The sequence below is a fragment of the Toxorhynchites rutilus genome, chromosome 3 (assembly GCF_029784135.1).
Source record: "Toxorhynchites rutilus septentrionalis strain SRP chromosome 3, ASM2978413v1, whole genome shotgun sequence".
NCBI lineage: Eukaryota > Metazoa > Arthropoda > Insecta > Diptera > Culicidae > Toxorhynchites > Toxorhynchites rutilus.
The window spans coordinates 312,088,657-312,316,476 of record NC_073746.1 but is presented as its reverse complement, the minus strand read 5'-3'; the positions used below and the strand labels follow the sequence as shown (position 1 = coordinate 312,316,476).

The 227,820-nt window shown below is 39.1% G+C and overlaps 4 protein-coding genes across 12 annotated transcripts; 3 read left to right on the top strand and 1 right to left on the bottom strand.

The window, feature by feature from the left end:
- The first annotated feature begins 19,125 nt into the window (after window positions 1–19,125).
- Window positions 19,126–20,058, top strand: LOC129778521 (uncharacterized). Its single transcript, XM_055785462.1, has 2 exons — window positions 19,126–19,327; window positions 19,420–20,058. The coding sequence occupies exons 1-2, from the start codon at window positions 19,305–19,307 to the stop codon at window positions 19,802–19,804; spliced, it is 408 nt and encodes a 135-aa protein (XP_055641437.1). The 5' UTR covers window positions 19,126–19,304; the 3' UTR covers window positions 19,805–20,058.
- Window positions 20,059–23,738: 3,680 nt separating this feature from the next.
- On the bottom strand, window positions 23,739–48,574 carry LOC129775592 (AP-2 complex subunit beta). 6 transcript variants are annotated; one of them, XM_055780498.1, is made up of 6 exons: window positions 48,485–48,574; window positions 42,144–42,276; window positions 41,910–42,080; window positions 35,192–35,218; window positions 26,514–26,699; window positions 23,739–26,453 (listed from the first exon to the last, which is right to left on the bottom strand). In XM_055780498.1, exons 2-6 carry the CDS (start codon window positions 42,249–42,251, stop codon window positions 24,120–24,122), a joined length of 2,826 nt encoding a protein of 941 aa, XP_055636473.1. In that variant the 5' UTR covers window positions 42,252–42,276; window positions 48,485–48,574; the 3' UTR covers window positions 23,739–24,119. The 6 variants fall into 6 exon arrangements, with proteins under 6 accessions (XP_055636473.1, XP_055636474.1, XP_055636469.1 ...); XM_055780499.1 differs by having other exon boundaries at window positions 48,407–48,546; XM_055780494.1 differs by lacking the exon at window positions 48,485–48,574 and adding an exon at window positions 42,345–42,556 and having other exon boundaries at window positions 23,739–26,435.
- A 13,446-nt stretch (window positions 48,575–62,020) lies between these two features.
- On the top strand, window positions 62,021–224,413 carry LOC129775411 (probable cationic amino acid transporter). 4 transcript variants are annotated; one of them, XM_055780140.1, is made up of 13 exons: window positions 62,021–62,135; window positions 62,325–62,906; window positions 127,167–127,362; window positions 185,810–186,127; window positions 186,223–186,376; window positions 200,711–200,842; window positions 206,067–206,165; window positions 206,371–206,579; window positions 207,006–207,177; window positions 216,238–216,834; window positions 216,894–217,040; window positions 217,099–217,264; window positions 217,331–224,413. In XM_055780140.1, the coding sequence occupies exons 4-13, from the start codon at window positions 186,002–186,004 to the stop codon at window positions 217,917–217,919; spliced, it is 2,391 nt and encodes a 796-aa protein (XP_055636115.1). In that variant the 5' UTR covers window positions 62,021–62,135; window positions 62,325–62,906; window positions 127,167–127,362; window positions 185,810–186,001; the 3' UTR covers window positions 217,920–224,413. The 4 variants fall into 4 exon arrangements, with proteins under 4 accessions (XP_055636115.1, XP_055636114.1, XP_055636112.1 ...); XM_055780139.1 differs by having other exon boundaries at window positions 62,028–62,257; XM_055780137.1 differs by having other exon boundaries at window positions 62,028–62,269.
- LOC129774438 (uncharacterized) lies at window positions 72,721–74,135 on the top strand. The gene is made up of 2 exons (XM_055778177.1): window positions 72,721–73,222; window positions 73,342–74,135. Exons 1-2 carry the CDS (start codon window positions 72,721–72,723, stop codon window positions 74,133–74,135), a joined length of 1,296 nt encoding a protein of 431 aa, XP_055634152.1.
- Window positions 224,414–227,820: the final 3,407 nt, after the last annotated feature.

Below are 227,820 nucleotides of genomic sequence, written 5' to 3'. Positions count from 1 at the left end.
ACTAACGCGAGGACCTTTATAGGGCTCTCGCTACACATACATGCAAAGCATCTGTTGGGCAAACACCATTTGTTTACATTCGTAGCTTCTATGCAGCAGAAGCGGATTCATTATCAATAATAATTTATGCATATGTATTAATGATCTGTTGGGCAGGCAAAAGAGATCGATGCATAGGATTTATATGGATCGACAAGATTGAGCTTTGTTTAAATAATTAATTTAGCGAAATAGTTATAGAAATCACGCGCTACACTATATTAATAACATGCGAATATATGTCTCTTTACATAAAAATATTTACTTTTAGCGTCAAAGCCATATACACGAAGAAAAATAGAAATTTCTGTTATGGTTATGATCCATATCAATGGAAGCAGATTGATTATTCAAAGAGTTTCAGAGAAACAATGCAAATTGCACATTGCGATTGTATAGCCGGATTATGTGAAGTGTGGTCTCATTTAGGCTTGTGTTTTTTGCCCTGAAATGCTGGTCTCGTGAAGAAGTAAACCATAATGAATATTCGTGTGCAGATATCCTTAATCGGTGGTTAGTTTCGCCAAAAAGGCAGATGATTATGTTGAAATTAAGAACATATTTAGCCAGAAAGGTCAATCAACCTTCAGATATGATTTCCGGGTACCTGAATGCTCTGCGGAGAAGTGAAATATGTTTATAAGAAAATTGATCAGAAACGAAGAAAATCCATCAATTGGCTAATTCATGGAAAATACAAGCCCCTCTATTCTACGCGGCGAATGACGTGAGATGGCTGAAGTCACGGTGTTCCCAAAGGCGAATGGGATGACTATAGTTTGTCACTAGGTGAGATTTGAAATTGTGTCCTCATATGTTGTCGACTTCGGTATCAAATAGGAGCTAAAAAGTAAAGTGGCTTCCAGAATAAAGCGAGGAAGTTTGCCATATCACCTCATTCGCCGCGCGGAATAAAGGGGAAGGAAGCATTCGAACGTGAGCTCGAGCCTCTGTGTCTTGAATCTAGGTTCGAACATGCTGATAATCCTTTCCTGTTATTCTTTCGATTCAAATCTAGTGGGAAAATCGCGAAATAGGTGCTAGTAAGTTAAGCAATATGCGTCACACAAAAGCTCTTGTTCGGTAAATAGCTTGCCTAACTGTTTCACAAAGTTCATGTTAGTTCTATGAAATACTTCGCGCTAATAGAGAGATCGCAACTATATTTAAATCATCTACGAGAACGTCGATTGATAATGGATCCGCTTCTGCTGCATAGAAGCTACGAATGTAAACAAATGATGTTTGCCCAACAGATGCTCTGCATGTATGTGTAGCAAGAGCACACTTGATAAATGTGTAAGTTCGTTGGTTTGTGTTCACGATGGGTAGATAATAAACCGTCCATTGACGGGGTAACTTCTTTTCTACATCAGAAATCAACGAACGAACGTGATGAATTATAGAGGTTTTAAACTTTTCAGTTCATTCGCCTCTAATCAGAAATCATGTTTTCGTTCCTCTTTATATAGGGCTCTTGCTACACATACATGCAGAGCATGTGTTGGGCACAGAATCGTTTGTTTACATTCGTAGTTTCTATGCAGCAGAAGCGGATTCATTATCAATCGGCGTTCTTGTAGATAATTTAAATATAGTTGCGGTCTCTACTGACGCGAAATTTTTCATAGAACTAACATGAACTATGTGAAACAGTTAGGCAAGCTGTTTCATGAACAAGAGGTTTTTGTGTGACGAATATTATTTAATTTACTAGCACCTATTTCGCGATGTTCATTGAGCGAATTCCCCGCTAGATTTGAATCGAAAAATTGGCAGAGAAGGATTATCACACCTAGATCAAAGTCACAGAGGCTCGAGCTCGTTCGAATGCTTCCTTGTACTTTCCATGAATTAGCTAAGCGATGGATTTTCTCCGTTCCCGATCAATTTTCTTATAAACATATTGAACTTCTCCGCAGAGCATTCAGGTACCCGGAAATCATATCTGAAAGTTGGTTGATCTTTCTGGCAAAATATGTCCTTCATTTCAACATAATCAACTGCTTTTTTGGCGAAACTAACCACCGATTAAGGATATCTGCACACAAATGTTCATTTTAGGTCACGAGAATAGCATTACAGGGCAAAAAGCACAAAGCCTAAATGGGAACACACTTCATCTAATCCGGCAATACAATCGCCATGTGCAGTTTGCACTGTTTCTGTGAAACTTTTTTAATAATCAATCTGATTCCATTGATATGGATCATAGCCATAACAGAAATTGCTATTTTTCTCCGTGTATATAGCTTTGACGCAAAAAGTAAATATTTTCATATAAAGAAACATATATTCACATGTTATTAATATAGAGTAGCGTGTAATTTTTGTAACTATTTCGCTAAAATAATTATTTAAACAAAGCTCAATCTTGTCGATCCATATAAATCCTATGCAGTGATCTCTTTTGTCTGCCCAACAGATCACTAATACATATGCACGCTGCAAGCGCCCTATGGACGTAAAAATAATATTGCGTACGCGGGTATGATTTAGTGTCAGGGGGAAATGGAAGTGTGAATTGAAGTCAGTTGAATGAAGAGGTAGATTTGTATTCATTAGTCGAGTCGGTCGAGTCAGTTAAAATAACCACTGACTGGACTAGTTCACCAGTCATCCTCGCTAGTCAACGCTAGTCAATTCATTTTCTAGTCAAGTCACTTTTTGTTGCCGGCGACTGCCGAAGCAGTTCTAGTCGAAGCGAAGCTACTGAGAGTAGAGTCGATCCTCATTTTTTACATACAAGATTTCGGGCCCTGTTTGTGACAGCTAGTCTTGTAGTAGAATTAATTAGGAGTGGTCTTCTGACAAAGTTTCTAAATTCGAACTGGCTACAAGATATACTTCACGTAACCAAACAACGTGCTCGATGTCGTGATAACCTCAACCAAAATTGCATGCATTGGTGCCGACAAGTTTGATAGTGTGCGGTATACAGTGAAGTGTGAACCGAATTCAAGTCGACATATACTTCATACAATTTGTTATACCAGGCGATGCTCTGGTAAATATGACATCCTATTTCGTGTGATCGGGAATCAACTGCAACATAAACCACCGCTCAGAAAAAAGCAAAGGGCGCTTCTCCACTGGCCCAACAACAACAACCAATCAACACACAAAATGTCTACGCCACGTTGCCCGTTGACGAAATGGAAGCGGACACAGCTAAAGAGGGCACACCGTTCATTTTCCAAGGGAATCCCCGGCGCAAAAATGTGACCACTCCCAAAGTTCAAGGACAAGTCCATCCGGTTATACCCCCTGTTAGCATGCCTAAAAAATCGAGTGCAGCGGACAAGCAAAATCAGGTTCCTCCTGGTTTCCGTGGGAATAATTCACCTTCGAATGGCCCAGCACTCGAGGGGACATCAAAAACCCCAATTGTCCCTGTTATTCCGTCCAGTTCAACTTCCCAATCGGGATTTATAAAGTTGACTGACCTTGTGGATCAAATCTTCATGTGTTTTAACGTTTCCGACTCCATCAGAACCATTGTCATCTCAATGCTTCCAGTGTTAAAGAAAATTTTGCAGCAATTGATGCAAATATGGCCCCTCCTTGCAATGATTATCTCTCTTGATGTCTAATTTAAATAGAGAGGTCGGAGATATCACTGTTTTACAGTGGAATTGTCGTAGTCTTATCCCTAAATTGGATACATTCAAATTTTTAATTCATAAGTTCAATTGTGATTTTTTTGCTCTGTCCGAAACTTGGCTTTCTTCGCGAGATGATCTATCTTTCCACGATTTTAATATTATACGCTTGGACCGTGTTGACAGATACGGAGGGGTACTATTGGGGATCAATAAGTGCCACTCATTTTTTCGAATTAATCTTCCACCTATTGGAGGGATCGAAGCTGTTGCTTGTCATGCAAACATCAGAGGCAAAGATCTCTGTTTTGTCAGCTTGTATTGGCCCCCGAGAACTGCGGTTAGCCGCAAGCAACTTGTTGACATGTTCTCACTCCTTCCTGAGTCACGATTGATCTTGAGAGATTTCAACTCTCACGGAACTGCCTGGGGGAAACAGTACGACGACAATCGTTCATCGTTGATATATGACCTTTGTAACAGCTTCAAAGGTCATATGTTTTGAACACTGGGGAAACAACACGTGTACCTAAGCCTCCTGCTGACCCAAGTGCTCTTGACATCTCGCTTTGCTCGAATTCACTATCGTTAGATTGCAAGTGGAATGTAATCCAGGACCCCAACGGTAGTGACCACTTGCCAATCAAAATTTCCATCACCATTGGGTCGAATTCTTCTGAATCCATAAACATGGCATATGACCTCACAAGACACATTGACTGGAAAAAATATGCGGACGCAATTGCTCTAGCCATCAATTCCAGAGATGGTTTGCCTCCATTGGAGGAGTATAACTTCATTTTCTGATATATGACAGTGCGGTTCGCGCTCAAAAGAACCCCTTCCCAGGCTCCACTATTCGTCAAAGGCCTCCCAATTCATGGTGGGATAGCCAATGTTCCAAGCTTTATCAGGATAAATCGAACGCATTTATAGCTTTTCGGAAACGTGGAACCATTGAGCATTTTCAAACGTATTTGGACCTTGAAAATCAATTAAAAAACTTGATCAAAGGGAAAAAACGTGCTTATTGGCGAAATTTCGTGGGAGGTTTGTCACGAGAAACGTCAATGTAAAAATTATGGAAAGTGGCTCATGAGAAATCGCTCTTCATCGAATGAAAGCGAAGAATATTCACATCGATGGATTTATAATTTTGCACGGAAGGTTTGTTCCGATTCCGTTCCTGTGCAAAAAATTGTTCGAGATATACCACAGGATAGGTGCGATCTTGATTCCGAGTTTTCGATGGTAGAATTCTCTCTTACTCTCCTTTCTTGTAACAATTCGGCTCCAGGAACGGATAGAATTAAGTTCAACTTGTTAAAAAACCTCCCTGATGTGGCGAAACATCGCTTGTTGAATTTATGCAATCGGTTTCTGGAGCATAATATTGTTCCAGATGATTGGAGACAAGTGCGAATTATAGCTATTCAAAAACCCGGAAAACCCGCGTCCGACTTCAATTCGTACCGCCCAATAGCAATGCTGTCTTGTATACGGAAATTGTTGGAGAAAATGATCTTGTTTCGCCTTGATCGTTGGGTTGAAACGAATGGCCTACTCTCAGATACACAATATGGGTTCCGCAGGGGCAAGGGGACGAATGATTGTCTTGCGTTGCTTTCTTCAGAAATTCAAATGGCTTACGCCGAAAAAAACCAAATGGCTTCAGTATTCTTGGACATAAAGGGGGCCTTTGATTCTGTTTCAATAGAGGTTTTGTCAGACAAATTACACTCTCGGGGTCTGCCGCCTCTGTTGAATAATATATCATATAACTTGCTTTGTGAGAAACAGTTGAACTTTTCTCACGGGGATTCGACAGTAAATCGGGTCTCCTACATGGGCCTCCCTCAGGGCTCCTGTTTAAGCCCCCTTTTGTACAACTTCTATGTAAGCGACATTGACAATTGCCTTACACAAAATTGCAGCTTAAGACAACTTGCAGATGATGGAGTGGTGTCTGTCGTAGGATCAAAAGAATCCGACCTGCAAGAACCCTTACAAGATACTTTGAACAATTTTTCAACCTGGGCCATTGGGCTAGGGATCGAATTCTCCACGGAGAAAACAGAGATCGTGGTTTTTTCTAGGAAGCATAGACTAGCAAAACCAAAGCTTCAACTTTTGGGAAAACCGATCACTCATGCAATGTCATTCAAGTATCTTGGGGTATGGTTCGACTCCAAATGTACTTGGGGGGCCCATATTAGGTATCTGAGTAAAAAATGCCAACAAAGAATAAACTTTCTTCGTACAATTACCGGCACCTGGTGGGGAGCCCATCCCGAAGATCTTATAATGTTGTATTGAACAACTTTTCTCTCAGTGATGGAGTATGGCAGTTTCTGTTTTCAATCAGCTGCCAAAACACACCTCATTAAACTCGAGCGAATTCAGTATCTTTGTCTCCGTATTGCGTTGGGATGTATGCCCTCAACGCATACCATGAGTCTCGAGGTTTTGGCAGGCGTACTCCCACTAAAAGATCGCTTCAATTTATTATCTCTTCGGTTCTTCATCCGGTGTAAGGTTATGAACCCATTGGTGATCGGAAATTTTGAGCAGCTTATCGAGCTAAATTTTCATTCTGGATTCATGAGCTCATATCATGAGTTCATCTCCATGCAGGTTGATCCTTCTTCGTATATTCCCAACCGTGTTTGTTTTCCTGACTACATCAATTCCTCTGTACATTTTGATCTGTTCATGAAGGAGAAAATCCATGATATTCCAGATTATCATCGATAGGGAATCGTTCCTACGATTTTCAATACAAAGTATGGGCGTGTGAATTGTGATAATATGTACTTTACTGATGGGTCCTCTATGAATGAGTCCACAGGATTTGGAGAGTTTAACGAAATTTTTAGCACCTCCCACAGTCTTCAGAATCCTTGCTCAGTGTATATTGCTGAATTGGCAGCAATACATTGGGCGCTGGACAGCGTCGCCTCACGACCTGTTGAACACTATTGCATTGTAACGGATAGTCTTAGCTCTGTCGAAGCTATCCGTTCAGTGAGGCCGGAAAAGCACTCACCGTACTTCCTTGAGAGAATACGAGAAATTGTAACTCTTAGGATTCGGGGATAGGGTTCTCAGGGTCGCTTATTCCCTAGCCGGCTACCTTCAAAACCCTCTTTTCACAAACAGAAGTTCCTTCGTGTTTTTCGCAACTCCAGGGGACCTCCCGCACCTATTGAGGCCACCTGCTAAGTCCCCTCACTGAATGCGCTCAAAGGTTGTGCAGTGCTGACCCATCTCTTCCGACCGATTGAGGACGAGGGCGGAAGACTCCTTTAGAGTTCGAAGGACGATAATAGCGAAGGGATAGTGGTCGTAAAGGAGCACGATTATCTGTTTTATGTACAACGTTTCTTCTTTCTTTATTCTTTCTATTCTCTATTTCCTTTTCATCTGTCCCTAAACTCTCCTACCTATCGTTTCCATATTTATACTGTATGTGACGTCACAGTTTTTCATGCATGATATACTTGCGGTACTTGGGGGTGAATTCTTTCTTTCTCTTGATCAGTGATCTAGCACTGTGAATATTTCAGCTGCTCTGTGCAACTTCCTCGGGGAATTTCCGCTCTTCACAGTCTCTTTGACGCCAATTCGCGATGGCGTATACGGATTGTCGTCTTCGCTTAAAATGGCTGGTAAAGCTGATCAGCTTGTCGAATTTACCACGACATCGAACACGTTGTTTGGTCGTGCGAGGAGTATCTTGTTGCCAGATCGAATTTAGAAAACTCTCTTCGGGCTAGAGGAAGGCAGCCCAATCTGCCGGTGAGAGATGTATTGGCTCGGTTAGACCTTGATTACATGTCCCAAATATATGTCTTCCTAAAAGCTATCGATCTCCGTGTGTGATTGTCCTTATATCCTTATATTCTCCTTTTCCTTTTCCATCACGAGAAATCAAATCCCTTCTTACTAACAATAGAATAAGGTAAAATGTAAATACATATTAGATATAAGATAGGCTTAAGAATTGAGTATGATGAATGTGAGTGCGAATGTGAGTGTGAACATTGTCAACATATCCCTATATCCCATCCTTTTCATGAAAAAAATGTCACCCTTCTAAACTCGAGCAAACGGCGAGTAATCGGTTCTCTACTTCATTAACATTAATGAAATTATCAATTAATGAAAAATGTTTATATATACTTGTACTCCTTCAAACTTATGTAACTGAGCCTGTAAAAATAAACGATTTAATAAAAATAAAAAAGAAAAAAGTTTGTTGCTACTAACAATTTATGTAATTGTGGTACAACATGTCATAATATCGAGCATGTTGTTTGATTTTGTAAAAATGATATTATTCAATTTAACTGGTGGCTGATTCAGAAGCTCGTTTCGTCTTCTGGAATAGGACCCGTAATTTGTCCATTTCCACTGAAACGCAGAATACAGACACAAGTCAGGGGTGGCATTTCGCATTTCGAAACGAGTGATTTTTGTTCGTTTCGACCACTTTTGCCATGAATCTCGAAGCGAGCTCGAAACGAGCGAAATGAATAACGCAGTAGTAGAGTTTCGAGCAAAGTTGGACATTACGTAACATTGTGTTCGAGCATTTTTTAAACTCGAAATGAGAAATATCCTGACAAGAAATGGTTGATCATCGTATAGGAAAATGCTAGTGAAACGTTGATTTTAATATTAAACCTTACACCAAAGGAAATTTCAATTGCATATTGGGTTGTTTCGTTAAACGATGTTGTATCCAATTCGATCCCCTTTTCGCATAAGCTTCTTTCCAGAAGTAGTATCATTTCATTGAACATTGATGAAACTGTTGGTTGAGCCATACCAAGTAAAAAGTTTTCTCCTTCATTGCATTAATTTGGTACGACCAGAATCCAAAAGATTTAAAACGGCCGCTAATTTCAAAGCTGCAGGAGCAGAAGTGCTCCTGAATGTTGTTTGGAACACGGTTGTATCCGAAATATTTTTAAATGCTTCTCGACTAAGTCTGATATACAGTCGAAACCTTGAAGCAAAAGAATAATTACTATCATAAATGATAGTAATTAACATATACAGTGGAACCCCGATTATCCGCGAGCGGATGATCCGCGGTGCGGATAATCCTCGAAAGCAAGCTCCATAGTAAATCTATAGGCCTTCCCCGAGTTTGTCAGTAAATGATAGGCTCATGCACTTTTGTTTTGGTCATGGCTTTCACATTATCTGATCACTGGTGTACGCGACCTGGTAGATGGATAGTATAGTGATTTCTGTATTGGTAAAACATAGCTTTCATGCTAAAATATCTTTTTTTCGTGTTTGGAACTCATTTTTAGTCCTTTATACCATTATTCGCGGTAAGCTAGCCAAACTTTTCCGCGGATAATCGGGGTTCTACTGTATAAGACAAACTCACTCATTTTCACTTAAGGAGGCCGTACACAGTTTGCCCGGAGGTCAAATATTTGATATTTTTTGACAGATAAGGTTTGATTTGATATTTGTACAAACACTATTTTGTTTGCCACTCTTCAATTTTCAACAGTGGTAAACAATGTCAAACACCGAACATGGAAAAAATCCGCTGAAATATTCAAGGTAACCTAACCATTTACCGACAGGTTCGAAGAACAGACTGAAAAAATATTTTAGACATCCAATAATTGAATATTTGCTTGTCGTGTTTTGTGTAGAATATATTTGATCAGTACACGTTGACAAAATTTTATCTGTCAAAAAGAGTCAAATATTTGGCTTCGGTCAAACAGTGTATGAGCACCCTTAGCGAAAGAGAGTCATTTTTATCCCTAAACTCCCGCCTCTGTGAAATAAGCATGTTCTCTTCCCTATTGCTATCGTCAAAAAACATTTCGCGATCTTTTCTTTTTAATCACAATTCTAATATAATATCAAATTAAATTTGTTTATCGGCATTGATATTTGCAACAAACCCAAAAATTTAACATTTCTCTTCGAGACAAATTTTGCTCGAAATATAGTACACTGAAAATATTAACTCGAAAAAAATACATAATACTAAATTCAATTCGATTCGAGTTTGAATTATCTCGAAACGAGTTACTCGTTTCGAAACGCGCGATGTCACCCCAGGTCGTGAACTCATTTGGACAATCTTCCTCAGCAAGTGGTCGACCCGAACCCATGAAACTGTAGTGCTCCAGTGCTAAACTCTTTCCGCATATGTTTCCGGACAGTTAAATAACACCGAAGATGCAGTTCAGCAGAACCAAAATGAGCTATCCGATCACGTAGGAGAAGTGAGGGCGTAGTGGTCACCGTAAGGAATATGTCCTCATTTTCCGAAGAATATTGTAGCTCAACTTATTGTTGTTCAAGATACCAAACGACTTTTATTATAAAAAATTAAAATAGTACATTTTTCAGCATTGGAAAAAAAGTTGAAAAATTGAACTATTTTTTTGATCTGAAGGTAAAGTGGTCACACGCACATATTATGCTAAATGGTATAGATTTATGCATTTTTCTTGCCCAAATTACTTTAAATCGTTATTGAAATAGTGGGTACATGTGTGAAATATAAAGGGCATATTCACTTAGAGCAAAAATTCAAATTTTCTCATGCATACAGAAACGTAGTATGAAACTTTTCGCGTAATGAGTCATGGTTTAGTTGGTCTGATATATTGTTTCAGGATCAAGCCACAAAAGAGACCAATCCAAGAGATAAGTGATAAGGTATATCAGCTTTAATAAACAGAACATTTTAAGTCGTTATCTACCACTGGTCAATGGTGAATTCATCGATGAGATTAAACAAAATATCTGTTTACCTATTCTGGAATATCAGAACAGTCGCCCAAACTGATGATGTCCAAGATATCAGATTGAATATACTAAATTTAACGAGAGTTTCCTTAGATACGGTGCTCACAGAACTACGGCCGAATGGGTTTCGAGAGAACGAAGGGAACGATGGAATTCGAGTGCATTGGCTCTGCTTTTCTAATCTCAACGCGTGCACTGGACTTGATCGACGGATTGAATAAATGTTTTGAAGCTAAACCTTGTTCGAAGCGGGGCAACTCAGCATGGACGGTCCCTATGTTAATTTGAGCGAGTAATGAAGCAGTTGAATGCAGCAGAAATCCGTGAAATCGAAGGCAGCCAGAACCACGAGCTATGCTGCGGTTTGCGTGTTGTGCACAATTCATTCAAAGAAGCAATGAAAAAGATTGGTTGGAAAATTGATGAATTCCTCCAGTGTATGTACAGCCGTTAGGATGAGCGGAATACTCTTCAACTACAGGGTCTTTCAGATTAAACGCTCACGCAACAAATTTTAATAACTTCTACAAAAGTGAACCAATTTTTATTTTAGAAAAACCAAAATAAAGCTTATTTTAGGGCATTTTCGATGTGTCCACCCCATTTTTTGATAACGCGTTTTAAGGGGGTATTCTAGTCTAGAAATCTGAAAAAATCGAAATTTTTTTTTTACCATATTTCTGTAGTTTAGGCATTCAAGAATATACTCTAGAAAGGACTTATCGAAAATCCTATTATATACCTAGTTAGAGCCATCTTAGTGATGTGGTATCTAACCTGTTACGGCCATCACAATGAACTTCAAACGCGTTTCTCTCGGAACTAGTTTTTTTCTAACTGGCGTACACGATATCTCAAGTTCTACTGAACCGATTTATGTCAAATTTATATGAAAATAATCTGCATACATCTCTCTATCGCATGAAGCAATAAAAAATTATAACTTTTTAATTTTACTATTTTTAAAAAATCGGTAAACGCAAAAAAAAAACGTTTTAAACAGCATTTTTGTTTTCAAACGGCCGCCATTTTGTTAAAACCCATGTTTTTGACTTGTCCGAGGTTCATGCCATAGCGACATCTTTACTGATTCAGAATCTGTTCGATTTTTTTGTTTCAGATAACCAGAAGGACTGAAATCGTGTACGCCATGGCACAACTTTTTTTTGAACACCCTCACTTCACCAGCATGTAACTATTCTAATTATGAATATTTTTTTTCCGTCCTATTTTTGTTTTATTGTTGAAAGATAGATAAACGAATAATGATATAATGGATAGTAAAAATATTCTTTGTTTTATTTTTACGGAGTTCGAAAAAACGTCCGAAATTCGTGTCTCTACACTAGAATACCCCCTTAAACGGTGAACAAAATTCTTCATGCACAACTCTACTATTACGACTTCGATGCTGTTCAAAACCAAGTTATTTCTTCTTTAAGTTCCTCAAAATTTTGTGGCTTATTAACATCGCAACGGTCCTTCACGTACCCCCCAAAGAAAGTAATCGACGACGTGAAATGTTGTAATTTATACCATAAGAGGACAAAGTTTCATTAAGGCTTCGGTTGCTCGAGTAATACGATTTCACTAAAAATACACGTTCTTGTAAATTGTTCATCTTGACACTAAAAACCATCCGATCAGACTGAACGAGTAGAAGAATATTAGAATATTATCGCCCCGAAATGGGGAATGCAGTGTTACCATCGACGGAGCGAGAAAAAAAAATTGAAGAAGCTATTAGACTTTTTTGCGTGAGCGTTTAATCTGAAAAACCATGTACTTGAACGGCAAAATTTCCCCCTGAAGTTTTCCGGAGTAAGATGGATCGAAAACCAACCGGTGGCAGAAATAGCACTGGACAGGCTGCCGTACCTTAAAACCTACGTAGCTGCAGTCTAAGCACAAAAGGAACGTATTTTCCGTAGGAGCTTTGCTGCTATTTTCACATCCAGTACCTTCAGAATAGTTGCAGATGCTGTTGAGGATAAATTGCTTGGGAGCTAAATTAGGCTTTTTCTTAACATCAGCTGCTGCAATTCAACCATTTTTGACGAGCTTATGTCACCATTACTTTTCTCCGAACTGACAAACCTTATCAAACCATTAATGGTTGAATTGATCGAACCTGCACTTTTGAAAGGAAATCTGAAGTACCTCGTTAACGTCTATCGTTATCATTAACTATTAAGTACCTCATGAACGTCTATCTTGCTTGCTGATTTCTGCCAGCAGCTAAAATTAAAATGGGATTTGCTGTGATAGCTGTTGTTGTGAAAACTCAAGTCTCCAAGCTGCTGCTTCCGGACTATTGTAGCTGCTGCTTCGGAGTAGTTTTTGGGTTCTTCGTTCACGTGCTTTGTTACGTTGGTGACTTTGTCGAATCGTAGATCGTGCAGATCGCCTTAGTTCGGTTTCCTCGATGTTAACTCCTTCTCCAAGTAGAATCTCGTCATCGCTGAAACCGTAAGAATGTTTGGTTCAATTGGAAGCGGATCGAGACGACCGCACTAGCTATAATCAAAAGGGGATCGAGACGACCGCGCTAGGTTCAGTTGGAAGCGAATCGAGAAGAAAGCGCTAAGTTGGATTGGAATTTATTTGTAAATGTAACATAAAAAACGGAGTTGACAAAGATATGTTCGCGCTCCTGAGTTCAAAAATTCGATGAGGTCATACCGATCGGATTGGACTACGAAGGAGTAGAAAAGCGGTGGTGTGATTTGAGATGCAATGAGAATGACAGTTGCGGTATCGAGCGTGATGAAAGAGAGGAAACCACCTCTGGAAATTGTGACAACAAAGGATTAAGCACATTTAATGGTGTAAAGATACCGGCGATGCGAAACGATTATCGTGAATAATACGAGCGTTAAAAGCAAATCGAAACCACCACAAAGTGGGTCGTGGTAGCTTCGAATTGAAACCAGCCAATAAAAAAAAAAGACCAAAAAGACCCAAGGAAGTCGACCATAGCTGCAGCATCGGTACTGTAATTCCAGGACCATCATCTAGCAAGGGCAATATCCGCTGGGAGAACTTTCAACCATTAACTAATAATATTCCTACCAATAAAATGTGGGAACATTGGCATCGATTTGTGGATACAAAATATGGACGAAAACAGCAGAGAAGACGGAAAAATGTTTGAAGATTTGGAAGGTAGGAATAATTTGATTGACCGTATACTAACAGAGACTGCGGAAAAATCAGACGATATCGAAGAGGAATCGGATAAGACTCCAAACCGAATGAAAATGAAACAGAATGTTGTTCTTAAGACAGGAATAATCCCAAAAGATACTAGAATAACAAACATTGAAACAATAACTCAAGGCAGAAAAAAATCGGAAAAGAACGAAAAAAGAATTAAGAACTCAGAGATGTTCCCTTGGCATCGATTCGTGAATCGTTTCGAAATCCCTACGTCTCTTGGTAAAATCAAAGAACCGGTAGTGCTCACCCAGTTGGGATAACTGTAAATCTCGACGTGTCATGCAATTTTAAGACATTTGGCTTCAAATTTTTTTCGAAAACCCCGATTTCCGGTAATTTTTCAGTTTACAAATTTTTTAGCATCTGCGACACCAGTGAATGCAAATCAAGCAGCAAGTTCCGAATGAAAAATCAAGATCACTATTTTTATTTGACAAAACCATACGTTCTGTCTGGTATTTCGAAAAAACGAAGTCCCAGAGTGTCGATTTTTGTCAAAACAATTTTTTTTCGAGATGACATTAGAACTCGACATTTCATGCAATTTTAAGATATTTGGCACCACCATTTTTTTTTTTTGAAATCCCCTGTTTCCGCCCTTGGGTTTTTCGATTTTCAAAAGATTCAAACTTTGACCGAAAAGCGGTCAAAGTTTGATTGAGCTGATATTTTGCATAGGGTGTTTTTTCGAGGTGGTGAACATTTTGTATAGGGTAACATTTTTAAATTTGAGGATCGATTTTTCTCATACATTCATTGGGGTTCCCTGGAAAAAACGCTGCAGAAAACGACTGCAACAGAAACGACCACTCAGAAAAAGCGATTAAGACCGAGAAGAGCAATATAATAGAAGTAACCGACAACGTTCATTCAATGATGTGATAAACTTTCGGCACTGATAATTGAATTCATCCGTTATCAGATGTAAACCCTAAGACAAGACCAGACAACTGGCTTCTTACTCTTCTTCGTCGTCCAAAAACGAAGCCATGACATGAAGATGCCAGAGCTGCCAAATATTATAAAATATCGGATTTTTCAAATTTCTATTTTAATGAATCGTAACATTTGGTTGGTGCGAATTCAATGATTATTGCATATTTTCAAATAGACAATCTCAAAAATATGCTTTAAAAGGATAAAATAAGTCTTTTAAATACCCATATCTATAATATAATCGTTTCCAAAACAAATTTGGGATTTTTTTTAGCAAATAAATCTAATCTGACAACCGTTACAGCGTTATGCAGATTCTCATTGTCTGAACCAAAACATTCTATCTTATTATATGAGCAGGAATACAACCAAAACAACGTTAGGAAGCCATTTTATTCATACAAAACGTAATTCAAAAATAAAAATGAAGTGTAAAGCCTTAAATTGTGAGCGAAGGACGGATACTCATCCTGAGTATAAATTTTATCGGTTCCCTCAAGACAAAAATATTCGGAAAGAATGGATTCGATTTTGCGTGAACAGTGAATTAGAAGTTCCATTCTTTGAAATCAAATCAAGCACAAGAATATGTAGCGTAAGTATTAAAAACTAATTCTAAAACATATCCTAATACTAGTATATATACAGGCTCATTTTGTTGATGGGAAATACAATGAAAATGGAGTTACGAAAATTCCGACCTTAGCTGCATCCGCGAATGAGGAATGGGAAGAGATACAAAGTATTGAGAACAATTATGATTTGGTTGACGTATATGAAGGAGATAAACAACTACAGGAAGAAATATTTCGTTTGAAACATCAAATTTCCAAGCTGAAAAGGTAGGGTGTCAAAAAATATGTTATTTTCTAATATTTTATATTGATGTAACCGTTAATAGAATTGTAAAACAATGGAAGAAAAAATGCGGATATCTGACCTCGAGAATTCGTGGAAAACAACCCTTGAAGAAGCTTTTCAGAGAAGATCAAATTAAGCTATTAACAGGAGAGGTTAAAAAAGTGAAACGTTGGTCCAATGAAACGATTACGGAAAATTTACAAATTCGGTTTGCATTTCAAGGTGGATACGACAAGCTTATTCAAAAAGGCTTCCCGTTCCCATCCACGAGGACTCTACTACGCCAAATTGAAGGAGTTCGTTTCAGTCCTGGTATGTAATTATAATCATATGTCTCATCGCATGTTAATATATGAAATGATATTTTGTAGGTATTCTTGAAGATATATTCGAGCTGCTACAACATAAAGTCTCCACAATGTCGGTTGAAGAAAAGGACTGCGGATTGGTTCTAGACGAAATGAGCATAGACGAGGCAAATGAGTTTTGCCAAAATACGAAGCAGTTTGTTGGAACAACAACGCTTCCTATGTCCCAAACTTTAGCCTGTAAAGCTTTGGTATTCATGCTAGTTGGAATCGCAGCGCGCTGGAAACAGGTGGTTGCTTTCGAGTACACCGGCAACTCTATACAAAAAGAGTTTTTGAAGAATGCTGTATTGTCTGCAGTTTCAAGAGCAGAGGGAATCAGTTTGCGTGTCCATTTTATAACAACAGATTCCGGGTCCGAAAACCAGCGCATGTGGAAGGATTTGGGGATCGATATTCGTCGCAAAAATGAGACATTAAATGCTGAGAACAGAATGCTAGAGATCATACCCGATCCCGTACACGTATTTAAAAATACAGTACATGGCTGGTTGAACAATGTCTACCTGAAAGTTCCGGATTGGTATGTTCGTGAAAAAAAGCTAACATCCAATATTGTTCATCGAGACCATTTAACCACAATCGTGAACTCCGAAATAAACAACACGTTGCGGCTTTGTCACAGACTAACGGCCTCGGATGTGTGCTTTGACAACAGAACATCTTCAATAGATAAAATGAAAGTATGCAACGCAACAAAATATTGCAACAGGACGGTGGCTGCAGCATTGAAGTTTCATGCGGAAATACGAGAATTACCGGAGCTTCTTACTACCGCATGCTTCATAGAAGACTTTGCTCGATGGTTCGAGCTTATCAATAATAGGGCAGAAGAAAAAGTATTTTGTTTGAATGATCCTATGAAATATGACGAGGATATCGCTCATCTGAAGACCATGGTGCGGTTAATGTATGATCTCCAAGTAGGACACGGACATTGGAAACCATGGCAAACAAGTGTAATCGTTTGCACGAATGCAATTGTGAGGTTGACAGATCGGCTTTTGCATGAAGGACACCCACAAATATTTACATCGCGGTTCGTCCAAGATTGTCTGGAGAGTCTTTTCTCATTGATTCGTGCAAAGCAACGACGCCCAACTCCATTGCAATTCAGCAATAACTTGAAAATTGTGACTCTTTCGCAATACATGACCGTAGTACCGAATGCTTCGTATACAGCCGATACACAACAACATCTTATTGGATTGATAGATTTGCTATCAAAGCGGCGTGAAGAATGTTCAGCCCAGAAATTGATGGACAATGAAGCAGCATCGACATCATATCGAATTTCAGCTTCATCTAATTCTAGTGATAATGTGGATGATATGAATATTGAATTCGACTATGAGTACACCGTCGATGAAGCGAAAACTTTTCTCGACAGAACAGAACAAAATTCGTTGTTCTATATAGCTGGTTTCATCATCAAAAAAATTATTCAGCGGGAAAGAACATGTCAGCAGTGTAACAAGAGATTGGTAGTCAGCAAAACACAACCTAGATTGTATCAACCGTCTCTTTTTTCATATTTGCGAGCTACAGCTTCTAACTCTCCCATCTGCATAGTGAATGATGAGACTTTTAATTTCTTCTTAGCAATGGAAATTCTATTCCGAAATATGAAATCGCATTTGGAACCTAACGAAGCTGATTTGCCGAAGAAAATGGCAGGAGAAATGTATGTTTTGCCATCCACTTTATTCCATTGTGAAAAAACAAGGAATGACATTATAAAAAAAATTATATCTTTTCGTTTAAAAAGCGGAGAAAACAAAAAAAAACAAGGAAACGAAAATTTGATAGCAGGAGCATGGCATGGTAGAAATAAAATATATTAGTATCAGAAACCAAATAGATTATTATTAAACTAAACTTATGTCCATTTCCATTTTAGTGTTGTCCGAAAACTCATTTTTTCCACTTTTTCCCAAAAATGACTTTTTCAAAAAATCATAACTTTTGAACCTCTGAACCGATTCAGATGATCAATAAATCTAATTGAAGCCAATGAGGTAGATTTTTAATAGAAAAAATTTTGAAAAAAGCATTGAACTTGGAAAGAGGGTTCTAGAGAGGTGTTTTTTTCGTTTTAGAGTCATTATTTTGTAAATTTAACATGTTTTAAGTCTTCGTTCAATATTCTTATGTGACTAGACTAGACCTATGCGACTAGAATCCTATCTTTCCGGTAAGTGTGATATTTTTTCAAAAAAGATTGGCTTATTGGCTTCAATTTAATATGTCGATCATCTCAATCAGTTCAGTAGTTCAAATGTAATAAATTTTTGCAAAAAAATATTTTTGGATAAGAGTGGAAAAATGATTTTACGGACGACCAGTTAACTTTGAAAAGTCACTCAAAAACACAAAAAAGCCTATCTGATATCGAGATATGTTATGTAATAAATCCTCAGCTTTCAAGAAAAAACATAAAATATAAAAACATAAAAACAAAAAACATAAAAATAACAAAAAACAACTACAATCAATAGTTACGAAAACAAAATTCGATTTCTTGGCAAGCCTAATATTTTTCCAAAAAAGATTAATTGGCTTCAATTTGAAATATCGATCATCTAAATCGGTTCAGTGATTCAAAAGTTATGAATTTTAAAAAAGGCACTTTTAGGAAAAAGTTGAAAAAAATGATTTTTCGGACCACCCTAAAATAAGAAAAGGTCACCCTAACGAAAAAATAAAAAATACGGGTCTAATATTTTGCAATATAGAAAGAAACTACCACTTTTCATGGAAATCTGAGGAGCACTATATCGGTTTGACATGAAATGGATGTATATATATATATATATATATATATATATATATATATATATATATATATATATATATATATATATATATATATATATATATATATATATATATATATATATATATATATATATATATATATATATATATATATATATATATATAAATTTTTCAATTCAATCAAAATATAGTAACAAAATAATTAGGTAAAACGTGTATACAATTCCTTCACATTTCCTCTAAACTAAGTATCGTAATATCAATTAAATTCATTTTTTTTCTAAATTCAATACAAACCCAACGTAATTTATTTTTATTGGCAACACTGGAAAAATCGACTTTGTTTACAAAATTTATCGAAATCGACCAATCAGAAATCAGAACGACTGACAGAAATTTGGTCCGTATCTGACAGAAATTTGGTCCGTAAAAGACCCCCTATTGTCTGATCTTATCTTAGGTAAACCGTACACAATATGGGTTGCGTTCACAGATGCAATGTTTTTTCCTTCTCTCTTATGAATTGACAATCGAACATTGTTTTTATGTCTCAGATTTCTGTACGAGAAGATCATCACGAAATCATTTGAAAAAGAACCAGCTTGTTCTAAGTAAATTTGTTTGGCAAGTGAAATTCAACCGTGATTATATGAGCAAATAAGTTGAGCAGCTTCCAATAAATTGTTGCATTTCCAAATCGCTCGCTATGGCCGCTGTCGTAGATCCAAGGTGCGTCTGTTCTGTTCTTTGTTTACAACTTATACGACGTAATCAATCGATTCCTGGATGCTGACATCCGATAATCATGCTTTTCATCGCAGAAAACGATCACGAGAAGAGGACGTCAATGAGTTTATGCCATTGTCGAAACGGATAAATAATTTACACCTGAACAATAGCCAAGCCGGAGGATTTGCCAATGAGCATCCAACGGGCGCCCACATGCCCGTTCTCGAGGGTCATCAGAATAATTTCCCCCAGGGCGGCTCGAGCAGTAGCTCTGCGAGTACCTGCCACTCGATACCCTCCGGGGGGAGCTCTCCCAGTGCGACAAGGTCCTCCTATAGCCAGGAGCCGCTGACAGTGAATGGGGAAGTACTGGGGGACTATTGTCCCGATTTGAGTGAGCGTGACAATCCGCACTATTTCGATCGGAATAAAATTCTGTACGAGTTGTATGTGGAACGAATGCGGCGTATGCAGTAAACTCTACGCTGTTTGAAATGATTTGTGGCCACATTGATCGGATTCTGGATGGCTCTGCACAATTGTACAGCTTCGCATTTTATGTTAAGAGCAAATAACAATAAAAAAGTTAAGTGATAGAACTGATAAGCTATGAAGTTATATTACACTTGATATTGATACTGACGATTCTTTTCAGTGCGTTTTTATGTCTAAATATAAGTATTATTTATCCAATATAAAGTAATAAATACGTCATTTGTATGAGCGTGTGATTTTTGATGGTTTCATTCTTGAGCAATGGATTTTTAATTAATTTTAACTAATGCGAATTCCTTATAGAATAAAATCCTCGATTTTCAAAGTTTCTACGAAGTTTGGCATGTTTATCTGTGCTCTATTGTAAAAATTGTATAGTGGACGTAAGCGCTTCCACTTTTTATTGATACAGGAAAACCTGTTTTTGTGCGGTTGCTTTTCGTGCGATTTCTCATTTGTGTGACTGTTTTGGTGCGATATTATTATTTGTGCGATTAGTTTGTGTGATTCAACACCCGATGTCGTAATAAAAAAGAGTCGCACAAACGAGGAATCACGCGAAAAGGGACCGCACAAAAACAGGTTTGCTTGTACTAGTTGATCATGTTATACATACGCTAGGCATGAAAACATTTGTGAATTATAGAAAAAAAAGAACATTTTGATACAGCCATTTGTACGCAACAATAACGTCGCACCATCGTTAAGCGCATAGTCGTGGTACAGATAAATCATGTTTGATAGATCAGATTTGCTCATAGTCTAATGTATTTAGGAAGCAATAACACCATCCATTCTGTGGTACTACTCGTTCGCGTTCTAGCAGATTCACGTGCAAAAATTGTCTTCAAACGTCTTGATTATCCCACGTGGGTGGCGTATAAATTGAACTGACAGGAGTCGAATTATCGTGATCTCCGCTGTCATTTTCCGCTTGTGTTCCCCTGAATTGAGTTCCTCTACTCATATTTAGTGATATTTTTCCATTAAGTGCCGTTCAAGAAAGCTATAATCAATCTTTTGCTTGCCCCAATAACGAAAATAATTTCCTAAATTTTTGACGTAGAGATACGTATTTCAGCAATGTGTCAAATAAAAAAAACAGCGCACATTTTTCTGAAATAGGAATAGAAAATGCAACGTTCGTTCTACGGACAATGTGGATAGAATAGAGAAAATACAGTAATTTAAGCTCCGCCCGTTCTCAGTTTATGGAAATTTTTTGTATTTTTGCACCTCATCATTTCCATAGTGTGGTTTGAGTTTAAAATTTCGAAAACGACCTAAACGAAGTAGTATGACAATCATTTCGAAAACAAATTATTGAAATCACTCAAATCTATAAATATTGGTGCAATCTATGTCTATGCTTGAAATATCCATCGAAGTCAAGATTATCCAGTGCCATCAACGTGGGATAATCACATGTACTTGTCCTGGTCGTCCTCAGTTTCTATTTTGTTAGCGTGTTGAACGGACGTGCAAAATTCTTCGCCTCAGAATGCATTCTCAGAGTATGCGCAAATTAAGCGTAGTGCAGAGCTCATACTGACGGGCAGAAGAAAGCAACAATAAAACATATCAAATAGGATGTACTGCGTCGGTTTTCATACCACTATGTAGATTGGTTGTATATGATTGTATCACACTTACAAATTATTGATTTTATGCGTTATCAAAAAGAGAGCGGTGAGGGGAGAACAAATATGTAATTAACTCGGGCTGCACTATGTCTAGCACGAGAAAAATCTTCGCGATGCATACTGAGTGCGCTGGTTCTCGGAATAAATCGCCTCAGAAAACAACTGAGAAAGTGTAGTAGGCTAGAAAGATTGTGGCGCGGTAAAAACATCATGTCCAATTAACCGGGCAAACGGAATGCAGTAGGCAAACGTATGCCGTCTGACATCCGCTAAATCTCGGTTGAACCTTGTTAAAGGATCGTCAAGCCGCCAAAATTCCTTAACGTTAAATGAATGATTTGTTTGTGACTTTTTCCGATCGACCAATTAATTTTCGTGAATTTTGATCCCTGTTTCCGGGTTAAAAGGTGCATCAAAGTTTAACACATTCCTAGCCGGGTGTGATGAAGGTATTTGCAACTGCGTTCTACGGTGAAAATTTTTTCAACAGCGATTGCTGTCGTTTCGCTTAAAGATACTAAAAAAATGCTTGGATATTCAGTAAGTTTAGAGTTTCAGACAAATATAGCTTAAATCTATTGGTTTTGGTAGGCATCACGACTTACAATTTAACAATAAAGGTAGCATGCTTTATCTGGACAATTAAACCTAACACTTGCTTCCGCATATATGAAAAAAAAAGTTTGAGCTTTGGTAGACTGTACACTTCGCAGTTGCTCTTCGTGATTGATCTGAACCAGCGAAATTGCACAAATAAAAAACAGAATGACGTTTGGGAGTTGTAAAACATTCTCATTGTACAAATTATGGTGAATCGAGCTTTGAATAGCCAATAACGACGCCGGCCTTATAGTCACCAGGGGAAGGGAAGGAATGTTAGTATGATATTCACCGCCCGAAGGCCAGAAGGATCGTCTCTATAGTGTGGTTCCCTAACGATTATCAAGGAAGAGATAATTGTTAGTGGGGTGAGATAAGAATCAGGATTCACTGTGGTGAGTTGCATAATAACCATGAATAAAAGCTTCTAAAACTATCCATCTTAGGGGCTTTGGATCCTCTGCTCTGGTTCTCAGGTTCTTTTTCGGACATGCTACTATAGAGATCCGTCATTTCTCATCATTTGCGGAATATTCAATGTAGTAACGTTTGCATTGTGCTCCCGTGGCCGAATGGTTAGCGTCATAACTAACATGCCGGGTGTCCGGGTTCGATTCCCGTTCTGGTCGAGGGAATTTTTCGTCAAAGAAATTTGACGCAAGTAATACTACGTTGAGACGGCGAAGTTCCTCTAGGAACGTTAGTGCCATTGAAGAAGAAGAAGAACGTTTGCATTGAAAAATGGCCAATTTTCGGATGGCGATAGAAAAACAACAAAAGGTAATTTAATGGGACAAATTTTCCATAAACATATTTTTATTGACCATGTTACATAAATATTCTACCCTCCCGGCAGTTGGCCAGAACTTTCGCCTTTGCTGTCAAAAACATACTTGTTCCTTCTCCTTTTCCGCCACGAAATGTTGGAATAGATCCTACGATCCTATTCTCGATGGGGCGCAGCTGGCGGACATTCGGATGGTTGGCGGATTTCGGAACAACGGTTCCCGGAATAAATCACACCAAAAAACAACTGCAACAGAAACGACCGCTCAGAAAAAGTGTAGTGGGCTAGCAATGGTGTTCCCTTCTTTGGGAGATGTACTTCACGTCGGAACTTACCTCATTGGTGGGGGACTTTTCCTCTGTCTTCTGCTCTATTTTCAGCTGTAGTTTACGTTCGCGTAGGACCGGAACCAGGCTTTCGTTCATTTTTCTCTAGAATTGTAAGGATATTATAGATACCGGGCGGACTCAAAGTACTTGACGATGTCCACTTTCTTCGCAACGGGATGGTGCCCCCAGTATGCACAAACCATGGGCATTGCTTCACTGTAACTTCCGTAATTCAACTGATAGCGCTGTAAAATTTTGTTTGAAAACTCAAGGGTTACTGTGATAAACGATGCACAAGTGGTCCCAACAACAGGTGTTAAGGTAAATGCATGAAAAATTGGTAAAAAAATTATCCACATTTTTAAAAACGTAAGCGATTATGCTCGATCAAACAAATTGTGGAAGCATGCTTGTGTGAGACAACTGGCCACTAGATTGAGCGAGGTACACGAAAATCAACAAAGAACACCTTCCAGCAATGCATGATTCATTTGGAAATGATTTACCATAGGTCGAAAACCAAGGATGTCATCGAAATTACGATCGGAGACCCTTCGTAATCGCTAATAAATTTCATCAGTAATATTTATATCCATTTTAGGTAATATTTAGTAATATAGTCTAATAATGTTTATGCATGATTTAGTCAATGTCATTCCCGAACATAATTTTCTACCAAATAGCGTAGTAGGACAATAACCACCGCGGTGATAATTCTACCCCTCAACGAAATACGAAATAACCTCTCGCAGCTAGTGTGGGGGAATGAAAACGCTAAACAATGTGTGAAGTCTTAATAAGAGATTGCCTTCCCTTGTAGCAAAGCTTTGCTTTCACGATTACGCTTACCACTCTACCGTCATCTTCATCAATAATAGTCCATCTGTGCGAAGGACAAACATATAAAAACACTAACAAGGGGACAAACAACGCAGCGCTTAGGGTGCACGAATGATAAGCTCGTATGCGGCGAATATAATCGGTGCTACCTCGACCGAGCGAGTTTTCAGGCTGAGCGTTGCATCCGGGCTTCCGGGGGAAAGTTTCAACTCTAGCAGCACCCAGATGTTGTTGGTGAGCTTGAGCGACTGGTACAGCATGTCCTGGCCCTCGACGTTGCGCTTGGCAATGGTAAATACATTATTGGCGGTCATTTTTGCCGCGACGGTATCGGCTGTTCCAACGATTCCGTGCAGGTTATATTGGATCTCGTTGGCGGCGGGAATTTCCTTCCAGGTGGTCAGGAAGACACGCTTGTCCAGCTGGCCTTCCTCGATGAAAAGTGCATTACCATGAATTAGGCAGGCGAAGTAAAAGATGTCAACGTTGTTTTTGATAGCGACCTGGAGATTGTTGAGAGGTTCCATTCGCTGGACAGGACCGGTGGTTCCAATAGGGAGTGATGTTTCGGCGGTTTGGGACGGTTGTAGCGGAGCAACTTGCAGTGGAGCTGAAGGTACCAGACCGAAGCTGTTCTTGTTTAGTTGAATCGCGAACCCTGTCATCGCCTGCATGGCTTTGTTGGTGAAAGTCATATCCATGTAAATCTGGCCAGAACGACGAGAGAAACTTCCTTGAATTTCCAGACCCTTGCCCTTGTCGGCGGGCAGCCAAACAATTTTTGGAATTTGGATCATATTGGTGGCAACCGCTGGCCCAATACCAAAGATATCGCCTAGAAGACCTCCTGCACCCGAAGTAGTAGCAGCTGTTGCTGCAGTGTTATTGGTTGTTTCCGGCGTTGGATTAGTGCCAAGCAGAATATCGAGACCTCCACCGAGTAGATCTACATTGCTTGTGTTCGCAGCCGGTGCAGCAGGCGCAGCTGGAGCTCCAATGTCCATCGACAGAAGATCTCCAATGAGAGATTCCTGGTTCGGAATAACGGTTGCTTCCTGAACCGCCTCTTCGCCAGCGGCTGAAGCGGAACGGTTTGGCAAACTCTTGCGCACTCCAGCGCTACGACCTTCCACGAAGGCTGTGGGAGGTTTGTGGTAAACACTGGCCAGTGAGCTGATGTGACAGATTAACTCATCCAGAAGAGTTGGTTCCAGCAGATCGGTTTCTTCAGAAATGAGCGGTTTATCGGCGAGGACTACCTCCTTGGCGGCGGCAGGATCGGTGGATAACAATCGCCAATAGATGAATCCACGATCGCGTAGATCTGGGTTATCCGAATCCTGGGTGGCTAGCGACAGGACATGTTGAACCAATTCCTGAGTATCGGCTGGGCGCTTCAAGAACAACTTGACCACTGCGGTCAGCAATTGTAACTGTACCTGTGCGTTCTCATCTTGGAATCCTTCCAGAAAACTATCCAACAGCTCATCCGCATTATCAATACGCTCCGCGTACTCTCCGATAATCCACACCATCGATGCTCTCGCTTCTGGCTCATCCAATGTGTCCAAATTTTCACACAATGTACTGATGATGCTTTCGTACTTGTTCGGGTACTTACGGAATATATCCTTGATGACGACAATCGCCTCCTGGACGACGTAGTTCACCTTGGTTTGGATCAAATCCAACAATGTGGAAACGCACCGTTCCGCCGATGGTTCCACCTTGATGGCACATCGTCCGATAGCTCGAACCGCCTTGCGGACAAAATCCACGTCAACTTCCGTGGCATATTCTTTCAGTTCGCTCAGCACTTGCGCGATGTTGCTTTGATTAGCCAACCGGATCATAATATCCAACTTCTCCAGCTTTACATAGATCGGGTCGTTGTACTTCACAAAGAAAACCTTCATCTCGTGCTTCAAAATATCCGGACGCTTTTGGACAATCAAATTAATGTTTCTGAGGGCTACATATTGTACCTCCGGTTCGGAACTGAGCAACGTCACCAACGGGGGTGCCAATTTTTTCGTCAACATTGCGCAAAAATCGCTGTCAGCAGCCAGAATCTCGAGCAGCTTCATGAGAACCTTTATCGCACTGAGCACAACAGCAGCATTGGCATGGGCCAAACGAGGCGTGATACGTTCGCAAATGGATTGTGCCTCACGCTCATCCTTCGGCGTATAGTTTGCCAGAGAATCCAAAATAAAGACCTGACCCCACTCGGTACATTCGTTCAACGCCGTGAGCAGTTTATTGATAGTGGCGGAGTTCATCTCGACCAGCGGTTGCCCGCTGGCAGAGGTTTCATTGATTTCGCTGAGCGCGGCGACGGCATTTGCCACAACCATGGGATTGGAGTCCGACAGAAGATCCTTCAGCTGATCCAAGAATCCCTGATCTTCCACCTGGAATGGGGAAACGTTCTGTGAATATTAGACAGATTTCAGAATCGGGGCATATCTCGGGTACGATATCTAATTTACCATCGAGCTCGAGATATCGTACAGCTTGGCCACACAGACGGCGGCCGTCTTGCGCACGTACGGATCCTCGTCCTTGAGGCACTTGCGCAGCGGTTCGCACAGATACTCGGTGATCTTGTCCACCCGGATGCAGCCCATCGTACGAACGGCCAGCGCCCGGATCAATGGGTTCGTGTCCTCACAATCCTGAAAGATTCAGAAGCAGAATTTTAGTACACTTTGGTATGCAGTTGTTCCGCTAACTTTGAAGCTGGGTCCAGACCAAACACTTTGCTATGCATAATTAGGCAAAATTTTGGATTGTCATCGGTCTAAAAACAAAATGGAGCAGAGCGGGTGTGGTCTGAACCCAACTTAATAAACCACCGGTTTTTTTTTTATATTGCTAGGAAAAAGACAAACGAAACAAGCCGGCTATAACAAACTGCCAACTACAGAGGGGAAAATGCGAAGCTAAACTTATAAACGTAACTCACAACTCATGAAACAAACTGAAAAGCAGCTAGGAATAGGGTACTGTGTATTTACACTATTTGAGTAAATACGTGGACACATTCGGGTGAGTGCGCTCGTGATTTTTTTTTTTGTTTAATTTTTGGATACTTTTTGACGCAGATGTTTATCTACAATACTTTTTGGAGGATTTAATAGGCTCACTTGTAACGGAATCGAATCATCCTTCAGCATTTACGAGAACCATCTAATTGTGAGAATAAGACAAACACTGGATTTCTGTGGTTCACTGACGGTCGTTCGTTTGGCAAGTGACTGTACATTTTGAATATGGTGTTCCCGCTACATATTACGTAGGTTTGCCTTAAATTTAAAAAAAAATTATATGCCACAGATAGATGATATAAATAGAGGTTTGATTAAAACCCTAATATAGATAATCTATTCCCCTAGTTTGGCATTCTATAAATCACAGATTTGCAAGAACCCATCGTCCCTCAAGGCGGCTGTACTGTCGAATCTGTTTGGGTGATCCTGAAGGCATTTAGTAGCTTCAGCCATTGTTCTTGTCAGGAGACCAAATTACTGCCTTCGGGAAAATAATACGGAGTTAACTTCGTCATGTGTTGATGATCTATCTGCGATGTTTGACCAAATCTATATTTTTATTATTTTCCTGCGCCATATGTTAACTGCAAAGTAATTCTTCCTTCCGATATGAAATACTAAACAAAAAATAAAATTCGTGATTTATATTCTTTTGTTTTTTTATTTAACAGAAACACAGGAATTTCATGCGTATTTAAAACTGATGTATATCCGTCATATTGAGGATCAATCATATTGATGTCAAAGAGGCGGCCTTACCACAATACCATCCATCAGACTTATCAAATTTATATATCAGGGCGACGACGTTTGTTTTAGATTCTTGACTCAAATATAGTTTTGATCGACCATTATCAGGATCTAACCACTGTTCCTACTGTTATCTCACTTTTGGAGTACAGACACCTCACAAATTGCCACTCAGTAATTAATCTATTACATTTCATGTTGTGTCTTATTCACACTGGTTTAGTATATATCTGCTCCCTTTTTACGCTCAATAAAGAAGATTTCTCTATGCTATGCCCTACTATGACATTTTATAAACAAAAGCAGAGAAATTTATGAACGCCTGTCGATATCTTCCAATAAATATATTGTGTGATATTTTTTATTAAGCTAAACGACGACTGAGAAGTGTCGTGAAATATAAGAAATTAGATTTATTCATAATGTTCAAAGTTATCTTGAAAGAACTTGAAACACTAGTACAAAACGAGACATTTCATTTTGACTTAGATCAATTCCACGAAGGTGTTACAACTTTAACGAAACGATTTCTTTTTGCAATAATTCAACTTCCTTCTGTACGTTTTCCATTTTTTTTCGTTTCACCTCGAGAGATTTCGCTTCTGCTTCTCGTAGCCATTTCATTAGATTTCATTTACCCAAAAACTTATTTGTCTGGTTTTTCTTGTTTTCTAGATAAAGAGAGTTAGAATTTCGAACTCGTTGAATTAACTAGCTCGACATTTTTATCGATGCTATTCCTCGGATGTTTCTGCACGCATAATTTCATAAAAAACATTCGGTGTTAACACGGTTTTATAGCGACTCTATGGAAATTTTTATACGTATTAGGGCCATCGTTTCTTATCATAGTGGAAGGTATTTTTGTTCGAAATGGAATGCTTATATGCTTATAAGCTTATATGCTTATGTGAATTACCTTTATTATCATATGTGCTACTGTCAGTCATCGGTGACTGACGCAGTCTGAGCAAAAATTCGGTGTCATTCAACGTGTTAATGGAAAACCACTCTCAACACTGGGATTTCTTCACGAGACAGAAGACCATTTTTACTATGGTAAAAGATCAGTAAACTTATCCTTTCCAAAAATGCTCCAGACGTTCATTTTTCGGTTCATAGTGAGCAAACTTGTTGCTTTCGTTAATAGCAATACAGGTCGGACTCGATTATATACATATTATTTGTGATTCGATCATATACAATTTTGGACTCGATTATATACAGTTTGAAAAAAACCTATTTTTTTAAATATTTTAAATATGACTTATACTTAAGAAGAAATGTAACCTTTCAGCGTTAAGGTATAATTTAAGTGGCTAATTCATGTACAGTGGGGTAAAAATCGTGATTTCTGAAGCTTTTGCTTGAATTTTCACCATGAACTGTTTATATCGAGATTGCAGCCAAACTAAGAAACATAGAAGATGGGTGTCAAAGAACAAATTGTAGACCGGTTAAAGAGCTTCAATTTAATTGATAGAAACAGTCTAGTTTAAAATAAATTTTTAGGATGAAATTAATAATAACACATTAAAAATTACTAACTTTTAAGTTGTTCACTTCCAAAATGTTATTAAAATCCACTAATTTGGATGTTCCACTACTATATCCTGTTCAAAATTTTTCATCTTCCAAATGAAAGCAACAGAATCGTCTTCTGTAGCGTACTTTTTAATGTAGAGCCAGTTTGAGGCAACAGTGTTGGAAACAAAAAAAAAATCTATAACTCTGTCATTGTTGAAATTTGACCATATGCGTAGAAGAATTTTTTCATCAAATATGATCGTCTATCACCTCCTGAGAAAATCTGGATAAATTATTTTTTTTCATGTTAGAAAGGTGTTTTCTGACTTTAAGCGGATGAAGTAAAAATCAAATTTATATCTCTTTTATTTTCAAAAAACGAAAAATACATGCAAAAAAACGAATAAAAAAATATTTTTCTGACTCGTTTATATACAGTGAAAAGAAATCAGAAACTGTATATAATCGAGCTGTATTGTTCCAGTTCTAAGTCTGCTGAAACCCAATCGATGCGTCCAAACCCCGTTAATATAGTCAAAAGCTTCTCGAGTCGTATCATGTAAAATATACAATCCAAAGTTTCCCAAATCCATGATTTTTTTTCTTCATTTCGAAATTCCAGTTGCAGCTCGCGTAAAATGACCAATTTTCGCTGGTGTCGTCCCATCGTCACCAGTAGAAGTTTGTTCAAAGACATATATTTCCCAGGCCTACTTTAAAAGTTGCGAGTTGATCTGACGCTTGAGAACGTCCCAAGAATATTGACATCATGTAACGATTTACCACCTTCTTCTCTTCTTCATCTCAAAATCTGACATTCAGATCCAAAATTGCCAAAACTCCATAGGGAAGAATGAAGGACTTACTTCACCTACAGGCAAAAGCAAACAATATACTAAAAACCCCACAGAGAGTCGAACTAGTCAAACAATTTTTTTGGTATCATTAATTACATTTTTTCCATGATTGGTGACGAAATTTCCTGATATTTCATGACCTTGTTTGAATTCCCTTATATTCACCAATTTTCAAAAATTTTTATATAATAAAAAATAAAACAGCTTGACAATGATAATGCACATGCTTATGAGCATTTTCAATTGTCAATGAAAGCTTTTGATGTTTCGATGTTTCGATTAGTATTGGGCGATCTTGGATCGATATTGAGAACATCGATCTTTTCTCCGATTTCCGATTTTTTGGATCGATTTGTACTCCAAAGAATCGCGAAAATCGATTATTTCTTTTCGATCTTTTGCCTCGTAGACAAATTACGTAACGCTAAAAATGCGATTTTTGGACCACCTTTATGTAACAATAAGTAACGCTATCTGTACACAAAGTCAAAGTCGTTTTTAAAATTGTTTAGCTTTTTTAGGTAATGAGAATATCAACGTAACAAAATTAATTATCTGTCCATGTTGGAATCAAATATTCATACAGAAGTTTCTCAAGTAGTGACTTCGGATAATCTTTTAACAAGTTCATAGAATTTCGTACAGAGGCGGAAAAATAATGCTCACATCTGCTGGAATTGGTGCTTTCAAAATATCCAGTGTTTAGCTGAGAGAAACATTGATTGATGTTGATTTACACAAAAGTAACTAATCTTTTAGTCAATGCAGCAGTTCCTGTCGTTACATTTCACTACTTGCAAAAGGGTTTGGGATGTCCTTACGTGACGAGCAAACCACTCGGCTCAATATCCTACTAATTCCGCTTCATCGATTTGGGAGTTTGCGGACTCGATATATTCTACTTTGACGGGATATCCATCGATCGCTAGGTTATTCCACTAATCAGCTAACTATTCCCCTGCATACTCAAAATGATTTGTTTCCAGTTCCGGGTCTCTTGTTTTGATTTTTTCATCCAAGTGAGATCCCTCATGATCATAAGGAGTCATTGAACCTGCTGACTCCCGGGAAAGAGGGGCAATCCGACGTTCAACTCAGATGAAAGCACCGCGTCTTGGACAATTTGTAGTAACAAATATTGCATCAACATTCAATTGATACAAATGATAAATCGAAAATATCTATGACCTTTTTAAAAAGAAAGATCTCGTCTGGTCTTCCATCCACATTAATTATGATTACTGGCTTGATTATGCCTTGATCCCGAATTCAGGCAGCTCGCACACACTTTGACAATCGAGCCCATGAGAAAAAGCGTTCGAAGAACAATAAAAATTGTGACGAAATTGGATGGTGTCACCAGGTCCTGCCGAAACGTTCTATCCTAGAACTGGGATAGGAACGTTTGAATTTTATGGGATTATCGTCAGCGGAATTCTGAACGAATGTCAGTTGTTGAATTGCTATTAATAATTTTCAATCAATTTATTCGATTAAATGGTTCCATGACGGTACAAGATGAATGAATGCCTTGGAAAATACATTTTTTTGGTCTTCAAAGAATCAAAATAAAATGTCGTTGATGTTCGAATAGAAATTTGAAATGTTTATTCCATGTTTAAAAAAAAATGATACTTATATAAATAAGTAGTAGAAAAAAGTGGAAAAAAGACATTCGTTCAGAAAATCTTTCTTAAAGATCGCCCAATCCTAGTTCCGTTGCGTAGAGAATATACCGATATCACTTCACCCCGATAGACGAACACGAATAAAAAGAAAAAGACCCTGGCTGAAGCTAGAAACAGCACGAAGAATGATGATGATGATGATGATGACCCTCATACCCCTACAAAGGTTTGAACTGGCCGAAGAACAAGAACGAAAGATTCTGTTGAGTACTATTTCGAAAACATGCGGAATTGTTTCTCCGACCAAAAAAGTCGCCGGAATTACATCTAATTCCAAAGCATCACGCAAAGCTGCTCTGAAAGTTCTTGAATGAATGTTTCTCAAATTTGAGCAAGGTTCATTGATGTTTTTTAAATACGATTTTTCTTTAATAAATATCTAAATAAACTCTCACGAAGTGGTTTCTCACCAACTTTGTACCTATTCTATCGGTATTACATTAAATAGATGCGATCGAGCCGAGCATTAACTACAAAACAAGCAGATGCATGAAAAGGTGATTCTCCAGAAGGAAAACGCAAGGCCTCACGTTTCCAAACCCATTAAAACCTATTAGGAAAAACTCAAATGGTACTTCTTACTCCGTCATACGTCATACTTATTCCGTTCGATGGCGATCTAGTTGATCTGCAGTTGCCGCTCATGCGGATGCATAAAAAAACTGCTTGATTCTGAGATAGTCTCAAAAGACGAACGCTTTTACTTTAACTTGTTTTGAGCTCTGTCAGAAAAATGGAAGTAATTTGTAGCTGGCGATGGACAATATTTTATAAAATCTATTTGTTATCACTTTTCACGGTAGAGTTGCATTCTGATATGAAACAACGAGAATTTAGTTGCGCACCTATTACATAAATATCTTTATTTTGGCATCTGCATATTTTTTGCCAGAGTTTTGACATTTCTTAATTAGGTGAACCTAGCCAGAGAATTTCAGCTGTACATGGGATTTTCGATGTCTCTACAAAATTCACACAGCTGCACGCTTTTGTTGTTTAGTCCTGGAATTGTCGGACAATCATGCAGGTGCTAAAGATGAGCAGCTTGTGGGTGCCAGCCAAATCCTTCTTTATGTTCAACACCTTTCCAGTTCCAGAGAGAACGACTAGAACAATTATTGGGACATCCCTTAGCTCCCAAAAATGTCGAAGCTCCCACTAATCACAATGGTATGTACTTGTAGATTTCGCGGACATGGGTCTTCTCCAGATTTTGGGTAAGAGGAATAGCGACATCGGTGATGCGACGAGTCATGCAAGTCGCTCTTGTCGTAAACCATTCTATCTGGACGGTTGTGGTGGATCGAGAGGTCGATCAAAACAGTTCCAATCCCAGTACAGCTGGAAGCGAGCATATTTCAGGACAGATGCAGGTTGGTACTGTTAGTTCAGTATGATGCACTCTAATAGACCACATTGGAGCGTCAGTTGTCTATTGTCAATTCGGGCCACAACATGAATGAACAGTCAGAAGTGCAACGAAGTACTTCAGAATCATTTACTGCTGTTTTTACATCAAAAACAATAGGATAAATGGGTAATTTGGCATCAATTCATAAAATCCAGAAATTCATGGTCAGCTTTTTTACCAGATCAAAACCCTATCAAGAACTTATGAGGAGTGATTGTACGAATAGTAGATACAGCTTACAAGCAGTATGAGTGATTTAAAGAGCTTAAACGAGCAGTATCATCTGCGTAGAACGAGATATACACTACAACATGGCGCAGCTTGGTAAAAACCATCCAGAATGGGTTATTTGAACTGATTCTTTCTTTCTTTCTTTGTTTTTAAGAGGCTTTAAACTTTGAAGTTCATTCGCCTCTAATCATTTGAACTGATTGAGAACTAAAGATGACCTACAAATTAGAAACCTTTTGTAATCCATGTGAAATTGACGTTAATTTTGTAAAGGAGTGAGAGTTTTTCCATCTGGTTCTATAGTTTTGTTCTATAGAAATACTTGAATTTTAGTTTTTTATTGTTTCGCGCCTGAAAACAACAATAAAATTCAAATGGCCAGTCTTTTAAATGAAGATAGTTATTATATCCAACACTACATACTTCAATTCAACCAACTTCTTACATATCTTTGGAAACTCAGAAAAAATAGTGGTTCTATAGTTGTGAAACGCAGTGTATTATTTAAAAGAGTTCACCACGCGTTAACTACAAATTAGTTATAAACTGCTTGATCGCATGCTGCAGAAACCTCACGACGGCGGGATGAATTTTATAGATCTCTAATACCCTGACGAGAAACGATCGTGTTGCTGTCTTTGTGGGAGGAGGAAGACGACGCCACGGACGGTGAGTTCAGGAAGGTTGTTTGGGTCACGTAGCACCATATTGAAGCACTCAGCTATATTTTGGTGTACGACGGTCAGCCAGATATTCTTCACACAATAGGGTTCCGGTGCTGCCTGCCGAGGCTTCGCGGACATCGTTCTCTTCGACAACGATAGCTTACATCTCTCCACTTTCACTACAACTTTCCTCTTCTCGTCTTAACCACTTTTGCCCTTCGCGATGTTGTACTGTGCCTTCTAAACCTTCGTTGTGGTCGGGCTTCTCGTCGCTTATGTGGTCGTAGAACGATGTCTCGTTATTCCGTTAATAGCAGAATATATTGTTACATGCGCTTGTTGAAATTGCTGTGGTTAACCTCATATTTCACTAAGCTAATCTACATTAATCACAATCAGCTGTTATAAAAATATTGTTACGCCATGCTACACATTGAAAATACTAAGCTCATTAACAGCCAATATATAAATAACAAAAAAAACATGCCTACATGCATCAACTAATCTAAACCTGAGTGATTTTCCAATTCTCAACATACCAGTAATGTTCTAATTGACTGAATTGCTCGGGGGGGCAAAATCGATTTATACTTTACAGGACCCCTTTTACATTATTTACAGCGAAGCTGAAAAAGCTTTACACGGTTTTCAGCGCTGATCAGCTGGGGTTTGTTTTAAAATTCTGACACAAGAGTAACGAAACGAAAAACGCACTTCGAAAGCGGATTATTGTACAGACTGAGGAACGTTAAGGTAGTAAACATTAACATCGAAACGAAAGAACCAAAGAAAAAACGGAAGAAAAATATGTAACGGAACACATGAATCGATCAACGAAGGAAACACTATAGACTTGCTACGGATTTTTTTTGCTTGTTGCTGCTAAGGTTTTAACTTGGCAAAGAGATAGAGAAAAGTGCTAAAGAAAGTTGTTGCAATAGATTTTTGGTTTTAATGCTTTGCTAATACATTCGTTTCTTATCATTACCTTGACGAGTTGAGAATGTGGCAAATCCTTACACAGTTTACATGAGTTATTATAATTTTTAGTTTTAATTGTTGGTTGAAATAGAAATACGATGTAGCGATATAACATATTGAGGGAGGGGGCGATAGTAAAACATAAAAGCCGGGGGCGAAATAAAACAAAAATGATAAATGTGACAATGATCAATCGGTAGGTGTGTGGAAAGTGTAGAAAAGTGGACGAAACAAGCAAACACTTAAAGAGTTGAACCGAAAGAAGGTGGTGCATGAGTGCTAGTAGTTTGAAAATAATCGGTGCGGAGGAACGTTACGAGAAACCGAACATGAATAGAAGCAGGAAGAGATCGAATGCCTAAACCGAATACGAGCATTCTGGATATGCTTCCTCGTGGTTCGATGATTTAGATTTGAAAATTACTTGTAGGTATGGGACATTGCAAATACACGAGTTCGAAAGCGGGATTTTATTGAAGGAAATGAGTCAAATGTTTGACGCTCTTCAACAGTTTTTATTCATTAAAAAATACGGTCGATTTTTACTGTTTTTAGATACCAGGATGGTAACCCTATGCTGGCGATCGACTCTTCTTATGCATTTGGTCTTTTGATCAAAAGCAGTCCTTCACAAGTTGAGCAGAATGTTCAGAATCGTTGTTTTCGCATTCAAATCGCAGTGGTAGAGCTTTGATTAAGATTGATTTTTCATACGTTAGAATTAACAAAAATAAAAATATTGGATACCTAACCCTCTAGTACTCCCGCGCAAAATGATAACTGTCGGTGACACAAACCATAACTACCTCTGTAACTTTGTTTCTCTAAAATTGCAATTTAGGCTCCACTCGTTTTCAATGTATTGAGTAAAACCAATTTATTCGCAATTTCACAGCATTCACGATTCATTAGCCATCCGGCTAGCGACAAGACGGCAGCGAGGTTTTCCAAATGGTCCTTCTTAACCCTTTGCGGACGTTTGGTTGCTCTCAGCCACCACAGCAAATAATCATACTGAATACTTCATTCAACGATGTAATAGTTTACATTTTTTCTAAACGAATTTTTATGTTTAGTGAACTTTTTCACGAATGTATAAGGAGTTTCTATGAATAATAGGTAACGGTATTCGGTATAAACAAAATATTTTTAGCGTGGAATGATAAGAGTATTTGTTTCAATGGAAATTAATTCCGACCGCAGAGGGTTAAGGCCGAGAGTTTACTTCAGTTTCCAAATTGGCCTTTGCAAGGCTAGATGTGAATGAACAGAGAAATTTTAAAGTCTCTATAATTCAGATCATGATCATCATAATTGAAATCACAGTTTTGCCCCAACTAGCAGATAGAAGTCTTTCTAAATGCGGTTGTCAGACACAGTTGTTTTGCTCGATACAGAGGAAGAACGGAAGATAGATATCGTAAACAATAGTGTAATTTTTTTTGCACCACATCATTTCTGCACCTGTAATGAGGTGTAAATTTCAAATTTCGAAAACAAGAGTGTTTAGTTTGGGGTACAAGGATTTGAACGGTAAAATCTCTTTGCCGTCTGAACGAAGAGGTATGACAATCACTTTCGAAAGATAAACTGTTTTCCATAGCTCAAAAGTTTTTCAAACCAGTTTTGAAAAGCTATTCAAATAATAAAAATCGATAAACGTATGGTTTAGGATTCCGAAAAATATAATCATGTCGATTTTGCATATGGAACTTCGCGTGAAAAGTTGATTTACATTCAAATTTGTTGAATTCAATGTTGAATCACCGATCATCGTGACGGATTTTTCAAAACATTACGATCTTCTGGTGGATCTCAAACGCAGTAAACTTATTAACAATCAGATTCGAATGGAAATTAATGACATCACTGCCGATACAGAACCCACATTCACCACCGACCCACGAAAGCGAAAACCGTTCATCAAATAATTACGACAGGTCAACCAGTTTTGACGTAGGACTACTTTGATTTCTATAGAGGATTACTCTACGAAAAATTAGGAGTTTTCAAATGCATAATACGCAGAATCGTTCTTCAGTATATGTGATAATATATACCATCAAACGGCAAATTTATCATCCTTTTTTTCACCAGACACATCAATAGTGGAAATAGTAAAACAAGTGAGCAATTCGACGAATAAAAGAGAATAAAATCATGTATTATGCATTCTTTCTTTTAACTTGGTTCCCGTGAATGTTGTATGCAACACATGATTGTGTGCAATAATTCGTTTTATCAAACAAATTGGACATCCAGTCAATGAATAGGAACAAGTGTGATGTAAATGGAGTGAGTAAGTAAGATGGGTGCAATTCCATAGAAATTCAATGGGCTTTATTCCCGAATTGACGAATTCACGCAAAGTTGAATCAGCTGCGATACGATACGAATACGAATGCGATACCTACATTAGAGTTCAGAATCCCAAAAGAGATGATGTTTGTTCATTCTCCGTACTTAACTGCAAGATTCGGTCGTGATTATTCAATTTATTTCTATCTAGATTCAAATTTTAAGTTTGTTAATACATACAGGTTATGAATTCTGTGGATAATCGCGATGAAATCGATATCATATTAAGTTGGCTGACATAATTGGTTAGGGGCCGATGCGAGAAGTATTTGCAGTATTTTGAGCGCAACACATGCTACTCATCATATACCTAGTTGATGAAAATTAGAGTTACAACACTTATACCAAGCCATTCTTTATAATATATATACCACATTGAAATGTGATGATTTTCTAAACTTTTCAGCGTAGAAAGAATACTTGAACCCGTAAATTTGAAGGGAAATTCGGATTCTTCTAACAAATTTCAACGATTTTCATACAAAAAAAAACAAAACAATCATTTTACTCGCTGCGCCATCTGGTTGTAAATTTGACGTAAATTCGTCAAAACACTGCACAGTGGAAACGAAATGAGTGTATCCGCAACGACATCGGTACGGTGTCGACATCTGAATACGAAATTAGTTTTCCACTAAAATTTATCATTATAATATAAAATTATCTTTAGATATAATTCTTGTAAGAGATTATTTTACTACATGAAAAACATAAAGTTTTCCATTCACATTGAACATTAGTTTGATACGAAGAAGTTAATTATCATTCATAATTTCTATTTGAAAGGTGTTCATTCTGCCAGAAAGTCCATGACTATCTTTGTCACTTCATTAACTCGTAAAACGTAGTTCAATGACGTGCCATTTAATTCGTTTTCACCGTGAAGAGTATGCGGGAATAAGGACCATTGTTTCTTAAAATCATTATTTCAGCGATACAATGGCGGTCCACAGTGTCAGTGTTTGTGACGTGAAATATAGTCTGCAAATGAACATTATTTCACCGAAAAAGCAACATTTCAACATTTCTTGTATTTTCTTCATATTCAATGTAATTAATGACGATATATTTTTTTTGTTTACCGATTGTAGGGATGCTTCGCCTACCATTCCATTCCAACCTATTATGTGTCACACTGATACTCATTTATCATTTTGAAATAGACAGTTACACAGTTTAGCTTCTGGCAGGAAAGCTAATTTTGTTTTTTGTTCGTTACAACGCGTTGGACGATTATGAGTACATAAAACAAACGGCATTTTTCAGGGCCACCATTTGGAGTGAATGAAAAGAATTACATAAAAAAAACAAATTTTCTGAACGATCACAGTCCAACGTCAAACATACGTCTTACCACCAAATTCCCATTGCACAGGAAGACATCGCTGAAACCGCTATTACTACTCCATTTGAACTGTTCGAGTTCAAAATTCATGACATTCGGACTTCGAAACGCAGGGCACACGTTGCAAAAACATCTTCACGACATTTTAGGAGACTTTGATTTTGTTTTCCCCTATGTCGATGATCTTTGCATCGTATCCAACGACATCGAACAACACAAAAAGCATCTTCGTCTCGTCTTTGAGCGGCTGAGAGAAAATGGACTCACCATCAATCCCAGCAAGTGCCAGATCGGCCAACCTGAAGTTGTGTTCCTTGATCATCTCATTACCCAAAATGGTATTGAACCCACACCGAGCAAAGGGGAGGCTGTTTTGCTGTTTTTCGTCCGTTGAAATGAGATGAAACAGCGATCGTCGCTTTCGAGTAATGCAAGCAGGAACTAGCGAACGTGGCTCTTCTTGCTCATCCGTGTGCTGATGCCAATTTGGCACTAGAAATCGACGCATTTGGCACTGCAACTGGAGCAGTCTTACGCCAAATCACCGAGAAATCAGGTAATCAACCACTGGCATACTTCTCTCGAGAGCTGATCAACAGCAAACAACACCAGATTTCGTCATCTAATTAAAAAATTATAGGAGGTTGTGTTCAAGACACGAGCGCATTGTTGACGAAAAAATACGTTGTAGTTTAATTCAAGTCGCTTGTTTATAACTTTATTCTTAGTGGAGAAAGTTTTGCTACTGGCAAACGAAACCAAATCATATAGAAAATTTCAGAACATTTATTTTCTTGGTGACTAAATAAACGAAATAAACTCTATTTATTAATCTCAACAACCTCGAAAAGAGTAGCACTGCTTCATTATGATCAAGATTAGCGTAAATGCAATCCTAGTTGAAAGCAGTTTTGCGACTAGCACGCGAGCCCAAATAAATTAATAACTTAATATAACTTATTGAATAACTTGGTATTCCCCAAATTTTTTGGCGCACAACCTTAACACCTGCTTCACCATAGCGTCAGTTCAATGCATTAATGACAAAAAACAAACAATCTTAAATGCTTGGAAAAGGGTTGAATATTTGCCTCAGCAGAGATTCTTTAGCAATACCCTAGCGTAAATATTTCCCTCCCGCTATCTCCCCTCCTTGTTTATATTTATCATTACGATTGCATAATTTGCAACACCAATCGTCAATCATAGCATAAAAAAGGCGATTGTTGCATCGTTACAGGGCCAATGCACATGGGAGCAGATACAAATGGGGTTTCAGCGTAGCGAAGATGCACTATTTTTACGTACGGGTTATGAAGGCACGCACGTACGCATACAAATATCCATATATCGATGACTTGAAGCAACTAAATATTCACACACTTATCTTCGTTCTGCACTCTTCTCAACAGAAGCCCTAATATTGCCAGTCTAGATTAGCTTAACTGTCATCCTTTGTGGAGATAGTTTTCCTACCGTCATGCAAGACCAAATCACTGAAAAAATTCCACAACTTTTATTTTCTTGGTGGGCTGACGATAGCCACAAAATTGTGTAGCTCAGAACCTTAATGCAATGGCGTCAGTTTGATGCAATGAGACAACAGCGAGTGAGTAATTTGGTCGCGTCCACAGCTCAATCCGAAACGAAGACATGTGATGACACAAACAAAGAAGAACAAGCGATATTCATTGCTTTGAACGATACAGAACGATACCAAAGCATCTTCATTCCTGCAAAAAGAACTGAGCACCTTCAGCCACGTTTTTGTGAAGATTGGCGCCGTTAAACCGCCTTCAGTACCACCATACAACGGACCGTGCCGAGTGCTTCGGCGAAAGAAGAAAGTATTCATCGTAGACATTAATGGAAAGAAATCATCAATCTCCGAAACCGAAGACACCGGATAACATCGAACCACCGGCATACCGAACCCGGTCTGGACGCCGCGTGATTATTCATCAGAGGTATTGATAAACCTAAGGGGGGAGTACTGTCGCGAAACACTCTGGTCACCCGATCATTATCACGAATCAGATAAACCACTGACACACCCTTCCATAGAACCAACAATAGACACTCAGGGCCAATAGACCTCCGCACAATTGTGAACCACACAAGCTCTAAATATAATTTAGTGTATAATATACTATCGGACACGCGTTTTTCATACTTCTAAACCGAAGCCGAAAAGTACCCCAAAAGTGAAATCTGGGAGCGTTTTTTTCATTAATCGCATTGCCGAAATCGTCCCTTCTGTAGCGTTGAAACCAATCTATTTCCATCACAGAAAGGGGTTAAATCATTCCCAATGAGTAGTATCAGACAACAGACGGATAAAGCGATGATAAGTAGAAACATGATTCGAATCGCAAAACAAAATTCCCCTCAAAATCTGTCATTGGTTCGTCGGCCGGCAGCCTTATCAAGCAAGTTTACGACTTTCGCCCAATCGTCAATCGTAAACATTCTCTTATCTAAAATTTGCAATCGAAATTTCCAAACGATATCTAAACGGTCGCGGCGGGTGTAAGTCACCACTCGTCCCGTTCGTCCCAGCATAACGACCATTTGGCTCAATTAATGCCAGCAACCCCCGTGCCTTTCTTGGTGATGCGAGTTATTAATTTCAATAAAATCCTAAATTGGTTGGCGTTCACCCTTCGCACCGACGAAACACACGCGCGTCGAGCATCTCATGTTTTTGGCACCATTCCTTTACACGGTCAGCGATCGTCTTGTTTTATTTTTCTCCTTGCTTCCATCATTAGATCAACAGGTAACGAGATTTGTGAGAATTAAAATAATTGACCTTGACGTAGTCAAATCATAGCAAAACTTAAAACGACCAAACTTGTCTAGCTGCTAAGCGAAAATCATAGGAAGAAAAAGAAAACCATTGGAGAAAAACAAAGATTATGATGACAGGGAAACCGAAAGAAAAGTACTTAGTGAAGCCAGATATGAGAAAAATCTTGACAGAACGTATTGTGAAATATAAGTTTGGATTTGAGCCGCTTACCTTAACGAACGTATTGACGGCCATTATTGCCATGTCGGGTTGTGATTTGGCATAGTTCATCAGATACAGATATACCAGCTTCTTGAGCTCCAGATTGTCCGTCTGCATGCAATTCACCACGTCGGGAAACAGTGCGGACACGTCTTTGCCCACCGTCATGCTGGCGATGACCTAAAATCAGTGTGCAGTAATTGGCAATAGTTCACAACTTTCCGAAATGCTATTCACCCTTACCTTCTTGACCGCTTCCTTTTTCTTCTCTTTCTTGTCATTGTTTAGCTCGGATTTGAGCTCGAAAATCTCACCCTTCTTGGTGGTGGTGAAGTACTTCGAATCGGTCATCCCTGGCGAATCAAACACGCGTAGCCTAGTGGGAAAAAATTGAAAAAGCTCATTTTAAACACATAGGTGAACTCAGAATAATGCGATATCTACTGGATGGGAGCAATCGGAATCATTGTCATCGTCTCGCACGTTTTCCCGGGAGTGTTTCGAAACGGGGGACAGGATTCTCGTCTTCGCGTTGCACGCAACAGGAAACAGGGCTCTACGTGTTACAGGGAAAAACCGTCGAAGGGAGCGCGTGCTAAACGTTCTTGCTACAGGTCACTCGAGGAGAGAACTAACGACTGCATGTTTTCAGCTGTGACGGAAGAGAGCGTGCGAATCGGGCGATCATTATTGTTTGCTCTTCATAATGCGAATATGCCGTCGGTTCCACAGCCAAAGCAGATGAGAAGTGCGCTCTTGGAAAGATGCAATTGTTAGCAGTCGATGCAGTTGGGCAGTGAGAGAGAGAGAGAGAGGAAAAGAACAGGTGGAAAAACAGGAAAAGAGAACCAATTTTCTACAGCACGTGGAAATTGCAACGCGAGAAAAACAGTATTGATTAGACGCATAAAAGAGTAGCTAGTATCTCTGTTGGAAATTAGGTTTAATGAGTAATTAAATTAATACACAGGAAATAAATTATCTGAATGAATGGAATTGAATCAGTCGTGGAATTAATTAAGGCCGTTACGCGATTTATATGAAATTTGAAGAACATGGAATAAGGGCTTGTATAGAATTAAGAACATTTCAATGTAGCATATAGAATGTGTGATGAAACTTGTTGATTTAAACAGTACATATTACTTTCGTGTTTATGAGAACTTGCATTCTCAAAGTTGTAACGTGATTTCAAATAGTATTTTCAAGGACATTCCGCAATTGAATTTAAAGTCTGATTTTATATGATTTTAAAAAGAATGATTGAGAAAGAATGAGCTCGCTAAAGCTCGATCGGACATTGCTAAAGGGTCGTATCCTATGTTTCAAACCAACCGGGCAATCAGTGGAACCCAGGTTTGCGTGCGAGACACCGCCGTTTCCGACGGCGGGTCGGCGGCGGACTCGGATCGCGTTATTTTGGCGGCTCCTTATCCTCGTTGAATGGGGACTTCGTCCCCATTACGTTGATCTCGAAATAAATTCCGAAAAGCGAAAACAAGAGAATAAATTTATAATAGAAATGTGAGGCATTTATACACATGATGTTTTTCTCGCGCCACAATATTTCTAGACTACTACATTTTTCTAAGCGGTTGTTTCTGTTGAAGTTGTTTACTGCAGCGATTTATTCCGGTCACGCGTTTTTTAAATGAATACTATCGAACATTTGTGTTTTCTTACTGAACGAATACTCGTGGTCTCAATCTCAGAATCATTTATTTATTGATATGATATTTATTCATAAGTGTCGGACAAAACATTAAGACCACTGTTCAAGCAAAAAAAAAAAAGAAAGTGACAACACTTCGAGAAAAATAATCCAATCCAGTGCTTGAATCCATTATAATAATTTATTTGCATTTTTTGAAGAAATTTATAACATCTCTACAGCCCTTCTATGTATAGTTGTCCCATGTTCCAAGTTTTCCACCATATTTATCTACCAGAAGCTTTAAACATTTAAGTTCAGCAATACATCTGGTTTTTATAGGTAGTAATCTATTGACTAATGAAAAGTGAAAAGTTCCCCTCACTTGAATCAATCAAACTTGTTTGCGGGTTTGAATATTAATGGTGGGACAGTTATGCCTAGAATATATTTTTTTTTTTCTAAATAATGGGAACAAATAGTAAGTTTTTTTTTGTTATTCCGAAAGATTATGCATAGAAAACATCGTTTAATGAAGAAGGAAGTGATCTGCAACATCTTTGCAGATCATAAATCTTATTGTTATCAGGCATTCGCTAACTAGGTGTACACGTTTTCTGTTAAACTTGTTTTTATTTGTTTTAGAAAAAGTTCGTTTTCTCTAACCAGAAATGAGTGCATTAACCCTGTTGAAAGTGTGACATAAAATTGATGTACTTCAACCGATTAAATTATTATGGATCTACAAAAAAAATACATTGTGGGACAGTTATGTCTAGAATATCAACATGGGACAATTGAGCTTGTTTTTTTTTAAAGCTGGGAACAAACAGTAACATATTTTGTGTTTTTGCGGAAGATTAGGCATAAAACATAGTTTTATGAAGAAAAGTGAAAATTGTCAAAAAGTAACATGGGACAACTATGCGTAGAACGGCAGTGTAGTTAGAACTAAAGTCATTCATTGAAAAAATCGTTTTAAGCATACTTAATAACTAGAATGACGCGACAAAATTTAGGACCAGTTCCCCGTTTCGGCTATTTCGAGTGCTGTTCCAACCGATTTTCGAAGAAAATTGATTGTTTCTAGGTGGTATTTTGTGTTTTTCGGTTCCTGGTAAGTATTCACATGTAAACAAGTTTGTAAGGTTTTAATTCTCGAAGTCTAGTTGCAGTCAACGAAAAATGGGTCGCTCGCATAATTGTACGGAAACACAGCGGATGGTCATCCGCAAAATCAACAAGGCAGGCAGCAGCCAACGTGAAATCGCAGAGAACTTGGGACTATCCAAAACCTTCGTGTTTAATCACCTCCACATCCGCAAAAAAAACCCGAAACGACTGGGCGTCAAAGGAAAACGACCGCCGAAGATGACTTTGCCATAAGGCGAACCACCAAGAATGATCCCTTCAAGGCCTCGAAAAAGATCCGGGACGAACTGAATATGTCCGTCAGTTCCCGGACAGAACTCACTTTCTGAATGCTGGGTTCGTGGTAGAGTTGCGCCAGTTCGTGGTTCATTCTTCTCCTCTATACTCCGTTTACCTGTACACCATCGTATATTGTTCTGAGAACTCGGCGTTCGAAAACACCAAGTGCTTGTGATTCCTCTTCAAGCATTGTCCATGTTTTGTGACCATAGAGAACAACTGGTCGAATCAGGGATGTGTACATGGTACACTTCGTACGAGGTGATAATTCGTTGGACCTTAAGGATTTGTGGAGTCCATAGTAGATGCAATCTCCCTCCTGCTAGCATGTATTTAGTCTTAGATGCATTGATCCCAAGCCCAATCAGCCCTACTTCGTGTTTCAGTCAGGTAATCAAGTCCGTCGCATGTGTTCTTCCAATTATGTACACGTGTCTGGCGAAGCAGAAAAACTGACTAGACTTGTTAAAAATCGTGCCTCGCATGTTGAAGCTCGCTCTCCGCATAACACCTTCCAGCGCCACGTTGAAGAGCAGACAGGAGAGTCCATCACTTTGTCGAAGTCCCCTGTGAGTCTCAAATGATTCCGACAGCTCAGATGAAATCCGCACACTGCACCGCACACCGTTCATCGTTGCCTGAATCAGTATTGTCACCTTTCGTGGAAAGCCGTGTTCGTCCATGATCCTCCACAGCTGTCGTCGGTCAATTGTATCATATGCGACCTTGAAGTCAACGAAGATGTGATGCGTAGGCACCTGAATTCGCAGCACTTTTGGAGGATCTGCCAAAGTGTAAAAGTCTGGTCCGTCGTCGAGCAACCGGCATGAATTCGGCATGATAACATCCCACAAATCTACTTACGATTGGCTATAGACGGCGGAAGAGGATCTGAGAGAGAATTTTGTAGGCACCATTCAGGGTTATGATGGCACGATAATTCCCACAATCCAGCCTTTTTTAAATATGCGGCAGATTACTCAGTCCTTCCTGTCCTCCGGTAGCTGTTCTGTGTCCCAAATCCTGACTATCAATCGGTGCATACACTGTACATGTTTTCCAGGACCTCTCTTGAAGAGCTTCGCTACGAGGCCATTCTTACCAGCTGCTTTGTGTTTCTTTAGCTAATTAATGGCCTCCTTAACTTCACCCATCGTCGGGGTGGTACGTCGTCGTTGTTCGCTGTACCGGTGTAGTCCTCCTCAACGCCGTCTTGGTCTCCTGTCTGCCGCTGTTCAGGTGTTCATCGTAGTGCTTCTCCACCTTTCGATCACCTCGCGTTCGTTCGTCTTTCCTTGTTTCTGTACATTTTGGCCCGCGGCACAAAGCTTTAGTGCGAGGCGTTTAGTTTCTTGAAGAACTTCTCCAATTCTCGAGAACGATAGAACAGCTCCATCTCCTCACACCCTTTCTCTTTCAGGCGGCGCTTTTTTCCCGAAAGAGATGTGTTGGTATCGTTCCACGTTTTGTTGAGTCGCTTTTTGCAGCAAGGCTGTGCATCGGGCATCCTTCTCACTCAGAACTCGTCATCAAACCATTTGTACCGAATTCTCCGTTGTTCAAACCCGTTGACGATCTCGGCTGTGCTGCTAATTGCTACTTTTAGGATGTTCCATCCTTCATCGAGGGGAGAAACATTCATTTAATGACTTGCAGTTTCATATCGCGAGTTTCCTATATCTAGTTCGTGTTCTTTGCTTGGATCTGGTCCGATTGTTTGTTCTCGGATTTATTCGTGAATTTTCCTGGGTGTTTTATTTTTACCGATGGCTTGCAGAGTCTGCATCAACCCCTGTGTCGATGGAAGACCATCGTATACAATTCTATTTAGAGTCTCAAGAGGACAGTGACGTGACGTGAGAAGTGTGTAAATACTGCATTTATTGCCATGAATCTCGACAAATAAAAACAATACATTTTCAACTAGTTGTACTCAAAATTTCGATTTTTTTTTGCTCACACGGATTAAAATATACTCAAATTTTTTGTGTATCTGTTTATTGAATACTTTCTTTGGAGCAGACTTTTCCACGGTCAAACAGGAACACATATCAATGGATCTCTGATACATGATCTTCTGCATTTCTACATTTACATATACATTTTTTATTGAATTTTTGTCAGCAAAATGGTAAAAAACACACATTACGCAATATAGTTTGTTATTTCCATAAAAGAAACAGAAAATTTCTGATCAAGTTATCCCTGCTGCAGCTGATTTGGCATTGATTTTTTGTTGAATTGTTTTATTTTATGAATTATTTCAGCATTGAACAGAGAAGTTGAGTTGAATGAGTTAGAGTTACTAAGTTCGTTCCTCTGTTTGGTGAAAGAAAAAATACAACGGAATGATCAGATGTTTGATCAATTATTTTACCATTGAATGTTGACCCCAGACTTTATACGAGTAGCCTAAAGTCCTAAAAATGATTAATTCATTCTTGACCAAGTTGTTTAGAAGATTTTATCAATCACAGAAGTCGATGTTCATATTATCGGCAGGGACGGTAATTTCCTATCTTTTTTGCGGATGGAAATTTTCCATTTACCGACATTGGATGGAATTCAAAATCTGATACTTTCATTATTGTAGGGCTTCAGAGAATTGTTGATCATTTTATCGAAGGTCGTTTTTTTGTATTTTAGATCACCCTTTACGAGTTCTACTAAAATTAGTAATTTTCCCGGTTGACAATTTAATTTATAAATTTTGTTATACCTAAATAAATTCATAAAACATCAAATAATAATTATCAAACATCCGCAATTTAAAACTGCTTTTGGGTCTGCTAATTTGATAGAGTACGTGTTCTTTACGCTCACTCAAAATGTTGATATATTTCGTCATTATATCTTCGATGTCGCGAAGTAAAGTCTGTAAAGATGTTTTTACGAATGGCTGCATTACTTCAACAATTACAATTACAAGATTTTTCTGAACGACTATTTGTACTAATATTGAATGATTCAAGGTTACGATCAACAGCACAATTCTTCCACATTACTTAGAGCCAAACTTAATTTGTATCTTCCGTTTTATATTTTAATCGCATGCGTCAGTGTTCAATACACTTTTTTCTTTATAGCTTGATTCTCATTACATATAAATTTGATTTGACCTAGCTGCAAACATCGTTATAGTCTAACAATTGTATCCCCTGATACTCTGTTATCGTCCTGAAACGGTGAATAGATCGTCATTCATGAACCAAAATCATCAAATGCTAAACACCCGCTATCAGTGAAACTCTTCTTCATTCATACGCTAAACACCAGAGAATATCCGCTCCTCACAACCACTTTCCACCCACATCATCATCTTCAAGTGGGAGAAAAATCGATTCCTAATCACTCCGGCAGCAAGTATTTGTTTTTTCACTTTTAACTCGAAAACGTTAGAATTTGTATAAAACTTTGAGCTCACTTTGAAGAGATGCAATTGCGCCACTTATTGCTGGTATTATCGGTCGATATTTCGCACTATAATCGATGATAAACTTACTTTTTATCTAAAGAAAATACGCCCGTCAACTTTTACTTTATGTCACCACTTTCCGAGTTTCATGAAACGACAAGCAGCACGCTGGGGAATCGACACTGGTGATATTCTGTCGAAGTTTCCGAAGGGCGTTTGTAGTACTAGAACGATAATTTTAAGTGAATCTGAGGGGATACTCCATTGGAGATCTCACGTACAAATCTACACCTAGGCTGCGCTGCGGGGAAAATGAAGATGGTTTTAAATGTTGCAATGTGAGTTTATGGAAGGCTTGTAGTTATTTCCATAAATCACAATGTTATAGTCATGGTCATGAGTTATAGTCAGTGTTTGGATTTCGATCAAAATCGAATGATACATAATGTGTCATGCAAGTAAACTCTCACGTACATATAACCAAATATGAGAGGATCATTCAGATACTTGTATGAATGTCAGTAATCACTTGTGTAATATTTAGTGATTAAACTGAGAGAGGAACGAAGACTGTTGATTGCATATCCGATCTGTATCAAACATCACATACCACATACCGCATATATCGTCCCGCTCTACTATAGCGAAACCCACTGCACAGGCAAGTGCAAAGCAATAAATGATACAAGAAAAATTACGTCATCATTCGGTCACCATTTGCGGAGAGCAACAAATGGGGAAAGAGAGCAGTGTTGCTAGTAAAACTATGCGGTCTATATGAATATACACATTTCAAGGGATAGAGCCGTTAAAAATGGAAAATATAATCTGACTACCCTTCCCTTAGCCTCTATCGAGCTAAATAATCATATAGTTTGCACTCTCTGAGACTTAAAAATCAGGATCTGCTACATTAGCTGAATATGAATCTTTCGCTTTGCGTTGTCCGTACGATCCTGCTGTTTCATGATGCATGGAGAGGTCGGTATGCATATGTTAGAGGCAAAGAAGAAAATAAGCTTTCTGCACCGAAAGCGTATATGATAGCTTTGCTTGCATGCTGGTGTGCAATGAAGTGCGAGCCGATGCAGAGTTGTCTCGTTCTCTTTTGTGTCGTGATTTGCAGCACATAACAACAATAGAATACCGCTGTGGGAAATGTTTCCTGAAAGATCATATTTGAACGAACGAAAGCGATTTTTTCAATGAGTGGATCATTTGGCAAACACTGGTTATAGTCATTATAGTCATGAGATACAAATTTCGGACGTTTTTTCGAGAACTAGAACAAATCTAGAACTAGAAACAAATCTAGAGCAACATGTCAAAAGGGTCTATCTTCTTTGATCGATTCTCTTCTGCGACTTTCTCTCTCGATAACCACGGCCTTCCAGACAGATTTTGATCCAATTTTGCCATGTAGTTTGACGAACGAGATTACCTCTTACACTTCTTATCGTCGAATACATTAGGAAATGCTTTTACCGATAATACTTCATCGAAGAAGAAGAATGGAAGAAAATGTAGATGAAGATAATCGATCAAAGAAGAAAGACCCTTTTGACATGTTGCTCTAGAAATAATATTTTCTCCATCCATTATTATATTATTTGTTTATTAATCTTTAAACGAAAAGAAAAATTCAACACTAAAAAGGTTTCAAGCTGGTGAAGTGGGAGTTCAGTGGGAGTGAAGTTCAGTTTCAGTTTTTTCTTGTTATCCAAAATAAAATACCAAGTACCTAGGTTCTTTATCAGGAACGATGTCGCTACGGTACAAACGTTTTTAGATAAAATTACAGCCGTCAAAAAAAATGTTTTTTAGCATCCTTTCTATGACGATTTAATTTTTCTATAAATAGTAATCTTTGTAAAATAATACTTTTTATTGGTTGGTTCTTGTGATAGAGGAATGTATAAAAACTATTTACATGGAAAAACTAGTTTCGAGAGAAACGCATTGGATGTTTTGAGTCACGGCTATACCGCATCATTAAAACGGAAATTCTTGAATGTCTGAGGCCGAGGATCAGTGAGAGTTTCCAAAAGAACCAAGCTACAAAGCTGGCAGAAATAGGAAAACTAATCGTTAATACGGATGTTAAATACTTTTTCAGCCCTACCCCAAACACGTCCAGGGGATACCATTCTGTCACGACAGAGGTACGACATTGAGCTTCCTGTTGCATACCTGTGAAACAAAAATAATAATAGACTTATTGGTGTAATAAACACGCTTAAAAATATGAATTAAAATTAACTTATTTTCTTTTTCTTATCAAATGTGTATTTTATATGATAAATTCATATATTTTCTGTAGGTGGTGAAAAAACTTGTACTGAAATTTTGTCTTATAACGATTTTATATTAATGATAAAGATTTCTTTAATAATATATTCTATAATAAACGTAGCTCTAATCCTTACTTCACTAAATCAATTAATTAAGGGTTAGATACACGTTTCCAGAGCATTCAAATAACATAAAGTAAAAATCAATAAACGTTCTCGTTTCAACTATTTAGAGAGTAAATTGCTCCACAAATACTTGTGAATCAAACTCAAAACAAATACGTACGCCATCACGCAGATCATTTCTTTTGAAAGTCGTAAACAAAACATTCTATTTAGATAAAGTCATAGGTCGAGGACATAGTAAACGCGGTACGGTACGATGTGATGTGATGCGGAGCGATTAATTGGAGCTCATCGCGTGCTATGACATAGTGATCGCTTTAGATTGCGCGTTTTTTGATGTTTCATCCCACTCCATTCTATATGTAAATAACCCAGCACAAAGATGCCAGATATGATAACATGTCTTCATTTTGTAAACAGTTGAATTGTGAGATGGATTTTATCTGTGAACATGGTAATTGGAAAGCCCTTAACGTAATGTTTTCGTTGTATGCATTATCTAAATTAGAATAAAGTTATATAATTCATCCAACAAAATGAAAATAATAATTTAGTAACTCAATCTTTATTTTCGTTCGATTGTGAACATATTTATGAAAATCGTCTGGCAACCACCACTTGCGTTCACTCGCGGCAAAACACTCCACACACAGTTTTGCAGCATTGCAATCGCGTTCGCATCGCGTTTACTATGGCTGATGTTACATTAGGCGGATTCGCCGCCGTGGATTCCGCGAGTAAAACCGCAGCGGAGGATCTACAGTGTATTGTGAATGAGCCATGTCACACAGAGCGGGGCGGTTTAGGAAGCGATTTCAAATCGAGAAAAAACCGTCGCGATATCCATTGCATTTCTGCATTCGTGAACGAAAGAGCTTTCCCGCAATCGAGCCCGCGGCCGCGCCCTCATCGCGTCGCATTCACTATGTCCTCGGCCATAGTGTCACATGAGAGCTGAAAAGTTTGCTATATTTCAGAAATTATCTATGAAAATTCACTCGTACAGAATTTGAAATGTCAATTCGATTACGAAGGTGTTGATCATTTTCAGGATTCGATGTTCAATATGATAACCCTTGTTCATTACAATTGCCTTTAACTTGGTAGTAGCTTACAATACAGAATTCCTCTCCAATACCACCTGAACCAGATCATAATTTTTTTACAGGTGAAGACCGGGTCAGTCTGATTATTTAAAATGACCTGTTTTCATCACCCGCCACGATTTGCTTTAAAAAAAAATCGATGCATAGATGAAACGCACAAGTCGTAACGATTTACGTAACCATGTTTCAACTGATGCACATGAACGGCAATCGGAAGGCAATCTGTGAGTTTTTTTATGTATATATTGACAATTTGTTTTTCATCGAAGGTGTAATGGATCAACATGTTAACTTGAACAACCCAAAGGAAATTTCTAATCAATGCACCAATAAAACCATATTGAATCAAGGATTCAAGTTTTATCAAGACAATTGCCCAAAACAGACATTTTTCTAGCATTTTCGCACATTCGTACATGGTTAACAATTATTGATACTTCACCACAATTTCCGACATCAATCCCATTGAAAATCTATGGGAGTATCTGGATAGGAAAGTTAAAAAGTATCAGAGATCTGTAGAGTGTTTTTATTACAAGGCCACTTTTGCATATGTCGAATGAAATTGAATCTCGAACGAAGTACAGAATGCAAAAGTCGATCTCAATTGAATTACGAAATTCAATCGATTTTCTAATCCGATCGTATTTCGAAATATGAGGTACTGACTTATAACACGTCGGTTCTTCCTGGTAGTGTGAGGCTGGGATTCCTACCTGTTAAGACCAAGATTATGAAACACATCTCAATCGAAGCTATCGAAGATGCCAGGTAGCCAACACCCGCCATGCAACGAGCCCATGTCCTGCTGTAACACGGTAAGGGCAACCATACTGTGAAGGGTGACTTGATTACCAATTGGCTATGTTAGGGACATAGTATTTGTTTACCACCCGTCGGTCATTGCTCGGATTACCTTTTTGATTTTACAGAGATTGGGGCCAATTCACTTTAATGCTGCTCATTTATCCAGGCTTGCAACCAGCAATAGAGTTTTTCAATGATTTCATGTTTCCAACCAGAGATGCCAACCTTCCTGATTTTTCAGGATTTCCCAGACTTTTTGGCACGCCCCCTGATATCCTGACAAACACTCACTCCTGATTTTTAGAAAATGATCCTGATTTTCCCTGATTCTTTACTTTTTGCTTTTTGCATTTTTTACTTTTTGCTCAGAAAAAAAATCCATATAAATATACTGGGACTTTTGCTGGTTGTGTATGAGAACTGTCATAATAGTCTACATTAAAAAGCTTTCCGGTCCGCGCTTATATAATGCTTACTCTTCCTTTCGATTATACTTTATCTGTTCGCATTTTCGAAGATACAGTGTCGACATTTTTTGAATTTTGAAGTTAACGTGAAAGAAATATAATCTATAAGAATCATATGCCCGAAGGGTCTCGCAATTCAATCTCAATAAAACGAAGATTAGAAACAGAATTGGAACGGAAACGATGAAAGGAATATTAGCGACCAAAAATTATGTACAGTTAAATAAAAACGATACAGGTTTCATTACATGTTCGCAGCAAATAACATCCAATGTACAAGATTTTTAGAAGTAAGAACGTGTAAGCATCTTTTTTTTTATTAAACTGTATTTATTATTAAAAAGTGTTTTATTTTTATTTTGGTTACGTAAATCGCTACGACTTGTGCGTTTCATCTATGCATCGACTTTTTTAAAGCAAATCGTGGCGGGTGATGAAAACAGATCATTTTAAATAATCAGACTGACCCGGTCTTCACCTGAAACAAAATTATGATCTGGTTCAGGTGGTATTGGAGAGGAATCCTGTACTGCTCGTACTGCTGCTGCTGTATACTGCTCGCAACTGGACAAATTAGCTTCCATAATTAGATAATGTTTAGAATTGTTAGGCCACTTGAATGATTTCAGAACCTGAATTGATTGCAAAACAACACTGTGCATATAAAATTCGAAAAATAATACTTTTGTTTTCTCAAAAATGGGTAATAACTTTCCGGACAACCCAATATGAGCTATCCTGATTTTTTATTTTCATTCTCCCTGATTATTCAAAAAAATAGTTGGCAACCCTGTTTCCAACTGTCAATCAGAACTCTCCACTGGAGGAGAAAACAAGTGGATTCCGGTTCGAAGCATAGACAAAAATGGGTAGGAACTTTTGCAATAATTCATGTGACTTCGACACACTTCTCCAAAACCCCAAAATACCGCTCAAATTAGAGGCACCTGGGTCTAGTCGATAGAAGACATAAGAAAGATTTCACGGCGATAACTGACGATGATAACACTCACTAGGAGTGCGCAAGATTCGTGAGTGAGTGAGCGTCATCATCTTCTCGAATCTTAGTTGATATCGGCTTCTGGTGACACCGACGATGGAGCTCGAATTATGTACCGCAGGCATCGGTTGACGAAGACCTGCAGCTTCTGGATGTCATCATCTTCTCGAATCTTAGTTGATATTGGCTTCTGGTGACACCGACGATGGAGCTCGACGTTCGAGATCCAGTTGCGAGGCCACCAGGCACGAATTATGTACCGCAGGCATCGGTTGACGAAGACCTGCAGCTTCTGGGTGTTCTCCGCTGATACACACCACGTCTCGCCGGCGTTTAACAGCACGGATTCCACGTTCAAGTTGAGGATTCGGATTTTGGTGCGAAAACTCATCTGGTTTTCACACATTTCGTAAACTCGCAAAAGCAGCCCTCGCCTTCATGATCCGTGCTCTGTCGCTGTCGATCATACCCAGCAAACATTAAGTCGTATGAATAGCTATAATTGGAGGCGATATACATACAACCAAGACACATTTATATGATATATGATGCATATAATTAGCATATACACGCAAAAGTGGAGGCGATATGCGCATATGCCATATTTTGTAGGCATATAAAGCCGTATATAACGATATGCGATGCTTTTTGGACTGATATGCGATTTGATCCGACAATGTTACCACTCAATCCATCGATGACATTGAAAATCGTGTTTTTGCATTTTATGCGATTTTAGATATATATGACCGATATTTTGATTGATATTTTTTGCGATTGTGATTTGATACGAATTTATATGTAACCTAACATGTGCAAAGTTATACGATTTAATGTTTGCTGGGTAGTACCATCATCCGACGCTATCTGGCTGCCAAGATATTGAAAGCTTTCTACGATCTCCACCACTTGCCTCACTACTGTGAAGTTGGGGCGATGTCCACGTTTACATTCAAGAATTAGAAAGCGTTCGACAAGGTCATTCAGATTACTCTGCAAATCGGAACGCCGTTATGCTAGTAGTGCAACGTTATTAACCAGTTCGAAGTGGTTCAGATGCTCCATAGTAAGAGGCTGCATACGGTTCGGTACGTAGTCAATTGTACACACCATAATCTCGTAAATTACGATGAGGAACAGTAGCGGTGATAGTATACATCCTTGCCTCATACCGGCGGCTACCCGGATTGGGTCGGACAAGGCTCCGTTAGGCTGGACTCAAAACTTTCAAAACAATACACGGTAACATGATGCCTCGCCAATTATCGCACACACTCGGATCCCCCTTCTTGGGGATCTTCACTATGGCACCCTGCATCCAGTCGGCCGAAAATATCGCGGTGTCCCAGATATTCGAGAATAGTTGATGAAGCATTCGTGCGGATAGCATGGGGTCAGCTTTGAGCACCTCTGCTGATATGCGATCAACCCCGGGAGCTTTGTTGGATTTCATATACCGGATGGCTGTTTCAATCTCGTGCAGCGATGGGGCCTCGGAGTTGACACGAGTGATGCGCCGAACCTTTGGTGGATCCTGCCGGGATGTTGATGGCTGATTGGACGTCGAAACTTGAAGAAGTTTTTCGAAGTGCTCAAACCAGCGTTTCAGCTGGTCAGTGGGGTCGGTGAGTAACTGTCTGGTCGTGTCTATCACAGGTATCTTTGTATTCATCCTAGCTCCGCTCAGGCGTCGTGAGATATCATAGAGGAGGCGCATATCGGCTTTCTCCCTTTCGTCAGCCAGGAAGCCCGCCCCCGCTCGCCCACAACCAAAACGAAAATCGTAGCTTTACTCGATGAAGATAAAAAACAAGATAAATGATCAATTCGTAACGGACATTTTTACAGCCTACTTGATCGGTCAAAGCGTATTGACGAAGCCCCGCTACATGCATCTTGTTGCATCGTACTTGGTCAGTCACCATTTGAACAAGTATTCCGTCAGTACCAAGTGACTAACGTTGTCAGTGACATTGATGAAACTGAGCAGCTCTGGTCGTATCTGGAATGTTTTGACAGATTTTGTTTTTGAATGTCGTTTTGTTGATGGGATTCACGAACCGAAATATATATTTTGGATACCCACTTCGAAAATCCAACGTGGTCAAGTTCAAAAATCGCGAAGTCGCTGAAGTTGGCAAAATCGATCGTGTGCAGTGTTCTAAAACACTTCCGTGAGCGGCATACTATCGATTGGCAGGATCATAGCAAGCGTCATAGTGGAACTAAGGATCGGAAGTTGCGTTTGAAGGTGTTGAGAACGATTACGATAAACCCAGGGCTGTCGGATTATGATATCACCAAGGAATTCAATGCCAGCCAGAGCGCCACCAGAGAGATTCGTCTGCGAGAAGGATTTAGATTTTTCGGAACAGTAAGAAGAATCTAGTGACCAAAAGACGTGCCTGGAAGTTATACAGTGAGTTTCTTACGAATGACGAAGGATGCATCTTCATGAACGATGAATCGCTTTCCGAACAAAAGTTCTACAAAGCTACTGATCGAGGTGACCTTAGCAAGTTCAAATTCGTTTTCGCTGATGAATTTGCATCAAGTTTATGATCATGCAAGGTATTTGCAGCTGTGGAAAAAAGCAGATTCTCGTGACAAACAAGACTATGGGTTCCAAAATGTACAAGCAGGTTGTCTAAAAAAACTATTTTTTCTTACATTAAAGATCTCAACGGATCTGTATGTTGTGATTGCAACTACTGTGCCACCTATTTCTCGATACACCTTGGCTCTTCGTGCTGTCATGTTGGTATTGTTGGTTGAACGGGTGGCAGCCCTGTGTGAAGAGGAAGCAAAACGGTGGACAACACCATTTTTCATTCGTGTTTAATTATTCAAAGTGTGAACATCGTTCGAATAAAGATTATTTGTTTGTCGTGATTAGTTTAAACTTGTCCTTTCAATTCCGCTGGAAATAACAGTCCAATAGGTTATGGGCCCAGTTGATTGTGGAAAGGTTCAAGTTTTGCAGTTCTTCGTCGCGAAAAAGTGTTTATCGTGAGATTGCGTGTCAAGAGTGAACGTGTCCGTGCGGGTCGAAAGCAAGATGGCGGAAACACACGTTTCAATTGAGAAGCTGAGTGACCAGAACTACACCATTTGGAAGTTTAAGATGCAGCTTCTGTTATCACGTGAGAAAGTGCTCAAAGTTGTGTCCGATCCAAAACCCGAGAACGCTGATGCTACGTGGTTTGCGAACGACGAGAAGGCGAGGGCGCTGATTGGTCTGGCACTGGACGATAGCCAGTTAATTCACGTGATGCAGACACATACGTCGAAGGAGATGTGGGATGCCCTCAAAGGTTACCATGAGCGGTCATCTCTTTCGAGCAAAATCCACATCATGCGCCAGATGTTTGCTACCCGGTTGCCGGAGGCTGGTGACATTGGAGAACACCTGAAACAGCTCACGTCCTTGCGGCTTCGTTTGATTGCACTTGGTGAAGAGATGAAGGATCCATCGTTTGTGGCCTTGATGCTATCCAGCTTGCCTAAATCGTATGACGGTTTGATAGTGGCACTGGAGAGTAGGCCTGATGTGGACCTTACGGTTGACTTCGTTAAAGGGAAACTTTTGGATGAAGGTCGACGTCGAGCACAAGATAGTGTGAAATCGGAGAAAGCATTGGTGTCCAGTGGTGCTAGTGACAATCGATTTAAAAGTGACAAGAAAAATGGCAAGAAAGAAAAAGTTTGTCATTACTGTGGGAAAGAAGGCCATTTTCGGCGGGACTGCAGAAAATTGATAGCGGACAGGAAAGAAAGGCCTGGTGAAAAGGCGAACGTGGCCGTAGAGGCTGAAGAAACAGTGGATCTGTGTTTGTTTGTTGGGAAAGCTGAAGACGCTGGGTTGTGGTATTTCGACTCAGGTGCTACTTCCCACATGACAAACGACGCGTCTCTCCTGAAGAACCTGGACAAATCGAAACAGACAGGAATCTCGCTGGCTGACGGTCAGTGCATTAAGTCACTTGGCGTAGGTAGCAGCAAACTTGTGTCCGTGAACGGAAAGGGTGGCCGGATGAACGTTTCGCTGGACAACGTGTACCACGTACCATCGCTAGCAACAAACCTGCTTTCTGTAAGTAGAATTACCGATTTGGGGTTTCAGGTTTTGTTTGAGAAGAACGAGTGCAGAGTCCTGAAAGGCGAAAATGTGCTTCTGGTAGGCCAACGTAAGGGCGGCCTATATCATCTGACGCAGTTTCAAGAGCAAGCCAAGTTAGCAGATTTTAATCACAGAGCTTCGTGTATACATCTGTGGCATCGTCGTCTTGGGCACCGTGATACGGAGGCATTGTTAAAGATTGTTCGGAACGATTTGGGACACGGTTTGAAAGTGGATCGATGCGACGTGAAATCTGTTTGCGGTCCCTGTTGTGAAGGCAAGTTGAGCCGTGAATCGTTTCCGAAAGTGTCATCGTCGAGGGCTACCGCCGTTGGGGATTTGGTGCACACCGATTTGGGAGGTCCGATGGAGGTGTCCACAGTGCGTGGTAGTCGATTCTTCATGACTATGGTGGATGATTACAGTCGCTATACAGTCATCTACCTGCTTCAAAAGAAGTCGGAGGCTGAAGATAAGATTCGAGAATATTGTGCACTGATGCATACCCAGTTTGGACGTTATCCGAAAGTAATACGATCGGATGGCGGTGGAGAGTTTGGCAGTCAGTCTCTCCTACAATATTTGACGGATCGTGGAATCGTGCACCAACGAACTGCACCGTATTCCCCACAGCAAAATGGGGTAGCTGAGCGCAAAAATCGGTACCTTGTTGAGATGATGCGGTGTTTGTTGGCAGATTCGCAAATGGATAAGCTGTTCTGGGGGGAGGCGATTTCGACTGCGAACTATCTGCAGAATCGCTTGCCTACATCTTCAGTGGAATCTACACCGTACGAGCTGTGGTATAGGAAGAAACCTTCGTACGGATATCTTCGTGTGTTTGGATCGGAAGCCTATGTGCATGTTCCAAAAGAGAAGCGTCGGAAGCTTGATAAAAAGGCCGATAAACTAGTGTTCGTTGGTTACGCCGAGGGGCAGAAGGCCTATCGCTTCGTGAACCTGGAAACGAAAGGAATAACTATAAGCAGAGACGCAAAGTTTTTGGAACAACGTGATGATGATATTTCCGAGAAGGAGCTTTCGAAGACAGGAGGAGTAGTAGTGGTGTCACTTGAGCCTACTCCATATCCAGATGAAGCAAACGCAGATGTAAGCGATGCCGGTACTAATAATTCTAATGGAAGTGAACCCGATCTTGATGAGTCGAATTACGATAGTGCGACCGATGATGAGCCGTCGTTTCGAGGTTTTCCCATGAATGAAACAGCTCGTAGATCGTCACGTCCGAGCAAGGGAATTGCGCCTGTCCGATTGATTGAGGAGGCATACGCAACGGGTACTATGCAAAGGGAAGTTGAACCCGGGAATCTGAAGGAAGCGTTAAGCTGTGAAGAGAATGCTAAATGGAGAGCAGCAATGTCGAGTGAGTTGAGATCTCACGCGGAAAATGGAACCTGGGAGTTGGTGGAATTACCTGCCGGACGGAAAGTAGTTGGTTGCCGCTGGGTCTTCAAATTGAAGCGGAACTCAGCTGGTCTGGTGATCAAACATAAGGCGCGTCTGGTGGCTCAAGGTTATTCGCAGAGATTTGGTGAAGATTATGACCAAGTTTTCGCTCCCGTTACAAGCCACACAACTCTTCGCGTGTTGCTTTCTGTGGCTGCCAAGAATAAAATGACACTCAAGCACTTCGACATAAAAACGGCCTACTTATATGGAGAGCTCGAGCAAGATTTGTTTATGCGGCAACCACCTGGATACGAGGTAAAAGGCAAGGAGCACTTGGTTTGTCGCTTGAAAAAGAGCATCTACGGGCTCAAACAGTCCGCGCGTTGCTGGAATCAAAAACTGCAAAGTGTTTTGGTGAATATGGGTTTCCAGCAGAGTAGTGCTGATCCGTGTCTGTACCAGAAGTTGGAAGATGGTAAGAGAGTTTTCCTGTTGGTGTACGTGGACGATATAGCTGTTGCTTGTGAAGATGAGAACAAAATCAACGCAGTGTACCAATCGTTGAAGAAGCATTTTGAGGTCACTGATCTGGGACATTTGAGTTATTTTCTTGGTCTAGAAATTGAACGACAGAACGGTGACTACAGTGTGAGCCTCGAAGGCTATATTGATAAACTGATAGACAAGTTTGGTTTGAAGGACGCAAAAGTTGCTAAGACGCCAATGGACGAAGGTTTTTTGAAAGTGGAAGATAGAAGCGCTGTTTTCAATGACGAAACCAAATACAGAAGTCTCGTTGGTGGTCTTCTGTATGCCGCGGTGTGTGCGAGACCGGACATAGCTGTTAGTACAGCGATACTTGGCCGTAAAGTGAGTGCTCCGACAGAGGCTTGTTGGGTTGCGGCAAAGCGAGTGGTTCGCTATTTGAAAGCAACAAAGCATTGGAAATTAGTTTACAATGGAACTGGAGGTGGACTGATGGGCTTTGTTGACGCTGATTGGGCAAGCGACGCGATGACGAGGAAATCAACAACCGGATATGCGTTCTTCTATGCTGGTGCGGTTGTTTCATGGGCCAGTCGTAAACAGACGTGTGTTACTTTGTCTTCCATGGAGTCAGAGTATGTAGCTCTCAGCGAGGCTATGCAAGAGTTGATCTGGCTGCAAGGGTTAATGAAGGAGATGGGGGCACCCGTTGATGATCCCATAACGGTCATGGAAGACAACCAGAGCTGTATAAGTTTCGTGAACTCCGAAAAGATCAACCGTCGGTCTAAACACATTGAGACAAGAGAGCGTTTCGTTAAGCAGCTGTGTGAGCAGGGTCTCCTCAAGTTGGAGTACTGTCCAACTGAGCACATGGTAGCGGACGTGCTTACCAAGCCTTTGGGAACAACGAAGCAACGTAGGTTCTCAAGTATGTTGGGCCTGTCATCAAATGGTGGCACTAAACGTTGAGGAGGAGTGTTGTGATTGCAACTACTGTGCCACCTATTTCTCGATACACCTTGGCTCTTCGTGCTGTCATGTTGGTATTGTTGGTTGAACGGGTGGCAGCCCTGTGTGAAGAGGAAGCAAAACGGTGGACAACACCATTTTTCATTCGTGTTTAATTATTCAAAGTGTGAACATCGTTCGAATAAAGATTATTTGTTTGTCGTGATTAGTTTAAACTTGTCCTTTCAATTCCGCTGGAAATAACAGTCCAATACTGTAAAGTTTAGGCCTGTTCACTACAGCGGAGTACTACAGTGGTATTGAGGCAACGGGGTGGAATTCTCCGGAAAGCTTCCATCTGCTCTCAAATTCGCCCAATTGAGAAATTTTTGGCAATTCTCAAACAGAAGTTATAAAAGAGTAGAAGGTTGAGAGAGATGGTGGAACAAATTGGTCGCACAGGTTAATCATAAACAGACTGTATTTCATGTAATTAAATAATTTTTTTCTATTTTTCCCTTTAAAGTCCAATGACCTTTACTCAACATTTTTATTTCATTAACATGGATCCGAGAGAAATATCTTTCCACGCCCAAATATCAAATGACAAGCTTCAAGACGGAACATTTTATCTGGTCGCCCTATGCATCAGAACATCACGTCGTGTTACTTTTGAGTTGGTGTGAGCTGCTAGGAAAACAATTTCCCGGCACACAAACCTTCACAGGATTTCTCCCACACAAAGAGAAAGAGAGTAGTCTGACCTCTAAGTTTGCACACCGAAGGGGAGCATTGCGAATCCTTTGGAGCGGAAGCAGCTTTGTTAAGTTATCCTCCAGCACAGCGCTCATTCGTTCGCAGGATTCGTTTGCGGGAGGTTGTTAGGTGGTACGTACGCGTCTATCCGTGTGGCTGTTGATCAGTCCTGTCTCGCTTGTGGGTGCCGTTCGAGGCATAGATAATCATCCCACCTCGTGAGTATTGTGTCGGAGCGGGAGAGAATCCCTCTTCCTGTTCAGAGTGGTTCTGAAGGCGTATTCAGGCGGTTGGGAATACATGTTGGCACAGGACACTGCCAATGGCATGGGTGGTGTAGGTGGTGGAGATGGTAGTGGTAGTGATTCTAAGAACCACACCATTCACAAAATTTTTTCCTTCTTCAGGTCAGTTCAGTGAGGAAAATGGCGCCGTTCATTGTGTCCTGGTGCTCCGTGTGAGTGGATGAAAATAATTTCAAAATTTGATTGACAAAGTGAATTGAAATTGGAAATGCACGCATGATTTCGTACGCATAAGTTCTTGCTGCTGCACGTGAACGAATATTTCCACAGTAATTGTACGGAGGCTCGTGAAAAGTGCACGGAAAAAAATCAGTGGATGTGAAAAGTGGCAAACCTCTCCGGGGGGTTCGTTGATTTATTGCTGAATTATTGAAAAGCCCCGTGGTGAATCTGAACAATTCGGAAGATAAATAATTTACCCCTTCCATTCCCGAAAATAAGATTAGAAGTGTTAAAATTGTTCGACTAGCTTTGGTGGCAAAATTCTGATAAAAAGTCAGAACGTACAAGAGACTGAAGAAAAAGAGCATGAAAGCATAGTTTTGCATGGCTTGGCTGCTTCTGCGTTTTTGAAGTGAGAACTACGTGTTTAGTACGCTCGCAAATAATCCCCTCCTGGAACGGAAAAGGATACACATAGCTCTACCGAGCCGAAGAAGCGCAACAGCACGTCTAGACCGAAAAGTAATGTCAAAGCTCTTTATTTTCTCGTATACCTTTTGATTTTTCTATGCGAATATTCTAATTTCGACCGGAATGTAGCGGATTGCTTTGCAGGGCTGTAGGGTTCCTGAGAGAAGGGAACGCTTTGTTAATCCTTTTTGATTTCAGCCATTCTGCTGTGTGTTACGGATTAGTGAAAAAAAAAGCATTTTGTGGAAAATTAAATTGCTAGAAAAGAGAAAAAATACGAACCATCTCACACAAGCTCACCCTAAACCCATAAGAGGAGGAACAAAAGCAGCAGCGTTTGCTCCTTTCTGCAACCGCTGGGAAAAATTTCTCCAGCGTGCGATCTTTCGTGCTGATGTACCTTTATCTCCATCCACCCTAATGTCCTTAGTGGGGTAGCGACAGGGCGGAAAATCGAATTGAGACCGATTACGTCATCGTTCTTGTCGTTGCTGTGTCGGTGCGTGAGACATGATAGCAACAGTGTGGGTTTCCAACGACCGTACCGAAAACGCATCTAATGGCCACCTTCGTCCTTTACGCCCCTCTGTCCCGCGTTGCTTTGCCACGATTGTGCTCATTAGGTCACACCAGCAACAGCTCGCGCTTTGTTCCGAGTTGGAGTTGATTGAGACATTGGACAATTCTACTGCAGACAATTTTGTGTAATTTGTAGCTTTCTCTTTGTAAAAACTTTTTTTTTGTATTTTTTACCTCATTACCTTTGTATCAATTCCATGAATTCCGAACCATTGTGCTCGCGATGGAATTCCAAATAATTCTGATACAAATTGGATTCAATCACATTTGTTGTGATTTTAAGCCCATTAACTGAACCGTCGGAATTATTCAATGTGACTGATAATGAATTTAGGCCACCACATTAGTTTACAAAGTTGAGATTGACTCATTTGTTGAGTTGGATTCGTTAATATTTTCAGTGTGTTTCACAAATGGATTCAGTTTGCCGGATATTGATGATTTTATTTTGCTTGAAAACGCTGGATCTGTTTAGTTGAGAAGTTCGAGGAGCGAAATTGATGCAAATAAGAATCCTCTAGAATGCCTTTTTATTTTATTTTATATTTTTATTTCAGTCATTCTCCAATTTATATATCCCTTACCTAAAGTATTCTGAAGGCCGAAATCAGGCCTTCAAAATGTTCGTTGGCAGCAGCTGTAATAACTTTTTTACATAGTGTCAAATATATACCGGGATTTTGTAATTTTGAATCTTCCCGCTGAACATTTTTCAATTTTTTATTTTTGTTCGCTTGGTACTATGTACAGGGTGGATTCGACTATATACAGTTTCTGATTTCTTTCACTGTATATAATCGAAACCTGTATATGGCCGTCAACCATGGTGTTTTTTTGATTAAATCGTTTATTTTTACAGGCTCAGTATTGTTACAAGTATATATAAACATTTTTCATTAATTCTAATGTTACTGAAGTAGAGAACCGGTTACTCACGGTTTGCTCGAGTTTAGAAGAGTGACTTTTTTCAGGAAAAGGAAGGGATATAAGGATACGTTGACAATTTTCACACTCACATTCATCATACTCAATTCTTAAGCCTATCTTATATCTAATATGTATTTACATTTCACCTTATTCTATTGTTAGTAAGAAGGGATTTGATTTCTCGCGAAGGAAAAGGAAAAGGAGAATATAAGGATATAAGGACAAACACACACGAAGATCGATAGCTTTTAGGAAGACATATTTGGGACATGTAATCAAGGTCTAACCGAGCCAACAAATCTCTCACCGGCACATTGGGCTGCCTTCCTCCGGCCCGAAGAGAGTTCTCTAAATTCGATCTGGCAACGTGATACACCTCGCACGACCAAACAACGTGTTCGATGTTGTGGTAACCTTGGCCACAAGCACATATATTGCCATCGGCATGATTAAAACGAAAGAGTAGCGCGTCTAACGAACAGTGATTGGACATGAGTCGAGAGAAGGTGCGAATAAAGTCCCGACTCAAGTCCAGACTTTTGAACCATGGTTTGAGCCTAACCTTAGGGATAATCGAGTGAAGCCTTCCATGGTGTTTTGGCCAAAAAGTTCGCAAAAACCTTCTTAAACTAGATGGTGCTAGGAACCCATCTAGCATAAAATTTCATGGCCTCAGCGGAATAATTTTTGAGTGCAGTATGGCACTCATGACCGTCAAAGTGATATAATCCTTTAAAAAAAAATTTTTTTTTGCATTTTTCGTTTTTTGAATATAAAAGAGGAATTTGATTTTTTATTCATCCCCTTAAAGTCAGAAAACACCTTTCTCACACAAATAAATTCATCCAGATTCTCTCGGGAGGTGATATACGATCATATTTGATGAAAAAAAATCCTACGCATATATTCGATTTTCAACAATGACAGAGCTATATATATATACTTTTTTTTGTATAGAACTCTGTTGCCTCTAAATTATAAAGTACGCTACGTAATACGATTCTGATGCTTTCATTTGTAAGATGAGAAAATTTGGCACAAGCATGATGCTTTCATTTGTAAGATAAGAAAATTTAGTACAGGAGATAGTAGTGGAACAACCAAATAAGTTGATTTTAATAACATTTTGGAAGTGAAAAATTTAAAAATTTATAATTTTTAATGTGTTATAATTAATTTTATCCTAAAAACTTACATTAAACTAGATTGTTTATATCAATTAAATTGATGCTCTCTAACCGCTCTACAATTGGTTCTTTGACACCCAATTTCTATCTTCCTAATTTGGCTGCAATATCGATATAAACAATTCCTGGTGAAAACTCAATTAAAATCTTCAAAACCCACGATTTTTACCCCACTGTACATGTAATAGCTAGTTAAATTTCACCTTAACGTTGGAAGGTTACATTTATTCTTGAAATAAGTCATATTGGAAATATATATAAAAAAAAATTCCAAACAGAATCGAGTCCAAAATTGTATATAATCGAATCAAATATAATCGAGTCTGTATATAATCGAGTCCGACCTGTATTGTCAGTGGTCTTAATGTTTTATTAAAACTTTGAGCGCGATCTTTCATTATTTTGTTCGCAGTGTCATTAAGAACAGGTTGACTTTTTTTTGTTCGTCAATTTTTGATACGAATAATTCTATCGGTCAAAGATATTGTGTGAAATTTTGTGTTGCAAACAAAATTTATTGTGCCGAAACGTTGGAAGTGTTGCAGAATATATTCGGTAATACAACTATGTCGAGAACACGGTTGTATGAATGGCGTTCAAAGGCATTCAAAGACGGCTGAGTCATGTCAAGGGCCACCTCTTCAACTGATGAAAATTCGACAATATAAAAGGAATGGTGCTCGAAAATCGTCATTCAAGTTTGAGACGGGTAGCTCGTGAATTAAACATCTCCCACGAGATCGTTCGTCATATTTTGGTTGATGTTTTGGATATGAGAAAAATCGCAGCACGACTAGTACCAAAAGAGCTTAATTTGCTTTAAAAATTTCATCACAATCAAGTGACTGAAAGCATGTTTGAACGATCAAACTCTGATCCCACGTTCATCCAACGCATAAATACTGACGACGAGAAATGAGGTTGACTTTTTCCTATTTTCGAAACTCAAATTTCCACTCCGTGGGGCCTGTTTTGACATTATGAAAACATAAAAATGAATTCGCCGTGTGAAATTTTCTTCACCATAATACATTATTGACACCATCGCCTTGTTTTTCCATCTAGCAAAGTATTTCAGCTCTATAGTAAACAAGTTTTACCTTGAACCATGAGTTTGACATGTCGCATGTCAAACATGGCATGGCACAAGCATGAGCTTTAAACATGTCGACACTTGTGTCTGGGATGTACGATTTGCGGTCAGCTTTGATTTTCTGTTATCGTTTAAGAGGGATCCCTGATTTTTTGTTTTGTATTTTTGGGAAGCTTATACCCCCAGAAATGTTGTTCTGAAAGAATTTTTCGATATTTGATTTCGTTGGGCAGTTACAGCCAAAAGTAAGAAGTCACCTCAAGGAATATAGTATTGCTGTACGAACTTTTAAACGCGTTTCTACCCAACCGATTTGGTTGATATTTTTTTATCTGCATGTAAAAATGAATTATCTAAAGCATTACATAGCCGTTTTTTGATATCTAATTTTTTCGATTTCTTATGAGCCTCTAAACAGCGATTTTTCATGAAAAATAACTTATTTTTAACAAAAATGGCCACAGGTAAGGCAATTTTTCGAATTTCCAAAAAGCCTAGAGCCCAGGGTAACGCTTTAGGTATTGTCCTAAAGTTTTGAAATATTTAATGGAATTCGTTCCGCGACACCCCATTGTTTCAGAACTGATACCACCAGCAAGGTATTTTCGGACAGCATCTAGGCATCCAGCTGTCAACAGCTTAATAATCATTGTTCGTTCACTCAAAAAATGGAAAATACATCTTCAAAATACCCGAACACTTTACTTCATTCCTAACATCCGAAAAAAAAAATCATGAAAATTCATTATTTTGACCTTCTAGACAGGTGTCCTTCTTAAGGAAATCTGCCGCAGAATCATATCGAATGCTTGTCAAGGCTTACGGTGAACATGTTCTTGGAAAATCGCAATGCTTTGAGTGGTTAAAAAACCAAAAATGGTGATAATAATAAAGTTCGAGTTCAGGGGATTGCTAGGAGTTTTGTATAGAGAAGGACCTCAAACGCAACATCTCGCGGATGAGTTGAATTCGATTCAAGAAATCATTCCCATATATTTGAAGGCCATGGGAGAGATCTACACCCAAAATTGATTTTTAGCTAATGTTTTGTCAACCCGATTTATTACATTAAATGAGCCTTAAAATAACAGAAAATGTCATGACTCTCAAATACTGGTAAGCATTTGTATAATATATATGGTACAGCAATATAAGATTAATACGAGCGAGCGAAACAAGAGACAATTATCACACATTACTTTGCCACATATGTACACGGCCCAGACCAAGAAGGATATAGATCTCCTTTATTACTCTTAGAAAACACTTTCCAACTTCATTTTTTAAGCAGGTGTAATATTATCACGCATTTACCCAACAGCTTCGTTAGCTATGTGGATAGCGTGGTCGTGTAAAATAGCCTTGCATTCTAGCCGGCATTGGTTCGGTCCCCGTTGACGTCGTTTGAATTTTTTTTTCGGGTGCAATCTCAAAAAAAGATGAAAAAAGAAAAAAGAAAGAGATGTTTGCTTCCATACATAGAAAAATTTTAAAGCGTTGTGGGACAGATGATTTTATTTGCTCATTTGACGCTTCAAGACACGAAAAGGCATGGTTTCTGTCGAAAATGAAATGCTTTCTGGCAATGCTAGTTTGGGTGTAGAAGATCGGAAAATAGGTTCCACTTGAGCTAAACGGAAGACCGCAGAAAAATAACATGTGAGATGTTGCTCGCCTGGAACAAAAGGGAGTCTTTCTTCTGTCCGATTGTGACTGTCGATTGAAAAGTGGATTTATTTCGAGAATCTTAATCGTCAAAGATATTGTATCAATCTTTGGATGGAACAGAGTACCAAAAAAATGCAACATAAAGTAATTTTGTTGTATGATGATGCTCCACATACTGCATAACTGGTCAAGAGAATCGATTGAGTTATTTGGTTGGGGAATTCTTTCACATGCGGCTCACTCACCAGACTTGGCTTCTCCCGACAACCACCTAATTGAATCGAGGGGACACGCATTTACTAAGCAGCGCTTCAATTCTTATAAAATTGTGGAAAATGGCTGGATGAATGGTTTGCTTCCAAAGAGGAATATTTTTTTTTGGCATTTCCTTCCCTAAATTACCAGTGAGATGGCATGAAGCACTCAAACAGTATCAAGTGAAAATTATCATTAAATTTTTCTCTTCAGCTGCATCGAAATTTTGCTCGGGCATTGCGAAAATTTTAACTACTTGCACATCAAGTTAGCGAAATCGTTAAGATTGACCGATTGAACCAATCAACCAACGTAATGAAAATGTTCGGGAATGTTTGTTGGCAGTCAGAAAGCCTGGATCGAAAGCAGGAAGCCAGGAAGATTTTAAATCGTGCTGATAAACAAAACAAGACGGCCAAAATACTGCGATGGACGACGAAACCAACGTCAAGATAAACTTCAAACTGCTTCCTATGCAGGGGTCTGTCACGTTTTTACCAATTCCAGTTGCCGTATAAAAAACCGGAATTGGTAGAATGGTGACAGACAGTTTGAAGCATGTCAAAGTTCGCTAAGAAACATCTGGTTTCAGAGGCGATCTTTACCCGTGAATTAACGAGCGATGTTTTCATTGAAACTGTTGTCGTCCAATAACTCTTGAAATAAAAGCAAATAAAATCCAGTTTGCTTACCAAATTGTAACTATTATGCTGTCAAAAAAGTCCTGCGGTATTTTTTTGAATTTTCATTTGTTCATAAAAATAGTTACAATCATCTGTTTTAAGTCAAATATGCGCCGTTTTGTTCGATGACTTGTTCCCAACGAGATGCCAACTTCATAATATCCCTGTTATAGTAGCTCGCTTCCTTATTGGCAAAAAACTCGGATAGCCAATTTTCACAGGCCTCTTTTGTGGTTAACTTCTGACTACCTAGCTCGTTCGCCATGGACAAAAACAGGTGGTAGTCACTTGGTGCAAGGTCCGGACTATACGGCGGATGCAAAAGAACCTCCCATCCGAGCTCCCGGAGCTCCTGGCGCGTCACCAAAGAAGTGTGTGGCCTGGCGTTGTCCTGATGGAAGACAATGCGGCCTCTGTTTATCAAAGATGGCCTCTTCTTCATGAGTGCTACCTTCAAGCGGTCCAGTTGTTGGCAGTACAGGTCCGAATTGAGCGTTTGCCTATAGGGAAGCAGCTCATAATAGATTGTTCCTTGACAATCCCATCAAACACACAGCAGAACCTTCCTGGCCGTTAATGAGGGCTTGGCCACCGTCTGAGCCGCTTCAGCGGGCTTCGACCACGACCGTTTGCGCTTCACGTTGTCGTAAGTGACCCACTTTTCATCGCCAGTCACCATCCGCTTCAGAAACGGGTCGATTTTGTTGCGATTCAGCAGCGATTCACATGCGTCGATACGGTCAAAGATGTTTTTTTGCGTCAACGTGTGTGGCACCCATACATTGAGCTTCTTTGTGAATTCAAGCTTCTTCAAATGGTTAATAACGGTTTGATGACTTATCCCCAGCTCTTGGCCAGTGCTACGATTGCTACTATGCCGGTCTTTCTCGGCTAATTCAGCGATTTTGTCGCAATTCTCGACGACAGGCCTTCCGGAGCGTGGCGCATCTTCGACGACCTCTACACCAGAACGAAAACGTTGAAGCCATCGTTGTGCGGTGGAAATGGAAACTGTATCGGGTCCATAAACTGCACAAATTTTATTGGCAGCTTGAGATGCATTTTTGCCTTTATCATAGTACGAGGGTCACTATTTATATTTCGGGAATAGGAACAAAAACAAATAGTTAAGCTGCGAATATATTTTTATTGTTTTTCAAAGTACTCGCCACGATGATCGATACACTTTTTCATGCGCTTAAACCAATTTTCAAAGCATTTATTCCAATCGAAACGAGCCTTTTTTTGAGCGATAGTCAAATTATGTGGGATCCAACGTGAACATAATTTTCGCACAACTAAGTGTTCATGTAAAATCGCATATATGCTGGTGGAACTAATGCTTAGGGATGCCTAAATCTCACAATAGGTTACATGACGATCTTGCTTAATCATTTCGTGCACAGCATCGATGTTTTCTGGCACTACAGTCGATTTTGGACGACCTTCACGAAACTCGTCGGACAGCGAACTACGACCACGATTGAATTCACTATACCAGCGATACACAGTGGTTTTTGATGGAGCTTCACCGCCAAAAGTCAAATCAAGTTGATTGACGCACTCTTGTTGTGATAATCCACGTCGAAAGTCGTAAAAAATCATCGCACGAAAATGTTCACGATTCAGTTCCATTTTTTTGCCGAGAGCAAACTTTCAACTAAATATAAAATAAACAAATAGCGTCCGTATGACAAAATGTTCTGAGTACGTATATCGTCAAAAATGTCAAACTTTACGATGGAACCGTCAGATGGACTCACATGACATCAGTGTTGCCAATTCCCGAAATATAAATAGTGACCCTCGTAGTACTGTAAAATATGTCGGATTTTCTCTTTATTTCGCTCCATATTTGCGACACTATAACTCACGAACGACTTAACCAAACAAAACACTGTCAAGGACTATATTATAATACCAAAATACCTTTCCAACAAGCTATAGTATGACTCGATACAATGAATACAACTAGAACTACGCGCTTACAACGACACCTCGCGGAAATACCGCAGGACTTTTTTGACAGCCTAATATATATGTTACTTTCGAAAAATAGTACAAGTATTTCTCGAGTTGTGTTTGTAGTTATACAAATACCAATTTTAATACAAAGAGACAAATGCTGAGACAAAGATGCGCGCCGTACGGGGCAAAAGTACGTACTTATTGAATTGAACTTCTGAGATAACTTGTAACAAAAATAAATATTTAATCATTACCAGCGGGAGAAGCATCATTACTAGAGTGCATTGGTAACATCCAGTGGGGTGGAGGGGGGGTGTTGTATGATATTTTATGGGTGGAGAAGGGTAGGTGTTATGGTCGAACATGATTTTGTTATGTGTTGATTGGTTCTTGACACATAGAAATATGATAACGGGCCATCCACATACCACATGGAAATTTTCTGGAGGTTAGATGGAAAACTGGAGAAGCGCAAAATTGACAAATCAAAAGTGGGATTTTGCGCAGCAGAAAATCAAGCATATTTCATTGCACAGACCCGTATTCTCATTTCTATAGAGTGCATATGTACTGAAATCACTGGAAACAACTGGAAGAGCACAGATTGCTTCTACCAAACGACCAATCAAAACGTGGGATTTTCGTTAAGATAATGCTTGACATTTTTCAATAGTCCGATGGTTAGTTTCATAAAATGTATAATTTTCTTCATAGATTATTTGGAAGTGCACAAATCGACTGATGCAAAAATCACGTAAATTCCCAAGAAAATGATTGAGCTATAAACGCTCGAAATTGGACAATTTTAGAGATGCGAAAGATTTTCCGTTTTTCAATTTGCACTCCCAATAAGCTCCCTAAAGACGTAATCTACGCCAGAACAAAAGCAACATTTTTATAAATGAGCAAGTGCGATATCTTACCACTTGCAGCTCAGTTCTCAAAACCACTTCCACAACAGTGCTTCCAAAAGACGTTCGCTGTTTCATAGGTACGATTTTTTCAGATACACTTATTGTAACCTACGTAGTATTGTATAAATACTCTGATCAGGATGCCACAGTTACTTGTCGGAGGAAAAGCGAAAGTAGCACCGTTGAAAACGTTATCCATCTCGAGGCTGGAGCTGCAGGCGGCGTTAATAGGTTGTAGGTTGATGAAAACGTTATGCAGCAGTCACAGTCTCCCAATATCGTGACGAGTGATTTGGACCGATTCAAAAACCGGCCTTTCTGATCATCGTCGCTATCGACAGTTTGTCGCCTGCCGGATAGGAGAAATCCTCTCCAAGACAAACCTTGAGGAGTGGCGGTACGTTCCATCGAAAATCAACGTCGCGGATGATGGAACCAAGTGGGCTAGTGAAACAAACCTGAAACCCGACAGCCGTTGGTTTAAAGGCCTGGAGTTTCTATGGGCACCAGAAGAGGCTTGGCCACATCAAGTAAAACCCGAGGAAACCGAAACCGAAGCTTGACCATGTTACATCCATATAGCAGTGCAACATGACGAAATCATTAACTGGGAACGCTTTTCGAAGTTCGAGAGGCTCCAAAGAACAGTTGCATACATCCACCGCTTCACAGACAACTGTAGACCCAAGGCGGCAAAACAACCCCTGCCAGGAAGAAATCTATAGAGCTGAAAATACCCTATGGCGATCGGCGCAGCTAGCTGAGTTTCCGGAAGAGATGGTTCGACTCCAGATGACAAAAGATGGACGAAAATCGAAACTCAACCAAGGTAGCCGTCTCTACAAGCTATCACCGTTCATCGACGAATGGGTAGTAGCGCGAATGGACACTCGAATCGCTGGGGCAATCTTCGTTCCGCACGATACTAGATTCCCAATCATTCTCCCGAAAGGTCATCGCCTCACCACCCTAGTTGTGGAGTGGTATCACCGACATTATCTGCATGCGAACAATGAAACCGTTATCAACGAGGTCCGCCAGCGATTTCACGTTCCCTGTCTCCGAGCACTAGTCAGGAAACTCTCCAGAACCTGTATGCAGTGCAGAGTGTCAAAGGCAAAACCGCTGTGCCCACGTGAAGCACCTCTTCCTGATGCGAGGCTCAGTCCTTATACTCGACCGTTCATGTTGGGCTGGACGGTCCCATTCAAGTCAAGGTCGGACGTTCTCTGGCCAAACCATGGGTGGCGCTGTTTACGTGCCTCACCATTCGGGCCGTCCATCTGGAGGTGGTACACTCCCTTTCCGCTGAAGCCTGTAAGATGGCGATACGACGATCCGTAGTGCTGCATGGATCACCCTTGGAGATTAGTAGTGATAACGGCACCAACTTCCTCGGAGCCAACCGTGAGCTACAGCATCAGATCCTGGATATGAACCAACAGCTATCCGCCGTGTTCACCAACGCTGCCACCAAGTGGGTATTCAATCCGTCCGTCCGCATGGTTGGTTCGTGGGAGAGGCTCGTCCGGTCGATCAAGATCGCCTTTTCGTCCCTGAATAGCAGCAGAAACCCGGACGACGAAACTCTTCTCACATTGATGACCGAATCTGAAGGGATAGTCAACTCTAGACCTCTAACATTTGTACCGCTGGAAGCGGAATCGCAAGAAGCTCTCACGCCAAATCATTTTCTGCTGCTGAGGTCGCAGGGAGTTGCTCAACCTCCGAAGCCTATATCTGGATGTCCTGAATCTCTTCGGACCAACTGGAGACTGACCACTAACCTTGTGGATCAATTTTGGAGCCGCTGGGTGCGAGAGTATAGCCCGACCATTGCTGGTCGTACCAAATGGTACGGAGAGGTGAAAGAACCGAAAGTTGGAGACCTAGCTGTCGTCGTGGATCCGTCGGTCTGGAACGTATGGCTGCGAGGACGTATTGTTTCCGTAATGAAGGGGAGAGATGGGCGAAGTAGACAAGTTCAAGTGAAGACGCCAGGATGAGTGATGCGACGACCAGTGACTCGGGTTGCCATCTCGAACATCAAGGCCTCGGAAAACACTGAAGCAGGAAGTAACGCAGTACCACCGGACTCGATGGACGTGCATTACGGGTAGGGGGATGTTGAGGGGGCAAACCACGCCACTGTTCACTTCATATCACCCTGCGCATTATAGTAGCATCAGCATCGCTCCATGACAGTTCGTCTGATAACCGTCGAAATACAGTTGTCATAACAATCCCATATATTTTCCTCATACACATCTTTGCTAACCACAAAAAGGTAGAGTTCCATTTTTCAACGATATTGACGATATTGATATCCGTCTTTCTGCTTTTAGAAAATTCCTTGAAATCCATCAAATGTTTTATATGAAGATTATGTTTCTGACCGATGCTGTTAACTAGTTTCTGTTTAAATAATTAAATTAAACCTTGTGTTCCGTATATCAAATTACACGAGAATAGGAAGGATAAAATAATTGAAATTCAGAATCCCATATGAGAGTAGCTCAGATTATACTGATCGTGAGGTGGATGAATTCGGGTTTTCAATGATTTAAAGAAGGTATTATTATGCAATAAAATTGTAGAAATGGTAAGAACCAAAATGCTTCTGGCCTTGACCTATACTAAATGCTTCTCACTATTCAAACGAGTAAGACAGAGCTAAGCAAAAGAATATGCGAGATGTTCATTAGTATACATAATAGTCATGTTTTATCTCTAGAGTAAATTATAGAAAGAGAAAATAAAATTACATTCCCATATTTTCAACAACTACATTATTCACGAGCAAACAATTATTCCTCCTCATCTTTGAAACAGCGTTTGATTCAGCAAACTAACGCACCAAACAAATGAATCATGGGATGAACCCGAATAGTTGGCATTGAATTGAATATTATTTCATACACTGTATTAATTTTACCTACATACGTTCAAACGTCCGAAATTATGCAACCGACATAACGTTCAAACGCCCGAAATTATGCAACTGACATGTTTCTTATAAACTGGAATGAACTCTTTCACTTCACGGAGTTTATTTTTACACGCAACTGTCCGTGACAATGATGATAGACACAAAAAACTTAAGTGAAGTGCGAGTGACGTGAAAGCGTACGTGATCAGGCCCTATATCTCGATGATTCGGTATTTCAATGCCAACAATTCGGGCTCATCCCATGATTCATTTGCTTGGTGCGTTAGTTTTCCGAATCAAACGTTCAAAGTTGAGGAGGAATACTTGGTTGCTCGGGAATAATGTAGTTGTTGAACATATGGGAATGTAGCTTTATTTTCTCTTTCCATAAATTAGTCTAGAGATAAAATATGACTATTATGTTTAATAATCGACATCTCGCTTACTCTTGTTCTTAGCTCAGTCTTACTCGTTTGAATAGTAAGCAGTATTTAGTATAGGTCAAGTCTAGGTCTATATTTCTTTAAGAACCATTTTTACAATTTTGATGGACAATAATATCTTCTATATCTCAGAACAAACCCGAATTTATCAAACTCACGATCAGTATAATCTGAGCTTCTCCCATATGGGATTCTGAAGTTTAATCCTCGTATCCTTCCCATTCTCGTGTAATTTGATATACGGAACATGGGGTTTGATTCAATTATTCAAACAGAAACTTTTCAGCAGCATAATCTTCATATAAAACATCTAATGGGTTTCAAGGAATTTGCAAAAAGCAGAAAGTGATTCAGATTTTCTTCAGACGGATACCAAAATTATGGAAAAAGAACTTGAGAAGAATTTAGAAACAATGCTTTGTGAATGCTTTGCAATGATAGACCCATTTTCCATGTTTGAAATTTATTATCCCTTTTTTAATATTCTTTCATTCAAAGTATGTCTTTAAACCAATATCGTTGAAAATATCTATTACGCAAAAACCTGCTCTGCAATGTTAAAAAAACATTATAGTTATTATTTTGTACTTAAAATATCAACAAATCAATATTATAAATTGATTATTGTTTCTCTCGTATTTGGGACAGTTTCAACCATTGCCACTGTTGCAAGTCTCTGTTAGTCAAATCCTAAACATAGAAACAAAAAAAATATATTCATTAGGGACAATCGGAGGTAGACCTTTCGCCATGTATTATTTACGTCTTCTGGATACGTCAGGATTTCGTTCTAAAAATGCCACCAGACGGGTAATTGCTGTTTTTTTATCCTTTCTTTCCTGAAAAGCAAGACAAGATTCAAAATGTTAGCAAAAAAGCTAAATAAATACCAAATTAAACTTATTCAATTCCGCGTGACTAGCTTTCACCATCTAAAACACAAGTGACAAAGGTATTCGTTTTTTTCCCGTGACGTGACAGTATCGTGGTATTCATAATAACACCGAGTTCGTCAAAGTTGTCACGACGGATGAACTCTACCGGATTCTACACACACGGTGGCAGCCGTAATAACTTTGTTTACCATTCACTTCGTTTTCACCGTGAAGTGACGTTCGTGATCAGGCCCATTGACTTTGGCCCTCTCATCGTGGAACACGACACCTTTCCGGTTGGCTAATTTTGGTCGTTTGTCCTGGATCGCTGTTCTAAATTCGTCTAGTTTTGAGTAGCACTTGTTGGGATTTATCGACTGGTGGCTTGGTAGAAGCTCTAAATACAGAATTCCTCTTAAATCCCCCCAAAAACAGTGCACGACTTTTCTCGACTGAAGACTGGCTTATTAATCCGTGATTTTTTTATATTAATCCGTAACTGAAGACTGGCTGATAGTGGTTAATATTGCTTATCCCGAAAGTTTTTTAGCTCGACGTTGTTGTGATTTATCAATTTTTCATCACTTTTCACGATTTGCGCAAAAAAGGTGTGTTTCCGTTGCGTTTATAAAGCGAGTCGCAGACGGATTTGCGATGCACGTTTGAGGATAATCAGTTTTCCAGAATAATACACAAGTTTCGCAACACACTCAGTGGTTTTCCTCGATATTTTAAGGCTCTTATATCGTCCTCCAGTTCTATTATGGCTTCCGTTTTTGCTCGTTCAATTCCGGAAACAACAGACACAACAGAAATGGTCTATGAGAAATTCTTCCTTCTTTACTTGATTCGTGTTTTCATGCACATAGTATTAAATTTCATGTTGGAGCTAAACAGTCTTTCATTTCTCTTGTGATATAAAATCTTCTGATTATCGAGTTATGTCAGTAATAGCAATGCCAAGGCAACGTGTGAGAAGTCCGATAAGAAGTACTACGGAACACGCACTCCATGATAAAATGCTATTTATAGACACTTGTGAATTGTCACATCTGTTTAACGGCACTTGTTAGGCTCCCATCTCGGATATCCGTCAATGCAACGCTTGGTACATGAAACGTAAAATCGCTTTGCTCTGAACCCTCCACAGGGTAGTGAAGAATCTGTACTCCTCAAGTGATACTTTTCCACACGTTTTTGTTGTTCTTTTTTTCCAAATGCGTGAATCGAATTTACTCCTACAAAGGATGACAAATAAACAACATGAAACATTCCCTGGAAAAGGGTGAATCTCTATAAATCATACGAAAATTTACACTCTGATGATGAAATGAGCGTAGCGTGGGATATACACCCGTGGTACGGTTCGCGGGGTAACGCCGGAAAAATTGAGCGAGTGTATGTGTGTCTGTATGTATGTGCGTGATTGTCGGGTGGGGGCGGCTCATGAAATATTACCCCGCCAGCCAGTGTGCGTGTTTCGTACTGTGCTCCAATAAGGCGATCTACTTACACGGTTACTTTTTTACGACTGGAAACGGTTTCTCGATAAGCATAATTTTCACGGGCATCATTCTTGTTTCCAACTTGAGATGCTGGCGTAAGTCGAAACAACGCAACGATTTGAAAGAAAAACAATCCACCAACGGTTTCCAGCAATTTGTGAATAACGAAGCGAACCGAAATTTAATCGACTCGTGGTGTTTGTTATTCTTTCTGATAACATTGGTTCTTTGTTTCTCCCCAAATATTTCTTCCCGAGACGTTGCAAATCATCCGCTTAATAGTCATGAAAGTATTTCCATATTTTTCCTGCTACACAGAGGATTGTGTTACTACGTTATAATTGGATTTATTGCCTGCTATCCTCCAGTCGGAAAAAAATTCCCTGGCCGAGATTCATCTCATTATTGCGTCTCTTGAATCCATTGCATTAATGGACTTCTCATGAATCTGTTACAACAGCGAGAAAGAAAGATACAAGCGAGTGAGTAAGTGACAACACATTTCCATCTCTTTATAGAGCCATTTTCGAGGAATTGCAAATCTAGTTGATTATCTCTAATTGCAAAATGTGCCGCAAGCGTTCTGCGCACCACTATTGTGCCACTTTGATCCACACTGGATCGGATCGTGTATCGCACATCGCACATTTTATTTCAGTGGTATTCCGTTGTCACCAGAGAATTCTTTGTTAGGACGAGCTTTCATGTGAAAAGATTATACTGTAGAGAAATTACCATACGCTTCCAGTGAAATAAATGGAAGACAAAAAGGGATGATAATGAAGGGTGTCCACGATAAAATTGTATCACACAAAATTATTTGGCTTAATTCAATCTTTCATCTTATTGTCTTCAAGCATCCAGGTTATTTAGAGGGACTAAATTTAGCCACCCTTATTTTATTAAACTTCGCCTCAGAACTCGTCCATTCCAGTCATGAGTTTTTGTATAATATTAGAATTCAGGACTTTTTTTGTCTGTAAATCAGTGTTTTCTTCATTTCTTTCCGAATTTGGATGTTCACTAAGATTTTACTTCAGCCATGTGCCTCTCAATCGACCGCAGATCCGGTATATTTTGGGGATTAAGAAAAGAACATCCGTGCTCGAATTTTCGCAACCGTACTCTGCTTTTGACGCAGTTTGATACCTTCCGATCCCTGAATCCGTGACGAATTCAGCTAGATTTTTAATCCTCTGGACAAAGCTTTTGCTTAGATTTAGTTTTTTTCTGCCACATTCGAACGAATGAGTTTGATCCGGATCCGGTCGAAAGCCACAATTACTCGCTGGTGTTTCCTAGCACAGTATTCTGATCTTTCGAGTAAGATTCACGTGGATAGAGCTAACGGCATTAACTGGCATTAACTATTTGCCAGACTGAAAAACTACATGGATGGGATCCGTTTGTTCGTAAATCACACGTCTCTGTCATATAAGGCATCGAACCTAGAGATTGCTGTCCGGAAATGGAAAATATGCATGTCTTCTAAGATTACTTCAGCTAGAATCTTCTGTCGCTGGTCTTTAGTTAAACCATAAAATAATACGAGTGTTGTTTCGTTACGACCTAAAACCGCATTCGCATAGAAACCTATAAGTGACTTTCTCCAAACGATTCAACGATTCAGAACTTACATAGAGTGACTGCAAGAATTCGGATTTATGTCGAGAGTGGGAGGAGATGTTAAGAGCTATTAAACTCATCCTGAAGTTGTAGATGTACACCCAAAATTGATTTTTAGCTCTTGTTTTGTCATCCCGATTTATGACATTAAATGAGGCATAACATAACAGAAAATGTCATGACTCACAAATACTGGTAAGCTTTCCGCATACTTTGCCACATACACGGCCCAGACCGAGATAGATATTGTTCTCCTTCATGCGCTCCTTTTTTACTCTTAGAAAACACTTCCCAACTTCATTTTATAATCAAGTGCAATATTATTACGTATTTGCTGAACAACTGCTGAAGCATCATCAGCCATGTGGTTAGCGTGGTCGTGTAAAATAGCTTTGTATTCCAGCCGGCCTTGGTTCGATCCCCATTGACGTCGTTTGGATTTTTTTTTGGCACAATCCCAAATGAAATAAGAAAAGAAAACAGAAAGAGATGTCTGCACGCATACATACAAACCATTTTTAAGCTTTTAAAACAGCTCATTATTTGCGCATTTGACTCTCCAGCACACTAAATGGCATCATTTCTGCCAAAGATGAAATGTTTTCTGCCAACGCTAGTTTGGGTGTAGACGAATGAGATGTATAATATATGATTTTTTTTTATGTTGTACTCGAAGTACTCCGGTCAATGAAACAGACTGTTGATGTGTCATTCAACCTATTTATTCCGAAGATGAAATCGCAAACAGCTTTATGCCATTTTATTGAGAAAGAGAAAGCAATGCGATTGCTCATGTGAAACAAGAGGCTAGTACTAGGGATATAGATTGTGATAGATGTGGAGCATGGAAACAACGGATGGATTCTTATGGTTGTCTCACACATAACGAGATTAGGCACTTCTCAAGATAATATGGAACTGCGAGTTAGCAGAGGTTAATTGATCAAACCACATTCGTTCGTTTATACAATATCTTTCAAGAAGAAAATAATTCAGAGGGACGAACTCGCTATGCTAGATAGAAAGAAACATGGGAAGTAGAATACCTTTATGTCTTAATTTATTTGATTCAATTCCAAATTGAAATACAAATGATGAACGAGGGCTCATAGAATCTGTTGAGTTCCTTGTTTGTTTCTTGGATATCAAATATTATTATTATTACTCCATTATGAATTGATAAAATGATGCTAGCAATAGCGAGATGGTTACATGCAGCGATTGACATCTTTTCGGCAAAAAACAGGGTTGCTGAGCAGGTATGGACGGTATTCATTCGATTGGAACCGAACATATATTCAATTGCGACTATGAACCTAATCATGAACCCATTGAAGTATCAGTGCGTTGAACAGTTTCTACCCATCTGTGTGATGGTGGTGGTTCAAACGAAAGCACGATGGGTGTATGCGGAGCATCCACCGAGTGGTGGAAGCAAGGTGGAGCAGCCTGCATAAGAAGGGTATACGATACAGTACATGAAGGGTGCATGCGTAGCGGTCACCGGGTGATAGAAGCTAAGCGGAGCACATGCTGACGATACGATAGCAATAGCGCATGATGGGTTGCGCCATGTGAGCATATGTACGACACAGTGGATGCCAGGTTTAGCATCCCGCGCATGATGAGCCATCTCTTATGTGTGAAAAGCATTGAGGTAGTGATGAAAATGCTATTCATGGCACCAGCCAGACATTTAGGAGGCGATTGGCCATCGAGGGTAAGAACCTTTGAAACAACCTAATATTGACAATCATCGGATCGAGGCCTGTGAATTACCAGCAGCCTGAATTGACTTATTTGAGGATTTCAAATGCTAAAGCAGAGGAAACAGAAAGCAGATATCAAAAATTGACAATTTTAGTGATTGAGGCGTCCGCCAAAAAGGTTATTCAAGATGGTAGTCATACCTAAAGGAAAGAACGATATTAACTAGTTATTACAATGGAATACATTGAATGGAACTGTGTGAACACTACGTTTCACACAATTTTCAATAAGCTAAAGAGTGTGCCATCCTCTAGAATGAAAGTGACATTTCGAGAGTATAGTGTCGTATCCAGAGAGAATAAGGTTGATGTTTTGAGAATCAGTGTGTGAGATGAGAACATATAAAATTAGTTGGTACAATAAGTTATTATTATTTCAGAAAAGATTCCGAGGTTTTCAGCATGTTACAGAGGGCTCTACATGCTTTGTGATATTGAACTTAGCTTACGCCATCCATCTCGCAAATGTACCTAAAATCCCAAGAGATCGTTTATTAAGAGGAGTATAGGTACGAGATCAATCAATTGCGTGCCTTCAGTCGAAATGAGGGACGTGTTGACTGGTGTAGAAGGTATTGTTATTACCTTCACATAATGTGTTATTAACATAATATAAAAGTGACAGGAGAAACTAACGATGTTGAGTGAGGGAGAGATGATGATGTTAAGTTGGAAGAAATACGATCGAATTAAATCGATGTAAGACTTAACGAGGATGAATGTTAGTTGGAGCAAAATACCATGGTATATAAGCGATAAAATGAGTTAAAAAATGTGAGAAACAATGGAGATGAGAAGGGATTGTAGAGCCAATAGTTGGCTGAATATTCCCAGTATCCCTTATGGTATCATGCCAAAAGATAATCGATCAATAGACCGATAGAGAGAAGGGATTGTAGAGTTACGATCTAGCCATTACTCCCCAGTATCATATCATACCAGGAGAGAATATGAGAATAGATCAAGAGAGAGAGCAGTAACAAACGAGCTAGCACCAAGCAGCGCTCCTCACGGCACGAGAGCTATTGGGAGAGTCAGTTACCGTTGAAACTTTGTAAAGGAAGTTGGCGTGAGTAATTCTCGACGTGGAACCATGGAGTATAGAATGAACATTTAAAAGAACCGGAGCAAGATTGTACAGCTAGGTGAGTCTTGGGAGGATGATTGTTCAAAAAACCTCTGCGCAACCTTTATGGCATCTGCTGATGACAATGTTGCGCAGACGCATTATTATCAATCGTTCTCAAAGGGACCATGGGTGGTTTATTTCCGGGCTAAAGGAGAATCGTTGAGAGCGATTGTCATTTCAAGAGATTTGCTGCTTAAGTATCCGGATGTCTTGATACGTAAATAGAGACCGGACAAACTGCGTGTAGAAGCACCGACTACTGATGTGGTAAACAAGATTGTTGACCACAAGTCTTTCAACAGGGAATATCACACTTACATCCCTTCACGAGATGTGTCGGAAAACTGAAAAATGCGTCGGGTTGCTTCGAAACTTCGATAATTGGAGAGCTTGTGAAGATTCTAGATGTTAGGCAACTGCATGTAGCATCTTTGGAAGACAACCAAAAAGTTTATAAGCCTTCGTACTCGTTTCGGGTTACTTTCGCTGGTTCGGTTCTCCCGAACTATGTGAAAGTAGATAGCGTTTTTTTCCGGTGCGCTTGTTTATATCGCGGGTTTGTGAACCAATTGTAAAAAACTAAAGACAGGTCAAAATAATAGCAATTCGAAAGCCTGGCAAATCAGTCGTTATTATGATTTCGTGAATTAGAAAATGATCCTTCGAAGACTCGATCAATGGATCGAGACAAATAACTTTCAATCAAGTACACAATTTGGGTTTCGCAGGAGCAAAGGAACAAACGATTGTCTAGCGTTGCTTTCCACGGATATATAACTGGCCTTTTCACACAAGGAGTAGCTGGCTTCAGTATTCCTGGATATTAAAGGAACTTTTGATTCAGTTTCCATAGAAAGTCAATCTGCACAGATGTGGACTTCCTGGAATTTTGAATAACTTCTTGTTCAATTTGTTGTCAGAAAATCAAATGAACTTCATTCTCGAGCAACTGATAACTTCCAGAAATAGTTATATGGGTCTGTCTCAAGCTCCCTTATTTATAACTTTTATGTGAAAGATATTGACAGTTGCTTGGCAGTACAATGCACGCTACGACAGCTTGCAGATGACGGCGTGGTTTCCGTCAGAGGTTCGCATGCCGAAAACTTGCAAAGATCATTGCAAAATTCTTTAGACAACTTGTCTTCTTGGGCAAGGAATTAAGGGATCGAATTCAGAAACAGTCTACATGAATGAAGAAAATCTGATGATGGGGTTTCGTGAAGAATAAGCACATTTTTGGAATAAAACTGTGAATGAAAATCACATACTCCGTATGAAGAAAAAGCATATTTTATGGAGTAGTGTATCTTGAATGGATATTCTGCCCTACATTAAGTTTAAACTATAATGAAGAGTGTTTAGTGGAGATAATAAAAATTCCTCTCAATTGTTGTTGAGTGAGGGTCAGGACTACAAATTTTAAACATTAAAGCAATATAATCCAATAACATTGATGTTTCTTTTCGTGACAAAAACTATGTTACAAGCGTCATCAGACCACTGTTCTTCAACTTGAATGGAAACGTGTATCCTCGTTGTATTTCTTCCTATAACTGATTAATTATTGATTCAGTGATTTACGAATTGATGGGTCACCGTTCATATTGTACAGATTTTACATAAATTGACTTTTTATCAATATCTAGTGTTTGCCAAATTTTCGTTTGTTCAAATATTATTTTGCAAAAGTCATTCCCCCCAGCGGGGTTCGTTTGTTGTTACATGCTATGAATCAAACGAGAACGAGAGAACTCTGTTTCGGTTAACACTTAGCGAACAGGTTAGCATGCGAACCGAAACGTTATGATCGCTTTCGATGCTGAAAGTTTATATTAAACAGATTTGCAAACACTGTCAATATCCAGAATAAGTTGCGAGAACAATGATTTTCAATGGCAGAACAATCCGTTATCGCATTCAAAAACCATGTTTTGGGATGTTACAATGGAAAAAAAAAACGCTTTGATAAAAGGTTCCAGCGCAAAAGAATATTGCAATGGAGGGTTAAGATTCATCATGATGCTCAAAAACAATATTGCTTTATCAACGACATATTACTTTTCGTATAGTAATAAACGTCTTTCTCACTGCAAAAAACACTTACAATCAATCCTCTTGTATCTCAAACTGTCTGGAAGCTTACTGATCTTCTGCCTGGGCTCAGAGGATATCCGAGCACATGACATGTCGAACATGACACTAAAGAAGGCATCGAAATAAGTTATTTTCTATGGAATGAATCCAGCACTTAACGAAGATGTTGCATTTGTCCTCGTGCATTTGAAAGCATGTTGTGGAATTCTATTTGCCAGACCGATGGGTTCAGTATGTGCTAGAGTCTCTCTCCGATCACGATAGACCAGACCATTTGTAATGCTGATTCAAATTCTTGTTCGTTAAACTGACACGTCGCCTGGAGATTATCTGCCATATAGCTTCTGGCCGGATAATACGTAGCCAGGAATAAGTGCTACAACAAATGGAAATAGTGCAGTGAATTGATAAAAGCACGATTGAAATTTAAATTAAAAATACATATTTTTTCACATTTTATCCGTTTGCCCTTGTTTATATGGATGATATTCTATAGGGCAGAAGAGAAAAAATGCTGTCTTTCTCTTCAGCTTGATTACCGTTTTGTCTCAAATTCCGAACACTAAAGCTTTTTTGGCCATTAAACAGTGTCTCATTACTCAAAATGGTATTTTTTCGCGAACTTATTGTGGTTTTTGGATACAATAGAATCTTTTCTTTCATTTTTTTTTCATTTCATTTTTCATTTTTCCGCCATAAAATTGATTTTTGAAATAAATTGAAATAAATATTCATGGTGAAAAACTGAAAATATGTTTGATTACATTTGTCTCAAATTCCGAACAGCAAAAATGCATTTTTTTTAAAATCATAACTTTTGAGCTACCAGACCGATTCAGATGTTCGATATATCAAATTAAAGCCAATTAGCTTTTCTTCTTTGGAAAAGTACTATACTTCCAAAATTTTGGATTGTGTGCCTCGAAACTTGATTCAAATTCCGAATTTGCTAACACAAACATTTTATCGCTGGTTTTGACAGTCACTTTTTTGCAAATGCTCAGTATTATAGGTGATATGCAGTACCTGTAAATGATGTTAAAATGAAACATACACCCTAAAGAATGTCAGGGTTTTAATTTTTCAATTATTTATAACATTAAAGTTCAGTAAATTTGCATTTAAAAATGATGTGTTCGGCATTTGAGACAAAACGGTATTAGTGCGAAACATAGAGTGCTGTTATCACGGCACATTTCCGACATTTCCATCCCCTGTAAGAGCTATACCAATAGCTGAAATCGACAGAATTGTTATTCTCGTTTCAACTGCCGTTTCATGCAAATGGAAACAAGAAAGTTATTCTACAAAAATTGTTTGCTCTTTAACAAAATATCAAAGACTGGCAATTCTTGCGGTAGATCGGTGTTTACCCATGAAGTAGTGCTTGTGGCATATACCGAAGGTAAACCAGATTGGTAATGAAACCATAGGGTGACAATATTTTGTCGAGCACCAAACATTCTCACGGTGGTGGATAACGAGAGAACTTAAATTATCCGAGGCAACCTTTGCACGTGGTACTGAGGTGAAAATAGAAAACTTTATGTTAACGATAAATTTGTCTGCCCCCGATTTGACAGGGCTAGATTTACGTTACTGATATCATTATTAACCATCACTAAAAAAGTAGAAAACTTTAGTTTTGTGGTTTTCACGATTGTATATCCTGAAAGTACTGTGTGTACAGGGAAGAAATGTTCATGGCAGGTTCCAGGGTGATTCTAGGAAGAGAAATATTCCCATCACTTTCGCAATACCAACGTCTCATCAGGAGTAAGAGCTGTTAAATCTGCGTCAGCACCACGGGAATGATTAACTTTTAAAGCAAGTTTCTTTTAGATTTTAATTAAGTTCAAAGCTAACTTTCTCTGGCTGCTTCAAAAATATTTAAAATATTTCAGCCAGAGAAACAACCCTGACCCTGAGATTGGCTTTTGCTTCACTTGCATGTGTCTATCCTCTTAACAGAAGCGATTTTCACAAGCCTCTGCATAGTACACATCGATTTTATACTCATTCCTCCCGAATATAGACTCAATTGCACTCCCAGCACATCGTGATCGATTATGACCCAATTAGTGGCACCAGAGCAAACAGGTTGCTCCTTTTCGCGTGTGTAAACTCTGTCACCAATCTTGATACTTATAATCATTCAAACCCGAAACACTTGTTTGTTTTGTCGATCAAAAACAAACACGTGAAGAAGAGTGGGAGGTAAGCGCAAACATTGTTGTCTGTTTCCGTATGGAACTTACTGCAAACATCTTTCCCCCGGTGGCTTTTTGCTTCACGTAGAACATAAAAAACGCGCGCACAGAAGCTGCAGGATGTGTTGTGGCTGCTGCTGCTGCTGTCGTCGGGAAGAGCAGCTTCATGTGTAAGTTGAATTTATGGTATGGCTAACATGATTTGCCTTTCAGCTGGCACTTCAAATATAAGCGACACTCGAGAATGTATACCATTTTTAAAACCACGTCAGACTGACAGGCACTCGACCCGGACTCGGGTTATTCCTTGAAACACATTTGACCTTTTCGTGGAAAAGGTAGAAGGATGATACTCTTCCGACATGTGACGCAGGGATGCCTAGAATAATTGCCTGATTAGTAACACACACGATATACTATCGAGACACTATAGAATATGAATTATAAATAAGCTCGTATTATCCCATTATTGAACGAGCATGTAAACTATTTTTTTTTCTTAAATCGATTGCTTCATATATGATACGGCTATTTGATTTCTCATACTCTACCTGTAACAAATCGGTTTGACATTTCAACAACGTTCCTTTCGCTCTTGATTGTGGGATTAATCCACTGGGTGCGATTTTATTGATGTGGCTTTAACGTCGTGAGAGTTTCGAGTTGAATTTTCATCCAGGGCATAGGAATAAATTGTCAAAAATAAGCACTCCTCTGATCTACATTGGCACATGCGTGTCTTAGAAGCGACAGGAGTTTTCCAAAAATATTAATTCCTCTGGTTCCACAAAACTGATGTATGACATACGATTTAATCCGTGAGGCCTATGAGATGGATTGAAGGTGAGGCAGATGATGAACAACAGGATGTGAAATTGATTTATTTTATGTAAATATTTTATGTTCCATATTTCTAGTTACTGCAGCGCTTCTAGTTGACATGTCAAGAAACTAATAACAGTACAGTAATTGATTTGAACGGATTGTTTGCATAGTGGTAAAAAAATCATCAGGATTGATACACGCGCTGAAAAGTTTTTGAAGATGGAACGTGAGAGGCGGGAAAATCATCTACACAATCACGTTGAAAACCCAACGTTGTCAGGAGGAATGATCGCCAAGGCGCTCAAATTCTTTAACACTAGAACTATCGACATTTGGTATATACCTATTTCTACCAGACCGGTCATTTTGATCGGTGTGATGTTTAGCTGTCAAAATATAAAAATTCGAAAAAAATTACAGAGAATAAAATATATTTCAGTCTAGTATTGCAAGTACATGATAAATACATCTATTTGCATAAAACATAGTATTTTAATATAGACATAAAAGACAAAAAAGTTAGAGAAACAGAGTGCAAAGTGCAAAGTGAAAATGAAATGCTGTAACTTCTTGAAAAATCAGTCTATGAAGATGTGATGCATATCATTTTGAAGCTCAAACTTCCTTGTTTTGGAATATGTTATGAACATATTTTTATCTGGGTGTTTGTAAATGTAGTGTACAAAAATATCAAGAAGTAATAAATAATCGATTTCTTTCTGTCTTTTCAAACTTTTTGTAGGCTAACACAATTTTTTGCTAACCAACTCAATAACAAATCCAATCAACGTTATTAAACAGCTTTCATTTGATTCCTATAACATTCATGTAGAGCTTTTACATGCAAAGATATTTTTGTTTGAATGAAAAGTTAAACCTTAATCTTTCAGGATACATAATTCAATAAATAATTATCACATCGCAAACGGAGAGGCGGTTTTGAAAACTCCAATAATAAAGATAATTTGTTGCTTTGACGAAACAATTTATTTGATTTTTTTGCATCAATTTTAAAAAAGTGTCTAAATTACGTTTTTATACTATTTTAGAAAATCTTCTGTAATTTTGCAAATATTGCAGTAAATTGGAATGTTAGCAGTTAAATTTAAGCATAATGTATCCCCTAAACTCCTGTGAATATTTCATATTTATACGCTCAGTCGTTTTTTCTAGATCATCTGTATTTCAGATACTGGTTAAATTTCAGAATTCAATTTCATAAAAATCTTGATCGATATCAGCAAAGTCTTCGCTTGAGTCTGTTACGTCCTCTAAAACATTTTTGCATTTTTTGGGTTAAGTTTTATAACTAGATAAAAATATATATTTAGAATATTTTTATTTTTTCCCCTCAATATAATACAAATATACACAACTTACCTGTACCTCAAACTACTATAACTGTATTTTTTTTAAATCAATCCAATTGTTCACAATATTGTGGATATTTCAACTGGACTAATTTCAACATTACCTATTTATACTGTATGCAACAACTGTCAATGAGAAAATAAAATTGTATCACAATATATTACAAAATTCTAAAAAATTCCCAAAATTTGTAGTTTAGAAGCAGTAATTGTTCCGGAAATTTTGATTGGCTGGCATCGTAGTGGCAGATTGACGTTGTTTTTAGGCAATTTTGGAATTGGAAATTTTAAAAGTCACGACCGGTCATTTTGACCGGTCGGTATAAATGGGTATACCACATATGTATATCAGAAAAATTGGAAGTGAGAGACCAAAATAATTAAAAATATTGATCAAAATATACATGAATTTATAAAAAGTCATAACATCATTAAAAAATATAAAAATAAATTTCAATACAAAATCTTGCGAACAAATGATATAACCGGTCATTTTGACCGGTTGGTAGTTCTAGTGTTAAATCGACTGTAAGCAGCGTGTTAAAACGTTACCGGGAAACTTTGATGTTGGATTGCGCAAAGCAAACCAAACGTAGCAGTTGAACACATGACAGGAAACTACGAACGAAGATCATCAGGGCAGTCCGAAATAGAGCTGGGATCTGCGTACGCGAAATGGCGAAAAGTCTCACCGCGGCGCACATTGAAATTTCATCACTGGACCAACTATGAATGGAAGTTCTAGCCCGATTTAGCTAGCTGCAATTACAGCCAGGATGTCGTAGAATGGCATAAGAATTATTTCATAGAAAAAAATATGAATCCATCAAATTGTCCAGATTTACGTTTCATCGAAAAAATTGGGTCTGATAGGGAGAAAGAAAAGATGCCAGGTACTGTTATTAATGATACTGTACAGAGAATGATGTAGGTATTCAGTGAAAAATTCATCGGGAAAGAATAGGAATAATTTCTGTTGTATTTTTCCTTAATAAAAATTCCTTGATAAAAAATCTACAAAAATATATTTTTAACGATTTTGTATTTTATTTCTCTATGGAGAAATTGGAAATTTGATGCGACTAAATTATAAATGGAATAGACTAGAGTAGTGCGGGGCAAAGTTGCGCACGGGGCATCAACTGGAAAGTTCGAAACTACACTGTCAAGGAAACCTTCATTCTATAGTAGATGATAGTGCGTATTCATTTTAGCGAAAATTTTCAAGAGCTTTTTTTTAAAAATTCGATTAGTTCAAAGATTGCTTGTGGGGCAAAGGTACACAGTGGCTGTGGGGCAAAAGTTCGCACCAGAGTTTTGCTACGAAAAAAAATTATAAAATGTTTTCAACCAAATTTTTAACGGGACCCACAGGAAGAAAACTGATTTGAAGAAATGCACACCAGAAATGCTCAAATGACCCGACAGTGGCTTCGGGAGGGAGTTTCGAAGTGTCGGATTGCGGCAAACCTCGAGATTTCTAAATCAGCTCTGAGGAAGAGGCTCATATCAGTGAGTGATTTATGATTTGAATCTTCTTTAATTGACATTTCTACTTCTGCTGGGATGTGCCAACGAGCACCTAGGGCTGTTCAGACAAGTATTCACGAGTGAGCAGTCTGAGGATCTGGCGGACATACAAAATAATTTCTGTGTTCTTCAAGTTTATGTGCATAAAAATAGTTTCTGTGCATAAAAATAACTTGTGTGTTCGAAATGATTTATATCAATATATCAATTGTGGGTAGGATGAAGTTCGCCGGGTCAGCTAGTTTGTTGATAAAAACGAATTCTGTCTCAAATGTTGGACATTTTCAGATATCTTATATTGTCAGTCTCCTCCCTCTCAAAAATTTCCACGTGGTATGTTCGACCATAACACCCACTCATCTCCACCCATAAAACATCATACAGCACCCCTCGTCGCCACCGAATGGTGCCTACACACTTTGGTAATGATGCTTCTTCCTTTAGTAATGATAAAGCATTTATTTTTGTTACAAGTTACCTCAGAAATACAATTCAATAAGTGCCCACTTTTGCCCCGTACGGTGCGCACCTTTGCCACCACTATGGGGCAAAAGTACGCATTTGCCATTTTGTATTGAAATAGGTTTTGATCTAACTACAAACAAAACTCGAGAAATTCTTGTACTACGTTTCGAAGGTAATATATATATAGTTACAATTTGGCAAGATAACTGAATTTAATTTGCTTTTATTGCAAGAGTTATTGGACGACAACAATTAGTTGCGCACCTTTGCCCCGCACTACTGTATGCCCTGAAAGTGAAACAGATAAATATTTCTTCCTTGGCCGCACGCACGGCTTCGATTGTCGTTTCGTCTCAGATCGTCACCAAACGTCATCCTTGGAAGTTTCCAAAGACATTTGCTTTGCTTCACTCAAATTGCTGAAGATCAATGGATTCAAATCAGGAGACCATGACGACTACATCTGAACATTCAATGCTGTATGCGCCGGAGATGAATTCTGTTGAAAGCATAAACTTTCTTATCCAAATAATTTCTTGGCGGAAGGGGCGAATGGTGTTTGATGACATGTTGTAAGTAGTACTCTTTCTTGGTTTTTAAGCCCTGTCGACGATGAAGGTCCGTGTTAGAAATCCTATTGTTTGGCCACTAAACGCGGATAATGTATCGCTGGCAACGAATAACGAACACCTGCAGTTTGAGTTGCTCGGATTTGATGTTTGAGTTCAATATTCTTATCTTCGTACGTAGTAAGATCTGGCTTGAGCGTCAAATATTTAGGAGAACTGCAAAGGCACACCGAGTTTTCCAGGCGTAAACTGGTTACCAACGTATTGGAAGATTTTAACGATTCAGTCGGTCAAACGCTTTTTCGAAATCAACGAATACCAATAGAAGATAGTCCTGTAACTCGTTGACTTGCTTTACTATGATCCGGATAGTTATATGACCCACACATTATCGGCCGGCATGGGACCCAGCTATCGTCGGAGAATAGTGTCGATTTTCTTCTGGATCTGGTTGAGGATCACATTGTACTGTACTTTGAGATTTACCTCCTCAAATTCTGGTCCTACCCTATCAGGGCCAGCATCGAGGATATCAGCAGGAATGCAGTCGATCCCTTTGTTGTTTTGTTGGATTTCATTTTTTGTATAGCTGCTTTGATTTCCACTAACGACGGGTACCGCAAGCTACGGGGTCTGTAGGTCATAGCTGTTCGATACTTGGAAGTGCTGATCGAAGTATTGAGCATAGCATTTGTCCTGATATGTGCGATCTGTTAATAGCTGACCTGGTCGGTCTTTTAGTGGCTCGTCCTGACACCACTAAGACAACGAGAGATGTCGTATAAAAAGCGGATATCTTCATTGGCAGCATCTTTTTCTCTCTTCACAGCTAGTAAGTTTATCCAGGCTCTCTCATTCCGTCAACAAGACAGTTTCACCGCCTTCTTCAGTACGATTTGTCGTCTGTATAACCGTTTTCTTAATTCTGGTTTTCGCCTCTCTCCGTTCGTTGACGATGCTTCAGGCTTCATCTGTCATCCATTTTCTTCTCCCGCTTCGCAGTTTGCTGAGAGTCTCATTACTCGTAGTGACAAAGGTTCTCCAGGCCTAAGGTCCCAGTACTGCGATGGGCTGCCATCTAGGGTTTTTGCTATTGGGAGCCGTATTTCTTATTCCAGCTTAGGGTGTTAGTCAGGCGCTGCTGGGGCGTTCTTCCTGGAGATCCGACGCACAGGGTTTGTCTAGGAGCTTAGGCTTGCGTCTACTCGCCTGTTAAGAGTAAGGTAAGGTTGAGGTTCATGTGGCATTTTATGGAGATTTTGTAAAGCTCATTGCAGCTCTTATTTCAACATTGTAAACATTGCCCCACATCTTTAAAGTTACCAGTATTACGTCTATATATGTGCTTCGAACGGATTTGCATACCAATCGAATCAGAGTTATACTAAGATTTTTTTTGGATATACTATACATTGCAATTTCTTATACACCCATACCTCGCCATACGGCCGCTCTTTATACGGCATTTCGCTATAACGACCCTCTACAATTAAGGCACGTTTTTGATTTACGGCCTAAATGTTTCACTATAAGGTCATGATATCATGGGTTTACATGATTCGAAATCTGGCCAATTGTCTTCAAATAGCACGAAAACAATTTTTTTTGTCGAAAATTACTGTTGCGAGCGAACCCCGTTGGGTCGATGAGGCAGGCGAAATGTCGAAACTAGGTGACAGTGACATGACTGACAGTGCGAACCGAATTAAAATAGACAAACAATCAGACATACAAAACACAAGCTAAAGAACACAATAGGCAGACGTGAACAATTAGATTGAAAAGTGAAATTTATAAAACTTACTATTGAACACACGAATTACACAAATTAAAAGTTAGGGGACAGAAATGTGAGTCATAAATTAAAACTACATTGAATTATAAACAAATTAAAATTGATTGAATTAAAAATTTACAGCTTGAAGCTACACACATTAAAAACGTGTTTGCTCTTGAGATTGCCCATAATCTCCCGTGGAAATTCCGTGTGTTTCAACAATTACTTCTGAGAAAAACTCAAATTAGACGGCTGTGCGACACTAGTAAATAAAGTCCGATTGAGCTGATATTTTGCATAGTGTAGTTTTTCGTGGGAATCAACATTTTTAAGAAAGTCCCGTTTGAAAACTCGAAGGTAATTTTTTCCCATACATCCATCTAACCATCGTAAATTAGAGTAAAACACAAAACACTGATTACGTAGAAATGTTCTCTAATGATGAACACTCGTAAGTGTTCAAGGAATTGTTGAATAATATTAATTTTTCACTGAACTACGCTCAAATGAAAGTTGACCCAATCTCACTCCAATGGGTCAAAGTAGTGAATAAAACTTTCTATTAAGAATTGTGTCCAGAAATCAATTTCTCAATAATTTCAAGATAATTTAACAAGATGTAAGTGTCTTGAATGATTATTTGAGTTACGAAAATAGTGTCAATCCACCTAGAAGTGCGATGGAAATATTTATATACAGCCATTCCATGTCAAATCGATATAGTGGTTCTCAGATTTTCGTGAAAAATGATAGTTTTGTTCTTTATCGCAACATATTAAACCCGTATTTTTTATCATTAGGGTGACCATTTCCATTTTAAGGTTGCCCAAAAAATCATTTCTGTTCTCAATTTTTCCAAAAATGACTTTTTTTTTTAATTCATAACTTTTGAACTACTGTACCGGTTCGGATGATCTACATATAAAATTAAATAGGTAACCTTTTTCATTTTAGGGTGGTCCGAAAGATCATTATTTTCTTATTTTTTCCAAAAACTACTTTTTTTTTAAACTCATAGCTTTTGAACTACTGCACCGATTCAGATGATCGACATATCAAATTAAAGCCAATTAGCTAGTCTCTTTCCAAAAAAAATTAAGAAAATTTTAGAAATTTTAGATTTTGGTCTTGTAATTATTGATTGTATTTTTTTATAATTTACATTGTCGCGAGATCAAGGACGCTATATTTTTTAAATATTTTTTCTAGAGAGTTAAGATTTTTTTTAGATAACATATCCAAAATTCAGAGATGCGTTATTTTGTGTTATTGAGTCCGAAAAATCATTTCCCTTTTTTTGGCTTCGATTTGATATATCGATCATCTAAATCGGTCCAGTAGTTCAAAAGTTATAAATTATTGAAAAATGTAGAAAAATTTATTTCTCGGACCACCATAAAATGGAAATGGCCACCATGCTGAAAAAAATTAAAAATACGGGTCTAATATTTTAAGATGAGGGATGAAACTACCAATTTTTATGACAATCTAACAACCACTATGCCATACTGCATGGAATTCAATTTACTGCTTGATCCATTCTCACCCCCACTCAGTGGACGGGACTGGTTAACTTGTTTACCAGATCTAAACCCTATCAAAAACTTATGAGGAGTGGTCGTACGTATAGTAAATGCAGCTTACAAGCAGTATGAGTGATTTGAAGAGCTTGAACGGTCAGTATCCTCTGGGAGAACGTGATACACACTACAACATGGCGCAGCTTGGTCGAAAACACACCGAACGAATTATTTGAACTGATTGAGAACTAAAGATGGCCTAAGAATTAGAAACTTTTTGTAATTCATGTGAAACTGACAATAATGTTGTAAAGGAGTGAGATTTTTCCATCTGGTTCTATAGTTATGAAACACTGGAATTTTAGTTTTTTGATTGTTTCGCGCCTTAACACAACAATAAAGTTCAAATGGCCAGTCTTTCAAATGAAGATAGCTATTATATCCTACACTAAATACTTCGATTCAACCGACTTCTTACATATCTCTGGAAACTCTGAAAAAATGAGTGGTTCTATAGTTGTGTAACGCTGTGTAGTTCTGTCTAATGCTGGGCATGAGATTTTTTCTGAGGTGTTATTCATGTTACATATTTATCAAATTTGGAGCCGATCCGATTGGATTTGGATGCGTCCAAGCATCGTACATCTTCATACCTAAGCGAAAAAAATGGTAAGAATGGTAAGTTCCTTTACGGCGGCAAACTGTCGGTTGTTGATCTTGCTACCGCGTTCGGATCGGTCGTGCCCAAAAAAAAAACGCTCTAGAAAATTACCCATTGGCTATTTTCTCTTGAAATTTGGGTAGAAGTAGTGAAGAGTGTATTGTTTGCACTGTATTTTTATCGCTGTCAGTTTTTCGAAAATTGTAGAAAATGGCGTCACCCGAAAAGCACTATCGCGAATTAATTTTGCGCAAGCGCCTGGAAAATCATCAACTCTCTTATCGGGACATCCGAAAACAACTCGGAATCGTGCAGTCAACGGTGAGTTGTGTGATTAAACGTTACTACAAAAGTCTGAGCATCGGACGGAAGGGGAAATGTTCTATTAGTGATCAGGATCACAAACGACACGAAAGCGTTTAATGGAAGATTGGAAGATGAAACTTACGTCAAGGCGGACTTCCGGCAGCTTTCGGGGCTACTGTTCTTCATCGGAGGTAACTTTCGTATCCAAGGACATGAACTCCCCGCACCGGAATTAAGGTCCATCGAAAAATACTGGGCTGTTATGAAGCAGGCACTACGAAAGCATCCCAAGGAGGTTAAACATGAGGAAGTCATGAAGAAAAAGTGGGTTTCCGTACAAAAGAAGCTGTAGCCAGATGTTGTACAGAACCTTATGAGTGGAGCTAGGCGTAAGGTACGAGCATACGGTCATGGTATTGAAGTTGAATAAAATAAATATGCCAAAAGCTTACTAATGGGTTATATTTTATTGTCTGGAAGGTTGAAAACGATTCGTTAACTAGGCAATTTTGTACAGCGTTTTTTGTGATGCAATTTGATGTGGGACACCCTTTATTAATTATAAAGATCACCTCCTTTACTTATTTGTGAATTTTTCCGAACAAAAGGTAACCCAAATGCTGGTGAAAAAAGGGCAGTTGAGAAAAAAACTATTCTTGCCTCTGTTAAGGATTAACTGAATCACCCTATAATTTTATATAACAGTTTATACTGAGCACACTATCATACGCTACTCACTCACTCACTCAGATCAAGTTAGCGGAAGAGTAGGAATAGGCTTTCCTGTGAGTTCGGGTTAGTGATCGGATTCTGTGCGTACTATATAACGCGTATACAGTAGCCAGCTCAGCCTCACTTAAATAAAGATCATATCCAAGAGTACATCTTATCGCGAATAAAATCATACCTTTTCTAAAAGGCCAATTCGAATACCGAGCCAATCTATAGTTATTTCGTACAGCCTCAATGATTTTTTTGACGTTATGATTTGCCATGTGAGATGATTAGTCATTGCTTTGCAGCTGAAGTTCATGATAAAATGGAAATGAATAGTTTCGATATAAAAACCAATTAATTCCAACATCAATCAGTCATTTTCAAGTATTTGAATTGAAAGCAAATATAATCAGTATGAAACGTACTTGATATCAACAAACAAATGTATGTAGGTAAACATATGAATAAATGAACAAACAAAACTTCAATGCACAGAATGCATTCAACTTTAGCTTTGCGTTCACCGAATCCACTATGACCCGAATAGTATTTGCGCTCGTGGTGGTGCATTTAAATCCAGCATTATTCTGTTCAAAACAGGCTGTGCATTGAGTAAACATTCATTCTGCATTTTCATCGTCTGAGCTCTGCTATTGTCGCATCATAGAACAGCTTCTCAGCCCGTTCTCTTCTGCAACTCACAAGGGCCTGAAGTTGACAGAGGGAATTCGTTGGGAGGCACATACCATTGTTCCTACCCCGGCTGCTGCACGAAACGATGCGTAAAGCAAAGTGCCTCCCGCAGGTTTTCAACCGAGCCTCGTATGGGTAATAGAAGCGAGAAATAAAATAAGCCAACATCGGTTTTTGCGGCCCCACCCTCTCGTTTCCACCTGGTTGCCCTGGTTGATGGTGGTGTTGGAATCGAAAAGTAGGTACCTACCGTGCCGACGACGAGAACATCATGTCTCTCTGCCGAAAAGTGGAAAGCGGAGCCCCATTTGTGGCAGAATGGTTTCATGACCGTAACGAAAGTGAACCTTTACGCCAGCAGCAGCAGCAGCTTCCAAAGCGGGAGGGTGCCCTAAAATCTAATTTCCACTAATGAATGGAAACGGACGGAAATAAGAGTGGGGCCACATTTATTTCGAAAAACATCATTTAGCATTTGTTGGTGTGTTGTTATTTATTGTGGCCTGGAGAATGGCTGTTTGTGTTGTTGTTGATGTTGAGTTCTTGCTGATGGATGCGTTTCGTTCCACTAACTAGCTCTGTTGGTGGATTTCATATTTTATGGACTACGGGACATAGAATTGTGTTTAAAACATTAAACACGGGCTTTGTAAAGCTCATGCGAATACTGCTGAAATATTAACGAAATTTTTCATAGCGTACCATACCACACACTATGGTTAATTCGTTCATATTACTAGCTGTATATAGTTCTGGTTGTATTCAGATAATAATGGCTTTGGAATTCAGACTGCTTGCGGTTCTTCATTTTCAACTGAAGAACTTGAAATTAAAGCTTGTTATATCCTGATGAATCTATCAGAATTCAATATAGTGGGATGCATTTCCTCCCATAATCAAAAAAATTGTCACGGATTTTGATGATTTGCATACCAATCTTAATTTCTTAATTTCGCAGTAACTGAAAATTTATAGCAGCAAACATGATTGCGTCCTCCAATGCCAATCAGAATACAGGCCACTCTGGTATAAGTGGGATACTACACTGCTTTCACAACTAAAGATGACCTACGAATTAGAAACTTATTGTAATTCTTGTGAAATTGACGTTAATTTTGTAAAGTAGTGAGAGTTTTTCCATCTGGTTCTATAGTTATGAAACTCTGGATTTTTTTTTAATGTTTTACGCCTGAACACAACAATAAAGTTCAAATGGCCAGTCTTTTAAATGAAGATAGTTGTTATATTCTACACTATATACTTCAATTCAACCGACTTCTTACATATCTCTGGAAACTCAGAAAAAAATAATGGTTCATAGTTGTGAAACGCAGTGTATTATTATTACAAAAAGGTTGGTGACATGAACATTACTTCTCTGGTCGACTACTAGTTCGTCTGCTCAGATGAAGCTTACGATTCATACGCTTTTACCGAGAGCTGGTTCATCTCATTTAACGCATGTCTATAGAAAACAAGATCTTCATCTTGGGAATTCAACCGGTTTCTGACGGACTCTGGAGCCCCCAACCCCATGCTTTGTTCGTACTGCCTGCTCCTATCCGGAGCGAAGAAGTTGGACATCGTGAGGCACTTCGTGTCCGCCGGATATAACCAATCCAGAATTTACAACATCTTAAGCCTTTCTTGAGTTTGTTATCAAGTAGCTACTCATTTGCGATTTCTATTACAATCCCGCAGCAGCCAGCGAGCAGTCAACAATGTTTCTTAAGGGTTAGAATTGACTTGAGGTTTTCGAGTTTGAGTTTATTTTTAAATTTTCCAGCGAGCTATCCAACCAAGAGATGGTCGTCGAGGAAAAAGGAAAAGGAGGAAAAGTCCCGCAGTGTGATCGTTATGGTCCGAACTGTAATATGAAGTCGTAAATGCAAGGTCTCAATGGTTGTACCAATTCCAGCAGATATTTCACCTTCGTGTAAAGAGGCTAGGCTTGCCTTATATGGCCAACTGTTCGAGTATCTCTGAAGGTCTGTCCTCTATGGGTTGTAAATTTCTTGGTCAGGCGTACTTCAGCTGTTCTCAGGTGCGCTCTTGAGCTTCAAAATAGTTATTTTTAGTCATAACACTAGTTTTGCTTTGTTTGGGCATCGAGAATCGCACACATCGCATGGCACTTTTAGAAAATCACGCGCAGCGCTGCTAGTATGATTTCTCGCGTAACTTTTGAAAAGGTCCTATGTAACAAATGTAAACAAATCGAGTTAATGGATGCACGCTATTAGTTTTCAATTATTGAATGCATTACAAAAACAATCGTTCATGTATCTATCTTCTATAAAAACTGGATTTTAGGCACTCGGCTGTTACTTCGGACGCCACTTTCCTCCGACGCTGGAAACGTTCGAAGTAACAAAGCAGTCAAAACAACCCGAAGTCGTACTTCAGTCGTTTTGAGTTTTTGTTTCTTTCAGGTGTTGTTATCCATGTCAGTACAATTCAACGAGTGATAACAATAATAATCTGTCTTTAGAACGAAATGCTGATGTTTGGATTGTTTTCAGTCAGTTTCAAATTCTTATCGGCAACGTAATATGTCCAGTGTGCAAACAGGGGCTGTCAAAACGTCCAATGCAACATTTTTCGCTTCGAGGCTTCAAATTTAAGCTCAAATCACGGAATTTACGATTGGTTTTTCAGAGTTGTTATTGATTGCTAGTGGTGAAAGTAGTGATAAAGATCGATACCTTTCAAGACAATTCGCGGAATAAGATTCGGGTCTTCAACTTCGTTTTTCTCGAGTTGACGAAAATGTTACATTGGACCTTTTCAAAAGTTACGCGAGATTTATTGGTTTGAACGTTATTTAACAGTAAGCAATTTGAATTCAAATAAATTTGCTCATTTTGTAAAGTATTTTCTATTAAATGTAATAAACAATTATACAGGTAAAAAGGGAAATACAGGTGTAATTTTTACCGGCATTTGTTTTGAAAATTTATAGGAGGTTGTGTCCAACACACGACCACATTGTTGACGTAGGACTACGTTGTTATTTTATTCAATTCACTTGTTATCAGATATTATATTTAATTTGCTGCGAAATTTTATAAATTACTGTTTAATAGAATGATATTGTCACTTCAAAACGGATTTTTGTAGGATCAGTTGACGATAATTGATTGGTGATTTATTCTTGCCCTCGCAGAACATCACACAAGCTGATCACATGTTACCATTTGTTTCATGTCAATGCATTAGAAATTTATCTCGAACGCTATTCCGGCGACCTTTTTCCGTAATTGACATACATTCGGCTACAGGCGATTATACTTGATGCTGGATTCAACCAATACTTGCGAGAATCAAATATCATGCTACATGTTGTTTAGTATTACCACAGTGAAATCGCACCTCTAGACATCGTTTGTACAACGCAAACCGATCAGCTCTAAACAAATGTTACACTAGTGGCTTGAAATGACTAAATACATAAAAGCATCTCACCATTTAGCGCTAGTCTAAAAAAACGATTTCTGTTAATATTATTGGCCTTGGAAAGAGTTGCATTACTTTCTCATACTCGAGATATGTGAATTTTGCTACTCGCAAGCGGAACCAAATCACATACAAAATTCCAGAACGACATTTACTTTGTTGATGACTTTCTGTCAACCACGTTAAACTCCAAAATAGTTGCATTGCTCCATTATGTTCAAGATTAGCGCAGATGCCATCCTTGTTGCAGACAGTTTTGCGACAGACACGTGAAATCAAATAACTCATAACATACCAACACGACATTCACTAGGATTTAGCGTGATATTCACCAAATAATAAGGCGGCGCACGATCTTAACGCATGGTTCGTCAGTTCGATGCATTGATGCAATGTCAAAGGCCTCCAACGAAGCCCTTATGATGACGCAGAACAATTTACTGCTTCGAATATAGAAAAAGACTGAAAATTTGTCTCAACAGTGATCCATTATTCATACCCAAGCGAACATATTCCCCTCCCGCTATCTCCTTTCCTTGTTTATATTATCACGGCTGCATAATTTGCATCACCAAACAATCGTTCAGCATAGCAATTAGCCGATTGTTGCATCGGGCACAGGGCCAATGCGCACGGGAGCATATACTAATTGGGTTTCAGCGCAGCGAAGATTTGCTATTCGTTCATACGGGTTATGAAGAACGCACGCACGCACACAGAGCCATATATCGGTGGCTTGAAGCGACTAAATCAGTGATTTTCAACCGGGAGGAATTTGGTCATTAAAAGGGGGAATTATGCAAGGGAATATTACACATTTATTTCGCTTTGAGGATGACAATGATTAGCAGAAATTGCTACAAAAACTTAATTGAATACGCTAATATTTATGATCCTCGGCAAACATTTCAAAATCTGAAATGTAATGCTCAATTGGACAACTTCCCAATGTTCGAAAGACTTTCGTCAGTGATTGATGATGGAACAGACGACGAAACAATACAGAAAACAATAAAAAACGGAAATTTTTCAGCATTTGTTAAGACTTCAAGTTAAACTTGAAACATATTTTCCTTATACTAAAGAACAAGATCTGGACATGGTTCGAAATCCCTTCCGAATGGCTGTGACGAAACCTTCGGATCAATTTCATAACAACCTCTTCGATCTCCAAATGACCGATTCTTATCCTGATATGCGGAATGAGCGTTACGAGTGTTGTTGTCTTTTGCGTAATATTTATGTGAGTCTGGATTTCATACAATGCTGCTGATGGAAACAAAACACCGTAACAGAGTGGATAACGTAGACGGCATGAGGTGTGCTTTTCGACAGCGTTCTCAAGAATTAATATTTTGGCGGAAAATGTTCAGACGCAGGCGCCATAATGACTTGACAGACTTTTTTTTGTAATCAGATATAAGTATAAAATCAGATTTGTTACGAATATAAATTGAAACTCGTTTTATTCTTTCATTATTTTACTGATATTCTACAGACTTGCTTTTGAAGTACTGATAGGGGGCAGCACTGGGATTATTTTCGTAAAGGGGGGAATGGAGCAAAAAAGGTTGAAAACCTTCACACACTTCTCCCGTTTCGCGCTGCTCCCAACAGAAGCTCTTTCTTTTAATATTGCCGATCTCAACTAGTGTAGCTGTCTTCATTGATGGAGAGAGTTTCACTACTGGCATGCGAAACCAAATCACTAATAACATTCCAAAACATTTATTTTCTTGGTGACCCGACGATAGCCTAGCTTGATGATACCCCACACAATTGTTTAGCTCATACCCTCAATGCCATGCCGTCAGTTTGATGCATTTATTGCAATGCCAGAGACATCAGCGAGAGAGTAATTTGGTCGCGTCCACAGCTCGAGGGGAAACGAAGACATATGATGACACAAAACAAGGCAGATCAAGCGATGTTCATTGATTCGAGTAAGGGAAGACGGGGTAAGACTGCCCGACGGGGTAAGACGGACCAATTCCAGTTTTATAAGAAATGCTCAGTATTTTGGTAAGTATGCTACGCAAGAAGCATTAATAGCATATTTTTGTCATTTCGAAACACGTTGAAACCTTGCATCTTGCACCTTGAGTGTACGAAATGTCAAAATTGTAAGCAAAACAAAGTTTTCGCCTATTGCGATTGCAAGTGATCCAATTTTCAAGGCAACCAAAATAAGGATTTTTCCAGCAAAAACTGTGTATTTCGTTAGATGCCAGTGTCCCAATCCTACAGTAGATTGTTTCGGTTCTTCCTGCGTGAAAAGGTATGTACAATGTAACATAAAATGCTTGTAGTGTGCAAAATAGTACAAAATGGTGCTCTGGGGGGAAAACGAACCATTTTCGACGAGGTGAAATCGCCATACGCCGTGATATTGAATGATTTTCATATCAAATAGAACACCATCTTTTTACTCGTGTTGTTTCGTTCAGTCAGCTAGAACACTACCCCATTCAATCAACAAGAAGAAGCGAATGTCGGGGCAATAAAGTTTAGAAGCGCAATCCGACATTATCTTTACGGAGACGGAAGCTATGTCCGCTGCCAGAGCTGGGCTGCCCATGATTGCATAGGAGACGTAATCACCAACACCATTAGTGTTGGGAAACCGCAATTTTGTTGTTTTTTTTGCCTACAAGCGTAACCATGCAAATTTCCAATGAAATAATCTGTCCAGTTGAAGGATATTATCGACAAAGAGAGGAGATTTTGCGGATTAGAACATATTGTTTACGTTTGGAAAACGCTTACGTCCATTTATGCGGACACTCAATCGTTTCAATGAACATTTGTTCGCATAGCTAGACGTAATCACCAGGTTGGTCTGTCTGTAGTGTAAGTATATACATTTCCGATAATAGTCAAAACGTGTCCGTCGATAGTTTCAGTTGTTATGGGATAAAATCAAAAAAGTTTGGAAGAAATTTAGTGAAATGTCTGTAAAAGGTGCTCTGGATTTGTTGCGGGTCTATGATAGTTCCTGAATACTCTGAGATGTGATAAGAACAGTAGGTTCGTGTTTTTTAATTAATTGAATTTGTAAAGGCAATCTTGGTAATTTTAGCAACATGATTTACCGATATCACGATCAATAAAGATGGTGGAGTGACTTATACCAACGTAAATGCTGAGTATGTGGAATAATTCAATGTCGAATCCGAAGAGTTATAATGCTACGAACCAATATTAATTTAATTTTACTACTGATCTGATTGTTTCATTATCTACTTCAAAATTCAAGTGCAGTTATGTTATGGGTAGTTATAACATTAAAAAAACACAATTGCTTCTCTTTGTTCATCGTAGTGCAGTGTACAGAAAATAGTAATTATATGAGCAGCGTTTCAATGGTTTTTTATTTTCATCTATTAGGAAACACTAAATAATAAGACACTATCGTGACCAAGGATGGAAAACAAGGGAGCATGATGAGATTTATGATTAATCGCAAACTGCACAGATCGTAATCTGTGCAAACTGCGACTAACTATTAATCCTCACCCATCATAACCAAATGATTTTCTCTTGGTAACTCTGAGTTGACCAAAGCATTGCTAGACTGAAACTAGTTCGAATAATTGAGTTACTCTCCTTCCTCTTTCTGTTTACAACTCTTAACAAGAGTTTGCTCTATGGGAATGAGTATCTCTATAACGTACGCTTTACGATTCTCGCTCTCTCGTCCGACCGTTCAATTTTCCTCTCCGAGCGCGTTTACTTCGATGAAACTATGTGAGGAAAAAATACGCTACAGCAGATAGGACGACATTAATGTTTGATGTTCCACAGAGGATTTCTCAGATGGTGTTTAAATTCATCTACAAGAGACTACAAACAATAATCCCCCTCAAATCACTAATTTTATGAGTTAAGTGAGTTAATGAGCGTCATTGGAAAAGGCTATTACGATATCGAACACGTGGTCTTGCGAGATATATTATTCCGCCAGCTTTTTGTTTTTTTTTGTAAGCACGTAAATATTTACTCATAAAATTTTAGGATTGTGGAACTCTACATAATTTGTATGCAGATAGACTATCGACAATTTGTGGGGGGAATACTCATACAACTCAAATGGGTAATGATTATCTGCTATCACAAAGCTGAGAAATTTTTTGACGTTTTGTTTTACTACTGATTCATTCAAAAAAAAAAGCTTCATTTTAAAATGTTTTCTTATCCTGAGACTGGCTAACCATATTGCACTGCTACTAAAACCGTAGGCTAACCTCAAGGATATTTTTTTATCCATTTTCAGCGAATAATCAATAGAGTGCCGTGTTATGAAACATTAGAACAATAGCAAAAACAACATCACGATCATAAGGTGTTGGTTCGGTTATTCCAGACGACATTGGAATATATTCCATCTGATCATCTTTAGGAAGGTTAAAAACCTTCAAAGGATAAATTTATCTTGGGAACATTAAATTGATGTTCATTACTTCCAGTCGAACGTTTATCCGCTCTCATAATAATTGCGTGGTCCTCACAAAGCATATATTCCAATGCCGTCAGTTCACTTAAATTCTTCGGATACCGTTTGATGATTAGGTATGATGTTGATAATCATTTTCTGCGATACCGATTGTTCCAACAGTATTTTTTCGATAATATGGAGATTGAATACCTGAAATTAACCAGATTCAACCAAACAAATTGCGGACAAAGCATTATGTACACTCAAGAGATGCAACAAGTTTGAAGGGATATGAAAAAAAACATTGGTCGTTCAATAAATCTACTGCCAGTCCACGATATATGAATAACATATGTCCATACTAATTCATTATATTTATTTACAACGAAAAACGTAACCACACATAATTGAATTAAACAAATATGTGATTCGTTTTATCTACAAAATAAAAAAGGATCTTAAATTCCATTGAATTCGAAAAGTGTTTCGTGAAATCACTAATTGAATTATTAATAGAAAAAATATTTGAAGTGAAATGTGAATGTTCAAAATTATTGGAATCTAAAAAACGATTTTGGGCGGGATGAGATTCGCCCAAATCTGCTCTTAATAAAATTAATCAATTGCATCCATTACCCGTCTGCTGTTTATCGGGCGGGAGACGACAGCAAAATAAAATCGACACGAGACTGAGTCAGCTACTCACTGCGGACAGTGCAATAGAGAATTAAAAATCCCTCGTTGAGTGTCGTAAGATTTCAGTTGATCGTCTCTTGTACACTTTCCGATCAAGAACTCATCATCCGCTCTATGGGATGGGATTAATCGTGTGTGGCTTGCACTCACGATAAACCTTGAGTAGTAGAAGTAATGCTTCGAGAGTGCATACAGTGGGGATTCCTCTTTCATATTGCTTTTTTGAGATCTTGGTAACTCACCGTTCCAAGTATTCTCTCTGTGTACATATGAAGGATAAAAGAGCATCGCCTGCTGGGGGTGATTTAAAAACATCCGACTAGAGGGATATACTTATTTATTGATCGTTGAATGTGATTTTTTACCATCACTGATCGTGACAGGCATGTTTGAACTCTACAAGGAATGTGATTCAAATGTAGATTTAGCTTATAGCCCATAATCAGGGATGCCACATATATAGAATATTCTGTATTTTACAGATTTTTTTGCCAAATTTCAGATACAGAATCTGTATACACAGAATTACAGATTTTCAGCAAAAATACAGAATTTACAGATTTTTTTGAAGGTCAATTTGAAATATTTAATTTATTACTGTGCATACATTATTACTTGATTTATAAAAAAGTTGGACGTAGCGCAATGAGATGGCTTTTGTTGGAGGCAGTTTTTAAGCGAAATCTTGAGCGATTTGAAGAGCTTAAACTATTTTTTTCTTTACAAGTTATGTATGACCATCATCAATTTGCCATTCGTATATTGACTCATTTGTACGACCCTATGACTAAACCGATTATACTGTTCCTAAACTATGTTCTACCGCTCATCAATAATGTGGATCGCTCCTTTCAATCAGAAATTTTGCGAACTTTATAATGAGAGAAGATTGTTATTGTTGATCATGTTGGGTTATGTTTGGAGAGCTACGTGCAACGATTAGTTGATGCTGACCTTGATGTGAAAGATTTTGAAGACTTTTTGAAGAAGCTTGAGGATGTTTGCGTTGGTATCGATGCACAAGAAGCTGAAAAAAGATTGGGTGCAGCTAGGAAGTTGATCTTCAAATCGATTTGTCGTGACTTCTATATTGCATTGGTGAATCATAGTTGCAGCCTTGATAAACCCTCAAAATTTCTTCAACATAACAACAAAACCTTAATAATTTGATGCTAAAATTTCTTCAATTCGCTTAAACAGGTAATAGACAAGGCCTGGATTACGAATTTAGGCTACTGAAGTCGAATATTATGGGGCAAAAATTGAGTGACTCGGATATAACTTGGTTCAAGCTGTTGGATGTCAAAAGGCGTGATGAGAAATTTTTGTATCCATTGGTCGTTTGTAAGACATGTTTTGTGGCTCCGCAAAGCTTATGCGATTGAGCCTTACAAATAAATGAATTGGGAAAAAAGACATTTGATGACATTCATCAGTATGTGCTGAGCGAATATTTTTGCTTTACAAAGCAAAGTCCGGAAATCGGTTGGTTCCCACAATTATGGACTCTATTTTGAGAGCGAAGAACTATGTATCGGCGGAAGGAGGAGCGTCAAAAATGAAGTTGAAGAATAATTTTAAGGCAAAGTACAAATAAACCATGTAAAAACATCGTGCGATTCAGAGGCGAAAACTTTTCTATTGACACGACTTTAACAACCCATAAATAAGAAAAAAAGTTCAAAGTAAAATTTAACCTTTATTTTCATTTTTTCCCTTAACTCTCTGATACAGATTTTCTATACAGATTTTTTGGCTAAAATACAGATGTACAGGTTTTTTTTCAGAAAATTTTACAGAATTAAATGTGGCAACCCTGCCCATAATACCGACAATTGTTGATTTTCGAACGATGTATGAAAGCTGTATGGAACTATCATGACGGCCGGTTAGGCGGCCAAACAGTGATTTTTCAGAAACGTTTTGTAAAAATTTGTTTTCGAACAAAAAATGTTTGTTTGCATGTTGAGCAAACGTATTACATTGCGTAGAATGCGATTTTGTTCGTTTTGTCGTTTACGTCTCCTATACAAACATGGGCAGTGGGGCCTTCAACAGGTTATACGTCACTAAATTTTTCAACCTCTTAACATCCATTACGGAGCACACGGAATTTCGACCGGCAAGGAAATTTAATGTAGACAAAACTTGCGTTTGCACGGGAATGCCCACGGGAAGATTGGGAGATAAATGGCTACCGTCTCTATAAGTTTGCCTTTTTTTTGGGAACCTTCACTATTGGTACTCTTCTCGCCCCTAAAATGAAAGGACATAAGAGGTATACAAAAAGAACGAAAGAAGACTTTGAGGAAACCTAAAGGATCAACGACATTGCCTACTTCGGGGTCATTCAGACTTCAGACCTTGTGTAGTTTATGAACAACTCTAAAACATGTAGTACCTTAGATAACACTGTTCCTGTTATTTCTACTAGACCAAACTGTTTGAAAATAGTCTTGGTTCTTCTTACCATAATTGACTATGGTCAGTTTAACACCGCCGGTAAAATAAAAAGTAATTTTTTATCATTTAAAAAATTGATGAAAAAATTCCAAAAAAATTATAAAATCAACAGCTACACATTTTTAGTAGTATACTTTTATATAAGATATGCGGCACTACATATAGGGAAAATCCCATAGGACGTTTAACTAAAAATTGGTTTTCTTAGAGGGGCGGTCTTACCCCGTCTTCCCCTATAGAACGAAACTGAAAGTTTGCCTCAGCAGAGATCCAATATTTATACTCTAGCAAATATTCCTCTTTGTTGTTTATATTATCGCCTTTCTCTCCATGATAGATTTGTCAAATCTCAATGTCTTCGTGACTGTTGCTCATGAATCATTACCATTGTTGAGATGAAACTTTCAGCACTGGAAGGAGGAACACTTTAAATACAAGATGATGCGAAGACGACCGCCTCAAATCATGTTTCCGGAATCTGAGTGGACCAGACTGCAGTCTAGAATCAGTTAGCTATCAGATTGTTTGTTTTTAAATAACGATCGTTGGTTTTTGGAGTGAACTCATGCAAAACGAGAAACCTCTGAACTGGGTTGTTTACAACAATAATTAAACATCCGGAGGTTAGCATTTGATGTTCAACTAAATGAGTGTGCGGGTGTTTCAAAATCAGAAGAATGCGGGCAAGAGTCAACCCACGCCTCATTCCAAACGTTTTACGGCGGGATAAAAACTTAATGCTGTCTTGCTTATATGAGAAAAGTTCACCTCGCGTCCGATGTTTGTTTTATGAGGATACTTTAAAAGCAGCTCGTTTCCCTTCTGGGATGGCTTTATGGGTCTTGGCGAGTTGACCCATCTCATACGTACACGTTGTGGTTTCTCCTTAATTCCTCATCGCACTCACGGGTTTTTTTTTCGTTCACGGGTAGGGCGAAAAAATGATTTTTAAACCTCCCATTATCTATGGAACAATATTTGCAAATTAAGACTCATCCGGCGAGAAGCATAATTCTCTGGATGAGCGTTTCATCGAGATGAATTTTTCGTTGCGAGCGGCTACACGCCTCAGGACACTTTCGGAATTGGGGAATCACTTACAATGCACTAACGTTCCGCGCAACATGTGGAAAATTTCCTGCGCCCGGAAAAGTTATGTTTTCCATGGCCCATAATGTCATCTTTGATGCGCCGTGTCAAAACAACACGTACGGTACGTATCGACTATATCCTGGAACCAACCACCGAACCAGCAGCGGAGCCTTCCATCCATGTTAAAGCCTGTTGGGCAGAGGCCAGGATACGTGTCTGCCGAAAGGTTACTTTTATTATAGCAAACTTGATGGGATTGCGGCCCGAACGTGATACGGGCGCTCCGATCGATTAAGATTAAATATGGATTAAGGTTCGTGGAATGCACGCCGCGAGCACTCTGCTGATTATCGCGTCATGAGCGGTTTATGTTTTTCCAGTGTAGTCCCCTGTATTGTTCCCTAATCTGAATTACGTCTCGCAAATCATTTAAGGTTTCGCCCGAAGCTGTGATGAATGAGGTTCGGAAAATTCAGTGCTCGTTGCCACGTTCAAAGGTAATTTTTTCTATGCTCTGAGGAGGAGTCACAAACATCGGTTTGTGTTACCATGTGCAAAACGCTGTATCTGGACAACCGAGGAAGATGCGAAGGAGGGATTAGAATTGTGTTACGATTCGATTTCGATTATTTTTACTGACAGTTGGTTTTGATGAATGTTTTCTGGGAATATCTTGCTGATAGAAAATGTTTCCGGGAATTTATCCGTTTTCAGATGTAGGAGCGAATTCGTGTATACCTTTCGGCAGTTTATTTCGGTAAACAAAACCATATGTATGCAATAAGGTCGTCGATCGAATTCATGGGAAAATTAACTTTACCAAAGAACAACAAATATTGTACAATTGGTATCCTCGCAGTACGCCCCAATTCTCACCAGGATTCTTATTCTGCACATTCCGTCGAGCATCATTGCAGTGATACTGATGATGACGTAGTATATTTGCAGTGAAAATCGGAGAAGTACGACACACATCCATTCGACAACATATATGACTCACCAGTCAGGGATATCGTTCTGTCCCATTGCGATATTTGTCAGGGAATGGAAGATGGGATCGAGAGTTTCCGTCGGGAGATCCTGTGTGCACATTCGAGCAGGGAAAACATAGAATAATAATGCATTTTTTTTCGTCGCTGGATTTCCGTTGAATCGAATTCCAATCAAAGCCTTTATTCGGAAATGGCTTTTACCCGGCACCAGATGATTGAGTGCAAATGCAGACCTGTAAATACACGAGTGTGGTTTAATTGGGTTTCTTTGTTCATTAATCTGAACATTTGTCATGAACCGTGTTTGGGATTAGTCGGGATAATTGAAATTTAATCGGGGTTGACTATTATCCGACCAATTTAAATTTGATTGCTGGTTTGAGGATTTTTTTTAAAACAGAATAATTTCACCTGGCATGACCTGAAAACGCCTCAGACATTATACGACATTTTTGAATCTAATGACTTTTGTTCGGGCTTTTGGTATAAGCGACCAGGGCCTTACAAAGGCACTCGAGTATGGAGCACCTCTATAAATATATATTGCTCAATGAAAAAAATATCTTCTTCTTCTTCGTGTATGCTTCTTTCGCTTTACATTCATTCGGTTTATTCTTTATACTGAAATTATTTTCAATCGTTATTTTGAGAGCGAATTGAAACATTTATTGGAGTTTATATGTAAATGAATGTTTTGTTGTTGTATTCGAAATGTACTCACTGAAACCAAACAATACGATTTTAGATGTTTCCTGAATAATTAATATAAATATTTGGTTGTGTAATCATAAATTTCCATAACAGTGGCGCACTTTCGGGTATATACTCTATTGAATTATCAATTGTTTCCTTTGGAATTTTTACTCATGTTTTAGAATATGTTTGAACAATTCGGTTGTGTTTTGCTATAAAACATCCGTTCTCACTCGGCGGTTTACAATTTCCCAAATCAGCGGCGTTTCATTTTCGGCATGGGTTAAAATATTATTTTTTATAATGAAATTATTGTTCAAATTATACGCATTAATACGCAGCAGTATTTACCAGTTTGATAATAACTACTCTCTAAGTTGGAGAGATCGTCTCTACATCAACTTGTCGAAAAATCACCGTATACTCTTCCTATGCTTTGTTCTAACTCTCTCGATCAGAGTTGAGCCAATCGTAACTAGCTAAATCGAAATCCAGAGCACCGACTATTGTAGCGATGTTCTTCAAACGTCTCCGCTTTAGACAGTCTTCTGAGCAGGGTTCCAGAGTTGAGCAGACCTTCCACATGGTGATTGAAAGAAAATGTGATCGAATACAGTCAAAACTGTTTGAATTATATTGGTCGAGGATTTATTGGCGACTATGTAGTTGTAAGCGTGACTGCTATTTTCTTCCATTCGAAACATGACAGGGATAGTTTATGGTAAGTAATGGGCAGGGTTAACATATCTACAGAATAATCTGTATTTCTACAGATTTTGTTGGCTTTTCGAAACCACGAATCTGTTGATACAGATTACAGATTTTTTGGATTTCATACAAAATCTACAGATTTTACAAAATAACGTTTCAATAACAGTTATTCGAATATGTTTAAATCAGAATTCATCTGTTTTCGATATTCACATGTAGTTTGATGTCCTACATTCTGATCCAAACGAATCCTCGTCACTACGTTTAATAAACGCGGCATTCCTCTATCAATCTCCTCTTTTCCGAACAGTTAGGAATCTATATGCAAATGAAAGTTTCAATGAAATAACCGCGAGCTTCCTTTCGCATGCAGGATGAAGCATTTTCACGATGAAAGCGAATAAAGCCCACTCGAGCAGTTTCAATCGTCAATGAAGGCTGACGCAAAACACTACTGAACCTGTATGTTGATTAATCATAGATAGAAATATCTTTTGTACAAGTGTAAAACTGTATCTATTATAATAAAACACATGTTTTTGGATTGAAATGGAAAACTCTATCCAAAGTATTTTCCATCGATAGCTATATATTTTTCCCATCTCACTGGCAATGTGTGGTTGCATTGAATTGACTAGAAACGGATTAACGAGCGTGTAAGAGTGAGGATGACTGGTGAACTATTCTATTGAATGATTATTCTAATTGACGTGACTAATGAATACAATTATGCCTCTTCATCCAACACAATCTTATTTTTACGTTCATATAAAGTGAAACGAAAACTTGATTTCTGATGCGACAAAGTAGTTACACCATTAATGGACGGTTTATTGTCTACCCACCGTGATCTCAAAGCAACGAACTTAGACAGTTATCAGGTATGCTATAGAGGTCCTCGCGTTAGTATGAGTAAATAGCGTGCAAAATAGCGTGCAGTTTGGAAGGAATTCTAAACAAAATTCTAGTTCACTTTGTTTTTGAGTTCAATTTTGTGAAAAAACAGGAAGTGGGCTATATCTATGGTATAACCGCAAGGGTGACGTAGGACTATCGTTGATTTGGAGATCATTTGTTCGAAGTTGAATCAAAATCCATTCTGAATGAATGAATAAATGAATATTTGGGGGACTTCGAAAACGAGAGCGTTACGTTGGAGGCACAAGGTTTTATGCATCCAATATAGGATACGAAAAACCTTGTTCTGAAGAATAATCTTCAGAAGCTTTCCTGCTAAAAGCACTTGATTGACAAATCACAAAACCAAATGTATTATATGGATATTTTATGGATAGAAAACATTAAAATAAACTCTTTCGCTTGAATGTAATTTTCAATTCCAAAGGGAACTGGCAGATTATTTTCCAGCAACGATTAGATATTTCCACATTTTCCTCGATACTGGAAGCCCACCAGTGGTTAATACTAACTCGATAACCACCTGTTAATAGCACTTGATTGAAAAATATTTGGTCACAGTGTTACATGGATAGAAAACATTAAAATAAACTCTTTCACATGAATGTGTTTTTAAATTCCCAGAGGAACTGGCAGATTATTTTCCAGCAATGATTAGATCTTTCCGGAACTTTCTCGATGCTGAATGGCATCCAAACGGAAAGAATTCTGCGCGTGTATGTGTCGATCCTCCGCCGTCCACCTCCTCCAGCACGCTAGGCAACGATGTTGTCTTGTCGATGTCCTCACGAAAAATGAATGCGTCTCACCACCAGAATATCGCTTAAGTATGCTTTTTGTGCGAGATTGAATCGAGAGAAGGTGTGGTTTACGATGGCAATTTGGAAGGCAAACTAGAGGGGAATGAACTCTATGAGCTCGAAACTTTCGGCGACTGAGCAATAATCGAATTCGTGCGCATACAATATTGGATACGGAAATATCCTACTGATGGGGAAGAATAATCTTCAGAAGCTTTCCTGCTAATTACACTTGGTTGAAAAATTACAAAATCAAATGAATTTGATCACTGTGTTACATGGTTAGAAAACATTAAAATAAACTCTTTCACATGGATGTATTTTTAAATTCCCAGAGGAACTGGCAGATTATTTTCCAGAAATGATTAGATCTTTCCGGAACTTTCTCGATGCTGAATTCCATCCAAACGAAAAGAATTCCGCGCGTGTATGTGTGTGTGTAGCGATGTCTTCCCGGGGAATCGTTTGTGGCATCACTCTCCTCCTGATGGATTCCCTTCTGGCCTAAGGTGCACAAACAGGCTCTGACACCGTTCATCCGCGCTTTCATGATAAACGAAGAGCTTCATCACAACAGCGACAACATGCTCCAATCGCTGTTCAATTATAACTGAGTGGGATTTCCGAGCGGCGCTCGCTTATATACCGATTGGTGATTTCAATAGCCTGTTTCGAGAACAATTTTAAGGCTATTGAAACAAGTTTTTGGATCAAAAAGTAACAAGTATATAACGCGTAGACATTTTATCTTTCGAATGAAGTGTTTATCATACCATTTCGTTCAGTTGTTTAGGAGCTATTAACGCTCAAAATCTCGGTCTCCGGCGTAACGCTTTCGGTTTCGAAACTTTGATTTTACACCCCGGTATAGAAATGAAAGACGTAGTCCTACGTCAAAAACATACAGAAAAACGGGTTTATATCAACGAAATTCACAAATTTGTCAGTGGTTCTGAACACAACAATTCACGCTATTTTATACGTGTGTACGATACAGAAGAAAATCTAGCTCACCTGTAGTATATGTCAAACCACGTTGAACAGAAACATCGATACATGCATACGTGCTACATGAGAGATAGAAACGAATTCAGTCTGGAAGGAATCACTTCAAAATGCAATGAAGTCCATTTGACGGGGAAGAATGAAATGAGATGGTCGAGTCGTAGAGGGAGATAGTGACTAAACGCCCGACAGACTGTTCAGTCATGTTGACGGAGAAACTGCGTGAAGAAGCCAAAAGTCATTTCCAATTGAATACGAAGGGGAATTTCTTCATAGTTCGCTGACTATTCTCAGTAGAATATGACTATGTCGAGCCCAGGTCGGAAGCGGCCAAGTCTGTTGAGTAAGCCAGACGTGCGTTTTTTTAATATACTGCTCATCTTTCGCCTAAAATTCGATTCAAAATGACTATTTGTTGTTGTCGTCAGCTTTGAGTAGCTCATAATAGATCAAATTCATCTGATTCTACCAAACACAAAGCATTGTATTCTGTCCATAACAATTTGGCCGTGCAAAAGTGGGGTTTTTTTGTTTACCGCCAGTCCAGTGGGGTAGCGTGACCGGCCGCATATTATCAATTCTTTGTTCTTGTTCTTTTAATTTTAAAAATCTAATTTATCGAACCAAGAACCCTAATTATATCATAATATATTAAAGTGTCTTTCACGAATTGCCACAGAAATGCAAACAGTTAGTAACAGTTTCAAATTAACTGTAAGCAGTGTTTCTTGGAAGATTTCTTCACGATTATTGCTAGCACTCATCGAATGCAGTCCAATGATTGGCATCGTACAGGTTAATTTCAGCGGCTTCACATATCGAAATATAAATTTCGGAGTTGTTTCCGTTACTTGATAATTCCAAATAACAACATCAGTTCCTGACGGGTGACATACACTCGAAATATTGGAAGTTTTTTTTCGAGATAATATAATATAATAACCATGGTCGTGAGCAGTGATGTTATTTTCACTGAAATGATATACCAGCGCGCGATTTTACAGTCATCACTCATCAAAGAGAAACCATGTGCTTTTCCCTTCCACCGGCGAATATATAAAGAGCCAGTGTGCGCTAGTTAGGAGAAATCTTGATGCGAGTGAGTCACACTCTCTTACACTCTTGTACTCTTGGGAGTTCGAGTGTGTGAAAACCTGTGTTCAGCTGGAAAGACTGACTGGAAAGACTGGAAAGTACACTGAAGAGTAAACTGAAGTGTGCAATCTCATTCGATATAAAATATACATGCATATTTCACCTCGGTTCAGTTTTTTTCAACGAAACACAGAACTAAGTTAATTGAATCCGCCAGAACGCACTGGTAAAAGTTCATAAGAGTGTACTCTCCAGTGTATTTATCCGTTACACTGTAGAGAGTCTTTTTCCACACTCTAGCGCGATCGAGTGTTGAGTGAAAGAAAAAACTGATCTTCCATCATCTTGCGCTCGCACATATCTAGAACTATGGTGACTATATACCATAGAGGAGCGCTCTCATTGAGGATGACGGAGTAGGTGGGTGAATTCAAGTTACTCTTCGCTACTCAGAGGATATGGACATCAATGGTCATGAGTATCATCCCACTGGGGGTGACACCAGGGGCGGACCACTCCCCTCGCTTCCCGTACACTACGACACTGAGCCAGCCACTATTCCATGAAAAAATATTTCCTGGCGAGCGGCATTTCACACGTGATTTCTCTAGTTTTCTGCTATCTTTCGTTCAGCTCATGTGGAAACCATTTTGCGATTTTCTTTATTTTTCCCACGCCCTTTCAAAAATATGGAGATGGGGTTTTCCGTCATATTCATTTGAATAGTAGTTGCGTTTGAGTGTCATATTCGCCAAAAAGTGTTGTGTGAACTATTTCGGAGGTTTTTTTTCACCATTTTAAATCTTCGATCTATTCAAAGCACCGTTGCACTTCCAAAACTATGTTCACCATAAGCTTCGACAAGCATTCGATGTTGTTTTCCAGCAGTTTGCCTTAAATGTTAGCAGAAAATCATTGCTGATCGCAAATCGCACTTTCAGGCACAAAAGTCGCCATTTCCAAAGCCATTCAAACGAAGTCGAGCCATCGGTAGGCCTTGTTAGATTTCTGGAAAATCAAGGATTTAACCTTCAAGTGTAGAAAACACGGATTATTTCGTGATCTATCCGTAACAGACGGAACGCGAAACACGAGAAAACTCGTGAGCGGTCCGCAATATGTTAACACGTTGAGTTCCGAATTGTTCCTGATGGGTTTTCCATTCAACCCGCATCAAGAGCGTTTGCACAATATCAGTGTCGGTCCTAGCTCCTATAGAAACTTATCGTATAAATAGAAAATAGTCAGAAATTCGGGTAAACAATAGTCACTTTTTGTAAAACATCCAAAAACAAACCATATTTATTTTTATTTTCTTATTTTGTAACTGTCAGTCCATGTCAGTCAGCACTTTTCTACCAAAAAGCTTAACGTCCAAGGGACCGACTATCACGAAATAACATCCTTCCACAAATAATTACATTTTCGGTGTTGCACTTCACTCTGATGTTTTTTTTTCTCTGATCGTATTTCGATAAACAGTTCAGTAAGCTTATCAATATTATGTTTATGATATGACACGATAATAAAAAAAAAAAAAAATAACATAATGAAATAATCAACTGAAAAAAAAGTCAGAAGCGTTTTTAACCCTCCTGTACTCGCGTGAAAAATCATAACACGTATACTCGCGCACGGTGTCACAGACCGAAAATTGAACTTCTCTGTAATGTTGCCATTGTGTATGTTTCAGGCTTTTTTTTTTTAATTCGTTCATTTTTACAGGCTCAGTTACTTAAGTTTAAAGGAGCCGAATTCTTAAATATAATTTTAAAACTATATATATATATAAACAATTTTCTTAGATCTATGGTTAGTAAGGTGGAAAACCGATTACTCGCGGTGTACTCGAGTTCAGGAGGGTGACATATTTTTAGGAGAAGGATAGGATATAAGGAAATTGTAACAATGTTGATGAACACTCATTTCTTAAATCTATTCGTATATCTATAGTGTATTTACATTTCAACTTATTCTACTATTTATAGCAAGGGGACGAATTACCCGCAAAGGAAGGAAAGGAGGGTATAAGGATGTAGGGACATTCACACACGAAGATCTATAGCTTTCTTCTTCTTCAATGGCACTAACGTTCCTAGAGGAACTTCGCCGTCTCAACGTAGTATTACTTGCGTCATTTTTATTAGTACTTAGTTGAGATTTCTATGCCAAATAACACGCCTTGAATGCATTCTGAGTGGCAAGCTCTAGAATACGCGTGATCACAGTGCAAGTCGGAGGAAATTTCTTTGACGAAAAATTCCCCCGACCAGAACGGGAATTGAACCCGAACCCCCGGCATGTTAGTTATGACGCTAACCACTCGGCCACGGGAGCACAAAGCTTTAAGGAAAACATATATGTAATCATGTAATCAAGGTCTAACCGAGCCAACACATCTCTCACCGGCGCATTGGGCTGCCTTCCTCTAGCCCGAAGGGAGTTTTCTAAATTCGATCTGGTAACAAGATACAGCTCACACGACCAAACAACGTGTTCGATGTCGTGGTAACCTCGGCCACAAATGCAGAGATTGCTACCGGCCAGATTGAAACGAAAGAGTAACGCGTCTAACGAACAGTGATTGGACATGAGTCGGAAGAAGGTGCGAATAAAGTCCCGACTCAAGTCTAGACTTTTGAACCACGGTTTGAGGCTAACCTTAGGGATAATCGAGTGAAACCACCGGACCAATTCATCTTCATTCCACTTGCGTTGCCAGTTAGCGATGGTATTTTTGCGGACTAAAGAATAAAATTCATTGAAGGCGATTTGACGCTGATAAATATCGCCTTCAATTGCACCTACCTTTGCTAATGAGTCAGCCCTCTCATTACCCGGAATGGAGCAATGTGAAGGGACCCAGATAAAGGTAATGACATAACAGCGTCTGGATAAAGCACTCGAAATTTCTCGTATTCTCTCAAGGAAGTACGGCGAGTGCTTTTCCGGCCTCACTGAACGGATAACTTCGACAGAGCTAAGACTATCCGTTACAATGTAATAGTGTTCAACAGGTCGTGAGGTGACGCTGTCCAGCGCCCAATGAATTCCTGCCAATTCAGCAATATACACTGAGCAAGGATTCTGAAGACTGTGTGAGGTGCTAAAAATTCGTTGAACACTCCAAATCCTGTGGACTCATTTATAGTGGACCCATCAGTAAAGTACATATTATCACAATTGATACCCCCATACTTTTCATCGAAGATCGTTGGAGCGACCCTCGATCGTTGGTAATCTGAATATCCATGGATATCTTGCTTCATGGACAGATCAAAATGCACAGAGGAATTGATGTAGTCAGAGAAACAAACACGGTTGGGAATATACGAAGAAGGATTAACCTGCATGGAGATGAATTCATGATATGAACTCATGAATCCGGAGTGAAAATTTAGCTCGATCAGCTGCTCAAAATTTCCAATCACCAATGGGTTCATGACCTTACACCGGATGAAGAACCGAAGAGATAATAAATTGAAGCGATCTTTTAGTGGGAGTAGGCCTGCCAAAACCTCATGGTATGGAGACTCATGGTATGCGTTGAGGGCATACATCCCAAGGCGATACGGAGACAAAGATACTGAATTCGCTCGAGTTTAATTAGGTGTGTTTTGGCAGCTGATTGAAAACAGAAACTGCCGTACTCCATCACTGAGAGAATAGTTGTTCGATACAACATTATAAGATCTTCGGGATGGGCTCCCCACCAGGTGCCGGTAATTGTACGGAGAAAGTTTATTCTTTGTTGGCATTTTTTACTCAGATACCTAATATGGGCCCCCCAAGTACATTTGGAGTCGAACCAGACCCCAAGATACTTGAATGACATAGCATGAGTGATCGGTTTACCCAAAAGTTGAAGCTTTGGTTTTGCTGGTCTATGCTTCCTAGAAAAAACCACCATCTCTGTTTTCTCCGTGGAGAATTCGATCCCTAGCCCAATGGCCCAGGTTGAAAAATTGTTCAAAGTATCTTGTAAGGGTCCTTGCAGGTCGGATTCGTTTGATTCTACGACAGACACCACTCCGTCATCTTCAAGCCATTTGAATTTCTGAAGAAAGCAACGCAAGACAATCATTCGTCCCCTTGCCCCTGCGGAACCCATATTGTGTATCTGAGAGTAGGTCATTCGTTTCAACCCATCGATCAAGGCGAAACAAGATCATTTTCTCCAAAAATTTCCGTATACAAGACAGCATTGCTATTGGGCGGTACGAATTTAAATCGGACGCGGGTTTTCCGGGTTTTTGAATAGCTAAAGGGTGTGTCACATCAAATTGCATCACGGAAAAAACGCTGTAGAAATTTAATTTTTAGGAATTATATTTTCAGCTTTGGTTTTATAATCAGATAAGAGTGTATAGATCACGTTGGCCATGCTTCACTGTAAATTTTTCGTAAATTTGGAAAAATGTCGTCGAACGAAAACGAGCGTCGTGAATTAATCCTGTGCACTCATTTCGAGAATCCGAAGTTGTCACATCGGGACATCGGTAAGATGCTGGGAATCGTCCAATCCACGGTCAGCAGAGTACTAAAACGATACTTCGAGAACCTAACCATCGACCGGAAGGTGAAGAACGGCAAAAATGGATGCTCCGTCAGTGAAAAAGATCACAAGCGCGTAGTTAAGCAGTTTAGACGTGATCCGAGAAGTTCGGTCCGGGATGTCGCCAATAAGCTGAATTTGTCAAGTTCATTCGTCCAGCGGACCAAGCAGGGGGAGGGCCTGCGTACATACAAGGTTCAGAAGGCTCCTAACCGTGACGAAAGGCAAAACATGGTGGGGAAAACGCGAGCCCGGAAGTTGTACACCGAAATGCTGACGAAGCCGCATTGCCTGGTAATGGACGACGAAACCTACGTCAAAGCGGACTTTCGTCAGCTGCCGGGCCTGTTATTCTTCTCCGCAGAGGACAAATTCAGCGTTCCGGAGGAGATTCGCAAGCAGGAACTATCCAAGTTTGCCAATAAGTACATGGTGTGGCAAGCGATCTGCTCTTGCGGAAAGCGGAGCGCCCCCTTCGTGATGACCGGCACGGTAAACGGGCAGGTTTACCTTAAGGACTGCCTACAGAAGCGCTTACTACCACTATTGAAGCAGCACGAGGGCCCGACCATCTTCTGGCCGGATCTCGCTTCGTGCCACTATTCAAAGGACGTGTTGGAGTGGTACGAAGCCAACGGGGTCACCTTCGTGCCAAAGGAAATGAACCCGCCCAACGCGCCGGAGCTTCGCCCAATAGAGAAATATTGGGCGATTATGAAGCAGGCCCTCCGGAAGAACCCAAAAGTTGTCAAATCGGAGGCGGACTTCAAGAGAAAATGGATTTCTGTTAAAAAAAAAACTACAACCTGACGTTGTACAGAACCTTATGGAAGGGGTAAAGAGGAAGGTGCGAGCATACGGGCTTGGGCTCGAAGTATGAATAAAAAAAAGTTGTTTAATAGTTTTTATTTTACTGTCTAAAATTTTCAAAAGGATCGGTCTACTGGGCGAATTTCTACAGCGTTTTTCTGTGATGCAATTTGATGTGACACACCCTTTATAACCCGTACTTGTCTCCAATCATCTGGAACAATATTATTCTCCAGAAACCGATTGAATAAATTCAACAAGCGATGTTTCGCCACATCAGGGAGGTTTTTCAGCAAGTTGAACTTAATTCTATCCGATCCCGGAGCAGAATTGTTACATGAAAGCAGAGCAAGAGAGAATTTTACCATCGAAAACTCGGAATCAAGATCGCACCTACCTTGTGGTATATCTCGAACAATTTTTTGCACAGGAGCGGAATCAGGACAAACCTTCCGTGCAAAATTAAAAATCCATCGATGTGAATATTCTTCGCTTTCATTCGTTGAAGAGCGATTTCTCATGTTTCGAGCCACTTTCCATAATTTTTTCATTGACGTTTCTCGTGACAAACCTCCCACGAAATTTCGCCAATAAGCACGTTTTTTCCCTTTGATTAGGGTTCCACGTTTCCGAAAAGCTTTAAATGCATTCGATTTTTCTAGCTTGGAACACTGGCTATCCCACCATAGATTGGGAGGCCTTCGGCGAATAGTGGAACCTGGGATGGGTTTCGTTTGAGCGCGAACTGCGCTGTCATAGATCAAACGAGAAAGGAAGTTATACTCCTCCAATGGAGGTAAGCCATCTCTGGAATTGCGTCCGCATATTTTTTCCAGTCAATGTGTCTTGTGAGGTCATATGCCATGTTTATAGATTCAGAAGAATTCGACCCAATGGTGATGGAAATTTTGATTGGCAAGTGATCACTACCGTTGGGGTCCTGGATTACATTCCACTTGCAATCTAACGATAGTGAATTCGAGCAAAGCGAGAGGTCAAGAGCACTTGGGTTAGCAGGAGGTTTAGGTACACGTGTTGTTTCCCCAGTATTCAAAACGGTCATATTGAGGCTGTTACAAAGGTCATATATCAACGATGAACGATTGTCGTCGTACTGTTCCCCCCAGGCAGTTCCGTGAGAATTGAAGTCTCCCAAGATCAATCGTGGCTCAGGAAGGAGTGAGCACATGTCAACAAGTTGCTTGCGGCTAACCGCAGCTCTCGGAGGACAATACAAGCTGACAATACAGAGGTCTTTGCCTCTGATGTTTGCATGACAAGCAACAGCTTCGATCCCTCCAATAGGTGGAAGGTCAATTCGAAAAAATGAGTCGTACTTATTGATCCCCAATAGCACCCCTCCGTATCTGTCATCACGGTCCAAGCGTATAATATTAAAATCGTGGAAAGAGAGATCATCTCGCGAAGAAAGCCAAGTTTCGGACAGAGCAAAAACATCACAATTGGAGTTATGAATTAAAAATTTGAATGTATCCAATTTAGGGATAAGACTACGACAATTCCACTGTAAAACAGTGACATCTCCGACCTCTGTATTTGAATTAGACATCACGAGAGATAATCATTGCAAGGAGGGGCCATGTTTGCATCAATTGTTGCAAAATTGTCTTTAATACTGGAAGCATTGAGATAACAATGGTTCTGATGGAGTCGGAAACATTAAAACACGTGAAGATTTGATCCACAAGGTCAGTCAACTTTATAAATCCCAATTGGGAAGTTGAACTGGACGGAAAAACAGGGACAGTTGGGGTTTTTGATGTCCCCTCGAGTGCTGGGTCGTTCAAAGATGAACTATTCCCACGGAAGCCAGGAGGAACCTGATTTTGCTTGTCCGCTGCACTCGATTTTTTAGGCAAGCTAACAGGGGGTATCACCGGGGGGACTTGTTCTTGAATTTTGGGAGTGGTCACATTTTTGCGCAGGGGATTCCCTTTGAAAATAAGCGGTGTGCCCCCGCTAGCTGTGTCCGCTTCCATTTCATCAACTGGCAACGTAGAGAAAACATTGTGTGTGGAGATTGGTTGTTGTTGTTGCTGGGCCAGTGGAGAAGCGCCCTTTAAAATTTCCGCAAATGTGCGTTTCGAGCGTTCCTTTAAAGAGCGCTTCTGTTTCTCCCAGCGACTCTTGTAAGTTTCACAAGCTGAGAGTACATGTGGAGCTCCTCTGCAATATGGACACTTATGCTCAGTCGCACTGCAGGATTCACCCACATGTTGCTCTCCGCAAGTGGCACAGCGCTCCTTGTTGGCACAATAAGCTGAAGTGTGGTCAACTGACTTGCATTTTTGGCAAGTCATGGGCTTTGGCACGAAGAGTCGCATAGGCAGCCTCAATTTATCCACCATGACGTAGTCAGGGAGGGCGGAACCAGCAAAAGTTACTCGAAACGAGTCGGACGGGGTGAATTTAGTCTCTCCCCCTTCTTGGGAGACTTTCCCTAGTTGGCGGCAGTCCAAGATTTTAACACTCACCAAAGGGAGTTTTTTAAATTTTCCAAATCCTTCTTTTATCATTTTACACGTCAGAACCGTTTCAGTTACCACCCCCGAGATTTCTACGTCATGGGACGGCACGTAGACACGATACTCTAGGGTGAACCTCTGGTCGATCACAATACCGTTTGCATGTTTCCGGTCACTCACGATAACACGCAGTTTGTTCGGTCTAACTTTTAAAACTTCGATCACGGAGGAGTAGTATCTTGTCAGATCTTTCGTGATCTGAATAACATTCAGCGCTTTTCCGTTTGGTTTGGGCCGGAAGAAAACAACTCAGGGACCAGTTCCAGGTGCATCTTCTGGATAAACCTTGACACGGGGAGAGGATACAACAGAAGAGGAAGACGAGGACGAGGTTTGAACTGGCTCGGAAATATCAGAAGAAGGAAGTGAAATCGATGGTGGGAGAGGAGAAGTGGGAGTTTTGGGGAGTTCAGTGAGGAGGGAGGAGGCAATTTTTTTCGAGGGGGGCTTTGTAGGATGAGCAGATTCGTCCCCAGACGAACTACATTCTGTAGGAGGGACTCGTTTATGTTTTTTCCCATTTACTTGTTTTGAATTGGTTTCAGAGTCGGAGGTCTCCATTTCTGGAGATCCCTCATCATTCTCTATTATATTAAATGTTCTAACTAATTTTATAATTTTATATCTATATTTATTTTATATGTACCTCGTCGCACCAAATCGAACGGCAGACCACGTTGATACAGACGAGATGGTGTATCGGCCAATAATGCGATGAATCGGTATACCTCAGTGATAATACGGCAATGCAAGAAAATCAATGCCGATAATCCGACACCAGCGAAAGGTCACAGCGTCCGCTGTAGCAGCCTTTGTTCTCCGCTGATTGTGGCACTGGTATCACACGCGACATTCACAAACCCGCTTGGGTGAAAACAAAAGCACTCCACCAGTCACGAAGCCAATAACCGTATTGTTCTAACGGTACAACAGACGCAAACAACTCTACGTCTGGATGCCTCGGCAGCTGGTTAACGAATGTGTTTCAGGCTTTGTTGGCATTAATTTGAAGAAGAGGGTATGATTGAATGAAAAACTCCAAAAAATATCTTTTCTTCGTCTTTATTATGTTTTAAAAGTCATCTAATTCAGCCTCATCAAAATAGAGTAATTTTTGATACTCCAACACAAATAACGAGATTCGAATTTTTTACTGTTATTAATTAAAAGTAAGCAACTGAATATAATTCATGGAAGTATAAAGAGCTATAAAATAAAATAAAAACGTATTAATCGATTGTGGTTTCATTGGTGTGAGAATCAGCACATAGCATAAATGCATGCTCGAAACAAACATATTTTTTACATTTCATGCAGATGTTGCATGTTTTTCTGGTCTTTTATCGAAGAGAAGAATGTATGACGACCTTCTAGATAATTACCAGATGGTAGAGGTTCTGGAATATAAAGTTCGCATATTTCTAATATTCTTTGTCTCTGTTTTCTTAGTAAACTAAGAATTAATGCCTTTTTTTTTAGATGGTGCATAAAAAGATGATATAAGAGGATTTCTTTTCCTTTTCTTTTTCTTGTTTTCTTGTCGATATTGTCCATTATAAAAAAATATCCCCGAAACGGTAACTGTTAAAAATAACCATAAGCTACCGATTAGTTTATAGTTTACTGTTTATAATTCTTCCACAAGTGAAATTCTTTCACAAGTGTGTATATGTATGACCGTTATATTTAGCGAATAACTATACGAAAGTCAAACATTTATATTTTGCTTTTGAACGTATGAATCTAACGACGAATAATTAATATATGGATCCGTTCAATACAGTTACAAAAGGGACTGAAATCAAATAAGAATAGTCCGGTAATGATCTTATGCACAATAAATATTCCACGCCACGCCAGAATATGAAAAAAGGCACTTGTCCAAAAAAGTTACTCCTATACTCGCGTCGGTGTGACAGACCGAAAGTGTTAAAAAACGACGAATAACGAAGCTAGAGAGAATCGCAAAATCGTAGTGTTGATATTTTCTGAGAAATGAACGAATTATTGATTTCTCGGTCTGACAAACCAATGCGCGAGTATAGGAGTGTTAAAAGGCGGAAATTATGTTGTTTCTTATACTGAGAACGTGTTCCATCCAAATTGAAGATGGTCGAGTGTGTCCGACCCGCAATCTGGAGTTGAATCGCTCAACAGATCGAACGGTTTGCCAAATTATGTGCCCGTGGTTCGACGGATAGAAATAAGCTACTAAACTTTGCTACAGAATTTCCAACATAATTTTTTTTTTTATGCGCGATAAACGAGCTAAGCACGAGGCAAAGAAAACGCCCCCTGACAACCTAATCAATTAATGTCTGCCGCTGACAGAAGCACCAGAAATCACTCTCGAGCGAGATGATTGCAGGCGGAAATTCGATATCGTTCCACGTTTCATGGAACCGCATCGAAACCCAATTGTGCGCGAGACAGAAGCGGAAACGGAACCGTTGTAATCTGGGAAGCGGTATGTGCTCAAGTGGCGACAGGCAGTTATGACGATGAACTTGAAGATGTGCGTCGTTCGTTCGTTCGTTTTCTCAGAATCGATGGAACCGGTTGCTCGATTGGCACTACACACACAGGTCGTAAACGGCTTGTTGATGCTCCCGATAATAGCTTGCGAGGCTTATCCGTTGCCGGTCGGTATAGTCAGCGTTTCTCTCTGCTTGGGTCAATCAACAGGAAGCTGTTGATAATCATTAAGAAGAATACGATCTTCGTCTGGTCGTGTCACTCCAATTCCAATCATTTTTCATATCCACTTTCGACCGGCGGCTGGCTTCTCAGTATCGGTGGATGCATCGTTGGATGAAATCGTGACATTAAGAGGGTGGTTGGCGGGTGGTGTAGGTCAAGTCCCTGCCATTACTTGGTTGCCTATTGGATGGGGTTTTTTCTCGTTTTTTTTCAATACTGCAGCTATCTTCGCCATATCGCGCCGTCGTTAGATGAGAGATAAAAGCCACGTCTTGGCATTAAAGAATGAAAATGAATATTGCCACTCGATAAAAGATTTGCTGTAATTGCTAAATATTACGTAGGAAAATTGATGTGACATAGTTGGAACTTTCAATTGGGTCGTTCACTAAACGCCTAACCTGGCGTTGTCAGATATCCCAGTTTATCCAGACTTTGCGCGAAGAATGCTGCGAAAGGTTTTTGAATCTAGTTTAGGTTAGGTGCCAGGTTTCTCATTTGTCTACATGAGTTGTTTGTTTGATTGAGTGAAATCATCCAAGAAAAGCTGTATAGATTTGCTTGGCCCGTGTTTATAAATTGTTTTGAGAAACAGATTTGGTTCCCGGACTAGGAAGCCGATTTGAAATCGACCTCTTGTGTTGTGCTTTCAGTTCGAGAGACAACGTTAAGCAGTTGGAGCATGTAATTCAACCATAAAGCGCCGATTTTCCGCGAATGCGAATTGCACAAAGATAACATTACGAACCTCATACAAACCTATTTTGATGCAACATAAAAAACCTAAACCTTTTTTTAATAGTTGATTCTTTCGAAAGTACGTAATATTCTATCACATTTTTTTTTCATTTAATGATTTTGAGACTGAGACTGAGATTGAAACTGTATTTGATCCATTAAAAACGATAAAAATTCAGTTCACGACGAGAATCGAATCAGTTTCTCAAAAAAGATTGTACCAAATATCACCTGATAGCTGCAAGCTATTCATTGTATGCGATGAAATAATTCTGTCATTAATTTTGACCCTTCCTATTTCTTCAACCAATTCCAGAATCGACACTTCCACATTGCTTCCGGGCCGGATGCCGTTGTGCTGATTTTAAATAAAGGCGGTGCGTGTGGGTCGTGAAAATCGGATATCGAATCATCATCGGCGGAAGCTGACCCCGAAGGCAACTTCCGAATCGGCCCAGCTGAACCCGACTGCTGCTCGAAACACCTGCCTTGGAGGATGAAAAATGATTTAGGTAATTAGTACAGTGGCTTTTCCATCTACATCCAGATGAATCTACGCCGGAGGACATAGCTGATGGGAGGGGTGAATTGGTGATCTGCAAGCAAAGACAGGCTGCTCTGCTCTTTCTCCTTATACCTCTTCATCGCTGGGGTTTTCGTTTGGGGTTGACTAAGCGGAGCAATAAAAGGACGCATTTTATTGGACGATAAATTTGGGGTCGTATCAGGACGAAAGTCATCCTCTCATGGGTGGAATATTGGGGGAGAGTTCCGGATTATCTTTAATGCGATTGGCGAATTGAGATATTTGCATACGGGGTATTTCGGACCAAAGTTTGTGGGAATATAAACCCACGTCTGAATCAGGTGAACATAAATGTTTGTGTTATGTTTCATCACCGATTTGAAAGTGCTTTATATACCTACCGTGATTAACATCTTTTGAATGAAATATTCGCTCGACTCAAATATCTTCAGAAGTAAACGGAAAATGCTATTAAAAACGCGTGAGTCAGACCCATCGTTGATTCGTTCCTAAACGTGGGGTGGTCTAGTTGACTCATAAATCAATACTTGAAATGCAGCGCGTATCGCCCAGAGGCCAAATATTACCCTTTCGAAATCGGTACTTCGGATTGGGAAAAAAGTAACTTCGGTCAGTATAGCAATAATTCCTTTTCCTCAGCTTCGCACTCACCACAGTGATCAAGAAATTTATGTAAATTTCTTTGTCATTTCTATCATGGTTGTATGTTTTCTCTGCTCCCTTGCTTGCTCCAATCTGCTGTGTTGTAGCAAGCTTTTTCAACTCCTACAATGCTTGAATTACCATCGTAGAAATACAGTGCAGCATGATGGATGCAATACGCCACCGGGGGACACAAGGAAACGTTGCTTAAATGGTTCCTTTATTTTTGCTACTGCCATTGTCGTGTCATTATTGTCGTTGGCGTTTTTCGTGCACCGCACTTTCATGCCACCGGCGACGCGCACCTGCTGCCGGGGAATTTGCACTGTGCTTTTTTGAGCTTCATTGTTGTTTTATGTTGTTGATGCATAGAGCTAAGAAGTTTTCCATTGTGTTTCCAGAGCTGCATGCGGTTTACTGTCGCATGAGGGTTCACTGGAATCGACATTTGCCGCCGGTATGGGTGCTACTAAATCAGAGAAATCGAAATAAGTTTGTAGGGGAAAATTAGTCGTTTGTTGGGTATTGTGTAATTTAATTTTTGCCCTTGATGCCAACGGATTTAATCAACAAATCAAACAAAACAAAAAGAATGAAAATACTAGGCAGAAAGTTTGCTCACCTGGTCTTTTTCAAACTGAAAACTTCACATGCGTACTGCTTTGAACAGCAGAAACATCCATACAAATATATCAAATACATGTGGAGTAGGGCAACTCAACTCACTTAGCTCACACATATAAGTTCTTCGGAATTCGAATCCGAAGAAGTGCGTGTCCTGTCACGGTCGCCATGTGGTGATATCGCATTTAATAAAATACGTCGTTGTAATGCTATTAAGGGACTACCCGACAAGAGTCCCGCTCCTAAGTTTTATTCATGTTTTTGTTTCTATGTAAATGACTATTCTATGTTTATTCCAAAGACGTGGTCAGACGCATTCTTCAAAAAGAAAGAGAAGGAACATCTTCTTCAAATGCAGAAGTAAATAGGAAAAGGAAGTATAAGCTAGCATATTGTTTAAGCGCAACACGTGTTTAACATTCATTGTCATGCTAACGGCAAAGCAGAAAGCTAACGGCAAAGCAGAAAGAGAACAAACGCACAACTTCACTCGGTGCGCATCGAATCATGTAAACATGAATATTAAACGGGCACTTGACCCAGTTCGGGACTTCGATGTCATATGACACTTCATGATTGTATTTCCCGGCGCCCTCGTGAGAATTTATTGTCTTAGGGGCCTTGACTATTGGAGAGCTAAGCTATGTTTGTGATCTCGAGTAATCATATTACAAAAGGTAATGATGGTGATGATCCCATTTCATGCCCCTTCAGTTTTTTTAACTGGACGATTAGATAAAAAGAAAATTAAAAAAGTAGTCCAGCTTGCAAAAAAAAAAAACGGACAGAGCATCCAAAGCTCGAATCCGATTTCCACTGTAGACCTTACAAAATCTCATTGTATCGTCAGCTTGTAGGTTGAATTTGTTAATAATAGGCTTCTAAGGAGACACAGTTAACTATCAATAAACTGTTTGAGTCCCTGAATAATATTCTTGGCTATTTCCGTTAGAATTTTTCCTTAGTGAACATATAAATTAGATAAGATAACGTAGGAAACATAGTGAGACAAATGAGTTCCTTGAGTGGAAAGCATTTTATACGTCGGGTTCACAGGTTCACAGGTTTTTTTTCTAAAGATCTGAACCGGAATTGATGAAATATACGAACTATTAGAGACAGTACTACGTGAATATTTCGTGAAATTCATTACCGGCCCGATTTTTATAAGTCATTTTTCAACTATTTCTTGAAATATACGATGAATAAGAGAGACTAGTATGCGGGATGTGTCAATAGATCTATCATCGGTCTAATTTATCATAGAGGAGTGCTCTTGGTTGCCTTCTTAGGTTGGATAGGGCTTACCTCCGCCGACGTGTGTTGAAATGTAGGATTGATTAAGGAGAGCAAGTCATATGTTTTGTGACTATGTCCAAATCTATGATCTGGAGTTCTGTTGGTTGTATTCTTATATCACCCACTGGAATGAACGAACTGACAGCGTTTGCTTTGCAAATATACATATAAGTCAAGGGTATTTTTGTTCCCACCGAGCTGTGTTTCCCTTACACGGACTTCAAAATTAATGTGCCTGGGAGAATCCGCTTTGCATTTGCATGCAAGTCGGGGGTATTTTTTTGGTGTTGAGTTCTTTTATACTCGCTTGTCGTTGTGCAGACCTGAATATATTTCCCTAAAACGTACTTTTAAACTGAGAAGCCTGGGAAAATCGTCATTCCAGATACTAGAGGTGAATGAACTTTCGCGTAAAAATGAGATTTGCAATAATTTCAGAGGTAAATGTAAAATACAATGACTGTTGGATAATTCATCCGTTCACATATTTTGGTAGTCCTAGGCATCACATCAAACGTAAAAGGACGTTCATCAAATTTATTTGAAACAAAGAACATAGTCTATTACAGAAATTTCGATGCATTCTAAAATAATATCCGAAGTGGTAAACAAGTGGATTGCATAATATAATTGCGTAGTTCTACGTCGAAAATATGCGGTCGTGTGCAAGATACAACCCCTTACAATTTTTTTAGTTAAAAACAATTTTTTGAAAATAATTCAATGTCTCCTGTACACACTTGTCACTTCTTCCCGTTCGAGTCACCTCACAGCTGCGGAAGTCGCTTTACTGTCGAAACAGAACCGGTTAGCAAACAGGAGACAGTCTATTCAAAATAATTAGAGGTGAATGAACTGCAAAGTTTAAAGCCTCTTAAAAACAAAGAACCAAACAATGCAAAATTTCGGTCGTGAAATTTAAGTGTTTAAGTCGGAAAATTTTGGATAATTCAATACTTCTATGAGTCATTGTTCAGTGTAGTTTGTGAGGCGGTAGGTGGTGTTGTTGCTTATCATTGCTCGAAAACATTGTTTTGTAATTTCGAGCCCATTCGGGGTAACACCGACACCTTCAGTCAGGGTAAAACCGACACCTGGTTTGTGTTTCACAGACAGGAAAGATGAGTTCTTACTTTTTGTAGATGCCTCGTGTTGATATTCGAAAGGCAAAACGGCTGAGCTGAGCTGATAAAACAGCCAAAACCAACGTTGAATCGGGCATATCAACGAAAAAGGCAGAGCCTATGGTACCATTCGATCAACGTTTATCGGCACATTTCACGTGGATGTTAACCTAAGCTGGGATATTAAAGTGTCCACAACGACTCTTTCCTCGGGTTTCGCGCTTAGCCACACTATTGACCTTCTATTTTTGTTTATATAGAAGATTTATATTGACAATATGGGGTGTGCAACTTAATTCGTTGCGTTGTTCTGCATGAAAAACACATTCATTAGAATAATAAAATGAATTAATTCATTATTAAAAGCATTGGCCATCGCTAGCCACTACTTTTTTCCATCTTTTTTGCTTTTTGCTTCCGTCCCGAAATCATTTTTTGAAGCCAAAAATTAACCAAGCCAATTTTTGATACCCTGTTCTGAAGTAAAGCTTATTTCATTCGAAGCGTTCTGCATCGATCGAAACAGATGTTAGTCGGAAAAGGCAACATTCGGATTATGAGGCGAGTACCCGGCTGGCCGGGCTTTCCATATGAACTTTTGCATTTTGAATTGTCGTAGTGAATGCATCTCTCGCTTTCATTTCATGTGTAACATAATTTCTTTGCTCTTGATGTGTCCTGCGGCTTTGAGTCGTTCATAAATAGCTGGTCGAGTTGCTCCCAACGATTCTGCAAGCTCTGTTTGCGTTTGACACGAATCTTGATCGAGTTATGTCTCTAATTCTCTGCGTTCAAACTTTTTTGGTTGGCCCGGACACTTTTTGTTTTTTTATACTAAAATCACCACTTTTAAATCATCCAAACCATTCCTCACAAAATCTTTCCGGTGGTGCAGAATCACTTCCACAAGCATTCGATGCGCTTCAGCGGCACTTTTCTTCCGATGGTAACGGAAAATCAAAACTTCCCGCAAATGGTGCTTAGGCAACGCAATTCGAAAGTTTCAACGTAGTAAAAATTGAACGTGTTGTGTAACATTCAGAAACTTGTAAACAATATTTGGTTGACAGATGTCGATACTTCCCGATTCAGTAAAAATCAGACGTCGTCGTCTACTATTTATAGCATGTTGATCCATCTTGTGGAACCGGAACGAATTAAGCCACCCACACTTTGATTACGAGTTTCACATCAGTTTACAGGTAGTTATAATCCATCGAAAAACAACAACCGAAAAACAGCCCATGTAGTCTGAATTGTGCACCCGTGGCCGAGTGGTTAGCGTCATAACTAACATGCCGGGTGTTCGGGTTCGATTCCCGTTCTGGTCTGGTACTAATAAAAATGACGCAAGTAATACTACGTTGAGACGGCGAAGTTCCTCTAGGAACGTTAGTGCCATTGAAGAAGAAGAAGAAGTCTGAATAAGAAAAACTAAAACGCCACTAAATATGAACAATATTCATTTCGAGAGGTTCATGTGTTCATTTGTTCACAAACTACAGTTGTTTAAGTGCCACTACCTGAGCATTCGTAAAGAAAATGGAAAAAGAGGAATATCGTGTTTTGATCAAACATTGTTTTTTGATGGGAAAACAAACTCCTGAACAATCAATTCAGTGGTTGATGAAATGTTATTCCACTTCTGCACCTCCGAGAACAATCGGTGGTTTGGTGAATTTGAAATGGGCCGTAGAAGCACCGCAGATGCACCTCGCTCTGGAAGGCCAAAAGAGGTTACAAATCCAGAAATCGTAAAACAAGTGCATCGACTCGTTTTGAACGATCGTAAATTCGTAATTCTGATTTTTCGATACATACTCCTCTCTCGCGCTGTCGGGCGCAAAAAGCGAACACGTGAAGAAATTTGAATAAATTAATATTCTGTTTTACCAATGTCTGGTTCTTTTTTACTTTTTAGTCATTCACATTGTACACTTTTTCGAACTGAAGCAGTTGGTAGTTTTATTAGATTAGTTTGTTCATAATAAGCTATATTGTTTTTTTCGTGATAACCCAGTAAATGAATGCACAACGAGTCATTTCACATAAATGGAGCTGGAAGAACTAAACATAAACGATAAATAAAACGATAAATGAGATATAGATTCCTACGGTGACTATTCATAGTAAAATAGCCTACAAATTCAGCCATCGGAACTATCTCATAAGTTGGAGGGGTAAGTGAACCAACACATGTTTACAACAATTCGATAATGTGCTCAATGAGCTGGCGGGGATGGGCGCCGAGACCAGCAGAAAATGAGCGTTCCTGTTCATTGTATAGGACAAGTGTGTAATAGGCACCCCCTAAGCGAGAATGGATTTATCTTGACCGTGCTCTTAAAAATTAAGTTAACAACTACGTCAGTACGTAGATTGTTAACCCTCCGCCATCTGTAATCGTTTTGTGTTTTAGATACTGAATAACAAAAGTGCTACGAATTTTATTTTGTAAGGCGTCCAAATTTTATGTTTTCCAATCATACGGTGTTATATGGCCCAACAGTATAATATCCTCATAAGCTATTTCTCTCAGAGACTATAAATCTCAGATAAACAGCTTGTATGAATGAGAGTTTCCATCAATCTATTCACTTAATACCCATCAGCGAAGAGAAGAACCCGTTTCTCCGGTGAGCGTGTTCTCCCAGTATTCGTGCATTAATTCTCCAGTCCGTGCCCTTTTTTTCCTACATTCTCTGAGCGCATAGTATAGATGCCAGACGTGAATACATGTTTTCGGTTTTTAAGACATTTAATCTTGTGGAAACACACTGAGGTCATTTCAAAGTATGTGACAACAATAGTTTGTGTGATTTATCGAACATGATTTAGAAAAATCGTGATGGTTTGCTCATTTTCGTTCATTATGATTACATTTGAAACAATTTATTCGTGTCATTGAATAAAACATCTGGCATCCCTCACATACAAGCTATTTTTCTCGTGAGAATGTTATCCGACCGACAGCGAGCAAATTGCTCCGATCGAGGGTATGCCGTTCTGCCCGATGATAAGCTGATGCGAAAAATATCAAATTGAGAAGGAAATGAATCCTTTCTTACCGTTTTCTTCATCTGAGATACCCACTGGGAATTCGACTCAATAAATATGACTCACAGTTATCGCCTCTGAATCGGTTGCAACCAACAAAAACCTTATAGAAATGATGTAGAAAATTACATCGAAAATTGCTTCCAAAGAAAATTATTTTTCTTATTTTTTTAAAGCATGTTACAAATGTGAAACTTGCATGGTAGGATTCAATCATTGACTAGCACGATTGCCTATAACCATTGCATTTCTATTCTTGCTGGTTTACGAGAAAATCAGGCGGATCAAATTGCCCGGCAGGCGCGTTTTACACACATCTCCTCTATATTGTGCAGCAGGAAGGAAAACATCTCGCACGATATGAGAGCATCTCATGTTGTTTCCAAGCTGCTCATACAGCTTTTCTATTCTTTGTGTGTGTGTGGGTTGTAACGCTGCTGTTGTGTTGCTGTTCCGTTTCGGATGTTGAAATATACCCTCTTTATTGAAACAGACATCATACCATGCAAATTCAATTTAGTGTAACAACAAATCCTTCCGAGCTTTTCGCCACGGGGAGTCCCGGCATCGGTGAAGATATTGAAGCATGTTTATAGGATCCACAGATTCACCCAGAATATTAAAATTCAGAAATCGTAAAAAAAGCAAAAGCGTGGTTATGGTGGTTCAAAATCGTATCCTTCACCTGACAAGCTTATTAGCAAAACCGTATTGCATCTAGTAGATTACAGTCCTATCAACGTTACCACAGCTCGCGTTAATAAACTTCTCAACAACGCTTCGGGTCCCGCTTCAATCGTCAACATCCAAGTAGAAATCCTTCATCCACAAGAGACTCGACTCCAAATTACCTTCCCATTTTCATATCGCTCCTTGTGAAGAAGTGCAACACTCTGACTTCCAGCAATAAACTGGCCGCTGGGTGGGCACAGCAAAAAAAAACTCTGTTACTACTGAAGAACGTTATGGCATAACAAACAAAAATGTGGGTGGTTGCGGTGGTGGCCCACAGCACGGGAAAAAAATGCGACACGAATGCGATGCGATGGAAGAAGAAAAGTTCCACCCAAACAAGGTTGGAACAAGATTAGAGAATTTTATGGTCATTTGAAATGCAATTTTATTCCGTTTCGTAGCTTTATTTCGCGCTGCCAGGACGAAGGAAGCTTTTTTTTGCGCTCACCATTCGGGTCACCTCAGGTGTTTAGCAAAGCGAAATATAAATAAATAACATTAAAATGTAAATTAACGTGGTTGCTATAAATATAATGCGTCGGATGACGCGGTAGCGGCGCAGGGCGCAAGTTGGAACTCGTTTTTATCCTGCGGTCCCATTAAAAACGATGTTGAAATATGGTGCGTCGCCATCCGGATACAAATGGTGCTGCTAGCTGGACAGCTGGATCATAGCCGAATGATTTGAGTTCATGCGATCGCCGAATAGCCGAATGATTTGAGTTCATCTAGACTCGAGATTCGTGAAGCTGTATGCGTTTGAGGCGTTTGAAAACCATGGGAAGATCTAGACGAAAAGTTAGGTAATTCTATATTTTTTTGAAAAAAAATATTCATTTATTCTTGAATATTAATATTGTGTAGTTCAAAGTAATCCCTCTCTTATCAGCCATTCCATGTCAAACCGGTATAGTGGTTATCATATTTTCGTGAAAATTGGTAATTTTGTTCCTAATTGCCAAATATTAGACCCATATTTTTTAAATTTTTTCGTTAAGGTGCCCATTTCCATTTTAGGGTGGTCCGAAAAACCTTTTTTTTCTCATTTACTTAATTTTGTTTTCGTTATCATTGATTGTATTTGTTTTTTATAGTTTTCATGGTCTCGGGACCAAGGGTGCTATATTTTTTAAAATATTTTTTCTGGATAGCTGAGAATATTTTACCCTTGGTCCCGGGAAAACTATAAAAAAAACAAACACAATCGATAATAACGAAAACAAAATTCAGATGGTATTTTGTGTTTTTTTTTTAGAAAAAGATTATATACAGCTAATTAGCTGTAATTTGCTATGTCGATCATCTAAATTGGTTGAGTAGTTCAAAAGTTATGAGTTATTGAAAAAAAGTCATTTTTGAAAAAATTTAGAAAAAATATTTTTCGGACCACTCAAAAATAGAAATGGGCACCCTACAAAAAAATTTAAATAATGCGGATCTAATATTTTGCGGTAAGCAACCCTTATATAAGTTTGGCATGGAATGGCTGATATTGGGCCTGATTCTCGAATACACTTCACGGTGGAAACGAAACAAACGGCACGCCATTGAACTACGTTTTACGAGTTAGTGAAGTGTCGAAGATAATAATGAGTTTTCAGGCAGAATGAGTACTTTTCAAATAAAAAATCATTTATGAAAATTAACTTCTTCGTATCAAACTGGTATTCAATGTGAGTGAAAACTTTGTTTTCTTCATGTGATATAATAATCTCATACAAAAATTTCATCTGAAGATAATTTGATGTTGACGAATTTACGTTGGATTTACAACCAGATGGCGCAGCGAGTAAAATGAGGATGTTTTGTTTTTTTGGAATGAAATTCGTTCAAATTTTCTAGAAAAATCAGAATTTATCTTCAAATTTCCCGGTTTTTTATATTATTTCCAAGCTGAATAGGTTAGAAAATCATCATTTTACAATGTGCTATGTGTATAACGAGTAACGGCTTGTTATAAGTATTGTAACTTTAATTTTGTTCAACTAAGTAAACGATGAATAGGGTGTTCTGCGCTAAAAATACTGCAAATTCTTCTCGTATCGGCCCCTACATAATCAATGATATCAGTCAATTTGATATGATATCGATTTCATCGCAATTATCCATAGTATCAATAACCGGTATGCATTATCAAACTTAAAATTTTCGAAGATTATCTATGACTTTGGGCAAATCGAGTGTTGTGTTCCTTTCTGTCCTATCGGGACCCGTTGATTGAGGGGATAGAAAAGAATTCTTATAACCCTGAGGAGAAGAACGATCAGCGTGCGGTCTACAATCCGAGCCTTGATCAGCTTTCCACCGAAGTGCCAACCCTGAAAACGATTGCCGTCAAGCTCAAGCTTGTCATCATTGAAGTTGTCTTGGGAGCCCAACCTGAAAGATTCTCGAGGGGTTGCGGGAGGTCCGTCTGACCCCGGAGGTGATAACCTCTACGTACTGATTAAGAAGCCGATCAAACTTGAAACGATGAAAAGTCTATAGTCTGTGGGGGCTTCAAGGCCACGATTCCAGCATAGCTACGAATATCATCTTCAACAGCGGGTAGCAGTAGCAGCGAACAACGAATTTAATTTTTTCTGTCATCCAACGGACATCCGTCACTCATCGCTGTCTTGTAAACACAGCACACAGTGATGATACTGATGTAAAATTGCCTGTGGCTGCATTCAGTTTGTCTAGAAGAGTGCGTTAGCAAAATAAGAACACAAATTTCGACATCGCGAGAACAAGAATCCGTTGGCACTTTTCAGGGCCACCAAACCTTTCCTCAAAGAATTATTTTTATACAGTCCAATGCAACAGTTCGATACATTCTTTAGATACATATTATTATTCTTATAATAACTTTAAGATTGATTTTTATAAGTTGTTTGTCTGGGAGGTGTTTTTGGGCTTATTAATGGTTTGTGGCTTTCCGATCGATCATTAGATTTCTACGAAACTGTGCCGGAAACAATGGTTATAAGGGGCTGTCCACATACCATGTGGACAACTTTAGGGGGGGTAGTGGGTAAGAAAATGGCCACGCTTGTCCACGAAGAGGGGGAGGGAGTATAGACTACGTCCACGTGGACACGAAGTATACTTTTTTTTTTAATTACAATAATATATTAATCCTAAATTAAATTAAATATGTTCCGTGTTCGTGAACTATGATTTTTGAGAAAAAATAAACAAATTAAAAGGGGGAAGATCGGTGCAGTGGCTGATTATTTCGGTCATGAATTGTTCTCTAGTAAATTATCCGAATTGCATAGGTAATGTTTTGATAAGGATTCAAGCGGAGGAAAATGAAAACAGCATAAATCGAGTTCTGAAGAAACTAAAAAGCAATACAAATAGCATTTCGGGCAAGGTTTGTGAAAAATCGGTGAGTCGTGACATGTCTGCTGCAATTTCATTCCGCGAACACTTTGGAAGGATTTGAAAAAAAATTAAATATTTTAATACGTGTTAATACACTCTGAAAGTTCTACGAACAATGCCGGAAAAGGAATTGCACTACCGACTAAAGATGAATCGGAAATCGAGAGTAGAAATGAGTCGGCATTTACTGTAATCGATCATTTTTCGGAGTGGGCAAAGAACTCGACAAAAAAATCGTGGAACAAAATGCGATATAGAAAATTTTATGTGTTTTTTTCCGTTTTAAAATAGTGTATTCGTCAAAGCAATAACTGGACCTTTTTAAAATATTTTCAAGTTTGCAGTGTGCCGCTTTTATCATCGATTTGCTGCGCGATCATTATTTTATAAAATATTGTTAATTCAAACATCAAGGATAATTTTTCATTCGATAGAGAACATTTCTTTTTAAGAATTAGTACATACGATATCCCTAAACTAGAAATTTGACGCTTAAAAATACTGCGTTGTTTATCTTCATGTCATCATTTTTATCGAAGCTACAACGTTCCGAAACCACATAACATTTCTTCTATTCTCATTACTCCTTAATCCCTTTCCAAGTGTAGATCTATAGATATCAGTTCATGCTTCCTATTTTATCTTTTCTTTTCTTGATTTTTTTTATCAATAAAAAGTAATCTATACATATCTGTTCATTTGTGTGCTCGAAAAGTTCGGAACCGATGGAACTGATACTATGACACAATTAACAATCCACTTGGAATGTTGTTGCTACTGCCAACATCTCAGGTAGCACAAGATTCTGAAATAAAGCTGTGAACGTAGATTAACTTTCTTGTATTCAATATGTATTCCACGTGATAGCAACACTTTTTTCTTTAAATCTAAAAAACCGTGAGCTAAAATTGTATCTGCTAATGATTTTAAGTCCATTTATGTTTATTCGATTGACATTTGCAATCACAATCAGTAAAAAAAATATTGCATACTCACAAGTACTTCAAAATTAAATTCATATGAAACATATGCTTTGTTTTGCTACTCGTTTCTCTTCCATACAACTTCAATGTGCCTCAGTGGCACGGTACAGCTGGTAAAATTTAAAAATAAAATAAACTTAAATGAAATTAAAATTTAATTTAGGCGCAATTCAGTTATTTCCTTAATTATTCTAATAAAACAAGGAAAATGTCCACGTGGACAATAGGGGGAGCGGGTACGAAAATATTCACGTTTATCCATGGAGGGGGAGGGAGAGTCTAAAATCGTGCTTTTTCTGTGCACGGGGTATGTGGACAGCCCCTAAGTGGTGTCAAAGTGCAACACATTGCAAGCCGGATGAGAAGAAAGAATTTCCCAGCAGTGAGAGCTGTGTTCTTCGATTGACAACAGAAGCTGTCAATTTGGAAAGATTGAATGGTACAGTAATCGTTCGCTAACTGGTCCTGGTTTAACTGGTCTGCTGTTTAACTGGGCGAACGTTAACTGGTCTTTGGACCAGTTAAAAAGCAGAATTTCGTAAACAATCTACGCCATATTCAAATGGAAGATTTGCTGTGAGGGGCATTCGAATGTAATTTAAAATGTTATGAGAATAGACATTATTTTCGCACGACAAAAACATTGATGAAACTACAGAAAAATAATTTTCTCAAATCATATGTCATACCTGTTATCGCACTCAATGCGAAACATCCATTGGAATCCTTTTATTTATCCAATTACAGGAACAATGCGAATCAAACAATTCATTGAAGTTTCCCTCGATTTTATTTGACGTTTAACATGCCGCACCAGTTAAAACGCGAATGTCGATAAGTGGTCTTCCCTTTTCGCCCAGTTAGTGAATGTTTACTGTATAATGATCTAATCTTTGAATTTTCTAATCTTTGAGAATTAGGTTTTTGGTCGTGAGAAACTAAATGGTAAATGTATTGAATAATGTGCTTTCATGAATAATGAAGTGCAATTGGGCCACAGATTCCAAGTGAACGCTTAAACCTTGAGGATAATCCTCGCCTTAGAAGTACAAGATTTTTTCCTATTGAAGCAATTATTGATTCTGTACGCGATCTTATTATGGATGATAGACAATTGATCAGTTGCGAAATTTCTGGGCATCTCTATTGATCGGGTGTTACATATTTTGAACAGCTAATTAAGTGTGAGAAACCAATTGATAAATCACTCCAAATAAATATGAAGAGCTGAAATCTCTTTAGACTGGACACCTATATAAACATAAAAAGCAACATTTGTACAGTAATAAAAACCTTCGGAGGAATCGTACCGAATTTAAGTAGGAAAAAATCACGAATTGCATTCAGTGAAAAGTGTGCTCGTTTTTCAACATTCAACATTCTCAAACCAAGCGTCAATACTGGAAGACTAATGAGAGAATGTTTTGCCACTAAGCGGCCCTCTTACGGGAAAGTCAACAAGTTAGACTCAATAGCAATTCACATCTCATTCCATGCAGCCGTGCCAATTAGCTCTTCAGCTCACACATTCAACTAGCTCAGCTCTGCATCATTTCCGGAATGCAAGTGGATTATCCTACGGTTCGTCGCTTATGTGAGAGGTGAGGAAAATATGCTATTCAGCCTATCATTCCCATGTACTTAGTGTACAGTTAACCCGGATTGAGTACTTTTATCATGTTAAGTAGGGTTTGTGACGATTTCCAAATCGGGTATTAGCTATTGCTATTCCCAATCGGCAAAATCTCAGCAAACCAAACCGGTTGCCACAAAGTGGTCCCAGAAGCTAATTGAATTGGGACCGGATGCTCGAAGAGAGGACGATGTTCCTCTCCCGTCGCCATTGAAATAATTTCCCGCTGCAATGGCTCTTCCCATTCGAGTCATGGTGAATCGCTCGCGGCGAGGTAACAACAGGCAAAGTCCTCGAAACAAAATGCTGCAGTTTCATGAGTGGATGCACAGCGATAAGCATTGCAAGGAGCATTAGGAAGCGGCAGACGTCGACTGAACAATGGTCCATGGCTTCCGTCTCCCAGAAGCTTGAGGGGGAACCATTGGGCGGCTGCTGAAGATATCAACCACAGGCAACAGTAGTTTCCGCTCTCTTTCCTTCGAGTGGAACGGGGGAAGACATTCCAAGTGTACCAACTAGTCTGTCCATTCATCCTGGTCTGGGGAAACTAAATGGGGAATATATCTTTCTTCGTCGAAAATGGGCCGGAATGAGTAAATCGGATGGAATGTGTTTCCTTGAGACAAAACTTTCATTTCTCAACCCTTGGCCAGAGTTGGAATCTCAGCGTGGGCTGGACAAAAAGGTTCCGACGAAAAAAAAGCGAAGAGTTGTCAAATAATTCTTCGTTTCCGGAATATTCTCTCGAGTGCTGCTAAAGAAAATGTCAACAACCGCAAATTAAGTGAAATTTAACAGTAAATTGTATCGAAGTGATTTCATCAGAAGAATTACCTTTTTTTCCTAGTTCTATAAATCCAAAACTTTATTTACCGCTCCATTTTCATGTCAACGTTATCAAGCACCAAATCTCGGGAGACGAAATCCGCAAAGCTTCATGGAACACATTCACGGAATGGAACATAAAAGTGGAGGTTGGGGTATACCCCTAGCAAGTCTAGTCGAAACAGTGTTTTACTTTACTTTACTGCGCCAAAACGATACCAACCTCAATAGACAGCCAGCAAACAGAGCAGAAAAATCTTGACTTTTGGGCCATCAGATAATAAGGTTCACAAAAATCCTGCCTCATTTCGCGTCTTGCGTCCCAGTTAGGTAACCTTTTGCCAGAATAAAGTCCAGAAGGGTTCCTATCGGAATATTACCTCCTGGCAGAGGGTTTGTTTACTGTCTGACTGCCTCCCCCTCCGAACTCCAGAGAGGCTGAAAGTAGCTGCCAGCGATTATGGCGAAGAAGATAAATTTCGTCCAATGTACCCTGCTTGCGAGCTGGCGTATTTTAATCCAAGAACGTAATGTACTTAAAGCAGATGGCTGCGGAGAAACACAAAGTTTCGGAAACAAATGAATATCTTGTCCTCATCTTTATAGCGGATGTTCAGCTTCAAACAGATGCTGTGGTCCCCCTCTTTACAAATCCCAAGAAAATGAATTGGACGCAATATTTCTGCCGCCGTGAGCTTTCAACAGAACTTTTTTCTTCCTCATGTTTGCTTCCCTCTTTCACACTCCAGAAATGCCGGCAAATAAATCAAAGCATCGCACGATATTTGACTTCTTGACACATTGCTTCTCTTACAACTGATCCCCCTCGGCCGTGTGTCCATCCGGGCTGCCGTAAGCTATGAGAGGTTCTCCATCACGGGAGGACCATACTGCGGTACCAAATCGTCAAAACGTGAAACCGAGGTCGGTTCGTGAGTGGAATCGACATCGGCATTAGCGGTCGTTCGCTGGAAATGGATTAGGCTCTAGGGAGGGTCCAGGATCGTCGTGGTTAGCTTTTATGTTCCTGAGAAGTGCTTTAATTGGATTTTTTTTCAGCTTCTGACGATTGTTGAATACCGCTTTGAAGAAATGGATAATAGAAGAATAGCTCTGGTGAGCCGTAAAAACGAAACTTTTGATGAGATTTGTGTCGTTGATTGATTTCGGGCTGTTATTATTTCCCCTAACGATGATCAATAATGCCTCGTTGGTCTGCTTGCTGTTAATTGAAAATACTTTATTATAAAAAGTCTTAGGAACCAAGCCTCACCAAATTATGTGCAAAATATTTCTCATAACGAGCATTATTATTTGGACTCAATGAAAAAGTTTTTTTTGTAACATTGGCTCGATTGAATCGAATCTGAAACCTGATAAATTTTGGTTAAATTTCTAAATTAGATATGAGAATCTTTCAATTTTTCTACGATGAATGACGTATAAATCGAATCTAATTACAAAAGGTCAGTCTTGTAGACGTAATGGTGGTTAAAATATCTATATGACATTTGACAAATATTCACAAAACTGGAACTAAGCGGTGGAGTAGTTCAGTTGGCAGTTAATGAAGATTTACGTAAAGTGGAGAATGTGAATAAAAACTGAGAACCATGAGCGATCTTGTGTGTGTATATATTTTTGCAACTTTTGCATTACATAGGAATTTAACCACTCATGGTTTAATTATTGAAAGATATTATACACTTGGGGTTATATCTCGCTAGGTTAGTTCACATTGGAGCGATGTTGATGCATAGATAATAAAGCCTGTCCACGTTATATTTCGGACACTTTTCTTTCAGTGTAGTTTATGAAATATTTCACTAATTAATTAAATATTTCACTTACATGATAGCCGAAAGCCTCCTCCTTATTACGATGTCCAACATGTTTACATTTTTCTTCAGTTTAGTAAAATAGCGTCGAATCAAGTGGAAGTATGCTAACGCATTTTGCGCGCGGCAGCAAAATCCAACTCTTTCGGTACGCGATCTCGACAAAAAGCTAAAACTGCCGAAGAGTACCGTGTTTAGTATGTGCAAATCGTTTGACCAGCGCTTAACTGTGGATCGGAAGGTTGGAAGCGGAACAAATCGAAAAGTATGCTCCCGACAGATGGACCGGAAGGTGGTTGCCATTATTGAGAAACATCCCAACCTTTCAGTTAGAAATGTGGCTTGAAAGGTTGGACAATCAAAATCATATGTACAAAAAATGAAGCAGAGACATGGACTGAAAGCGTACAAAGTGAAAAAGGTGCCCAATCGTGATGATAAGCAAAATTTCACTGCAAAAAGCCGTGCTAAGGTGCTCTACACCCAGTTTTGCAAAAATGTTCATGCACCATAATGGACGATGAAACTTATGTTCTCGAAGACTTCAAACAGCTTCCGGGTCTCGCTTTTTATACTGCAATGCGAAGAAATGCCGTAGCTGAGTGTTTCCGGACCAAGAAGCAGTCTAAATTCACCAAAAAGTACTCGGTTTGACAGGCCATATGCAGTTGTGGCCGAAAATCCAAATCTTTCGTCTCCACCGGCACTATCAACAAAGATGTCTACGAGAAGGAATGTTTCCAGAACTTCGCCCAGTGGAAAAGTACTGGGCTCTGATTAAGTGAAAACTATTCGAAACTAAGAAGAAAGCGAATAGCATTAATGATTTCAAGAGGAGATGGAAAAGCGCCGCCGCCAGCATATCTGAGGATACTGTACGGAACCTAATGGCAGATGTTTCCAAGAAAGTTCGTGAATTTTACAGACAACCTAATTAATATCGAAGTAAGCTTTCCTTGTTTTAGATATAAGTCTATTATACTGAAATAAACAATCGGTTTTGTTGTATTACGTGAATTTTTGTTTTACTGGCATCATCTTGGTGTCCGAAATTTAATGTGGACAGGCTTTATACTGATTTCGCTTCATCCCGATAGACTAAAAGGAATCAGTCGAAAACAACACTGGCAACAAGTAAAATAATCTTTTTCATTTCTTAGTTGCAAAAATGACAAGCCTTGATTCAAAAATATCTGTGAACTATCATGCATTGTTGATTGGTCGGCGTTCGAGATCATTTTCTTTAACACTATTAATTTTTAGATATTCATTTTACACCATATATTTTCCTGTTAACCCTTTCTCTATGAGCGTCGTCTTTAGACGACATCAGGGTGATACTGCACATCGATCACACCAGCGCGATATGCATACTTTTCGGTGCAGTGCTTCGTTCAGCGGTAGCACTTCGGCGGAGCACACTGCCGTAGAGAAAGGGTTAAACGTACTCCTACGTTAAAACGAAATAACTGTTGTCTATTTTTCATTTTCATAGTTCGTACCGCGTAAATTAAATAGGTCTGGCGGTAGATCGACTGCATATAGCAGACTTCACGTGTTACAGCTATGATAGGATCACAGGAATGTCTTCCTAGGGCCTCCAGGGTATTCAAAAGGTGCTCTCGGGCTGCATAGTTATCTGTACCTTGTCAAACTGCGCGATCTATGTCATCGTAACCGTTCCCACATTGACAGACAACCTTATCTACGAGATTTATTCTGTGAAGATGCATATCTAGTATGTAGTGGTTGGACATAAGTCATCATACATCATACAAATGATGTCACGTCTTACATCCAAAACTTTGAACCACTCTCTCAAAGAATTTTTGGCTTTTGGGATAATTAAATGAACCCACCATCCAAGATTTCCAATGTCCTAACCAGTTGGCCATCTCAAGAGGGAACTCTGACGCAATTAGTAACAGGCACCCGGTGCGAAAGTTTCTCTCGATGCAACCGAAGCCAGACGCCATTGAGACGCATCCCACACCCAAAATTGATTTTTAGCTCATGTTTTGTCATCCAAACTTATGACATTAAATGAGACATAACATAACAGAAAATGTCATGACTCACAAAAACTGGTAAGCATTTGCATGATATACATGGTACAGCAATCAGTGCTGAAAATATTTACGTTCACGACATTCAAATTCGGCGAATTTTCGTCTTTCTTGTATTGATAACCAACTGCTCAAGCGAGAGTCGATAAATATGAAACAACACTATCAATGAACCCCAGTGGAACGAACATCAACATCAGCTTGCCATGAAGTTCATTTTTCATTTGCATCTTCTTTTTCATCATGGTATTCGTAAGGTCGAAATTGAAGATCATTGCGTGTTAGTGAAAATGAAAGCATAAAATTCAGCGTCACCAATTGAGAGTGAAATCGATTAATGGTAAAGGATGACAGTTCATCACAAAAAAATCTTGTTTTTGGCGACTTCGGCAATTGAATGTATAGAATAACTCTTGCTACGTTTTATGATTCTACTCACGATTGCTTGGAAATTGCATACAACACCATTTATATGTGCAATGGGTGACACGTTTTCAATAAAAAATCACTGCAAGCGATGAAGATCAACTTAACGTTCGTGATAATCACCTGAAATTATTGACAGTCATGAAAGTGCCTGAATGCAGGCTTTTCGAAATTCGTTCATGCTGTTCTCGATCAATATACCAGACAAAGTTCACGCGTCTCGACTCTTGTGTTATACTCATTATGACAGATACGGCGTTGAGTTGCAACAGAAGAGAAATCATCCGATACTGGGGAAAATCTAATTTCTTCATTCGTGAATAAATTTTGATAATTTGTGGCACTGATAGCAATATAAGATTAATACGAGCGAGCGAAACAAACACAATAAGCTTTCCGCATACTTAGCCATATACACGGCCCAGACCGAGATAGATGTTGTTCTCCTTCATGCACTCCTTTTATACTCTTAGAAAACACTTCCCAACTTCATTTTATAATCAGGTGCAATATTATCACGTATTTGCTGAATAACTGCTGAAGCATCATTAGTCATGTGGATAGCGTGGTCGTGTAAAATAGCTTTGCATTCCAGCCGGCCTTGGTTCGAACCCCATTGACGTCGTATGGTATGGTTTTTTTTGCACAACCCCAAATGAAATGAGGAAAGAAACCAGAAAGAGATGTCTGCACGCATACATACAAATCATTTTTAAGCTTTTAAAACAGTTCATTATTTGCGCATTTGACTCTCCAGCACACTAAATGGCATCGTTTCTGCCAAAGATGACATGTTTTCTGCCAACGCTAGTGTGGGTGCATCAGTGTATGTTTTCATGTAGATCGTACTTCATCGTACTTCATCGTAGTTTTCAGTAAAATGATGAGGAAAGATATTAATTTGAAACTGATCTGAAAAATTTGAACAATTTCACACACATGAAATTGTTTAAAATTTTCAATCTACTGTGTGTGTGTAGCTCTGCTCTTTTCTGAGAGAAAGTCTCCAAAATCGATTTTGTAGTGGTGTTATTCCTTATAGAACTATATATGCGTTGATATGCGTTGAGTGCAGCCAAGAACTATACGCAGATAATGGTATAGAATCCGTTCCAATATCAGACGATGCCTTCAGCTGCTGAGACAAAGCAGAAGGAACTATACTATAGAATAGACAGGATAGTTGTTTCATAAAGCGTTATTAAATCTCTCGGATCCCCACCATGTGCCGCAAATGAAACGGAGAATGTTAACTCTTTTTTTTTTGGCATTTTTGCTTCAAATATATAATGTGGGTATGCCAAGTGCAATTTGAATCAAACCAGACCTCAAGGTATTTGACCTCAAGCCCAAAAGGTGATTATACAATTGGGCTGGGAGCAGCCTTCGAATAAACACTGACTGTTCAGTTTTCTGCGACGTGAATTCGACGTCTAAATTCCTGCCCAAGAAGACAAGTTATCTAAGGAATTTTGCAGTCGTCTTCGAAAGTTTGTTGTTATTCTTAGTTGTTCTAGAAGTTTTTTTTGCTTTATTAATATAAATAAGACTCAGCTGTCCCATAGGGCAAATTTTGGCCAATCAACAGTTATAGGTTATACATAACGAAAACTTAAAAAAGGATAGCTTTTAGGCAATGATTACCCGTGGCTTACTCGGGGTTAGTTCCAAGCACACTCACATACATACTCTCCAAACATTCGATAGTTTTCATTCTCGCATACTTTCGCTGGCCTGCATACAAAATGATGGACAAGGGAAGGGAAAGCAAACAACGTACAAAATCTGAAATGAATTTACGATTTCTTGATGAATTCGTGTATGAGTTTCATGGTTTGAATGTTTTTGTTCCCAAGAATATTTCGTATTGGTTGAACCGCGATTCCAGTAACGTTCGCCCTCCCAGACGAGATGGTCAATGGCGGTGTATCCCTTGCCACATCCGCAGTGACTCGAATCGGAAGCAATGTGACCGTTGTCAAGGTATCTACAGTTCAACTCGTTAAAACGATTTCTGCGGAGCAAAACGCCAGCTAAAACCTCATTTTTTTTTTGTATGAGTCGACGTCATCAAACCCAGACAGATCCTGAGACACCTGAATTGAATGCGTTCAAGCTTGATAAAGTGCAAATTTGCGGTCATACCAAAAACGAAACACCCATATTCAATCACTGAACGAATAGTGGTCTTGTACAGTTTGATATTGTCAGCGGGCTGAGCTCCCCACCAAGTATTTGAGATAGTTCGTAAAATTTGATCCTTTTCTGACATTTTTGTTCCATATGTTCTATATAGACTATCCAAATGCATTTGATTTCAAACCACATCCCAAGGTATCTGAAGCTATTTGACTGAAAAATTAACTGTCTATATAGAGTCAGCTTCAGAGATGAAGGAGATCTTTCTCTAGTCTCAGTTTTTGCGATAGAAAATTCAAAGCCAATATTCATGGACTATGAATGCCGTAGATTATTCAAGGATGATTGAAAAGCACTAAACACTAGTCGAGTCGTAGGCTGCCTTAATATCCAGAAACACTGAGACTAGCTCCTCCTTCGACTCGAAAGCATTCTGAATATCAGTCGCTAGGAGTATTCGACAGTCTCTCGTACTACTGTCGGAATCCATGCTGGGTTGGAGATAGAAGGTTATTCTTTTCCATCCAAGATTCCAGCCGATCGAAAATCATTCGCGGTCGGTTCGAATGATGTTAAACATCGGAACAACAAAGTTCAACTTCTCGACCAGGAAAGGTTCGGATAACGCAAAACAATCTGCATCGACGTAACTCAAAAGGTTTCTAAGATTTGCCTGCTTCGGCAATACGCTTCTGCAGTTCCACTGGAACAAGGAAAAAATCTTACTCTGCTGACCGGAATTAGCCGGAATAGCCAAGAAACGATGAGTTTCTTGGCTATTATAAAATGGAGTTCAAGGGAGGAGATAACTTCATCAGTGCATCTTCCCGCACAGGATTCAACACAGAAATGTCAGCAATAGGCTGATTCAGACCTGTAATAGTCAGTTTACCTGAAGTTTGAGCTTTATTATTCCGCTTATACCGGCATGAAAATCCATGAGGACGGGAAGTTTTTGCATGTGAAATCATGGGTTTGGGAGTAGAAACCTTAGGGTTTAACGGGGGGAAGCCTTCTATGTGAATGACAGGTGAGGACTGCTTGGGTTTTTTTGGTCTGTTTTGGCATGGAAGCCTTTTTTCGTTTTGATGCCGCATTCTGACAATAATGTGGAACCTCCTCATCCAAATCCGAAAGTTCACTGAGTGAATCGAAAGGATTCTCATTGTTGACAGCAGGAACGACCTGCTGAAGCATCTCGGCGTAACTCAATTTTGATTTATGAATCACTTATCACGTTACGAGAAAACCGTACTCGTTCCTTATATGATGGACAATTCTTCACACCAGTATGAAAACCCTCACAATGTAGACATATGGCTTCCATAATGGTGTACTGTTCATCTGAATGAGTCTGTCCGCATTTGCCAACGCGTCAACTTCGGAGGAAAAAAAATCGAACTGGAATGGTTTTTGGCTATTAGAGAGTTATTGAACTTTTTTTGAGCCCAAACTGTTTGTCTCAAACAGATTCTAATCCACGAAAGTACGCTACTTAGAACGATTCATGACAAACTTCGATACTGAATGAAGTTGTATAACATTTCAATTATATTCTTTGCTCCGATGCTTCGATGCTCCGTTCCGAAGTTACAGGCCAGTTAGTGGACCTATGTCTTTGCTAAGAGAGCGCGTGTCTAATATTTGAAACGCGTTTTTCCCGAAACCATGTTTTGCAAACTGGGGAGAGTTCTAGCTCCGGAACGGTCCATTCGATTTTGATGAAATTGGTTTTCCCAGATTCTCTACTAAATTTCCTGTCCTCGTACGTAGGATTTTTGGATATTTAAAAAAATAATATTTTGGTGAATGTTTTTGTCTCGATTTTTGAGTCAAAACCGCTTTTTTTTTTTTACAAAAAATGAAGTCATTTCGTGAAAAATCAGTATTTTGAAAAAATCCTACGTACGATGACAAGAAATATATCCAAGAATACGTAAAAAAACAATTGGTTGAAATCTGTCCACTAGAAAAACTTACAGAACTCCCAACAAGGTTTTAGTTGTAAGGGTTCAACAAATCGGATGCAACTATTCAGGGGACAGTCTAATTGGCATCAATTTATTTTTTGTTTGTTAATTAATATATATCTATGTAAATTAATCATAGTAATTTATTTTCTCGTAGGAAAAATAGTGAAAATCTCATATTTTTTATGGTGTTCATAGTGTACTACCCTCTCAAGCAAACAAAGGAATACATTTTAAAGACAAATGAACGCATTTTTACTTGAAAATAATAAACGACGGTTCAATTTTCCGTTTAGAATGAATATTCTTGATGGGGTATCAAGTTTTCTGCATGGAAGCTTGAAATTTTTTTTCTGCATTTGAAAAAATAACAAAATATACATGTTCATGTCTTTTCTGTATATCCGAAGTAATTTCGCATGTTGCTGCACAAATAAAGTATTTGGACAAGGACGAAACTACACATAGAACACCGAACATACCACGCATGAGAGCAATTTCAAACGCTGGATCGGGAAGTGATTTCAGCTACTTAGGAGAAGATTCAAATTACCTAATCGCAACCTTTTTGGAGTCGATGTTCAATTCAGACTATTTATAACAAAACCGTCCGGCAGAAAATCTCACTGAAATATATTAAATGTCTCGCGGTAAATCTTCTGAGATTTCCAGAGCATTTATGAGCTTTTCAGTATTAAAACCTTATTATAATTATGTGAACGATATCAATGAGCTGTTTTGTGATGATTTATGTCTTGTAATGAGATTTTTTTTATTTTTTCTAAAATCTAAAACAATGTGTCTAGAATTTATTTTATATTACAATAATTTGTCTTCACTAAATTTATATGAGATTGGTTAAGTAAGCTTGAGTACTACGTGTTTAAGTAATCAGATAACATCAAGTAAAAAGCCTGACTCATTTTTTGAAATTTTTTGACTTAGACTCAAACTGACTACCAAGCACGACATTCAATTCGGTTGTGATGAATTTCAATTTGCTGCCTTTGACATTCAAAGTATAAAGAACAGCGAAATTTTGAGCGTCACTCAATGCCGTATTCATATGCAATGAAGGCATATGAAACCTTTTCGTACAGTTTGCCAAATACACGGCCCAGACAGAGAAAGATATATTTTCGTTCATGTTCTTCTTTATCCTCTTAGAAAACACTTTCCAACTTCATTTTATGATCAGGTGTAATATTATCACGCTGGCAGCTATATGGATAGCGTGGTCGTGTGAAATAGCTTTGTATTCCAGCCGGCCTTGGCACAATCCCAAATGAAATGAGAAAAGAAAACAGAAAGAGATGTCTGCTCGCATACATACAAACCATGTTTAAGCTTTTAAAACAGCTCATTATTTGCGCATTTGACCGTCCAGCACACGGAATGGCATCATTTCTCCCAAAGATGAAATGTTTTCTGCCAACGCTAGTTTGGGTGTAGGAACTGGCAGGAGCCAACATATCGTGTTCCCCACTGACATTTTCCCCTAAATTGAATTTCACACTCGTAATATTTGTTGATATTTTAAGACATTTTTTTATGGTACAATTCTCAATTATTTTTTCTCATTTCCGGGCAGAGTGATGGGTTTTGTTTTCTATACTCTTAACCTTTATAGGTCTTTTGAGTCATGCTAAAATTTTGCACAAGATTTTATCATTTTATAAATGATATCATAGTTTTGAACATTTTTTATAATAATTGTTATCTTGAAGAGCATTACGAACAATAGTGATTATTGCCTGAATTTAATTTCAATTTTGTTACTACTATTTTGGTGTAGAAAAGCGAGTGTACGGCAATGTTACTAATAATTTTATAAAACCGTAAACAATATACGCAGTGGCATCCCCACGCCGAACATCTCTCTGTTCACCAAGCGTGATTGCTGCACCAGCGCAGGACATAAAGAAGGAAGCCGCTGTAGAGCAGCCATATATTAAGTTTGTCCAACCGTGTAGTTGAGATGTAACGGAACGGCAATTACATTCTGCTGGATGCCGGAACAAGCAAGCGTCTCGGTGAAATGGTTTCTCTACAGGAAGCTATTGGAGTAAATATAGTGGTGGAACAAATAGAAGGTGATACCGTTGTTGGCGTTCCCAAGCCCGCTGGTACGCCACTGGGAACAATCACCTGCGAGAAATGAAGTGCATCGTACCAACATCTCACCGAAGCATCCAGGGCAATCCGAAGTGGGAAGATGTGACATTAACCTGATAGTAAAGGGGGGAAGAAGGTGCAGGATACCTGACTGCGAAAAAGTACGAAATCAGAGAGTTTTTTTTCAATCAAACGTTTGGAACATGTTGCACCAATCCATCAGCTTGCCTGAGTGAACGATTGGTCAGATTGGCCTCTTTTGCTATATGCCACCCACAGCGGCATACTGATGGATATGGAGATGGCATGGAGAATGAATGTATCTTTACCATACTTAGAAATATAGCGACCTTGAGTATTGAGTATTTAAAATTTGAACACACAGGATTTCAAACTACATTTTTTCATTGATTAAAAGGGTCGACAATTGTGTTCCTCTGGGCATCGATAGATATCGATGAAATGGTAATGGTTTTGCCATTACCCTAACTAACACCCTAACTAAATTAGTGGATGTCCGTAAACAAATTCTTAAACATCCAGTTTGGTTCAAATACATCCCCTTCACTCTTAAAATGTGATCCTGATCAGCCACCAAATTTAATTATCTTCACTTGTCATCAGGTTTGCGTTCCGGAAGGATTAGATGTTGCGAAAAGCACAAGCACTCACTCGTACTTCTCGAATCGATCTGTGGAACAAATAATTTGGCCATGTTCTATTCCACTGAGCTTATCACCATGAGAAAATTCTAACAACGAGAGAAAGGCAGCATGAATAAGAAAAAAAACAACGATGACACTGGAGATGAAGGGCGGATCGATTTTCGGGGTTTTCTTTTCCTGCTGTCGCAAGCGTTCGCAAAAGCACTCACTCAATCGTGTAGAGTTTGTATTTCGTATTTCGCTCGAATGAAAAATTCTGTGTTCTGTGTTCTGTGACTGTGACTGTCTTCTCTGGCTGTTTCCGACGTGAATAAAGCTTGAACGTGATGAAGTTTGAATTATTCATCGCTCTGAATTTCCTGGGTTTATTCTGATGAGATGAAAAACGGAAGACGAGTGCCAAGTGCAGTTTTCACGTACTGATTAAATTGGCCCAACGAGAGAACGTGTGCTTAAGCGGTTTCATTTTCGAAAGATCCCTACAGTCATTGAAAGTTGCTCCTATATGGAGACGAGTGGTTAGTCCTTGTGGCCGTATCGTTTTCTACAAAAACGAATATATCTTGTTTCAACAGGGTCGTTCCCGCATTGGCTTACAAGGCTTAGCCCCGCTAATGACCATCGTACCATAAAACCAGATTATGATTATGGAATGGATGATGTGTTCTGTTTTATTATTTCTGCTTTCGCTGGAGAGAGTGTACACATCGCTGGGCATTCGGCCCTAACGGTAGGGTAGTGATTTGTTTTGTGGGCGACTATGGAACAACGTACATTTTGTCCGAGTAAGTCGAGTGTTTATCGAGACTGCTACCCTACACTGAATAAGCATTTGCATGGGAAGATCACCAGGTGAACAACAGTAAGCTCCAGAATGGTTGATGAATAATAATAACCGTTTTATTCTATCTACGCTACCGGAGGACGTGTGTTTGCGTGCAAACCAGGTTATGGTATCAAGGGGATATCTGAAACAATATGCAACCTGAAACCAAATACGATTTTGGGAGTGCCGCTCCTACATTGTAAAAATATTAAAAATTGATAGTATTTACCATAATACATATTTTACGGGTTCCTTTTTTACGGAACAAATGTCAAGTGGAAATACAAATAATGAATAACAGAGACCGATAAAATGGCATCAACACAGAAGAGCAACTTCATACAATACCCAATGCTGATTCATATAAATTTAGATATTGCATTGGTACTTTTGGCACACGGTACATTGAAATGAAATCACCATCAGATTTAAATATATTAGTATTTGTTCTGCATACAAAGTTTACTCAAGGTTCACTCTCTACATTGTACACATCAATAAATTTAAGAAGACAGAGGTTCGAACAGCTTACTAACATCGCTTCCATTTCAATGACCCCTCAACACGTGTGGAATTAAAATATCTTTGCAGTTTACGCCCCGATGGTCACCTTAATTACTGCGGTGGGCTCAATTATACTCTGTGCGTCTCTCGCCCTCGAAATAATCAGTAATTGGCTCGATTTTAAATCGCGCTTGTCCGGGGGTAGGCAGATTGACACCATCGTAATGGGGGAGGGCTGGACAAACGCCGTCGGAGCACTTTGCCGAGTGCATGCATTAATTATGATAAATCCTCTTTGCGGGCTAGGTGATGCGGTCGATACTTCTGGAATGGCAATTATCGTGTTTCACACGACTGCCACTGGAGCAAGCAGGCGTCAGTGTCAACTCAGGCTCGTGTTGTATTTGTACTTTTACTTTGCATTAGTACAAAACCAAACAAGGCAACTCAAACACAAATAGTTTTTTTTCGTGGAAGAGGATAGATGACTGCGAATGTTCGTTCCGATGCCACTGGTACAGGTAACAGATGGTAACCCGTCAATCATTTAATACTCGGAACGCCAGCTGCGCAATCTGTGCATAGATAATCGTGGGATTCAGTATGTTCCATGTTCATTTTTTGCTCAGTATTTTTTTTGTTTTATTCAGTGAACCAGAAATCATGTCATGGTTTCGGTTTGGTTATTTAACACTTATATCGATATACATAGCGCTTCAACTACCATTTTGAATAGAATGGATGTTTGGAGTGCTATTTTGGAGTCACCAGATATTTCTTTGGAAAATAAATTCATTCGAAGCTGGTATTTACTGCCAAACTGACGATATTCCTAATAAAATAAACTCATTGAAGCATGAATTTTTTGTGAATATTTAGAGTGAGAATGCTCCATCACATGTTTCGACTTTCAACAATATTATGGAAAATCAACAATTTTGAGAACACAGAATTGGAATAATACAGAAAAACCTGTATTTCTGCGTTTTTATTATCAAATTGGAACTTGGAACTTGGAGTCGCATCAAGCTACCGCACGAATAATAATATCACAAAAAAGATCATTCCCAAAGGAATAATCCACAAATTATACTATGCAGAACGGCAACAGAAAATCCGAACCGAATCGGTTGTGCGGTGGTTGCGGAGGCATCAGCAATCGCAGAGAAACAATTATGTTTTACCTTTAATTGTCAACTGAAGAACACAGCTCTCACCGCTGGAAAATACCTTCTTCAAACCCCGCTTGAAATGTGCTGTACTTTGACACCACCTCCAATCCAGAAATAATGCTTTATTCCATGAAAATTGAATGATCGATCGGAAATGCCAACACAATCTCGGATTCACATAAATTCTCTCCCGGGAAAAAATAAAAAATATAAAAATAAATATCAATTTGTATTTTATGATTCCGGATATTGCTTGAGAATGCATCGAAATTTTCGAAATATCTCCTTAGTGAATGTTTTGGTGGCCCCGAAACGGACCGACTGTTTGTATGGTTTTATGGAAGCAGCTGAAGATTGATTCATGGATTTATTCTTGGTCTCGCGAGAATAGTCAACGCACATAATGCACCTTCACTCCCTAAACACACTGAATGCATCCGCAGGCAATTCTTCATCTGTACCACCACTACCATTACACCAGTGTGTGTGTGTGTGTGTTGGATCGATAACACGATAGCGGTGGATGTTGGTACGCTTCTGGATGCCAGGAAAATGAACTCGTTTGCTACTGCTACTGAGTATTTTGTTAATGATACCTGTGTTGTATCTGCTTTGCAACTGCTCCTTTTGCTGATGTACACTGTTTCCCGGTTAGAACATAAAAAATCATCTCGGGGTGAGTGAATGTTTGATTATAGAGGCATTAAACTTTTGCAGTTAATTCGTCTCTAGCCTCGAAAAAGACCAGTTTAGAAAACTTTTTCTAAACTGACGGTCTGAAAAAACATTTTAACACCCTCGCTACCACCCTCATGTGAACTGCTTCCCGGATAGAGAGTAATTGCTAATGTGCTTATTTGCAATGTGTCTCTCTCTCTCTTGTTGCGCTCGCTACCATACCATATCGGGGAAATGCGGGTAAAATGGACAGGGTTGGTAAAATGTACCGGTGCTCAAATTCCGAAAATTCAACTAAAAACCAATCGATGCTTCTTGATTATCCTATTCTTAGAACATATGAAGCTATTTGAGACACCCTGTTATGCATGGAACTGTCAAATGTAGAAAAAAACATAAATAAAACAGAAATTTCTCTCACGGTAGCCATTCGGATGTAATTTTGCGCGCATCGTTTTTTACGGAATTTCTCGTTAAATTTTTAATCGACTGTTCACATATTCGATTAGAGGTAAACAGATATTTCGTTTGATTTCAACGATTAATTCGCATTCGAAATTACTTTACTGTCCTCCGGCTAACGACTTACAATGTTATGTTTTCTGGAGCTGATATACCTTATCACATGTTGCCCTTCAAGGTGTTCCTTTTGTGGCTTTGACCATGGGAAAATATGCCACCGCAAACAAACGTTGTGTGTTTCTTCCTACGTTTTTGTACGCATGAGAAAATTATAATTACTACCTACCTACTTTCTCAATAATGATTCAAACAAATTTGGTCGTGAAACAACGTATAAATCTAACCCATTTAACATTATATGTACAGGTGTTCATTTTATCACCACGCGGTGACCGTTTTGACCGCACGCTAAAAAATGTTTGATTTTACAAGTATTTTTCTAATAAAAATCGTTCGATATCTTGAACAATAATTAGTTAAGCTATAATATTTTTGGAAGAACGGAGTTTGTAGCGGTATGTGGAAACAGTAAATGGGCATAGTCCTTAGGGTGTTCATTTTAACCGCATTTCCCCTATATAATACAAATGCTATACCAGTATTTGAGAATAGCAGGTTTTCTGTTTTTTTAGGCTCATTCAATGTAATAAATCGGGATGCCAAAACATGTGCTAAAAATTAATTTTAGGTGTAGAATGATATACACGGTGGATAACTACTTTTGTTTTCGCAGTAGTAAAGGGTGTGTCACATCAAATTGCATCACGGAAAAAACGCTGTAGAAATTCGCCCAGTAGACCGATCCTTTTGAAAATTTTAGGCAGTAAAATAAAAACTATTAAACAACTTTTGGCATTTTCTTTTTATTCATACTTCAAGCCCAAGCCCGTATGCTCGCACCTTCCTCTTTACCCCATCCATAAGGTTCTGTACAACATCAGGTTGTAGTTTTTTTTGAACAGATATCTATTTTCTCTTGAAGTCCACCTCCGATTTGACAACTTTTGGGTTCTTCCGGAGGGCCTGCTTCATAATCGCCCAATATTTCTCTATTGGGCGAAGCTCCGGCGCGTTGGGCGGGTTCATTTCCTTTGGCACGAAGGTGACCCCGTTGGCTTCGTACCACTCCAACACGTCCTTTGAATAGTGACACGAAACGAGATCCGGCCAGAAGATGGTCGGGCCCTCGTGCTGCTTCAATAGTGGTAGTAAGCGCTTCTGTAGGCACTCCTTAAGGTAAACCTGCCCGTTTACCTTGCCGGTCATCACGAAGGGGGCGCTCCGCTTTCCGCAAGAGCAGATCGCTTGCCACACCATGTACTTTTTGGCAAACTTGGATAGTTTCTGCTTGCGAATCTCCTCCGGAACGCTGAATTTGTCCTCTGCGGAGAAGAACAACAGGCCCGGCAGCTGACGAAAGTCCGCTTTGACGTAGGTTTCGCGTCCATTACCAGGCAATGCGGCTTCGTCAGCATTTCGGTGTGCAGCTTCTGGGCTCGCGTCTTCCCCACCATGTTTTGCCTTTCGTCGCGGTTAGGAGCCTTCTGAACCTTGTTTGTACGCAGGCCCTCCCGCTACTTGGTCCGCTGAACGAATGAACTTGACAAATTCAGCTTATTGGTGACATCCCGGACCGAACTTCTCGGATCATGTCTAAACTGCTTAACTACGCGCTTGTGATCTTTTTCACTGACGGAGCATCCATTTTTGCCGTTCTTCACCTTCCGGTCGATGGTTAGGTTCTCGAAGTATCGTTTTAGTACTCTGCTGACGGTGGATTGGACGATTCCCAGCATCTTACCGATGTCCCGATGTGACAACTCCGGATTCTCGAAATGAGTGCACAGGATTAATTCACGACTCTCTTTTTCGTTCGACGACATTTTTCCAAATTTACGAAAAATTGACAGTGGAGCATGGCCAACGTGATCTATACACTCTTATCTGATTATAAGCGAAAGCTAAAGATATAATTCCTAAAAATTCAATTTCTACAGCGTTTTTTCCGTGATGCAATTTGATGTGACACACCCTTTATTGTATATTGTGTATGGTATATAATATAATTCATCCGACAATGTGTTTGTGGTAATGAATAAAAACTCAAACTAGTTTACATACATGAAACATAACATAAATACACAGATAAAACAGTCATGCTCTCCTCAATCGATTCCTAAAACGGTTTGACGATTCTTCAAACTCGAACACAGATTCCACCACAGAAAATTCACGAATCATCGCTGTCATCGGTTCATGATACCCATGATGAAAACTGATGGTTCATGAGTTCGATGGAAACTTTGCTGTATGATTGCCGCAAAGGGATGATTGCCGCAAAGTCCTTCGGAGAACATGGAAGTCGAGTTGTGCAAGTAGCTGAGGGTAGTCCACTTCGCCGTTCAGGAGTTTCGCTACGAATACCGGCCGGTGAAATTTTCTTCTATATTCCATCGTGTCCAAGGCCAATAGCATGCATCAATGTGGATAGGGTCGCGAATTCAACGGTTCATGCCACGGTAGATTGCGCAAAGCAATTCTCACGAATCTTTTTTGGTCACACTCGATTCAATGTTTCCAAACTAGGTCATATGGAGACCAGACGATAAATGTATTTTCGAGGATAGGTCGCACTAATATTGCTCATTTGAATATTGCGGGTTTTTTGAATTACTCGACCGATTCAGATGGTCGACATATTAAATTAATGAGCTAATGAGCTAGTCTTGCTTAAACAAATATTAAACTACTAATCGAAGATCGAATTTTATTTTCGTACTTATTGATTGTAATTGTTTTTCATAATTTACATGGTTTCGGGACCAAAGGCGCCATATATTTTTATATTTTTTCTTGAAAGCTGATGGGTTTTCCCTTAACATATCCGAATATCAGAGAGGTGCTTTTTTAGTATTTAAGTTATGATTTATCGAAGTCAACATGTTTTGAGTTCTCGTTAAATATTCCTATGCGAGTAGACTACATCTACGCGATTAGAACTCAGATTTTACGCAAGTATGGTAATTTTTAAAAGAAGACCAGCTTCAAATTGATATGTCGATTATCTGAATCGGCTTAGTAGTTCAAAAGTTATGAATTTTTGAAAAAAGTCATTTTTGGAAAAAAGGGGAAAAATGATTTTTCGGACCATCTACAGGTCGGACTCGATTATCCGGAGACTCGATTATCCGGGATTCAATTATCCGGAATTTTAGACTCGATTATCCGGAGTATAAGTAGAATGCATTTATTTATGGAAAATGCAAAACCAAGATGGCGGCCACTACAAAATGGCGGATTACATGTTTTTTCAGAACCCCATCGATATGGATATCAAACGAAAGGGCTTGACTAGTAGAACACAGTTATTTATGAAAAATGCAAATCCTAGATGGCGGCCACTACAAAATAGCGGATTTCATATTTTCTCAGAACCCCATCAAAATGGGTATCAAATGAAAGGGCTTGACTAGTATAACACAGTTATTTATGAAAAATGAAAATCCAAAATGGCCACCACCGCAAGATGGCGCCATATATATTTTTTTCACAACCCCATCAATGTGGGTACCAAAGGGTTTGACTAGTAGAATACAGTTATTGATGAAAAATACAAATCTAAGATGGCGGCCACTACAAAATGGCGGATTACCTATTTTCTCAGAACCCCATCAATATGGGTATCAAATGAAAAGGCTTGACTAGTAGAACACAGTTATTTATTAAAAATGCCCTAAAATGTATCAGAAAAAAGTTCTCGACAAGTAGAACATACCAGGTAATGAAAAATCTTATTTCAAGATGGCCGCAGTCCCCAAACAACTAATTACTTTTTGAATGGTTTCATTCAGCTTGACCTGTTTCTATGTATGTTTGAATGTTTGTTGGGTTGTCTCACATTAATAGAAAATTGACCCCGTTCCTGTTGAATGATTGATCTGAAATTTGGAGCATACATTTAATTCTACTGTCATTATAAAACTGCGTATTCCATGATCTTGAAAAATTCAATTTGGCCGCCGCAAAAAATGGCTAAATGGCTTGATTTGGAGAATACACTACACTATGAACAACATAAATTCGAAAAGGTCGCCGCCACAAAATGGTCGACTATGTATTTTTTTGCAATCCCCTCAATATTGGTATCAAATGAAATGATTTGACTAATAGAATACAATACAGGTCGGACTCGATTATATGTGACTCGATTATATACAATTTTGGACTCGATTATATTCAGTTTGGATTTTTTTTTTTATAATTCAAATATGACTTATTTCATGAAGACATGTAACCTTTCAACGTTAAGGTGAAGTTTAAGTGGCTATTACATGTACAGTGTGATAAAAATCGTGATTTTTTTAGATTTTGCTTCAATTTTCACCAGGAATTGTTTATATCGATATTCCAGCCAAATTAAGAAAGATAGAAGTTGTGCGTCAAAGAACAAATTGTGGAGCGGTTAAAGAACTTCAATTTAATTGATATAAACAATCTAGTTCAATATAAATTTAAAACTAATAATAACATATTAAAAATTATTAACTTTTAAGTGTTTCACTTCCTAAATGTTATTAAAATTCACTAATTTAGTTGTTCCACTACTATATCCTGTACTAAATTTTCTCATCTTTCAAATGAAAGTATCAGAATCGTCTTCTGTAGCGTAACAAAAAAAAGTTCTGTAACTCTGTCATTGTTGAAATTGGAACATATGCGTTGGAGGTTTTTTTTTCATATGAACTTTTGAAAAAAAAAGTCATTGCACCCATACCTCGCTTTACGGCCTAGATACGTTCCACGCAACTTGGCCGCAAAGCGAAAAGCCGTAGAAGGAATCAATTATTATAATACAAATTCATACAAATTGAATCGGATCGGTTCCAAATTTGTTTAATATGTAACATTATTTATAATTCAAAATGCATTTTTTTAATTTAAATTAAAAAACACATGCATAAATAGTACATACATTTGTACATAAAATTATAACATTAAACATCTGTCACAGGTCAAAGGATGAATACATTAGAGTGTCAATGGATCTATGGGAAAAAATTATCTTCGAATTACCAAACGGGACTTTCTTAAAAATGTCGATTTCCACGAAAAACTACACTATGCAAAATATCAGCTCACTTCATTTACTATTTTCGCACAGCCGTCAAAGCTGAGTGTTTTAAAAAACCAAGAATCACCCAAGAACACGTTTTTTCAGAGTCCATTTTCGACAAAAAAACAATTTTTTTCGTGCAATTTGAAGACATTCGGTATCTTTTTTTTTGTAAACAACGATTTCGAATCTTGTAAACCCATAATATCATGCCGTTTTAGGGAACATTTGAGGCCGTAAATTAAAAACGTGCCTTAATTGAAGAGGGACGTTATAGCGAAATGCCGTACAGAGAGCGGCCGTATAGCGAGGTATGGGTGCATTGGAAAAAAAATGGGGAAAAATAGACTTTTCAGTCCACTTTAAAATGAAGACCACCCTGACAGAAAAATAAAAAAATACGTGTCTTATATTTTGTGATAAAGAACAAAACCACGAAAATCTGAGAACCTTTATAACGGTTTGGCATGGTGTCAGGCGTTCTATGACGGCGTAATTTCCTCTGTGCTGAGTTACAATCACGTGACGTATTGTACACTGCGTTTCACAACTGTAGAACCACTCCACATTTTTTTCTGAGTTTCCAGAGATATGTGAGATGTCGGTTGAATTGAAGTATATAGTTTACCTATCAATAACTACAATAACTATCTTCATTTATAAGACTGGCGAAGAACTAAAATTCCCGTGTTTCATAAATATAGAACCAGACGGAAAAACTCTAACTTCTTTACAAAATTAACGTCATTTCAACATGAATTACGATAAGTTTCCAATTCGTAGGTTATCTATAGTTCTCAATCAGTTCAAATTTCCCATTTGAGGTGGTTAAGAACAAGCTGCGCCATGTTGTAGTGTATTTTTCGTTCTTCGCAGAGGATACTGCTCGTTTAAACTCTTCAAGTCGCTCATACTGCTTGTGAGCTGCATCTACTATTCGTCCGATCATTTCCCATAAGTTCCTGACAGGGTTTTGATTTGGTAAACAAGCTGACCAATCCAGAATCAGAAGCTTCTATTCATTAAACCTTCCAGATTTTTTGAATTGATGCCACATTACCCAATTATCATAATGTTTTGATGCAAAAACAGCAGTAAATGAGTCTGAAGTACTTCGTTGCACTTCTGACTGTTCATTCGTGTTGATGGTTAGCTATCCAAAACCAGGTCTTTTTGAGAAAATTCTCAAAATTCCCATAGAATAAAGAAAGGCGATCTGACGTGGTGAGAAAAGACTGAAAGTCACTATTAAAAAAAGTAGAAGGGTCTGAGCCTAGGGCCACGGACGTAAGTTTGACGTAGGACTGTGATTGTTTGGAACAATTTGATGTTATTCTTATTCGTTCAGAAATCTGTTATTTTAACTCTTTTGAAACTACAAATGGTGGCCCTCATGAACAAAAAAGAAAATTAGCTTCTGGCAGGAGGTTCAACTGCCAGCACGATGGCAGACGAAGTATAAATGAAAACACATACGATTTCGTGATGTTTTGAGGCAAAATACACAAAAATGTGATTTCTCTCCATTGTCTTATTCTTATTATTAGTCATCGGGAGTAGCTTTTTCGGTAAAATAAAGTTTGTTTGCAGACTTTATTTCAGGTCACAAACACTGATACTGTAGCCCATGACAATATCACCTTGGTATCGCTGAATTAATAATTTTCTGAAATTAAGTGTTTCTATGGCATTGCAGCCATCCTACTAACCCACTCCACCATCTTCATCTACATGTCTAATTTGTATGATAGAACGGATTATTGCACACAATTTTGCGTTGCATACAACATTCACGGGAACCAAGCTGAAAGAAAGAGTGCATAATACAAGATTAAGTGTTGCATTCGCGCGCAAAACATATCTCTGTTATTCGTTGAATTGCTCACTTGTTTTTAAGTTTTCACTGTTGAGGCCTCGGGCTAAAAAGTTGATGTTTAAGTTTGCTAATGGTATATGGTATTTATATAAGAAAGATTCTGTGTAATATGCATTTGAAATTCCTTAATTTTTGTTGCATTTTTTGTAGATATAACCTCCAATATAGAAATCAAAGACGTAGTCCTACGTCAAAAACATTATAAACATGAAAAACATGTAACAGCAAGAAAACATGATAACTGTTTATTTTTTTTTGTCATCTTCTGTAATTGTTATGTAGCAAATATTTCATCGGAGTGCACGTTGTTGATGCTGATGTAAAATAGGACAAAGGATGATGGTTTGTCCAGACGCAAATATGATCTTGATTTGTTTACTTTTTTGAGTGCTCTAGTTGTCCGATGCACTGATGGCTTGGCGCGCTGCAGTTTGTTTATGTTGTCCTTGTTGCGTAGCAGAAAGCAGCTTTAAAAATGCCCAAATTTCTTGGTTCTGTTCAGCTTTAAAATGCCCAAGAAAAGGCATCGTTCTAAAGGAAACCTAAATTGCGAGCAACGCAGAAACGACTCCCTCTTCGGTCGCGTCCAATAACATCAGGTGAAACTACTCATATGTTGTCTAGTCATCACATAAGACCGTGCAAAACCGACCCGCAATATTTGACAGTGTATTACCAAAATGTAAGGGGCATACGTACCAAAACTCACGAGCTCTTTTTGAAACTCTCCACCTGCGAATACGACGTTGTAGTACTAACTGAGACGTGGCTTCACTCTGATATTGCTAGTTCCGAATTTGCTGCTAATTACTCGGTATTCCGCTGTGACCGCAGTGCTGTTTCCAGCAATCTTCAACGTGGAGGAGGTGTTTTGATCGTCGTTAAGGCCAGTTTCGAATGCCATTCAGCTGAGTTGGTTGACTGCGAGAATATCGAACAAAAAGCTGTGCGCATCAAGTAATGTAACTCGGCGATCTATTTGTGTGGAATATACCTCCGACCGAACTCACCACCGACGTTGTATTCTACGCACTCTGCAGCAGTACAGCAGATCTGTGAAGGCGTTTTAGAGTCCGATAAATTCGTAATAGTTGGAGATTATAATCTGCCGCAGCTGTCATGGTCTTACGACGAGGACGTTAATAGTTTGCTTCCGTCCAACGCATCTACTGAACAGAAAATCGCTCTAGTCGAATCGATGGTTGCTTCAGGGTTACATCAAGTCAACAGTCTGCTCAACTTAAATAGTTGTACGCTTGATTTAGGCTTTCGTGAATATGCCAAATGATGTCGGGCTAATTGAACCTCCGGCTGCTCTTCTCAAAATCGACCGCCATCATAATCCGGTCGTTCTTCGAATTGACGTGAGCGATTCGTATCTGCAGTTCGACAGATAGTCAAATAGTGTCGATTTTCGACGATGCAATTTTTATGAATTGAATAACGCGGTCATGGACATCGATTGGGCTGAGATATTCCGCGGAAAGTACATGAATGAAACGGTACGTATATTTTATGAGAAGTTGTACAACATTCTGGAGCGATGTGTTCCGCGTAGAAGATGTCGAAATTATTGCTTCCGACAACCCTGGTGGACACCTCAGTTACAACATATCCGAAACATCGTTCGTAAAGCACACAAGAAATATTTTAAAGCTAGAACTGCCGAAAACCGTACCAACTTGCAGTCTTTAGAAACACAGTACACAAACCACTAGTACGTAGCTTTTCGTAGCTACATCGAACGTTTGCAGCAGAGTGCGAGACAAAATCCGTCATCCTTTTGGTCGTTTATACGTAGTCGCAAACAATCTAATCGAATTCCTGTCGAGATGACATCTATGAACTCGCCTATCTCTTCACCTCACGAGTTAGCAGACAGTTTTCCTGAATTCTTGGAGAATGTTTATAGCACAGCATCGCCAACATTCTCCCCTGATAGTGTAAGAACCTGCCCTGCGTATAATCTGAGTTGTCCGCTTCCAGTTTTGAGCCAAAACGAAATATCTGTAGCCCTGAATAAGTTGGAAGATTCGAAAGGGCCCGGCACGGACAATATACCGCCACTGTTTTTAAGAGAATGTGCCTATTCACTGCTGATGCCACTGACGATAATTTTTAACAGGTCACTCAGTGAAGGCGTTTTCCGGATGCCTGGAAACTGGCTTCGATTACTCCGATCTTTAAAGCTGGCAACAATCATGCAGTTTCGATGCTCGAAAAGTGTTCGAGCATTTGGTTCACGATGCTCTGTATGCCGCTTCCCGACCATTGATGTCGGAGCTCCAACATGGTTTCGTAAAGAAGCGATCCGCTACTACCAACCTGATGTCCTATGTGAGTTTCCTGTGTTCGAAAATTGAGGAACGACACCAGATTGATGCGATATACTTCGACTTCTCTAAGGCGTTCGACAAGGTACCTCTGGACTTGGCAATTGCTAAATTTAAATATCTTGGCTTCCCTGATTGGATCACCGAATGGCTACGTTCGTATCTATCTGACCGGAGAGCGTTTGTCAAACTGAACGGATTTCAGTCACGCGTTTTCTCCATCACGTCAGGCGTTCCTCAAGGTAGCGTTCTTGAACCGCTGATTCTCATTTTGTTCATTAATGATCTCTGCTTCCGGCTGAAATCGAGTTTGCTGATGTACGCCGACGATCTGAAAATCTACAAAGTAATATCATCTCATCTAGACTGCTGCGCACTTCAAGCTGATGTGGACGAGTTATCTCTGTGGTGTACTGAGAACGGGATGGAGCTTAACACCAAAAAGTGCAAATTTATTTTGTGTCCGCCGACAATCCCGATCATATTTTCAATATTCCATCCATTCAGAGGTTCTGGAGCTTGCAGAAACTATCAGTGATCTAGGGGTCACGGTTGATAGCAAACTCCGGTTCAACGAACATGTAAACGGGACAACCGCAAAGGCCTTTGCAGCCCTTGGATTTATCCGACGCAATGCAAGTGGCTTCACCGATGCATACGCTCTTAAGGCACTATACTGTTCGATTGTTCGCAGCATCATGGAGTATGCTGCTCCCGTATGATCACCTTATCATGCAGTCCAAAGTATTCGGATGAAAAGGGTTCAACGCAGCTTCATTCGGTATGCTCTTCGACAACTTCCGTGGAATGATCCAACAAATTTGCCGGACTATCGAAGTCGCTGTAGACTCATTTATCTTGAAACTCTAGCCGACAGACGTAGCAACCTTTAGAGACTGTTAACATTTGACCTCATCATTGGAAACATTGACTGCCCGTTTCTTCTGCAAAATATTAACTTGTACGCAACTTTCCGTCAACTTCGTGAGCGTGATTTATTTGTAGTTAACCGTCATAGAACAATGTATGGGTACAACAATCCTTTTGATAACTGTGTAACTGTGGAACTTAGACTAAGATTCAGTCTGTGGAGTTTTTAAAACTCGAGATCAAGTAAAATAAATAAATAAATAAGTAATGAATGGATCAATATGATAACAGTGAACTCGAGCAATGAGGAATGCAACATCTACTTGAAAATTCGATTTTTTCATTCAAAAATGGTGATTTCTAAAATATTTTTTTGGACAAACCATGATCAGAGGTGGACAAACTATGATTATAATTTCTCTTCGAATAAAATAGTTAAAAAACAAAAAAAAATAATTTGGTATTATTAGCAACTAGAAACTTGAGGCTTTTCAGCAAACCCAAGCTCGTCTTGATTACATGTGGATTTAATGAAGAACAATCAATTTGCATTTACTAGTTGCGTGAAAATACTCTGAATATCGGACAATCAAACATCATTTACCCTTGGATTTTCAAAGTACTATGTGAACGTTCGCGTTGGTTACAGTTTCTACGATTTTTAATAATTATCAATTATAAATAGAGACGTACAGACTACAGTAAAAGATTAAACAGATACTTTCCCACATGAATTGCCCTCAGCGGTATGAATAACAAGGCAACACGTCTCTTTCATATATTTGAATGGCTCAAAAGAGCCAGTCAGCACGTTGAAGTGCACAAATTATGGAAGATAACGACGAACGTACTGCGGCAGTGTGTTCTCTGGCGTTCTGTTAACGAAGAAAGACCCATTCGCATCCAACGGAACTGTAATGTGTCGTCAAATATTTGTTTTCATCGCAATATTAATATATACAACCGTAGACAAATGTCGAGGTCGGGTACGATTTGTCTCATCACAAACTCGAATTATTTATCCATCGACATGTAATTGCCATTTGCCAGCGCAAATTGCTGGCAGTGATGACGTTCTACTGTCATTCCTCTACCTAACTTTGACATTCTGTTAGATGGGAATAGACTTTTACGTGCTTGCATGCATTTTTCCCTCATTGTGGGCCGTTAATGCTGGTGCGTGCCTCAAGTGTCGTCACTTGACACACACTCGGTTACGGCATATGGGCAAGAAATAGTAAGACCTTATGTTGGCATTTTCACATTCACACGCCACTACAATCAGCAATGTTCTTAGTAAATTTAAAGTGAGGAAAAATCTGCTCTCCTAACGCCACACTTACAAAACGATGACTCACGATGACAAAGATAAAACCGAAATATTTTCAACAAGCTTTAATAAAATAACAATTAAAGCATGGAAAACGCTTTTGCCAGTGTAGATTATTCACGAACATGCTCTTTCCGGCGAAACAACTCACTCCGAACACCATGTTTTCATTTTGAACCCTGAAGCCACGGCACGAGTTTCGCTGGAATTCATTACCCACGACGAGTGAGTCTGGGAATAAGTAGTCTAGAAGTCAAAATTAGCTGCTCAACTAAATTATCTTCTCTCGAAACCGGCATTAGCTTCGGCGGTAGATGTTAGCGAATCATTTTGCTCGGCTCTTCATTCATTTGGGTCTTGCCGAACTACTCTGACTCGCATCCCAAGTGTTTCGTAGCGGCGTAAAAATGGTTTAAATAGTGACATATTTTCTATCCCCTCTTCGAGTCGACTGTCTAAATTAATTTCAGTCCGGATAGGGGGCGGGATTACGGGAGCGGGAGCGCTTTTCTGAGCCACCGGACGAAGCAACGTTCCCAAAACGACAACGGACTCCGGCATCTGTCTTCTGTCTTCTGCTTTTTTTCCATCTATAGTTCAATGCGGATCAGCTTAGCATCGAAGTATCGATAGCTTTCGAGAGTTAAAAAAGAAAACACACGCATTTTTCATTTCCCCTAACTCCACTGAGTGTCACTGTTGGGTAAACTGTGGCCTTATGGGGTAGGCCACCCACCGCAAAGTGGGTGAAGGCTTCCAAATTTTTCTCACCGAAATCAAATTGTCGCTCACCCTGTGTGGGAAGTTCTGCTCCAAATGAGTTGCTAATTTGAATTTCAAGCATGTCTCACACGTTCCCTCCTCCTTTTTGGGGGAGGCCTTGGGCGCAGTCGGCGGAATCGAATGGCACGTGATGGTGGCAACATTTCCGAACACGCTGCTCGTCATTTGCGAGGAATGAATGAATTATAGGAAATGAGGTTTTCTCTGCCCCGTGCGGTTGGTTCCCTTGGCTGAAGGGACCACCAAACGACGAGGGGTTGGGGTGCGATTGAAAAGAGCTAAGCGAATTTGCGAATTTATGCTGGAAATGTCAATTCGGTGCGGAGTCGTCGCAGATGTGTGACGGTGGTGGCGATGGCCAAAGTAGAAATTAGATTAAACTTCCGAAAACCAATGGCATGCGGCTGGGGGCATACTGTGAAGGTGACAACAATTTGCAATTTTTGCCGATGTGAGATTGGTACATGATATTATCGGGACGAGCACGCGAACAAGTTTGAAATGGATCATTTTATGGGCCTATCGATGCCACAATATTTCCATGCTGAATATTCTCGTATATAACGCAATCTGATTCTGAAAATTGCATTTCAATGACATATTTTAAGCATTTTAGAATATTAACACGTTGAGACACGCGTCGGTTCTGTTTTTTCCGTCTTTTTTTCGCCGGTCTCCTTCTCTACAAGAGCACAGACGACGACAAAAGATAGAACTGTCTATCGTTACTAGACGAAGTAGATAGGTCTGGTTCCACCTCACTAATTGTAGCGCCCACCGATGTTAGCGCAAGCTTCGAAATGCTAGACGTTTCATCTTAACTTCTCAAAGCACTTAGAAAAAAACAATTCAATACTTGTAAAATATGAATCATTATCTAAACTAGCTAAGATACACGTTTTGGTTGGCTCAATTTGCGTTCAAAAAGAACGATTGAAATAGCAGCAAGCAACAGCCACAACATTGGCGGCAGCAGCAAAGGAATTTTAATTTTCCTGTCACAATCTGAACGAAAATACGATGCGTGTGTATATGTTTCGCTCCTGTCGCAACGTGTTTCATTTCACCTTTCACCAAGTAGAAGAAATTAACTTATCAGTTCTTTTCAGAATTATTTTTCTAAAACAGAGAAAACCGGAGAACCTTGAGCCTCTGTTTTCGTGCTAGTGATTCAATACACATAGTGGAGCAATTTTATTCGATTCAGGCAACGCGTCGATTTTCATGCCGTCTGGTGGAAAGTGCTTGTGTATGTTTGCCCTACACGCACACCTTGTTGTTATTTTCGTTGCCACATTTAGATTCGAGGTGGTTCAGTTGTGAATGAAAGATGTTAAACAGCATTGCAATTTTGAAATTTTTTTTCATTGACGTAGGACTACGTCGAACAGGAATATTTGGAGGGTAAAATGAAAATCTAAATACTGAACATATAAGAAAAAATGAAATATGTCGAATGCTGTTTTTCTTCAGACGCGCTAACGCGCTGATTCCCACTTTTTGTGCTCCTCAAATTGTACCGACTAAAAGAAGCATTCAGAGTAACAGCGGAATACGGTTTCCCCAACACGGACTTATAAACCAAGGAACCTGGGGAAATCGGCATTGCATCATGCCATACGTAAAATAATAACGAACTGTCATATTTATCAGTTAGATTTACTTGCAACGAAGAACTTAACCTGTCACAATGCATGAATTGTCCTAACATGGGATTTATTCAATCATTTTACTTACAAAGTAAGTATTTTGAATTCAATTGAATTCGAAAATTGTTTAATTCAATCACTAGTTTAATCTAGAATTTAATCAATACAAACAAATGTTTAAACCAACGGAAGTCCTACGCCAACCTCACGGTTATATCATAGATATATCTCACCCAAAGTTTTTTTCTGTTATCAAGTCAAGTCTCAAGTCCGAGAGCGCATGTGTGAATTCAGGAATGTTTTGGGATTTATTGGTTATTGTTCCAGATCGATCAATCAATTTTCGTGAAATCGACGTCAAGAGACGTCAAAGTGGAATGTATTTTAAGCCGGATCAGAAGAAGGTATTTTCCTGCGGTGATAGCTGTCTTATGCGGCTGACAACTGAGGGTTGACATTTGTTATGCTGCAATTGCTATCGCCTCCGTCGCCACCACACAACTGATTTGGTTCGGATTTTCTGTTGTCGTTCTGCGAAAGGTGTTGCATAGTATAGATCGTGGATTATTTTTTGGGTATGATATTATTAGGCGCGTTGGAAACGTTATTTTGTTAAGAGTCACTGAAAAACACAATATATTCAATGAGTTCAGTGTTTCAGTTTTGATATAGACAGCGAGCAGTCAACAGTATGTACTGAGAGTTAATTTGAAAATTGTATTTCTTCGCTGTTTTGAGAGTGGTTCGCTCCGCTCAGTGCAGGTATTTAGTGTGCTTACGTTACATCTGATCTGTATATAAAATTGAATAACAAGTAAAATAATGAACTATGTATTATGCACTACTTAACTTGCACAGAACTCGACCATTTATTGACAGATCATGAAGATGTTTGTATCGATCGATTGAAGATAATTCTGCGCACCTAATACCGCAAAGAAAATTATATGCTTTTTTTAACAACTTGTTATACAATTGAAAAATGAAAAAGGTTGAAGGGTTTTAAACAAACTATTGAACAATTGGAAAATAAGAAGGATGAAATCTGTGATAGGGAACGTTTTGATGATCACGCTATGCTTTTCCTATCAAAGGCATTATTTTGGTAGCACAATATGTAAATACGCTGAAACATTCTGCAATTACAATTTGGCCATCATCTAATTAGCAACCAGTTAGCGGCGGAAAGATAGTCTAAAAGGTGAGATTTAATTTTTCAAATTGACCTTTTTCAAGAGTAGAGGTGAACCTGGCTGAGGAACTCACCCTTCCCTTATGTTACACTTTCAATATGTCTCTACAATATTCCCAGAAAAATGGAAGCAATCTTTTTTGATACCTATCTTTAAATCAGGCGCTCAATCTGATGCACGTAATTATCGTGGAATTGCCGTTATCTCTTGCATTCCTAAACTATTCGAAGCAATAGTGAATGAAAAAGTCTTCCAAAAACGTACATAATAGAATAACGTGTATGCAACATGGTTTCTTCAAAGGCCGCTCAACTGCAACTAATCTGTTGGCATTTGTGACTTTTATTTTGAATGCAATGGAAAATGGAAAACACGTAGAAGCTTGGTGTAATACAAATCTACTAAAAGTGAATGTAAAAAAATGCAACTCCATTACATTTAGCAGAAAAAATCATGTACCAAGTATTGTAATACGTCTTGGAAATCAAAGAGATCTAGGCGTCGTCATGGACTGTAAACTCACATTCATAGAACACTACAACTCTGTAAACGATAAGGCAAACAGTGTGTTAAGCTTTGTCAAACGCTCCTCACATAGCGTCTAGGACCCATGTCAAATTTTTTTCGCAAATTACATTTTCACAACATCATTCGTCTACACTACTTTTCTTGAAACATACATCGAATGTATTTTTCAATGTTTACTCCTCTCTTGTTATTTTTTTTTACTGAGAAATATATGTAATCTACCGCAACGGGTCATTTGACCCTTGCAAACATTTATATGATATCAGAAAGATTTGTATGTGTGGTTGTGATGCAAAACCATTGCATTATACATTTTTGCTATTACTTTATATATTTTGCTGTATTTGTGAATGAATAGTGAATTAATTGTATTGCTGACTATCCAAGCGAGCTAACAGTAACCATTCCAAGTTCCAGTGCTATTTTGAGTGTCAATAATTGTAATTTAATTATTTTGCTAATAATTGTTATCCCAAAATATCAAAATATATAGGAGAAAGATGGTATGTTACGTTCCTCAATAAAACTATATAAATCGAGTTATTGTTCACTAACTATAGGTATACATGAAACATCGGTAGGTTTAGTGTTAATGATCTAATTTTTTCCCAAAATACATATTTTTATTAAGGCTCATATGGCGTCAGCCTGACAGGGCCAATGTTTTCGACAGTGTTTGCCTTACAGCTATGTTAGTAATATGTAACCGATTACTCGTGGTTGGCTCGAGGTTAGTGTGTTCTCATAATTGGGATGTTGCAGTCTCCAACGCTCTCTACGTGCGCCCGACACAGGATACTTCCTATTGGGATGCAGAATTAATCAGCAACGTTCCCCTAGTCTGTACCCCATATCTAGCGTGGTGCGTCTTTCTCGACTCGAGGAATCCAGGATAGAATGGTCACTAGCCGGCAGAATCATCAGCTCGTGTAGAGTTGCCATGAGCGGTACAATCGTCAGCTCTTGGTGAAAGATCAGTGGGCTTCACAACCTTCGGCCCGTGTATCCGTAGAGAGTAAGCGTATGTATTGCCGCGAGTAAGTAAAAGTTTATCGATCGGATAGGAGGGATATGAAACGGGGACACAATGAAGGAAACATCATTAAACGTTGACATCGGCGTTTCTGAGGAACAGGTATAGATGAAGCAGAAGATCAGGATCACGGCTACCTAAGATATCCCGGACGGGGATATTCGATTGTCTGTCTTTTGCTCTCAGTGCTCTAGAGAGCTGAGAGCGAGCTGCATGGAACCGGATACACGACCAGACAATATGCTCGATGTCGTGGTAGCCATCGCCACAATCACAAAGATTGTTTGCTGCGAGCCCAATGCGATAGAGATGCGCGTTTAGGTTGTAGTGATTGGACATAAGCCGAGATATCACGCGAATGAAATCACGACCTACATTCAATCCCTTGAACCATGCACTCGTTGAGACCTTAGGGATAATCGTGTGTAACCAACGACCGAACTCATCTTCACTCCATATGCGCTGCCAACTTACGAGCGTGTACTGACGAGGAATGTGGAAAAATTCATTATAGCAATTTGCCTTTCAAAAAGTGTGCCTTCACCTTAGCTAGCGAGTCCGCTTTCTCATTCCCCGGAATCGAGGAATGAGAAGGAACCCATGCCAAGGTAATCTTGAATAATTTTTCGACCAAAACACTCAATAGATGTCTTATTGTTGTAAGGAAATAAGATGAGCGTTTATCAACTTTCATTGAGCGGATTGGCGCTATTGAGCTGAGACGGTCTGAAAAAAAATAAAATAGTGGTCGATGGTCCGTGTTTCATTAATGAAAATAAGCACTACATATCGAATATGTGTTCTATGAATGAAACTAAAATACTCTCTGCAATTGGGGAGAAAATATTGAATGAAAATTGTGTCCGATGATGATTTTATATTACGGATAAAGTTTGAATGGAAATGCAAGGAAATTTTTAGTAAAAAGTTATGTTTTTGAGTCAGGACTGTGTCTTTTAAGTACAGGCAAACCTGTTTTTGTGCGATCCTTCGTTGAGCAATTCATCATTTGTGCGACCGTTTCTATGCGTTTTTATTATTAGATCAGAACTTGAATCCTACAAATTAAATGCACAAATAATAGAATTGCGCAAAAAAGATCGCACAAATGAGAAATCGCTTATAAACAGATCACACAAAAATAGGTTTGCCTGTATTTAAACGACATCGAGTAATAAATTTCATTCAAATTTCAACAATTTAAAATTGCTTTCGGGTCCGCCAATCTGATACAGAGTAAATTGTTCCACGAAAAACATGGCAAGAATCGTATGAACCGTGTGTGTTGACGATGAATTACAGATTATTGTTTTTTATTAGAATTGGCTGTATTCGTTATAATGACGTTTGTTGCGAGACAAGTCAAGTTTACCACATTTGCATAGAACTATGGATTTTGGATCAAACGGATTTATGGATGCAAAAGTCGAGTTCGATCGAATCGTGAAACATTCGCAGCAATTGATATTGAAAATCATTGAGTTATACCATATTCGCTAAGTAAAGATTCAAAACATGGTTATATTAATGTTGAGTTATGCAAAGTAGTGAAGAATAATGAATGTCCGTGAATAAAGGGAGCAATATGGCTGAGTTTCAAATTTTAAATACACCAAGGATTTTTTTACGCGGGGGATACGTACCTCGTAAAAAACTGCGTAAAAAACCGCGTAGAAAAAACTGCGTTAATTCGAAAATCTGCGTAAAAAAACCGCGTTAATTGGAAAATACTAGAAAAAAAAACAAGTCACCTAATGATAGATATCAAATACGTAGAACGGAAGTAAAAAGTTGAGTACTGCTCGCTTCCGAAAAGCCGTAGTTTTTTCCTGCAATTTCGTTGGTTACTGGTAGCTATAGTTCGGTTTTCCTCACGAATGAGGTCATCTGCTGTTGCTAGAAGATGTACACTTTATTGCCGATGCACGTGCAGTACCACTGTTGGACCGTCCGGAACTAAGTAGACAGGGAAATCCATTCACGAATCGCTGCCCGTAAGAACCCCGTCCCGTTATAGCGCCCGGTGAGCTACCTGTTACCTAACACCTAAAATCCACGTAAGAATCGTGATAAGGTGCGGCACTAATTTCCTTCATAAGCGCTAAGCTCCGTTACAAGCACTAATTACCGTAATATGCTCTGAGGGAACATAAGAGAAAAATGTGAGCTGAAGGGGAGATGTGATATAGCACTGGTCTTGCGTAAAAAAACCCGCGTTGATAGGAAAATCGGCGTAAAAAAAACCGTGTTAATTGGAAAATTCATTGAATTTTTCTGCATCATGACAAAAATACATTATCTTCACACTTAATTTTTAAGAGATCAAACATGTCAGTTACGTTGATAGAAGACGTTGGATCGAGAAACATCACACAAACACTCTTTCAAATCGTTCCATTCGTTCTTTTTTTATCAATCACATTCGATTAATTATATTGATCGTTAAAACAGTCAAACACGCTTACAATACATTTGTTATATTTTATTTAACACCCAATTCACTAGAAATAATTCATATGGCAAATAATTCATCGACATGAACAGATACTTTTCGCCAGTTCGCAGATGGAGCATTCATCTCCACTTTTGGTGAATCTATTGCCTTAATTACAAGCTGATGAATTAAAACGGAGGATGGATTTTGGAAGATTTGAGATGTGCAGGAACCACATGCGATAGAATTTCCAAGTAAAACCCTGTTGGTGGGATAAGATTTATGGAAGAGAGTCACTTCAACCACCTTGAGAAGGCATAAGGCATACTGCCTTCTCAAAGTGATTGGAATGTCTGCAATATGCCAAACAAAAATTATTAACACTAACACTTTCAGCCAGTGCGATTCTTCCAAGTTGCTTGCGGGGCCCAACCTGAGGATTAATCATTAAATGAAGGTCGAACTTTGTTTGTAGACAACCATTTTTTTGAATTTGAAAACAAACGTCACCAACAACAAAAACACATGCCAATATATCATAAATACGTGTTTCCCATGAAATAGTAGTACAAATCATCTGAAATATAAACAATAAATAGTTGTCGATTGTTTTATGGTTTTTATTCTATGATAAGTACAGTGATGCTTCTGAATCCGAACGCTTTTTAATCCGGACACTTTTTCATTACATTCAATATCATGCTAAAACCATGACATTTTTGGCATGTTGAATTAATGTGACTGATAGTTACTATTGTGTCAATTTAGTTTACAGGGTGACAAAAAAGTCCGGTCACACTTTTTTGGGGTCGCCTGTAGTCTACACGTTGCATCTCTCTGGTGCGATCTATATGTCAAATGAAAGGGCTAACTTTGCTGCCCAAAGTGGCAGAGTTTCGTTTCTGTGCAGTTTGTTTACAGTTGTGAGCCATGGCAGAGTTAAGAGCAGCTGTTATCGCTGAATATGTGAAAGGGTACAAACCCGGATACATATTCAAACACCTAAAACCGCTCGGAATCAACCGGAAATTCGTGTACCGGACCATAAATCGGTACCTAGAGACCGGAGGCACCGAGGACAAGGCACGATATGGACGACCAAGGTCTGTGAGAACTTCAAGGCTGAAAAAGATTATACGAGACCGGATTCGCCGGAATCCCGCCCAATCTGCACGGAAGCTGGCCAGGAACCTTATAATGAACCGAGAATCAATCCGCCTGCTTCTGCGCAAGGATTTAAAACTTACACCGTACAAAAAAACAAGTGGTTCATGGGGTTACCAAAGCTACAAAGGACAAGAGGTACCAACGGTCGCGGGAGTTGCTCGGTTGGCGCGCAGATGACGAGATTATTTTTTCGGACGAGAAGCTGTTCGTTTTGGAGCAAACAGTCAATCGCCAAAATGATCGAGTTTAGAATGTGAGCCTCCAGCAAGCTCCTGCGGACAAGCTGAACGTTTTCCGGTTCCAAAATAAGACGTCAGTGATGGTTTGGGGAGCCATTTGCAAGAGAGGTAAACTGCCTCTTATTTTTATCGATAAAGGAGTCGAAATCAACGCAGCGTACTACCTGGACACGGTTTTGAAGAAAAATGTTCTTCATCAAACTGAACTATTGTTTGAAGACTATTACTACTGCTTCCAGCAAGATGGCGCCCCATCCCACACCACAAAGGTTGTTCAGGCGTGGTGTGAGGAAAATTTGACCGATTTCATTTCGAAGAATGAATGGCCTCCGTCGTCTCCGGATCTGAATCCACTGGATTATTTCGTGTGGGGATACATGATGTCGAAGCTGAACGACTATAAAATAACAAATTTGGAGCAATTCAAGCGAGTTATCACGAAAATCTGGGACGAGATGCCGATGGAGCATGTGCGCGCCGCTTGCGACGATTTTCCGAGACGTCTGAAGCTGGTTCGATCAGAGAAAGGTGGTGTAATTCCGAGATATCGTCTGTGAAGTATCTTTATGAGTTACTGAATAAAGCTATGAAAGCCAGATTCAGATTTTCTTCTTATTCTTTGAAATATTGAGATTTTCCTGTGTGACCGGACTTTTTTGTCACCCTGTAGTGTCAAACATAGTACCTAGCTGTTAACAAAAAAAATGTAAAATATAAAAAATCTATGTAAATTTCACAAACCTATGTCCGGAATAAAAAGCACATTCAGAAAAGGCTTTTAAATCCGGACGGTCAAAAGTTGACGATTAAATTTCTCATTGAAGAAGTTGCATAAGGGTATGTTAGAAGACTTAGTATGGAGTATGGAGCAAAGATTTTCGACCAGGGAAACCGCAAAACTCTGGGTAACTTTGTAACTTTGTCTGTAGCGCTCTCCCACATTTTTTTTTTTATCTATATTATAGTGATTTTCAACTCATTTGGCTGGTTCGTCACTTTTTACTTCCATTTTTGGAAGAATGTCGGGAGTGAGAATTGAACTCGTGACCTTTAGCGTGAGAGGCATGGATGTTACCACTACGCCAGATCGCCTCCGCTCTCCCACATTAATAGAAATTTAACCCCCTTCCTGTTGACCGATTGATCTGAATTTTGGAACACACCTTTATCTCTGCAGTCATTATAAAATTGCGTATTTCATTATCTTGAAAATCCAAAATGGCCGCTAGCACATAATGGCGCCATATACATTTTTTTCCCAAACCTTATCAATATGGGTATCAAATGAAAGGGCTTGACTAGTAGAATACTCATGAAAAATGTAGATCCAAGATGGCGGTCGCTACAAAATGGTGGATTACATATTTTCTCAGAACCCCATCAATATGGGTATCAAATTTTGATGGGGTTTGAGGAAATATGTAATCCACCATTTTGTAGCGGCCGCCATCTTGTATTTACAATTTCCATCAATACTACTAGGAAATCCACATCTACTAGGCAAGCCCTTTCGTTTGATACCCATATTGAAGGGGTTTTGAGGGAATATGTAATCCGTCATTTTGTAGCGGCCGCCATCTTGGATTTACATTTTTCATAAATATATATATATTTATATATATATATATATATATATATATATATATATATATATATATATATATATATATATATATATATATATATATATATAAGAAGAATGGATTAATAAAAGTAGATAGTACAGTAAGCCTTGAGACTGACCACACGTTTATTGAGTCGATGTCCGAAAATCGAGTTTTATTCCCTTCAAATATTCCTAGTTTCTCACATTCTGAAGACAGGATACGAATCGCGAACCTTCAGCAGGTCAAGTAAAAGTGAAGTGAACAGAACTTTATGGTAAATTGATAATTACCATCAGTGATACCGTCCCGCGTTTCTCCATGTGCTCTTTGCACAAAAGGAAAGGTCGATAGCCACCAGTGAATAGACTAACCTAATGGTGTGGTCAAGAGAAGCTTTGTGTAAAGTGTGGTAGAGGTCAATAGAGAAACCACAGAAAGATAAACTGATCTTGCGAAACAGTGTGCCAACGAGACTGATTACTTATAAATATCCATTTGCTTCGGTTTAACGATAGCGGTGAAAAAATCAATCACCGGGAAAATTCGGTGTCGGAGAAAAGATAGATTTTCTAGGACTATCTGTGTTGTTCTCGTGAGTAGGTATTTCCATCGTCGGGGAGATACCGAGTCGAAGGCGAGTGTAGATAGCTCTACTGCCGGAGAGCTATTCGAGTCGTTTGCTTATGTCCGGATCTGAAGAGGAAAGCTGTGACGAAGTTTGGGATCGTGTGTATCTGGACCATTTACTTCCCAAAGTATCGGATCGAAGAGAGAAAGTGTCAGTGAAACCGACCACAATGGAGGCAGATCTGAAGGCTCAGACAGCCACTCTCAAACAAGAGCTGGATGCATTGCGACAAACGCAGACAGGTGAAAGGCCGTCACGGTCATCAGCTAACGAAAATATGCCAAGATTGCCGGACATCCGTGAACTTCAAGAATATGTGACTGTTTTCGATCCTAGTTCACCGACTTGTGCTTCCGCGGAAATGTGGGTGAAATCGATTGACGACACGGGCGATAGTTATAATTGGTCGAATGAGTTGAGGTTACACTGCGCGCGATTGAACTTGGGTGACTGTGCAAAACTGTGGCTGGAGGGATATCAAGAGGCAACCCGAGATTGGGAAAGTTTTAAAACGGAAATAGTAAAAGGTTTTCCGACCAAGAAGAACCCGGTTTATTACCACAATTTGATGTCGGCGAGGAAGTGGAAACCCAATGAAGCGGTCGAAGAGTATGTGTACGAGATGGCTGCCATGGGTCGCAAAGGCGGTTTCACGGAGGATGTAATTGTGACATACATCATGAGTGGACTGAAATCGTTTCTGCAGAAATCGGGGCTAGCGGTATACAGAACCGAAACTGTACAAGGGCTCCTAGAGCAATTACGATGGATTGATAATGTGGAGGCTATAACCCCATCACAAAGTCACTAGGAGTGCTGATGGTGAATTAAGCTGCTATCAGTGTCATGAAGCAGGACACGTGGCAAGAAAGTATCCCAAGGTGAAATGCTTCAGGTGTTCAAAAGAAGGGCACGTGAAACGGGACTGTAAAGCTAACTTAGGCTCACAAGTGGCAGAGAAAAGAGAACCCAAAGGAGCCAGTGGCACGAGCTTGATGAGAGTGGTGGACAAGAAAAGCTTGTTCAGGAAAACGGTGAAACTGGCGGGAGGAAATTATGAAGCTCACGTTGATTCGGGCGCCGATCGATCAACGATTTGGGAGAAGTTCAAGCACAAAGTGGGCTAAATTTCTTCATGCCACTTTATGTTGCAAGGTTTCGGCAAGAGCGAAAAAAAGAAAGTAACGGAGATGGTCACGGCAAAAATGCGCGTTGACGGATTGGAGCTTGAAGTTTCGCTGGCCGTAGTACCGGAGTGGGCGCAGGATATTCCGATAATTATTGGGAAGGACATTATCGAACGTGACGATCTAGTGATGGTGAAGCGAAAGGACAAAGTATGTTTTGAGTGGGACGTTGAAGATTCGACTGATGCGATTAGTTCACTCGAAGAGGAACATAAAGTAGCCAACATCTACAAAATAGATTGGTCATAAGGACGTAACATTGATCAAGAGATGATAAATAGTGGAGGTAGCACGGAGAATACACAGAAACTTTTGGAAGTGGTACGAGATTACCGTGATTGTTTCGCTTTGGATTTGAAGGAGATGGGCAGAGCAAAGTCCACTGAAATGAAGATCCGGTTGGAGGATAATGAGCCAGTGTTCGTAAAGCCCAGAAGAATGGAATACGCTAAGGAATCAGCGCTTGCAGAGATTACGAATGAGCTACTGGAGGCGGGAATCATTCAGGAAACAGAATCGCCATTTAACAGTCGTGTGGTATTAGTCCCGAAAAAGAATAAGCAGTTCCGGATGGCCGTGGATTATCGTATGCTTAACGCTAAGACGGTTAAAGATCGTTTTCCAATGCCGAATATAGAGACATGCTTAAATAAGCTGGCAGGGGCACAGGTGTTCATCTCTGTAGATCTATACAGTGGATACTACCAGATTCCTCTTGATGAAGAGAGCCAGAATTACACTGCATTTTCGACAACGGAAGGTCACTACCGGTTCCTGCACATGCCTTTCGGATTAGCCAATGGATGTGCTGTTTTCCAGCGAGCAGTGAATAAAATGGTGGAACACGCTCGTAAGCGCGGCGTTGTCGTGGTGGCCTATATTGATGACCTCGTCGTGGCCGGACAAGAAGAGTTGGAGGTGCTCAACAAATTTGTGGTTCTGCTAGACGTGATTCGAGGAGAGGGATTCACAATCAATTTAAGGAAAAGTTGTTTCTTTATGCGGAAGGTAGAGTTCCTGGGATTTGAGGTCACTGGCGAAGGAGTCAAACCAGGTGAAGCGAAAACGCTGGCGGTAAAAAAAATTCCCACACCTAAGACGGTTCATGAAGTACGGCAATTCTTGGGTTTAGTGGGATTCTTCCGCCGGTTCGTTAAAAATTTCAGTCTGATAGCATCCCCGCTATAACAACTGCTGAAGAAAGACGTTGTGTTCAGCTGGGACGTGCATCAATCTCAGGCTTTCGAGCAGATAAAGGATGTTCTAACTACTCGACCACTGTTGGTGTTGTACGACCCATCGGCGGATTTGGAGCTTCATACCGATGCGTCGAGCGGTGGACTAGCGGGAATTTTGCTGATGAAGACAGACGGAGGTTTCAAGCCGATAGGATTCTTCAGTCGTAAAACCAGTGAAACTGAGGCGAAATACCATTGCTATGATCTGGAAATGCTGGCGATCGTGGCAAGTGTGGAACGATTTCGTATGTATCTGCTTGGACGATTTTTTGTCATCCGTACAGATTGTTCTGCTGTTCGTGATGCTTATCGAAAGCGAGAGATGGATCACCGTGTGGCGAGGTATTTCCTGAAGCTACAGGAATATGACTTCCGGCTGGAACATCGAAGTGGTAGCTGCATGAAGCATGCTGATGCCCTCAGCAGAAACCCTGTTGAAGAACCCCAGGAAATAGAAACAGTTGTGGAGAAAATGCTGGCGATTGAGATTAGCAACTCTGACTTTCTAGTTTCGCTGCAGCGACAAGATACAAAACTGATCGAGACTATTGACAAGCTGTGCAGAGAGCCACTGACGGACGAAGACCGCCAAACGCAACAATGCTACGTTCTGGAAAACCATCGTCTTTATCGACTCGTGGATGGAGTAAAGTGTTGGGTGGTTCCGACTAGGATCCGTTGGAGAGTGGTGAAAAGCTTCCACGACGATCGTGGCCACTTTGGCGAAGAAAAAGTGCTACAAATGCTGAAGAAGCAGTTCTGGTTTCCCAAAATGAGGAAATATATTAGGGCATACATTACGGCTTGTCCGAAGTGCGCATTCCATAAAGGAAAGGTTGGACGCGAAGAAGGTTTCCTACATCCCATTCCCAAGACGCCAATACCGTTCCATACGGTGCATCTGGACCATTTGGGTCCGTTCCTTCGTTCGTCGAAGGGAAATGAACACCTGTTGGTGTGTGTTTGTGGATTCACGAAGTTTGTGTTGATTAAGGTGGTTAAATCGACGCAAACAGGACCAGTTTTGAATATGATGGAGGAGATTGCGAGCATTTTTGGTTTGCCTGCTCGTGTGATCACGGATAGAGGAACGGCATTCACGACTAAGGCATTCCAGAAGTATTGTATTGATAACGGGTTGGAGCATCTAAAGGTTGCTGTTGGAACACCCCGTGGTAACGGCCAGGTAGAACGCAGTAACAAAACGATTCTGACGGCGCTGCGCAGCATGATTGACGCAGATGATAGAAAATGGGATGATAGTGTCAAGCAGGTACAATGGGCGATCAATAATTCGCCGAATTCGACGACGAGGGTAACATCAACATCGCTGGTGTTGGCATACAATCCTAGGGATTATACGTTCAATTAGCTAGTTGTTGCCTTGCACGATGTAGGAGAAAATATCGGGCATGATCCGACAAAGTTCCGGAACATGGCAGAAGCCGCTATCCTGCAGAAGCAGAGAGAACAGAAGCAATATTTCGATAAGAGGAGGAAGGCCGCAGAGCGGTACAAGGTTGATAATCTGGTTTTAGTGAAGAAGGATCAGTTTATACCCGGTGGAAGCAGGAAGCTGGAGCCCCGTTATAAGGGGCCATTCATTGTAACGAAGGTGTTGGAGAATGATCGCTACCAAATCGGAGACGTTCCAGGAAGCAACCACGCTGGACGGAAGTTCCGTACAGTATATTCAGCCGACCGGATGAAACGCTGGTGCTCTGTTGTTGACCTTGACGAAATCGGTGAAGATGCCGAGGAAGAAGAGGAGCAGCCAAATGAGCAGTGAATTGTTGTAATAGTTTTTTCCATTAATTGTAGTATGCATAAAACTGTTGAGATGAGGACATCTTTTTGATCTGGGTATCCGAACTGTGGCAATTAACCACAGACTTCGCTATATTATGGCAGCTAACGGCTGCTTCTTCCGGTAGGTTTCTCTCTTCAAGAGACCAAACCCAATTTCTCACATATGTAAGAAGAATGGATTAATAAAAGTAGATAGTACAGTAAGCCTTGAGACTGACCACACGTTTATTGAGTCGATGTCCGAAAATCGAGTTTCATTCCCTTCAAATATTCCTAGTTTCTCACACAAGTGTCCGGATTAAAAAGCAAAAGTGTCCGGATTTCAAAGCATGATTAAAAAAGTGTCCGGATTTAAAATCACAACACGATGATACAAATTACAAATTTTGAACAAATATAACATGATTTTGAGGAATTCTGTGATTCATAACTTAGATGAAGGCCTTCTAATTCTATAGCAACGCTAATTTTTCATGCTATGATATGTCCATACTTTTCAGAAGTTGAAATTTTTTTTCCAAAGCGCTAAGTGTCCGGATTTCGAAGCATTACTATAGCTATTCTATCAAATTTCTTTTAAAAATCCTATCCAAGTTTAACGCGGAAAGTGTCTCCCATATCTGGATGACGGGGCGACGAACGTTTCAAATATAGGATAATGTGGAATTTTATTTTTGGACATTGTGAAATCGTCCCCATTAAAGTAACATGAAAATGGAGACGCATAGTTTTCATCTGCAGTTGTGTACAATATTGACAGCTGACTTTTATGGGCGACAAAACATCATTCGAATATTAGTAACAAACTCCCCAACATTATCAAAATTTCCCGATAATCAGTTTACATTGTGTGAAAAAAGTTTGCTCACTTTAATTTCACTTTCAACGGGGGAAAACTTTGAAGAGTGAAGCGAAATTGAAAAGCGTAATTATCTACTCGATTGTCAACAACATGTTTTCCAAGAACGCGACTTCGCGTCGTTCCATTGATCTTCCGACGAACGGTGGTGCTATTAATAGCAAAACGGAAGGATACTGTTTCTGGCTGCTACCTTTCCTTTTCTCGATTTCGCACCTTCTTCTTTGGATATTATAATTAAAAATAAACTTTCGAAAAAAACACATTTTGAAAGCAATTTTTTTCGCTTATGATGAATTCAAAATGTTTTCCTTTTTTAATTCCTAGAGTATGCAATCGATTGATTGTTGCGTTATTTGCAATCGTCACTAGACTGTGAAAAGTTAACCGAAACATGTTAAGCACAAATGCATTCCTTCGTGGTCTTGTCGTCCGATCCTATCCCACCTGGGCCAATCACTCCTCTCACTCGGTTGCATCTCTGCATTTTGTGTCACCAGGATACGAAACGACCACGATATCGCTGTTGTCAAGTGTCTACGGCGCTATGCCCGCTATCGGCAGCTGATTTGATAAACATTCCACCAGCGAGTGACTTCTGGGTTGACCCTTTCTCTACGGCAGTGTGCTCCACCGGAGTGCTACCGCTGAACAAGAGCACTGCGCCGAAAAGTATTCATATCGCGCTGGTGTGATCGATGTGCAGTATCACCCTGATGTCGTCTAAAGGCGATGCTCGTGCACACAAGTCATCGCGCGGATATCGTCTGTAGACGACGCTCGTAGAGAAAGGGTTAATCCCCAAACATTTTCCTTTTGTACTCGTGTGCTGCTGCTGCTGATGCTGTCGGATGTTGTCTGTGCATAGCCGAACCGAGGGTGAAAAGATAACGCAGAAAATAATTTTTCAATTTGCTTGCTCAAATAGGTAGCATCCGGCGAAAATGAATTTTCAGGGCAGGAAGCGTCTTGTTGACATGATAGCACAGGGTAGGGGGTTCGTGTGTATGCGATGTGGTTCAGAGGATATTGAAATTCGATTGTCCGATGCACAGCGAACGGATGCTATGACAGTCGGAATAGTTCCAGTTCCAATGAAATTCTCCTGAGTCGCTTGAAATAGATTACCGCATGAACCAGAACGTAGGGACACGACACTTTGACACGACTAGACATCGTTTTATTCTGCTCGGTAATGAAGATAGAAAATTGACGCCATAATCAATGACAGGGAATTATGCATCGTCGAATCAGCGTCGGTCTCACCTCCGGCGTTGAACATGAATACCACCCGAATAATTATTTCCAGTGGAGCAGAAAAGATGAGGTTTCGCCCGTTGTTTTCACACTGTTTTCCTTGTTCGTTTTCGTTTTTCAGGTATTACCAAGCAATAGCGAAAGCACACGTGGCAATCGTGCCACCACAGGACAAGAAGCACGCTTTTACCCGACACAGCGTAATCGGACGCTGTGTAACCCAAGGAACCACTCGTGCACCCACAAACCCCACACGGTTCTTCCAAGCTGCAAAGAAAACTCCGGCAAGCACCATAGGTTCAACCGAGAAAGGATGAAGTTTTCAATTCCGCTCCCAGGAGGTGGTAGCGGACTGACGCTCTTCTCGAAACTCGTCCGCACCAAGGACCTCCGCAAGTTCCAGGGCGAAGATCCGAAAAGTACAAAGCCAAAACTAACGGTAACTTGAGACTGCCCGAATCTAGGAAAATTATGTGATGACCAATTTGTTCCATTCCATTCCGTGCGCGTTTTTTTTCTCCTCTCCCTTCACAGAAATGTCTGACCACGCTCGACCTAACCTCACTCGGAGTGGGATCGTGCTGTGGCACCGGTATGTATCTAGTTGCTGGTATGGTAGCGAGAAACATAGCTGGCCCCGGTGTAGTGTTTAGTTTTATCATAGCGGCAATAGCTAGTATATTTTCAGGTAAAGATAAAATATTTATTGATTTGGTGTGTGTTTTTGTGCGTTTTTTTTGCTGTGATTCTGTCCCATCCCTCCCATAACGACTTTTCGTGGTGCGTGTGCGCTCTTTGCTTCTTTGCTATCCAGACTATATACCTGTATGTACATTGGACATTATTTTGGCCACTGCATGTTGTACCATCATATCAGTTGTCGTGTTTACAAATGAATCGATGAACGATAACCTATAACCTTTTCGGTTTCCTGCGCCGCATACAATATCATTATTTTGCAATGTTAGTCAATCATTTTGCGTATGGCCCCGAAATAATGCGTGAAGCGAATGCTTTCACGTGTATCACGTGGGGATCTAGTGAATGCACAATTAATCGTCTTGATTTATGTTCCTCGAATCGGACGAATAATTACTCAAATTGCATGACGTGAATAACAACGCCAGGATGAGTATCCATTAAAATTTTGTCACATTTTGTCATCGAATCTTCAAATGCGTCCTTGGAAGAGGGACCAAGTATTCGCTCTCTTATTATGGTCTGTTCAAAAAGAAACGTTGGTGAGGGAGATGAGATTTAAATAATGAAATAACACATTTGTTTGCTCATGAATTCTCATTTACTTTTCTCTTTTATCTTTTATCGTTTATTTTTTTTATTAAATCGTTTATTTTTACAGGCTCAGTTACATAAGTTTAAAGGAGCCAAACTCCTATCTGTATTGTTACAAGTATATATAAACATTTTTCATTAATTCTAGTGTTAATGAAGTAGAGAACCGATTACTCGCGGTTTGCTCGAGTTTAGAAGGGTGACATTTTTTTCAGGAAAAGGAAGGGATATAAGGATATGTTGACAATGTTCACACTCACCCACTAAGAGACGAATGAACTCTCAGAGTTTAAAGTCTCTCTAATTCAATACCTTCCTTCCTTCCTTCACACTCACATTCGCACTCACATTCACATTCATACTCAATTCTTAAGCCTATCTTATATCTAATATGTATTTACATTTCACCTTATTCTATTGTTAGTAAGAAGGGATTTGATTTCTCGCGAAGGAAAAGGAAAAGGAGAATATAAGGATATAAGGACAATCACACACGAAGATCGATAACTTTTAGGAAGACATATTTGGGACATGTAATCAAGGTCTAACCGAGCCAACAAATCTCTCACCGGCACATTGGGCTGTCTTCCTCTGGCCCGAAGAGAGTTTTCTAAATTCGATCTGGCAACAAGATACACCTCGCAGGACCAAACAACGTGTTCGATGTCGTGGTAACCTTGGCCTCAAGCACAGATATTGCCATCGGAAAGATTAAAACGAAAGAGTAGCGCGTCTAACGAACAGTGATTGGACATGAGTCGAGAGAAGGTGCGAATAAAGTCCCGACTCAAGTCCAGATTTTTGAACCATGATTTGAGGCTAACCTTAGGGATAATCGAGTGAAGCCATCGACCCAATTCATTTTCGTTCCACTTACGTTGCACAGTTAGCGATGGTATTTTTACGGACTAAAGAATAAAATTCATTGTAGGCGATTTGACGCTGATAAATATCGCCTTCAATTGCAGCTACCTTTGCCAATGAGTCAGCCCTCTCATTACCCGGAATTGAGCAATGTGAAGGGACCCAGGTAATGACATAACAGCGTCTGGTTAAAGCACTCAAAATTTCACGTATTCTCTCAAGGAAGTACGGCGAGTGCTTTTCCGGGAATTTTATCGTTTTTAAATTTATGTTTTCGATATCAGTTGATTCAGTTTATCCAAACCATTGATTGATTTCGTTGACTATGATAGTTAAAAATATATAGTAAGTAATATAAGTTTTTTTTTCTATTTCTTGAACTAACCGAGAAAAGCGCTATTTTCTTCGAAGATGCGTTAGGATCACCATAATAAAAAAGTTTTTTGCTCTAACTTTTATGTTGTAAATTTTACATGCAAATTGTCTTCAGAAGACTTTTAGAGCTTACTAAGACAAACATTTTGTGATGCAGAACTTGTCAATATCGTAACTCTACTCAAAGTTATTGATATTTCTTCCCAAAAACAACGCCTTCTTCATTCGCTTGTCATTCTTTTTGGGGCAAACATAAAAAATGTTCGTTGACGGTATTTGAAAAAACATACTCGACTCTACATAATGTGGGATTTCCAAAATTATGTTATTTTTTGTATTTGTGTAAACTAAAATTGAAATCAATAGTTTCAATTAAACAAAATAACAAAATAATGTAATTTTTTTGTATTTGTGTAAACTAAAATTGAAATCAATAGTTTTTGGGTTAAAAAGCATCATTAACTTATGTAGGATTAAGATATTGACAAGTTCTGCATCGCATAATATATGTCTTAATAAGCTCTAAAAGTCGTTCTAATACAATTTTGATGTAGGATTTGAAATATAAAAGTTGGAGAAAAGAAACCCGTTCTTTCATGATTACCCTAATGAAGCTTAGAATAAAAAGCGCTATATCGGATATTTTAAGAGATAGAACAAAACTTTTTTCTACAAAGCTGCTTAAAATAATTGAGGCTACAATATTGTCGAACTATATTTGCCTTTATCTATGAAGATAAGAAAATTAGATTTTTTATTTCATCGCAAATTTTGGTCACCCTATTTTTTGATGACATTAAAATGAGCGCTCTATCATATGCAACAACTTTGTTGAGGACAGTTTTTGTCTAGAGAATAACTGTCGAGCTCTAGATGCTAATTTCCATTTAAATGCACCTCCTGGACCATTGTGCAATGACGAAAGTTTACGGAATAAATCCGATCTGTTACGACAGATACGGTGTTGTAAAAGCTGGAGGATGCTGATTCCAGAGCATGGTATATGAAGCAACAAAATCGTGGATGAGGAACGTTTCGGTACGAATTTATGTTGCACTTCAGCTAGGCAATTTTCATATACGTGGTGAATTAAATCGAGCCTAATTATCTCTAATAACTTGGACATAACACACAAGCAAGTGATGCGAGTGATTTCTACATATTTCTTGTAGTCTTTTTTAAAGTGATTGTTTCCATGCTTTGGAGAAAATTCCGGAGTTACGGCCCGGATAAGATAAAAGAAAAACACTATTTTTTTCTACAGACTATAAAAACACACTCTACACATGTTGAGATCCGCAGCATAGGACCTCAATTCGCATTGAAACAATTGAAACAATAAAAATTGAAAAAAATAGGTTAACTCGTCAAACGTTGAACGCTTAAGCTAGATATGTTCATATATTCTTGCTTTCTTCGTGATAACACATGAAATTACTGAAAACTCCCCAGCATCACTCTATAGCAACCATTAGGCGTCATTTCTTGTTATATTTATTATATTAGACCATTTGCATTGTTCAAGAAAACATATTTTTTGAATGGTGTTCCGGCACCCAAATGTTGAACACATATCCATCCATTCAACCAAATGTTGAACGAACATCGCTAGATGTTGAACAGTTAGTTTCTTACCTCAACGACATTCGTTCGTGAGACCAAGATCAAGAAATGTGAAAATAACTACTGAACAACAATCCAAATACCTGCACTATATGCTAAAGGTATATAAAAATGATAACAACACCCGAAAGTAACAAAAACATAAAATGACCGAAGTTCGACTTCGTGTTGTTTTGAATGCCTTATTACTTCGGACATATCGAGCGTCAGAGGTCCAGTTGAGTGCTTAGAATCTGTACATTGGACTTTTTTTATTCGACAATAAAAAGGTAAAAAGGATAGATCCTTGAACGATTTTTTTCACAATGTATTCAATGATTTAAATCTAATAGTGTGCATCCATTAACGCGAATTGTTTACATTTCTTACATAGGACCATTTCAGAAGTTACGCGAGATATATTCATTATCGCGAGGGCGTATTATCCATTTCTCCTGTACTTTGAAAATTCTCTCCTCCGGTTGGTGTCCAAGCTATCTCGATGCCCACCACCACCATGTTATTGGGTACGAAAGTGACTCCATCGGCTTCGTACCACTCTAGGACTTCCTTTGAGTAGTGGCATGAAGCTAGATCCGGGCAGGAGATCGTAGTGCCCTCCAGTTGCTTCAACAGAGGAAGCAGACGCTTCTGTAGACTCTCCTTGAGGGAGATCTGCCCGTCTACAGCCTCAGTTGCTACGAACGGCGCACTCCGTTTGTCGCATGAGCAGGTCGCTTGCCAAATCATAGACTTCTAGGCAAACTTTGAAAGTTTCTGCTTCCTTACTTCCTCCGGAACACCAAACTTGTGATGGGGGTGAAGAATAGTAGCCCTGGAAGCTTCTTGAAGTTCGCCTTGATGTAAATTTCATCAGCCATGATAAGACAAAGAGGCTTCGTCAGCATCTGGGTGTACAGTTTCGGGCCCGTGATTTTCTCAGTGTATTTTGCCGTTCGTCACGATTAAGAGCCTTCCGCACTTTGTAGATTTGTGGGTATGTCGGTTGTTACGAAACCACAGAGCAGTCTCGTTTAACAGTTTTATGAGTTCCGTGTACTACCCTGATCTGTCATCGCAGGAATAGAAGACAACTTCACTCTAAACGATAAAAGACGTCATAAGTAAGAGATAACTTCACTCAAATTATAAATTATCAATTTAAAAAAAAAATATTTTTTTTCCTGGATTGCTGAAGCCGCTAATTGAAAGTCTTAAGGACAATCAAAAGAGCAACTTGATATCGACATTCAAGAAATGGGGCATTTATCAGATGACTGTGAAGCCGCTACTAAAGAGCATCTCATATGTTCCAAGTTAACTAGAAAAAAAATACAGTTTTGAGGAATTCCTCAATTAGAAACGAGATGGATAGGGTTAATGAGAGCGGCACACGGAAATGACTATTTATTTATTTTGGCTTAACGTTTTTACCACATGGTCTGATTCACAATGTCTTGTATATCATTCATTGCTTGATGTTTTTGTGGTGCGACTTGCAAGGCACTGCACTATCTCGCAGGAAGACCATCGTAATACTGCTGTTTTTCGTCCCGAGTACCACCTGGTTTGGGGAAAAAAGCTGATAGCGGCATCATTCGGTGTTTCCGGATTTTTGGAGCTTTTCTGGCACATTTGCTCTTTCCACCACACCCTAGACAGTGTTCACCTAAACCAGTGCAAGCCAGAAAAACGACCTTTGTCGATAGAATTTCTGACTCGAATGGGTATCGAACCTGAAACCCCATCTTGGCGAGCGCCACGCTAACCACTAGGCCATGGGGACCTCACCTCAAGTACGAGACGAAAGTAACTAAAGAAGTTTAATATCCTTCCAGGTACCAGGATCAAGGCAGGAGACATATTCAACGACAGATTTAAGAAAAATCTTCATATATAAACATCTCCATCGCACTTCTAGCTGAATTGACACTATTTTCTAACTCAAAAAATTATTCAAGACACTTACATGTTGTTAAATTATCTTCAAATTATTGGGAAATTGATTTCTCAACATAATCTTTATATATAAAAGAGAGTTTTTCCCACGTACGTATAACTCATCATCACGGGAGAACGACTGATCAGATCTACATCGTCCATATATTTTGTGAGTTTGTCTTCATCCAAATTAATATGATAGATTACTTTGGAAAATTTTGAGATGATTAGAAAAATTCAAAAAATTGACTATGCATATCTATAAATTTAAAATAAAAAGGGAAAATTCGAAAATAAGAGGTACGCATATGTATGTTTCGCTGTGAAAATCATTATTTAGATCAATCTTACAGATCTGAACGATAGCATACAAATTCCCTTGAAGTTGTTTTTACCAACCAAAATATTCTCTAGCAATACATTATATGGCAGGACAACGTTTGCCGGATCAGCTAGTTTTTAATAAAAAGTAATTTTAACGATTTAGACCTATTGTCACCCCCTCTAAGGGGTGAGATAGGGTCAACTTTCATTTAGTCGCATATATCATATCTAGCATACAACATATGTACGTAATCAGAATTGCGTTTTACTCTAATTTACGATAGTTCTTCAACAAAAAGTTCGAAAACTATTTTCTTTGGCCCATTCTCACCCCCATCGACGGTATTTCAATAATTCGTTGAGCTCATTCAAAAACACTTCCAGCTCGCTGGCGATATGCCTGGCTTCAGAGTAAGTGAAGTTATTGACTTAAAAATGCATAAAACGTCGAGATCTGGTGTTATCTCGAAAAAAAATTTTTCGGTCGCAAATCGACTTTTTGGGACTTAGCCCGAGTGGCCAAAAATCAAAACTTTGAGTGCTTTGGAACACCCTTAAATCATGTCCGATTGAGCTGAATATTTGCACAGATAATTTTTTGGGCCAATAAACAAAATGTAAATAGTCGGTTCTTTTAAATCGATAATTTTTTTCCCATACCTTCATTGCCTCTCTGGTTAAGTCCCAGAAGGTCGATTTTCGGTCAAAACTCTTTTTTTTTTCGAGATGACACCACGTTTCATGCATTTTTAAGTCATTTGGCATCGAAAAAAATTTTCCAAATTTCCTTTACTCTCCCCTTGGAAGATTTTCGGGGATCAAAATATCAAAACTTTGAGCGCTTTGAGGCACCCCTAAATCATGTCCAATTGAGCTGAAACTTTGCACAGATTTTTTTTAGGCAAAATAAACAAAATGTACATTTTTTCCATACATCCATTGATACCCTAGTGTAGGGCCATCTGTCATTTAACAACATAAATAAGTTTGTTCTGTTTGAAAAACGAAGGACGGTTAAATTATTTTAATATTGTTTATACAAAAATACTAAAATCAACATTAAAAATAGGGTATGGGGGGTTAAATTTGTGGTCATATGAATTATTTAAAGCCAAATTTAAGAAAAAAAAAATCGGATTTTTTTTTCTGCATGGAGCCACCCTAATCGGTAATCCTAGCGGTATCGTATATAGTTTACAACTTATTCTCATGCCTACCAAGTTTTTTTGTGCGTAATTCATTAAAATCGGTCGAGCCGTTTCGAATGAGTTCGACCATGAACATCGTGACACGAGATTTTTATACACTCTGTCCAACTTCTATAAGACCACCCTGATTCTATTTCGTTGCAACACAAACAGTAAGAATTTCAACAAGATACATTCATACATTGTAGAATACTTAGAAAAAAGTATATTTAACGTCAATTTCGTTCAAAAGAGTTGTTCGTATATTTATTGTGCTTGAATATGATAATTTCAACTGTCTAGTTATATACGACCACTTCCAAGTTCATAAGTATTATTAATGAAAAATTCAGAACGATAGGCTGATTTACATGTCAATAATTGTCCACCTTGCCATTTCGGCTAATAACCTGGAAAATTCGTGTTGAAAAACTATTTACCAATTTCTGCTGAACGGATTTCTTGATATTTTTCCATGCTTCCGAAATTGCGACATGGAGCTCTTCAATCGTTGTGTACTGTTTTCCTTCAGTGTAGATTCTGCGTACAAGAATCCTCCTAAGATTTTCAATAGGAATCAAGTCTAGAGAGCGAGCAGGCCAGTCCAAAAAATAAGTATTGGGTCCTCAACCCATTGCTTAGTTTCTTTTCTGGTATGAATAGTAGCTGGAATGTGATTTTTTTGTGACGATATCTTCTCAAAAACGGTAGGAGAGAGGATTCCTGAACATGTATGTAATCCTTGAATGATGTGAAAGCTATCTTGAGCCTTCCGGTTGCACAGAATGCCGCCCAAACCATGCACGAGCCTCCATCAAAATTCCTGGTGGAAAAACACTATTCCTCCTTCGGTAAATCACGCCAGTACCCGTTGAAACCATCAGGACCATCAACATTGAACTTTTTTTCGTCAGTGAAGATAACCTATACATTGAAGAACTTTTCGTAATGATATATAGCAACATGTATTTTATGGAAACGTTCTTTGTCACAACATACCATGTCCCACTATCGGTTCATGCGAGCTTTGGTAAAACTTAGACGTCTTCCGATGTGAGATGGTGTAAGATACCAGCTTTAACCTTTTTTTTTTACCAAAACATGACGAATTGTCACCCGAGTAACATTTAAATTGAAATATTGCTTCATTTGCATAAGCGATTTTGAAGTATACGAAGCTGTTCTAGCCTTTTCCCGCTTATCCCAGTCAGAGAGCATTTGCCCTTGAGGATTCGGCAAATAATTGAGCACAAACTTGATGCAATCGTCCAATCCGACGAGTAATTTCTCTGATACCAACATTTTCTTGGTGAAATGCATCGATTTGTCTTTCTTCTCTCTCTGTGAGCACTTTTCCCTTCGGGATTTTCCAGATTTATTGATCAAAACAACTAAAACAACGAAAGATGTAACTCGTCTTATAGAAACTTGACACTTGAAAAATACAAAAACATTCGTTAACGCTCAGCGCTTGCACACACATACATATGAAAATCATGCAATGTATAGTAGTCACCAATACCTACACACTAAAATATAAATAGAAGCATTGTTTGTTTACAATGACACAAAGCTGCAAGATCACCAACTGGTCTTAAAGAAGTTGGACAGAGTGTATATATAGAGAAGAGACATCGACAGACGTTTTTAAATTTCATTGTTCAAGTTAAATGTTTTAGGGATAACAGCTGAAGTACTAGTGGAGAATTTGATTACATCTGGAATTTTTCTGAAAAATTACTGGAAAATCAGGGAATATCAGGGAATTTTTTTCAGGTTTTGAGTCGACACCCTGTTTTCTCTCTTCGTTTTAGGTTGTCAGTGTTTAATTGTCGATATAATTTGATCAAAAGAAGTTAAACAATGACCTACAGAATTAACGAAGTATCAAGGATGCTCACTGCTGAACGACGAAATGTACGAGAAGAGATGTCCCAAGGAAATTTCAGTTCGTTCTCGCTGATAATTTTGTTAGATAAAGAAACATTGTTCAAAGACAAACGAAAAATCTTTATTTTAACTCGTCAACTATTTAATTTCATCAAAACTATACCGAGATAGAGCAAGTGATTAGAGCTCTATACTATATCATTTAGAGCAGGGACCCTCAAACTTGTTTGGGCTAGAGACCCCTTTTCCAGAATGAAGTGATACCACCGACGCCCTAGCCAAATCTCGTTAAAAATTTTATCTTTATCTTATTAATACAAAATACTTATGATGATGATAATGATGGTCCCGCCTCCTTCCCCTACAGAGGTTTGAGCAAGACGAGTTATCTAAAAGATATTATTTTGTTTTCTAAGCATTGAAATCAGCTGAGCAAAAAAAACGAACTGATTTTATTTACAGATATAAGTTCAAAAAATTACAATATCAAAAGACAAGCCAATACTCAGTCTTGTCCGCTACAGAACCGATACGGTCCCGAAAAGGCCCTTGCAGCCAAATGGTCCACCAAGGCACAAGTCCAACCGCCAGCCTTGTTTTGGATTGACTTTAAATATCCCCATCCAGAGAAATCGAGATATTTTTCTTTACGAACAATTTCTAGACCGGGGGTCTTCGTAGCCACTTGGTTACGCGTTCGCTTACCAAGCGATCGATCGTGAGTTCAAACTCAGGGCCCTCAATTGACCATCTACGTCCACGCAACCATCATCAGCGATGGAAATCGATCCACGGTGGAACAAAGATCGATACATCCATACAACTGCTCTGCTCTGCAAGAAACATCGGGCTGCTGTTCTATAAATAACTCAACAATGATCAATATCAACTGTCTCCGCTGTCCGGTCTGTTGAACAATGGATGAACAGAAAGAATACCCTTACGCCTAAATGGCTACTACTGTGTAATTTACCATAATGTAATGGAACAGAAAACTTAACGCCTAAATGGCTACTACTAACTACTGTGTAATTCACAATTCATAGAAACATAAACATATGAACATGTACACGATTAAACCCGGCTCTTTTACAGCTAAATGCTAATGAGCCAAATAAATAAATGGGATAAAAAAAAAATTCTAGACCGGCTCTTACAAAACTTTTGAACTCTTATTCTTCATATCTGTACAACGCGCGCGACGCTCAAACTTTTGTAGACTACTTTTTTTTTCAACTACTACAATATAAAAACAACAAAATAAAAATAAAAATAGTCCATCATCACCAAGATCATGACAGACATAATAGAGACGAATACAAATTAAAAAACAAAAAATATAACATTAAAGAAAAATTGTTCAAAAATTGTCTAAACAATATAATCCGTTTAAAACAAAACTTCGTCAGGTCATACATTGAGAATAATAAAAACAAAATAAAAATCAAAAAACTGTTCACTTTAAGATATCCGTTCGTATAAAACTTCGTCAATCAACATCGTTACCAAAATAAAAAAAAAATTTGGCTGTTAGGAAAATACAGCTTTAACGTGTGAAATGCAGTTTCTCTTAAATTCTGCTAGTGCTGTTGCACGTTCAATATGTCTTGGCATCGAGTTGAAAACATTTACTCCTTCAAAATATAGAGAATTTTGTGAAGAACATGTTAAGAAATGTGGTGTTGTTATTTCATTCGCGTTTCTAGTATTATATCTATGAAAGTCACTTCCCCTTTCAACTCGATCACACAAATATCGAGGCAACAAACCGTTAACTACCTTAAAAATGAACACCATAGTTAAAGACACAATTCTTTGCTTCACAGATAACCATTGCAAAGCGTCCAGCATCAAATATGAGGAAGTGAACCTACTACATTGTAAAATCAAACGCATTATTTTATTCTGCAAGCGCTGTAATCTCGATATTTGCGTTTCATTGGCCAAAAACAAAATGAAAGAACAAAAGTCTAGATGAGGAGAGATAATTGATTTGTATAGCTGTATTTTACTGCAAATAGTTAAATCGTTTCTTAGTCGACACAAAATTCCATACTTCTTGGCAATTTCCTGATGACATTGTCAATGTGAGTATTGAACTTAAGTTTGTCATCAATAATCACGCCAAGATATTTAATCTCCCGAACGCGATCAATGGTCTCATCATCAATCACAATAGAGACGTTTTCATTTATTCGATTTCGCGAGATTACCATATATTTAGTCTTATTAATGTTCAATTTCAATTGCTTATACTTCAACCATCTACTTAAAGAACGCAAATCTCCATTCAAGTGTAAAACGACCTCATGTACATGCTTAGCTGCAATGAATAACACAGTATCATCAGCAAAAAGATTAATATCGCAATATCGTAAAACTCGTCGCATGTCATTGATGTACATAATAAATAAAATGGGCCCTAATACACTTCCCTGAGGTACTCCAAGATTATTCCTTACGGGACTGGAAATGAAATCGTTGAAAGTAGTCCGTTGAGTTCTGTCATATAAATAGCTTTCAAACCATTTATATGCAGTACTCGTAATTCCAAAGCGCTTAATCGTGTTCAACAACAAGGGCCTAGAAATTGTCTCGAAAGCGCGCTTTAGATCCAAGAAAACAGCAACAATCGTGTCTTTACCTTCTAGTTTTTCGTTCCATTTTGCTAACACCAAGTTCAATGCGGTTTCACAGGAATGACCTTCCCGATATCCCGATTGTTCTGGTATTAGTAAAGAGTTACGATTCAAATATTCTAACAGCTGGCCTTTAACAACAAGTTCAAAAATTTTCTCTAACGTGTGCAACATGTTGATGGGACGAAACCCTTCGGCTTAATAATTTAACCCTGCAACCTTTTGAATGGGAACTACTAAGGATTCCTTCCACACTTGTGGTAAAGGGTGTGTCACATCAAATTGCATCACGGAAAAAACGCTGTAGAAATTTAATTTTTAGGAATTATATCTTCAGCTTTCGCTTATAATCAGATAAGAGTGTATAGATCACGTTGGCCATGCTTCACTGTCAATTATTCGTAAATTTGGAAAAATGTCGTCGAACGAAAAAGAGCGTCGTGAATTAATCCTGTACACTCATTTCGAGAATCCGGAGTTGTCACATCGGGACATCGGTAAGATGCTGGGAATCGTCCAATCCACGGTCAGCTGAGTACTAAAACGATACTTCGAGAACCTAACCATCGACCGGAAGGTGAAGAACGGCAAAAATGGATGCTCCGTCAGTGAAAAAGATCACAAGCGCGTAGTTAAGCAGTTTAGACGTGATCCGAGAAGTTCGGTCCGGGATGTCGCCAATAAGCTGATTTTGTCAAGTTCATTCGTCCAGCGGACCAAGCAGCGGGAGGGCCTGCGTACATACAAGGTTCAGAAGGCTCCCAACCGCGACGAAAGGCAAAACATGGTGGGGAAGACGCGAGCCCGGAAGCTGTACACCGAAATGCTGACGAAGCCGCATTGCCTGGTAATGGACGACGAAACCTACGTCAAAGCGGACTTTCGTCAGCTGCCGGGCCTGTTGTTCTTCTCCGCAGAGGACAAATTCAGCGTTCCGGAGGAGATTCGCAAGCAGAAACAATCCAAGTTTGCCAAAAAGTACATGGTGTAGCAAGCGATCTGCTCTTGCGGAAAGCGGAGCGCCCCCTTCGTGATGACCGGCACGGTAAACGGACAGGTTTACCTTAAGGAGTGCCTACAGAAGCGCTTACTACCACTATTGAAGCAGCACGAGGGCCCGACCATCTTCTGGCCGGATCTCGCTTCGTGCCACTATTCAAAGGACGTGTTGGAGTGGTACGAAGCCAACGGGGTCACCTTCGTGCCAAAGGAAATGAACCCGCCCAACGCGCCGGAGCTTCGCCCAATAGAGAAATATTGGGCGATTATGAAGCAGGCCCTCCGGAAGAACCCAAAAGTTGTCAAATCGCAGGCGGACTTCAAGAGAAAATGGATTTCTGTTCAAAAAAAAAAACTACAACCTGACGTTGTACAGAACCTTATGGACGGGGTAAAGAGGAAGGTGCGAGCATACGGGCTTGGGCTCGAAGTATGAATAAAAAGAAAATGCCAAAAGTTGTTTAATAGTTTTTATTTTACTGTCTAAAATTTTCAAAAGGATCGGTCTACTGGGCGAATTTCTACAGCGTTTTTCCCGTGATGCAATTTGATGTGACACACCCTTTACATAACCAGTTAGCAATGATGTATTAATGAGGTCCAGCAAGATGTGACAAATTACATGAAAGCAATCTTGAACAATTCTAGCATTAACATTATCTATACCAGCCGTTTTTTCTAATGAGAAACAAATATTTTTAAGTTCATTCAACGTAAATTGGGTGAAAATCTTCAAATTTACAATTTCTATTAACCGGCTGTTTTATTTCATCGGGTTCATCGACCAATTCAATGGATTGATTGATCAATGAAACGCTGTTGACAAAATAATCGTTGAATTTGGATGCTATTACTTGCTTAGATTGTTCTAATGTGTCATTAAAGGTTATGGACCGCGGTTTGCAACTACTAGGTCTTAACAATGATTTTAAAATTCTCCATAACTCTTTGCTGTTATTTTGATGCTGATCAATTTTCCTCTGAAAATATTCACAACGAGTTTTCTTTATCGTTTGTGAATATTTATAGCGCGCAATCGTGTACATGTTCCAATGATGATTCCTATTTGTTCTACAAAACCTGTTGTGCCATTTGTCCCTTTTTCGTTTTAGACGTAAAAGTTTCAAATTGTACCAGCTGTTTGAGTTTTTTATAGATACATACTTTTATCAATTCAAAAACTTTGTGAGTTAATTTGATATAATTTTCTCATCAATAAATAGACATAACTTCAGAAAATATCATTTATTTATGTAATTATTAATTATTAATACAAATTTCAACAACAATACTTTCCACTAAAATATTAGTCATCCTTATAACGAGTTGGTTCACGTAACACAACTTATACAGTATCTTGTCGACCCCTGGGAAACTAATATCGACCCCAAGAGGTCGATATCGACCATTTTGAGAATCCCTGGTTTAGAGTTTCAAGCAGAATTAACACAAACGACGGCAATTTAATCATACGACAATGATAGTTGAATCAATTTAAAATAAATTATTATTTTATAACTTTGTTCACAATATTTTTTTGTGTTCTTTAATTCTGATACGATGTGAGAAATGAGCAACCCAAAATACCCCACCAAATTTTGATTCTGGTCCCTCCAACATTCCAAAACTTATTACACTGGTTTTCAGGCGCGAAGCAACGATCTGAAAAATGACAAAAACCACCGAAACCAACACCGCGTGATATGGGTGTTCCTTGCTTGTCGTATCGCTCCATTAACTCTTCCCCGCAACTTTCGTTCCCATCCACTCCTTTTTCATGTTCCGTGTGCTGTCTGCATGCCTTCTGTCAAGCCGTTACAAATTAACCGAACTAACCGGTGTTCTTTTCCCTTCTCTCTCTTATAAATTCGGAAACCCCCTCGTCAACCCGGCTAACCCGGAAAACAGGCGCCTGTTATGCGGAGTTTGGCGTGCGAGTGCCACATACCTCCGGTTCCGCGTACATGTACTCCTACGTGTCGGTGGGAGAGTTCGTGGCGTTCGTAATCGGATGGAACATGATATTAGAATATTTAATTGGTAAGTAAACCTTGCTCTTATCTAATCGTTCCGAATCGCTGTTTTCTGCCCCCATAATGGTGCTCATTTACGCTGGTGAAAGAAAAGAATTTAAATTAATGGAAATTCTACCCTCCCCTCTTGGATCGCACGGGACGGCCAAATCAATTTGATTTTACTTTCAAGATTAACCGATCCCTGCTTATCAGATGAAACACTCGGTGCTTCCGCTCGGTGGTGGGTGGAGAGCTTGGGTGGCAGCCCGGCACAAGTGGAATCTGATACGTTTTCTCTTGCTTCTCTCGAGCCATCGCCAACCTCGGCAGACGATGACATGCTTGTCGTCGACGAATGGGCCTACGATCGGCTGGCAGGATTAAGTGCGATTCACATACAACATACACGTCACGTTCACGTCCCGTCACGTCACGATACGTCAATGATTCTACCATGCAATTCTCATGAAAACATTCACATACACCAGCAACGTAACGACCCGTCAGCATACGTTCAACGAAAACGACCGGCAGGGTTTGTAGAAAAGAATAATTGACGGAGACGGACGGCTCGTTTGGTTTTTGTCTGGGCTTTGTGTCTCGGCTTTTGTTTTGATTTGGTTGTACAGTAATTTACATCTACATCGACATTAAGCTAATTGAACAGATCTGTGATGCAACACGTTTAATTAGACATTTTTACCTCTAGTTGGAGATTTTTGTAAACATTGAGTTCGGGGCCCAAATTATGGCCCCACATTGAAAGTCGCCACCAGTCGCAAATGTCCAATTACTGGTCAAAACCTACTCCAATGCGACACTGAGTGGTGCCTCAGCATATCGCTTTATAAGTAACTTACTGTACTTTTTATGCCAACATATCTCTTAGCTCCAAATTTCGAAGTGAAAATCTTGAAAGTTGAAAGTTGAAAGAATTATTCCATTTATTATTATTATTGCATAAGGGTCGGACTACGGGGTTTAAGCATTTAAATAATTGAATTCAATGATTCTCATTGAATTTTTCAAAATTTAGAACTGATTCTAGGCATGCTGATTTGAAAGAGGGCATTGCAATTTAAAATTGTTGTAGGTGGCGACACCATGAATAAAATTCAATAAATCATTCGTTTGGCATTTGACGTGACGGTGCTGGTGGAAGTATTGACTGCATGTGTGAATTGGTGGAGACGTTGACGGAACGTAGACGTTCTTCTCCGTAACGTGATATGTGAATCGCACATTACCCGTTTTAAACGAACGAAAGAAATAAAAAAAACAGTGAAGATAACGATAATGGAGGTTCTTCGAATATCGCAGAACACGGTCGACTAATCCCTCGGCCCGACAAACTGAAAGTTTACATTGAAAGTGTACACGAAAGATTAGCTTTACATGCCAAATGTGCTATAAGAGAATTCTGTCTCAGATTAGAAAGTATACTCTGTGCGAAGTAAATAGCGAATGTTGTACTTTCCGATATGATCCGTTTTACCACGCTGGTGAACAAACGAACAGAAAGTTAATGGCTTAGAGAGTATATTTACCATCGCAGGAAATATATTAGCTAATGCGGAAATTATCCCTTTTCAGTCCCCTCAGCATCTGAAGAGGTACAAAATTATTCATGAATGTATAAGGTGAAAAAAAAAAGAAAAGTGTATTGCTTGGGTGTAATATTCACTCGACAGCAAAATTTCAGCCTGACTGTGTGGGTCGTTTGTGTGAGGGTCTAATGTAACTCCATCCGTTCAGTGGAAAAAAGTGTTTCGAAATTGAGGAATAAAAAACTCCGTTCCTAATTCTGATAAGCAATTAATTAACGCGATACCCTTTACGATGGGGAGATCCAAACCTTCTCGTAGGCAATGTTTCCGATATTTCAAATGCTGACGAGCCATAACGTTTTCGTTTTCTGAAAATCTCTACTCGACCCCTTCGCGGGTTTTCTAGGTGCACTTGTTTCCAAAATATGTTGATGGCTGTCACCATAAATATAATCAGAATTTCGTGCTTAAGTGGAAGAATTGGGTTCAATTTTCGCTACGCAACAGAGCTGCAAAGGTATCCCTAAAACAATGAGTCCCTCTGCATTCAACTCGTGGCCCACATCACAAGTCTGACATAGGGACATTATTCTTCGCACCAACTTGACACTTCTTCCCATTTCCAGCCAGCGATGAAAACAAGGAAAAATTGTTTATTTTCAGATTTCTTTTGATACCTCATCGCAGTGGCAAACGAATGACTAGCAGCCACTGACTCTGGGTGTGAAACTTGGCAGGCGTCAGGCCGTGAATCTGCGCCTCTTCGTACCGTCCGGCCCGGGATTCAGTCGGGGGGGAAAGTGCAAGAAAACAAACACCCACACCCCGGGAGCGAGAGTGAATATTATTTTTAGCCGGTGGCTGTGTTTTTCTTTGATTTGAGTCCCCCCCTTTGGCCCACCCGGTGGGTTTTGTCCCAGTCGAGATGTCATCGCGTCGAGTAGCGCAAAGCGAAGCGCTAGACGTGAAAAGAACATTCAAAGGATCATTCTGTTTGCGCCTCTCTCTCTCTCTCTCGTGTGTTTTCCACTCGAAAACTTGGAAAGCGCGCGCTCGCTGACAAGTGTATGATATTTGAGAACACGTCTGGTCCCCCGTGATGGCCACGTGCCACGAATCTGGTGCATTTCAGCCGAGACGGGTGGCGAAAATTTCACTCGTCACCTGCGAGGGTCGAAAACAACGGAGCGGGACTGTGGTGTCTCAGAGGGTGGTCGGGTACCGAATTTCTCGAAAATAGACAAAAATAAAGGGGAAAGGTTATTATAAGAAGCTTTCAAGACTAATTGGATTTATATTTCAACGAAAGTGAGCTAATGGATTGATTGAAGCTGAATATTGAATAATTATCCTCTTCCAAAAATCAACTTGAAATGGTCGGGTCTTATGGGAAGAGGATTAATGAATCTGTTGTTCTATCTACGTAAAAGTAGGTATTTAGCAGACCATTTTGCCATTTCAGTATCGTTAATTTATTTTCCAGAAAAACAAAAAAAATACTTCTGTTTCTAAATGGGTACCGTAAACCGGGAGCAAATTGATCACGAAATATTTTGTTTAATCTATACCTTATTATTTCTAAACCCAGTACTGGTACCAAGGTCATCAAACGGTAGAAAGTGTTTTGTTGAAAAACTTCCTCAAACGTTAGATTGGAAAAATTTTAGCGGAAAATTTCAAAATAAATATATGGGGTGAAATTGATCAATCTTTTTTTTTCATTATTTTGTAGTGTGATTTGCACGAAAATTGAAAAAAAAAATATTGATTTCTAAAAATATTGACCTATGATAATTGATGATGAATGATAATTCAAGGGTTTTAGGATACCAAATTCTGATCCACCTGATCCAAATCCAAATGGTCACCAATGAGCTAATATGTCGCATGTATTGATTTGTTTCTGGTCATAAAGTAGTTACTTTCTTCGGAAACCTGATCCGGAACATATCAGGGTTACGTCAATGAGGTCACATAGGCTTGAATTCATCACAAATAAGCTTACTTTGAAAAAACCTGAAAAGCATATACTCCAAATGAATGGTTTTGTATTGTTCTGGGCTCTGGAATTTATGGCCACTAATCTTGTTCCCGCTATATCTCCGGAACCCGTAGACCTATTGCGATAAATCTTCAAAGGTTTCTCAAATAAAAGATGGGGTTTTAAATGAAACTAGCCGCGTCCAATTCGGTTCAACCGATTCCGAGAAAACTGAGCCGTAACATTGGTTGTGTGGTTAGGAAAAAAGTTGTCTTTCATGGTGTTTTATTTGTTAACTTGATTTTTCTCACTTGTTTTAATACTAATTGTAACTATCTGGTTACTATTTCAACTAGTAAATAATCATCAGTGTGAATTAATATGCTTATCATCTCTTAATATCGTTTTGATGTGCTGAAAATATGTTTCTTTATCATGCTTAAAAAATGGAAACGAAAATGCGATTCAGAAAAAGATAAATTTTCATGCAATTCAACAAGCAATTTAATGCAACACTTACAAAAAATACAAAAAAAGTTTTAAATTTAGTTGAATAATACCGTCAAAAATTTCAGTTCGTCTTTATTAGAGCGCTTGATCAATTCACTCCCGGATGACTTTATTCTATCATATTTTCTGTATAAAACATTTATTCCATGTAACGGATAAACATGTTAATTGCAAGTGGTTGAAAAATATTGAACGAGAATTGTGTCTGAAAATAATTTGATATTATAATGATGAGTTTTGGTAGAAGTACTAGGAATTTTACAGTAAAAGGTGAATTCAACGGGGTCGATTAGAAGATCAATCAAGGAACCGTTCTGCGATTGGACCCATGAATTTGCTCATAATAAGAAAACGTGAATGTTTGAAGGTATTGATAACAAAAAACAAATTTTGGGCGGGACGAAGTTTGACGGGTCAGCTAGTATTTTATATTTGACATATATGTCAAATCAAAGCAATACACAGAACCCTGCTAGCAACATCTAAAACATCTACCGGACAATTTCGCCTCGCACACCTGGTAAATTCCAATTATGATAACCGGATATGACAAAATCACTGAACGTGGGTGTCCCAAATGATCTAAACTTTAATGTTTTCATTAGTGGATAAAATAAGGGTTTTATACCGGAAGCGTATGCAAATTTCCATCCAAATCGATCCAAATTTCATATCATTCTGTGTGGCAATACCTAATAGTGAGGCTAACTTTAACTGTTCCTGTTTTTGTGCGGTGTTAGTTATAGTAATTGCATCTCTACGTTAAAACATAATCTGTCCAAAGTAGGAGATATGATATCCTATCGGGATACCGCAGATTAAACAATACAAACCATTCATATCGGGTTATAGGACAGACATAATAGACAGTTATATGTATATATAAACAGTTCAATTTACAATCATTTCCGATATGATTCCGGAAAAGGTTAAACCGAGCTAGCAAAACAATGAAAACAAATAGAACATGATAATAACAATGGAGGCTGTAAACCGATTGCGAAACAAACAGTCAGTAGGGGGCCGGCTCTCACCCACGATCCTCGCATTGATTACATATGATGCATCCACTTTCGATGATATATGCGGCAACTGCGAAGATTCGCGGAAATGCGGTCCCCATTGAGACTGATTAGACATGAATATTCATACCACAAATCCGGACAAATCCCTGTACAGAATACTGAGCAGATGTTTTTCAAATTCCACAGGTACGAGTGCGTGTGCCTGTGCGCTGAGCGCAAGTTTCGATTCGCTAACCGGAGGCTTTATCAGTAGGAGTATAACATCCGCTGTGGGGACCCCGTTCGGTATGTTCCGGCCCAACTGGCTCAATTTAGCACAAACATTATGATTTTTTTTTGTTGCAAGAAATTCTACCCAACCCACATACTTACGGAATGTATTGTTTTCCTCCCAATTTTCTGGTTCTACATGTGCATATCGGTAATCCGATGCCAACCGACCACGAATGGCGCTGACGGCAACTGTACCCGTGGAAATCTGTGGCTGCAGGACGCGCGCCGGATTTCATCGCTTTCGGCATCACGCTGCTGATGACCTGCGTGCTGGCACTGGGAGCCAGTAAATCGGTGCTCTTCAACAACGTCCTCAACACGGTGAATCTGGCCTCGTGGGTATTCATCATGACGGCTGGACTGTTCTATGTTGATACGTCCAATTGGACCGAGCACGAAGGCTTCCTGCCGTACGGATGGAGCGGGGTAAGTGACTGTGAAAGCACACAAACACACACACACACACACACACTCACACACACTCATACGATCCGTGGCAAGAGCAAAACCCGCGCACCACGTGATAGCTTGTTGCAATCCTGGCTGGCGCCCCACCGAGCATCCAGGAGCACAGATTAATCAAATTTATTGATTTTATGTTATACACGTTTTTTTTTTCGTCGCTTTGCTCTGGCGATTCCGCTCGTGTTCGTAATTTTTTTTACCGCGTTTGGTCTCTACTGCGGGTATATGCACTAAATAACGATTCCGATTCCGCCCGCCAGTCGTGAAATGAGTAATTGTAGAAGATTTAATTATTTGTTAAGCGTTGGACAATACCGTTGGAGTGTGGGATGATGGTGATCGTAAATTGTACCAATCTGCTGACGTCAATCCGTGGCATTCTTGCAGGTGTTTACCGGGGCTGCGACCTGCTTCTACGCCTTCATTGGGTTCGACATCATCGCGACGACCGGCGAGGAAGCGCACAACCCACAGAAGAGCATCCCGAAGGCGATCGTCGGTTCGCTCGTGATTGTGTTGTTTGTGTACGTCACGAGCAGTTTTATGCTAACGCTGATAGGTAAGTATTGGTTTGTATAAATCAACATGGCATTCCCTTTTTTTTTCTTTGCCTAGCTAGGCAAGATGCAGAAAATCATCGAGTTACGCTTTCCATTTCCACCGCATAACATAGAATGCGGAAACGCGAACTAACTGTTGCCAAGTTGGGGGAAAATATTTGCCTAACCCACGCTAGATGGAGCATTCAAAACATGCACTTTGCACAAATTCAAATGAACACAATTTTCTTTGAATGAATTGTTGAGCGGCATTGTTTCAATGTACAACAGAAAGATATTCGGTATTCATCGGCATTGTACGCAGTGTTGATATTCCTCTCTGTATTCATCTTGACGCTAATACTGTGTATAAATGCAAATGGAAATATATTACATCTATTACGCATTCGAGACTGATAGCGGTTTTGCAGCTTTATAACTCCCGTACCTACATCGTATCCTTCCTGTTGTGGTGACATTATAAAAACAAAGCGTTTGACCAATTAGGACGATCACAATAATTAAAATTAATAAACTTCAATCAACCGTATTCTATTCGAGGCTCTTTTCAAAAATTATCTTGTTAAACGTTATTACAGACCATGACCATGACTCGAAGGTATGTAGCTTTGAATTCGAACATTTTTTTTCTCTCCAGAATCTTGAAATTGGACTTAAAATAATGATCATCGACTATCTCAAAGCTCAGGTCGATTGAAAGGTGGAGTTCAAATCGGTATATGCAGTGAACGTTCTCAAACCAATTCTTGAGGTCCAACGTTTTAAAGACTAGAATTGTTTGTTACTAGAAGGTATCATCGCGATCAGACCCCTGAATGCGTACCTTCTAGTAAACAATCTTAGGAAACAACAAAAACAACGGATCAACGAGCGAAATGGATGTATTGTGGAAGTCTGAAAACCCTTATATGTTGTAGAATAGATCATTATGTCTCCAACCTCCAAAGAAAAAAGGTTGCCATTGTTTCTCAATTTTATTTATGTAGTTTAAGTCAAACTAATGTAACTGTAATTTTGTAATAAATATTTTATTTTTATTTTTTTTTATTCCCTCCACTCACCCCCATCTCGAAGAAACTCTTATTCGAGAATCCTAGAGTTGGGCACCAATTATTTTTTGCTGAAAAAAAAAATTTAAGAAATTTTACAATTCCACAGGACAAAACAAGATATTTAGGTACGAGGTGAGCGGACAACAACATGTAAAGCAAAGATGTATGGATCCCAGTGAAAATAGTATTTCTTTTAAGGGATCCAATATAATATAAGAATATAACATAGTAAAAAAGATAAATAGAAACAACAAAAATTTGAATATAAAACATAGATTGTAGAAAATTATGAGAAAAACTGGCAAGTATACAAAAATAAGAAAGCTAAACACTGAGGTGGTTTATTGTGGTTGATCGAAATCTATACTAGGAAAACTCTTATGATCGATTTTAGGTATAGCTTCAATTTATTTTTAAAAAGATCTGAACGTGTTATTGCTCGGATTTCCGGTGGCAAAGCATTGAAACGGGACGGTCCATAAAACAAAATGCGCTGTTGACCAACATTGGTTGTTGCCCGACTTCGCATTAAATTTTGGGCTTGTCGTCTGCTGCCACGCCGAAATCCGTACTGGAGCTGGTAGAAGACGTTATTTTTATTCAAAAAATCAAGAAATCTGACAATAATGAGCTTTTCGAATATTTTATTAAACACTGATAGGGTTGATATCGGTCGATAGTTGCTAGGATTCGTACAATCGCCGGATTTAAAAATTGGCACGACTCTAGCAATTGTTAGACAGTTTGGGTATCTTCCTGTAGACAGCAATATGTTGAACATTTCCGAGCAAATTCTAGAAAAGGCACCTGCGTTCGTTTTTATTACATTCACTGGGATATTATCAGATCCGCAACCTTTTTTGCTGTTCAGATCTTGTATGATCGTTAGCATCTCAGCTGGATTTGACGAATATAAAAAAAATGAGTTTGGGACATAACGAGTGTACATCGATGGATTACCATTATTACGCTTAGGAATTTCACGAGATAGTTGAGTTCCGATGCTTGAAAAATATTCGTTGAAAACTTCACACACTTCTTCGTCCTTTGTATACTCAATACCATCATTAATAAGATTAATTTGTGTTCTTTCCTTGGAGCGTCCAAAAATGGAATTAATTGTTTTCCACATTCTTGAATTATTCGTATTGTTCAATAATTGTTGGAAAAATGCTCTTTTACTGTGCCTTTTCTCTACTTGAACTTTTTTTTAAATATGGTTGAGCATTTCTTGTAGATACGTATCATTAGGACGGCTTTTAACCTTTTTCAAGTATTTGTCTTCAATTTTCAACAATTTCCATAGATCATATGACATCCAGGGACAAGCGTTTCCTTTGGTGTTGACCTCAACAGAGATGGTTTTGGAGCATTGGTTTAACAACGCATTGTACGTCGACGAGATATTTGTTAAGCACAATTCAACGCTTTGCCCACAACTCACTGTTTCCAAGAAATTAGAGAAGAGCGTGTTTAATCTGTTGTGGTCTACAATGGTCTCTTTCAGTTTTGTTTTGACTTTGCAACCGTTTAGTCTTAACGAAGATACAATCAATGAGTGATCACTGAGACAAGAGAAAACAGTATCATTCCGAATGTTTGGCACGTCCATGATTCTGCATACAACATGGTCCAATATATTGTTACTTGCATTGCGCGTAGTAAACGTGTTGCCACATATAAAACCTAGCGACTGTAAGAGATTGCTATAACGAACTACAATATTATTACCAGACAAATATTGTAGTGTAGTATTGTGAATATAGTGTTGCTATTGAACATTGAGAGTTTTCAATGAAATATCAGAATCCTTGGTTGCGAACAAAATTACATAAGGATACAGTCCAGCACCATGAGAACTAGTTCCCAAACAGAATATACTACGAGTTTTAAGGCAGGTGCTAGGAGGAGAAAGAAACAACCGAGATGTAGCTTTGCCATTTTCATAAAAGAGCGAAATAAACCCGTAACAAGACGATAAATTTCCCACGAAAGGCGTGTAGTACTGTTTTTGAGTTTTTTCTTCGTTTCATGTATCAATTCCTTCTCAGTTTTCGTGACAAAATTGTTGGAGTAGATCTTACGCTTCAGGTTTGCCCAGAAATTCTCGATGGAGGGCAGCTGGGGGATGTTGGGCGGGTTCGCTGACTTGGGTACCACATCGATATTCAGCCGCTCCATCTCCTATAACGATCGCTTCGAGTAGTGGGCCGATGCCAGATTCGGCCAGAACACCGCGTCTTCGTCCTTGTGGTATTTCTTGATGAACGACGCAACTTGCGGCAGGCACTTCATACTATAAATTTCCCCATTCACGACCAGTCCAGAGCTGAAGAAGAGCGGCTTCGACATTCCCTTCTCGCTGATTGTCAGCCACAGCAGCACCTTCTTGGGGAACTTGGTGGTAAGAAGTTGAAAACTTTTCCGACTTTTCCGGAAAAAATTTAGACTTGAAAAAATGAGAAAAATTACAAAACCCTTCTAGGTGATTCTAGTCAAGCTTTTTATTTCAATCATTTTTAAGGCCTATTTGAAGTCCTCCACCTATTGAGTACATCAAATTGAATGTCAAAATATAACTTTACAGTTAGTATCAATCTTTCCCTTCAAGTGTCCCGATTTCATTCTTATTTTTTCAAAATTGCCAGATTCGAATTGCGTTTTAAAAGGCGCTAAGCCAGCCTTCTGAGTTGGTTTATTTCAGCCATCTGAGCCATCTGAGTTGGTTTATTGAATGAACGTTTCAGTTCGTTTTTTTCGCCAGTTCAAAAGCCAATTTTCTAACTTCCGTCATGGACTTCCCATAGAATCTAGGTCGAGGAGATGTCGCACTACACTCTGTCCAACTTCTATAATACCAGGTTATGATATTGCTGCTTTGTGTCAGTGTAAACAAACAATGCTACAATTTATATTCTAGTGTGTAGGTATTGGTGATTACCATACACTGCATTACTTTCATACGTGTGTGTGCAAGTGCTGATCGTAAACTAATGTTTTCGTATTTTTCAAGTGTCAAGTTTCTATAAGACCAGTTACATCTTCTGTTGTTTTAGTTGTTTTGATCAATAAATCTGGAAAATCCCGAAGGGAAAAGTGCTCGAGGAGAGAGAAAAAAGACAACTCGATGTATTTCATCAAGAATATGTTGGTATCAGACAAATTGCTAGTCGGATTGGATGATGCCATCAAGTTGTGTTCAATTATTTGGCGATTCCTCAAGGATACGGTAAGAAAAAAGAGCTCCACGAAAATCGAAGCTCTCTGACCGGGATAAGCGGTAAATAGCTAGAACAGCTTCGAATACCTCAAAATCGCTTGTGCAAATAAAGCAATATTTCAATTTAAATGTTACTCGGGTGTCAACTTGTCAGGTTTTTGTAAAAAATCCTCACACAAAGAAGGCTTAAAAGGTTAGAGCATCTTACACCATCTCCTATCGGAAGACGTCTGAGTTTTACCAAAGCTCACATGAACCGACAGTGAGGCATGGTATTTTGTGAAAAAGAATGTTTCCAAACGAATACATTTTGCTATATATAATAACGAAAAGTTCTTCAATATATAGGTTATCTTCACTGACGAAAAAAAGTTCAATTTGGATGGTCCTGATGGTTTCAACAGGTGCTGGCGTGATTTACGGAAAAAGGAACAGTATTTTTCAACCACATTCCAGCAAAACAATGCTACTATTCATACCAGCAAGGAAACTAAGCAATGGATTAGGGATCAAAAACTTAATTTTTTGAACTTGAATCCTGTTGAAAATCTTAGGGGGATTCTTGTTCGCAGAATCTACACTGAGGGAAAACGGTACACCACGATTGAAGAGCTCAAGGTCACAATTTCGGAAACATGGAAAAATATCGAGAAATCCGTTCAACAGAATTTGGTAAACAGTATTCCAACACGAATTTTCCAGGTTATTAGCCGAAATGGCAAGGTGGACAATTATTGACATATAAATCAGTCAATCGTTTTGAATTTTTCATTGATAATACTTATGAATTTTGAAATGGTCTTATAGAAACTGGACAGCTGAAATTATCATATTTAAGCACAATAGATAAACAAACAACTCTTTTGAACGAAATTAACGTTAAATATACTTTATTCTAAGCATTCAACAATGTACGAATGTATCTTGTTTAAAAACCAACTGTTTGTGTTGCAACGAAATAGAATCAGGGTTGTCTTATATGCCAAACCGATATACTAGTTCTCCCTTCAGTGGTCTTATTCGAACGATATGGCCTATGGTAGCCTGCGTATGATATGTACGACACAGCGCATGATGGAATACGTGCAGAGCGTTCACCGAGTGGTGGAAGCTAGGAGGAGCACTGTCTCGTCAGCCTGCGTATGAGGTGTACGTGGTGAAACAACCACGGTTGAGATGATGTTCGAAACCGATGTTGGTTAGATTTTTTTTCAATAGTCGTGTAATGCTGTGCTGCATACTACCATGCACAAGAAGAAATAACAAAAAAGTGAAGTCACTCTCCCGTCGAGAGCGTTGACTCCACACATTCTCGCTCTTCACTGGGCTCGATACCAGTGTCGGGATATGAAAAGGTATGGTTGCTTCCCATACCTTTTCTGAGCTTTGTAGCTTCAGAGAAACAGCTAATGAGCATATTACACTTCTGCTGGGCCATTTAACACCGTATGATTGGAAAATATAGAATTTGGGCGCCTTACAAAATAAAATTAGTAGCACTTTTGTTATTCAGTATCTAAAATACAGGACGATTACAGATGACTATGCGTATTACACACTTCTCCTATATATGTTAGAGGCAGGGTTGCCACATAAACAGAATATTCTGTGTTTCACAGATTTTCCCCCAAATTTTACATACAGAATCTGTATATACAGAATTTCAGATTTTCAGCAAAAATACAGAATGTACAGATTTTTTTCAAATCCAATTTTAAATATTAAATTTATAACGGTGTATACATAGATACCTTAACCTATGGAAATGTTGAACGCAACGCAACGAGATCGTTTTCGTTGAAGGCAGTTGTTAAGCAAAATCTTGAGCGATATGAAGAGCTTAATCTATTCTTTTCGTTCCAAGTTAAGCATGACCATAACCAATCCGCCAATCGTATATTGACTCATTTAACACGTTGACTGTCACGTCAGTCACCGGTGACTGATATTATAACATATGATAATAAAGGTAACTAATATAAGCGCATAAGCTTATAAGCATTCCCTTTTTAACAAAAATAGCTTCCGCTACGATAACAAACGATGCCCTATTACGTTCAAAAATTTCCATAGAGTCGATATAAAACCGTAGCACTCAACGTGTTGAACGATCATATGACTAAACCGATTATGCTGCTCCTAAACTGTGTTCCACCGCTCATCAATAACGTTAATTGCTCTTTTCAATCAGAAAGTTCCCAATGTAATTACGAACAAACTCTATAATGAGACAATAATGTTATTGATGTGGAAGATTTTGAAAAGTTTCTGGAGAAACCTGAGGATGTTTACGATGGTATCGATGCAGAAGAAGCTGAAAAAGAATTGGATGCAGCTAGGAAGCTGACCTTCAAATCGATTCATCATGACTTCTATATTGAACTTGTGAAACAGATTTCAAAGTGATTTGATTTCAGCGATCCGGTTATCAAAACTGCGGCCTTGATAGACCCTCAAAATTTTGTCAAGCTACCAAACCTTTATGATTTGATGCGCCAATCATCTCAATTCGTTGAAGCAAGTAATAGACAAGGCATGGATAACGTATGCAGGCTAATCAAGACGAATGTCATGAAGTAAAAATTGAGTGACTCAGATATAACTTGGTCCCAGCATGTCAAAAGGCGTGATGAGAAATTTTTGTATCCATCGCTAAGGTCGTTTTTAAGACACTTTTATATAACATAACTCAGCGTGTGTCGAGCGAATATTTTCGCTTTACAATGCCAACAAAATAAAGTCTGGAATTCGGCTCTTCTTCTTCTTCTTCAATGGCACTAACGTTCCTAGAGGAACTTCGCCGTCTCAACGTAGTATTACTTGCGTCATTTTTATTAGTACTTAGTTGAGATTTCTATGCCAAATAACACGCCTTGAATGCATTCTGAGTGGCAAGCTCTAGAATACGCGTGATCACAGTGCAAGTCGGAGGAAATTTCTTTGACGAAAAATTCCCCCGACCAGAACGGGAATCGAACCCGAACACCCGGCATGTTAGTTATGACGCTAACCACTCGGCCAAGGGAGCACCAAGGAATTCGGCTAGCACTCTCAATTATAGACTCTATTTTGAAAGCAAAGAACTATGTGTCGGCTCAAAAAGAGCATAAAAGATGAAATTGATGGAGAATTTGAAGGCAAAGTTCATCAAAACCATGTATTAACATCATACAGTTCAGAGGATTATGTGAAATCCTTTTTATGATTTTTTGTTGTTGTTGTATTGATACGACTTTAACAACCCATAAACAAGCAAAAAAATCAAAATGAAAATAAACTTTTATTCTCATTTTTACTTTAATTTTTCGATAAAGTTTTTTTTGCTAAAAATACAGATGTACAGATTTTTTTTAGAAAATTTTACAGAATTAAATGTGGAAACCCTGGTTAGAGGCAAAGAAGAAAATAAACTTTCTGCACCGAAACCTGTTATGACTGTTTTGGTTTGTTGGCTCGTGTGTCATAAAGTGTGAACCAAAGCAGAGTTTGTCTCGTTCTCTTTTGTGTCATTATTTGTAGCACGTAAAAGCAAAAGAATGCCACTGGGGGAAATAATTTCTGTAAGATCATAATTGAACGAACGAAAGCGAATCATTCAGTGAAAGGATCAATCGGCAAACAATGGTCGAGTCAGGTGGACTTAGCACTACCTGAGAGGCTGCTATTTGCTGATTGGGCACCTGACTTACCCTCAGCGGTTCAATCAAAACCCGTGGTTCAGTAATTGATATTGGTATGTCTCCACTGATTCATATCAAACGGGCGTAAAACTACATGAGGAGTTGGCAGTAGCTGACTGGATCAAAGTGGTTCAATCAGAATGCGTGCTTCTGTGATCGAGATAACATGCTACCACTGAGTCATACTCAGTGGCCTTAAAGTTACTTTAGGTGTTGGTAATAGCTGAAGATGCATCTGACTTGCCTTCAATTTTTCGAGTAGAACGATGAACGTTCTGTTTTCATTCGCTCATTCTGTTCTTCTCTATGTTTTTTTCCACGAGTCGCTAGGGAAATAACTGTGTCAGTTCCCTACTGTAACACAGTAAGGACAAAATACTGTGGAGGGTGCCTTGGTTCCCCACAGGTTACGTTAGCGATGAAGTATTTTTCAAAAATGGATAATTTGGAGTAGGGGTTATCCACACGATTTTCTGGAGCTTGGGGAAAAGTTTCGACTCTAACGCTGCTCATTTACGTGTGAAGAGACTTCCAACTTTTTCAGTTCAATAATATCTAGTCTTGGAAAAGACCAATTTGGAAGACTTCAACTAAATTCTTGGCCTTGGAAAAGGCCATCTTGAGGGCTCGCTGCTTCTGCCGTTCTATCAAATTCATTTTAATAAAGTATTCGTAGTAAGCGAAGTTATGACAGCGACTGTAGGAGATAACCTAGCGCTTCCTAGTTTCGACACGCAAACAATTATCGCCACATCATGTCAGTATAGTGTCCATGTTTTCTCGCAAGGCGATACGATCCAGAGACTACGATATATTTTCTAATCGTTGGCAGAAAAACCTTGATTTGACGTTGACGAAGATGTTGAACATCAGTGGACTAAGGACGCTACACTAAGATATGCCAGAAGAAATATAAATTGATTAAAATCGAATCAATTTAATCATGATGTACGCGGAACAATTATCATATACGTGTTAAAAACCAATCAGGAATCCCATGTATTTCATGTTTACTATGACAAGGGTATGCAGAGCAGAATATGAATTCTATATTTCATTTGACAAATCAAAACTAATGTCTTTAAATCATCACTATCTCCCCCACAGTTCCGTACGATCACATCGTCAGCAGTTCGGGGCTGGTTCAAATGTGGACCTATGTCGGAGCTACCAAGTGTCGAGCGCTGGTAGCGATCGGTGCAACCGCGGGTCTCGGCGTAGCAATGTTCGGTTCAATGTTCCCCATGCCCCGAGTAATATACGCGATGGCCCAGGATGGGCTGATCTTCAGGGTACTCTCGCAGCTGTGGGCCCGCACAGGAGTACCTGGGCTGGCCACCATCGGGAGTGGAATCGCTGCTTCGCTCGTGGCACTAGCCGTGCCTCTCGAAGTTCTCGTGGAAATGATGTCCATCGGCACGTTGCTTGCCTACACACTGGTTTCGACGTGTGTGCTCATTCTGCGCTATCAACCGCACACAACAACGCTGGTAGATTTACTGCCGGCTCAGTTGCGGACGCCCCAGCCTCCTGGCACTCCGGACCCAACGAGTCAGCATCGCTTGAAGGACAATGTGACGATCAAAAAGATTACCCGAGCGTCGCCCGATTCGGACGATAGTTTCGCTGATGACAGTCCCGATGGATTCATGGGTCGGGACGACCAGTTCCTGGTTTCGGATAAGTCCGAGAACAAGTTTTATGGTATTTTTTCCTATTCATACATGATTAGGTGTATTGATGAGATTTTATTCTTCTTATAGGTGCTGTCCACGGTGCTCCCCAAGGCGGATCGAATCCATTCACACTCTGGGGCTTTGACTATATCGGTCGGAAGATTGAGCAATATTCCTATCTATGTCCAGGATTGTTTCCGTGGGTGAATCCAGGACCAGCCACACATGAAAGCGGTACGATGCCGAATCCGAAGTTGAATCTCAAATATAACAAGCTCGTACTTTTCCACAGGAATGTTTGTGACGAAAATGGTCGGGCTGATGTATGTTTGCATATTCTTCCTGGATTTGTTCATGGCGATAGGGCTTTCGAGTGGTCTTATGTCTTTGATCTATACTGCCCTCGTACTGGGAATACTCATTATTTTGATGATCATTTCACGACAGCCTCAAAACCGGTATGTAAAACAGTTACTTTTCGGGAGCAGTCGCTAACATAACTCATCTTTTGGTTCCTCGCACAGATACGCATTACCCTTCCTAACACCGGGACTTCCATTCATTCCAACCATCGCCATCACCGTCAATATTTATCTGATATTTAAGCTAAGCGTACTGACGTTGGTCCGCTTTACGGTCTGGATGTCACTGGGGCTGATAATGTACTTCTACTACGGAATCACGCACAGTTCGCTCGAGAATCCTAGCGAGGAGTTTGAACTGACGGTGGACGGCAACGGTCCATCAACCGGTCAGCAAACCAATCTCAAAGTTCCTTCACAGAATAACCACCGCGAGCAGACGGGCGCATGGGAGCGACACGGGTACGAAAATCGGATGGCAACCAATGACGATGGGGAGCTACAGTGGGGCGCAAGTTATACCAACACGGCCAACAGTTGGAACCCAAATGATGCATGGACCGATACGACTATCTACGATCCACCCCGTCAACAACAACAACAACAACAGCAGCAGCAGCAACAACGTCGTCAGACGGGATCGACAAACATATTCCAGCCTCCTCCGACGCAGCAACGGCCCGAGATGAAAAAGGATGGCTTCGGGATGTTTTACCAAGAGAGCCCGAGCTATCCCACATGGGACGACTAAACGGCTCCCGGCCCGGTTCCATTCACAACCATCTGTACAGACACGAGAGAGCATCCGGAGGACTGAAAGCGGTGAAATTAACGGGAAAGCAATCATCATCCATCATTATCTGTGTTGTTATTATTACGTCGTTAGTCAGACTGTCGCATTCCATCGCATATCGTGGCTCGTGCCACACAGACTGGGTAGGGTGGATGCGAGCGAGGAACAAGGAAACGGACACATGTAGTTTTATGTTTACATTAGCTTACAAAGGCGAGCCACTGCGAGATCCTCGAGTTGGTCCTGTAGCGGTGCCCACCCGCCATCCGATGGCGGTGCATGCAGCTTGGCTAGATTTGAATTGACGATACGCTATTCTGGTTGTTTAATTATTCAACATCATCATACATGCACTCGGTGTCTCTGCGTGATAACTGAGTGCTGTGGGTTTGCCGAGGCGTTGTTGAGTTTGTACTAATTGCTCTTATCAGGTCAAGATTAATGTCAACAACGGAGGATTTCCACCAGATCATCCATTGTTGTGGCGAAAGGATGGTAACATGATTGGGGTGTATAACAACCTTCTTCATCAGAAACTTGTTGCATTTTTGAAAATTAGTGATTGCTCGGAAACATACAAAGCGATATTGTTCCATCATGAAATGTTCCATTTGGAACAGTGATGATCAGGCATAGACATGGTGCTAGCCGCATTAGAAAATTCATTATAGCCGTTTTTTTCTCACTACTTTACAACCTTTTTTCTAACTATTTCTACTACTACTACTTTTCATAATGTAAAATATACTAGTAAACTTTTTTTGACTCACTTGTTACAGGGCAACTTCGATATAACGTACATTTTACTTTCAAAATTGTACGTTGTATCGCATTGCTCGTCATCTTCTTCTTCTTCTTCTTCGATGGCACTAACGTTCCTAGAGGAACTTCGCCGTCTCAACGTAGTATTACTTGCGTCATTTTTATTAGTACTTAGTTAAGATTTCTATGCCAAATAACACGCCTTGAATGCATTCTGAGTGGCAAGCTCTAGAATACGCGTGAACACAGTGCAAGTCGGAGGAAATTTCTTTTGACGAAAAATTCCCCCGACCAGAACGGGAATCGAACCCGAACACCCGGCGTGTTAGTTATGACGCTAACCACTCGGCCAAGGGAGCACATCAATTGTTCGTCATATCGAAGCATAATAAGGAACTCAGAAACGTAGTTTATATTACTTTATTGTGTTGCTGTTTGAGTGAGAACAATAAATAAATTCAACTAGAGGACGAAGCCAACTTTGCTCATGATGTTTCCCTTCGTACTGTTTGCTTCATTTAGAATAACAAAACAGTTAACAGTTAAAACAGTACAAAACAAGCTTTAGTATCTAAATACAGATAATTTATTGTTCTTTCAGAAAAAAAAATTAAAATGATTATACCTTTGGACTTTGAAAATGTGTACGTTATATCGAGGGTACGTTATAACGAGGATACGTTATATCAAAGTTTCCCTGTATTTTAAATTAGAAAGCATTCAGTTCTATACCTGTGACTCGAGAACAAAATGAGATAAAAACCCAAAACTTTAATTGAAGATATAAAAATATCCAGAATTAACATTTTTTGGCAAAATTATTCGACCATCTCTTCTTCACGCAGACGCTAGGGCCTATCATCAATCGCTGCAGCTTCTCGATAGAATTGTTTATCGATAAGTAATTCCAATGAGAACGTCCATAGACACGCTCCTCCAACTTGGCCCAAAGTGAATAATCCGATGGATTGACAAATGGCTAATCATCTTGCGGAGATTGTTGCTAGTTGTGAGGAGTTTGTTGCCATCCTAGGAGTTTTTGCATCTTTCCAAACATATTCACTTCAATCTGGGCGTTAATAAATGACTCACACATCGATGTACGCACCAATTAATTCATCATTTTGACTGATGAAAGCTTTGAACGCTGAACAACAAGGATAACATTATGCAGCCGACCTCGGACGTCCCTTTTTGGGCATATCGCCCGCATCAGCTGTTTCTTTGTATTGTTGTCGTGTATGAAACACGAATCGTTCATTTATAGAAAACGGTTTCGTAGATCTGTTTTGCCGTTTTCCCGCACTTAAATAACCTGACAGTTGTCACATGCTTCTCGTCCAGTCCGAACCAAGGCGCGTAGAAGTATATCCTAAGGTGGGCCAACTTGCTAAAACCATTCTTCAGCCATCTTGGAAGTCTACTGTGTTTTGTTTGTTAACAAAACACAATACGCTTGTGTCCAAGCTCGCTCGTGATCAGTCTGTCTCTTTCACGCTTCAAGGAAATAATTCCCCTTCTGCTTTCTTCCGTACTGTTTTCATATACCGCTCCCCTAACCCACTTAGTGACGAAACGGCCTCACCTAGTACCATAGACCCGTCTTGGTCCGAACTTTATCGTTGCTAGGAAATCGAACAGATACTGATGGGACCGTGAAACTTGGTGAGAGTGAAGGGGGATATCGAACTACACGATTGCAGTGTTCCCAATTTTCTTCGTTCCAAATTTCTCTGCTGAGAGCAGTCGCAATTTCATTGACATAATTATGACTATACTTGATTATGTGAATACGGTATTATGATTAAATCGGACGTTCTTTCAATCATCAAAAAGTTTCTATAATATTTTTTGTTGGTTGCAATATAGAAAATCCTTAAATACAAACATACTCCAACACCGTTTCATTTTCACTCGAACTACTGTTCTTGAGCCATTTTATTTAAATCAGCTTGAATGGGAGAGATAGCGATGCAAAGCGTGTTTTCCAAATGACTGTCAGTGATTTTGTTCCTTGACTTCGAAATCAGTTCTTCCATAACTGAAACAATTGCTCACAAATATTTGTGGATTCGAACAAAGAAGTAATAAAATAAGCATGTTTTATTAGTCCTGTAAATCGCGCTTCTGAAACAAATCCAAAATCCGGATTTTTAGCGTTACGTAATTTGTGCACGACGCCTATCGAGAACAACTGCCAGAAAGTTAAATTAAAACGGAAAAAACGGAAAAGAAAACAGAAAAGCAGCAGGTTTTTTTTATCCCATTTATTTATTTAAGGCTCATTAGCATTTCAGTTGTAACAGAGCCGAATTTTAATCGTGTACATGTCACATGGTTATCATATCTATAATTAGCACATTACACAGTTGCCGTTCGCCAGTATTCCTTCTATACCATTACATATGGTACATTCACACAGTAGCCATTTAGGCGTAAGAGTATTCTGTCTGTTCTTCCATTATCCAGTTGGACCACCGGACAGCGGAGACAGTTGATTGATCATTGTTGAGTTATTTATAGAACTATATCTCCATCGCTGATGATTGTTGCGTGGACGAAGCTATTCTGTAACAACACAAAGATGGTCAATGAGGGTCCTGAGTTTTGAACTCACGATCGATCGCTTACTAAGCGAACGCGCATCCAATGTGGCTACGGAGACCCCCTTAGCAGCAGGTTGGCCACCACTGATTTAGAACGAAGTATTAGATTTTTCCATTATTACGACAGCAACAGATATCAATCAAAACTAACCTACCTTTTCTAGGTAGGTTAGTAGGTTTTGCAATAGAGAGACTTTAAACTTTTGCAGTTCATTCGTTTCAAGCCTTGAGAAAGACGCTTGGCGAAAACTCTACTTTTCCGTTTCTTCTCCTCGATGTCTCACAAAGAATGTACCTTGTCTACAGAATTGTTTGTTTTTTATCCATTGGTCAACCATATTGACGTAGGACTACATCTTCTTTTTTTATACAGAGATGTAAGTTCAAAGTTTCGAAAACGAGAGCGTTACATAGGAGGAACAAGATTTTAGCGTTCATACCTCTTTAGCGGCCGAACGAAACCAATTCATTCGAAACATAAATTGTACGCGTTATATGATTGTTACTAATTGCTTCAAAAGATTTCTTTGAAAAGGCTATTGAAATCACACAAATTTGTATGTAAGCTGGTGCCCGCTCGGAAATACATGCAGCTATGATTGCGCAGCGATTAATGTACGATTGCCGGAATGTGTTTCCCTAATACATGGAAGTGTGTGCAACACATAGAAACAAGGAGTTTTCCCAAATCGACATTGCAATATAGTGCTTTTTTACTCGCATGCATTTTGGCCTGCCGGAATATGTTTTCCCAAAACAGACTTCAGAACCATGGAGTGTGCGAAAACGACATTGCAAAATAGTTGCAAGTCGGCGGTACTTTTATACCCGCATGCATTTTGGCACTCCGGAATGTCTTTTCCTAACACGGACTACTAAAGCGGGTACGAACACAACGCTTTGGCTCAGTTATTCAAGACTGAATTGGGAGATATCCCTTCATGTCATGATTATGCAAAATGTCGATAACCGTTTGCTGCGATAACGTCGATTGTTTCAACAATATGTGTTCAACCTGCACGTCAGAATCAAAACTGTGTGCCTGATGTTCACAAAACAAGAAAATTTGCGGTTCAAGAAGTAAATACACTAGAGAGACGCAATAACATCGGAGGGAAATGTAAAATACAATGATTGTTTGACAATTCTTCCGTTCACATATTTTGGAAGTCCAAGGCATCATGCCATATGTTGTTCAACGGACGGTCAGAGTTATTCATTAAATTTACTAACGAAGAACGTAATTCGTCCTAATGCATGGATTGACCAAAATTGGGATTTGAACATTTTACTTACAAAGTAAATATGTTGAATTCAACTGAATTCAGAAATTGTTTCATTCATTCATTAGTTTATTCAATAATGTAATCAATGAACACAAATGATTACTAAGCCAACGTTAGTCCTACGTCAACATCGTGGTTATATCATAGGTATAAACCACCCATAGTTTCCTATATTCGGTTTATCGTCTTTAAGGTGGCCGGATTGATCGGATGACATAAAATATAATAACTGATTAATGCCTGTTATCGGTAAATTGAGAATAATTAATTATACGCATCGACTCATATTGTGAGCTGACGCCCGAATGCAAGGGAAAAGATTGCTCGTTGCGTTGTGGGGGAAAACGAGTGGCTCGTAAAATCGTAATAACATACCCATTTTAATCGTTAAATTGTTCACTTTTTTACTATATCCACTGTTCATGTTTTATGCAAAAAAATTGCTGGATAAATGTCCTGCCTAATGGTATACAATATCAGCCATTCCATGCCAAACCGATATAGTGGTTCTCAGATTTTGGTCAAAAGCGGTAATTTTGTTCTTTATTGCAAAACATTAGACCCGTATTTTTTTATTTTTCTATAAGGGTGCCTATTTTTAGTTTAGGGTGGTCCGAAAAATCAAAGTTTTTCACTTTTTCCCAAAAATGACATTTTTCAAAAAATCATGACTTTTGAACTACTGAACCGATTTAAATGATCGATATATCTAATTGAAGTCAATAAACTAGCCTTTCATAAAAAATATTGAACTTGCTTAGAGGCGAATGAATTTCAAAGTTTAAAGCCTCTTAAAAACAAAGAAAGAAAGAAAGATTGAACTTGCAAAAAAACATATTTTATTTCCGTAATTATTAATTGTAGTCGGTTTTTGTTGTTTTCATGGCTTTGCACTAGAAGGCGCTGTATTTTTTAGGTTTTTTTCTCGAAAGCTAAGGATTGTTTACATAACTTATCTCGATATCAGAGATGCTTTTTTTTGTTTTAAGATATGATTTTCCAAAGTTAACCGATGGTTCGAAAACCCTTTTTTTCAGGCTAGCTCATTGACTTTATTGGCTTGATATGTCGATCATCTAAATCGGTTCAATGGTTCAAAAGTTATAAATTTTCAGAAGAGTCATTTTTGGGAAAAAGTGGAAAAAGTTGATTTTTCGGATCACTTTAAAATGGAAATGGGCATTCTAACGAAAATATATAAAAAATACGGGTCTAATATTTTGCTATGAAGTACAAAACTACCACTTTTCATAGAAATATGAGAACCACTATATCGGTTTGGCATGGAATGGCTGATATAACATATATCGCAATAACGATTTTGCGTGATATGTATTTGAAATCTCTTAATGAATCGTTACATGCCGCATTTTCAATTTCGTTTCCTCTCTGTATAAAAATCAAAGACGTAGTCTTAAGTCAAAAATATTGACATATCATGAAAAAAAAAACTTTAAAAAAACTTTTTAATTAAAACGGTTTAATGTACTGAAAGCTAGAAAATAATTAGGCAAGTAGCAGTTAGTAGTTATCACATCCCTTCCAATGTTGAGACTAAAATAAAATCGCGTGCATATGATGAAACAACTAATTGTGGAAAATTGAATTCCGAAGTACTCCGCGATTTTATTTTAGTTATCTGTATGATTAGTATACCTCTCTACAATAAAACCATTTAATCTTTTTTTTGTTTTTATTTCTTACCTAATTTTCTTCGGCATATTTTGATGATGAACTGTATTCTATTAGTCAAATCAATTCATTCGATACCAATATTGAGGCGATTAAAAAAAATACATACACTTATTTGATCTTATGTTGTTCATAATCTAGTTTGTTCTCCAAGTCAAGCCATTCAGCCATTTTTACCGGCGGCCAAATTGGATTTTTCAAGATAATGAAATACACAGTATATCATGACAGCAGAGAGAAATGTTTGTTCCAAATTTCAGATCAATAAATCAAAAGGAATGGGGTCAAATTTTTATTAATGTGGGACAGCCCTACAGACATTCAAACATACATACAAACAGGTGAAGTTGAATGAAACCGTTTAAAAAAGTAATTCACTATTTTGTTACAGCGGACATCTTGGATTTGAATTTTCATACATAGCTGTGGTCTACTAGTCAATCCCGTTCATTTGATGCCCATATTGATGGGGTTTTGAGAAAATATGTAATCCGCCATTTTGTGGTGGCGGCCATTTTGGATTTGCATTTATCATTAATAACTGTGTTCTACTAGTCAAGCCCTTTCATTTGATACCCATATTGATAGGGGTTTGAGAAAATGTGTAATCCGCCATTTTGTAGCGGCCGCCATCTTGGATTTTTAAAATCGTGAAACACGCCGTTTTATAGTGACTGCAGTGATAAAGGTGTGTTCAAAATTTCAGATCAATCGGTCAACAGGAAGGGGTTCAAATGTCTAATAATGTGGTGAAGCGCTACAGACAAACATGTTACAAACATACAAACCTATAAACATATATAAATAAAACCGTTTAATTACCGTTCCTACAGCATAAGAAGGCTTCCATGTAAGTTATGAATCACAGAATTCCACAAAATCATGTTATATTTGTTCAGAATTTGTAAATTTCTTCATTGGGCCGTGATTTTAATTTTTTTTTAATTAAACACTTTTTATTCATGGTTTGAATTCCGGACACTTTTGCTTTGCCAATTCCTTCAATGAGAAACTTCATCGTTTAATTTGATCCGCCTTCCGGATTTAAAATCGTCTTCTGAATATGTTTTTTCATCCCGGACGAAGTCGGAGTCGGTAAATTTCCGACTTCCAGGACAATGACCCAACAAAATCAAAATATTTCACTCATTAAACAAAACGGTTAGCATGACTGCTGAATTACTCAAGAAGAGCATTGTGGGTATGGTCGTGAATAACAGCATCCCGCTGATATATTTGTTACAACCAGCTTTCATGGCTTTAAAGGCGGTAATGGCAAGAAAACTTGGAATTTTGTCTTCAAAGCCAAAGCATGATAGATAAGAAAGAGTTACATGGTGATTGAAGAAGCAAACACCTAAAATGCCGACTTGCGCAAATCCGTTTAGAACCGAAATTAATTTGATACCGTAGTAGATGAAGTTACCGATATGTTCAAGATCTTCCACATGCGTCGCGCCATTCATATACTCCAGTTAACGATTTATGACGGACTGAATTACCGTTCTGATACTACCTTGATTGGTAAATTGAGGCGAATTATTAGAGGTGCTAGAACCCCGAAAACGGATGCAATTCTTAAAAGAAGAGCAGGGAAAGAATCAGTTTTAGATCAGGCCACTCGCTAAAAGAATGCATCTCACGATTCAGTGACTGATTGAACTTAGAAATTTCATCGATAATCTGGATAACCATAATCCTTCCCTAATCGAGAATGAGTGGAACATACAAAAAAATAGCGATCGATTTGGGGAAGCTCCTGTTTCAACCGTTCAACCTAATTTAACAATTCTGCTTGAAGAACCTGGAATGTTTATGTTGGAATGAAGAAGTCTGATTTTCCGCCATAGTAAGATAGAATGGCCAATTGCAGATGGAGTTGTACGATCTAAGAGAGAAGAGAAAGTACATTTCTGGCTAACCCTATATTGTTAGCAGCAACTTACATCGAACCAAAGAGCAAAAATTTACAATAGTCACGCATTGTTGAAAACGAGGAAATGGACGATTTTAAACTCTCCTCCAACCCTCTTTATTCCTTCCTCAAAGGCGGTCAGATTCAAAATTTTTGTAAGCCTGGGTGGATGAAGTCGGTTGAACGAAGTAGTGTAATATTCACCCCATTCGAAAGATAAAAGTTGTACGGGTGATGTTTTATTGATTCAAAAACTTGTTTCGATAGCTCAAAAATTTTCTCCAAAACAAACTATCGTGTATATAACAACATTTATGTTTCTAGAAATAGGAACTGACAGGGAGGGGGGTATGAATATTTAAAATGAGTGTTGGTGATGGTTAAGACAATTTGTTCCGATTGATTCGAACTCCAGTTGTTTGGATGATAAGCAACAGCTATCTCGCACGGCTATCTGGAATATAATTCAAGAGCAGTTAAAACTCCTACATATAATACGAAAAAGATGAAATCGAATATGTCATTTGTATTTGAGTGGAGAAAAAATTTGAAATTTTATCAACTCAAAGCTATTTACGGGCCTGTTGTTCTGGTAGAGATTAATTTGTCTCCCTAAATCAACATATCACCACCAGACGTCGACACTGTACATTGCGGATCTTGATAAGTCAAATGTCTAATACAATGTGATATGGCCTCATATTCGATCTAATATGATTTACTGTTAAACGATTTCCCACAGCATGTATAACAATATTTCGCAGTACTGCATTTATTCAATTTATATGTTCTTGCGACTCAAAAACTGCATCAGTCTGATACGTACATATAGTTTCGTATAGATCGATTTTACGATAGTCTATATCCGAAAATCGATGCTTGTTACACCGAATTGAGACTTAATCTGTAGTGATAACTAAACTCGAGATTTTTGCATTTTATACGATTTTAGATGTACATCCCTTGATCGACGTTATGTATGATTTTGATTGGATCTCACTTTATATGCGACTCAGAGTATGCCAAGCTATGCGGTTTAATGTTTGATGGGAGGATAGTGTAAAATGTCGTGATGATAAAAGTGAGATTTGAGTCGACTGAAGTTTACACAATCCTACTTATACTACCCAACATATCTCATACATAAACCTACTGTTTCGATAATGCTTCCAATTAAAACACAACAAATTTGGACAATAAAAAACGCACAAATCTATCCCATTTAGCATAATACGTGCAAGTGTCCATTTTAACGTAATTTTATGTCCACACTAAAAAGTGTTCGTTTTCACAACTAAAAAATCATGGTAGAAACCGTTTGCTATCTTTCAACATTTATGTAAGCTGAAATGTCGGGTATTGTAGCGGTGCGTGGACGAAGACAATGGGCATACTCCACAGGCTGATCACTTTACCACTAGTTCCCCTAGAAAGAAATCTGCAAATGAAATAGTTGAAATCTTACTTAATAAACATCACGAACAGTTACAATCTCTTTATGTTAGCTATGCTGTCTAGCAATCTCAGTTCCATCCCCTTTATCGCGATATGATTTAAAATGGAACTTCAATACAGAATCTTCATCCGAAAATATGCGG

Bases quoted from the DNA above. Each gene is read 5' to 3' on its own strand.
- LOC129778521 (XM_055785462.1), top strand. From the start codon at position 19,305: ATGGCCGCTGTCGTAGATCCAAG. The intron at 19,328-19,419 runs GTGCGTCTGTTC...TTTTCATCGCAG, and splicing joins GCCGCTGTCGTAGATCCAAG to AAAACGATCACGAGAAGAGG.
- LOC129774438 (XM_055778177.1), top strand. From the start codon at position 72,721: ATGACGAAATCATTAACTGGGAACGCTTTTCGAAGTTCGAGAGGCTCC. The intron at 73,223-73,341 runs GTATGCAGTGCA...GTCCCATTCAAG, and splicing joins CAGGAAACTCTCCAGAACCT to TCAAGGTCGGACGTTCTCTG.
- LOC129775411 (XM_055780140.1), top strand. From the start codon at position 186,002: ATGAAGTTTTCAATTCCGCTCCCAGGAGGTGGTAGCGGACTGACGCTC. The intron at 186,128-186,222 runs GTAACTTGAGAC...CTCCCTTCACAG, and splicing joins GTACAAAGCCAAAACTAACG to AAATGTCTGACCACGCTCGA. The intron at 217,265-217,330 runs GTATGTAAAACA...TTCCTCGCACAG, and splicing joins TCACGACAGCCTCAAAACCG to ATACGCATTACCCTTCCTAA.
- LOC129775592 (XM_055780493.1), bottom strand. From the start codon at position 42,373: ATGACAATGATTCCGATTGCTCCCATCCA. The intron at 42,277-42,344 runs GTAGATATCGCA...TTTTCCCACTAG, and splicing joins ATTCCGATTGCTCCCATCCA to GCTACGCGTGTTTGATTCGC. The intron at 35,219-41,909 runs GTAAGCGGCTCA...AAACTGTGTAAG, and splicing joins CCGTCAATACGTTCGTTAAG to GATTTGCCACATTCTCAACT.